Below are 243,793 nucleotides of genomic sequence, written 5' to 3'. Positions count from 1 at the left end.
TGTGGTGGAGAGAAGTAATGAAAGGTTTCAAACAATTCCTTTATGAGGGATCCCTTCACGGCGTTAAGTAAGTTATAAGAAATCAATCACGCATTGATTTTTGCTTCACTGATTTTGCCAATTTATTGTATAGTTGTCAAATGGAAATTTTAACTATAGGGTTGACATTTACAGTGTAATCTTTAATCGTTGTGACCAGGCACTTAATAAGTAACTATTACAGATATCAAAAAAGGTTAAGTGATAACAAAGGACGTTACCTAATAAAACGAAAAGTATCCAAAATTTTCATATGAAACACTCCCAAACATTTAGTATGATATTAGTAGAATGGTTTTAGTTTTCTTATTTTAAAAGGTTTTTATAGCTTATTACTGATATAACAGTAAAGTGTTTATTAACCAAAAAAGGTAATAAAACTGTCATGTAATTGTATAATACGTAGGTCGCACTAAAAGTTTTGCGAAACTTAAAAAAACAACATGTTATAACCAAAATATTATCTTTATTGCTGTTGTTGCAAAATACTCTCCTTTACATTTTAAACATTTTTTCATGCGTTTTCACCATTTTTTAAAACAGGAGGACCACAGATCTGAAGGCATGACGTAACTTGGACATAAGGTAAATAAAACATTCCAAGATTTTCTGATCATGTGGCATGCGGCCAGTTTTCTTAGTTGGTAGAGCGCTGGGAGTCACCCGAGAGGCGCGGGTTCGAATGCCGCATATCGATATCGAAAGTGCCTTACTTAATCAGTAGAATTACATTAATAACTTTTTAAAGTCAAACGAGAAGTTTCCAAAATTTTTATATTAAACTTGTATTAAACACTCCCATTTTAAGTGGTCTAGTAATAATTATAACTTAGAAATAAATACATACACACTAAAAGCTTTGCACTTCTAGCTTATCGGAACTATTTGAATTTCGGATGTTATAAAAAAACAATGGGCGGAAAATCATTTGTCAATTGTTTTTATCACACATCAAAATGGAATTAAGTCGAAAAGATTTTAGAGCGATGAATCAGAAAATTTCGGAAAACGAAAGTTCGGAAACTTTGTTGTCGTTGGATCCCTCATGAACTGACAGCGGAGCAGAAGCGGGCTCGCGTGAAATGATGCTCACAGATGCTAATGAAGTTCGACCACGGACATTCTAATGCTGTTTATGACAATGTCACAGGAGACAAAAGTGAGGCAGGCGAGAAACATTGGTAAAAAAATGATCGCATTTTTTTTCTATGTGCTGATTTAACGCTATCACTACCTCGGAATTGGTAAAAGTGAAACCTCTCATCAAATCTTTGATTTTGGGGAAAATACAGAAGTCACAGGGCGTCTAGGTCGGGGTTATGTGCAGGATGGGTGACGAGTTGTACTTTTTCGGAAGGTAAAAATTACTTAGTTTTATTAGCCGTGTGTGAAGAAGCGTTGTGATGATGTAGGAGAACGCGGCTTTATTGGTCGTATTTCTCTTTTTTAACACTTTTTTTAACACCCTGGGTAAACAAATGGTAGAATACCACTCGGCATTAACACTCTTTTGATCTTCAAGAATTGTGCAGTTGGGACCCCGTAGTTGAGAAAAAAAATGCGATCATTTTTTTACCAATGTTTCTCGCCTGCCTCACTTTGTCTCCTTTGACATTGTCATAAACAGCATTAGAATGTCCGTGGTCGAACTTCATTAGCATCTGTGAGCATCATTTCACGCGAGCCCGCTTCTGCTCCGCTGTCAGTTCATGAGGGATCCAACGACAACAAAGTTTCCGAACTTTCGTTTTCCGAAATTTTCTGAATCATCGCTCTAAAATCTTTTCGACTTAATTCCATTTTGATGTGTGATAAAAACAATTGACAAATGATTTTCCGCCCATTGTTTTTTTATAACATCCGAAATTCAAATAGTTCCGATAAGCTAGAAGTGCAAAACTTTTAGTGTGTATGTATTTATTTCTAAGTTATAATTATTACTAGACCACTTAAAATGGGAGTGTTTAATACAAGTTTAATATAAAAATTTTGGAAACTTCTCGTTTGACTTTAAAAAGTTATTAATGTAATTCTACTGATTAAGTAAGGCACTTTCGATATCGATATGCGGCATTCGAACCCGCGCCTCTCGGGTGACGTCCCAGCGCTCTACCAACTAAGAAAACTGACCGCATGCCACATGATCAGAAAATCTTGGAATGTTTTATTTACCTTATGTCCAAGTTACGTCATTTGATGCTGGGGCTGCTGCTTCGACTGTCGAAGACAGCAAACGTGGCCCGTGCGTTACAGAGGCGCGGAGAATGTATATGTATATACATTCTCCGCACTCTATAGTGCTATATGATCCTATGCTACCGTGGACACGGCAAGACAGCTGTCAAAAACTGCCAATATAGATATTGCCAATACAGTACTATTACTGTCTACGCGCCTGAATAGGGCTACTGGAAATCAAAGCGCTATCAGCTATTTCGGTCGAATCAGCCTAGCTATCCAAAGCGGAAAAGCTTCCAGTATTCTTGGTACACTCTCTCACAATAATATTTTAATTTAATGTTATCATAATATTGTAAATATATTCATAAGATTCGTTTGAATAAATGTGATTTCCACCATCCTAATTAGTGGTGTTCGTGCGCCGGTGCACAGTGCGGTTTTCAATTGGTGCATTTGTGATTCCTCTGGTGTTTTTACAGAACATGGGCGACAGTGATAATAAGAATCTGGTGTTTTATACCTACTATATCCCCTTACAGGTTTAGCCTTCAAATAGATAACTTATCTACATAAGTAAAATATTTAGCAAAGTTACTCCAATCTAACTTTATAACGAAGTGACGCCTGATACAATCCGTTATATTGTTATAAGTTTAAGTAAAGTTATTATCAAAGGTGTGGGTTACACTTTATATCTTACGCGCTTATTGTATTATATTATATATTTCTGATGGTATGTATACTGTTATAACAAAGTAATAGACAATGTTCATGTCCTGTGCTTGCTCGGGGCATTAAAATAATAGGGTAATCGAAACTATCGTTGACTTTTTTTTACCAATAAACTTATCGACGGTAGTTCACCTTATCCGTGCACGCTGTCTATCAATGGGAAGCTTACCAGCGATAGAAGTTTTATGGAAATTGCAATTCACGCGTCCCAATATAAGGCGATAACAATGACTTATCGGGTATATTGGGACAGCTTCACATTATTGACAGCTAATTCCTGACAGTAGAAGGTAGTAATTTATCTCTATCTATAGATAGTATATTGGGAACGGCCGTAAGGGCTTTTCGCTGTGGGAGAGTCACGTTGTAGACCTATCACTACAACACAAACCGGCTTAATCTCCGATACGCTCTGTGTACGCTTGTACACGGCAAGCGCTTCTATGATCCTATGCTACCGTGGACACGGCAAGACAGCTGTCAAAAAACTGCCAATATCTACGTAACCCTAGTCAAAAACACCAGAGAAAAATTTTTACCGGGTGTATTATGAATTGCTCTTGGCTCTAAGAGCCATAAAATAAAGCGCAACGCTTTTGAAGACAAAATATATTAGTATTTATTTGAATTTAGCTGGCGGCGGCCATCTTTGTTTGGCATACAACGGGACCATTGTTTTGTGAAATTTATTTTTACAAAAACGAATTGATTTTTGAAAGATATCATAAGATATAATTATAACATGTCCACTATAGTCAAAATAATACAAAGAATTAAATTGCAATATTTTTATTTTGACGCATTTAGCAAAATAGTCACAAATTCTCGTACAACTCAGAAAGAGGGGCGATATCACAGCACGAGTCATCATAAAGCACCTTTTTTGTTTTCAATAACCATGCTTGTTTATGTAGTAACATGAGCCGCATATTCTATCAGCTAATGTAAACACAAGTGGCTATAGCGTCTCAAGTGGTCGCGCCAGGTTTGGCGTCAAAACACCTGAGCAGGTGGCGTCTGCGGGCGCGCGGTACACTCGAACAGAAAACCGGCCTATACCCGCCTTCCACCCTCCCGTCTCTCCAACATAATATGAAACGCAACTCAACAATGATGAACAATAAAGAACTAGACTCACATAACTAACAAGCATAACTTAATGTAAGCGTATACACAACGCCGTTCGGACACTTTTAATGACCATTTATTAGGCAATTGGGAGTCTAAATGCTTATTGTACATCAATGCAGCTCAAAGAGATTTTAGAAGAGTACCGGCTCTGCCAAAGTCGGAAAATCTCTCCTCGATCATTCTCACTGGAGCGCCCTTCGATTCTGGTTGTGGCACAGAACCGCGCATTTCCGAGGACAAACGAGGTATCAATACCCCAATTTAGTTCACGAAGATGTACAGGACCAGATTTGATGATTAGGAGTGACAAGACGAAGAAGACATTCACAAAGTGGTAGAAAATATGAAATTCTTATGTAATTTCACTAACTACAGCGAAGCGATAGATGTGCGAATTATTATTGACCATTGATGTACAATAAACAACTAGCAGCACTACTCTGCCCACACGTCTATTAGGCATAGTTTTCGTTCAGTTGTGTTTCCACCGCGCTTTGAATACAACGCTACGCAATGACAAAGTCATCAGTGAAAAACAGTCCAAATAACAGCATATGCAATCTTAAAAAGTTGGTGTGTCGTATTTCAGGTAAGTGCCTTTTTAAATAAACAAAACTTTGTTATTAACTTGACGTTTTTAATCATTTAGCTAAATGCTTACATTTCATTTGTTCAATCAAAATGTTCTTGCTTCGTGTTCGCGTCGGTCTCTTAGTGTTACTAGTTTTATTGAACGTTTACAATAATTAGACTTTGAACATTACTTTCAAGATTTATGTTATTTTGAATGAATGTTTAAATGTTATCTGTATAAATATACGCATTTCGGAGGTTTTTTAACAACCTTTTGGTAGTCGATTGGGAGTTTATTTGTTTATTGTACATCAATGTTGGAGACTAAAAAAATAATCCACTCTAGATCTCATCTAGCAGGTCGCATCGATCGCATCGATCTCCTAATGGTAAAAACGACTGTACGCAGCGAAAAGAAATATACAATTAAAATCACTAACAGAAATATTTTTTACAGGTATATCTTCGAGCCGTCCTTTAGTCCGAAGGAGAGAATGGTTTGGATAATCATTATCGTCATCAGCATAACGATGTGTGCCATGAATATAATTCAGCTAATAAGCAAATGGACGTCCACCCCTTTTGTAAACGTAATCGATTCCTTACCAACGCCGATTTGGGCAATTCCTTTTCCTACTGTGGTTTTGTGCCCACACGTTCACGTCAAATTGTCCTACAAAAATATGTCGGAGTTAACCAAGTAAGTTTTAGAAATTAGCGAATAAGACAGAAAATGGTCTTAGTGTTCCCATTCCAGATTGAAGGTAAATTTGGGCTAGTGTGAGAGAGGTAAACCCGAAATAAAAGTCCTACAGAAAATCGTCTTTTTCTAAAATTTGGGTTGGCTTATGTCACACCACTGACTATGCCTGTGTATAAAACATGTGTAAATAAATTAAATAAAAATTGTAAATTCATTATTCTAGTGTTATACTATTTATTATCATAGCGCGCTACGATTATACTTTTTTTTTGGAACGAAAGGACGACAAACGAGCGTACGGGTCACCTGGTGTTAAGTTTTTTTTTTTAATTAAATAAGTACACTCTTAACTTATTGATATATCTTGCCAAACTTTAACAGTTTGTTGGCAAGTTAATGCGCTTAAAAAACATTTAATTATGTGTACATACTTAACTACTACTTACTTTAAATTAAACTATTAGGACTTACAACTTAACATTATTAGAATTATTAATATTAGACAAAAGAAAAGATTTACTAAATCTATATACTAAATTAGCATATAGCATTGTTGAATAACATTGAACAACATTCAGTGAGAGTTATTCAATGCTACAATTCAACAGTGCATTTTTCATATTAAATTTAACTGCTTTTTTATTTAGTTTGGGAACACTCCTCAGCCACGCTATCTCGTTGTATATGACTGGCACCACATATTCATTCAATCCTTTGCCATAGTAATTTTTAATCTTTGGAACTTTCCCTCCCTCACGCTTCTGGAGTTATATTTATTTTTTATAGGAACTTTAAAACTATCATTAAAATAAAAATCTATTGCTATTTGGAATTTGGTTTTTAAATCAACAGGTAGTATTTTAGTTAGTGAATATTCACGAATATTCAAGTGATCACCACCGCCCACAATCTCTTGCACCACTAGAGGAATCACAGGAGCGTTGCCGGCCTTTAACCTTATACTAATCAGCAATTACTATAACAACAAAAATAGGGTATTTGTAGGGTTTCGTACCTCAAAAGGAAAAAGCGAAACCCTTATAGGATCGTCAATTTTTTTGTCCGTCTGTCCGTCTGTCTATCTGTCAACACCAATTATCTCGGTAACGCGAGTTGAAATTAAAACGATATACTCAAATCTACAGTCTCTTGAAGATGTGAAAAAATCAAGCTTCTATGTTAACGTAAAAACATACAAAATAAAATACAGCCATTTATGTCGTGAAATACGTATATTTCGACACTCTCAAGGGGATCAAAATTTTTAGGGTATTTTCCGTTGAGTTAGAAGTTTGGCCACTAATATATGAAACAAGTCAAGGGAAGTGGTTTAAATCAATATCTACATTGCTTGGGCACGGGGAAGGGCTCTGGTGTGGGACGCGACTTGCGTCGACACTCTGGCTCCTTCTCATGTCCAAGTTGGTGCTGGAGCTGCTACGACTGCCGAAGACAGCTAACGTCGCAAATATGACGGTCTCAATGAGTCTTACATCTTTGTGCCGTTTGGTGTCGAGACACTTGGCCCTTGGGGCCCCACGAGGGCACCAGAGGCTCGGAAAATGTACAAAGTACTATCTTCGCGCCTCAAGGCTACTTGCAACCCAAGTGCTGGCAGCTATTTCGGTCAACGGATCAACCTAGCTATCCTTCGCGGTAATGCTGCCAGTATTCTTGTCAGTAGTCTTGATGCAAAGATCGTCGGTTCAAATTTTGAATTAAGTTAACCATGTCATGTGGGGTATCGTATGAAAGGGCTTCACTGGCAGAAAGGTAGGTAGGTACCTACTACAGACTACGGTTCGGAACCCTCAGTAGCGAGTGCGATACACACTTATCCGGATTTTTATTTTTATTGCGTTTTCAATTCGATACAACTGTGCTTTAGTTTCTCAAACCACTGCTATTTTAATATTGCTTATATTTCAGCTTACAGAAATTCTTCGCGTCTCTTGTTTGTCCCCATATGTTGCCAGAACAATTCGCAACGCCCTCCAGAATGACAGAAGGGGAAAGCAAGTTGATGTTAGAATTTATCGTAAAGGTAAGAACTGTATGTACTATGGGTGCATGACAGTGACATTTTTATACAATACATATTTTGATACAATATAATATTTAAACAATTTGTATTTTTTTTAAAGTGATAACCCTCACTTCTGGGATTAATTACATAAATTAATTTGAAAACAAAATTTATGAGCCACGACCCTAACCCGCGACTTCTTGCGTTCCGTGCGAGCGCTCTTCCACTGAGCCAACCGTTCAAGTGACGTAAAGTTCATTAAAAGAATAACCAATTGTTGCAGTTGAAATTAATTATACAACTGAAGTTGTAGTATCGATCGCCGATTTTAAGGCGATACTAAATGCCAGCGACCTTGAGCGATATGAGTTCACTGCTGCCAGCTCGCCATCTATGTAACAAAGCCAATATTTTCAAAATGCTTGCGTGGAAAACAGTTTATATGCTTACAATCCTCGTTATTCACTACTAATCTGAATAAATGAACCTACACAAAAAAGTACAAGCTATAAGAATAACTTTTCTGAGAGAAGTACCAAAAAAATGCGTCACACCATGCCAAAAAACTTGTTTAACTTCAAAGAAAAGTGGTAGTTCAAAAAGGCTCGGCAGTGTTAACTATAACCAACAGCAAGCATGAGCAACCTACAAAGAAGACTTAAGGATATGTGTAACAGGATTAAGTAGTGTTCATAGCTCGAAATGCTATACTTTCACCACAAAACTTGTCTAAAAACAGCATGTTTGCGTGTTTTTGCTTACTCTTCGCCTTAATGCGACATGCGATAGATGGGCAAAAAAATATGAGGCGATCTAATAAAAGTTTCGCTTTAAAACTAACAGCATTTGCAATGTTCTTCCAGGGCGATGCTCCCACCATATTAAGTTCTGCATGTGACACGGTGGGCTTGTTTTCTTCTAGAAGATTCTCCAATTAAGATCTTACTGTTCTTTCGTTTTCATCATTCACGTATCCACCAACGCTGTGGGTCTGTTCTATTTCGTTCCACTTTTGGCGGTACTTGAATAAATTATATGTACAGTACAAATATAAATTATAATATAAGGAATTTGTTATTTTTAAAGTGATATACCTAACTTCTGTGATTAATAAAATTGAATTTGTAGCCAAAATTTATGAACGGTGCGGGACTCGAATTTGTTTATATTTGAAAGAGCGACATTCCAAGTTAATTTCCTAATAAGCCAAGATTTACGAACCATACGTCTCTCGAACGTCGCGGAATTCGAGAGGTATTGGGTTCGAGTCCCGCATCGTTCATAAATTTTAGTTACAGATTTAATTATAAATTATATATCATTGTTTCTAGGGTTCCCCCAAATGTGAAGAAATGGTAAAGTTTTGCCACTGGCGGCCGGCTCTTAACACCGAATGGCATTCCGTAGACTGTTGTGAGAAGTTCTTTAAGCCTGTACTCACAGAATATGGCCTTTGTTATGCCTTCAACAACTTGCCACTTGGAGGAATGTGAGTATTATCAGAAGACATACCAACACTGCACCCACTTGCATAAACACTGTATTTTTATTAAGTGAAAAAATAATAATTTGATTTCGTGTTATAACAACATTATGAGTAAATTTATACTGATACTAGCTGACCCAGCAAACGTTGTATTGCCGATATTAAAATCGCGATACAAAAGTAACTGTTGATGGTAGATGGGTGAAAATTTGAAGTTGTATGTTTAATGCTGACTCATAATCAAACAAATTTCAAATAAATGTCGAAAAAATTAAAAAAAAATTGGCGTTGACCACCCCTAACATTTAGGGCGATGAAAAATGGATGTTGTCCGATTCTCAGACCTACCCAATATGCACTCAAAATTTCATGAGAATCGGTCAAGCCGTTTCGGCGGAGTTCAAAGTTGAACACCATGACACGAGAATTTTATATATTAGATTATAACGTCTTTCCCAGGCGTAGATATTACCTCATCAAAAATAAATTTTGTCTTAATGTTAATTTTTTTTTATGGAATAGGAAGACGAACGAGCGTACGGGTCCTGGTACCTGGTGTTAAGTGACCACCGGCATTCTCTTGCAATACCAGAGGAATCACACGAGCGTTGCCGGCCTTTAAGGAAGGTGTGCGCGCTTTTTTTGAAGGTACCCATGTTGTATCAACTTGGAAACACCGCACAAGGAAGCTCATTCCACAGCTTTGTGGTACGAGGAAGAAAGCTTCTTGAAAACCGCTTCTTGAATTTTTCATCCCCCTAAATAATAAGGGTGGTCCCCACGATTTTTTTTTTAATTTTTTTGACTTTTTTTTTTAAATTTGTTTGATTATGAGTCAACATTAAAAAATACATACAACTTCAAATTTTCACCCATCTACGATCAACAGTTACTTTTCTACCGCGATTTTAATATCGGCAATAAAACGTTTGCTGGGTCAGCTAGTATATTATATTATAACAAAATATATTCCTAATTAAAGATTTTATTTAGGACAAACAATACTTTAGAATGGCAGAAGACCTTCAACGACAACAAAACATCCACTACTACTACAGAATGGAGTTTAGATGAAGGATACCCCAAAGTATTTCCACCAGTAGCTGGAATGATTCCATACAGAGTGATGGCGTCAGGGGAAGCCAATGGTGTGAGCATGGAACTATACTTGAACACAAGTGATCACCAATATGATTGCGATGGTCACTTCATGGGTTTCAATGTAAGACTAATTTGTTTATTAATAATATTACTTGATGACTCGTGATTAAGGCGTCTACCCACATCAACGTAACATAATATGACCGTGCTAGGATCGTGTCAGGCAAAAGATTAATATTTGTATTGAAATGTATGACAACACGATCGCATGCCATGCACGGAGTCAATAATACGGTATATGCAAAGACCCAGAATATTTTTTTTGATGCAAATGATATTTTAGAGTAAAGTATTTTCTAATGAAATTCATTCACCTTAGAATTATGCCTACATTAATAATTTTGATAATAATTTATTTTTTGAACTTGAAATTATTTTTTTAAGAGTGCAATAATCATTTCTGGCCTATTTTTAAACCGACGCCATCGGTTAAATTATAATAATAACAGCCTTTAATCAGATCTTAACTAACTTAGATAACTAACAATTCTCCTACGGCTGCTTTCGATATATCTACCCTTAGTTTAACTTACGGATACATTGCTGTCACCGTTTAATGACAAGATCTTGTCCAATATAGTTATAGTCCAATGCTATCTGTCAATAGGTTATTGAAATGTAATTACTTACATTATACGCTTACGCGTTAAAGGGTAGATTTGTCTATCTCTAGTAAGTTAAACTAAAGATAGATAGGTTCTTGAAAACGGCCGTAAAACAAACATAAAACCATAGATATATTATTAGTAAGTAGATAAGCAATGGAAATCTTCGAGCAACACCAAAATCTGATTGTTTGTTTCGGTGTGAAATGTGAATGTGTGCATTGTAAGTGATTGGTAACTAAAGCTGGTAATGTATTCTTAATGATCAAAATAAGGACACATAATATTATCTTCATAAAAAGTTTTATCACTTATTAACGTGAAGATATTTTAATCACTATTAATTTAATATGACGACCTGTATAGCCGAGTGGTTAGCGAAGCTAGAGGTCCCGGGTTCGAATCCCGGTAGGTGCAAGCATTTATATAATGAATATCGATGTTTGTTTCAGAGTCATGGATGTTTAAATGTATTTATGTATGTTTATATGAATTTATGTATGTTTAAGTAAGTATATTGTATTAAATATATCATTGTCTTGTTGTAACCCATAACACAGGCTATATATGCTTAACTTGGGGCAAGATAATTTGTGTAAAAAGTGTGTCAATATTATTATTATATTAATATACTACTGATGCAGACCGGCAATAAATTTGGCAGGAGATGTCAAAAAATCAAAAACGCCAGTGCGTATTTCTATTATGTAGAAGGATAAAATGCAAGACTGTGAAATTAATGGCGTATAGATTAGAAAATACTGAAGAATCGACGATGAAGTCTTGTTTATTGACGCCATTGGTTAGAGCGGATAAAATAGATAAGTGGAGTCAAAGAATGCAACAAATGTTATTTTTTTATGATAATAAGGGACGAGACGAGCAGGACGTTCATTAATTGATACGCCCTGCTCATTACAATGCAGTGCCGCTCTGGATTCTTGAAAAACTCAAAAATGTTGTGTGGCACTACAACTGCGCTTGTCAACATAGACATAAGATGTTAAGTCCCATTTGCCCAGTAATTTCACTAGCTACAGCGACCTTCAGACCGAAACACAGTAATGTTTACACATTACTGCTTCACGGCAACAATAGGCGCCGTTGTGGTACCTATAATCTAGCTGGCATCCTGTGCAAAGGTGACTCCCACATGGAAGTCCGTGTCGAGATGCTATTTTTGGTGCAGTGGGCAGACCGTTAGGTGTGAGTTGGACTCACAGACGAGTTACAACTGAAATTAATATAAAATTTAAATAAATTGAAATGCGACATCATGGTTTAAAATTATTAATCTATTATATATATAAAATTGGAGATGTGTGTCCCTATATTTCACCTTGCAGCCAAAACTACGCATCGCAGACCAAAAGTGTTTGTATGTGGCAATAGGTACAAGGTTCCCATTGTGCACTATGGTGGTTGCAAGTCGATAATTATAAGGGTGTAAAAGATACGGGGGTTGAAAGATGTTAACTTGATCTAAAATGGTCTGGATTGTTCAGGAAATTTCTGGAATGTTCTAGAAAGCTTTAATATGTATACCAAACCAATGTTCTGATCGATCGAAAATGTTCTAGAAAATTCTAGAATGATCTAGAAAATTCTAGAATGATCTAGAAAATTCCAAAATGATCTGGGAAGTTCTAAAATGATATGGGAAGTTCTAAAATCGACGTTTAGATTCTGATCGAATGAGAATGTTCTAGAAAATTCTAGAAAGATCCAGAAATGTTTAGAATGATCTGGGAAATTCTGGAATGATGTAGGGAGTTCTAAAATCTACGTTTAGATTCTGATTAAATAAGAATGTTCTAGAAAATTCTAAAATGATCTGGGAAGTTCTAAAATCTACATTTAGATTCTAATCGATCGAAAATGTTCTAGAATGATCTAGAAAATTCTAGAATGATCTAGAAAATTCCAAAATGATCTGGGAAGTTCTAAAATTATATGGGAAGTTCTAAAATCTACATTTAGATTCTAATCGATCGAAAATGTTCTAGAATGATCTAGAAAATTCTAGAATGATCTAGAAATTTATCGAATAATCTAGAACATCCAAGAATAATTTGGATATCTTTGGAATGTATTCCAAGGCTCTGATTGATCAAATATATTTGAAATGTTCGAAAAAATTCTAGAATCACCTACTAATTTCTAGAATGATCTAGAATATTCCAGAATGTTTTAGACTAATTTTCTGATCAATATAGAATGTTCTGGAAATTCCTCCAATGATCTAGAAAGCTCCAAAATGTATCTCAACTTTTTGATAGATTAGAAATATGCTGGATCGTTCTAGAAACTTTTAAAATTTCTTGAGATACTTAAAAGTCGAAATTATTAGAACAATCCGGAAAATTTGGTCGGTAGTGGGGATAATTTTTGCGACTATATGAGCCGAAATGTCAAACCCGTGCTTCAGTCGTTTTTTTATAAGAATTGTATAACGAAAAAATAAATATTAAAAATTAAATAATCATAAATAACAGCGTATAGTGTTTTTTAAAGTGAAGAATCAAAAGTTTTAACGTGCAGTGTAATACACAATATTGTTTCTTTTTTTTTTAATTTTTTTATTTTAGTGCAGTGTGAAAAAGGTGAAAAAAAAAAATTAAAATATTACTAACGATGCCGAAACGTAAATGCGTATTCTCACGTTCTCGAATTGTATCGAAAAGGCAAAAAATGTCACGGAGAAATGAAACAGACGAAAGAGAACAACGTCTCACATTACTTCGAGAAAATTATCATCAAAGTCGAAATAATCAGACTGAAGAGCAGCTTAATGATTCTAAAGAAACGGACCGAATCAGAAAAAGATTCCAAAGAAAAAGAAAGACAAATGAACAGGCAGATGATAGAAGAATACAAAATGCAATAAGAATGCGTGATCTTCGACTAAATGAACAAATGGAGGCTCAAGTTTCTAAAACAACTGTATATTCTGTTCGTCAAAAACGTCGGGAAAAATACAGTCTTGAACAAGAGGCGTTTCATTATAATCCTACTAGAAATTATTTTGAACATTTAAGTATAGTGATCGGAAGAATGAATGAAGTATGCAAATTTTGTGAAGCTAAAAAATTCAAAGGAGAAACGCAAAGTATATGCTGTTCAAGTGGCAAAATTAAATTACCAGAGTTAAAATCACTGCCACCGGAATTTCTAGAATATATGAAAGGAGAAACACAAAATTCTAAAGAATTCTTACAACAAATTAGAAATTACAATGCATGCTTTCAAATGACTTCATTTGGAGCAACTGCAGTAATTGAAGAAAAAGGATTTAATCCAGTATTTAAAATACGGGACAAGTATATCATAAAATTGGATCATTATTGTCACTCCCAAATAATACTCCGAAGTTTTTACAAATTTACTTTGTAGGAAATGAAGAAGACAAACTGGATCAAAGGCTTTCAAATTTTACAGAATTGCGTCGAGATATAATTCTTCATTTACAGCGCTTTCTACATGAAAATAATGAGTTGATAAAGATATTTAAGACTGCGATGGAAAAAATGGTTTCGGATAATTATAAAATAATAATTCGGGCAGATAAAAAGCCAATTGGCGAACACGAAAGACGATTTAATGCACCTCAAGTAAATGAAATAGCCGTAGTTATGGTGGACAGTGAAAGTAGTTATAGGGATATTGTGGTACAACGAAGAAGTAATAAGTTGGAACGCATCGCTGAAACTCATCACATGTATGACGCCTTACAGTATCCACTAATATTTTGTCATGGTGAAGACGGTTACCATTTTAATATTCAGCATGTTGATCCACAAACAAATAGCCCTACAAACAAAAAAGTTTCTTCCAAGGAATTTTACGCATATCGGATAATGGAGAGAGTGAATAAATACAATCATATACTCAATTGTCGGAAATTGTTTTTACAGTTTATTGTTGATATGCAAGCAAAAATAGAAGCAGAAAGATTGTTACTTATTCGTCTAAATCAAAATAAATTACGAACGGATGAATATATTCACTTACGAGATGCGGTAGCCAATGATGGGGATGTTGAAAATTTGGGACGATTAGTAATTTTGCCTTCTACATTCATTGGTAGCCCTAGGCATATGCTTCAATATGCACAAGACGCAATGGCGTATGTCAGAAAATATGGTCGTCCTGACTTATTCATAACGTTTACGTGCAATTCGTCATGGAAGGAAATTAAAGATGAGTTACAATTTGGACAAAAGTCACATGACAGACATGATTTAATTGCGCGCGTGTTTAAACAGAAACAAGTAAAATTCATTAATGCAATTGTGAAGAGCTGTATTTTCGGAAATGTTAATAGCTGGATGTTCTCTATTGAGTGGCAAAAGAGAGGGTTGCCACACTCACACAATTTAATTTGGCTGAAAGAAAAAATTCACTCAAATCAAATCGATGACGTTATTAAAGCAGAATTCCCAAATCCGGTTGAAGATCCTGTTCTATATGAAATAATCGTGAAACAAATGATACATGGACCTTGCGGGGCACTTAATATGCAATCACCCTGTATAAAAGATAATAAATGCTCAAAACGATATCCAAGATCATTTTTGAGTGAGACGCAAACGGGAGATGATGGATATCCGCAATACCGACGTCGACCACCGAGTGAAGGAGGATTTACAGCAAAAATTAGAGTACGGGGTGAAGAAATCGAAATTGATAATCGATGGGTTGTCCCTTATAATCCGTTATTATCGAAAATGTTTAATGCACATATAAATGTAGAATATTGCAGTTCAGTTCAGTCAATTAAATATGTGTGTAACTATATTAGCAAAGGAAGTGATATGGCTGTCTTTGAAATTACAAATGAAAATAGATATGATGAAATTTTAAGTTATCAAATGGGACGATATATAAATAGTAATGAGGCAGCTTGGCGTATATTGGGGTTTCCGATTCATGGCAGGGATCCAGCTGTTTTTCACTTAGCAGTTCACCTTGAGAATGGGCAACGGGTATATTTTACTAATCAAACAGCACAAAAAGTTGCAAACCAACCTGTTAATACTACGTTAACTGCATTTTTCGAATTGTGTCGAAGTGATCTGTTTGCTAGAACTCTTCTTTATGGAGATGTTCCCAGTTATTACACATGGGACTCATCGCGAAAAGTATTTAATCGACGAAAGAAAGGAGTTTCGGTTGAAGGATTTAAAGGTGTCTTTAAAGATAAAGCTATTGGTCGAGTATATACGGTACATCCAAAGAATGCTGAATGTTTCTATTTACGTCTACTACTTCATGAAGTACGTGGACCAACTTCTTTTGAAGATCTTCGAACAGTAGATGGTTACATTTGCGAAACGTATCGTGAAGCATGCCAGCGTCGTGGTTTATTAGAAAATGATAATCAATGGGAGCAGGCAATGAAAGAGGCAGCAGAAACAGCAACAGCGAATCAACTGCGAGAACTCTTTGCTATAATTCTAACATCTTTGCTATAATTCAAATCCGAATAGACTATGGCTGAAATATCGTGATAGTATGAGTGATGATATTCTAGCAAGACTACGTAGAGAAAATCAAGATATGAATATTACATTCAACGATAATATTTATAATGAAGCTTTGATAATTTTAGAAGATCGATGTTTCGCAATATGTAATCAAACTTTAGTTACTCTCGGAGTGCAATCTCCTAAAAGAAACGAATTAAGCGTGACTAATTCTGAATTATCAAAAGAACTTAATTATAATAAAGATGAATTGCAACGTTACATTGAAGAAAATGAACCAAAATTAACACGAACACAACGAATAGTATGTAACACAAACAATATAATAAATCGTATTGAGACGAATGCAGGAGGAATAATCTTTTTAGATGCACCCGGAGGTACTGGAAAAACTTTCCTCATTAATTTGGTCCTAGCTACAATTCGGGTGAAAAATGAAATAGCATTAGCATTGGCATCCTCTGGAATTGCCGCGACATTAATGGAAGGTGGAAAAACGGCACATTCTGCACTAAATTTGCCATTAAATGTAGCTGAACAAGAATTCCCAGTCTGTAATATCACAAAATTTTCTGTACGTGGCCAAATTTTAATAAGATGCAAACTTATAACATGGGATGAGTGCACGATGGCTCATCGAAAATCACTGGAAGCGCTGGATAGAACATTACAGGATCTTCGGAAAAATACAAAACTAATGGGAGATGCTTTATTGCTACTATCAGGGGATTTTAGACAAACGTTACCAGTTATTCCAAAATCAACACCAGCTGACGAAATAAATGCATGTTTAAAGCGATAAATTTTTTGGAACAATGTTGAAAAGTTATCACTGACAGAAAATATGCGAGCGTTAATTACTGGAGATCCAAAAGCACAAGAGTTTGCCGACAATCTTTTGATTTTGGGAATGGCACCTACCCACTAGATCCACAGTCTGGTAAAATAATTTTAACTGAAGAGATATGTCATGTGGTAGACACCGAAGAACACCATATAGACAAAATTTATCCATCCATACAACAAAATTATTTAAATAAAACATGGTTGTCTGAGCGAACAATTTTGTTACAAAAAATGATGCAGTAAAACGAATAAATGAAAAAATACAGGAAATGATACCGGGAGAGGAAAAAATCTATAAATCAATAGATACAATGATGAATCAAGATGAAAGTTTAAACTTTCCAACGGAATTTTTAAATTCATTAAACCCACCTGGTATGCCTTCTCATGAATTAAAGCTAAAAATTGGATCGCCAGTCATATTAATGCGAAATCTTAATACGCGAAAATTGTGCAATGGTACAAGATTATGCGTAAAACAAATTTTGAACAACATCATTGAGGCAGAAGTTCTCACTGGCAAAGAAAAAGGAAACTTGGTTTTTATACCAAGAATTCCAATAATTTCGAATGATTTACCATTCTATTTTAAACGGTTACAATTTCCTGTACGATTAGCTTACAGTATGACTATCAATAAGGCGCAAGGTCAGACGTTCCGATTTTGTGGAGTTAATTTAAAAGAATCCTGTTTTTCACATGGTCAACTCTATGTAGCTTTTTCACGCGTAGGACAGAAAGAAAATTTATTTGTTTATGCACCAGAATGCAAAACTGTAAATGTAGTATATAAGAATGTATTTCAATAAAAATGTTTAGGATATCAGTTAATGTTAGATGATAAAAGATATTAATGTCTACTTAGTCGTAAGATTTTAATGTAAAAATAAGTAAGATCAATAAATTAATAAGAAAAAAGAAAATGTGTCTTTTATGTGAAAAAATTGTGAAGTAAGTAGTGATAGATTATTAACATTAACAAATAAGTATACAATTAAAAATGACCCAGCGAAGCGGGTATTCATAGCTAGTTAATATATAATATTCGAATTTTGGCTATCTATCAAGCTTAATTATTTATCTTTTATAAAAACAAATATTAAAAAAATTCGCAAATAATGTTTTCAGTAATCAAAACTTCCCTCAAAATTCATAAAATCTTCTAATAGAATTCTGTTTCGTATCCAAACTACAAAATGGCGTCGTCTGTACAAAATTCGATCTTAAGACATATTAAATACAAATAATATTTAAAAAAAATCTGTACACATTAAATCTTCCACAGATCCTCATAAGATCACCAACTGATCACGTCTACAGCACCACAATCCTCCGACTACCCATGGATAAGATGACGACCATTGAAGTTACTCCTACCACTTACAAAACAGACGCTTCCTTACGCGCGCTCCTGCCAGATCTGAGGCAGTGCTTCTTTCAGAATGAGAGGAAACTGCAATACTTCGAGTTCTACACGGACAGCAACTGTCAACAAGACCTGCTGATGCGGGAGACAATGGAGAAATGCAAATGTGTGATGTACAATTGGCCGAGTAAGATTTTTTTTTAAATGACAATAAGGGAAGAGACGAGCAGGACGGTTAACTGATGGTAATTGGTATGCCCTGCTCTTTACAATGCAGTGCCGCTCAGTATTCTTGAAAAACCCAAAAATTCTGAGCGGCACTACATTTGCGCTCGTCACCTTGAGACATAAGATATTAAGTTTCATTTGCCCAGTAATTTCACTAGCTACGGTGCCCTTCAGACCGAAACACAATAATACTTACACAATATTGCTTCACGGCAGAAAAAAGCGCAGTTGAGGTACCCATAATCTAGCCGGCGTCTTTTGCAAAGGGCCTCCCACTCGTAAATGCCCTAACTCGCCTCTTATACACCCTTGGATCTGCGACTTCCCTATTCTTTATATGCCCCGGGCACACAGCACAGGGCGCATGATAATCTAAGACATTATTATGAAAACGGATGCCAAGCTCGAAATTAAAACTATGCGTGATTGGCGACTTTGCTGACAATTGAGAACTATATGGGCACTAAGTTCTGTAGATTATTCTGATTTTTTTTTAATATGCAACGTTCTAGAATCTAGAATAATTTAAAGTACAATTTCTTTTGGTACAAAAATTATTACTGTTTTTATACAAGGTATTGATGTTGGATTTTTGGCTTATTTTGAAAAACGCTAAAAACATGATAACTAAAAATGGTCCACTTTTTCATTATGCATATGAGCGTTAAAAGTACCACAAATCTCTCTCACCTCTATCACCTCTTTACGGGAATTCGTCCAATTACCAATAACCCTATATATTCTTAAATTAGAAAAATCTCATTATTCGTCACAAGACAGATGTACATATGTTGTTATTAAAATAAATATGATTTCAAAACTTTCATTAAATTTAACTAAAATTTAAGGTCTGCAACATATATTCTTTTTTTAAATAAATATTGAAAATGTTGACAGTTTTATGTTGTATTTCTCTGATCATATTGATATGGTATGCTCTAAAATTTATAGATTTGTGTATGTCCTTAGAAGACTGAGGAAAATGGCTTCTTTAATGGCGTACCATAGATATGTCGCGACAATATTCAGATACGCGGTCATCTCATTTGGGGAAATGGCACAGGAGTACATCAAGTATTTGTTGCTCAAAAAAAAAAATGTATTCGTTGTATATGTGGAGTTGGTCGAACCTATTAATGTAAAGACTTATTTAAAAAGTTAAATGTTTTGACATTGCCCAATATTTGAAGCGTGTAAATTTGTAAATCAAAATAATCATTTATTTAAAAGGGGCCATTGAATTGAATCCTCGTTCCACCTGATTACCGGATAGACTGGTTTATGCCCACTGTTCCCAGCACACCATTATACCTTAATAGTAACTATGAATGAATGAATGAATGAATGAATACGCAATGTGTATAAAATTATTTATTCATCTACCTATAGAAATAAAAAACTTACCACAGAAACGATTTACTGGACTCTTAATGATTTTTTAAATTTTAAGTGAACTTTTTGCATGTTAATTTAAATTAGCCGAATAGAAGAAACTACAATAAATTTAATGTATTCGATGCAATAAATAAATTTCATTTCATTTCAGAGACATCGGCTTTAGAACCAACTTGTTCCACCGAAGATGATTTTTTTTGCATCAAAAATGTAAAAGGTATGAAAAAGTTTTTTGAGAACTAATGAGTTTTTCTCCCTCTTTTGTAAGTGATATTCAAAATTTCTGGACCGAACTCGCATGTATAGCATAGACATGACTAGTGTTTTTCCACGTTTTATATTCACTTCGCCTTGTAAGTTGTTTTAAGAAATCTGTGAACATGATTTATTCAAACAAAAATGTGTACATGTTTACAGCAGCCCATAATCTGTTGTAACACGAGAGGAATCACAAGAATGTTGAAGACCTATTTATTTGTTTGTATGTCCGGGCAAACAATAACTTCTCACTATAATTAATTATAATTGTGCATGAATAAGAGTAAGGGGTCGGGACAACATATAGGCTACATAGTATCAAGTTAGATAGTATTTAAAGCATCCATTCGGACAACGGTAGAGGCAAGGAGAATCATCTGTGTATATGAAAAAATTGTCCGTCAAAATGTATTAGGCTAGGGTGGCGCTACAGTAGCATCAGAGTAAATCTTAAAAGAAGCGCCAAATATAAAATAATACCAATCACTCTAGGTGCACGTTACCCTAAAATAATTCTTTAAGGTTATATTTACTACATTATTTTGTACAACGTAAGTTGTTGAAACTTTCACTATTTAACTACTTTAGTCGACAATAATATTTTTTTTTAACTCGGCATACTTCAATTCGTTTACAATTGTTACGTTCACGATACTTCATATCATACCCTGTGGCTACACCAGCGACATTGTGGAAGGTTTTTGAACTGTTATTTACAGCATAAGCTGACCACTTTGAACAACTTTTCTCTCTTGATACTCCTTGCCTCCAATTGGTCCATTTTTTAGTGTCACAACGCGAATATATTGTTACTGGAACCAATTTTCATTGACAAGTCGTAAGCAGTCAGCCACGCTTGACATTAGCTCCTTAGTATTTTAAATGTTGACTATTAGTCACATATGTCATCTATAAACGAGTAAATTCTAACTCTATGGTCACAACAGACAATTTGTCACGAATATTTTCGCGTGAACCCAATAATAACAATTTATTATATTTCGATTTATTTACTATTTATTTTAATGTATCAAGCATTTTATAATTTAATATATTGTTTCTTGTGAGTACCAACTACCCTATTACTTTAGATTTGTCCAGCGAATGATCCTGTGAAGTTTGGTCGGATCATCCTTTTTTTTTCTTTAAGGTCGCTCGTACACTATACAATATTCGTGTGTATATTTTGCAGAGGTGGTTGAGCAACTATTGATTTACGCATATTACAAAGACAGTGATGAACAGAGACAGCATCATCAGGCCTCGTCATCGTGCTATCCCTCCTGCAATGACGTCTTATACTCCAGCCAGGTGTACTATTCGGATCTGGGTAAACAGCGGAGGGATGATAAAATGGATCGGAAAGAATTCCAAAAGTATGTTATACTAGCTGACAGGGCAAACGTTCTTTTGTCATATAAATTATTTTAAGTACACGAAAAATTATTTTCATTTTTAGTAAAATATAGCCTATGACCCTCACAATAAGGGGCTCAGTATTGGTAACAGAATTTTAAAAATCGGTTTAGTAGATCTTTACTTCCAATGATCATGAAAATCGGTCTAGCCGTTCTCCAGTAATAAGTGTTCGAACAACTATATTAACTATATTAGTATTTATAAGTATAAGAGAGCCGCCACGTGTTGCCTTTTCTCTGCTAAACACACTTGCCACCCGATGACCACTGGAGTTAAAAATGAGCTCATATTTTCTAAGCCAGTGTTCAGTAAGACATAAGATATCAATATTTTCATGGTTCATTAGTAACTCCAGTTCCAGTTCTTTACCTAACAATCCTTGCATATTTTGGTGCATCAGGTTTATAACTTTACAATTATTATGTTTACTATTACTTGTACATTGTGTATTTATATTGCTAGAGGAGTTCCATATTGTCTTATTGACTAATTTAAATAATTTGGAACATATTCCAAACCAAACTAAACTATAACACTGCTCAATAGAAGCAGTGTTAATCAAATAATTACTTTGCTCAATAGGAGCAGAGTCCAACAAGCTATTACACTGCTCAATAGAAGCAGTGCTAATCGACTTACTAACCTGCTCAATAGAAGCAGGGGACCGGGTTGCCAAATAATTGGCTGAGTTATAAAATAAATAAATAGTATGTAAATTGGAACAAAGTATTTTTATGACAATCTCACTTATAGGTATTTAAACGCTGTAAGTTTGTAAGGATAGATAGGTACGAATGTATATGATGATTGATGGTAATGCAAAAATTATAGGTAGCTACTGCAATATACTCCTATAAAAAACGATTATTTTTGGTCAGCATACATACAGCCCACAGTCCTCCGACCGCCTGCGCTCCCGTCCCATTCTCCCGCCACCGGGCAGCAACATAATATCACGCACTCGGTTGTTATCAATTCAAATATTTGCTCAATATTTCAGTTATTGCTACCAAATGTGCGTTAGATTTTTTTTTATTGTATTTATGGTTCAATATATATACTGCCGCGAGCTTTTTTGTAGGACTTTTTAAGATAAACATTGCCATTATACATTATAAGTATATTCGTAACACTAATAGCTCGCAGATTGCAGATGTTTTTACTACTTAAACACAATTATCGTATTATTTTGAATAATTCGCACTATATCCTTTATAAATTATAGCCTAATTAATTAATAATTATATGTATTATTCTGATATGTAAGCTGTATTATTGTAAAGTTTCATGAAAATCCATTATGTAGTTTTTGCGTCAAAGAGTAACCAACTTACATCCATACATTCTTACAAACTTTCGCTTTTATAATATTAGTAGGATTTACGAGCACTAGCCCTATCTTCCTTGAAACTTGGACAATCTTGAGCCGAGAAAGACAACGGATTGATGCATTCGAGATGTAGTGTTAGAGACGTATGCTGAGAATACCTTGGACGGTAAAACACACACACAAACTGAGCTAGCTCCGAATAAAAACTCGCTCGTCCAACTGATGCAGACAACGTATTCTTCCGTATTTTGGCCACATTGTGTGGCGCACAGGCGACAAAAGCCAGGAAAAAATTATTTGTGGTTGGAAACACCGAAGGCAAAAGAGTGCGCGGTCGATCGGTAACAAGATGGACTGACCAAATTAAACACTCGTCATCTAAATTCTCCACGATTGCTAGACACGCGTCTAAATGGAGCCTCTTGGTGTTAGGCAACATGACAACCGGCCAGGTTAATTGCTTTAGTGTGCATGCATACACTCGCAATACGGCAGTCACATGATTTAGTTTAAGTGCGTTGCTGAAAATAGAGGCTAACAGTTCGACGCTCTTTTTTTCAACGCATTCACAGCTGTCACGGTCCATCTAAACGTATAACATATCTTAGATCGTTCATTTGTTTTAATTTTTTTGTAAATAAAATTTTTGTAATAAAATTCTTATCTTGAAATTTTCAAGTTCCAGGGGAGAGAGAACCAACCTTAACATACATTTCTACAACGACATGTTCTTGGGACAGCACCGTCACGCCCAATACGACGATTACTACTTTGCTGGTAATTATAATAGTATATCGTTCGTTATGCTCAATAAAATGGCATTGCTTGTGACGGCGTCGTGTAGCGGGTCGTCTTATGAATGAGTGTGATATTATGAATAAGAGAGGCCCTAAAGCTGAACCTTGAGGGAGACCCACGATATACGATAAGCGGGTCAGATACACATTTTAATTCAACTTTATTATAACTTAACTTAGAATATAATATAATACTTAACTTATAACTTAGAATAACTTAAGAATACCCTTTCGACCAAAAAATAATGCCACCCCTTATATGACTGAGCTTATATCATTTATACGTCTAGAATCTAGATAGACTATGACAGCTGTGAAAACGTCGGAAAAAAATAGATTGACAGTTTTTTTATGGAAAAGGAGGAAAAACGAGCGTAGGGGTCACCTGGTGTTAAGTGATCACCGCCACCCACATTCTTTTGTAACGCCAGAGGAATTACAGTAGCGTTGCCGGCCTTTAAGGAAGGCGTAAGCGCTTTTTTTGAAGGTACCCAGTTAACCTTTATTTTGTTACGCACGCTAAAGTAATAAACCTGCCCTGTTTTCATCGGTTGTCTAGCAGCAAGAGGCTATATCTAGACGTATAAATTATCAAGGTGACTAGAGTTCTATAACGAGCATTTTTAACTACAACTACCCTCTTTTTGAAGTAAGTTGAAATAATGCCACGAAATACTTGAGTAATTTGAAAATTTATTCCGAATTTGCATGAAATATCTTATTACAGTGAGATTAGAGAATTGCTTAGATACATATTAGACAGCCTACCTAACGGCTTCCTTCTTCATTAATACAAAATCCATAGGTTTCTGTCCGAAATCCTTTTAAGGCTTATCCCCGGTAGGCCTGCGTAAGCTTAGAAATACCATTACTAGATTAAAACGATTTAAGCAATATGTAATGTTCAAAACAAGAATAATATATTTACAGTACTGTCGTTATTATATAAATAATTAATCATTTTTCAAATAAAAAAATATGTAATGACAATAGTCACTTAATTAAATTCGTTTACAACTCGCGAATACTCAGGAATATAAAACTACATTTTTTAATTTTGTTTCCCATGCAATTATAAAATAATTGATTGAGATAGGTTTTTATAGGCATATAAACCGGGAAACATGCAGCACAAAGAATTCAGACGGAGACAAACAGCTGCAAAACCTTATAAAGTGTATTGATACCTTCATACTTCAGTAACAAGACCTTCTTATTTAGATTTCTATGTCAGGGACGTATTGCGGTACACCAAAATATAGAAGGTTTTTGGTACGCGTTACAACTAAAATCATATTGTCAGTGGTTTGTGCAGATCCTTCTTCAGAAGAGGTGAGTTCTCATCTCATTACGCCACTCATACCTTAGAACTAAAAACGGTATGTATTTAAGACGAACAACTTCATCAAGACGAGGTTAATAATATTAAATACTAGCTGACCCGGCAAACGTTGTTATGCCATATAAATTGAATTGATCTTGTGCTTGCTAGTTGATAAGAGATGGCGCTAGTTGTATTCATTAGTAACAATCACACTTCTTTTATATTTTGTATAATTCACACTATAAGTTATAAATTATAGCCTATTTGTTATTCTGGTATGTAAGCTATATTATTGTAAAGTTTCATCAAAATCTATTCAGTAGATTTTGCGTTAAAGAAGTTCAAACATACATACAGACATACAAACTTTCACATTTATAATATTAGTGGGATTGATCTCTTCTATTATACTGTAAAATGATTTAGTAATTTAACACGCTTACACCTTTTTTACCGACTTCAAGTAGGAGGAGGTTCTCAATTCGATGGGTATTTAGTTCGATGCGGAATAGATACAATTTTCCCTTAAACATTTTACATAGATTGGCCCAGTAGTTTTTCTATGGACATTTTTTATGAAAATTTTTGTTTACGTGGATGATGTAATTGTTTTTTGTGTACTATTTTTTAAGGAGTTTCATTCAGGTTGATTATATTTTAATATTATTAGCTGACACTAAGAAGTAAAAATAAAATCAAAGCTTATAAAGATTTAAAACTTATCAATAGAAAGCACATATAAATTATAGTAGTTTGTTAATATGAAAGGTAAAGGATGCATAAGATGTGTAATAAATTTTTTTATTATGTTATTTTAAACTTTTCAGTTTTTGATGTCGGTATTTTTTAAAGTAGTTTGCACAATATAACTGGTAAACTACTAACTAGCTTAATACTTTCATACTAGTACACTTCTGTCTTCAACTTAGAATGCAGTTAGGCTATAATAATAATAATAATAATAATAATAATAATAATAATAATAATAATAATAATAATAATAATAATAATAATAATAATAATAATAATAATAATAATAATAATCCTTTATTCAACTAATAATATGTGGTACAAAATGTTTTTGTGCCCTACCCTCTGCGATAGGATACCCTGAGTTGCAGAGGCTAGGTCCTTCCGAAAGGCTATCCATTATTAAACATAATTAGCAAACTCACTAAAAAGAGGTATGTGTGTGTGCGTGTATGAGTGCGTGTGTGTGTGAGTGTGTGCGTGTGTGTGTGAGTGTGTGTGTGTGAGTGTGTGTGTGTGTGTGTGTGTGTGTATGTGTGTGTGTGTGTTTTTTTTTTTTTAGTATTTGTTAGTATGTCAAATTGTACACAAGATTAAATAAATGTTAGTAATTGAATTTTAAGTTTTAATTTTAAGAACATTTTCTGTATCTTCGTATTTTAATACTATTAGCCATGATTTTAAAGATTATGTTAACCAGAATTTATTTACTTTACTTATATTTTTATTATATTTACTGAAGTAGTTGTAAGCGTATGCCGAATTAAATTCATACTGTGACTGAGCAAAGCCTGTTTTAGTGATTGGGGTACGAAATGTGTTTATTCTGTTATTATCATTAGAATTAATATTACTTTTTACATGAAATCTTGAAATTATTCCATAAATATATTGCTGACGGACACTAAGAAGTTTACTCTCTTCGTGTAATTGGTTGTCAAATGTCAAACGTCAAACTCATTTGAAACATTGAACAAATACGAGCAACAGCAACTATGACAGCGTTCAAAACTTATTGTAAATTTGTTATATTTTTAAAGTGATAACCCTCACTTCTAGGATTAATACACAAATAAAATTTGAAAAGAGAATTTTATGAACGATGCGGGCCTCCACAACCTGAGAGTTAAACAAAGCATACAAGATTTTATGACGATACGTCACTCGAACGGTTAGCTCAGTTGGGAGAGCACTGGCACGGAACGCCAGAGGCCGTGGGTTCGAGTCCCGCATTGTTCATAAAATTTTGTATTAAAATTTTATTTGTGTATTAATCCTAGAAGTGAGGGATATCACTTTAAAAACATAACAAATTGTTTATATTTACAAGAGTGACATCTCAAGTCAATCTCCTAATATGCAAATATTTTGGTTGAGCAAGTAATCAACTGTAAAGTAGATCCTGTAGAATTTACATGAAGCCACAACCTGAGAGTTGAACAAAGCATAAAAAAATTTAAGACGATACGTCACTTGAACGGCTAACTCAGTTGGGAGAGCACCGGCCAGTCATGGGTTCGAGTCCCGCATCGTTCATAAAATTTTGTTTTCAAATTTTATTTATCCTAAATTATTAACAAAAATACTTTTAAATTAATTATTTCAAATCATGTTTATAATCTGCAACCTTACAATACGCTTACAATTTAGGTGTCATATAGTAGTCGGCACGAGTTAGGGCGCTGGTTCCTTCTCATGTCCAAGTTCAGTGGGTGCTGGGGCTGCTGCTTTGACTGACGAAGACAGCAAACGTCGCAAATATGACAGCCTCTGTGAGATTTACATCTTTGTGCCGATTGGTGTCGAGACACTTGGTATGTGGGGCCCAGAAGCGCGGAGAATGTACAAAGAACTATATAGGTACGCTCCTCAACAAGGCTACTGGAAACCCAAGCGCTGGCAATATTAAAATAAAATAAAAATAAGTAATATTATTAAGTTTATGTAAATAATTCATTTTGTAATAAGCATTGTGTTGTTTTGAACTAAATAGAATAAAGTTTTCTTAGGTATATAGCTATAATTGTATGCAAATTACTCTGGTATATTTTGCCTCTTAGTTGCCTCGAGCCCAGTTTACCTGAACACACATCCACATAATAGAAAACTTCACTTTAAAATACTTTTTTAAATTAACTGTATATTTGTGTTCTTTTCAGGTGCCATCGGTGGCCTGTTCAGTCTGTTTCTGGGCTTCAGTATTATAAGCGTAGCGGAAATTGTTTATTTTGTGATATTTAAACCAATCTATTTGGCTTTTAGAGACATATTTATGAAAACTATTTGAGTTTAAAAATTGTAAAAGCTCTATTGTATAAAAAATAAATTAGTCTAAACGTTAATGCACATTATTTTGAAGTTTTTTTTATTTAAGAGGTGGCAACCGCTTATGTACATCTGCAATACCAGAGGTCGAAACGTATATATTAAAGGAGTATGCTAAATTCTTGTAGCTCTCTAAGGCTGACCTATAGAGCAGACTTAGACTTAGCTAAGACCATTGCTTTACCAGTGGGAGGAAATAGCAAACGGCTTATTAAGGCGAGGTTTTCCCAACGCTTTAGGTAAAAATTGCGCGAACGTTAGATTCGATAGGTACGCATGGACACGGGCGTCGGGCATGGCTAAGAACGAACCGAGCGATGCGGGTTAACGACCGCCGACCCAGAAGGACCGCGTAATATTTTTTAAAACTTACAGTTGTGCTAGAGTACGGAATTACTGTGATAATATTTTTTATGCATTTATGAAGTAGATCTATTTCATCGACGTATGAGAGAAATGTTATACTACGCGCAAAATTATGATTTCAACATTATGGATATCGTATCCGAGATTCTCGAAGGTGCAGAGAACGAATTTGGGATCATTTTTGAAATCCAAGATGGCCGCCGCGCAAAATTATGATTTCAACAATATGGGTATCGTATCCGAGGTTCTCGAGGGTGCAGAGAACGATTTTGTGATCATTTTTGAAATCCAAGATGGCCGCCGCACAAAAGTATGATTTTAGCAATATGGATATCGTGTCCGAGGTTCTCGAGGGTACAGAGAGCGATACTGTGATCATTTTTGAATTCAAAGATGGCCGCCGCTCATAATTATGATTTCAGCAATATGGATATCGTGTCCGAGGTTCTCGAGGGTGAGGAGAACGATTTTGTGATCATTTTTGAAATCCAAGATGGCCGCCGCATAAAATTATGATTTCAGCAATATGGATATCGTGTCCGAGGTTCTCGAGGGTGCAGAGAACGATTCTGTGATCATTTTTGAATTCAAAGATGGCCGCCGCTCATAATTATGATTTCAGCTATATGGATATCGTGTCCGAGGTTCTCGAGGGTGCAGAGAATGATTTTGTGATCATTTTTTAAATCCAAGATGGCCGCCGCACAAAATTATGATTTCAGCAATATGGATATCGTGTCCGAGGTTCTCGAGGGTGCAGAGAACGATTGTGTGATCATATTTGATATCCAAGATGGCCGCCGCACAAAATTATGATTTCAGCAATATGGAGTATTTGTATTGTCCAATCTCAATCGTGATTTTAACCTCAGCGACAAAGCTGCTAATTCACGTCGGTTTCAAGTTAGAGAGTTGCACTTCTTCGAGGGTGCGGGCACAATTTAACAATGGGAGGCTCCTTCGCACAGGATGCCGGCTAGATTATGGGTACCACAACGGCGCCTATTACTGCCGTGCAGCTTACTGAAAGGCGTCGTAGCTAGTGAAATTACTGGGCAAATGAGACTTAACATCTTATGTCTCAATGTGAGGAATGAATTATATTGCCGCTCAGAATGTTTGTGTTTTTCGAAAATCCTGAGTGGCACTGTTTTGTAAATGTGCAGGGCGTATAAATTACCATCAACTGAACGTCCTGCTCGTCTGGTCTCTTATGTTTCTTTAAAAAAAGAGTTTTTTTTATTTTTTATCTTGCTGTATCTCAGTCAGAAAAGATCTTCTCTCTGCGCTAGTATATTGTAGGTCTGTGATTGAAACTGTTAATTCAAATAACTTGTATGTTGCCGTAGAGCTTAGATAATTTTAACGTTTACAGAGACTGTGACCACTGTGAAAAGGTCGAAAAAAATTGAGGTTGACAGTAAACCTTTACTTTGAGCTATTCACGCACACTAACACAAAGTGACATACAAATCGAGAGTGTAAGACGTAGCTTGTCGCGCACACTAAAGTAATAAACTTGGCCTGTTTTCATCAGTTGTCTAGCAGCAAGAGGCACTATATATATATATAAATTATCTAAGCCATAGAGTATACAAAAAGAAACAAGACTAAGAATCATAATACAGGGTGGCGCAATAGAACGTGCATATTGCATCATCTTTTTTCGCGGGGTAGAAAGTGCGCGGGCAGGGGGAGTCTGCATCTTTGGGTAGGCGGGCTCATGGAGTTTTAGTCACTATGAGTCACTTCGGCGGGAAGCGTCGCGCATTTTGCGTGCGCGCATTTTACGAGAACTCTCATTCATACATCGTTACTAGGCGTTTATATTGTTCTGAATATGGACTACGGCAAATTAGTGAAGCTCCGAGTGCTAATTTAATTAAAATATGGGTACAGCGTTTTGAAGAGACTGGTTCAACGTTTAAACCACAAGCAAAAGGTCGTCCAAGAACATCTAGGACCGACGACAATATTGAGAGAGTTATGCAGTCTGTACGAGGAGATCCACAAATATCTACTCGCAAGAGATCGTCTGTCTTACACTTATCGAGACGAAGTTTGCAACGAATTTTAAACTTGGATCTTAAACTGCATCCTTACAAGCTGCAGTTAACACAAGAATTGAAAGAGTCTGACTTCGCTGCAAGGCTCGCATTTGCTAATGAAATGCTTAATCGATTTTCCAATTTTGACAATATCCTTTTCTCAGATGAGGCCCACTTCCATATCAATGGGTTCGTAAACCGTCAAAATTGTCGTTACTGGAACAGTGAGAATCCCAAACTCAAGCACCAGAAACCACTGCATAGCCCTTAATTGACAGTATGGGCAGCAATCTCTGGTAGAGGAATAATTGGACCGTTTTTCTTTAAAATGCGCGGGGGCAAAACGTCAATGTTAATACCGAACGCTATGTTGCGATGTTGGAAGGTTTTTTGGCTCCAGAGCTTGAAAATTCAAGAATAGTGAATTCTAGGACTTGGTTTCAACAAGACGGTTACGTTAAGCTACGTGTCACACATCAAATGACTCCATGGCGGTTGTGAAACAGATGTTCCCTGGCAGACTGATTTCGAAAAGAGGTGATATCCCATGGCCCCCACGTAGTCCAGACCTGACGCCTCCTGACTTTTTTTTTGTGGGGATACCTCAAGAACAAAGTCTACAGCAATAATCCGAAAAACATCGATCAGCTCAAGGAGAATACCCGTGGTGGAATGGCAGCAATTACACCAGCATTACTGAAGAAAGTTTTCAATAACTTCCGTTTGCGATTAGAGGAGTGTCGTCGTAGAGAGGGTCATCATTTAGACGATGTTATTTTTAAAAAATAAACTTCAGTTATTTCTTAATAATACCTCAGTTTTATTTTAACTATACCTTTTGTATTTATTTTTTAATCAATATTTTAAATATGCACGTTCTATTGCGCCACCCTGTAACAACCAAAGAGAATTTAAACACTACGTTATAACAACATCACGTCAATAATGCCAAAAATCATTTCAGTCAAATGTAAACTGATTCATTCAAACAAAATTCAATAACGTAATACTTTTACACAAATACAGTCAAAATGTTTAATCAAGATGTCTGCCTGGGCCATTCGTGTGACTTGGATAAAATTAGGGCAGTTAATGATAAACTAAATGCTGAAGTTGTAGAACAGATTAATGGTTCACAAGAGTTGGTAATGTTGACGAACTTCGCTCGGGAATCTAACGAATATGTTTACAAGAAGTGCTTGCAAGAAAGGTACCAAATTTATCTATTTGATATAAGAGTTATACTTACCAGCCGCATTTTATTTCGTGGGAATATCGATGATATTATTTCAATAACAAATATTTATTATTAAAAATCTTGAGAGCATTTAGAAAGATTTTGTAAAAAAACCGCAAATTTCGTCATTTATGACATGAATATATGAAAATTCTTTAGAATCGAAAGTAAAATCACCACCGCCCATAATGTCTTCGAACACCAGAGAAATTACAGGGTATAATTTTCTTATCGCCCTGGAAACACAGAGCAAAAAACCTAATACCTTAGTTTGATTGTATGTTGAAGAAAGTTCCTTGATATCCACTGTGTGGATTTTATTATTTATGTTTATGGGGAGTGGTGCCATGGTGGAGTTCGGCGCCAAGAATCAGGTCTCACAACTCGTAGGGACACTCGTTGTGATGAATGTGGTGTAATAATAAAATAAGCACAATGAAGTGATGTCGCTATGCAACGCCAAGCGATCGAGCCATTCGCAGACTACAGGATCCTCAACTATTCAAGCAGTTCTGCGTTGCACCTGTTCAAATGATTCTAGTTGATACTGTGGTGCACGATACCAGAGATGATGGTGCTCCAAATATGACTGACTGAAATATGGCTTGAATAGGTATACAAGGTACTTAATTATTTGTGTAGTTTCAAGTTTCTGAATAAAAGACTACAGATATCAGAAGCCTACAACATGACCCATAATAATTTTTCTACTCTTTCAGGTAGGTTCAAAAGCCTCAAAAGATTTTATTCTAGTACCTAGTATTCGTGTTACTGTTATTGTTAGTTTGTTCAGGGAACCTTAAGTTGGTAATAAAAAAGACTTGAACAAATTTGATATGTTCAAGTTTTACGAAAAATTGTGCTTTCATTTGTCATCAGAATATCAGATATTAACTCTTGGCGGTGGGTATTAGAAGATCTGTGCAAAAGGTTAGAAGAAGCTCTTGTAGCCTTAAGGCATGAAGAGAAGGCTTTGCGAGTTGTTGTAGAAAGAATCCAGGATGAAATTGAAAATTATTCGAAACAGGGATCTCGCCCTGGTGTCATTAATCCTTTGAACGATGCTGTCGAGGAATCCATTAAACAAGTAATAATTTTTTTTCCCCTTACTATACCGGTAATCTGACTTAATAAATTTATAGAGCGAAAAAAAAGTTCTACTATAAAGCTTCAAGTATAATTATCATCATCAACATCATATCAGCCGGATAACGTCCATTTCTGGACAAAGGCCTCCCCCAAAGATCCCTACGGTGATCGTTCCTGCGCTGCCCTCATCCAACTTATCCCGGCAATCTTGACCAGATCATCGGTCCAAATTGTGGGGTGTAAAATAATCATTATTTTTCTAAACTAGAAAAAATTACAAAGCTATAGAATGCTATGTGAGGAATGTGGCAAAACAGTATTCGTAATCTTTGCCTATTCTTCTGAGAAATAAGCCTGATTAAAACATTATGTTAACTTGTTTGTTACCCCAAAATTGTTGTTGCAAATCTTTGAAAAAACAAACAAACTTTCTTCCCAGGAATTTATGTTTCTTCGCAACCAAAAGAGAAGGTTTGTAAATTTAGCCCTTGAACTCGATACGCAGATAACTCTATTAGAAAAAACCAAGAACAGAATAGAACGTGATATTTTAAGTAAAGAAGAAGCTGTAAATGTGGATGTATATTGTGCTGACAAGGATTACAGTGATGCAGTCGTTGAAAACTGGAAGAAGAAAAGAAAGCAGTAAGCATTTCTAGAATTAGTAAGAGTTTTATAATATTTTCTTTTTTTTAAAAACGTAAGTTATATTATCCTCGTTGTATTATCTGTCTATATAGTAATTTCGTCCACAAGTGCGTCGACAATTTCCTTCTTTCATCCACAGTGAACTCCATTAAAGACTAAACTGCTTTACACAACGGAAAGAATATTGTTTGAAAAGGTGGATAGGAAAGAATCTTTTTATCCTTAAAAAATTACAAAACCCATATGATAAAATTCAACCCCAAAGGAAACATAATGATCGTTCGAAGTGGAACAAAGATGGATTTCGTCCGGGAGATTCTGTAGTAGACATTGCATGAACATCCAGTGGGAGGCTCCTTTGCACAGGATGCCGGATTTATTATAGGTACCACAACGGCCCCTATTTCTGCCGTGAAGCAGTAATGTGTAAGCATTATTGTGTTTTGGTCTCAAGGGTGCCGTAGCTAGTAAAATTACTGGGCAAATGAGACTTAACATCTTATGTCTCAAGACTTCTAGCGGCACTACGTCGATCGCTCGACAAGCGCAATTGTACTGTATCTGTCTATATAGGTCCTGTTACCGGGATATTGTTTGTTCTTCTTTAGGGGTTTGCCGATGAAAAAATGGGAGAAAAGATGTGAAACATTGAAGAAAGCGGGCCTACGAGCGCTGCGTAGCAGCATCGTTACTCGTCAACAGGTTGGTAAATAGTATTGATTAGGATAAAACATCAAGCTTATAACGCATAGACTCCTAATAAAGGGCGAATGCTTTCCGATACCACATGCGAAAATGTTATTTTTGACCAATTACGAAATGTTGTCATAATTATTTGACCTATGAGCTATCAGTAACCCATGGTCGCTCACCATAATTGATTGACTGAATTGTTTGCTTTACGAATATGACTATTATAGTCTATTCTTTTAAAAGGTCGATTGGATAAAATAAACTCAGCAAACTCTCAATAGATACTCGTCTATGAAATTTGTAATTGCTTATCATTTTGCGTACCTACCTACCATAACCAAATTACCTACTATGAGGGCAAAGTGAACAATTTTTTTGTATAAGTAGATACATTAATTATCATCCCGTAACCAATGTATCGATCGATAGTCAAATATTATTATACTTGGGGCTATAAATTTAAGTGTGGTGAAGTTTATGCTAACGAATGCCGATTTTCTATTTAATAATGCTACATTTACATGCCTGTCAAGCACCCAAAAGTTGCCAGAGTATATAAGTTCATGTTTTGCTGATCTTCCTTACAAATAAACATAATGTCATCATTTTTACATTAAGGTACATTAGTGACCGTCATTCATTGACATCAAAGTACATAAAACATAGATTGAATGTTGTAGGAATCGAGCATTGACCACCTGGATATGTATTGCGTAGACTGAAAAAGATACCAAATACTATCTAAATCTGTGGAAAGCACCCGTTGATTCTTGTTGAAAAATCGATACTCAAGCCAAGCCATAGGCTTCTCTGTTAACTATTCCTATCGCTTGGCTTGAGTATCGAAGCACGCGCAAGCACGCGCATAAGGAAACTTAGTAAGAATTCAAAATCGTTTGGAATGAATATTTATAGGTACGAGGTGCAAGGGCTCATTTATCTTTTGAAGCTCAGGCAATGGCAATCAGGGTTGACACTCTGTTGAGACGAAGACTTCACACAAATATATTGAAATTGGATGATTTGAAATGGCAAAGAGAGGAGGTAAACTACTAACATATTTCACTAGACTTCATCTCTATCATTATTAGGCTGTCATAATAGGTATGGTACCTGGCTTAAAATAAACTCGACTAAATAGTTTACACCACTTACTCGAGATACTGACGACGATACGACATGGGCGCTTTCAAAAATTCGCGGACACTTTTCTAATAGGCCGGCAAGGCTACTTTGATTCCTCTTGTTTGCAAGAGAATTAGTGCTGATCATGTGTGGCGTTGTTAATATACATCAGGTACGCTCGTTTGTCCTCCTTCAAACCGTATATTACCGAAATTGCGTAGGCTATCAAGGAAGTTTCTTCCACAGACTACCAAATGTTAAAACCATGTAGGCAGAGTTCCAAGTAGATTCATTCTTTATTTTGTAATTTCTAATTTATAAACTTTTCTAAATCTCAATGCTGCTATTAGCTTTCTTTTCAATTAGGCCCTGCGTGATCGAAGAGCATTGGAAGAGGAAAAGCTTTCAGCAGAAAAGAACTTGTTGAATGTCTTGGACCAGCAAAGAATCGTGGCAGCTAGAATTGTCGATCGCACAAACAGACCAGGAATAGAACTCATAAAGGACGACGTAGATAGGAAATTAAGAGGCGAACTTGTTCAAATACGTCAATTTGAAAAGGAACATCAGGTTAATTTGAAGCGGATTGAGTAAGACGATGTTTAAGATCTCTTTATGCGTAATTTTGTTGCAAAACACTATTTTATTATTACTTTACCACCATTCAAGTTTCTTGCCATGTGCCAGAGGTAGATTCGTAAGGAATATTATACGCGCACAAACCAATGGTTACAATATTTCTTCTATTACAAACACCATAGTTTATATCAAATTAAATTTTTGTCAACCATTAAATATGTTTTACTTAGCATCATTTACGTTCATGCATTATTAAGATTTATCGCAAATCAAGTATGTTTGTATTTAACTGACACCGATCAATACTTACTAAAAAGTAGCTCCAGGTACGACATTTAAATACAAAGTTTGTCGGAGGCAACACTGCAATATTTTTGCCACTCCAATTAAAATGTTACTACTATCACAGGATGCCATTGCGTTAAAAATCCCGGTTTTCAGGATACTAATTCTTATCATATAAAACAGAAACATCTTGTCAAGCCAAACTTAATTAGCATAAAACGAGACCTTTGAAGTGTATACTTCTTTAGGGACGCTGACTAATTTATTTTGATGGTGTTCACTAAGACTGAGCTGACGGTGGGGCTATGTAACGCTCATTTGGTTAAAGTCTCGGCTCGGGTCAATTAAGGGAGCACGTTCTGTTAAAGCAAAAAGTACTAAAGTAATTATTACACAATTATAATCACAATATGAATAAGTAAGGAGAAATAGTTGTCTTTCGTATTTTTAATCCTGCCTTGGTATTTTTTATTGACAATAAGGGACAAGACGAGCAGGACGCTACAGCTGATGGTAGTTGTAACGCCCTGCCCATTACAATGCAATGCCGTTTAGAATACTGGAAAACCCCAAAATTTTCGAGGGGGACTACAACTGCACTCGTCACCTTGAGACATAAGATGTCAAGTCTCATTTGTCCAGTAATTTCACTAGCTACGGCGCCATTCAGACCGAAATACAGTAATGCTCACACATAACTGCTTCACGGCAGAAATAGGCGCCGTTGTGGTACCCATAATCTAGCCGGCATCCTGTGCAAAGGACCCACTGGTGAAGATTTACTTCTGCTGTGTGATCTTAACCACAAACAATCGATCTAAAAAAAACAATTGTTTATTTTTAGATCGCTTGAAAATGCCATCGCTGACGCAATTGTAAAGATAGATTGTAGCATCGTAGATCTGACGTACGTTATAAATCTGGACAAAGAAAGGATACGAGTCAGAAGTGGGGGAGAACCGAGAGTTGATCCGAAAGGCCAAGATCGTGCAGAATCTGCCAGTGCCTCTTTTCCTACTGAGCTTACTGTTATAAGAGAAGAGGAGGAGGAAGACGATTATCCATTTGATTATTAGAGATGTATTTATATAGTATTTTATTTTTGTTGAAATAAATATTGTAATCAAGCTCGAAGCATAATTTTATTTATGGCTACCCGCAAAGCTGACCCAACAGACGCTGTTCTGTGAATAGAAAAAAAAAGGTGTATTCGGGAATAATGTAGTCTAAAACCATTGGAAATGTATAATAAGTATTGATTAGTAATAATTGAATTAGTTAAAAATGAAACAAAAACGTATATATATCTAAATGATCATACCCTTCACCTAGCGTTTTTTAATTATTTAATTAAGATGCCATGAAGATATACATATGCCATCTCGGGCTAATCTGTATTAGATACACAATTCCACCATACATTAATTTGTTATATCTCAAAGGATTTAGAAGGCGTTTACGTTGAAAGCTCCCAGACGGCTTACTTTTTTCCGACACATCTAACTAATATCGTTAATGTATACAAAAACTTTACAAAATATAAACTAAAACCCTCGACCACGCTATCATCCTATCCCGTGGTGTAAGGAGCATGAAAATGAGTAAAACAGACAGACAGACAGACGTGGCAGAGGACTTTGTTTTATAATATGTACTGATTACATAAAACAATAATACCCAACTGGGATCCATTTGAAAATAATCAAGAAAACTAACATAGTGCATGCATTATAACTTACTAACATAAAAGTTAATAATAAAATAATCATGTTTGTCGACTAACCGCACTAACATACTAACACTAAAATGTAGAAATCAAATGGAAAATCATTAATAAAGGCTTTATTATTATATATATATATATATATATATATATCATACATAAAACAATTGATAACATTATAAACCAACCCGTAAATTTTTTCACAAACAATAAAATCTGATCTGAGTCATCATTTCATCATACATCATGGGAAAAAACTAAATATTGACATTAGTCAATACGTGAATACATAATGTGAATTATCACAACATGGCTAATTTGATTATTCTTTTAATATTAGCCGTGATAGCTCTTAACTAAGAAATTTAGTATATAGATGAAGTATTCTTAATTTTCCCCCAAATTTTCGTAATTTTTTCTTGCATAAGAACCTTCTCCTGACAATAAACAAACACATCAACAAAAAAGAATTAGCGAAATCGGTCCAGCCGTTCACGCGTGATGGCGTGAACAAGGGATTCATTTTTATATAGATAGACTAGCTGACCCAGCAAACGCTGTATTGCCATATAAAGTAATATAAAAATTTTTGGTGTGTAAAAAGTAGATGCAACCGATTCTCAGACCTACCAAATTTATCGTACTTCATTTATTGTAAATATTGATCCATTGCCATCTTGCAACCCTATAGCGGATTTGTGGATGGAACAGAATAATATAAAAATCACGATACAAAAATATGGGTTGATCGTAGAGGGTTGACAATGTAGGTTTGTATGTATTTTTTAATGCTGTATCATAATAAAAAAATTAAAAATTTAACTAAAAATTAAAAAAATAGGGTTGGACTACCCTTAACATTTAGGGGGATGAAAAATAGATGTTGTCCGATTCTCAGACATACCCAATATGCACACAAAATTTCGTGAGAATCGGTCAAGCCGTTTCGGAGGAGTTTAACTACAAACACCGCGACATGAGAATTTTATATATTAGACCCAGCAAACGCTGTATTGCCATATAAAGTAATAAAAAAAAAATTGGGGTGTAAAAAGTAGATGCTACCGATTCTCAGACCTACCAAATTTTTCGTAATACAATTATTGTAAGTATTGATCCATTGCCATCTTGCAACCCTATAGCGGATTTGTGGATGGAACTGGATGTTCTTCCGATAATGTTGAGTCGAGGTGGAGTAGAAGAAAAACCTCATCACATCATGGAGTAGAGGAAATACAAAATTAAATAAAAAAATTGCTGTACCTAAGAGACAATTAAAACTGTTAATTTGAATTCATCGTAGTCTCTCTTGTAGGTACGCAATTATTACCACAACTATAATATAACATTTTGCTCACTTAACTACACCCTTATCGCATGATGCATGGAAAAGAGCAATACTTGAAAACAATTTTTAAAGATTAAATTTATTTCGATAAAATTATATCGCTATGTACATGCATGCACTTGTTGTTTTATTGTTTACATTAATTATTCTAACATAAGTTACATCGATTAAACGTAAAGGTAAATGAACCATATGTCGTAACGTTATGATTGATTTTTAATTGTATATTATGCACAACACTTAAACAATATTAATAATTGTATTTAAATCGAAAATTATGATTACCGATGATAGTTAATCCCTTCGTTGGACATATTTTTATTGCGGCTATGATTTCTACAGTCGAAAATGGCACAGTAAGGCATATTTGTATTTTTTTTAAAGATAATTACGCTTCCCTTGACATCACTGGTGATGTCAAGGGTCCCATGACTGGTGTCACTTGAGCCTCGAGTAGGTACATTTGTACACAATAGTGGCAACAGAGTAACGCCTACATGCCACTTCCACTAGTTTTTTCTGTTCCATGATTTTAGTTCTATTTGTTTTATTTTACTACTAGAGTTGAGACGTACTAGGCAAAATGCAATACTAGGTATGACGGTGTCTGTTCCTCCGGCTGCCAACGCTGCCACAGAGGCCACTCTCGCGGCCCCCGCGCCCCTCCGGCCACCGCTAGCGTACCGCCCGGCGGCGTCGGTCCCGCGACCGAGGCCACCGGCGCCCGCGTCCGCGGCAACAGGCAACCAAAGGCGGCAGCGCCTTTGCCTTCATGTTCGATATGGCGAATCACCAGCCGATCACTGTTATTTCAGCTTATCTTCCGCCCAACAAACAAGTATTAGACACAGATATAGAAGCATTACTCGGCCACGGGGCCGCAGTCATAGTGGGCGGCGATCTTAACGCCAAACACTCCAGCTGGAACAGTAGAGCCACAAATAGAAACGGAATCTTATTAGATTCGCTGACAGACACGCTGAACTTTTCAGTAATAGCACCCGACGAACCAACACGTTATCCGGATAACGTCGCGCACCGACCCAAGATTCTAGACGTTGCGTTACTTAAAAACGTAACGCTCAATGTAAATTCAATCAAGGTTTTTCACGAACTAGAGTCAGACCACCGGCCCGCCGTCCTAAATCTAGGCCCACCGGTTAACTTTCAACCACCGACGAAAACAGTGATCGACTAGCAACGGCTGGAAAAGGATCTCGAGTCTATCAAGTCCGACGACCTTGACCTTATACCGGACGTCATCGACTCGGTCGACATCTCTCATGTGACGTCACATATACAGAATAGGATCAAGGCCTGCTCCAGGCAGGTTCCGACGATGCAACCGCATCGCCTAAACCTGCCTCCAGAGGTCAGGAACTTACTCACACAGAAGCACAGAGCCACTAGACTTTACGATAGGTATCCGTCGGTCGAGAATAGGCGCCACCTCCGCTACCTACAGCGGGTGGTACGGGAACGTATCGCGGAACTCCGCGGCGAACGTTGGGACCGCTTGCTCGGCAACCTTAAGCCATCACATGTGGCTTTCTGGAAGCTGCCTCGCGCGTTCAAACAGGAGCCGCCCACTGTCATGCCTCCTTTGGACAGACCGGGACTGCAGCCGGCGCTCGATGACGATGAGAAGGCTGAATGCCTCGCCGATAGTCTCGAGAGTCAGTGCTCTCCAAATGCAGCAGCCGACCCGACACACGTCGACGAAGTTGATCGTGAAGTTGAACGTCGCTCCGCTCTGAGCCCTTCAGGCGATGTAATAAAACCCACCTCTTACGAAGAGGTGAAGCTAATCATTAAGGAGCTTCACTCCAAGAAGGCCCCGGGGCCCGACACTATAAACAATAGGGTTCTTAAAATCCTACCCTCGACTCTTATTACTTTATTTGTTACCATTTTTAATATTCTATTGTCTAATAGCGCGTTCCCCGAACAATGGAAGGATTCCATTGTTATCGGTATCCCAAAACCCAATAAACCTAAAGCTAATCCGAGTAGCTATAGGCCTATTAGCTTAATTAACTCGATCGGGAAACTTTACGAAAGATTAATTCTCGCGCGTCTTAATCATTACATCGCGGAGCTCAACCTGATACCCGACATAGAGTTCGGATTCAGAACCGCTCACTCGTGTCCCCAGCAGGCTCACCGACTCACCGAGTACATTCTCGTACGGCGTCAACTTCACGCTACCACGGCAGCCGTGTTTTTCGATGTCGCGAAGGCATTCGATAAGGTATGGCACAACGGCTTAGTATTCAAGCTGTATCAACTGGGAGTGCCAGACAGGCTCGTGCGCATCATGCGAGCCTACCTTACTGATCGCTCCTTCCGATATCGAGTAGAGGGCACCCTATACTCACCCAGACCCATCAGGTCTGGCGTGCCACAGGGTTCAGTCCTCTCTCCCACTCTTTTCTCGCTCTTCACGAGCGACATTCCCAAGTTTCCGAGTGTCCAGCTCGCTCAGTACGCTGACGATACGGCACTCTACTTTGGCTCCGCTCTATTGAACCGCTCAACCTTGAGCAGGAACATTAAAGTGCTTCAAGCCGCCGTCGATGAACTAGGCAACTGGTTCAGAAAATGGCGGATTGAAGTGAAACCCACCAAGAGTGCAGCGGTACTCTTCGGTAACGCGAATAGCATCCGCGCTAAAAAACGACCGACCGACGTCATTAAATTGTATGAAACACCCATACCGTGGGTGAAGGATTACAAATACTTAGGAGTCACGTTCAACAGCAATATGAACTTCAAGAAACATATTGATACGGTATGCAATAGAGCCCGATTTGTCCTCAGTCGCCTTTATCCACTTGTGTGTGGGCGAAGCAAACTTCCGCTCAAACACAAAGTGACGCTGTACAAAACCATCGTACGGCCCATACTGTCATACGCAAGCGTCGTTTTCGCGCACACCCGACCGAGCTACTTACTTCGTTTGCAAGTAGTTCAAAATAAATTCACGCGCATGGCAACCGGAGCCCCGTGGTTCATCCGAAACGTTGACCTTCACCGCGACCTAGAGCTTCCGACGATAGCTCAACACTTTAAAGTGATCTCGCGACGCTTCTTTGACAAGACGCCTAACCATCCCAACATCTTGGTTAGGAAGGCATGCGGGTACACCCCCCTTCACCATAGTCTCAACCCAATAAGACGTCCCAGACACGTAACGGTAGACCCGGATGACGACATCACCATCGCGAACGCGACATCCACACAAACACCGCCACAGACACGCACACACCGCCTTCGCAGGCGTACGCGCGGTCAACCACCGCAAACCACTGGCACTCGTCACTCTGACGATGGTCAGCGGCCCGCACCCTAGATACACCACACATTGTTTTGATACCCGACGAGACGCTAGTCCTCGTCCTGTAATCGTTTCACTACGCTCACTCACACACGGACTGACTGACGGACTGACATACACCACTTACACAATCACAAACACACTCCACAAACAGACACAAACACAAACATACATGCACACAAACATTTACACTACTTACATACATACATACAATCATAAACACATACATACACACTTACATACATTACACAAAACATCACCACACTCGCCGGCGAGTGTGTTCTTATCACCTTTTCATCTTTCATCTTCATTTTCATTCTCTCTCCTTTCCACAAGCACACAGCCGGTCTGAGGTTCGAGTCTCCTTAGGAGACGCCCCGCGACTGTAGTTGCGTAGTCTTTGCGGCCTCCACGGCCCACGTCCTACTTCGCTGTGAAAGCCAGGGCTGCTAACAGCACAGAGGAGGTTTTAGTCTGTATGGGGTGACTGCTAACGCGGACACTCGAGTCCGACATATTACGCCCCGTTCCGGGGCGTAAATACGTAATCGTATTTCCTCCTCTCAAAAAAAAAAAGAGACGGTGTCTGTGACTCAAAAGTAACAGTGACAAATACCTGTTACAAAATACGAGCTGTTATTTTAATACTATATTTTGGCTCATCAAACTTAGCCCCCCAAAAAAAATTTTTTTTCTATTTTTGAATTTTCAATATCGCATATCGTTAGTTCGTAGTTTGTTCTTAATTGTTCGCTGTAAATAATTGTAGTTTATTTAAAAACAATTAATTAAAAACGTACCCTTTAGTTACCCCCGCCCCCTGTTAATGTGGGGAAACGCCAACTATTTGGTTCTGGCACTCGCCGGCCGCTGCCGCGGCACGCTACGCTCGGCTCGTGCGTTGTTTTAACTGTTCTAACATAACCTAACCTAACCAATTTTAATGAATTGCAATTTTTTTTTAATAAATAAATCGAGGTCAAACAAATGGCGAACTAACGATGTAATAAAAAAAATAAAAATAAAAAAATCTGGGGGGCTAACTTTCTTGAGCTGTATATTTTTGTTGTTTGGTGTTACTTGTTATCGCCATCTACACGTATTACATAGTACTTTCTCTTGTGGTAACTTCGAATTTCAAAAGTTCTGTTTAGGTAAAGACCTATTAATTATTTTTATAGTTTTGATGTAATAAAAATAATCATTATACTTTCGTATTCATTATGTTTCAATACTACCTGTGCTTCAACAGTGATCTTAACCTAGTACATAATTAAAATGTGCCCTTATGATACAAATAATTCAAGAATAAATTAGAAATTAACATCATAAAAATATATTATTCAGTAGGTACTATCAAATTACCAATATAGGTTTTCTCTTACGAAGAGGTGAGCGGTATTTTCCTGCTCATAGGCGCAATATAACTGTGAATAAATACGATTACGAAAAATGATATCAGAAACAAAAATTTTAGGTAGGTAGATACATAATGGAAATAAAAACAGGGTCTTTCATTTGAAATTTACTTCAATATTTTAATTACATACCTATCTTATCTAAATAATAGTATGTTAAATAAATGTTTTGAAAGTGATGTAGGTATCTATTATTTACAAATGTGTCTGAAAGAAAAATATACAGTAAACAATATAAGTAAACAGGGTTTTTCTTATCCCACATATTTTAAAAGAAGAGTTCAAACATAATTATTTTATTACCTATTGAATTAAAAATAATATAACGACCTACAAATCACACCATTATAGCTGTAACAAAATACTGTTGTTACCTACTAAATACACCTTATCATTTGTCCAATAATAGCTATTACTCAAATATCTGTTGCTACTAAAATAAGTGTATCTGTTCGTTGTCATTGTGAGATAAGTCAAAATGACAATGACCGAATACTACTGACAAATGACAGTGACAGTGAGTATAATACAATTCAGCTCAATTTTTGTTTACAATAATAAAGTAGAGATTTGAAAATTGAGTCTTGATATAATATTATTAGAAATAAAAAAATACACTAGTACAATAGTACTGAATGTGGTTTATATAAATCAGCTGTTTACAGAGTACGGAAATTGGAAACAATAACTCAGTTCATCGTTGATTAGTGAAAGAAATTATGGCTGCCGGAATGGAAGACGCAGATGGTCTTTTAGAGAATGCTGATGCATTTATCGATAATTTAGCCGTAAGCTTATCTTAATTTAGTTTGATTTAGTGTTTTATAACAATTCAAAAGTACACATATTCGGCATATGCCTCTTCAATGTACCAAATTAATCTGACTTTAAGACGCATATGTTCCTTATTTATTAGAATATCAGCTTTTTCGTAGATAAATTAAAAAAACGCCTCACAATTACATATTTTATAACTCCGAGATAGGCCATACTATAAGATACTATTTCCAGGTCAAATAAAAAGTAGGTGCAATCAAAAAAATGTTTAGCTTTTAATTAAGTAACTTAATTCTATTTTTTATTGTGATATTTATATGTGTTTCTCACTTTTCTGCAACATGTAACAAGTCCAATACAAAATGAGTTGTAACATATTACTAAACTTGTATATTGTTCAATAAGTCCTGAGACTTCCTTTGTCTTGTAAGTACTTCACTATCCAACTTATTTGCCAGGTCTTGTCCTCAGAGATTTCAAGCTGTTTGCAGACATAATGAAGATGATTTTTTACGCAAACGGTGAAAAGGTGTAAGAAGTTCATCCAAAAAACTTTTATATTCTATTTTGTCTACGGAGTTATTGATTTTATCATAATACAACAGATCATACTGGGCCATGACAGAAATGGCCACCCTGGATAAACACTTTTTTTTGTGGAATAGGAGGACAAACAAGCGTACGGGTCACCTGGAGGACCGCCACACATCCAGATGGTGGGGATGATATCTTAACTTGTGGCGTGCGAAGGTGGAATTTGGCGGCAGGAATCAGGTTGAACAGCTCTTCGGAACACTCCCCGTGATAAATGCGGTAGAAGACACACAATGAAGCGATGTCTCTACGCAACACCAAGTGATCCAGCCGTTCACAGAGCACTGGGTCCCCGAGAATTCGAGCTGCTGCTCACTGCAACACTGCATATAGGATAAGTTATACTGATACTGCAAATACTCACCAAGTTTTTAAATTATCTATTTCAGAAAGAGCTTCAAGAATTATATTCGTATAGAGATTTGTTTTTTGAAAATCATCCAATAGAAATGGCACGGAAGAAATATGAATGTGTTGAACAGAAAAAAGGAGAATTAGCTGAAAAGTTTGAAAATGTTGATGGTGAGTAAATATTATGATAAGGATATACTGTTTTTATCATTTCTAATTGTGCCTTAACATCGAAATCAGCAAGTTTTTAATAACTCTTTTTTGTTTTTTCTATTATCAATTTATCAATGTTGGTGGATCTAAAGAGATAAACATTTAAACTGTTGCATCTCAATATATTCTTGACAATGTTCTGTGTATTCATAATTGCACATTAACAAATTTGCTACAAACTGTGACAATCATAATCCCAACATGAGGAACAAACATATACTTGTTATGCCTTCTACTCGGTTAAAATTGAGTCTGAGACTTATTGGTGATGTAAATGCTTTTACGACATGATCAAGATTAGAAAATGTACACGACAAATGTGTTGTGTGAAATTCAAAAGAATGGTTAATAACCATTTGTGAGGTTAAGTTTACTATAACATTAATAATTTTCTTAATGATGACCACCGAGCGACACCCTCAGACTATTTGATTATAAATTTTAATGTACGATATTGCTTATATTGTAACGATATTTAAAAAAAAACAGCTGAATTTGTTGTGTCTGTTCTTCTCAGGTTTGAGGCAAAGTATTTTGAATTGGAGGTAGGTTTTGACTTTCATTTTAAATCCAATTTTGATTAACAACACTTGAATATGAAGATTTTGAAGGTCATAGCATCACTTTTTTATCATTTTGTACTGAAAAGCCACTAGGGCATGAGTACCAATATTAAGGAGTCTAATTTGAAAGTGTTAATGCAACTGGAAGTAGCTAAGAAAGATTGTCAGGACCTCAACAATATCTGCCAAGGCAGACAGGATTGGGCGACAGGTGTTATTTAGTTTTTTTTTATAAGAGGCGACTAGCTGTTGATGATTTATGAATGATGCGGGATGTAGATCTTGGAGAGTGTAGATGAAGCCACAACTTGAGAGTTGAACAAGACATAGAATGGGTTCAATTCTTGCATTGTTCATAAATTTTGTTTTCAATTTTAATTTGCCGTAATTAATCGCAGAAGTGAAACCTTCACAAAAAAAATAAAAAATTGATATTCAATTCTCGTCCATTGGTTGTGGCTCAAATTACAAATATATAATAATATATACGAATGTCTAGTTGATCTTATTAACTTCAGGGTCATGAACTATTCCATTTCAATTTGCAAAATAAGATTTTTGTTATTTATTTTTATGAAAATAAGGGAGGAGACGAGCAGGATGTTCAGTTGATGATAACTGATACGCCTTGCCTATAACAATGCAGTGCTACTCAGGATTATTGAAAAATCCAATTATTCTGAGCGGCACTATAAATACCCTTATCACCTTGAGACAAGATATTAAGTCTCATTTGCCCAGTAATTTCACTAGCTATGACCCTTCAGACCGAAACACAACAATGTTTACTTTTAATGTTTGGTACCCATAATCTAGCTGACATCCTGTGCAAAGGAGCCTCCCACTGGTAATTTGGTGTTCATTTATATAATTTTCATCCATCAGGCATTTATATCTATTTCATTAGGGTGTGCCAAAGTTCACCTAAAATTTCAACTCCGTTAATTGGAATTCCGAAAATGTTTTTCCTAACATTTTTCATTCTAACAATCACAATTCCTAATTTAATTGTCTCTTATGTTAATAATTCCTAAGCATTCAATCTCATAATGTCAGTTAGCAGTAAACATCTATTATACTTTTATTTGTTTTCCTATATTTTCTCAACATAACCATCGTTTATACTATTATTCAAAGTCATATCCATTTTGTTTAGATTTATTTTTATTTATAATAATTAATATTATATACATTAATTTTGCGTAACTTTGTTTTCACATAACATGTAGGTATAACATATAAGAATAATAGTACCATGCTACAAGTAGTTAAATACATGTTTTCATATATACATTTCAATTAAATAAGTTTAATATACAGCGGCTATAAATAATCACTTGATAATAATAATTTATTGGTGTATTGATGATAACCTCTTTATGAAGTTTGACTTTGACAGTTAGTGATTGCAATGAGAAATATTTTATGGTTCTGTTTATATAAAATAATAATAATACAAATCATTTTCCAGAAACTAAAGGTAGGTTAGGTTAAGTTAGAACATAAAAACATATGAGCCCGGAAGCAGGCCGGTCAACAACCAATATTTATAGTAATATTTCAGAAAACAGAATCTAGATGAGATTAAAGATTATACCAAGCTAAAACTTATCTGAAATACAAATGATTTAAGTTTTTTCTTTAGTGTTAATTCCGCTAATATTTGTTTTTAAAGCAATTCGACACGTGTTTCAGGCATCCTCAGGACGTGTTGTCTCGCCAAAATCTGGCACTCAAAGAAAAAACTTAAATCATTTGTATAATTATGGATTTCCGCAAAGTAACGCCTAATTCAATAAATTTACTTATCTGAAAACCAAATAATTTTCCAGAAACAAAAGGTAGGTTAGGTTTTCAGCCGGAAGACGTCCACTGCTGGACGAAGGCCTCCCCCAAATATCGCTCATCTCATCCATCCTACTCCGGCGATCTTAATAATCATTGAAACTATAAATATCATATTCTACCCACATATATTTTTTATTACACTTGGTAAATGTTTCTTTCTGAGTATGAGTGAAAATATTATGGTGAGTATGATTAGGGATGAAAGCGTTATGATAAAAAACAGTAGGAGTTTAAATATATTTACATTAATGATGTTATTAATTACAATTTTCGCAAACATCAGTGTTATGAGCGTCGCCGGTAGCACTACAAATAGTACAATTTCGGGTAAAGAACTTTAGGTGAGCCAATATGAACCCATTTCATTAACATAATTTCAGGCAGCAAATGAAGTTTTTTTAAAATTTCAATCATTATCTTTAACCGATTTATCTAATCTATCTATATATCTATCAAAGAGAATTTAGTGCTTTTAAGCGTTTTGTTTAGTTTTTTTTAAACCATTGTATAATATTTTTATTATCAGATCAGATATGTTTATTATTATGATTAGAGATCAGAATTGATACGCCCTACCCATTACAATGCAGTGCCGCTCAGGATTTTTGATACTCTGAGCGGCACTACAATTGCGCTCATCACGTTGAGACATAAGATGTTAAGTATCATTTACCCAGTAATTTCACTAGCTACGGCGCCCTTCAGACCGAAGCACAGTAATGTTTACACATTACTACTTCACGGCAGAAATAGCCGCTATTGTGGTACCCATAATCTAGCCGGCCGCGGCGTCCTGTGCAAAGGAGCCTCCCACCTCCAACAAATACTTAACAAATCATATATTAAAACCTTCCTCGAAAACCACTAGCATGAAAACCGGTGAAGTAATTTTTTACTTTATCGCGAACAGACAGACGGACGCGACGGATGACTTTGTTTTATAATATACTAGCTGACCCGACAGACTTCGTACTGCCTCAATCGGTAAATTAAAGACCTAAACTTTTGTATGTACGTCAAATAATAGATATTATTTGCGTTCAGAAATTTAATTTGTGACAAAACTTAAGATATATCAATCTACATAAAAATAGTCTGATAGATAGTTAACAACTGTATTTAATCTACCAACTATAGTTACCTAAAATTAAGTTTATTTTTTACCTCCTCAAAAAGTTAGAAAGATATAAAAATTCTAATTAGTTATTCATTTTAAACTATTATTTCTGAACGACGGGGGACACATCAAAGGAAAATGAAAATTGTTGTTTTTATTTAATTCCGAGTATTTTCGTATTTATTTTACACCTTTTAAACCTTCTCTGGACTTCCACAAATAATTCAATACCAAAATTAGCCAAATCGGTCCAGCCGTTCTCGACTTTTAGCGAGACAAACGAACAGCAATTCATTTTTATATTATACTAGTGGACCCAACAGACGTTGTCCTGTACACATGTTTTAAATTTGAAAAATCGGTCCAGCCGTTAGGAGCAGTTCACTAACATACACATGAGCAGGAGAATTATATTATATGAGCGGAATTGAGAATCTAAACCAATCTCAAATTCACTGGAACACACAAAAATATCATCAAAATCGGTCCAACCGTTTAGGAGGTAGTTCAATTGTGAATCTAAACCATTCTCGAATCCACCTGAATACACACAGAAAGTTTCATTAGAATCGGTCCAGCCGTCTAGGAGGAGTTCAGTGACATACACACGCACACAAGAATTATATATATAAAGTCTAGCTGACCCGACAGACGTTGTTCTGTATATAATAAATAAAATAATGTTTTTATATGAATTTGTCAATAATATATCATAACATCAAAAATTACTTCGTAAAATATGCACCCTGCTGTCGTAATGAAATTGTTTCACAGCAGAACTGTCAAACCGTGCGTCAATAAATTCTCTCATAGAAATTATGTATGGACACATCACAGGAAAAACAAATTTGTTGTTTTTATTTAATTTAGCAGCATTTTCCTATTTATTCACCTTTTAAACCTTCCCTGGACTTCCACAAATAATTCAAGACCAAAATTAGCCAAATCGGTCCTGCCGTTCTCGAGTTTTAGCGAAACTAATGAACAGCAATTCATTTATATATATATAGATAGTGATCATTATGTTGTTATTTTTCAGTTGACAAACAGATCCCATTCGCACAAAGAGCCAGATTCCAATATTTAAAAGGCAGATGTTATAATGTGAGCATCAAGTATGACGCAAGGGCAACCCATTGCTTGAGTAAAGCTGTTAAGCTAAACCCTCACATGGTTGAAGCATGGAATGAGCTGGGGGAGTGCTATTGGAAGAATATCAATATCAAGGAAGCCAGGGCTTGCTTCGAGGGCGCTTTGAAACAGGTATGTATTTGCAAAATATAGTATATTAAGATATAAATATTTTTTTTCAAAATAGGATTTAATATCACTTACGGCCGTTCCTAATATACTATCTACAGATAGAGATAAATTACTTTTATATAAGTTGTTTTTGTATAAGTTTCTACTCTCACTAATTAGCTGTCAATAATCTTTTTTTTATTTATGGAATAGGAGGACAAACGAGCGTACGGGTCACCTGTTGTTAAGTGATCACCGCCGCCCACAATCTCTTGCTACACCAGAGGAATCACAGGAGCGTTGCCGGCCTTTAAGGAAGGTGTACGCGCTTTTTTTGAAGGTACCCATGTCGTATCGTCCCGGAAACACCGCACAAGGAAGCTCATTCCACACCTTTGTAGTACGAGGGAGAAAGCTCCTAGAAAACCGCACTGTGGAGGACCGCCACACATCCAGATGGTGGGGATGATATCCTAACTTGTGGCGTGTCGTGCGAAGATGGAATAATCTGAAGCTGTTCCAATAAGTCATTGTTATATAATAAGATAATATTGGGACGCGTGAATTGCAATTTCCATTGCTGGTAAGTTTACTTACTCACTTACCGTCGATAAGTTTATTGGGACAGAAAAGTCAACGATATTACGATTTATATCTCAAGTAGGCCACAACCGGAGATAGACTAAATATTGGGAATGGCCGTTAATGAATGTAAAAAAACTACCACCCTTTCGGAAATGTAAGCCTCAAGCCTGAGAAGAACGGGCGCAAGTAACTAAGAGGGCTTCTTCTGTTTTTTAGATAAAGTTTCGTCGTAATGTAATTTCATATAATAAAATTTATTATTATTGTCAGAGGGCGTTCGCTCCATTTCCGATCAGTGGTATCATTAATCAAGTCATTTACGTTATAGTAAAAGGTTACCACACGTATTATCACATAAACAATTCTTAACAATTATTCTTTTGTATTTTGTAACACGGTTTGTACATTTTCTGGGATCATGTTGTAAAATAATAAACATCGCCCAAAAGGCTTACTAAATCGAATTATAATATCCATTATCAAGAATATATTGAGATACAATAGGCGGTTAAAATGTTGATTTCTTTAATTTTTTCTTCCAATTTATCTTTAGGGCGTAGGTTATAGCGCGAATAGCACTATTATTATTAGACTATGGCAGCTGTGAAAACGACGAAAATAATTAAGCTAACTAACCTCTATTTTGACGACCCCTATAGCCCATTGGTTAGTGACTCTGCCTACTGAGCTAGAGGTCCCGGGTTCGAATCCCGGTAGGTGCAATCATTTATATGATGAATATGAATGTTTGTTTCCGTGTCATGGATGTTTATATATATTTATGTATGTTTAAGTAAGTATATTGTATTAAATATATCGTTATCTTGTACCTATGGGTACTGTACTATGGTACAGGCTATGCCTAGTTTGGGGCAAGATAATTTGTGTAAGAATGTGTCAATATTTATTTATTTATTTTAAACAATGAACGCACACAAACGTAAAGTGTCATACAAATCGCGAGTGTAAGACGTGGCTTGTCACGCACACTAAACTAATATTCCTAGCCTGTTTTTAAGTAAAGTAAGTAAGTGACTTTGCTCAGACTTAACATACGTAATACTTTGCTGAGTGTGATAAAACGCGAACTTAGCTTTTGCATTGGGCTGTCTTAGATTAAGCTCAGCAGAATTTAAGATGTTAATTGACTATTGAAATGTAATCAAAGATTACGCGAAGCAAAAAATCAGCTTAGTTTTGCGAAAGTAAAGGCTGAGCATAGTGCAAGTACGCTGTTTATATCTCAGGCCTAAAATTTATAATCTCTTGCAAATACATTTCAGGATAGAAATAAAGTTACCCTCAGATGTCTATCGATAATTCTCCGGCAAGAAGCAAGTGAGAGGAAGGACAGTGAATCCTCACAAATGATACTCAAAAGTCTGGAATATGCCAAAGAAGCGGTCTCAAAGGATATTAAAGACGGTGAATCCTGGATCATTCTGGGGAACTCATATCTGTGTCAGTACTTCACATTATCTCAAGACCCGGCCATACTGAAGCATTGCATGAGCGCGTACGGACAGGCCTATCTTGATCCGATTGCTAAAGGACAGCCGGACTTGTATTACAACAAGGCTATGGTATGTATGAGTCCCCTTCCGTCACAAAACATATATAAAGTACTTCGTCCGCGTAGATAAAGGGTTTAAAAAATAATAAGCAACATTGGAATTGAAGATTATCTCATGTCCTATACCTTATGTCTTAGGAAGATTGGTATGGCGACGTAAACTTACTATTGGTAGGTATAGTTATAGCTCATCTTACGGAGACCTACACACCCCCCCTCCCCCACGGACTAAAATAGACTACTCCAGGAAGGTACCAGGCTATGTAGTCCTGGAGAATAATAGTGGATGCCCAGACTGCCCCACGTATTCTGGAGGGGGCAAACCTGTGCTGACTCGGGACAAACAGAGCAGGAGGCTCAAACCACCCTCTTCCACATTCGCTGTGGACTTTTGCAACATAAGGAGGCTTCGCTCAAATTTAAGTGCCGTCCACTTTCACCTGGAGCGCCATCTCCAGGCCGGCCCTGCTCTTTTATATCCTCCCTGGTTGATTCATCTTACCTCGCATACCCGGGGTATAATCTGGAACACTCCTTTATACCGCGGGCTGGCGTGTGCGTTTACGTCAGGGAGGATGTGTTTTCTCGACCCCTGAGTTTTCTTGAAGGACAGGACCTATCCATCATCTGGCTGAGTGTACGACCATCCGCGAATCTACGCATGCCTGTATAGGTCCCATAGCGGTAACGCAGAAACTGGCCGGCTCCTCGAGCACATCCAAATGGCTACAGATTCCGTGTTGGAGCAGATCCCCACTGCAGAGATCGTGTTTCTTGGCGATTTTAACACCCACCACGACGAATGGCTAGGCTCACGTACCACTGATCATGCAGGGAGATCTATTCTGGTGACTTCGCCTTAGATTATATGGTCTGACTCAACTGGTTATTGCGCCAACGCAAATCCGAGATGTGGAAGATCATACACCTTCACTGTTGGACCTGATGTTGACCTCACATCTGGACGGCTATCTAGTTTCCGTTGACCCTCCTCTGGGGTCGTCGGACCACTGCCTGATCCGGAGCACCGTGCCGATCACGCGCCTAACACGGCCCCGCTTCTTAGGCTGTCGCCGCGTGTGGCACTATAGATCAGCAGAGTGGGATGAGATACGGAATTTTTTTGCATCCTACCCGTGGAGGCAGATCTGTTTTTCGCTGGGTGACCCAGTGGCCGCTGCTGATGCTATTGCTGGTGTGGTACTGCAAGGTATGGAACTATTCATTCCATCCTCCTCTGTGCCTATCTGTGGCAGGTCCCAACAATGGTTTGAGCGCTTCTGCAAAATGGCCTCTCGCCGAAAGCAGGAGTGCTATCAGGCTTGGGTCAATGCGGTGGCATCTAAGGATGTGAATTGGAATTAAACAGCGAACGCGACCAAAAAAGCGAACTTAAAAAACACTGCAATCATGACTACAGGTCCTTCATAAGAGTTATTGCTGACGCGAAATCGTAGCACATTGGCAGAATTGTTGTTATCAACTTTGCATGCTCCGACTTAAAACCCATAAATGCTGATGTCCCGTAAGACTGCGTTGTATCCCCTACACTGTTTCTTCTTCATATCAATGTTATGCTGCAAATCAGCAGTATTCATTGCTATGCAGACGACAGCACAGGGTATATATATGCTACATACACCGGCCGTGCCAAAATGTCCCGGGATAGCGTCGACGAGAACCGGAACAAACTTGTGCCTGAAATCGAGACTATGCAAAGTCTCGGAATCGGGCCGACAAAATTGAGTCCAATTCAACCCCAAGAAGACACAAGTTTGTGCGTTCACCACTTAAAAGTCTCCCTTTGTCATATCCCCTCTTTTCGAGATCACTCCTCTAACTGCCATTGCCTGCATTGGCATATTTGGCGTCGATATATCGAGCGACGTTCAGTTCCGTGGTTACTTGAAAGAGAAGGCCAAACCGGCCTCTAAAAAGCTTTGTGTACTCAGTAAGGCCAGACAGTACTTCACTAAAAGCCACCGCCTGCAACTTTATAAGGCGCAAATTCGGCCTCACATGGAGTACTGTTCTCACCTCTGGGCGGGTGTTCCCCAGAACCAGCTTCATCCATTTGACCACATACAACGAAGAGCGACTCGAATCATCGACGATCAAGTCATTTCCGATCGGCTTGATTCTTTGGAATTGCGTAGAGATGTGGGTTCTCTCTGCATCTTCTACCGCATTTATCAAGGGGAGTGCTCAGAGGAGCTGTTCGGGTTGATTCCAGCGGCCCAATTCCACCACCGGACATTACGTGCAAAGTACCACTGGTCCGTTCATTCAAAGCTTTTCGCTACTTTTAAGTCAAATTCAAATAAACTTTATTCAAATAGGCTTAAGCTAAGGCGTAAAAGGCATTTATTTTCTCAAAATTGATTCCTTTAGAATTCTTTTTGATGTCATTTCTTATACTACTAGATACTACTACCGCTTCGGAAACAAATGGCGCTCTGAGAGAGAAGAAGCGGCGCAAGAAACTCTCCCAGCATTCTTTTTTTTGCGCTCTTTTCAATAAAAATATACAATATTGTACAGTTGCTATAAAATAATCACAATCTAGTCCCAGGCTGTCCGATCATTTAGATATTCAGCAGTGGAGTAATAGGATTTACGACAGAGCCATTTTTTTATAAAACATTTAAATTTATTTATAGATAATGCCTGAACAGTGGCTGGGACTTTATTGTAGAAGTGTATACATTTACCCTTAAAGCTATTATGTATCTTATGAAGCCTACTAGAATTAGTTACAAGCAATCCCTTATTTCTAGTGTTATAATAATGAAAATCACTATTAAGAGCAAAAAGGTGACGATTTTTGTGAACATATATTAAATTTTCATAAATGTACTGACAATAAACAGTCATAATATTTATTTCTTTAAATTTTTCTTTGAGAGACTGTCTATAACCAAGCTGATATATAGCACGAACAGCTCTCTTTTGCAGAGCAAACACTATATCAATGTCAGCAGCAAGACCCCATAGTAATATACCGTACGTCATGATGCTGTGAAAATAACTAAAGTACACTAATCTAGCGGTCGCAACATTCGTGTACTCTCTAATCTTTCTAACTGCATATGCCGCAGAGCTGAGTCTATCTGCTAGATGGGTAATATGTGGACCCCACTGAAGCTTTTTATTTAACGTGATACCCAGGAAGACCGTAGTGTCCACAAGTTCCAATCTCTGGTCATTTATAAGTACGTTGGTTTGTACCTCCGCTGTGTTTGGTGTAATGAACCGTAAACACTTTGTTTTTTTACTGTTTAAGTGCAGATTATTCGTCTCAAACCAACGCACTATCTTTGAGAGTGCATTGCTTACCTCGTCATCAATATCCGCACGTCGCTTCACTTTAAAAATAAGTGAAGTATCATCAGCAAACAATACAATCTCATGGCTATCATCTACCACAAACGGTAGATCGTTAATATATATAAGAAACAAGAAAGGACCGAGAATAGAACCCTGTGGAACACCTATTCGCACAGGTTTACCCGAAGACCGTTTGCCATTTACATCGACTATCTGAACTCTTTCGCTTAAATATGATTTTAACAGATTTAGGGCTCTATTTTTCACTCCATAATGCTTTAGTTTTAGGAGTAAAGTTTCATGGTGGACGCAGTCAAATGCTTTTGACAAATCACAAAAAATGCCCAATGCATCCTGTGACTCTTCCCAGGCGTCAAAGATGTGCTCAATGAGTCTAGTACCCGCATTAATTGTTGATAAACCCCTAGTGAAACCAAACTGATTTTTGTTCATTAATTTACAAAAATGCATTTGTAGCTGTTGAAGCAAAAGTTTTTCAAAAATTTTACTAAAAACAGGCAGCACTGAAATAGGTCTGAAATTAGCAGGGTCAAAAGAACTGCCCGATTTAAACAAAGGTATAACTTTGCTGTATTTCATGAGGTCAGGGAACACACCCTCATCTATGCATTCATTAAATATTATTGCTAATTCAGGTGCTATAATGTCAAGTATGTATTTAACAATATTAGTCGAATGGCCCCATAGGTCTTTTGTATTTTTTAGGTTAATTAATTTGAAGATTTTTATTATATCGCTACCTGTAACATACTTAAATTTCAAGTCAGTAGAAGATACTGGTACGTGTAATTTAAGCATATCATATGCTGCTTTTGGCGAAGAGTTAAGGTATTTGGTCGTGACAATCGGGATTTCGGAGAAGTATTTATCAAATTCATTTGCAATTTCTATTTCCGAATTTATAACGCGATTATTAATATTCAAACAGATAGAGGTGTTACGGCAATTCGATGTACCAGTTTCATTGTTAATTACACTCCAAGTCGCTTTTACTTTATTATTACTGTTTTTAATTTTATCTGCAATGAAACGTGTTTTCGCTTCATGACAAACTATTTTAAAGAGCTTGGAGTATTTTTTTACATATATTTTAAATTCTTCACTATTATTGTAATGTTTCTCATAATAAAGGTCATATAAGCGTTTACGACTTTTGTGGATACCCATTGTTGCCCAATCATTAAAACTATGTTTGTTGTTTACTGTCACCGTTACTGGAGTAAAAATCCTGTCAAATTCCTCACAGAAGGAATTGCAGACTAAGTTATAGTGAAAATTAGCAGTTTCACCACAGTGTAAAAATGGTATCGTATTTACCAAATTATTTCTAAACCTCTCAAGACGGCTACCCGTAACTGGTATAATCGTCACCTTTTTTGGTCTGACATTGTCCAATCTTGTATTTATTTTTATAAATTGCCCACTATGGTCGGACTGAAGATTTTTAATTATGAGTTTACTAGTAATAGTAACATCTGTAAAAATATTATCTAAACAGGTTGCTGTTGTAGAAGTGATTCTAGTAGGTTCCCAAAATACATTGAACAAATTAAAACTTTGAAATAAATTTTTAAGGCTAGTACAATTGGCCGAAGGTTCAAGCAAGTTTATATTAAAATCTCCACAAACTATAATTGACTTGCTAGTTTTGCTAAATTTTGATAGTACCTCCTCCATTCTATGTTGGAATTGTTCATATGATGCAGTGGGGGGCGGTATACACTTACAATAATAAATTTCTCTAGTTCTATACAAGCTATCTCAATTGGTTGTTCTATAGAGAGATTAACAATATCTCTTCTATTTTTACATTTTAATCTATTATTAATAATAATTAGGGAACCTCCATGTATTGCCCTACTTCTACAAAACGAACTGACTACTTTATGTTCTCTAAAACTAAACTGGAGCTGATGACTCTTACGCCAATGTTCTGTAATACATAATATATCTATATTACAGCAGCTCAAAAACAGTTCAATTTCTAATTCCTTACTTGAGATACCTTGTATATTCTGGTGAACAATATTTATGAGCTTTATATTATGATTATCTATAGCAGTAACATTTATATTTGGTGAATGTTGCCTATTTTGTATGATATTGCAAGAGTTGTCCTCCCTTGTCAAATAACTTAATTTAAATTAATTGAAGAAAAATCTTCATTGTTATATTTTTGTACATTAGTACTAATACCTTCCCCAATAGGGGCTTGTATGTCGATTATTTTACAATTTTGCCCAATAGAGGCATGTTTATTAAATAATACTACAGAGGAAGTAGTTTGTTGACTAAGACTATAAGCTACTAAAGTAGCCAGCTGTCGCTTAACTCTAAATGGTAGGTATAGGTTACCATTGCTTATTTTCATTTTATAATTAATGAATTTATTTGTGTCAAATAAATTTAAATTTTCATTGTTGTGGAATGTCGCATTATACAAAGTTGTATTTAATTTAAATATTTTTCTATTTTGCTCCTGTGTCAAATCCGAGGAGTATGGGAATGTACACATCATCACTTTAGATTTTGTGTTATTGGAAATATTAATTAATTTTTCTATATTTTTATTAATTAGGTAGGTTAATTTAATTAGGTCCTTATTTCTAATATTATGAGAGTTATTACCAAACATTATACCTATGATTGCTTTTTCTTTTAGATTTATTTTTGGTATGGAATTTATGAGGTTATTGAAAGTTACATTGGGTTTACATATATTTATCAACTCACAATTCTTTGCAACGCTTTTGAACGCTAAGTGCTTTTGAAACGCCACTACGGATATTTCTTTTAAATTACTGAATTTACCATATGTTCGTAAAAAGTTGAACTCGTGAGAAGAACATACAAGAAACTCAACGGCCACTCTTTTCAATCAAATAGATTATTTTACAATGGCTTTAATATACATAACCAATTAGTTTGTAAGGTGCTGTATCAAATATATGAGTCGTGTTTAAATAATATAAATGATTTCATGAAAAGTAATACAGAATTAACTGTATAAATGTAAACTATTGTGTAGCTTACATTTATACAGTTAACTAACTGTAGTATATTGGATGCGTCAACCTTTAGAGCCTGAACATATTGTTTGTGTAAGGATCCTTCGTGAACACGATGATTCATTAACTCTAACAGTTCACGAGTTGACGCATGGACCAGCCGTCGTTCCCTTCGCACATATTTGAGGGAAAGAGACGTTTAAATGTAAAATAATTTATATATTTTCAAAGACGCTGAAATACGAAGAAAACTACAGCGGGGCACTGGAAACCTTCAAACGGGCGTGTGACCTGGATCCTATGTGGATGCCGCCGGACAGAGAGATGATCAAAATCAAACGGTACCTGGACGCTGCGGTCGATCTCATTAAGACACGAGGCAAGATAAAGAACAAACGGCTGGCGAATATGCTTCAGGTATTTTTGAACATTGGTTCAATTTCTTTCTTCTTTTGGCGCATTAGGGAGAAATTATCAGTGCGCACGTAATACCAGTGGGAGGATCCTTTGCACAGGATGCGGGCTACATTGTAGGTACCGCAACAGCGCCTATTTCTGCCGTGAAACAGTAATGTGTAAGCATTGCTGTGTTTCGGTCTGAAGGGCGCCGTAGCTAGTGAAACTACTGGGCAAATGAGACTTGACAACTTATGTCTCAAGGTGACGAGCGCACTTAAAGTGCCGCTCAGAATTTTTGTGTCTTTCAAGAATCCTGATCGGCACTTCATTGTAATGGGCAGGCCGTATCAATTATCATCAGTTGAACGTCCTGCTCGTCTCGTCCCTTATTTTCATAAAAAAAATATCGACACCCTGGCGTTAGCTGAACTAGACCATTTGTATCATATTTCAGCTACCAAGCCTCTTGTAACTCATATCTCTACTGAACCACAACCAATGGACGATAATGAAATAATTTCAATATTTATAAATTCAATTTATGCAACGTGAACCAGAAAGGGTATAACATCCCTTCAATGGTACGTTATTTGGGTCATATGCAATAGTATGGTGATGTTTAAGTTTTAATAAATAAATAAAGAAATAATAATAATATTAAAATAATAATAATAAAAGAAAAAAACTTCCCTACGAAATAAATCTTTTCTTAGACAACCTTAACTTTTAAAGAGACTGCCAGTTTTAGGCGGGGCCTTTGTTTATAAACAGAATGAGGTCACCTACCTATGGACTTAAACATAAACAATAATCTATGATTAAGGAGTATGCACACTACATGAAATGTGGCTTGTGTCTATGTATTTATTCATTCATTTTTTACTTCCTGTTATTGTGAAACAAATAAACAAAATAAGAATTTACATAACATTACACAGTTTCACGTCTGTATTCCTATAGGGTTAGAGGTGTATTTTTTCCTCCCACGTTTCACAATGTTTAATTCCCACGTAATAGGGGGCGAGCATCTACATTTCTGAACTATGGGCTGCTAGTGAGAAATTTCCTACGAAAAACTCAATAACTGACCCATTCCATACCCAGGCCGGGTAGAAAACCCGGTCCGGGAATGGAGTACCTATTATTAATACGAGGATGGTCAAAGATATCCATATTTGACAAAAAATTTCCGTGAAGAACAATTTCTTAATAGGAGTCTATTAAAATTATTTTTAGTGGATAAAACATTTTTGAATTTAAATGTCAAGTCTCATATGCCCAGTAATAACAACAGCTACAGTGCCATTCAGACCAAACCATAATAATTACACATTTTTGCTTCACGGCAGAAAAAGATGACGTTGTGGTAGCCATAATCTACAATTACAAATTTGGAATTATTTTCAATGTAACTTGAAGAAAACTTCAAATAATTCTTCATTGAAGTGCTTACGTAATAACTTATCAAAAATGTGAACTCTTTTAATTTCGAACATAATAAACAAATCTTGAAAAATGGTGCAGTGTGTAACCTTTAGAATAGACATTTACACACACACAGAGCAGTAAATATCGTGTTTCAAAGCACAATTCGAAGAGTATTAACGCAGACAGGCCGATCTTTTCAACCTAACATATTTAAATAAACACAAAATGTAAAAACACAGTTACAATTACACTAGTTTTTATCTTTTAAACGTGTTTTATTTAAATGTGTAACACTCGCGGAAATCAGAGTAAATACTAACATAACATAGTTTCATAATTTGATTAGAATTAACTATCTTTATTGGGTAATACATAACTACATTAAATACAAATTTAGAAGTATTTTCAATGTCAGCTAAAGCATATGCACATACAAAATAACTTTGTCTTCATGGCAAAATGAGAACACAAATTGCTTCACAGCTGCAATGAATAGTAGGCATTTTACTATTATCTGATATTATGTCACATCTACGTTTTTCATCTGTTTTAGGTCAAAGAGAGTTCAAAAAACAGCTGATTAGGGTTGAGCTAATCATAGTTTTTGCGAAAACTTAGCACTTTAAATATTGTATTAAAATATAATGCTAATTCATTTCTGACTTCACATAGTCATTAGAGATGACCTAAGGAATGTCTGGTTCAAAGCATAGTATACCCACTTAGTTTCACCTTGTATACAAAATTTGAAAATAAAAAAAAAATTCTCTCCAATTGTATAAAAATAATTTAATGATATTGAATAACACGTTTTTTAACAGCTATATTATGCGGTATTATTATATTTTCATTAGTTGTATTTAATACTTTCTTTATAACAATAATGTTTTTTTTCTACAAAGGTAAAATAGGATGAGAAATATTTTTTGAGACTTTGCCTTGTTACGCCAAAGAAGAATAACGTAACACCTAGCAGTACACCTCACCTAATCCACAAATAGTATATTCTTCCAATATAATATTTTTATCATAAACTTACAATATACTAGTGTATAAACAAAGCAACCCGTGCGAGAGAGATGAATATATCTATCGGCGATACAGCAAGATAGAAAAGAAAAACGAATCGATAGTTATTGTAACCGATTTTTATTGACAGGTCGTAAACAGTCAGCCACGCTTGGTATTAGCTCCTTAGTATTTTGAATAATAAACAAATGAAAATTCACATGTCATGGCAGTCACGTGTTATCGGGCTGCCAGGTCGTCTATACCCTAGTTGCTAGTATATTGGAAGTTTATGATTACTATTGAAAACTGGGTGTAGTCATTTTTGGTTTTATTTATAATATTATATAATTCTAGTTATAAATAGGTATACAGTAAATGTTCCAATTTTTTGTCTTCAAGTGTACAATGACGCATTTGAAATAACCAATGGCGTTTGAATACGTGTAACGGGCTATGATTGGCTGTTTCCGGCACAACACTATTGATCAACGGTCCAACTGGCAATTGTTCGTTTAAACTTCCAAGAAGAGAAATAGTGCATGTTTGAAGTACTATAAACAATTCAACTGCCAATCGCCTATTAAAAGGTCTTCAATTTGTTTCAGTGTGGCGTTGTATATATGTATACATTAACTTATACATTATATATAACATTAAAACATTAATTCAAATTAACACCTTTTTTCGTGGCAGTAATGTTCAAAGTGTATTGTAGACGCTCATAGAAGCTCTTTGATTATGGTGCGAAATAGGCGACGGAGCCGGACGTCTCTTTCGTACATTTCCCACTGTCATCGCGTGGCGTTGTATTCAAAGCGCGGTCTCAACACTCTGCGTAATAGATGTTTTGGCAGAGTTTTGTTTCAGATAATATTTGAGCATGATTGTGAGCCTAATTGTATATTATATATATCATTGATGTTTGATGATAAATCGTACTCGGGACTTGACCAACTCAAACAAACAAACACTTCTTTCATCATTGTGGTTTACTGGTGGTGGTACTAAGGCGAAGCAGATGTGTGACAGTAAAACTTACTTACGTCACTTAGTGGAAGAAAATTCTGACCACACTATTTTTTTATCAAACATAACAAAATAAATTGTTTTTCTTCTGTTCTTATGTAAGCCTAGCATCCAGTATCTTCGTAAAAATAACCAATAGTATTAATAAAAAGAAAAGCGCAAATCATTGTTTCAAACGAGCGTACGAGTCACCTGGTGTTAAGTGAGCACCACTGCCCACATTCTCTTGCAAAACCAGAGGAATCACAGGAGCGTTGTCGACCTTTAAGGATAGTGTAAACACTTAACACCAGGTGACCCGTACGCTCGTTTGTCCCCCTTTTCCATAAAAAAAAAACTTCGTACTACTGTATTGGTGCAGTCCGCTTTAGCTAAACTCATCATCTTCCAGGCGGTAGATCAGAAGATGTTGGGTGAATACGCCGCTGGGGCGTTCGTGACGTTGGGTGGACGCCGTGACGTCACACTACAGCACGTGCGCCTCGACGCGCTCACTGAGGGCGAGAATGAGAACAAGGTCATCTTGGGACGGGTAGTAGGATCCGTTCGCAGCGAGAACTCGGTGCCGTTGTGAGTATGTTATAATAATAACACTAATAATAATTACTAACTTACAAAATGTAGTAATGTGTACATCGTAGATCATTTATACGTCTAGATAGACTGTGACAGATGTGAAAACGTAGAAAAATGGGTTGTTGACAGTTAGCGGTTCAGTAGTTTTACCGAAGGAGAAGCGGTTCCCCATATTATAGATAGATATTGTATAGATAAATCCATTACTCCATAACTATAGATATATCATCCATTCATATATTGTATGGTCTTATCATTTCGAAAAAAAACCCCTTTTTCTTTTATATATTTATTTAAATTGCGTTACATGCGACTTAGTTACTAAACAAAATTGTAGTACTAAATAAGTATCACATGCACCTCGTAAGGCATAGCAATGAACAACAGAGTGGATAATATGAGTAATAGAACAAAGATCTTATGATTTTTTTAAAAATTGGTTTCGGCTTTTACGTGTTCTAGTAACTTATTATAAATTTTAACTGACGTTGGGTAGGGACCGGAACTGTGTAATGTTAATTTAGATTTAGTTTGCAAAATATTATTTTTATAGCGAGGTGTGTTGTGCCGGGGCGCGTCTATGATTTTAATGTAAAGATTTGGGGTCTTACAAACTTACATATTTCGAGTATATATGTACACCGCAATAATATTCAGTTTTTTAAAATGAGTTACAACTTAATCTTTGTTTAATATTTGCAAGCACACGAACACATTTTTTCTGTAAAATCAGTTCGTGTGCATCTACACTTTTGCCCCCAGTATGATGCCGTAGTTTAGCCACGCTTGTGCGTAGGCGTGGTAGGCTGTCACTGCTGCTTTTTAGGTCTCTTAAAGCGTATATAAATTATGATAATTTTAATTTATATTTTTTTTAAATATGTGATTAAAAATAAACATTAGGATCAATATTAATACCCAGCAGAAATAAATTTTGAACACATTCTAATTTTGTTTTATTATATGTAAAATATATGTCTAGTTCATTTTTCTTTTCCAAAGCTCCCAGGAATTCCACGGATTTCTATCGTTTGCACTCTACTTTTTTATCTCTTGTTAGTTTCGACCCACCACAGCCGCTAGTTTATCTACCCATCCAACAATTATCATAACATTTTTTAATATTACTTCGCAGTGTAAGATACGTATAACATTCATTCAAAGTCATTGCGTGGCGTTGTATTCAAAGCGCGGTCGAAACACAACTGAACGAAAGTTCTGCCTGATAGACACGTAGGCAGTTTTGCTTTAGACTATTTTTGAGCGTGATTGTGAGTCTGGTTTATTATAGGTAATTTCTCTAAATGCCTTAGACCCTGTGCAATGATTATATTACATATCTACTTCTAGATGTTTTGTTAATCCTCTTAACATTTACTGTTAGTTTCATTGTAAGCAGTTCACAAACAAAGTTAATTGAAATAATACGCCGCAAACTGCGGGCGCTTGCTCGTAAACTGAAAAGAAATAAAAGGAAAATAAAAAGGAAGTTATTCAAAATATTTCTGTATATCATTCCAGCACATTTGGTATGACAGACGAGAGTATGCAATGCATCATAGTGACTGTATACAATCTGGCAGCCGGCCGGGGCACACTTGTCGGTGATTGGGTTGCCATACCAGAGCCTGTACTCACCACGCACAGTATTGACACACCGGAAAAGGTAAATATAAAACTGATTTTCGTAATTTCCAAAATTGTGAGAAAAGTGAAAAAAACAACAGTGTTCCGAATTTTTTTTTCATTTCGTTTTAATTATTTTTCAATAAAATGTAATGAAATCAAACTTAAGCAAGAAAATTAAGGAAACATAAAAAAAATATATTATATTTACAAGTTTACTAGATACCTATGTAGTTTAAATTTAGTGTTGTAATACTCAGATATAAAATATTATATTTTGAAAAAATGTGATGTCACAATTTTTTGGACCACTAACCTCCACTTGTCACACTATGTCACTCTTCGTCGACCCCCTCCTTAGCGTGTGTCATAATGTATGGATGGCCCCCAAATAAACCTTATATCACAATAAACATTATCTCATTAAACTTGATATAAAATACTATATTCTATATAATAAAATACTTTTTAATATTTATTATTACCATTAAAAGGGTTGGTGAGGCTTCGCTTCCAAATTGTATCTTAAGCTTCTACCGTATTTACCGGAGTGTTCCGAGCTGTTTCACCTGATTCCTGCTGCCAAATTACACCTGCGCACGACATACCACAAATTAGGATATCATCCTCACCATCTGGATGTGTCCAGTCCTTCACAGTGCGGTTTCCAAAGAACTTTCTTCCATGTACAACCTAGCTGTGAAATGAGCTTCCTTGTGGCGTGATTTCGGGCTGATACGACATGTGTACCTTCAAAAACTGCACGTACAGTTTTCTAAAAGTTCGCTCCTGTGGTTCCTCTGCTGTTGCAAGAGAATGTGACTCGTACGCTCCTACTCTTTCATAAGAAAAATACTATACGCTGATTGTTTCCGTTGTTTTTAGAAATACGAGTTCAAGTCGGTACGAGTGAACAACCCGACGGTGTTGTTCGTGAACGGACGTAGAGTGGATCACACTCAGGTTGCGGGCACGCAGGTTAGCAGCACGTACGAAATGCAGTGACGTCACGCCTCCGACATAATTAAGACCGGATTTGTGGTTAAGATGACTGGGGATCGCTGGGAAACTACGAAATAGAAATCCGATCTTGTTATATGTGTTTTGAGGGGATAGATATATTTATGTCCTATAATAGTTATTTATGCAACTGTTGCGTAATAATGTATATTAAAACACGAATGTGGGTTTATCTTTGATAATAGAATCCACAGGAGTGTTTTAATACCTAATTATCAACAGTTGCATGCAAGACTTTATCTACACCCATAATATGAATCCTCTATAAAAGATTCTGAAACAGTTAACATTAAAAAAGGCAGTCCTAGTAACCATTACATCATCCAAATGAGTGTTGTAATGAAAACGGATGATATAATGTTGGACTGAATTTCATTACAACACTCGTTTGGATGATGTAACGGTTATTAGGACATTGGGTGTTTTAATGTTGGCAATAAAGCTAACTGTTTTAGAATCTTTAATGGAGAGAGTGGACAATGAGACGGTGTTGTTAGTGAACTGACACGTGCCGTACGCAAATGCGCGTACTTACTTGAAACGGTCACGTCACCATAATTGTTAACTATAAGAGTTATTTTTATACTTTCATAAATTTATATTGGAATCTAGACAGTTGTTATTCGTTTCTCATTTTTCGCAGTTAAATTGTATTTATTGAAAAAAGCTTACTTAGTGCTTAAGTGTACTTAAGCTTACTGTAAATTTCTGGATTGGTACTTTTTAGATTAGATTACAGATTTAGGTACCACACTGTCAGCTTACCATGCTCATATTGCATCTATCTTGAGATACGGTCTTATAATTTGGGGTAATGGCGTAAACATCCAAAAAGTATTTATTGCACAAAAAAAATGTATCCGTGCGATTTGTGGGGTAGGTCCGTACGAATCGTGTAGACCGCTGTTTATTAAACTAAAATTGTTAACCTTGCCGTGCCTATACATTTACGAAATAAGCATTTCTGTAAAGAGACATAAATATCTTTTCACCACTGCCAAGGTAATGTATGACCGCGACCAACGTTATCCAAATAGACTTGTTTACAAAATAGCACCCAGGACTACTTTGTTTACTAAAAATTGTCATGCCATGTGTATTCAAATATTTAATAAACTTCCCGATGCTATTAAAATGTTGAATATCGGTCCTTTTAAAACTCAATTATATCAATGGCTAATTAGTTACAATTTTTATGCTGTATCCGACTCTTTAAATTTGTGATTTTCTTTTTTATAATCTTGTGTTTAACTTTGACTACATAATATGTATATGACATGTATATTTTGTGTAGATGCTAATATAATGTAACAATGAAATATTATGTGCTGTAATCTTAGAATTTTATTATTATATACTGACATGGAGGTAATGTAATTTGCATGCCCTTTTTGGCTAATGTGTTGATTCGTATAGAATTATTTTGTTAACTTGTATACACACATTATGCAAATAAATAATTATTATTACTATTACTAACAACATATATTAATGATATATTTATTGTTTTCCGTAGTATTGCCCATCAGTTTCAATTTGTTGTCTTTTTTTTGTTAGCCTATCGGATCCCACTGCTGGGCAAAGGCCTCCCCTACTTTACTCCATTTGTCGCGGTCCTGTGCCAGGCATTCGGATCGTCACGCAATCGTTTTCGGGTCTGCCGCGACGTCTTTGCCCGTCCTGATGCACCTAATGCGTGACTATCTGTGCCTATCGGTCTGTGTGCATCCAACATACATGCCCAGCCCAGTTCCACTTTCGCCTGGCGGTTTTTCTCCCACATCAGCAATGCCCTAGCTAACTAATATTTAGTACTTATCGGTAACAGCAGTCGTGCGACCTTTACGAAAACCGTCACAGAATCGATCACAAATTTTATGAACGATGCGGTACTCGAACCCACAACGTCTCGCGTTCCGCGCGAGTGCTCCTCCAACATAGCTAACCTTTCGAGTGACGTATCGTCATAAAATCTTGTATGCGTTGTTCAACTCTCAGGCTGTGGCTTCATCTGCGAGAGGTCGTGGGTTCGAGTCAAAATTTCAAGTTCAAGTTTTATTTGTGTATTAATTCCAGAAGTGAGGGTTATCACTTTAAAAACTTAACAAATTATCTGGTAACTATCTTGTTGATCAAGCCACAGTGAAAATCATAAAAAAAAAATCAGTCGTTTCATACCATTGCCATCGCACAATATAATAAACAATGCCACAGTATAAAAAAAATTACAATTACACAAACTAAAATGTAATTTACACTCACATTGTTTAATTTTCAAATAACGTATTTTTATTTTTTAAATATTTGTAAATTTTCGGTCCAGAATCATTCAGTATGAGCCACTTAATACTGGTTTACTTATTAGTGACTTAATATAATATTTGCGCTCAGAAAACTCATACCCAAATCTATTCAATATCAACTAAATGAATTATGTTTTAAATTACCAAATATTTTTATCTATATTTAAAAAAAAATATTGTGATTTATTATGTGAATATATTTTAACAATTAATAAAACTAAGTTGTATTTTTTTTTGCATTTATAAAAACAGATCAAATTGTATTTTTTGCGTACGCTCGGATGTGGACCACACTTACCACTTTATTTTTATATTTACATATATTACATAAAAAAATTATCCCACGGTAATAAGGTATATATATATAGACATATTTTATACATAGAGTCATATTATATGTTTTAAATAAAATTTATTAGAGTTAGATCTTGATAATAATTTCTTTTTGTGCATAAATTTCATAAAAAACTAAGAAACTTAAATGTTTTAAAAGCAATTGGTCCGACGTTCTTTGAAGCAAAACAATTTTGACAAATGTCAGTTTTCAACCAGGATTGTTTATTTGTTGTCATGGCTTAATATGACGTCATTGTACATGTTTACCAAGCGCTCCAGAATGTTTTGAGGTTTATATATGATACAACAATTTGTTTTTAAATACTTTGAATACCCTACTTTTTCGGTGTTATTTTTTATATGGCAAACTATTATGTATAATAACAATATGCATATTCCCTATTGATAATAAGATTAGATATTTATTTAATATCTAGCCGATTCCACCAGGGAAAAAAGGAAATACGTTTAATTAAATTCATCTTATTACAAATATAATAAAATAATAAGTAATAAATTTCGCATTGAATGGTGGTAGTTTCATGTCGATACGATCAGTAGCTTAGGCGTGAACCTCAAACAAAGACCATTTCCATTATATATGTATAGATGCCATCTTGTTAGAAATATTTGCAAAGAATATTTTAAAATATACAAAAATTTTCAGTTACTATTTTTTGCTATAATGTAGATATGATAGAATTATTTTCTTAGTAACGCAAAAATACATTGAACAAATTTTGCTTATATTTGAGTGGGATATTTTTTTTTGTTTTGTCAACGTGCTCGTATATCTGCGATGTGTCTATGTCTGTATTGCTCAGACATCAGGATCTCACACAATTAAAAATAATATTATACAGTACTGATATATACCAATAAAATTTAATATTAAGGCTATTAGCAATGTTCAGTTTTAGTCTTTCGATGAAGATAAAATATTAATAAGCCAATGAAATCGATTAATATCAAAGTAAACTCCCTGTTAATTGGTGACATGTGACTACTCTTTGTTATTTATGTAGACCGGTTATTGTTTTTTTTATACAGTCTGTCAACTTTAAAAAGAGTACTATTATCTATCTATACTTCAAATTATAGTACTCTTTTATTTAAGTTTTTTTTTTTTACTTGAAGTAATATGTACAGGCACAAATTTTCAGCTATTTTATACATTTGTAATTAGGTGTTGATTAATGTGCTAAAATAAATTACTAATAATAATCTTATTGGTTTTTATTTAAGTACTCGAAGCTGAAATATTTACAATGAGGTATTTCATGGGATATTTTATAGAATAGAACAATTAATGTTTCTCCTATGTTTTCTTACAACAATCAAGAATGAAGTGGACTGTATGAAATAGTATATTGTTTACCAACCAAGGAAGAAAATTTGGTTACGCATGGGAGAAAGCTTATATCATTTATACGTCTAGATAGACTGTGGCAGCTGTAAAAGGGTTGAAAAAAATTAAGGGTAACAGTTAACGTCTATTTTGAACTATGAACGCACACTAACACAAAGTGACATACAAGTCGCGAGTGTAAGACGTAGCTTGTCACGCACACTAAAGTACCTTGCCTGTTTTCATCGGCTGTCTCGAAGTATAAATTATCGAAGGCAGGAAGTTCCTTATTGTTGTTTTTTTTTTGCTATCGACAGGCAGACTAGATTTTTTATATTTATAAAGATCTCACGCGTTCACTTCCCATAATTTCAAATCGTTTTCGACAATTTCACTAAATTTTTCACCCATGTATTCATCCTTGAACAGCGGCTTGAGTGTTTTTAAACTTAAACCAAGGAGAGCTTCGTTGTCTAACATGTGGTTAAGTTTGACAGCCAAAACTGGGTTATAATGGAGTCTTAACAAACTGGGCCTCGAGAATAAGTACTGGCTATCTTTTAGGTTATCTCGCGCCCAGTTTTCTACACTCTTGTTACCGCTGGCTATCTGAAAAGAGAATGCTGTGTTTAGATCACATACATGTTTAAATACCACTGGACAGGCTGTTCCATATGTTTGACAGCAATTTATTTGTGCCTATTTGAAGCTACACTCGCGAGCGTCCAGAGAACTAGTTTTGACATATAATACAAATGGCTGCCAGAGAATGCCGTTTTCCGTATTAGTTATACATCAGGAATCAACGTAATAAAGTACACATTTTTTTATAAATAGTTTTCCTATCGATGTTTGTTTAGCTGAGGTTGTCAATATTGGTTTTAGTACCCCAGACTCTCGCTACACGGTCAACAGCGCCAAAATGGCAAATATCAAACAGGCACAAAAGTACTTTGACAGCCGCCAGTCCAGTGGTAAATAGTAGAGGTCAGTGGGTTAGATGCTATATTTCTTGGGATTGCTCTTGATTCCAAATTGCAATGGACTATATTGAACAATTGGCGATTAGGCATAGTTCTGCAGCATATGCAGTTAAAAAAATTAGACAGTTAACTGACACAGATACGGCGCGACTAGTATACTTTAGTTATTTTCATAGTATTATATCCTATGGTATATTGTTATGGCGCAGTGCAGCCAGCCGATATTAAGACCATATTTGTGCTGTAGAAGACGGCTATTCGCGCTATTTATAACCTAGGCCCTAAAGAATCACTAAAAGAATAATTAAAAGAAATAATAACTGACTGGTGCATCTCAATATTATATTCTTGGTAATGTTCCTAAAGTTCATAACCACATTAAGGAATTTTCTAGAAACTGCTACAATCATAATGTTAACACGAGCAACAAACATAAACTTGTTATGCCTACTACTCGGCTAAGTCGAGTTAGTAAGTCTATTATTGGATGATCTATATGCTTTACAACATGATCGCAGAGAATTTCCAAAACAAATGTGTTACGAAATTCAAAACGTTTGTGTGGTAAAAGTTTCTGTATCTAACATAAATGACTTTCTTAATGATAGGTACCATAGTTTAGGAATGGAGCGACCGCCCTGGGCTATTAAATAATTTAATTTTACTATATTGCATTGTAACTATATTTTTTATGAAAAAAATAGAAGCTCGCTGAGTTTCTTGCGCCGGTTCTTCTCAGGTCTGAGGCATACTTTTTCGAATGGGTGGTAGTTTAGACTTTCAATAAGTGGTAAGTGGTTTTTATAAAAATATTTGCATTTGAATAAGATAATAAACGAATAGTAACATTATTCACAGAATGAAAAAGACTTACTTCTACGGAAACATAGATGGCGCGCATAAATGAATCTGTTTTTGTCTATACTCTATAACAAGACACTTCTAATTATTTATTTTTTGTGTAACTCTAGATATCAATCTATTATTTTATAACGCAAATTAGAATTAAGCAAAATTTAACTTTTATATTGAAAATTTTGAGGTCCTTTGAACAGGATGCGGGCTACATTATGGGTACCACAACGGCACCTATTTCTGCCTTCACGGCAATGTGTAAACATTACTGTGTTTCGGTCTGAAGGGCGCCGTAGTTAGTCAAATTACTGGGCAAATGAGACTTAACATCTTATGTCTCAAGGTGACGAGCGCAATTGTAGTGCCGCTCAGAATTTACTGTCATAAAAAGGAAGAAAAAACAAACTACCTATTAGCTTTCTATAAATTATAAATATTAAACTGGGGGTCACAGCCTGCAGGTAAGATTCCAAAGAAGCTGGCAACGTCAACTCTTTGAATTATAAATCTTATTTAGGAAAGACAAATGAGCATACACACGGACGACAGACGATACTTTCTTGTATATATAGGAATCACAACATCATCTTATAAATGGTCGAATAAACGTTTACATTTAAATTTGAAGATCAATTCACATTGGTAGATGGCTGGCGAGGATCCAACCGAGGGCAGTGAGCTTAGGTTACCCTCATTAAAATTTAACTTGAATTAATAACTAGTACCTATGTCCTAAAATCGGCTTTGGATCATAGAAAAAGTAACATTTGATCACCGATACACCGAGTGCTGTCGAATCAAGCCTGTAATGATAGAGCTTGTTTTGAGTATATATTAACTATTACAAATTTAAAAAAAAAGACTGATATTATAGCTCTAATTTATGTGACGTAAGACGTTCACTGCTGGACAAAAGCCTTCCCCAAAGATCTCCACGGCGATCGGTCCTGCGCTGCCCTAATCCAGCGTATTCCGGCGATCTTGACCAGATCGTCAGTCCATCTTGTGGGGAGACTACCAACACTGCGTTTTCTGGTACGTGGTCGCTATTAGAGGATATTTACTGCCCCAACGGCTATCTGTCCGCCGAGCTATGTGCCCTGACCACTGCCACTTCAGTTTCGCAATCATCTGAACTACGTCGGTTCTCCTACGGATCTCACAGGGAAATTTAGAGCCTAGCCCTCTTCGTTGCTCTCTGAGCAACGACGCATAATGGTAATAGCATTATAAGTAGACCAGTAAAAATATATAAAACTGCATTCGGTTGAAATTATAAAGATTGTGTCCTGTTTAAATATTTATTGAAGTCAGACTATTTGGTAAGCCAAAAATCTTTCCATAGTTCTGTTCAAATAACTTTATATGGAACTATTAAATCAGATTATTAAAAATACCCATAAATTAAAACCATAAGGTAATTTGAATACTTCTATCAAATAATGTTTATTTTTTATTAGATATGTAAATATGTAACCGTCGTTGCGTTAAATTCAGATAAGTTTCTAGTTAGGGTAATGAATGGACGAAAAAATATAATTATCTCGTTTTTACATCATATGTTTTGAAAAGTATCTAATTTAATTAGTTTATTTTATATTTTAGGAATTAAGTACCTACATGTCTAACTAACAAGTACATTTAGATAACCCTGCATTTCCTATATATATTAGGTACTAGCTGACCCGACAGACGTTGTACTGTACATCCTACTATCCTACCAATATTATAAATGTGAAAGTTTGTATGTCTGGATGTATGTTTGAACTTCTTTAACGCAAAATCTACTGAATAGATTTTGATGAAACCTTACAATAATATAGCTTGCACACCAGAATAACAAATAGGCTATAATTTATAAAACTATAGTGTGAATTATACAAAATATAACAGAAGTGTAATTGTTACTAACGAATACAACTAGCGCCAAATCTTATCAAAAGATCAATCCAATTTATATGCCAAAACAACGTTTTCCGGGTCAGCTAGTAATAAATAAAATACTGTTTTTTATGTATTTGTCAATATTTTTTATAACATAAAGAATTATTTCGTAACGTATGCTCCTGTGTTGTTATAATGAAATTGTTTCACAGCAGAACTGTCAAACCGTGCGTCAATAAATTTTCTCACAGAACATATGTCCATACAAAACAAATATTGGAAATAAAAATAATTATGGGTCCCAAATCGAAATAAAAAGAATCCTATCTCTCAAGTTGGACCTAACTGCACTCCATGAAGTAATCCCCATTTAAATCCGTTCATTAGTTTAGGAGTCCATCGCGGGCAAACAACGTGTCACGTAAAATATATATATATAAAGATATAGTTATTATTAAGGTCAGGAATCAGTAATTCCTCTTACCCTAGGAACATACTTTATTTTAAGCTAGATGTGTCGAGCTCTAGGGAAAACAGATAATGTTTTATAAGAATTTTGAGATACATTTAACTTGCCTTTGTTTATCAACTTTCTATGTTTTAAAAACCATAACGCTACTTTGAATACTTACGGCAGTATCGGCCAAAATCGATTAGGTTGTGCTAACGTTTCTCTTCCCCCACATTTGGGAAGGAGGAACGAGAAGGAGGTAAGAGGAACACTTCATACACATAACCAAAAAAAATAAAATTGAAGTGTCTGTCTGTAATTTCGAAAACAAAAGCTAATCAAAAGTAAAAACCACCCACTGTCTCTCTCTCACTCTGGACAGATCAAAAACTTTTAACAATCAATATCAATCTTCAAAAATATTATCCAATGAGTTAATTAATATTAGGTTAATCTGGACTATAAACTTTATGATAGATAGGTATCCTTTAGAAATCAATATATTGCATGTATTTTTGTCCCCCAGTCTAATTGTAATAAGATAGCATTAATCAGTCTCGTACAAGAAATGAAAATAAAAACTAAATAAACGTCGCCATCGTTAATAAGCTACAATAAATTAGCAATGGCACCATATAAACAGATCAATATTTCGAATAGGTCTATTTCTTATCTAGATAAGTTTAAAAAATATAAAGAGAACGAACTTAAACTATTGTGCGCTGCTTGTAATAAATATTTAAGAAAAATAATATAAAGGCATAAAAGGCATTTATTTTCTCGAAATTGATTCCTTTAGAATTCTTTTTGATGTCATTGCTGATAACTACTAGATACTACTACTAGATACTACTGCTAGATACTATAATCTTCTTCATCTGAAAGAAGCAACTCGTTGGCATTGTTAGGATTTTCAAGCAGGCGAACTTTCTTAACCAAAGACAATACCGTTACTGTATGTCGATCTAGTTTTTTAGTTAGTTTAAATTTCAATGGCATTTTGTATGTTTTGTAGAACCTTATTTCACTAGCTGCGACTAGGATGTAGGAGTTATTATGTTGGTTATACAGCCAATATAATACGTCAATTTTTTTCTGGTGTAGTACCTGACCATCACATTGTCGTTGACAGCATAATTTACTTCCTCATATTTCTCTATTTTATTCCAGTTGCCATCAATCGTTTCTGCTGCCATTTTACTTCCTTTTGATCCACAAACCACGTCTGTTGCCTTGTTTCTTTTGTCTGCTATTTTTCCAATAACTGTGTGTGGATGAAGATATTTTTCTATATTTGTCTTTGCTGGAAATTTAATATTCTTTAGATTTGCCTTCAAACAATCCTCTCTTTTTTGACCAGCGCCTTTACCCTTTTTAATTCGTTCGATTTAAGACCTTTTTTATTTTATACGCGGTTCACTATTGTTGGTCTAGGAATGCCGTACAATTTTGAAGCGGCATATGCAGATATTGTACCATTTTTTACTGCCTGAACAGCATCTTTTAAATGTTCTTGAGTATTGGCGGCCCTATTAGATTTTTTTATATAAATTTTCGTCATAATTGCCCTGAAAAATAAATTAGTCAACTCAAAACAAAACCAATAGGGACAATTTTGTTATTATGTTATTAGAAATTATTAAAACATCATAATGTTTATCACCCCTGATATCGCCAAAGAGGAACATACTGTTTCTCTTTCCCCATAAGTACCGTTTCTCTTACCCTAACAAAGTTTTTTGAGGTTATGATTTTGAAATTGGTGAAACTTATATTATTTACAGGTTTTGGTCTAGAATATCAAAGAAAAAATAAAACTCACCGTTATGTCTTAGTATATTTTCATTGAAAATATCTTTAGCACTATAATTTCCAATATTTTGGCGCGAATAAAAGTCATGCAGCCAACTTGAGTTCTTAAACTTTACAACTGCCAAAATGTTACACTATTTTTTTCGGCTGTGGATTCTGCTGAAGGCTGTGGTTCATCGTAGCGACATCTGTTACCAACCGTTTGATTAGTTTTACTGTGTTGTTTTATCGACTGATACACCATAGAGTTAAATTCTATAGTTTATGAGTAACGATCTCGTGTTCCTCTTACACTAACTGACCTAAGTAGTTATTTACTATAATTTCCTTGGCAGAATTTGTCATAGGTAGGTACTCGCTAAAATATTATTACACATGGCACGATCTTAGGGTCTTCTTATAATGTGACTGCTCTCTTTCTATTGTTCCTTAAATTTTTAATTTCAAACAGAAAGAAAATGAGTACGGACCTAAAAGTGTACGGTACAGTGATCTTACAATGCAACTGGCCGATTACCCGTGGCGGCTATGATCGCCAGTCCACATCACACCGCGGCGCGTACATTACATACCTACACTATCCCCCTTATTCATAATAGTCTGCTAACTTAAAGCATTGCTAATTCTCACTCTGTCTTCTTCTATTGACCTAAGTCAGAATAAGAAAAAACACTTCTAAGCGGCTGTTTAAAGTTAGCGGACCATTATGAATAAGAGGGTATATCGTTACATTATTTATATAAGACTAGTTGACCCGGCAGTTTACAGAATAGGATCAAGGCCTGCTCCAGGCAGGTTCCGACGATGCAACCGCATCGCCTAAACCTGCCTCCAGAGGTCAGGAACTTACTCACACAGAAGCACAGATCCACTAGACTTTACGACAGGTATCCGTCGGTCGAGAATAGGCGCCACCTCCGCTACCTACAGCGGGTGGTACGGGAACGTATCGCGGAACTCCGCGGCGAACGTTGGGACCGCTTGCTCGGCAACCTTAAGCCATCACATGTGGCTTTCTGGAAGCTGCCTCGCGCGTTCAAAGAGGAGCCGCCCACTGTCATGCCTCCTTTGGACAGACCGGGACTGCAGCCGGCGCTCGATGACGATGAGAAGGCTGAATGCCTCGCCGATAGTCTCGAGAGTCAGTGCTCTCCAAATGCAGCAGCCGACCCGACACACGTTGACGAAGTTGATCGTGAAGTTGAACGTCGCTCCGCTCTGAGCCCTTCAGGCGATGTAATAAAACCCACCTCTTACGAAGAGGTGAAGCTAATCATTAAGGAGCTTAACTCCAAGAAGGCCCCGAGGCCCGACACTATAAGGGTAAATAAGGTTCTAAATAGGGTTCAAAATAGGGTTCTTAAAATCCTACCCTCGACTCTTATTACTTTATTGGTTACCATTTTTAATATTCTATTGTCTAATAGCGCGTTCCCCGAACAATGGAAGGATTCCATTGTTATCGGTATCCCAAAACCCAATAAACCTAAAGCAAATCCGAGTAGCTATAGGCCTATAGGCCTAACATATTGATACGGTATGCAATAGAACCCGATTTGTCCTCAGTCGCCTTTATCCACTTGTGTGTGGGCGAAGCAAACTTCCGCTCAAACACAAAGTGAAGCTGTACAAAACCATCGTACGGCCCATACTGTCATACGCAAGCGTCGTTTTCGCGCACACCCGACCGAGCTACTTACGTCGTTTGCAAGTAGTTCAAAATAAATTCACGCGCATGGCAACCGGAGCCCCGTGGTTCATCCGAAACGTTGACCTTCACCGCGACCTAGAGCTTTCGACGATAGCTCAACTCTTTAAAGAGATCTCGCGACGCTTCTTTGACAAGGCGCCTAACCATCCCAACATCTTGGTTAGGAAGGCATGCGGGTACACCCCCCTTCACCATAGTCTCAACCCAATAAGACGTCCCAGACACGTAACGGTAGACCCGGATGACGACATCACCATCGCGAACGCGACACCCACACAAACACCGACACAGACACGCACACACCGCCTTCGCAGGCGTAGGCGCGGTCAACCACCGCAAACCACTGGCACTCGTCGCTCTGACGATGGCCAGCAGCCCGCACCCTAGATACACCACACATTGTTTTGATACCCGACGAGACGTTAGTCCTCGTCCTGTAACCGCTTCACTACACTCACTCACACACGGACTGACTGACGGACTGACATACACCACTTATACAATCACAAACACACTCCACAAACAGACACAAACACAAACATGCATGCACACAAACATTTACACTACGTACATACATACAAACACACATACATACAATCATAAACACATACATACACACTTACATACATTACACAAAACATCACCACACTCGCCGGCGAGTGTGTTCTTATCACCTTTTCATCTTTCATCTTCATTTTCATTTTCTCTCCTTCCCACAAGCACACAGCCGGTCTGAGGTTCGAGTCTCCTTAGGAGACGCCCCGCTACTGTTGTTGCTTAGTCTTTGCGGCCTCCACGGCCCACGTCCTACTTCACTGTGAAAGCCAGGGCTGCTAACAGCACAGTGGAGGTTTTAGTCGGTATGGGGTGTCCGCTTATGCGGACACTCGAGTCCGACATATTACGGCCCGTTCCGGGGCGTAAATACGTAACCGTATCTCCTCCTCTCAAAAAAAATAAAATAAAGACCCGGCAGACTTCATACTACCTCAATCGATAAATAAAAGACCTAAACTTTTGTATAAAATAAACTTAAAACAAACAAAAGGACTCCTATTTTAAGTGTTACCCGTGTTTTAAGGAAGTTTATTTTTTACCTCCTCAGAAAGTTAGAAAAATATAAAAATTCTAATTTTATTAATAATTTAATATTTAATAATTTAATAATTTTTATATTTAATAATTAAATTATTAAATTTTAATATTTAATAATTTAATAGTTATTCATTTTAAACTATTATTTTTATTTGATTTCTGAACGACGGGGGACACGTCAAAGGAAAATCAAAATTGTTGTTTTTATTTAAATCCGAGGATTTTCATGTTTGTTCAAACCTTTTAAACCTTCCCTGGACTTCCACAAATAATTCAAGACAAAATTAGCCAAATCGGTCCTGCCGTTCTCGAGTTTTAGCGAGACTAACGAACAGCAATTCATTTTTATGTAATACTAGTCCACTTGAGTGGACCCAACAGACGTTGTCCTGTATACACGTTTAAAATCGGTCCAGCCGTTAGGAAGACTTTACTAATGTTTACTAATACTATGAGCAGGAGAATTATATTATAAGGACTAGAAGAAGGATGAATTGAGAATCTAAACTAATCTCAAATTTACTGAAACAAACAAAAAATCATCAAAATCGGTCCAGCCGTTTAGGAGGTAGTTTAATTGTTCACAATTAAACTACCTCCTAAAGAGGTAAGAGAATGGTTTGGCTTCAGCCAAACCATTCTCGAATCCACCCGAAGACACACATCAATCTCAAATTCACTGGAACACACAAAAATCTCATCAAAATCGGTCCAGCCGTTCAGGAGGTAGTTCAATTGTGAATCTAAACCATTCTCGAATCCACCTGAAGACACACAGAAAGTTTCAATAAAATCGGGCCAGCCGTCTAGGAGGAGTTCAGTGACATACACACGCACACAAGAATTATATATATAAAGATATAGATATAGATTTATTATTAAAGGTTTATTTTAAATTTTCATTATTCATTTCATAATTTTGGTGTCACAAATCCCAACATCTTTTGGTTCTTCTAGCCGGATAGCATAATTATTTTTGACTTTAACTTTTTATTAAATTATCTCAAATAAGATTCTCGTTCGTTGCTACATAAATAACCTGATCATTAAAGATTTAACGTCTTGGCAAGTATATTTTTTAAATTATTTATAAAGGAGGACGGCGAGAATGGACCCACAAAATTTAAAAATTAAGGACGCATCGGACAAGTACAAGTTTATATTAATTAGAGACTTACGTTTATACGATGTTTATACTAAAAATATTGAGGCGATAAGATGTGGGACTCAAAAGAAATAAATTAATATAATTTATTAAAAAATATGTCATCTTACACTAATGGAACGTTTTGCGCAATTTTATATGGATGTTCTGACACCATCAAACTATCTATACCTACCTATTCAGATCAGTAATTATTCAGTTGTAATTCACAATTCGATTATTATCGATTTTTGATACTAAAATCAGTAGGTAGGTAAGGTATCTTTAAAAGATTGAATTGTGAATCCTCAATTATTAGCTGCTGGCCAATCCTCCACATAAATATAATATTATCTTTTAGCAGACAGTCATTATGCATAGACATAAGATACAAATTATGGATTGAACAATAGACACCTATTGATTAATAATTTTAGGTTATATTTTACTTTTAGGTATATCTTTTATCTCCCACTTGTTTAGACTTACTTACGATTTGCTTTTTTCTTAGTTTTGTTACGTTCTAAAATTATTAATAAGTTTCCATGATGTACTCCACTTCTTTCAGTGGGTCCCAAACTAGGTACATGCATTCTTGCCATACTCCTTTAAGAAACGTTTATTCAAGTGGCATATTGCGTACTTACAGTTTCATAACTAATGTAGCTATCATTAGGTATAAGCCAAGTACAAAATCTCGGGCTCTATTCGGAGAAATTCGGTCTGCCCGAATAACTGAAATGCTAAGAAGTATTACCAAATCCCATACGAGCTCTCGTCAATCACTAACATATGCGGCCCAAATATTTCTGAATTTTTAGAAAATAGACTTTCACTAGTGAAAATATCTTATCTTAAGATTACCTTTACATAATTTCTTAAAATGTTAATCGAAAATAAATTTATAATAAAAATTTTTATTCAACATAGGATATAACTATATATATGTCACTTATTGAAAGTGAAAAACTATGCCTGACCTGAGAAGAAACTCAGCGAGCTTCATTTATTTATAAAAATATGGTTACAATGTAAAATCGTACAATAAAGTTTATTATTTAATAGCCTGAGGGCAGTCACTCTATACTCAACCTTTTACAACACAAACGATTTTTAATAATTCTTTTGAATTTCGTAAAACATTTGTTTCGAACATTTTCTCGGATCTTGTTGTAAAATCATATCCAACGCCCCACAAAATACTTACTAACTCGACCTAGCCGAGTAGTAGGCATTTTAAGTTTATGTTTGTAGTGTTAAATATAGACTTACTCGGAAATCCATGAGTATCTGGAAATCCCATCCATATTTGACGAAGTAAACTCATCCAAACCAGCTATCTAGTATGCTCTTGCAGTAAAATCCGATTAGAGGACTCAAGAGAGCCAATGTGCAACTTAACTAAGAGGAGATGGGGCAGTGGCTCCACCTCGCCAAACCTCAAACCTCTTGCAACTCACCTGATTATAGTCTTGAGGACTGATCGCAGGTCTAAATAACGAAAAAAAATATAGACAACATAGATATAAGCCAGTACAACATACCCTGATGTCGCCAACTTGCTTCAGGAAGTATGATGAGAAGTAGAACCTGATATTATCAGAATTACTTCTCCGTCTCTCGCGCAGTTTTATGTATGATCTTAGAAGGTTATAACCGCTGCGTTTGTACTTGAATACCTGAAAAAATAAATAACTGTCTTGACATAAAATTACTGATACAGAAGTAAATACATCTTTTTACTAACCAACTTCCTTCTGGGGCGTATATAAATTTAAGTAAAAAGGTATTAGAAAAGACATAGCCGAGCTTAACATGTCGCCTTACATGTGACTTAGAGACTACATGAGCTACAAGCGAGTAAGTTGTGATTTAGTATTAATTGGAACGGCGGAGGTGAGGGAACATGGTGTATTTCAGTAAATTTAACTGCGGAAACTCTACAACCAGAAACTAATGGTACCAATCAAAATATTATATTTCATCAGTATTTTAATTAATTATTATTGTATTTATCAATTATTTTTTGGCCGTCTGCCTGTCTGTCAATACCATTTATCTCGTGAACCCATGGAGGTATCATGTTGAAATTAAAACGATGTACTCAAGTCTACATTCTCTTAAAGCACAAAATATATTAGCTATTATTTATTCAAATATCAAATATTAAAAATGGCGTCATTTTGCACACTTTGAACATTATTTCTGACAACCTTCTTCTAAATTGCTGTAACGGCCAGCAAAACTTGTATGAAAATGCTTATCTGTCCTGCTTTAGCAGCAAATAAATTAACAAGTTAACTCATATCTAAATGTGTAATAAAAACATTTAACGATCTTTTACTCCAAAACATGGCAACCAAGGAGGTAACTCATCAAAGGTTTTATTTACACTTTGACCTGGCTTGCGAATAGAAGGCTGTTTATTGAAAACAAAAATAGATGAACACAAACGAGAGAAACATTATTGGTGTTCGTCATTGATTTTGAAAATAATTGTATTTGTCAAAATGAGTTCAAGTGAACATAATTAGTGTGATGAACTCAACCTTTAAGGCCAACTGAAATGCAAGAGGCGGCAACAACCGTTTAGTTTTAATATCGCATTATTTGAGAAAAGTACTAAACAAGCCTGTTTCTTACTTTTCTGTGAATAAACTGATAAAGTGTTATCGGCCGAGATGGAAAAAGGAAATAAAAGATGCGAATATTTATTTACTAAAATAATAAAATTTCTACAATTTGCCCTAAACTGCATACTTTCCGAGATATCGGCCAAAAACTTTTTTTTAAAGAGCTCCACCTGGATCTGGCAGCATTTTATAATTTTATGCTCAGTAAGTGTAAACCCTAAAGCCTTACAAATAAAAATTGGATCGAAAATTTTGTGAGAGGTTAAATTCTATTTGTACTGGCCTCCTTGATTTAAACCGCTTTATGTTGGGATTTTCTTGCTGACCGTATTCCGAAGAACTGTCATTCGAGCCAGGTTCATAGTAAAGCGGACGGACTTATTCAGTAGGTATTAATATACGGACTTATTAGTCATGTTTTTTTTAGGGAAAAGGAGGACATACGAGCGTACGGGTCACCTGGTGTTAAGTGATCACCACCGCCCACATTCTCTTGCAACACCAGAGGAAGCACAGGAGTACCTACGCGTTTGTTTTGAAGGTACCCATGTCGTATCATCCCGGAAACACCGCACAAGGAAGCTCATTCCACAGCTTTGTAGTACGAATTGAATTCCGCAGTGTGGAGGACCGCCACACATCCAGATGGTGGGGATAATATCCTGTCATGTGTGCCTCTTTTGCTGGCCGCTGCAGTAATATGCCTACCATAATTACTTACTTGATAAATAAAATTCCCAGTGACGTACGAGTCTATGTAATGAGTTCCGTAACTCTTCATAAACCTCCTTACAGCTGTCGAGTCCGTGACATTCAAGCGGTCGATGGCTCTCTGAACGTAGACCTTGGCCTTCATTTTTTTCAACGACTCTATCTCAACAGACTTGTGAGTTTTGGATATTTTCACGAGGACGAAGCAGCAGTTATCAGGTGTTGAGTCGTAGTCCATCCCGAACGATCTGAGTATTTCATCAGGGACCCAGTCTCCGAGGAACGCCTTCCATGCTATGTCTGTACTGAAAATTGTGTCAATAGTAAGATTTTAAGATGGTAAATACTTAGATGATTCAGGAAGTGAGAATTTCGTAGTCATTTATTGAAGTGTAACGACTTTAGGCGCGTTATGAAAAAAATGATGAAAGAGTGAAATTTTAAGATGCGCGCGCATCAATGTAACACAAAAGTACAAATTGGTTCCAAAAATTTTCTGACGTTTGCGACATTCGAATTTTTTTCTTTTTATTTCTTCGTTCATTATTAGGACAGGCAAAGGGTTCAAGCCCATACAGCCGTATTCGTTATTTAATAATTAATTGTCCTAGCCATCTTTGCAAGTTTTTTTACAATATTCTACAACGTAGAATAGCAGGAGGATTTTTGCTTTGGTACGCCAAACTTCTTGCGTGCACACATACACTTTTTTTTTTAAAAGGCTTGCCAACTAGATATAAAATGAGTTAATAGATACTATGACAACTTAAAAAGATATGCACAACGTTGCACTTATATATTATTGTAAGTTTTATTAACAGTTTAGATAGATCCAAACTATAAGGGTACAAAAACATATTTCTTAAAATTGCTTGTTATATAATTATATAGCAAATTGGATGGGTGAATTTGAGCCATAATAAATATTCCTGGAAAATCGAACATGTATTTGCAGATATGTACGAAGGTACTAATGATAAGCTGGCACACACAATCCAGTCTTGGATACCTAGATAATTTATACGTCTTAATAGACTGCGAAAGATCACGTCGAAATAAATTGACAGTTAACCTCTATTTTGAGCAATGCACGCCCATTAACAGGAAATGACATACAAATCGCGAGTGTAAGACGTAGCTTGTCACGCACACTAAAGTAATACCTAGCCTGTTTTCATCGGTTGTCTGGGATGAAGAGGATCTAAGCTTGGATAGTGGTAATGAAGTCTAATTGTTTAATAATTTATATAACACTAAAACGTATGAAGTAGGTATTAACGTAATTCTAGTCATGAATATATAACTTAAAATACTGACGGTGTATCCCTTATACCCCCTGTTAAAAATAGGCATTTATTTTTTACCGAACTGAATTCCTTTCAAATACTTTTTGACATATGTAAATTTAATCAATACCACAGTATACAGTATACAGTCTAATACACGAATACAGTCTAAAGTGTCAATACACAGAGCAGAAAACTATTTCAGTATTATTTTTTGCGCTCTGTCTATACTATATTGAGGATTCGTTCTGCAATTTACCGAGAAAACAATATTTTGAAAGAGCAAAAGAGTACGCGAGACAAAATACGTTTTAGAATATATGAAGATTAGTTTTTTTGCACTCTAATCTCAGACACGTCTAAGCCGATTTGGATTCAGAATGATGTTTTTTTTTTTCGTAAGCTCCTCCTAATATTTCTTGTTTGTTTCACACCAATATTGAGTTCTTACTTCATATACAAAAACTAACGTTAGTTGAAATAATAACATGCCACAATTTTCGCAGGCAAAGTCGCGTCTTAATTTTTTTGCAATAATTTCTATATAAAAATATCAATTGTATTATATAACTCTACATTTATTTTACTAAATATCACGCCATCATTAGTGTTTCCATTTTTTTTATGAAAATAAGGGAGGAGACGAGCAGGACGTTCAGCTGATGGTAATTGATACGCCCTGCCCATTACAATGCAGTGCCGCACAGGATTCTTGAAAAACCCCAAAAATTCTGAGCGGCACTGCAACTGAGCTCGTCACCTTGAGACATAAGATGTTAAGTCTCATTTGCCTTTCCCTTCAGACCGAAACACAGTAATGCTTAAACATTACTGCTTCACGGCAGAAATGGTCGCCGTTGTGGTACCCATAATCTATCCAGAATCCTGTGCAAAGGAGCTTCCCACTGGTATTTATTTGACCCATTTCATTGACGTATATGTTAATCATGGTTTACTTAAACTAGCATTATTTTGTAATGATTAATACAAGTATATTGTTTGGGAACAATAAATAAATAAAAACATACATACCCTTCTATATGAAAGTTCTGGAAGTAAGTCTTGAGTAGATCTTCGAATGTCTCACAGAGCTGGATGTTCATATCCACCTGCTTGTCTCCAGACGTCTCCCTGACCACGATGCTGTCGAACACCCTGATGTTTTTCTCTCGAAAGGGTTCAATTGGTTCGGAGACTTCATCCTCATAGTCTGATGATACCACTTGGGTAACTTGAGATAGATCTCCGTAGCTGAAACGTTATTTTAGATGTAAGGCTATCAACAATCCAAGAATGGCTTAGTCGAGTAAGTAAGTCTTTTGTGGGGCGATGTATATACTTTTACAACAAGATCCCAGAAAATGTTCAAAATAAATGTACAAATTCCGAAATTTAAATCAAATCAAAATCACTTTATTTATGTAGGTCACGGAAATGATACTTATGAATGTCAAAAAAAAAATTTGTTATTAAATTTATCGCCATTTCGTAAAGGGTTGAGCTTATGGGAAGCAGTGGCAAGAAACTTATTGATTCAAAAGAATTGTTTAAAAAAAATGGTACAACAGGTTACTATAATATAAATGACTTACTTAATGATACCACAGATTGGGAATGAAGCAACCGCCCTCAGGCTATTAAATAATAAGTTTAATTGTACGATATTACATTGCAACCATATTTTTTATGAAACTAAAAGAAGACGTTGAGTTTCTTGCGCCCGTTCTTCTCAGGTCTGAGGCATACTTTTTCGAATGAGTTGTTGACTTTTAATAAGTCATTAGTATATCCTCATATATCTATGCTAATTAGATATCATATTCCAATTATGAATAAAAATATATCAATTTGAATAGGCGTCACAGTAGATCAGTAAGTAAATGGTCATGCCAATACCTTAGGTCAAATGGGTAATACCTTTGAACAAGACTTTTTTTTCTACCACTTATCATACAGCACTTAGAATTTGTTTAATTATTAAGAATACGTAGTGCTACAGTTTCGCGAAAAATCAAATGAAACAGAGAAATATTCCAATTTAATTTGTAACCTAAATTTATGAACGATGCGGGAATGGAACCCGCGACTCTCGGGTTCCGTCCGAGCGCTCTTACCAACTGAGCCAACCGTTCTAGTGGCGCATGGTTCGAAAACCTTGGCAGTCTTGTTCAACTCACATGTTGTGGCTTCATCTACAGGATCTACTTTACAGTTGATAACCTGCTTGAGCAGGTATTGGGGTATAATATTGGGGTCAACCCCAATATTTGCATATTAGGAAATTGCCTGAAGATTTCGGTCTTTCAATTCAAATCATTTTTTTTTATGACAGTAAGGGACGAGACGAGCAGGACGTTCAGCTGATGGCAATTGACACGCCCTGCACATTCCAATGCAGTGCCGCTCTGGATTCTTGAAAAACCCAAAAATTCTGAACGGCACTACAGTTGCGCTCGTCACCTTGAGATATAAGGTGTTAAGTCTCATTTACCCAGTAATTTCACTAGCTACGGCGCCCTTTAGACCGAAACACAGTAACGCTTACACATTACGTCTTCTTCACGTCAGAAATATGCGCCGTTGTTGTGCCCACACATATCTAACCGGCATCCTATGCAATTAAATTTGTAACTAAAATTTATGAATGACGCGCACTCAAACCTGCGCCTCTCGGGTTCGGTCCGAGCGCTCTTACCAACTAAGCCAACCGTTCGAGTGACGCATTGGTCGTAACTCTGATATGTCTTGGTATGTATGGAAATTTCGTAATTCATATATTTTTTCGAGCTGTGAAAATATACATTTTATTACTTATTCATTTAAATCATTTTCTGTACATTTAATCTTATTTAAACAATACCCGGTGCAAAACACAGCCGGTGCAAACTTATTGCGCTATTGATAACCGTCTACAGTCTACACTATAGAAAGTCGTAACAGAAAAATCTTGCACTTTTTATAATTTTAGATATTTTATTTGAGTTAGATATTATATAAATACTACTTACTAGCTGGCCTGACAGACGTTGTTCTGTACATAATAAATAAAATACTGTTTTTTATGAATTTTTTAATAATATTTCATAATATCAAGAAATATTTCGTAAAATATACTCCCTGTTGTTATAATCAAATTGTTTCACAGCAGAACTGTCAAACCGTGCGTCAATAAAATATTTCATAGAAAATATGTCCATACAAAATAAATATAATGATGGGTCCCAAATCGAAATAAAAACTATACTGTACTCCATGAAGTAATCCCCATTAAAATCCGTTCATCAGTTTAGGAGTTCACTGGCAACAAACATCAGAACCCTGGATTTATATCTATATATATGTATATATATATAGATATATATAAATCCCGGGTTATATATAAATATATATATATATAAAAGAAAGTCGTGTTAGTTACACCATTTATAACTCAAGAACGGCTAGACCATTTTTTCTGTTGTTTTATTTTTTGGGTTACTTTTCGTCGGGAATAGGATAATAAGTAATAAAATATCGAAAAAATCACATAAAAATAATATTATAAAAACATTTATTTTCTCATACATTTTGTATGGATTGACATTTTGACATTTTTGTGACACGGAATCACGACATTTTCTAGCAAACACTCAAAAATACAATGTTTGTTTCCAAATGTCCTCATTTGGGGCAGACATTGTCTAAGAACGACGATTTAATACGATATTCAGGGTATTAATTTATTTATATTCTTACACACAATACAGTAGAAGAATAACTTACCTACTATACTTATTCCTATGTATTATGTATGCTAATTCTAAAAATAAGTGTTTACAAATCAGTAATACGGACTTTGCTTTTGATTTTGTAGATACAAGGACAGATTCACCATCGAATTGGATCATTGCAATCTCTAGAAGATGCACACCATAAATTTTAACAATTATATTTCATGGGCACCATGGAGGAACAACGACATGAAGAGATCAATGCAGCAATGATAATAGCAATTCTTCATTATCTGCAGCAACTACTTCATGAACATTTTGCATGTCGAGTTAGCCCGCAAATCTTTAATTTCCAATCCGTCTTACATTCGCCATGACCATTAACAAATCTCAAGGACAATTCTTGATAGTTTGTGGTCTGAATCTAGAAAATCTATTTCCCATGGCCAATCTATATATATGTATAAGAGATTTCCACGTATATAGTCACTCATCACGATCTGATCTCTGGAACCATAAGGCGTAGAGACTTGAAATTTGGTAGGAATATTCCTTTCGTCGAGTAGAGGTCAGCTAAGCATTTTACGAAATTCCATAGGCGAGAGTTTTTTTTTAACAGAACAATGTCTGTCGGGTCCGCTAGTATATTAATATAATAACCGCATTGTTTGAATGACAACAAACAAATACAGCAAGTCACAAGAATTTAATTTACTTCTATGCTTCGTGTTCGTGGTGAACGCGTGACGCAGTACGCCATTTCATGCCACCAAAGAGTCTGCAAACGGACTAAGGCATACGTGATGGGAAATGGTGAGACAACTTCCCATGGACATCTGCAACACCAGGGGTCGAGAGATTCGTTGTCAAGAGGCCTTTCAGGTTCAAGGGAAGTATGTTCTTTTCTTGAAGGTCCCTAAGTCATATCGGCTCGGAAATACCGCAGCCGGTAATTGATTCCACAGAGTGGTTGTAGGAGTCAGCAATTTCTTCTTCTTCTTGTAAAACGCGTGATTGTGGAATTTCACACGTCAACGTGATATGGGTATTTAACACTTTTAACTTAATGTCCGGTGGTGGAATTCGGCCGCTGGTATTGAGCAATCCCCGAGATATATGCGGTAGAAGATGTAGAGAGAACCTACATCTTTACGCAACGCCTCTCATCGTGAACTCGAGCCATCCTTACCCGGCCGGGTGTTACAAAACTTAGTACCTATTTCGTCAATATAATATCAAGTCAACGTTTTCGTTCGCAAATTCGTCAACTGTTTTGAATTAAGCTGTTTTAGTGAGGCATTCAATTTCTTCATTTATTGCGAGTTACCGGCGAAGACGTTGATTGAATTTATTAGCTTATTATGTTCAACAGGTTTTTTCGTTGAAGAAAAACAGTTAATTCGTTAACGAACATTAAACTGTTAATAAAAACAGTTTATTGATTTAACGACCACCTCTATTACAAAGGCGAGCGTGACGTCTGAGTTTCATTCAGTTATGTGAAAAAAATAAAGTGCTCAGAGCGTCTAAAGTATTAACTGTAGTATATAACATTGAGCCGAAGAGTCTGAAGAAGAAGTAATGGTTATTTAGCACCATTAATTAATATAAAAATGTCCACTACCATAAATATTGAATGATTTTTCTTGCAGTACCTGAGTGTTGAGTAATTTTATTGTACGTTAGACAATAACCATTTCCTTAGGTAGTGGGGGTTTGTTCCCAGCCGAGCAAAAACTATGCGAGCTGAGGAAGTTATTGTTTCCATTAAAACGTAAAATGGCAAATCTTATGTTGAGTAGGTATACCTATAATATATATCTTTGCACTGTGGTTTCTGGCTTATGTTTTCTTAAACATATTCACTGCCAACGCATTTAAAAAAAATAAGAAATTTTTAATAGTGATAAACCTTCATGGAACTGAATGATTTTTTTAGGGCAATAAGGGACGAGATGACCAGGACGTTCAGCTGATGGTAATAGATACGCCCTGCCCATTACAGTGCAGTGCCGCTCAGGAGTACTGAAAAACCCAAAAATTCTGACCGGCACTACAATTGCGCTTGTCTCCTTGAGACATAAGATGTTAAGTCTCATTTGCCCAGTAATTTCACTAGCTAAGGCGCCCTACAGACCGAAACACAATAATGCTTACACATAACTGCTTCACGGCAGGAGTAGGTTATGTTGTGGTACCCATAATCTAGCCGGCATCCTGCGCAAAGGAGGTAAAACTGAACTGTCGCGCTCGTAAAGCTGGCTCTTGTCGACTGAGAGAGTGCGAACAGGTGGATCAATATTTCCAGAGTAGTTTCATCACAATTACATTCATATACCTATTTCAAAATATAAGTCGATAAACTTGTTATGCCTACTAATCAGTTAAGAGTTAGTAGTTTTCGCAAACTATTCAGTTTAGAATAAAAATTGTATTAGAATCTTCAATATCACTTTTGAAGAACCCCCAAAGTTAATTGTTTTTTTTTCTATTTTTGTGTGAAAATGTTAATGCGGTTCACAGAATACATCTACTTACCAAGTTTCAAAGTTTCGGAGAAAATTGGCTGTGACATACGGACGGACAGACAGACAGACATGAATTAATAAGGGTTCCGTTTTTTGCCATTTGGCTACGAAATCCTAAAAAAGAGCAAGCATTCATTCGACAAAATGTGCTTCTACATTTCGTCGGCTTGTACATATTTTGTTTGAACAATTTGTTTTTGCAATTGAAATTATTTAGCAAAATGCTTAAAAGCTTTTTTCAGAGTTTAATTTCAGACTATTTTTGAGCATAATTCTGAGTAGTTGCTTATTGTTCGTCAACGGGTCACATTTATTACGCTCGTCCCTTTGAGACATGATGTTTGAATTCTTATTGGGCCAGTAATTTCACTAGCAATGCCTTCAAACCAAAACATAGCCACGTTTGCACATTACTGCTTCACGGCAGAAGCCTTCCCCTGAAAATATGCCATTTTGAAAATACAATTTCTTTTAATCATGTAGGTCAAGGAAATGACACTTATGAATGTTAAAAGTTTTCTTTCTTTCTACATTTACCGCAACTTCGGAAAAGGTTGAGCTTTAATGAGAAGAAGTGGCAAGAAACTCATTGCCACTATTTTAATCAACATTTACAGCTTCATTGTTTTACAAATCATTTCAATAAGAATTTATGTAATGTGATGCAACAAACATACTCAAACGTCAAATAGTCAATGCCTTCCACGAGTAAGTTAAAAAAAGTTAATGTAAATGATATACAAAACAAGAGTTATTGAGTACAGTAGATGCATCAATCCTCACACACCGTAAAAAATATAATTACTTCATTTTTAAAAACATAAAGCAGAGTTTCTGGTAACAGGATCATCCTGCCACCACAAGTAGCGCCCGTTTGGGAGCAAATGGACCAGCCATCGCCTCCTTTGACATATTTTAGGTTAGTAATAAATAGGTAATATCTATAGATCCAATCAAAGATGGAACCCAGTAATTACAGGCCGATATCACTATTAGGGTCTGTCTCAAAACTATTGGAGCGCATTGTGAACAAAAGAGTAGTCGCTTACCTTGAATCTAACTCCCTTATAGCGAATCGGCAGTTTGGATTTAGAAGGGGCAAGTCAACAGAAGATGCAGTGACTCTTCTCACAAAAGTTGTTGCCGCCCATTTAGACGAAGGAAGGGCCTGTGTAGGAGTTTTCCTAGATTTATCGAAAGCCTTTGATACAGTTTCAATTCCCATCCTACTGCGAAAACTCGAAGCATACGGGTTCCGAGGATTTATACTGGATTGGTTTACCAGCTATTTGACGAATAGAAGCCAATGTGTTAAAGTTGGTGATAAACTTAGTGACCTGAGACCAATATCCTTCGGGGTACCACAGGGCAGCATTTTAGGTCCTACTCTGTTTTTATTATATATTAATGACATAATGTTTATCCCATTACAAAATGCTGAGATCCTGTGTTACGCTGATGACACAGCTATTGTTTTTCACGGACTCTCTTGGGATACCGTTAACGAATATGTCGAGCAAGTGACATACTCACTGGTATCATACTGGCTGAAACAAAATATTCTAACTTTAAATTCTTCTAAAACTAGATTTCAATGCTTTTATAAGACTTCTGCTTCATCACCAAGCCAACAGCAAAATCTTAAAATTCACAGTACAAACTGTACAGGACGTCCAGCTCAAAAGTGCACTTGTGATCACATTAAAAGAGTTAACGCAATGAGATATCTTGGAATAGTCGTAGACGAAACATTAAGTTTCAGAGATCACGTTGCTGCTGTCTCAACTCGTTTACGAAAATTGGTATACACCATTAAATTGCTTCGAGAGTCCGCTGAGCTTTCATTATTAAAAAGCATCTGTTTAGCCCTCGGACAATCAATCATAAATTACTGCATTCTAGCCTGGGGAGGTACAAATTCCACCAACCTCATAAAATTGGAAAGAGCGCAAAGAGCTGTGTTAAAAGTCGCTTTGAGGAAACCGATTAGATACCCAACGAATGATTTGTACAGCGACGCTCAGGTACTCAGTGTTCGAAAGCTGTACCTGATAAGAGTGGCGATGCATGTCCACAAAACAGCTCTGAACTCAAAAGGATACAACACATTGCTTAAAAACCGAGTTTACAAATTGCCTGTTACTAATGTCAAAACTGCATTTGCATGTCGCTTTCCAACCTTTTTGTACCCCCGGATTTATAATAAACTGGTCCAGCTATGTAAATTTAAAGAACACTCCATCTTCAAGGCTAAAGAGCTTCTATCAAAATATTTAATACAACTATCCTATATGGAAACTGAAAATCTTCTTAAGGAACAATCCTAAAAAATACACACAATACATATACACAATACACACACTTATATACACACAACACATATACACACAATTAATACTTGTATAGTTATTACTGTTACTTTATTTCTTTATATGATTGGTAAAATTTTAGTAATCAGCTTGTTGTCACTAGCCGCTTGTATATCTTTATTTTCTGTTAATTCTACTATTTCCCCCACGAGACAGGCAACGCCTAGTGTGGGGGTCAGTATAAAATGTTAATTTGTATATGAAAAGTGCGAAATAAATGATTTTGTATTTTGTATTTTAGTACTTATTGCTATATCGCTATACATGATTAAGTATATTATTGATGAGTCTGAGCCTGGCTTTAATCTAAATAGCTTGAAATATTATATTATGTTTGTTATAAAAAGATTACGTTTCAGTGGATTATTACAATTACCATTATTATAATAGGCGCATACCGTAACTCAAATTACGACGTATGAGAATGAATTAATAAACTGTTTTAATGTTAGTATTTCAAGATAATACTTCAATTAAAAATCAAGAGGACAGGGAGGACTTATTAAACTAATTTTTTTTAGCTCATTGTTCGAAACCCGCATCGTTCATAAAATTTTGTTTTTCAAATTTTATTTGTGTATTAATCCTAGAAGTGAAGGTCATCAGTTTAAAAAAACATAACATATTGTTTAGATTTACAAGAGCGACATCTCAAGTCAATTACCTAATATGCAAATATTGGGGTTGAGCCGGTTATCAACTGTAAAGTAGATCCTGTACATGAAGCCACAACCTGAGAGTTGAACAAAGCAAACAGAATTTTTTAACGAGGCGGTACTCGAACGGTTAGCTCAGTTGGTTAGAGCTAACCGGCACGGGACGACGGAGGTCGTGGGTTCGAATCCCGCATCGTTCATAAAATTTTGTTTTTCAAATTTTATTTGTGTTTTAAAACAAACATATATTTCGTAAGTCTATGTAGCTATGTTTGTGTAGAATTTTAAGACTTATCTGTTCATATACTTAATATAAAAAAAATATTTAAATGTCTGTTTTTCTGTATCTACTTATAACAAATTAATTGGTTTTTTGGTCTGTTCATTTTAAGGTTATATTTTGTAAAGTGGCTTTGGTGCAGTTCAGTGCAGCCCTGTTTCATTGCGACCAATGTGATCTAATGTGATAGTCACTGTTAACTATAGCTCACTGATAAGAATGTGTCTTTTCATGAATCTTATTATATCTATTGCAGTGAGTTAACATATCTCAAGTTGTTGAAGAATTGGTCTTCAAAGAGATGCTACGTATACACATTAAAAGACCACATTCAGAGAGGATAACAGAATCTATACGCTCTGCAATCTGTAAAGGCTTGCTCGCTCGCGGCACATAATCAAAGAAAAGTAAGACATCTCTCCTCTCCTCTCCGCTTGATCCATTTCCACCGAAGCTAAGCGGAGAGGAGATATGGAAATTACAAAATCTGATTAGTTATCAAAACGCAACTCCTCTCCTCTCCGCTTTGGTGGAAACCGGGCCTTAGTGTCCTGATTAGAATGCGTATGTTTTCTCTACTTAGCCTGAGTGGCTCATGCGCAGCCTTCTTGTTGAAGGATTAGGGTTTTAGCTCAAGAGTTTTTTACCTAGGGTACGTGAGAAGAATAAAAGTAGGTAGGTACACGTGGAATTGCAATTAGGTGCCTTGTATTGCACAATTTTGAATTAGCAACACACGTCTGCTTTTAAGTAAATATCTAATATAAATTATATATTGTGAAATTCTGTGTTTAACACATCAGCTAGGCGTTTTCGGAGAGATGTGATCAATCTGAATCCCAAAAATCCAGCCTTAAATTTCAACAAAAGTATAAAAAATATACAAATTGAATATGTACCAAAACTCGTTTGCAATGTAGGACTTGAATCCTTGACTCTTGGGTTCCGTCCGAGCGCCCTTACCAACTGAGAAAACCGTCCGAGTCCACATCGTCCATGAATTTTGGTAGAAATTAAATTTGCAGATATATTTAATCCCAGAAGTGAGCAACAACATTACAAAATAACAAACTTTTAAAATAATTAAAACTTTTTCCGAAATACGCAAAAATATACATGCAATAATAAGTATTAACAATATATTTTATGATACAAATATAATTATTAGGCAAAAAAATAGTTTATATTTTAAAAATAACCTTTACCGAAATAACTACTGTTCTCATCGTCAATTGTGATACGTTAATAGTAAAAAAATATCATCAACTTTAATAATAAGCATTATTAAAGTATCTATGCGTACTTCGACTTGAATATTTAAATTTAAAACTATTAAATATAATAATTAATATCTACTTACTTTGCGAAAACATCTATAGAATTCCCAATACTCAAACCATATCCTAAGTCATCGTCCGAATAACACAAACAACTTTTAACTAACACAACAAAAACTAACAATAACATCTTATTGAATTTGCTAAACTATAAACTTAACATAAATTGTAACATGTTAACAACCGCGTGAACGGAACGCGTTGTTGAACTGAGATTTTTTAACAATTCGCTAATGTTAACACAACAACATGTGAACTTGACCTAACAGATTAACTGGAAGTGTAGATAAATATATTATTATTTAATTGGAATGAATAATAATGACTCGCAGTATTTGCTCCATATTACATACATGTTTTATTTCAAACGTTATCCGGGTTTAAGGAATGAATAAAACTTACTTGAAACTGGGCTAGGAATCATTGACAAATTGAAATATATATGTAATCCGTAGTATATAAAATATATATATTACTAGCTGACCTGACAGACGTTGTTCTGTACATAATAAATAAAATACTGTTTTTTATGAATTTGTTAATAATATTTCATAACATCAAGAGTTATTTTGTAAAATATGCTCCCTGCTGTCGTAATGAAATTGTTTCACAGCAGAACTGTCAATAAATTCTCTCATAGAAAATATGTCCATACAAAACAAATATTGGAAATAGACATAATTTTGGGTCCCAAATCGAAATAAAAACTATTCTATCTCTAAATTTGCATATACATTTCAGATCCAGATCGTCGGGCCACCTTGTGTGGGGCCTATCGTTTCGTTACGTGGTCGCCATTCGAGGGCTTTACTGCCCCAACGGCCACCTGTCCGTCGAGCTATCTGTCCTGCCCACTTCCACTTTAGTCGCAACCATTTGGGCTATGTCGATGACTTTGGTTTTCTTACGGATCTCCTCATTTCTGATTCGATCTCACAGGAAAACTCGAAGCATAGCCCTCTCCATTAGCCTCTGAGCGACTATGAGCTTCCTCGTAAGGCCCATAGTCAGACCACGTCTACGTTCGGTATGTCATCACTGGCAACACGCACTGGTTAATAAAAACCATAGTCTTCAGACACTGTTCCCGAACGCTGCCCATACCCAAGTGTGGATACAGCTCAGCTATACCGACCTACTTAACTAGTCCTGGGAATCCCTAATGACAAGGTCTAAGTAATATCCGTATGTGTGTTCTAAATAAAAAATAAATTTCAAGGTCCTACATGTCATCTGTCGCACGTTTTATGATAACCTTATGATCTGTGTGGACCAGCTTAATCTTATCATAAGGCGAATTTTTGAATAATATCTAAGTACAAAAAATTATTTATAGTGCAGCTTATTATTTCGTAATATACTTCTATTTAAATCATCTTAATATTGTATATTTTCATAAAGAACAGCCTATGAAACTTCCTGATGGTAGTTAGGTTCTAATTTAACATTAACTTACTATATAAACAATATTTGTAGATGTATTTAGTGAGAATTTTATAATAGGTACGTAGATAAATATCCTTTTTTGTTATTTGGTTGAGCTTTCGTGACAGGCTTCGCCTTGCGCGCTTAAATACTGGCCACTGGTTGTGGCGGTGACATGGTGCGGGTCGTTCCCTTCCCTAAAATACCGAGGGAGGCGGTGGCTGGTGCGTCATACTCGTGAACTGGAGCTACTTGTGGTGACTGGATGATCCTGCTAGAAGAAACTCTGCTTCGTGTTTTTAAAATTAAAGTTATTAAGTTTATTTTTTATAATCCTTAATAAAATACTCGCATAAACCTTTATTTATTTACTTTTACGGTGTGTGTGGATTGATGCATCTACTGTACTCAATAACTGTTTCTTTGCGTATTAATTTACATTTACTATTTTTAGACTTACTCGTGTAGGTACCTGAGGCAGTTAGTATTTGACGTTTGAATTTTTTTTTTAACTTAGCACTTTACTAATATTGTATATGTTGATTTAAAAGAGTTGCAAAGAGTTTCTTGCCACTTCTTCTCATTAAAGTTCAACCTTTTCCGAATTGGTGGTTTAACATATCTAAGAGTTATTTAAAAAGGAATGGATGGTTGTCCTACCGCCTATTAAGCGATTATCGCTACTTTTTATAATGGAATGAAGGATAAAGAAGGATACCACAAAAATAGTGGTCAAACTCGTCAGTTTCCACATAAATAAAAGTTCAGTAGATTAACGTAATATTTGCGGAATCTGCCACGAAAATGTATGAAAGTTGAACGACATATTATCTCAGCATGCGGGTTTACTTAAGCGATAATGTTCATATAGGCTCTGATTGAGGCAATGTCCTCATTTTTGATGATAAAACACAATTGCGGATGCTTGGGTTACTAGCAACAATAGCAGAACCGCGTCTTTCCGTTCACAACGCTCTTGTCAAGATAAAGTGAGTGGTGTGTCAGGTAGTAGGTAGGTATCTAGTTTCTTACATATACATTAATTAATCTCTATTAGTCGTGAATGTTATTCTTGTTAGTCTTTTACTGATAATCTTGTACATACAGCTGTTATCATTATTATTCGAGCTAATAATATAATAAGAATGTAAGCTTGTTTGTCATGCTTAGGTATATGCCTAACCTACTCAATCTATTGTTGTTGCATTTTGTATACAGTTGTCGGGGGTACAGAAAAAGATGTTCCACATTTTATCAAGAGAAACCAAATTATTTGCGAGTGACATAAGAATCGGTCTATATTATGATCGTCTGACATATTCACTGAAACGGGGTTGGTACAGCGATCGCATATGGTGGATTTAGGCAATGATGTAGGTATATGAATATGACGCCATCTAGCGTTCGAACTTTGAAGTACAATAAATTAAGAAATGAAATATTATGTTGTAAACTGCTATAAATTAAATAAATAATTCAATTGAATATTATTTTATGCACATATTTTGCTATTCAGTTGAGCTAGTTAGAAAAATCATTATATTTGTTGTATTTATAATTGTATAAGGGTTTAAAGTAAGTGGGTAACACTGAAAATATTTAGAACTGGCCAGTTAGAAACATTACTAATGAAAACTTTTTGAATTTCAATTTTCGAACTCTTTGGTAACCTAATGTAGTATAATGCATTCATTTGTCATTTGTTTTTGTGAATTGGCAGCAAATCTAAAACTCTTGTTACACGTGAAAATGAACCAAACGCGAGAAAATTTTTGGTCAATGATTGATTATGACTTTCGTTGTGGGCTTACTCAACAACAAAGCTACGATAGGCTGTGATTAGCATTTCTTAATGTAGCCCCATCTCGTGCTACTATTTACAACTGGTTTAACGAGTTTAAGCGTGGATGTAGCAATCTCAATGATGATCCGCGAGAGGGACGACTTTTAACAGCGACTGCTGAAGATAACATCAGTGCTGTGCGACGCCTGATAGAGGAAGATAAGAGAGTGACCTATCAGCAGATACGGGCAAGCCTCGGCGTTAGTATGAGTCAAGTTATAGAATATTACACGAACATTTAGACGTCAGGAAGCTTTGTACCAGATGGATTCCCCATACTTAAACCGACCACCAGAAACATCTTCGCATGGACTGGTGTCGCCAAATGTTAGATAAGTTCAACGGTGATGACTCAAATGCTGTATTTGACATCGTCACAGGTGATGAAAGCTGGATATATTGCTACGAATCCGAAAAGAGAAGACAATTAGCTCAGTGGGCGTTTCCTTTTGAGGATCGGCCAACTAAGGTAAAGAAAGGAAGAAGTCAAGGAAAAAAGATGATTCCTCATTCTTTGGTCAGAAGAAGTTGTCTTATAAAAAAATCGATAGCAGCGTCCTCGAAGCAGTATCCTCCTTCACCACCACAATGCTTCAGCGCACTCCACAAAACGGACTGTTGAATATTTGACTATGGCAGGTGTCGAGATAATGAGTCATCCGCCATACAGTCCTGACCTGGCGCCCTGCGACTTTTATTTATTCCCAAGATTTAAAGATAAAATTCGAGGTATTCGCTTTAAGAGCCCTGAAGATGCGGTGAAAGAGTACGAAATTACCATAGATGAGACCCGCCTAAGGAAGAATGGGCCCGCTGCTTTTATCAGTGGTTCCATCGAATGCGACGATGTGTAGAGAGGAACGGAGATTACTTCGAAAAACAATAAAAGTATTGGCAACTTTCTACATTAAGCCGTTTTTCATTTTCTAAACATTTTGAGTGTTACCTAGGTATGAATTTGCAGTTATGTTCTGAAAATTCAATAATTTTTTTGTAAGGTAGGTAAATTAATTGAACGCGTGACAATAAAATTCCTCGCCTTCGGCTCGGTTGCAGTAATAGTCTCTCGACTCTCGACTATCGTTTTTCAATGCAGTTGAGAGAAATAGTAAAAAAAAATCAAAGATTTACGTACCTATGTTACTGGACTTTTTTTTATAACGAAACTGGGCAATGGGATCGTGCGCGTATATACTATATAGCCTATTCGATTTTTGACAAATATACATGTAAAAAAAAAAAAAATTACCACTGGTAATTAAATATAATAAACATCCATTTAATAGAATTTTGTAAATTCAAAGATATGAAGAAGCCCTTTTCATTCATTTTTCTCCATAATTTTAGAAATTGTTTTTATTTTTTATTCGTTTAGGTAGATGTGCGAAAACCAGTTTTTTATTTTGGTATTTTTAAGGTATCCGTGCTACAGCACGAAGTGTCAATAAAGAGTTGACCGGCCGCTTCATCATTTTATAGGTGACCCAATCTGGATGTATATCGACTAATTACCTGTTCATGAATACTCGATCAGCAGTGTAAATAACGTTATGAGGACGTTGCTTTACCTTCCCAAGTTTATAAGTAAAAAAAATACTGGAGAGATTTCTGCGTATTTTCTATTTCAGGCAGTTAATAAGCGACAAAAATTTATAAAATTTTTGTTATTTATAAGAAGAGGGGGGAAAAGGAGGACGAGATAGAGTTGTTAAGTGATAATTGGGTTGAAATCCCGTACTTTTTTTGCATCCTACCCGTATCCCGTATCCCGGCATATTTGCTTTTTGCGAAATCCAAATGCCTTTAAGACACGACCTTTAGGGCTAACGCATGTTTTTTGTTTAATTGTAAGCAATTAAAATGTTCAGGTTCATACTACCTGTGCTGTGTTTGTAAATATATTTTTTTTTTATATAATATTACATGTTATTTTAATTTAAATAATCTGTTTATATAAAACATAAAAAAAAAAAAACAATATTTATATTTCATTTAAGGTATTGTTAGGTTAGCTAATTATGTTGTAATTTAATAGAGAAGGACCCTTAAGTTGGCAATAAATAAATAGACCGACTTAATATTACTTACATGCATCTCACAACTTTTTACGGTTGAGGAATTGGATTGCAAGATTTAGTTTTTTTACAAGTTATGTTTTTGATAGCAGAAATTATTACACGATAGATATCATTTTTTTTTCGAGATTTTCGTGAGTGTCAATTACAAATATGACATCCCTTTCGAGATCCAAGTTGGCGGTCACATCCATATGTAACATTTTCAATAAATTAAATATGGGTATATTTTCTATTTCATCTTCTATTCCCTTCTATTATTAGCCTTTCTTACTCCTTAAAACACCAGCTGTCGGCCAGTGAAAGGCTCGTCAAAAATCCATTCCCGAGATTACCTCGAACAAACAGCCAGACAATGAATTTAAAAAATATTCATTGCCAGATGCCGCTAGTTGTATTTTAAAATGCGCAAACAATTATCCAAGACAATATTCTTGTAAGACAATAAAGTTTTTGTGTAACTATATTTTAAACATATATACAGAGTGGACCAAAAGTCCGTTTACATTTGAATCGGTTGCCGCGTCTAGCAGCGGCGGCGTAGGGGGGTGGAGGGGTTACGCATTGCAAGAGCGGCCAATGGGAATTTAGTACCATGGCGTCGTTGAGCGGTAGTCAACGTGCGTTTTGTGTACGCGAGTACTATCGAAACAACGATTCTGCGACCTTAGCTCAACGAAAGTTTTGCAATCATTACAAGATACGACACAAAAATCAAGCTCCATCAGGTGTGTTAATTAAAAAATGGGTGCTCAAGTTTGAGAAGACGGGTTCAACAATGGATTTACCTCGATCTGGCCGGCTTAGAACGTCGAGGGACCCCGAAAACGAGGAGCGAGTAAAATCGTCTGTTCGTGACCAACCTGGACTTTCAACTCGAAAGCGGTCTGCTGTCCTTAACGTGCCAAGATAATGATGTATTAAACCGCATTCTCAAGAAAGATTTATGTCAGTACATTCCTATAAAATCCAAATGGTGCAGGAATTAAGGCCTCAGGACCATGCCACTAGGTTGCAATTTGCGAACGAAATGGTAGAGCGATTCACCAGTTTTACAAACATTTTTTTCTCAACACTTCCACCTAAATGGGCATGTTAAAAGACAAAATTGTCGTTATTGGAGTAACACTATGTCATGGTGATCAAAAACCCCTGCATTCCAGCCAACCAACCCAGTAACTCTTGACAAATTAAAGGATCGTATTCGCACAGATATCCAAAACATCTCAACAGAAACATGTAAAGCTATTATAGAAAATTTCCGCTCTAGATTGCAGCAATGCCAGAATAATGAAGGATTGCATATGGATGATGTGATTTTTAAGAAATAAATTCCCCTTTTGTTTAATATCGAAAACAATGATCTACTGTAATTAGTTTTTTTTTAATCATCATTCGAATTATAAACGGACTTTTGGTCCACCTTTATAATATACATAACCTTTGAGCAAAATATTTCCTAAAACTAGTTCAATCATAATTTACATTTTCTAAACACTCGTGTATCCGTAACCAAAATTATCCAAAAAAATCGGACAATCCGAAATAATTTCAAATACGTAACCTACCGAACCATAACTGAAACTGGTACCTAAACTTTTTTGGATATCCATATCCGAAATTCTATATCCATAACATCCTTAGAATTAATTAAACAATTAAATAAACTTAATGAAAAGTTGTATTATTTATTTCCTGCCCTACCCACATTCTACCAACATATATAAATAAGGAACAAAGTAAATAATAAAAGAAATGTGACAACCCTGACAGAATAACATATGTCTGGACGGAAGCGGCATTACTTAAAACATCGAAGGCGTTGACCCACTGTAAGTCTGTAGGCTGTGAAGGTGGCACGAACAGCGAATTTGTAATAAAAATTAGCATAAACATGCCTCCAGGTCCCCCAAAAGAGTTACTGCTGACGTGAGTTGGGGTCTCTGGCAAAGGCTGTGCAATGGAACTTACATGAATTGTGCTCCAGAACTGGCACTGTCCCTTACTCGTTTTATCCAGCTCTCCTACTCATCAGGCGTAGGATAGGCGAACACCTTTCTTAAAGGCCAGCAACGCTTTTGTGATTGTATATGCGTACACCCTCTTCAGGCCGGCTCCTGTGATTCCTCTGGTGTTTCAAGAGAACATGGGCGGCGGTGATCACTTAAATCAGTAGCTGATCAGCACTTGCCAAAACGGCTTCCTTCAGGGCCGCTCAGTTGATGAAGATAACCAACTTCATGGGAATCTCAGCGGATATCTGGACATAGCGAAAGCCTTCGATCAAGTTTGGCACAAAGCGCTTATATTCGGTATTCTGTACCCGCTCACCTCAGTTGATTGACCAATTGTTTGAATTGCGAATTTATTATAAATATTAGAAGTCTACCGTGTTCTATGTTCAATGCACAGTGATCAACTTCTACTTCTTCTCCTCTTATTAACTCTAATAAACAAAGGTCGCTTATTCTCGACTCCTGTGGAATAAGTCGATCATTCTCAAAACTTTCATCAGCATTAAACTATAAATTTGTGGGGTCTAAGGCCTACGAGAGTCGATAAAGAATGTAAACAAACGAACGGTTACTGAGTTACATTGCAATAGCGAACTAATAAATATCCCTGTTCTTATCACTCGTATGCAGTAATGGCGTCGGTTGTTGACAGCTGTTGTTGTGTTTCGTTCCACAGGTAGTTCAGTTCTACAGTTGGTCCGCCATTTTGTGAGCAAGTTAATTCCTGTTTGGATTACGTTCGAAGTGTTACGTATTTTTTCATTTCCGTATTTATTTATTTTTTGTTAATTTTTAATCCGTTACTATTAGTTTTCTTGTTGATGATAGTTATGGAATCACAGTTTGGTAGCTGTAGACAACCTTTTACATTCTTTATCCCGTCTCTTTGGCCTTACTATAACAGTCATCCATCTCTACGTAACTAAACAATATTAACATTTCTTTTTCAAGATCTTTCTTTCATTCAAATGTATATCCAATAAGATTCGAATGTAAATAAAGTACAAAATATAAAGTCATACAACAATTTATTTTTTAAAACCATAAAATTAATATTTACATCACAATTCTTTTCATTTCTAAATGCACTGTTTAATGTATGATGACAAAATATTTTTATTGCACTATTTTTAGATTGGATGCTATCAGCAAAACGAATGAATATTAAATTGTGTTATACTTAGAAGGATGTGGATTCCGGTGTAAATATGGTTCCTCCTCCCTGCGTCGTAATCCTCAGTACTGAGGGCCGTGACCACCCCCCTGTATCACTTTCTCACGTATGATCGCTCTCCATCTATTCCTGTCTCTGGCGGTGTGAAAGGCATTGTGAACCGTAGAGTCGAGGGCGGAGCGCATCTGGTCGGACCATCGTGTTGGACACGTGGCCTCTTCCCATCTATTTTGCCGACCACAATGAGCCTCTCAAGGTTTCCATCGTCCTTCCTTGCGATGTGACCGAAATATTCTAAAACTCTGCGCAGACATTCGGAAGACAATCGCGAGGAGATCCTGAGTTCACGCAGTATGGAGAGATTCAGTCGAAATGCTGTCCAGGGGATACGGAGCATCTTTCTCCAGCAGCACATCTCAAAGGCGTCAATGCGTTTGCGGTCTGTAGCTTTCAGTGTCCAAGTCTCAGCGCCGTACGAAAATATCGAGAAGACTAGGGTCCGTACCAAATATGGTTACAGGGTACGGTATACAATTTTAAAATCTCTAGTGTTTGAGACCGTGTTTTTGTTTAGCAACAATGTTTGGTAGAATCTACTTAATATTTTATAATTACTGATAGCATCCTAGATTCATGTTAAAATTTCAGATTTCAAACATAATACGTATCTTTATAACAATACTTTAATAAATACTATTTAATATAATTATTACACTCAACAAGGCACATTCACTATAAAATCACAATATATAAAAATACAAAAAAATATAAGTATTGTACTTATTTGTGCACTGAAAGAATAATACAGTTACAAGATTTAAGATTTTTTTATGTACACAATATTGGGTAGTCAGAAGTGGGATAAAAAGACCTGCCTTATAGGACACTCGGACGGACATATTTCAGTAGACTTATATTAATTGCACTATTTCTTATAACAGTTCTAATAATGACTACAAAAATTATCTATATCACATATTACTTTCCCAAAGTTTTAAATAATTGTCTATCACTTCTTCGAACCACTGTTTTTTCTTTACGTCTTTGAATGCAGGCGATAATGTCTTTAATTCTAATTGTAATAAGGCCTCGTTTCCTAGTAATGTGTCTAGGTTTTTCAATAACGAGGGTTCCCCGTGTAGTTTAAGTAGACTTGGATATGAAAATATGTAGTAATGCACCCTCAGGCGTTTCATCGCCCAGCTTTCAACAGTTTTATTGCCGCTTGCCACCTGAAAAATACAAGTAAGATTTTTCACTGGTTGCCACGAGATGGCGCTGAAAACAAAAATCTATGAAGTTATACACATAAAATGGTTCTTATACATACAGTTAATGAAACATATGCGACAGAATGACAAACATTTCAGAAGTAAAATGTTTTGAGAAAAATGTAAATGAAATAATGATTCTACTAGCGATTCTAAGTTTTTGATGCAAAAAGTATTAAGTTCTGACATTCTAATTATTTTTTTTATGATAATAAGGAACGAGACAAGCAAGACGTTCAGCCGAAGGTAATTAATATTGTTTATTATATATTATAGCGGCACTGCATTGTAATGGGCCGGGCGCCCATTACAATGCAGTGCCGCTCAGGGTTCTTGAAAAGTCGAATAACCCTGGGCGGCACTTGCGCTCATCACCTTGAGACATAAGATGCTAAGTCTCATTTGCCCAGTAATTTCACTAGCCACGACGCCATTCAGACCAAAACACAACGATGCGTATATATTACTGCTTCACCGCAGAAAAAGGCGCTATTGTGGTGTCCATAATCTAGCCGGCATCCTGTGCAAAGGAGCCTCCCACTGGTAATCTTTTTTATTAAAACTAGTTTATTGTGTATTAAATCCTTTTAATAATCTTTACTTTTGATTTGTGTATTTATTTACCTTTATTTGGCCAATATGCTTGGCCTGCCACGGTGAGAAGTAGCCTTCTAGCTCTTTAGCCGTGATGTCGCCCACGCCCTTGCTTTTAAGTCTCTCTTTGATCATAGAGTATGCGGTTCTAGAGAACACAAACACCTGGAGTGAGAGCATAGACAAGATTCACGATTTTTATTCTGTATCTTCGAATTTGAAATTAGAACATGTCGGGCGTGGACTCGAGGATTTCGCGGGCTACTAAATACTCCTTTTCTACTTCTGCTTTTAATTTTGACTGATAATAATAACTTTCATCTGGTCATAGAAATGATTATAGAAGTCATGCCAATGATAAATAGAGACCCAATTCAAACTTAGAACAAATAAATCCAGAGAGATTTTTTTGCTTATTCTGTAACCAAGGATTCATGTTATTCATCCAGAAATTTTGTTTTTGGTTTGAAGGATCAGGGTGAAATAGAAAAGAAGTATATGAAAGTTTTATGAAATGAGCAAGATGTGAGATATTTTAATATTTTGGTTCTGTACTCTTTTGTAGCTTATTTACGTATGTACAAAAAATACGTTCATATACCTACATAGAATAAGTAAATCTTAGTAAAGGTAAAAAAATTCTTACTTGTCAGGTGACATATAGATCATATTTTTATGGCGAATATTAGAATTTAAAGAGATTTTCGAATTAAAGATCATCTTATTTTAACCTTTTTAATATATATAATTGAACCTTTCTTTCTTAATTGCAAACATTAACGAACTATGTCGCAAATATACAGTAAATAATTAAAAATATAATTAATAAGGTACTTAGAAAAAATGTCAGCATGTTTATTTTAATCACTAAATTTAAAGAATATCACAGAGTAAAAAAAGCACAGAACCAAACGTTAAATTCAATTTTGGCGCCAACCTTCACATCGCCAACTTGTTCGGCGAATAATGGCGAGAAAAAATTGTTCATCTCGCTCACTGGAATATCGGATACACCACGCGACTTCACGCGCTCTTTGATCCGCGAATACACGCCGCGAGAAAACACGAATACCTGCCAATTGGGACAATTATTACCAGCTAAGTGTATGGATAAGACATATTTTACATGCCGTAGTCTAAGATTAAGTATTGGTCTTCGCTGTGCTCCAACTAAATACTGCTTTTCCTAACAACAGCAGCTTTTTAATACGGAAACTGATGCTTGTGTGTGTGACATCATTCAAATTTTGAAACAAACGCTTCGTGTTATTTTACATTGAAATTAATAAAATACAAAATACTTACTGATGATATCTGATCCCAGTATCTTTCTTATTTCTTGTAGTATTATTTTAAGTTTTATTACGCAACCCGGTTGGTTAGTTTTAGTTTCAACTATTAGCAAAGTTTAACAGAACATGTGGCACGTCAACGTCAAACATTGCTCGAGACTGGCACGAGTACGCCTACTTGGGCGTAGTATTAGTTGCCGCACTTTGCGACTTCATCTTCGGTATCTAGTTGGAGTGCAGCGGTCACCAATCCTTAATCTTAGGGCTTAGTCTTAGATCTTTTATACGTCTAGATAAACTGTGACAGCTGTGAAAACCTCGAAAAAAATGGAGTTAACCTCTATTTTTGCAATGCGTGAGTGCACCAACACAAAGTGACAAAGAAATCACGTACGTAGCTGGTCACGCACACTAAAGTAATAATAATAATAATAATAATAATAAACTTTTATTTCAGGCCATTAGACCCATAACTGTGTTAGTATGACAAATAACTTAAAACTATGTTAGTAGGTACTTATTTCTAGCTTAACAACTAATTCTATAACTAAAAACTATAACTAAAAAACCCGAGGGAGCCTCTTGGCGCCTATGTGCGCACCCCCCCAGCACCTCCAGAGAGGACTATCTAGTTTCCTGGCCAATGCGCTGAGAAGAGTGTTGGTACTACTCATTAGCCTGCGCATCATGGACGCGGCACGCTTGCGCATGATCGCGTAGAAATCATCCACGCGAGCATCCGCAAACATTGCCGACGCACTGCAGTGTCGAGGCTTCCTCAACACCGCTCTCAGCACATTGTTATATTGAACACGCAAGGCACCATAGGTCCGCTGCCTGTAGTCCATCCACAGACTGCACGTGTAAAATGACTGGCAGTAAGCCCTGAATAAGGTCAGCTTTACTTGCCCAGTACAGCGCGCAAATCTGCGGGCCAACATATTGCCTCGGACCGACAGAGCCCGGCGCTCTCGTTCCATGTCACTATCATCCCTCAGGCTGTCGGTTACTACATGACCGAGATACTTGAACTCAGTCACTTGCTTCAGGGGATTACCACATAATTGTATCTTTGGTTTAAAGCTGGATAGTTTGTTCTTTCCCCTGAAAATAAGGAACTCGCTTTTTTTGGCGTTGTAACTGAGTCCATTCATCCCGGCATACTCCTCACAGAGTTGCAGCAACCTTTTAAGACCCCCAACTGAGGGGCTCAGTAGAACCATGTCGTCGGCGTAGCTAAGGTTATTCATGCGTATGCCATCTATTGAACACCCGACACCAGCTCCACCGAGCCCCTCAATCAGCTGGTTCACATACAAATTAAACAGCCCAGGGGACGTCAGCCCTCCCTGTCTCACTCCACACTCCATTTTATATGGGTCACTAAGTTCATTACCCCACCTAACCACATTAGTTTGGTTACCATACCAGTATTTAAACAATGAAATCAGTTCGGGTCTCAAAGCTGATTCCTTTTCGAGCTTATGCCACAAGACGTCGTAAGCTACTAGGTCAAAAGCTTTGGATAGATCCAAAAAACAGGCATAAACAGGAGTTTTCCTGTCGGTATAGTACCGCACAGTTTGCTTGAGGCACAGGATTGCGCTTTCCGTAGAGAGTTCAGGCTGAAAGCCGAACTGAGCGTCGTGTATTTTAATTGATTTACTTAGCTGTGCATCCATCAAACTGTCCAGCACCTTAGCCACTATCGTCGCCAGCGATATCGGCCTGTAGTTGGATCCATCCGCCGCATCACCTGTTCTGTTTTTGATAATGGGCACTACTACTGTCTTCATCATGGCTTCTGGCAGGTAACTGTGGTTAATACATAGGTTGTAGAGCAATTTGAGGACTCTGGGAAGGTGCGAACCCGCATACCTTAAGTGCTCGATGCTCAGGCCATCGTGTCCCGGTGACTTTCCATGTTTCATACTCTTTAGTGCTCCCTTGACTTCAGTAAGCGTAAAACGCACCAAGACTTCCCTGTTAACCACGATGTCCTCAGCATCGTTGTTCGTAAAGGGTATTTTAAGAGGCTCCACTTTAAATTGCTCCCTAAACATATTAGCAATCTTTTGAGATCCGCTCACTCCACCTACTTCACTCGGAAGATTCGCCCTTGCATTCAGTCTATTGGTGTGCTGCCAGAACTTGCCGAAGTGCTTAGTCTCGTACGATGTGGCTAACATGTCCATTTTGATTTGCTCCTCGTTGTTCTGGCACCATTTAAGTTTATTTTTAAATACCTTGCGAGATTCCCGCATCTCGTCGTACAAGACCCCACAAGACGGCCTCCCAGCCCACACCCATGACTGAAAACAGAGACGAGCCTTCGCATGAGCCGGTCTCACATGCTTGTTCCACCCAGTGATATATCTTTTTTTATGTCGCTGGGTAGCTCTATGACTATATATTGCCGCATCCTGTAGTATGCTTGTAATATCCTCGTACCATTGTTCTAAGATCCGTTTATGTTCCGGGTCGTTACATAGTTCATTACAGCAATCTACCATCTCTACGGGAAAGTCTACCATCTTCAACCTATTGTTACAAAACTCAGTATACAGACTAATCTGATCAGTGTCCCTACGTCCCCAACTTATTTTATTAAAAGCCGTCGATTGCGCGCTTTCTAGACGAGTGTGAAATAAATTGAGTTTACAATAAACCTCTACAGGATAATGATCAGACCACGACACATTGTTCACTATGTTTATACGATCAACGTATTTTCTAGCCATACTCGTTACAAGGCAGTGGTCTAGCCATCGCGAGCAGCCGTGAATATCACTAGTATATGTAAATACATCGCTTTTATTTGACAACAGTTCGTAGTCGGCACACACCCATGATTGCTCGCCACAAAACTGTATCAATTCATTAAAAAATAATTCCCCAGGGTGTGCGTTAAAGTCGCCTAACATAAAAACCATACTAATACCGCAGTCTTCAATAATTGCATTAATTTCACTCAAGCACTCTGTAAATTCCGCTAAATTATCCGGGCAGTCTGTAGGCATATACACAGAAAAAAATAGCATCGAGTGCTCACGTACCTGACATTTGAGGGCGCACAACCTAACGCTGTCGCACTTCACTATAGACACGGACGAAAACACATTCTTACGCCATAACAGCGCGACTCCTCCGTGGGGACGGCCACGTAGAATGCCGGCTCCCGTATCCACAGCCGATGTACCCGTAGACTCAAACTCGTCGTGAATGGTGCTAAGGTAGGTAAGTTCAAACGGCAGCAGCCAGGTCTCCTGGAGTGCGACTACATCCGCAGATCCGCATAGGCTCCTCACGCTGTCCACCGACCGCTTCAAGGACTTACAGTTATAGCTAACTAGCTTTAGTGTATGTTTGTTCCCTCTAATTTTGTTTAGATCCATTATTAATGTCCACTTTTTCTGGATTTACTATGGCCTTTTTTCCATGTCTAAATAATATATATCTTCTAAAATATATACCTTCTGGCCATAATTTACTGTCCGTAAATAATAATAATTTACTTCTAGGTATATAAAATTTAAAAGAATTGTAATCTCTAGACGATTTCATAGGTACCTTTTCAGGCACAATATTTATCTGCGTCTTTCCATATACATATTCCGCGACATCACGCTCCGTGTTTTCCTTCGAAACATTATAAATATATAACGGGATTTGTAAGTCCGCTGCTTTTAGTTTTGTTGAGGAGTCTACCGTCGCTGTACCTCTCGTTCCTTTAAATCGCGATGACTTACGCCTTACGACACGAACCCACTCTCCTTCGTTGTTATTTTGCGTTTCCGCGCCACTCGGTTCGCAATTCATTGCATTACATGACATCATCGCATCAGCTGGCGGTGACGTGTGCGCTTCTACTTGATTCACTCGTTGAACGGGCGTGACAGAGATAGGTTTACTGGTCGGCACCGCTGCCACACACGCGTAAGACGGTGACGGTTGCGCGGGAACTCGTTTTTGCATTGTCACGTTCGGCGGTGTGCCATTTGAAAGGCCGGTCATTAACCCCATCGGGCCACTTGTTGAGTCGTAGCTATCTTGCAAGCAAAAACCGCCTCTCTTGGTATTGACATAAGGTTCAGTCTCTCCTGCTTCAGCCTCAGACACAATTTTCTTCTTTTCGTAGTCTCTAACGGAAATTTCAAAATCTTTTTTTGTCATATACTCCTCCTGCTTCTCTTGAAGAGCCCGCACCTGACTCTGCAGGGTAACAATATCCTTCAAAAGGCGTGTCACATCAATATGATCGAAAGTAACGGGCGGCAGCTTGTGTAGGTCTTTAGCCACAAAAGTTGGAATATCATCGGGCTCTGTACTTCGTAAAACACTAATGATATCCTCTATATTTTTCTGTTTTCGATCCTCACCCTTTCTTTTGACGAGTCTCTGTGGAATCGTCTCAAACAGCAAGCGTTTCGCCTTGAAAATTTCCTCTTCGTCGAATGATTGCCTACAAAGAAGTGCTAAACTGACATTATCAATTGAATCTAGGGTGTTAACACAAAAACTCAGGCACTCATTCACGACCAACCGGCACTTGTCACAAGATAAGGTATCCATCTCGCAAGAGGTCTCGGAACCTCTGACCGACCGCGCGTGCTGTCAGCCAATAAACCTGGCCTGTTTTCATCGGCTATCTAGCAGCAAAAGGATTTATCTAGACGTATAAATCAATAATAAAATGACATTAAATTGCGTCGTAAGGAATCTAATAACCACGGATAGTAGGTACATATAATGCGATTCAAATAATAAAAGGAACGTCAAACCCTTTTTGGAATCTTTAGTGAGACATGACGACCCACATAGCTGAATGGTTAGCGACCCTGACTACTAAGCTAGAGGTCCCCGGGTTCGAATCCCGGTAGGTGCAATCATTTATATGATGAATATGGATGTTTGTTTCCGAGTCATGGATGTTTTTATGTATTTATGTATGTTTAAGTAAGTATATTGTATTAAATATATCGTTGTCTTGTACCCATAGTACAGGCTATGCCTAGTTTGGGGCAAGATAATTTGTGTAAAAGTTGTCAATATTATATTATTATTATTATACTACATAGTAGAATTATAGAGTGCATAACTACATTTTAAATGAACTGTATACATAAAGCATCACTCAGCGTGTGAACCTCTGCCCGTGCGTGATTTCTGCCGATGAGACCCTAATTTTGATTTCTGCGCATTAAATGAAATCGCTTAAGGCGAGGTTTTCCCAACACTTTAGGTAAAAATCGCTCGAACGTAAGATTCGATAGGTACGCTTGGACACGGGCATGGCTGAGAACGAACCGAGCGATGCGGGTTAACGACCGCCGACTTTCGACGAGATTTTTTTTCGTAATTGTGTTTTCGAAACTGCAATAATTTAGATAAAGAAATGAAGATAAACATATCAAAAAAATTGGAACCGTAGTATTTGTAGAAGTATTTTAAGTAGATTTTCAAAAATGTTACTTTTTAGGAATGTAGCGCCTTAAAATCTAAGTCAAGGCATATATTTGAAGCATCAATATACTGTACAATAATATTTAATGTTACTCTATGCTAGTAAAGTTATCAATGTTTAGCAATTAGCAGTTGAGTTGCTTTTCTAAACATCCTCACGTTACCGGCCATGCTCATAATATCACGTGAAACGGAACGCAAATGGGTTATACCTAATGCTATATACGAATGTATAGAATATAGGTCATTAGTATTTAACTAGGTGTTTTTGAAAAACATTTTTAGTGATTATTAAATCCAAAAACATATTTCTTCAGTATTCTAAGTGACCAATAAACAACAGCGTTGGAGTATCTATGTGGCGCTAAGAATTTTGTGTAGATATCACTCATACCAATAATGCTTAAACTTGGCCGAATCTGTGTATATTTTTTTCCTTTTCAGCTGCACATAAGCACAGCGTCCTTTTCAGTGGTTTTCATAGAAGGATACTTTTTTACTGTCGCTACTTTGTAAAAAATCATGGCATATATTGATACATACAAAGGTATATGTGTCTATTACGCGGGTAATGGCGGGTCGGACCCTCACACGAAGGGTTAGATAGATTTCAAACGCCAGAAAAATGTGTATTTGGTGGTACCCGAATGGGATATGATAACATAAAATAGTAAACACAAATGCAATATTTTTTTTTATTTCACCAATTCTTATTTTTTTTTACTTCAGAGGATTCTAAAGGGCATTAGTTATGAAAATGTTATATTATTTAAATTGCATTTTTGTTCTGTCACATGAATACTCTTAACAGATAATCTTGTATCTACGCATTAATAATTATACTCAGATAATATATACGTCTCTAGATAGAGTCTCTTCCTGTGTGTGTCTAACGATTTGTATGACAATTTGTGTTAGCGTGCGTGCATTGCTCAAAATAGAGGTTAGTTCTAAAGTCTATTTTTTCCATGTTTTCACAGGTGTCATAGTCTGTCTAGAGGTATAAATGATCTTAGTAATTATAGTGTTTAAAATCACAGCAGGGATGTATACATACGGTAGGCAATATAATTACTAAGTATTTTATTGCACGAAAGTTCTGAGGTAGATACCTTTAGTTTAGAGTATCTGTGGGTAGGTACTATGTTTGGACAATTTCAGCAGTCAGAAACGTTTTTTTAGGGTTCCGTAGCCAAATGGAAAAAAACGTAACGGTCATGTCCGTCATATCTGTCTGCCCGTGTATGTCACAGCCACTTTTTTCCAAAACTATTAGAACTTTACTGTTGAAACTTGGTAAGTAGATGTATTCTGTGAACCGCATTAACATTTTCACACAAAAATAGAAAAAGAAAACAATAAGTTTCGGGGGTTCCCCATACTTAACTGAAACCCTAATTTTTTTTCATCAAACTCGTACGTGGGGCGTATCTATGGATAGGTCTTCAAAAATGATATTAAGGTTTCTAATATCATTTTTTTCTAAACTGGTAATAGAGACACGTCCAAAGTGGTAAAATGTGTGTGCCCTGTAACTTGAATGATAACTAGAAAGTAGAAAAATATATGATGTACTAACTACCATGAAACCTTCCACCGAGATGGTTTCAACGAGATCTAGGAAGTAGTTTTTTTTAATACGTATAATTGATGAGAGCTCATTTACGTTGTATAATTTTGAGAAAAGATTTTTAGCCTTTTAAATAATTTAATATCACTTTCCTTTCTATATAACTCTTATATTATGTTACTTGCTGCTACGGAACCCTTCATGGGTGAGTCCGAATCGCACTTGGCTGCTTTTTTTTTAAAGTTTAAACTAATGCACAAGTAATAACCGCTTGCTGTCTTCTTATTGTTTTAATCATACGATCATGTTTACATCATTTCAATGTTCTACTTGGTACATTTTTTTCAGTTGTTTAGTTAGTACTATGTATAGAAATAAAATTTGAAAAACAAAATTTTATGAACGATGCGGGATTCGAACCCACGACCTCCGGCGTTCCGTGCCGGTGTTCTTACCAACTGAGCTAACCTTTCGAATCCCGCATCGTTCATAAAATTTTGTTTTTCAATTTTTAATTGTGTATTAATCCTAGAAGTGAGGATTATCACTTTAAAAATATAACATATGTTTAGTTTCTAAATTTCTCGTGTAATTGTGCTCAGCTTATTAAATAATATATATTCTTGTATAATTCACCTGGTAGAGAGAGTTGCCGGTAATATATGAGGAGATATAATGCGATCCATATTTCCTGATGAAGTCTGCGATGGAGACAGTGTCTCCGATATTTGTGTCATCGATGGCATCGAACACCACATCTTCCACGGGGATGTTCGGTGGGAGGTCACTCAGCTTGGCTGTCTCGCGAAACCTGAAAATCAATGGAATTTAAGTCAGTTATATCTCAAAAAATGACGTTTTTGGGCTAAAGTTGTGGTGCGTCGTATGTTAGGTTTACGAAGATAGCACATACGAATTATATTTTTTCTAAAACTTTAAACTTTTTGATGAAATTAAATAAACACACGGGCAAAGCTACTTAACCGTATTTAAAACATAATTCACGAATAAAGATACATTATTCACCTTAACAAGCTGTAAGTAATTTGTAACACATACTTTGTGCTATCTTGTGCGACCACGTAATGGTGATGAAAGTTTTTTTTCCTAAATATATAATTTATTTGATTGAAAATTTTTAAATTTTATTTTGTAGATAGTTGAGTCATTTGGGTGTGGGGCGGTCCTCCACAGTGCGGATTTCAAGGAACTTTCCTTCACGTACTACAAAGCTGGGGAATTTTCCTTGTGCGGTTTCTCCAGGAAGATACGACATGGGTTCCTTCAAATTAAAAAAATGCGTGTACACCTATCTAAACCGCCGGCGCTCCTGTGAATTCAGAGCCTGGAAAACTGGTGCGTTTCCAGCCTGCTGCTGCATACTTTTATTGGTGGTGAACCATGTCATAGCATCATCATAAAAAGCAAAAAACTTATCCCTGAAATTAAATATAAATTAAAATTTCCAATTCTGTGTTTTTCGTCTTTTTATTCCTCAACTGCATGTTCTGGAGAGAAGAACTTACCGAGATACTCTCACGAGGACGTAGCAGTGGTCTCCGTTGATGAAGGATGAGTTGATACCCAGATTGCGAGCCATAATATCAGTGGGCCAGCCAGCTGTGAAGGCGCGCCAGGGTCTCTCAAGCCTGAAAATTAAAATTTCCCAACTATAAATATCATTTAACGCCTAAAATCAACTAGCTTTCGTCGTCCATCGTCGTGGAAATCTTTTGGGAAGTCCTTTGTCCAACACGGGACGTCTTCCGGCTGATATGATGACGGAAAATATCTAATAATCAGTTGCGTGTGGTCAATGGGAGAAATAAAAATAAATAACAACAATTGAACGTTACCTTTCAAATGTAAAATCCCTGAAGTAAGCTTGAAGTAGCTGTTTCAAGTTATCGCAGAACTGCATATGGAAGTCACCATCGAAGAGTGACTTGGCGACTCCAGTGTTTTGGGCGACCGCATATTTGTCGACATCACGAAACACACTAACGGTGGGCTCTCTGAACACCCAACCTTCTGTGTCATTGCGAGGAACCACTCGCATGCAGATACTGAGGTAGCCATATCTGTAAATTCAATGAAACTGAGTAAGTAGATGGCTAATCCGGCTAAGTCACATTCAGCCATCTAGTTTAATGTTGCTAAAAATGACTTGGCTGGTTGATTTTCAGCAATCCGGCAATTTACAAACTGGCCAGCAATCCAATTGACCGCCTGCCTGTAATTGTATAACGTACCTTTACCATATTTAATATTTGTATAAGAATTTGTAGTAAATATTAATTGTAGGACTAACTGACATGTTCTATGACCTTTCGAAATAATATAGCTATAGACATATATAATAATATCAAAATTTTGGATACTTCTCGTTTGATTTTTAAAAAGTTATTGATGCCAATTCACTGATTAGTTAAAGTTATTTCGATATCAGTTTAAAGTTTTTTGATATCTGTAATAGTTACGAAAGAATCGCCTGAATTTCTTAATGATTACAGCCTGTATAGTATATCTAATAACACATACCAACAACTCGGTCATAACATACACTTTTAAATGGTGATCGAATTTTTCAAATCGGACATTATAAAATAAATACATATAAAATGCAAATCTGTTGTCTATTATAATAGATAGATATACAATGAGGAAACTAATACAATTCTTGATACAAAATAATCTACATTTCAAATAAGATTGTTTATTAACAGAATTGTTGTGTTCACAAAGAACTTAATTCTACATACTCAGGTGTATATGTTTATATATATATCATTATGTCACATAAATGGTGTAAATTCTTGAATTATTTTTAAGATAACTCCATATAAAGGCAACTCACATATATGTGCTATATTTATACAACTACTTAATGTATTTGCATATTTATATACATTAATTATGCAATAATTAATAACCGCGAACATATATGCCAAGCGCGTCGTCCCACACGAAGGGTTCCTTCCGAACCTATTGTAGAACATATAACTTTATATTTTTTAAAGTGATAACTTCTTATGGCAGGGTAAACCGCTTCGTAACGTAACGCGTTACGGCGCCAGTCTGTCTGGCTTCCCTTTCTCTCACGCATATGGCAGCGGTAGGCATGCTCCTCCTCTCTCACTCTAACCAATTGTTACTTTTATACGATTAAATAATGTACATACACAAAATTTTAATGTACATATTCAAAAATTGTAAGTAAGTAAAAATATATTTTATAATAAATAAAATATTTTATTAATAAATAACCTTTCCTTACATTATCATATTAATATACATAAAATTTAAGTAATAACCTAAGCTTTCCTCAAGTTAAACAATTTCAATATTAAATACTTAGTTTAACCACAGAGTAGGGATGGATACTTACGTATGTTTAACTAAGATTAGTTTAAGTTATCACCTCTGTCCGGGGCCCCAGATGCACACATTTTTATTCAAATACTTAAAATTACTTTTTTTATTTTAAGCGGCAATTTAGTAATATATATAAAGTAATGTAAGTAATATTCGGCACACTTTTACACAATTTATCGTGTGCGAGACTAGACATCTGGCATGGTGTGTAGGTAGGTACAATGGGTGCCAATCAACAATATTTAATACAATATGCATACTTTAACATACATATACATTAATATGTATATGAACATCCATAAGTCCGAAATATACGTTTATATTCAACATACAAATGTTTGCATATAGGTACATAATGGGCTTCGAACTCGGAATCCCTACGTCTACTTAAGCTATGAGACCATCTGAGTATGTGGGATCGATGAGTATGTTGACAAATGGACATCATCTTTCTGTGTTCTGTGTGGTACATCGGTGTTAGTAATAGCACAGAAAGACTCCAAAAATAACAATAATCGTAACTAGAATTCGATTAATTAATTAGATTAGTTAGAAATACGCAATTATTTTTATACTTTTTAGTGGATTTATATCTATTTTTTGGAATAGTGTTTTTGAAGCCGTTTGTTTTTTTTGTTAAAATTTATTGAATAATTTTTGATTTTTAGTGAATCTAAACATTTTAAAATGCAGCAATTAACGTAAGCGCTTTACAGACATTTAGAAATTCTGTCACAGATACCCTTACTGTAAGTCGTTGAACTTGAACATAACGACGTTACGGTAGGAGACTCAAATATCCGGATAGCATAAAAAAGATTCGGCTGAGTATCGTTAATTTGCCCCTAAGAATTGAAGAGTTCCGTTACTTTGTCATGGATCCCATAAGCAGAACTAAACCAAACTCTCACCAAAGTTCTTTTAAAGTATATCCTTTCCAATCGAATCCAAGAATCATCGAAATCGGTTGGCGCGATATTGAGTTATTCGTACAATTTGTCGCGGATATATTTACTTATAGCAAATCTAAGACTTTTTATGGTTTTCTCATGGATCCCTTAGTTAGATCTGGATATCTGGACCACACGGGAAGCACCAGCTTTCAAATAAAAAAAGGATTATCAAAATCAGTTCACCTAGTCGAAAGTTTTGAGGTAACAAACATAAAAAAAAACATACCGACGACTTGAGAACCTCCTCCATTTTATAAGTCGGTTAAAAAAGGCCAAAAGAAAACAAAAGATCCTAATAGGGTTGCATTGTCTAACAAAGAAATGGGTGAACATAATAAAAATTATCCTATGTTTATAATCCTGATGAAGTGTTCGATGCCGATGTCATTGTCTCCGTAAATCCAGTACAAGCTGAACCCTACGTAATATGTTGGACAATATCGAAATGAGCTCAATTTACACTGGATCATAATTTTTGGCCAAACGATCTACCGATATCGGTATCAGATTTGAGCAATGTTCTTACTACAGAAAACAACAAGTCATAATTCATTTACGCCAATATTTTTTTTGTAAAATTTGTTTCAGTTAGTAAAATTGATATTGAAAATACAAACTACAATAAAGTATTAAAATATTACTTATATATTATACGTTAGTATCTATCGCTACTCTGTAGTTACATAAATGGACTCAAAATATATTTCAGTGCAAGCAGTTTAGTTTACCTCATAAAGATATTGATAGATTTGCCAACGCCTAACTCCGAGTCTAGAGTGCCAGCGCTGCACAGTGCAACAGCTAGGAGGAGCAGTGTCGCGGGCACCATTACACTGCTACTGCGAACCTGAAACAAAAAAAAAAGTACTAAAAATATGTACTAAAAAATGTGAATAAAATAAAAGCAATAAAACAATCTCCCCGGCGGGGAATCGAACCCCGGTCTCCCGCGTGACAGGCGGGGATACTTACCACTATACTACCGAGGATGGTGTCCAGGAGGTTGAATTACACGATAGGAAGATTATTTTACTATCAATTTTTTACTAATATCACTATTATAAATAATATAGCGTTTATAATGTACAATAATTGATACAGCACAAAATATCTCCTACTATTAGAGTTAGCCCTATTGTTTCCCCTAGAACAAAATAGAGTGGGAATTTTAGTATTACAAAATCTTTCAGCATACTAGTGATGGATTACTTAGAAACATTAATTTTTGAAATTGATAATTACATAATATCTTTAATCCCGTAGATATTTTAATATTTGAGCAAAAACACCTATGTTGCCATAAACTGTATAAAATTCCTAAAATATAATTTATATATCAGTATATTATATATTAGTAATAACAAAAAAAATACTTATGAGTAAGAAAAAAGTTTTGTCAGAAGTGGGATTCGAACCCACGCCCTCAGAGAGGACCAGAACAGCTCATAATACCTGTATCACAGGCAAGGTTAACCTTGAGTCTGGCGCCTTAGACCGCTCGGCCATCCTGACAGTTGAGCAGCGAACTGAAATTAGCGTACATATATGTTTACCGGTTAGTGTTCTCACTATTCACTAGATGGCGCTTTATGTAAAGTTTGCTTTACAATATTGTTACTATATTAATATTTTCCATAGGCACTAATTATTACTTAACTATTGATAATTATTATTTTGTTATCATCAATTTAATTGTAGCTGTTACATAGAACATATAAATTTGCTTTCAATTATATTTAGTACTTACTTTCGCGACTTATTTGGGCGCCTTTTATTGTTATATATATTGTCTATTCGAGAGGTACCAACTCAAACCTTTTTTTAAAGTACATCATAATTTTAGAATAAAAAGAAATTGTAAGATAAATAATATTATGGAAATATTTTTCTTGCTGACTTTTTTTCCTTCTTATAAAGAAATAAACTTTTACTATTTAGAAAGAATATTTTTATTAATAATTATAAGAGTAGACGTTTTATTTTTTATAAAGTACACACACAGCACGGTCACTGTTATGTTTTATATGTATGTACGAAATATAGATCTATTAAATATTTTCTTATCTTCTAATGTAATTTTTCGAGTATATATCAACCCTAAAATTTGAAAACATCAGAGGCTAAGGAATGTAATCCCGCAAGATAATTGTAATCCAGGTTTTTGCGGAACCGCACCAACTTGCCTCACCACTACTCATCTCGTGCCTCTTGCCCTTTTGCCTCCTAAATAAAAAAGCAAAAAAACTTAAAATTCGCTCATCTTCCACTTCCACGCTAGTTGGAATAATATAGTTTCTTACATCACTCGACTCGGCTCATTTCATTCTTTACAGAAGTTTATCAAGAAGATTGCTCAAATTGCCAGACCTAAGTTGATGATCCAGAATTTTTCATAATAGCTGAGCAACATGTATAAAAGCCTCGTTTCGCTATAGGTTATCACAATCCAGCAATTCCACAAAAAATTACAGAGAATAACCTCACGAAAATGTTGCTAGATCACAGTATTTTGGGACCGAGGTATCCTAGTATTACATTCCGAATCAGAACAAACATACCACATAAACTTAATAACATAAACCTACTATTCGGCTAAGTCCAATTAGTACCTATGCCTTTTGTGGGGCGATATTATGCTTTTACGAGATCCCAAGAAATAATATCTGCGAAAACTTGTAAATAGCCTTCTATGTAAATATTTTCCAATCTATTACTGTATTTAGCTGTAAGTTTTCCAATTATAATAAAATAAAATAAAATTATCAAAACAAATTTATTACGAAATTCAGAAGAATTGTTAAAAAAACGTTTGTGTGGTTAAGGTTACTATTACATTAATAATTTCTTAATGATACCACCGAGCGACACCCTCAGACTATTTGATTATAAATTTTAATGTACGATATTGCGTATATTGTAACAATATTTAAAAAAAATCGGCTGAATTTGTTGAAACGACTGTCAGGACAATTCTTGTTAATATTGCTAATGTAAAACTATTTAATTTCAAATTATTCTAAATTTTAATAGCTAATCGTGAAGTATTATTTATACTAAGAGGTTTGCATCTTGATGAAGGTTGAAAACAACTGATTCAAATAAATAAAAAAGTGTGTGTGTACTTATGTATGCACTCAAGAAGTTATACTTCTTTGGCCTAATGAAGCAAAAATCATTCTGCTATTCTACGTTTTTAGAAAGACCAATTTTGTAAAAATCTTACAAAGATGGTTGTGACAATTAATTTTTAAATAATGAATACGGCTGTATGGGCTTGAACCCTTTACCTGTCCTAATAATGGACGAAGAAACAAAAAAATATAACGAATTACGCAAACGTCAGAAAATTTTAGGAACCAACTTCAACCTGTTACTTTAGTGTTAGTGATGCACGCGCATCTCAAAATTTCACTCTCATCCTTTTTTCATAACGCGCCTAAAGAAGTATAACTTCAAAAAGTAAAATAAAGACGAAATGAAAGAATCATGTTACATGAGTTAATTTTATAAATATTTCACGGTCGCGTGTTTTATGCCGTGTATAAAATTATGAAGATGAGAGATGTTCAGATTATAACCATTTATTTATAGCGTGAGTAACAATAATTGCGGTAATTTTCAACAATAAAACGAATTTATCCGAATAAACATAAGGTTTTATAAATTATTCATTTTGTATCGCATCGAGACAAGTCCTTGGCCTTAATCTTTCAATTTTATTTCTTCACTATCTGTGCCCGTGACTGCATGCATTTATTTGATTGAATGTTTATTTTTAATTAAAAAAAAAATCTCCGTTCACCGATTTTGCTATCAATGTTGCTTCAGGATATGCTGCAGGCATTTGTGAAAGTTTTATGAAAGTCTGTCCAGTAGTTCCAGAGATACTTAAGCGTGTACAAAAAAACAGACAGACGGACAATTTTTTAGTAAAATTTTTATTTTTGTGTTCGGCTACACTCCTTTTATCAACTTCAATCTGCTTGTAAAATAATATTTTAAGTATAAACACTTGGACTTTACAGTTTTATTACAACTTAAAGATATGGATGTACCTATGTGTTGTAGGCAGGTTGGGAAATCAGGCATGTTATAAATTCTCTGTGTAGAGGCATGGTTATTTTGTTGATACAAAAAAAAAGATTGCCCTAAAACAGTGATGGGTAAGGGGCCATCCATAAAGTACGTCACACGAATTTTAGGACTTTTGAACCCCTCCCCCCGCCTTGTCACAGGTTATCACATTTTTATAACCCCCCCCCCCTTCTGATGTGACGTCACACATTTTTTAAATTTATGTATGTATGAAAAAATAATCGAGAGAAAACAGATATTTTAATTTTTTACTTATTTTTATTAAATAATAATCTAATAAAATCAACATAAAGTCCAACATTTCATAAAACCGAAAAAACAAACGACTAGTTAGAAAATAATAAACGATTAATCCTTACCATTCAAAATTCTCGTGAATTTGAGTGTCTCACTTGCATTACAACGCCGCTCTAGAAGTTAAATGACGTTGCATGAGAGATTATCGCATAGCGAGAATGCTAAATTATTAATAAATATAGATCAAGTTCGTAATTTTTTAAAATTTTTGATTCACATCCAAACTTTGCGTTTTAGTATTTTAAATTTTAACATGTGACGTCACAAAAGTATTGACCCCCCATGCCCCTTGTCACACGATGTCACACTTCGGTGATACCCTCCCTCCCCATTAACGTGTGACGTACTTTATGGATGGCCCCTAATGGTATACGAAAAAAGACGGATGTCAAAAGTTGGCGTAACGTGTTTTCCCAGCGATAACACATTGCCCACCAATGCTCCCCGTGTATTCAATGTACTCCATTATATAAGGTATACGTTTATAGACACAAAACTAAAGTTTTTGCCCTATATGTGTTTAGTATGATCGAATCAGAGCTAACATACGGCCGCGCGTATGTTTGGTAAAGATCACAATTCTAGTACTGACAGATAGACGGAAAGTACATGATATGGAATTTTTTTCAAGCTCCTTATCGGTTTTACAAATAACTCATATCTTTTAAGTCAGATATCCATCAAGGTTTCCTCTTATAGTCCTCGGAATCCTATCCCACTTTTCTCTCACCGATCCCACAGAACAACATATACACGAATTTAACGTTAGAGATAAGTCTATCGATGTTCGGCGACAATCTAACAAAATTAAAAGATACTTAAATTATTATTCATAGCATTTGACTCTGCAGCGGTAGATGTCACATACTTAGATGTTAATATTGTAAATAGCATATAAGTAGACCTAATAAAATAATACACTAAAAATTCAGAACTCTTAAATTCGAAATATGAAATGAAAAATTAATATATAGTCAACAAATTATCATATCATATTTTATGTGTAAATTTGTAATGCTAGAGCGCGAAATCATTCTCGGATTGCTTTATAAATAACAATATTTTCCATTAACGCTTTCTGCTGTTTTAAGTAAATATTAATAACGTTGATACCGTGTATACCGATTCAATTGTAACCTGTGTGTGGAGTCTTGTATCTAGGGTTATTCGAAATCGATAGTTTAATAGCATAAGGTACTGGAACTGCGACAAAAGTAGACACATTGTGAAACGACGTATTCCATCACCGACAGCAACATGCAACCAATCGCATCTTTGTAATAATAGATGGCTAAGCGCGCTTAATTTTCATCACAGATCGTCCGTGAAATTAATTTAACGATAATAATCATACTGAAGGTTGTTCACAAATATTATAATCTGTTTTATGCCTTACGCGCCTCAATCAAGAGTAAACTTGTAATTGTTTTAATAATTGTCACTATGGCTTATAAAGTAGGCGCCATTATAACCTAATTAAAAAAATATACTTTTTTACCCGCTTTTTATTAGCTTACCTGTATGTATGTTGGTTTGTTACCGACTTATTTGACCCACTTTAAACGATTTCGTTCAAATTTCGTAGATTTATCGAAGACATGACAACACATGAATTTGATGAAATTATTCCATTTTTCAATTTGCAAAATAAGATTTTTGTTTATTTATATATATAATTTTCATCTATCGTCGATAATGCAGTAAATGAAGTTAATTTTAAATTTCAGCCATTATCTTTAACCGATTTATCTAATATTAGGAAATTTTCGAATAACAAAGAGAATTTTAAGCATGTTTTTTTAGTTTTTTAAAACTATTATTTATTTATATACAATGATATCTCCATAAATGTGTATAGATCGTCATTATTATACATAATTGTATTATTATTTTACTCGCACTGATAGCGGTCCTTTAGTCGACACGAGCCGACTTTACCATAACAGCTCAGTTTCATTCGATACTCAAATAAAGTGCTCAGCGCTTCTAAGGAAGTATTCACTTCATAATATTTCGAGTGTTCCGCTCTTTGCACAGAACAGTTTAAAAGGATTTTACCTGTTCTGTGGCTCTTTGTCATATATATGCTTCGTTTGTCATATATATCCTATATATATAATAAAAATGGTTTTGTTTGAGGCTCAATCACGCCTGATCATATCGACATGAAACTACCACCATTCGATGCGAAATTTATTCCAGATGGTTCATGGCTACTTTTTTTTATTGTATTTGTAATAAGATAAATAAAATTTAATTTATTTCCTTTTAAAATTCGCCCAGTGAAGCGGGCGGGAATTTCTAGTAGTATATAATATCATTTTGTAAAGGTACATTAACTGGCTTTTTGCGTTATCAAACATTATTTATTATATCGGAGTATGTGTGCTTCAGCGCACTAGCAATATATTAGTATCAATCGGACATGATGTTGCATATTCGAGTTAGAGCAGTCGACTTACCCTTAACGCTTACACTCCGGACAAACTAATAGATACAAACCGGTTTCAAGCGTTAATAACCGTTAAATTTAAAACCGGTGCCTACCCATGATGCCTCCGATGGTCTCATGAAATGGCTATTAACTGACTATATTTATTGCAAACAGTATGTTATCTGAGATTCAAGTATGTATACAGCCCTTGAGAGGCACTTACAGATGCAGTCGTGTGTATTTTGATGCAATGTAACTAAAGTAATTAGGTCTGGCTCATTATAAATTTATTAAATGGAGTAGAAGGGCATTTGAAAGAAAAAAGAAAAAATAGATAACTACAACTTAAAATCTTTACCCGTCTACGATTAATACTTATTTTTGAATCGCTATTTTTATATTATTCTTTTCCATCCATAGATCCACAATAGCGTTTCGAGATGGCAATCGATAAATTTTATGTACCTACGATATATTTGGTAGCACAGAATCGGTCGTCATTTATTTTGTATACCCCAAACATTTTAATTATTGATATTTTTATTACTTTATATGGCAATACGACGTTTGCTGGGTCAGCTAGTTATTTTCTTTGTCACAAAGTGGTCCCAACTACTGTGGGTTAGGGGGCATCCAAGAATTAAGTGAGTATTTTAGGGGGGCGAAAATGTCAAGCACAATCTCGCCCAATCTCACGTGAAGGAGGTGAGGGTCTCGGAAAATATCACGAGAATTTTTCCGCATTAAATAGTTTAAAATTATTAGTTAAATTAGTTAGCGACCCTACCTACTAAGCTACAGGTCCCGGAGTCGAATCCCGGTAGGTGCAAACATTTATATATGATGAGTATGGATGTTTATTTCCGAGTCATGGATGTTTATTTGTATTTATGTATGTTTAAGTAAGAATATTGTATTAAATATATCGTTCTCTTATGCCCAAAGTACCTAAAGGCTATGCCTAATTTTGAGAAAGGTAATTTGTGCAAAAGTGTGTCCGTATTATTATAATTATTATTACTAAAAATAATTTTGTACACGAGTAAGTTATACTTCTTTGGCATAAGAAAACAATTTAAAGTAACAAAATTGAACGAAGAAAAACATTTTATTTATATCAGTAATAAAGGTATAAGTGTATAAAAAATTGTTACAATCACCCAGTATTCAATGTTAACATTAAATTTAATAAACAAGTTATTAGTAAAAGTTTATTGTGTAAACAAATAAAAACAGTAGGTTCTTACCGATAATAATTAACCTTAAACATGTAAATACATATACACATAAAATTGAAAAATAATTTATATTTATTAATTAAAAATAATTAAAAATTAAAAGTATATTTACGAATGAATTTATTTTTTATCCCCATTAATATGACACAACAAATATATTCATTCATATTTGAATAACCGGAGACTACACTATTATGCAGTGTAAGTTACCAAGACAATTTTAAAGACATTAAGAAACCAACTTCATCCTATTTTGTCGGTGCTTCCCCTCCCCTCAACTCCCTCTCATAATTTTTCCCATACGCGCTAAAAGAAGTACACCTGCATTATAATAATAAATTTGTTTATTTCTTTAACAAGGGTACTTAAAAACTAGGGGCAGGTGTCTCCCGTTAAGCTTATCGCCTGTGTTGGGAACCACCGCTCTTTAAGATTTTTCATAAGATTTGAAAACAGAGCAGAGTATAATATAGAAAATAAATAATGAGAGTCTTAATTTATAATAATTGTAATCACCTACAACTAAGTGAACCCCACGCTCCAATTTTAAGTTGAATATTCCAATCTTGATTCTTAGTTCAAGTTACTGAGAGCTCTTGATATATCTCAAATGTTTGCATCTCTCCGATCAACAAGGGAAGTATTTTTAGCCTCCACTATGACAACACACCGCCCTACAAACTCGTGCGTATCTCAAGTACAGACAACAAAACAAATAATAAAAGTTGTCATGGTTTAGTCGATTTTTCGAGCAACACAGTGTAGCTCACAAACTAATTTATAATTGTTTTTATTACATGAAAAAGGTGTTTGTATGTTATTCTTACTAGCTGTACTTTTTCTATACGAGAGAATTTCTTAAAATATTTTTACCAGTGGGCTTGGTGGGTTCTAGGGTGAAGCGGTAATGTTATATATTAAATATTGTGTTTCGGTTTGAAGGATACCATAGCTAGTGACATCACTAGGCAAATGAGACTTATCATGTATTGTCACAAAGAGACGACCGCAATTACGATGCCGTAGAAGAATCCTGAGTGACACTGCATTTTAGTATCAGGTAGGCGTACACTTACCATCAGGTAAAAAAATGAAAAACGAACCTCACATGGACATTCCCAGTATCAGAGGTCAAGAGATGCGTTGCCGGCTTGCGAAAAAACGAAATAAGCAAATTCGGTAACACTGCAGCTAGCAACTAAAGTCACGAAATGGCGGCGCGGAGGAAAAGCTACGAGGGGTGTGAATGACATACATGATGCTCATTCAGTTGTGGAATTCGGCTGATGATATCAGTGCAATTGTAGTGCCGCTCAGGATTCCGAAAAATTCTGAGCAGCACGTCATTGTAACGGGCAATGCGTATCAATTACAACCATCTGGACGTCCTACTCGTCTCGTCCCTTACTGTCATAAAAAACTCCCCGTGATAAATGCGATAGAAGATACAGAGAGGCTCCACATCGTTTCGCAACACCAAAGCTGGTGCTTTGATCAAGCCATTCAGAGATGACTTGATCGATAAATCCAGCCGCACATGGTATCGACCTGGAAACACCTCACAAAGACGTGATGCCGTAGTTTGGTAATACGTGTATGAAAGTTCCATGTAAACTACAAGGACACGATAGTGAAATTCGGCTGACAGCAATGACGTTCTTTACAAATATCAGAACACATTATTCGCAGTCTAATAACGGAACGGCAAAAATGTGTTTAAAGACAATGCAAGCACACTTTTCTCTTTAGTTTTTGTTAACTGACACTGTCCTAATCAAAGAATCAAATCAGTGGTAATAAAATTAGTTTTTTTTTGTAATTTTATGAATGTCTACCATCTACCGTATCATTTACTTTGCTTAATAAGTGGAAAATGATTGTTGCTGTAAACGGAGCCTACATCTAGCGGTCAGACTACTCTCATATCAAATTTCATCAATATCATTTCAGCGGTTTTGCTATGAAAGCTAAACATTGGAAATATCTTTCAATTAACTTTTTTATATGTAAGTACATTCATACTGTCACTCCTGTCTTCCAGATAGGGGAAGGCAGAGAATATTGACCGGCGTCGTGGGTTGGGTCGTTCCTTGGCTAGTCTCGTGAACGGGCGCTACTTGTTACGGCTGGATGATCCTGCTTTCGAAAACTGATCTTCATGTTTTTAAAACTTCAGTTATTTAATGTATTTATTTGTTTACAGTGTGTGTACTTTGATGGTATTTAATAATATTGAAGAGTTCCCTAGAGTTCGAAAAATTAAATAACCAAATGAAGCGCACACGAAAACTAAAAAAATCTCTCGTGTCAAGCGCCACACAATATTTTTTATAATATAGATGATTCAAGTAGGTTAAATTGGTCACAAAGATATAACTGGCGTAAAACGAGGCGTTTCTTTTGCAAGGCATGATAAATCTGTATTCGAAACGCTGGCATTCTATTCTAGACTTCGAAATCTCTTAAGTAATATTCTTTGCTCTATATACCGAGAGAAACACCCAATGGTCATCGTCGTTTGGTGTCGAAACATCTGAAACCACAAAAATACTAATAGAAATTTCAATAAGAATGTATTAGAAATGTTATAAATGCTTACACTACATTGCTACGTACGCTTGCAACGCTACGGATATTGAAGGACTTATGTATTCTTATATTTATTTGGAAATAAATACAGATACATTCTTAAACATAAAATAGACAAAGTGAAATAGAAATAAGTACATAAGGATGTCTTCTTAAACAGTTTCACTGAAATTAACACTTAAATTATACCTAAGTACCTACTAACATGCAACCAGTAAACAAAATTTAAGAACTTAAAATTTTACAAAATAATAAATAGTAAAAATGTGGACGTTGTTACAATTCAGGAGATATCTGGTGATTAGCAGCAATATTATGAAAATTTAGGCAATAATAAGTAATAAATAAATTAGGAATCTTATAGTAATAAACAATCGCCATATACACATTATTTACTTAAAAAAATGAAAATGTGTGTACTTATGGACACGCTTTATAAGTTATAAGTATGTGATTGATGTAAGAAAAACTCTTTAAAGTAGCAAAAATCATATAAATGGTCGAAGAAAAACATTACATTTTAAACAAATATTATAATCGCCCAGTGCTCAATTTTAACATTAAATTTAATAAACAAGTTTTTAACCAAGTGTATAATTTAAACAAATAACAAATTATTCAATATTAAGTTTATATTTATAATATTTTTTATTATTAAAAAAGGTATAAAGTATGTGAGAAGGTCGAACCTTAAATATTATATCAATCTACCTCTAGAAAATTACTGCTTTTAAAACTTTAATAGGTTGTATTGCTGTTTTTAGAATAAAATATATACTTAACCCAAGTTGTTAAAGCGATAGACAAATATATAAAATGAGCAAAAGGTAGCAACCCTTCAGGTAGGCGAGTGCGCTTGTAGACATTTTCGGCCTCCAAGGCCCCCGCCCGGCTTCGCTGTAAAAGCCTTCAGGGCTATCAGCACAGAGGAGGTTTTTAGTTTAGTTTACACCCGAGCCCGACATATGGACCCCGTTTCGGGGTCTTCAATACGTAAATGTATTTTACTCCTCTCGAAAAAAAAAAGCTTGTAGACATACCGCTATGTTTCTCATTTCACTACCGAACAATTTTCATACCTCGTGCTACATTGGGGTAAATACCAAAAAAAAAAAAAAATCCCTCAATGCCTTTCAAAGCTTTAAACCAGTTTATCATAATAAACAAACTATCACTTTGTGTTCTTGAAAACGTCATGTAAAAGTAAAAGTTGAAATTTTTTATTCCGACTGTACAATATGTTTGACTTAACAAATTAACACCCGAGTGCTAATTGTATCTTTGGTAAATAACAGTTAGATTTACAAACAACTGTACATGGATCTGTTTTCACTTATAAATGTTTATTTAACTTGAGTTCATGTTATACTTTATAATATTACATACAATCATGAACTTTATTTTTATGTAATAACTACAGACTTTCATTTGAAACTGTTATTAATAGTTATATTGCTTCGATTGTTTAAGCAAATATTTTTGAAGTTATAAGTATTTTTTTTGACGCTCTAAGTCTGAGGACCGAGCCAACGGCCTTGATGAATCGAGCGACGCTAGGGTAGGAGGTACCTCTACCGTTCAAGATCGCAATTTTTTAAATTTTTAATTAATTATCAACAAAATACAAATTTATTTACAAAAATAGCAAAACTATGTCATGATAGATAGTATTGGTAAACAATTAATAATTAATCGTTCAATTTTTATCTAGATAGAATGATTATCATGATGGCTCCAACTGTAAAAGTTAGGGGTATTTTGTTGATGTTTTTCACAACGTCTATAAAAGATAAATGTGAGCAAAATATGAATTTTCTTCTCATATTCTGTATATATATTTTTTTGTAAAAATATAAGCTTTATATAAACCGTCAAGAAATGGTTTCAACTATGCGCTATTTTGGCGTTTTCTTGTGATAGCAGCCTTAAGGAAAAATTATCAGAGTCAAACTTTACGACGCGCGCGGGCACTGTCACGTAAATTCGACATCCTGACGTTAGTTGGTCGTCAACTACCAAGATTTCAGCTACCAAGCCTCTTGTTACTCATATGTCTACTGACCCACAAGCAATGGACGAGAATTAAATAAATTTCAATACTTTAATAATTTTAATTCATGTGTACAAGTTTTAATAAAAAAGAAATCTAATTACATGTTATTTAACTAAATTATGTGGTATAATAATATTTTCATTGGTTGTTCTACATTACTATATTTTATTTAATCCTTTAATAAAACGGCGTGAACCAATTACAATATAATAGTAAGTCATTAATTACAAATTAAAAGCTAAACATATTACACAAATACTACCTAATTTATACAAAGTTTACTGTAATTAACTAACAATTAATAAATATCCAAATACCGTTCATCCATTCCTCTCGAAAAAACGCATGAACTCTGTTAAAATCGTCTGCCATCCATCCGCAAATACATCAAAAGCACGTTGGCATCGAGAAGAGCGTTGAGAGCAGAGAGAGACCTCAGTATAGGTGAGTTGGTGCTATGTTTATACTTTATTCAATTTGCTTATACCCCAGTACCAACCTATCGTGTAATTTTTCGTATCGTTGTACACACTACAATTTGCACCCATTTATTCATATAAAAAGTCTCTTAAAATCACAAAAAAAAGCGACTAAATTCAAATTCATATATTTTTATTCAAAACAGGATTTAAAATCACTTATAGAACGTCAAAAACTACAACCCATTCGAAATAGACTGCCTAAGAACGGGTGCAAGAATCTCTTTTTCTTAGCTTTTTTTTATTATAATTATAAGAAACTGACACTTTCCGCCATATTTACAAACGTTGATGAATGTTGACATGATCTCGTGGGAATTGAGTGTGTTTACAATGCGTTTCCGCAAATATGCTGATTATTTTGAAATGTTTGTTAAACCTGTATGTAAACCACTGTCCTTGCTAAATTTGCAATATCTACTTAATGCATACTATGATTGTTTAGACGGAATACATCACAAATGCTTTAAGGGAAAATATATACACTTCTATAATAAAGTCCCAGCCACTGTTCAGGCATTATCAATAAATAAATATAAATGTTTTATAAAATGGCTCTGTCGTAAATCCTATTACTCCACAGCTGAATATCTAAATGATCGGACAGCCTGGGACTAGATTTTATAGCGATAGAAATGACTGTACAATATTGTATATTTTTATTGAAAAGAACGCAAAAAAATAATGCTGGGACAGTTTCTTGCGCCGCTTCTTCTTTCTCAGAGCGCCATTTGTTTCCGAAGCGGTAGAAGTATCTAGTATATTAGAAATTACATCAAAAATAATTCTAAAGGAATCAACTTTGAGAAAATAAATGCCTTTTATGCCTTTTAATGAAACAATATTTTTTTTGGCTAATCTCCTACAGGAAAAATAAGTTTGACGGGATATTTACTGGCAGTTATTTGAAGTTTTTTTTTTCTATCTTAAACATATATAGATCTTATTCATTCACTTCCTTTGCCCATTATATGTTTATATTTTGAGGTAATCGTTTTAAACGAGTAAACTCCAGTCATGCAGCAGAGCTGACAGCTGTCAGACAGTGGACCCTCATAATATCACTTTCCACAATAATATCGATTATTTGTAAAAGTAGATGCACTCGTTCAATGGTTTCGCTACCGTTAAAGTGGGTGGTACTTAAAAATGACTAAAGTTAAGGAAATCCAAGTGACAAGTACAGTGTCATGACAATAAAACTAAAACATCTACAATTAAGTCCATCATAATTAAATAACTGTCACTATATATGAATTTAATAAACTTTGATTTATTATTCAAACAAAACAAATCTTATAACTATATTTACAATACTACGACTACATAAAATTAAAACTATCATTACATGGAAGTGTACCAAGAATACTGGCAGCATTACCGCGTTGGATAGCAAGGCTGATCCGTTGACCGAAATAGCTGCCAGCGCTTGGGTTTCCAGTAGTCTTATTGAGGCGCGAAGATAGTATTTTGAACATTCTCCGCGCCTCTGGGCCCCACAGGCCAAGTGTCTCGACACCAAACGGCACAAAGATGTATGACTCACTGAGACCAACATATTTGCGCCGCTTGCTGTCTTCGGCAGTCGAAGCAGCAGCTCCAGCACCAACTTACGTAACTCGGACATGAGAAGGAGCCAGAGTGTAACTGTCACTATAATTGTAATATTTGTCACAATATTGTAACGAGAGTAATCGATGTCCAGTCGTATCTTAGTTCTTTATTAATAATAATTACTCGACAGTTAATTGAACGTTCATATTAATTGAGATTCTTCACAGTGTGTTACTTTAGATAATAAAAAATATATATTGATTATGATATTTTTTCGGCCAATTTCTCTTCGAGCTCAAAGAGTTAGCTGTACTTTGTCTGATATAAGTGTTAAATTAATCCCTATTTCATAAATTTTTAAACCGCAATTACTTTTGAATGAATAAACCGATATTCACGCAGATTTCAGTAGATCGGACGCTGTTTCAAATTTAAGTTATTCAAAAAAAAACACATTTGTAATTTTTTTTCGTTACAACAACTAGTTTTAAGATTTTTCAAAATCGGTCGAGCCGTTCAAAAGTTATATATATTATATATATAGTCAGAGAAGCTTCCTAGGACCTTAAAACGTCGAGATCTGATGAAAACTCGATTTTCGTAAAACGGGGTGAAACCAATAACTTCCCGATTTTTGAAAATTAAAAATCAATTTCAGTTTCAAAACTGCTTTTTTGGCATCTCGAGAGTAGAGCACTACCTCAACGCTTGTGAGGCGTGCAATAAGATCTCCTTAGCTCCGTTTGGGTATGAAAATACAAAAATGATAGAAACTTCAACTTAGAAAATTACAAATAGCTTCATAATTAATACTTTACCTATAAATAGCATGTATATAAAAAGTATTAGCTTATATATAGATCGAACGGTACAGGCACTTAGCAAGCCTTACTAGTAAAGGCTTTGCAACAGTACCTTGGGTTCAACGACCGATAAATATCCTGTACTATAGATGCGGCTGGATGACTTCGATTGTGGCGTAGTTTTTATTTTTGGATTTCACAACGATTTTTGGAGGAAAACTAACAATCTAAATAACAGAATAAAGGACGTACTGCTAATTATTCTATATATATTCTTTGTCAAAGAATATTAAATATATTTCTTGAATCTATGCTCAGTGAGTCCTAGTATACTATCTGATATTTTATTGTAAAATTGAATACCTACTCAGACCTATGAAGGAGCCCTTAACCCTAGAATCGAGAAGCCTATGAATTTGAAAATTTGTGTAGAAGTGTGTCAATATTATTATTATTATAGAATATATCATCCCCTTCTCGAGTCGTTTTCCTCATTACTGAGGGTCGTGACTCATCAGTTGCATCAGTTTCTTCCGTACGATTCCCCTCCATCTGCTGCGATCCTTAGCCTTATGAAGGGCATCATGGAAGTTGATGTTTAGAGCAGATCGTATTTGGTCCGACCATCTCGTGGGACTGCGTCCTCTGGGACGCCTGCCATCTACCTTGCCTGTCACTATCAGCTGTTCCAGCTGGAACAGCTGGAACTGGTACATGTATATCATACTCACTGTAGTATTTTTTATAATTCTGGTTAAATAGGTACGCATCAACAGTTACAATTAAAACCAAAATGGCAAACGTGACGCACACTATAAGAAAACTCAAATGGAGCAAGACATTGATGTTCTGGTACCCTGGTACATGCGAAAAGAAAATGTCGAAGACAATACTAAAGATGGGAAGTTGAAACAAAAGCAATAACTGGCAAGAAAAGGTCTAGTAATCCGGAGGTAGAGGAAGAAGTTGAAATAGGTTTGTAAAATTAGGACAAACAAATACAATAATTTAATATGAGTGTATCTGAATAAATGCTTATTATTATCATTATCACGGATCTAATGTATGTGAACTATTGAATTCATTATCTAAGTGCAATATGTCAAATGTCATATTTGCAATATTTATTAACTTGTTATTACTACACTGTACTACGCACTAACATTGGCCAAGCAATAAGTATTAAATAATAATTATAAATTTTAGTGTTAAAGGCAGTAATTGCCAAGAATTAGAATGCTTCTTGGCGCCATACAAGAAGAATAGAACAATATTCATTTACCAGGTGTTGTTGAAATATGTTATGTAGGTATGTCACATACATAACATATTTCAACAACACTTGGTAAACGTCATGAGGATATATCAGTGTTTAAAGGGGAGAGGACTAAGCAACTACCGAAACACTTATAACACTTAACTTATACCAGGTGTATTCCAGGTATATGCCAAACCTGATATCGTGAAGGCCCATACGACTTCAAAGGTTGCCTTGAGCAGGATATATTGCCCGATTGGAAGAGTACAGAGTACCGCAGAGGAGGTCCAGGTGGTTGGCTGAGGCAAGGCAGGTCCAAGCTTTGTTGGCTAAGCGGGGATCAGCAGGAACCACAATAAGGAAGCAATTACCGTAGACTATGACTGACTAACTGGAGTTCCTTTTAAGGAAGGATCTCCAGTTAGATTTGGGCCATAGCCCTTACATGTCTTCCCCAGATATAACGACAAAATGACGTCAAGTTGGGGCTTTCTTGACGTCTGGCATTCTACAACACAGTCACTTTGTGGAATCAATTACCGGCTGCTGTTTTCCCCAACCAATAAGACTTAGAGATCTTAAATAAAAGAGCATACCCCACCTTCAAGGCCCGCAACGTATCTTTTGACACCTGTTGTTGCGGATGTCCATGGAGGGTTGCCTTACCACTTCTCATCACGTGAACCCTTTGCCGTTTGCCCCCTCTTAAATAAAAAAAAATATAGCCCGCAAATAAACAAACACACACTGGAATCATAATACAAAATTACATATCGATAAATCTATAGCTCTCTATACATCAAAACAAATTAAACAAAAATATATTTATAAATTCAACAGCAATTAACTTTTTAATACAATCCGCTGATTAAGAGAATAATTTAAACATTATTAACCGATACATAATAAATAAAATATATATATCTTATTTAGAAACCAGTGAACCAAAGCCAAGGTCTGTCAAGTATGTCAAGAGTAAAAATGCCAATTTCCATAATATTTATAAAGACAACTGTTTCATAATTTGTCGTATAATATTGTATAATGAGACTGCTGTTGTATTATTTAAAAGAAGTTACGACGATCGCTTACAGATTTTAGGTTTTTAGTTAGCTTTAGGGACTGAACACACTTATCCAGCGCTTTTTTTATGATAATTAGGGACAAGACAAGCATTACAAGCACTGCATTGTAATGCTTGTCTTGATCACTCAGGATTCTTGAAACAACCAAAAATTCTGAGCAGCACAAAAATAGCGCTCATCACCTTGAGACTATATTAATTAAGTCTCATTTGCCTGGTAAATTCACTTGATACAGCGTCCTTCAGAACAAAACACAATAATTCTTACACATTCTTCACGGCATAAATAGGCGCCGTTGTGGTACCCATAATCTAGCCGGCATCCTGCGCAAAAGAGCCTCCCACTGGTAAACTTTTTTATTTCATTTTCTTTTAAGTTTGTATTAAATCCTGTCCAAATGCATTCTGTGCAAAGGAGCCTCCCACTCCCACTATTCAGAAAACAACAATTTTATATGGAGAAGCGTACGCATCCGTTGAGCTTTCCGCGTCTATTTAGCTATCGCGGCAAATATTTATATAATGAGGATAAATGTGTTACTATCGTGCGAGTGCTATAGATAGATTTCAGCGCTTTTATGCCGCCTTCAGCCGCCGCATTCAGCATCGAATGCGACGCGCTGTACACGAATGGTTTTCAACTTCTTGTTCACAAGTTACCACCGGCATAATTCCAGAATAGATTTAATATATTATTACGTAATCATTATGCAAGTACGGATTAAGGGAGCAGGGGCGTGTTTTTCTCGTTCTTACGCTATACGCGTCTGATAGAAGCAAAACTGTTTAAGTGTGACCAAAATTATTCAGCGAAACGCGAATGGAGCCGTATAAGTGTGAGTAGTCCCTTAAGCACACTTCATTGACTTCATTTATTTGGTCTACTAGTAGATATTACAGTAAAACTTTTAAAATAGGTACAAAAGTGTACAACACTTACTAAATGCATAACTAATTATAGTTAAACACGACATGCATTCATACTATGGTAATAAGCATTGAGTCAAGTCAGCACGATAGCTAGTGATTTCAAGCGTGGCTGACTGTTTACGACTTGTGAATAAAAATTGGTCACAGTAAAAATCTATTTGTCTTTCATTTTCCATCTTGCTGTTTCTCCGTTAGAGATGCTCTTCTGTATTGAATACTTTGTTCCTCTTTACGCTAGAATGTTGTAAGTATATTGTAATAAACGACCCCTAGCTAAAATTTATGGTACTTAGGCTGATATCTATAGAGCATATTTAGACTTTACTTTCGTAAAACTTATTCTACTAATTGACTCTTGCATTTGGCTGGCTCAGAATAATTTCAGCTTTCACTGACTATAAAAAAAAACAACAGACTTCAAAACAATAGTATAATATGCACTAAAAAGTATAAAATTAATTGCATATTTTTAACCAATCTGATTAATTAATCTAATTCTAATTACGATTATTTTTAATTTTAGAAACGGTGTCCTTCCGCCGCGGCCCCACTCTCGCCTCTGGCCTCCTCACGTCGCGCGTGCGACTCAAGCACATCGCACCTATAACTATGTATGTAGTTACAAATCTACCTTGGCTGACACCGACTTACCTTGGATCCCATTGTCAGATCTGGACCAAAATACAATGGGACCACACAGGAAGCACCAGCTTTTAAATAAATTTTAAAAATATTTTTTAAAATCGGAAAAAAGCATACAGACGAATAGAAAACCTCCTCCTTTTTTGAAGTTAGTTGAAACCGAAATCAAAGATAATAATATTAGCCTTACACTCAACTAAGTTTTACGTAAGTAAAGTTTGAGCAAAGTCTTAGTACGCTCTATAGCCTTAGAATCAGATTCAACTCCGCTTTACATTTTCAAACAAAAACTGGCAAACATAAAAACCTTTTTCGTATTACGTCGGCTAAAAAACCAGAATGATCCACGCGCCAAAGTGGTTTTCCCTTATCCTTACGGCATGGTTTCGCTAAGTCTTAGTTCGAGGTGAACAGGTATTCGCAATGTCCAACATTCGGTATCAGGTTAACGACACTTATGGCCGTGTGGTCGCTATAAATGGTATGCTTCGGTCATCTGTTACGAGTGTGAATCTTATAAGTGAAAATTAGCACGAAACTTAACATACGAAAACAAATGACTTGAATATTATTTATCTTTCCGGGTGATAGGGTTGTTTGTTTAATAAAAAATTGGCAGTTGTAGAGACTGACAATTTTAAATTAAAAACAATTAAATTAATTATTATTTTTTTTTAATAATATATTAATCAAACAAAAACACTATTTAAACGATGCACAGTATGTACATATAGTACTTTTCACTAAATCCATTCAATTTCAATTATATGATATACACAGCACTAATGTTGCACAATAAGTCAGCTGTATAGCTACAGATATACTGCTATAAGCATTGCGGTGACGCGAATCACGAGATTTCACCCATCAAAAACGAACTAACTATACAATATATATAAACATTGATATTTAATTTTTAACTAATTATTTATCGCGTGCGACAGTCATGAGCATGTCGGTGACGCATACCCGTAAAATTTTCCCCTACTAAAAAGTGCCCAACGTTGCTAAATAAGTTTTCACTTCAATATAAAATTGAGCCAGACAATGAACAACTGCGCACAATATAATATTATAGTGCCAACGACATCAATAGTAGCACCGTATTAGATATAATAAAACTGTAAGTTTTAAATACTTTTAACAGAAATGTTAGTAAATTAACATAGCAGCCATTTTGGAAATCGCCATCTTGAATTTGCGGTTAATGAGATACAGCCTGACAGACGTACGGACAGCCGAGTAATAGAGTTCCCGTTGATTAAACTTCAGAATACAAAATAAAAGATACTAGAAACGATTGTATCAAAAACCTCAATATTTTACAAAATCAATTATCTTAGCTACTTTTGGGCGACCACGTAATGTATGCAACAAATAAGTCATATTTCTTTGGTAAAGCAAAAAACATGAATACAAACTTTGAAGCTATACTTCTTTAGGCGCGATATGAAAAAATGATGAGAGTGAAATTTTAAGATGCGCGCATCACTGTAACACAAAAGTAACAGGGTGATGTTGGTTCCTAAAATTTTCTAACGTTTGCGACACTCGTAATTTTTTTTGGTGTCTTCGTCCACTATTAGGATGGGCAAAGGGTTCAAGCCCGTGCAGACGTATTCGTTATTTAATAATTATTTGTCAAAGCCATCGTTGCAAATTTTTACAATATTGTTCTTTCTACAATCGTAGAATAGCACGAGGAATAAATAATTTTACGTATTTGCTTTGTTAGGCCAAAGAAGTATAACTTCTTGCGTGCATACATACCTAAGCACACACACACTTTTTTATATATACATAAATAATTAATCTTATGACAAATTGCTTGTCTGACGTCGACAACCAAAATCTTCGCCCTATCGCAACAATATGGCCGCAGCATAAGTTAAACCTATTTGAACACGGTTTGTGTTAAGAACTCTTAATTTCTTGGTTCACACTGTGATATTTATCGACATTGAATTTTTTTCACAAATGCGCCATAAGAAGTTTAATAATATATATTTTACATAAATTTCAATAACAAAAATTGCCATTTCAACCTTATCTATAATTTGGAGGCGAATAATCGCTTATATAACCGTCACATCACCAAGGTTCCTACGTGACTTCCTATACTTAAACGAAGGCTAATCTTGGATCGAGGAAGTAGCTTTTTGTGTGCGTGTGTTTTTCTGAAGAAGACTCCGTGATGTGGAAATATTTAATTGTATGCAAAATATTTTAGAGTATGTGTTCTACACTAATATTATTGAGGAGAAGTTTATTTATTATTTATTTTATGACATTAAGGAACAAGATTCTTGAAAACTCTGAAATTCTGAGCTGCACTATACAATTGCGCTCGTCACCTTGAGTTGAGACATAAGATATTAAGTCTCATTTGCTCAGTAATTTCACTAGCTACGGCACCCACACAATAATGCTTACACATTACTGCTTCATGGCAGTAAAATGCACCATTGTGGTCCCCATAATCAAGCCGGCATCCTGTGCAAAGGAGCCTCCCAGTGGAAGTTGCGAGGTTGTAAGGTATATCTCTGGATCTACTGAACCGATTTTGAAAATAATTTTACCAAAGGCCACATTATTTATGAGTGTCATAGACTATATATCAACCCGAAAAATTTAATGCCTTTTTCGTGGTAGTCGGATTTGAAAAGGCAGAGAAAAACGGTCAAACGTACACCCAACACAACCCACAAACTCTTTCTCTTTTGTTTGTTACCGAACCGATCCGTACCCAGTATTATGTCTCAACAACACTTAAAACTTTGAGTTTTTTTTAAAGGCAAACGTACAAGAGGCTCACTGATGAGAAGTGGTGAGGATGGAATACCAGTGATCATGGAATGCGTTTCCGGCGCTTAAGTTGGGAGTATGCTTCTAAGTTTGAAGGTCCGAAGGTTTTTTTCAAGAATCATTTACGAATGATTATTTACGTGTCAAGAATTATCAGTTTTTTTCATGGAAAAGAAGGAAAAACGAGCGTATGGGTCACCTGGTGTTAAGTTTATTTATAAAACTATATGTTACCGAGTAGATTTCAGAAAGTTGGCTTCTTTTGATAACTATCAAAAACAGATTTCGATGTAATATTGATGTTTATACAGTTAATATAATACTTCCTGACATTCTAGACTGTGTATAGTGGTACTCCAGGGGAATAATAGGATGAGTTTTAAACATTGTTGACGAGAGAACTTCATAACTAACCTTGAACTCCTCGATAGGTATATAGGCTCATTTGTTATACATACCTACAAAGGACAAAGTTATACATAGGACATATTAATTGAACCCACGTGATAAAAGGGTGCAAACCATGAAGAAAGGTAAACCATAAAAAAAGGAAAGTTAAACTGGCCATCTGGAGGGCAAAGCCAAATTGGCTTCAAAGAAACTGGGCGTCATTAATAGAGCACGGCAATACTTCAAGCCGGCCCACATTCTAGCGCTGTACAAAGCGCAGGTCCGGCCACACATGGAGTATTGCTGTCATCTCTGGTCTGGCGCACCCCAGTATCAGCTCGATCCATTTGACCGCGTGCAACGCAGAGCAGCTCGAATTGTCGGGGACCCAGGGCTCTGTGAACGGCTGGATCACTTGGCGTTGCGTAGAGACGTTCGCTTCATTGTGTGTCTTCTACCGCATTTATCACGGAGAGTGTTCCCAAGAGCTGTTTAACCTGATTCCTGCCGCCGAATTCCGCCTTCGCGCGACACGCCACAAGTTATGATATCATCCCCACCATCTGGATGTGTGGCGGTCCTCCACAGTGCGGTTTTCAAGGAGCTTTCTTCCACGTACTACAAAGCTGTGGAATGAGCTTCCTTGTGCGGTGTATCCGGGACGATACGATATGGGTACCTTCAAAAAAAGCGCGTACACCTTCCAAAAAGGCCGGCAACGCTCCTGTGATTCCTCTGGTGTTGCAAAAGATTATGGGCGGCGGTGATCACTTAACAACAGGTTTGTCCTCCTATTCCATAAAAAAAATACTTCTGTGCAATTAATAAACGCGAAGTAGAGTTACTCTAGCTTTAAAACTTTTTGTCACTACAGAATTACATGACAGGGAGAAGTTATTTTAAACTTGGAGTAACTTTACATCGAGTTTATTAATAAGAATTATAAGTTTGTCTCGTGTTAAAACCTTTAAAAATTGCTTACTTACAAACGGTTTTCTTTTTTAAACAACAACTGTCCTTCCCTAAAAAATCCTCAAGTTAATTCGCAACGAGAATTTTAAAATGTGTAAGGCTACATTCAAATAATGTGACCTATAATTATTGCCTCTTCTATACATTGCCCTTCATCGTACTAATGCCGTGCCACGCTTTGTGGGTGTATTAATGAATCTAAATTGAATATTTTTGAAGTAAGAATTCTTTATGAATATTTGACTTGGGGAGTATGCTGGTGAATGCGTGCGTTACGAAAAGTGTGATCGGGCGAGGCGCACGGAAGTTGAGACGGAGATATAGGTTAGTGAAAATAAATAACCTTTTATTATTCAAACAAAACAAATCTTATAACTATATTTACAATACTACGACTACATAAAATTAAAACTATCATTACGTGGAAGCGTACCAAGAATACCGGCAGCATTACCGCGTTGGATAGCAAGGCTGATCCGTTGACCGAAATAGCTGCCAGCGCTTGGGTTTCCAGTAGCCTTATTGAGGCGTGAAGATAGTATTTTGAACATTCTCCGCGCCTCTGGGCCTCACGGGCCATGTGGCTCAAACGGCATAAAGATGTATGACTCACTGAGACCCAACATATTTGCGACGCCTGCTGTCTTCGGCAGTCGAAGCAGCAGCCCCAGCACCAACTGACGTAACTTGGATATGAGAAGGAGCCAGAGTGTCGACGCAAGTAGAGTCCCACACCAGCGCCCTTCCCCGTGCCCAAGCCACCAGCGTCATTCCATCAGGACGCTTGCCATCGCGGCTGGTAATACCATTTGGCTCTAAAACAGCTGGTATATTAAGAGCGGCAAATGCCCACGCAACATCTACATTGATGTGGTTCATTCAGTTTTATACCTAGCCGGAGTGATACGCATACAATATGACATTGTCAATATGTCAAGTAGCGTTAGAATTGGCGCAGAAGGCAAGGCTTGTAACCAAAAGCCCGACTCATTTTGTGTCACGGCCAAAAGACGAGCACGCTCTGTTATGTCAGTAGATGACATCAAAAGATCATCAAAGGCTGACTTACAAAGAATTGCGTCCCCTGCTTTTTGACACTTTAAACTGAAAATAAATTAAAATCAATATCACATTATATCATTATTTGCGAAATATATATTTCGTAATGAATAAATTATGATATGAATTTATTTTAAGTAAAGTTATAAGTGTCGTTTCAGTGATAAGTGTCGTAAACGCCAAATAAGTTTTACTTCAATCGCGCGTGAAGATTACACTCACACTCACACTTTTTTTTTTCAATGTTCCCCCAACATCGGGTTAAAGAATCAATGTCAACGAACATACGGGCTTTGAAATGTGGATTGTACGTGTAGGACTTAGTTGGGTAACTTCTTCAACCGTCTTAGTAAAATTTTAAATTATTCGCCGTCACTGAGCCACAATATAGTAATAGAACAGTACTTTAACTTCATACTAGAGTGACCGAAACGATGCACGCACACATACACATGATTGACACGGCCGCTAAGCAATCTTGGGAAGACAAAACTATTGAATGTCACGCCGTACGTCGCCGAGACTGGTCGCTGTCCGAGTTAAATTAGCTGCGCTGCGCTGTCCGCGTCGACAATCTTTTTGTATGTACCAACCCTAACGCTCTGGATAAGTTCGTCGATAACATAAGCTACGAAAATCCGGCTGATCCAAACACTTGTTCTTCCTATATTTTTGTATGCTGCGGAGACGTGGACTTTGCGACATGTCGAGAAAAATAAAATTGATACTCTGGAGATGTGGTGCTGGAGGAGAATGCTGGGAGTTTCATAGACCGAGTTTCGCACCAACGTCTCCATTCTCCAAGAAGTTGGCATAAAACAACGCCTTTCGGTGTTAGTACAGAGTCGCATTCTTAGTTCTTCGGACACGTCTCCCGGCGCGAGAGTGAGTTGAGCGCCTTGTCGTGCAGGCAAAGTGGAGGGAACCAGAGCGCCCATACGATGGACCGACCAAATGAAGTCTGCTGTGGGCAGTCCATTGAACGAGTGTACCAGACTGTCGGCCAGCAGGGGAAGCGAGCGTCGGCGAATCACATCTGCCACAAAAGATGGCACATCGTGATGACCACGACCGCTCTGCCAAGAGTGTAACGAAGAAGAAGAAACAGCTGAGTTATGCTACTGTTCTATTATTTGTATTGTGAGTTGTGACTGAGCGCCTGGTACATCTGAAAGATATCATCAGTGAATATACTAGTTTCTTAATAATAAAAACCAAATACAAAGTACATACAATACAGACGCGTACACTACGCTCTTAATAGTCTTATAATCTGTACTCAGCCTAACACTTCACAATATCCATTAGGTCACGTGCGTGTCGCATGACAACACGATTCACAAACGGTTTTCCTAGATGCAATAATGACCTTTTGTGATACGTGGGTGTTTCAATGTACAGTGGATTTTTACGTTTGTTGAATACTGACTACTACTAAGGAAGAATTCTGGTCTTTTTGAAAATTGATAACCTCAACGGGATTTGTTATATTACTACCCGGCCATAGTATCTCTGGATCTCTGGAAAATCAAACGCCGAAGTTACCGTAATAATAACCTTTATTAAAAGGTATACATTTAATTAAAAATTAAAATATGAATAATAAAAAATAAAAAATTGCCGATGACAATAAGCTTATCATAATTCACATTTAGTGGTAATAAAAGTACGGCCGTTCATGCCGAAAACGAGCCGTCAAATAGTGTACCTACCTACATTAAGTAAAATATGGATATAAAACGAGATTCTCACCCCGAGATTTACGATAGAATGTCTGATTTGCCTGTACTTAAAAAAATTGTACTAATTAAAGTTTGTAAAAAGAATTACCAGGTGTTCAGAAAAGACATAGAGTACATTCATCGCAAGATTTCATGTAGTTTCCGAGGAAGCGCGAAATATTTATATTATGAAAGCAAATTCAACGCCTAAGAAATCTCAGGCAAAAGCTAACGATAAAAATATAACCCAAAGCATTTTATACATCCCGTATTCTTAATATACAGAATATATTCAAGCGTGGAAAATACTTTGGCATCCTTTACCAAAACAACAACCACTATAAATCAATTTTACAAGTGCTTATTAAATAAAATATAGCGTCATAAGAGATCCTCACCCTAAGACTTTTGCTGGAATCTGACGTGTCTGTACTCAACCGATTCTTATTAAATTTTGCACAAACGGTTACCAGATGTTCAGAAATGACAGCGTATGCTTCATAGCAAAATTTTATGAAATCAACGAGGAAGTGTGATATATTTCTAGAAAAACAAATTCCAAGAATTCCGCAAAATTCGCAGACCAACGATAAAATATAGTCCAAAGCATTTTGTACATCCCATAACAACTGCCACCATATTTTATCAATTTAAGAAGTGTTATTAAGTAAAATAAGTATAATAAATTAGTAAGAGATTCTCACCCAGAGACTTACGATGGTATGTCTGATGTGCTTGTACTCAACCGATTTGTATTAAATTATTGCACAAACGGTTACCAGGTGTTCAGAAAACACATAGAGTACATTTTATTGCAAAATTTTGTGAAGTTCCCGGGTTAGCGTGATATTTTTATATGAAAACAAATTCCACTCCTAAAAATAGCTGATAGAGGCTAACGATAAAATATAGCCGAAAGCATTTAGTAGTTTAACAGCCATTAAAACATAGCACAAAGTCGTAACAAGTAATTGTATGTTGCACTCGTCTATGCATTGAATACAAATCTGTGTGAAACACTTGTTACGGTTATATCTCATTGTGTACATGACCTCATATCTGCCGTTGCAACATGATGTTCTACCGATAAACTCACAGATAAAGATCAAACTATTAGACGCAGATATGACACGCGTTTTGACATTTTGGATCAAAACATTTTCGGTGTTACAAGAAATTAATTTAAACATGGATAAGACACATGTTTTATTAAACAGTGACCTAACTACAACTACGTCAGTGACCTAACAATAACTACGTCTTAAATGGAGTTTATCTTTTTCTATAACAAAGCAGTGTTTAGCTTGTGTTTAACTAAAACGTCGTTAAACACAACATAAACTGAAGTGTACAGGAACGATTAAAGGAACGGAACGCAATTTTTGACAGCTGTAGTCTAATCTGTCACCATATAATCTAAATCTTCCATATGAATATGATCTAACAGTAAGACACACCTTAGACAAGCTTCGACTCGTGTTTAAATGTAAGCAATGTCTTAAGGTTGTTGAACGCTAAACAACAGAAAGACACATATTTGTAATAGAACTTTTTTAAAACAAGTTGTTCAACACATTTTTTGTAATAACACAGTTTTGAGTTCAAAATATTTTCAAAAGGATTTGTCGTAATTTTAAGTTACTTATATTTATTATTAATAATATCTTAAAAATAGATTTTTATATTACATAGGTTACGTATAATCTTTGTATTTTCGAGTATTATGGCGAGGCGGTTTTTGCCGAATGCGTTGTACTTATGTGGACCCGGTCATATTATGTGAACAAGGCCTAAGACACGATTAGGAGTACCGCATTACTAATAGCTCACGGTCACGGTTATCTATTTATAAATGTAAGCAGCTATTTATTTATTAGCACTTTCCAAGGAATTTTTTCTAGCTATAAAAAATACTAATAAAATTATTTTTTCACTTCGAAACAGAAATGGAAAGTCCGTTGGAATTAGAATAATATTGATTTTATTTATTTCAATATTTATTATAGTTATAGTTTTAATTAAATTATAAATCTATCGAGTCAATTTGTCTTGTCGCTGTGCTCATAACTGCTTCGTAGGCATAATAGGATAAAATGTACAGTCTGATTTATTTATTCTATGCCACCGTGTTATCGGTATTTGTGTTTTGATATCCAAAGCTGTGCAAACTAAGCCAGATTTGCGAGACAAATATTATAATAATACATAATGGTTGGAATGACTGGTTATGACGAATGAAACCCCGGATATAATAATAAGTATATAAACATGTGTATTATTTTAAGTATCAATAGCAATTATTGTTCCTTGCATTACATTTCAGCAATTTTGATAGGATTTAGTAATAAGTATATTTTTTTATTGTATTATTTTCAGCCAGAAGATGTGCACTGCGTCTGCTGGACAACAGCCTCCCCCAAAGATCGCCACGACGATCGGTCCTGCACTGCCCTCATCCAACGGTACATTTTATGGGGTCCAACACTGCATCTTCGTCTTCACCTTACATCACAACTGGTTAGAGCTCACAGAACATTAGCGTACACACACACACACACACACGCACACAGAGTTCTAGCTAGGTCTGAATAAATGTAAAACCAATATATTGTAAATTGGTTTAGTCATAAATATTAAATATCGGCGAAAACTGGCCTACTATTTCCTCTCCCTCCTTTCCTTTTCCGAGACCCCCCCCCCCCTTCACCCCACACCCCTCTTATATTTATATATCTATGTATTTATTTACCTTAGTTTTAAGTTCAAGTCATTAGTGTTAAGTTAGGTTAAGTAATAGCAAATAGCCAGGTTTTCACAGTTTCCTGGATTTTCCCCCACAAACCATATGTATTAGTTTTTTAAGCATAATAGTTTTATCCCTCAACACGCAGATAGGGTTGTAGAAATAAGTTTTCTGATACCTACATACATAAGGCTTAATTGTAAATTGCTTTAATAAGTAGATTATAAGTAATTTTGTATATATATTTAATATCAAATATAGAAATTTGGAATTTGAAAATTTTTTTTTCTTCGTCTTCACCACAATTGTTAGAGACGCGCTGGTCACAAACCGTGGGAGGCAGATCATTCGCTCCAGATGCAACCATAATGCTGACTACGATCCTGCGACATGAGGGACCGACCCCAGAGAAAGAGATATTCATCCGAAGAAGATATTAAATAAGAAGTTAGTTTGACTTTGACTCTCAATGGGTAGTTTTTGAGGTTCAGTAAGAGATTTTAAGTCCTATTTTGAATACAAATGTTTGAAGTTTAATTGAAGTAATATGAAAGGGCGTACACCTTCCTTAAAGGCCGGCAACGCTCCTGTGATTTCTCTGGTGTTGCAATAGAATATGGGCGGTGGTGATCACTTAACACAAGGGTACCCTAGGTGACCTGGTACGCTCGTTTGATCTCTTTTTCCATAAAAAATACGGGCTGTACTCCGGCGCCGGCAGAAGTGAAATGTTTTCACTTCTGAACATGAACGTTGTGCATTTTTGAATATTATGGAATGGTTAGGGAATTATTTCGCACGAATTGCTTTATTTATCAATATAAAAGCAATTATGTGGTTAAATACAATATTCATTTATGTGAATTCATGAAGTCAAAAAACATTAAAAAATTAAAAAGTCGCTAAAGAAGTTTTTACTTCAAAAAAAAAATTGCATGATAATTGAACTATACTAGTTAATGTTGAACCACTTAAACAAAGAGTGTTACTCTCTGTAATCCCTCACACTCTAAAACGAAAACGACCTATCTCAAAATTAGCGATTATTGGGAATAAAAGAAAATGTGTCTGGAAAAATTTAGCATTTTCTATTCTTTTTACGATAACTTTTTAATATGAAAACGAAAGTTATTAATTTCTTTTGTATAATAATAATTTGACTTTATAGCTTTAAATATAACTAATTTGTTCTGTAAATAAGCATTATTTTCTTATATAAAATAAATTTGGCGTAATGCAATAGGTCCGAACAACATATACTTAGGCTACATTAAGTATATCAAACCAAATCAAAATCAAAACAAAAATATTTTATTGAAATATGTAATTTTTATACAGTAGGAAGGCAGATTAGAGAGAGAATGAGCAGGAAACTCTAAGGTTTATTTTTGTAAACAGATTAGGTATTAACATGTTTTTATTTTCATTTAAATTTACATATCATTTCAATTATAATATATGCAAAGATAGTACTTTTGATGCTTAAAACGTACACGTAGACGACGCCGCGAGAAGCGGTTAGTGAGAAATAAGCAGAATTATTTGGCCCTTAAGAGCTACAATCCCCAAACTTATTAAATATTTATTTAAATAAATACATGTCAAAATGCGTCCCAATTAGGACACTTACGAGTCATAAAATCACATGCTTAATACAATATCTGTTACTTTTTAACATATATATATATATACTAGCTGACACGACAGACGTTGTTCTGTACATAATAAATAAAATACTGATTTTCTATGAATTTGTCAATAATATTTCATAACATCAAGAATTATTTCGTAAAATATGCTCCCTGTTGTTATAATGAAATTGTTTCTGTTGTCAAGAAATTCTCTCATAGAAAATATGTCCATACAAAACAAATATTGAAAATAAAAATAATTATGGTTCCCAAATCGAAATAAAAACTATCCTATCTCTCAAGTTAGACCAAACTGCACTCCATGAAGTAATCCCCATTAAAATCTGTTCATTAGTTTAGGAGTGCATATTTATATATATTAATATATATATGTATGTATATATATATATGTCATTGCCATATAGAACATACAATTCGCAACATGTTGATTACAATATTATGACCACAAACAATGGCTCCATTAATTAGCACATGAAACGTGATTTTCTTATGTTTTTGTAACATAATTTCCTAACAGTATCTCGTTTTACCTTACAACGTTAAATAGAGCGTGCCGTTCGATTTCATTGTGAAATACTATTTATGAACACGTCCGAAGGCTCTATGGCATTGAACTTAAGTTAATGTAAAGCCTAGTTAAGCCAAACAGAATTAACGACTTGATAAAAACCACAAAGGTAACAAAAATGTTCAGGAATCTGAATTTAAATTTTTCTTCTTATTCTACTATTATTTTATATTAAAAAAAATTCATCACAATAATTGTAATGACATTAAAATTACGCTACAAATTAGGTTATCATCCCCACTATCGACATGTGTGGCGTTCCTCCGTAGTGCGGTTTTCAAGGAAAATTTCTTCCACGTATGACCAAGTCGTGGAAAGCCTTCCTTGTGCGGTGTCCAAGACGATAACGCTCCTATGATTGCTCTTGTGTTACAAGAGAGTGTGGGCGGCGGTGATCACTTAATATCAGGTGTCCTACGTCGTCGTTTGTTTTCACTTTTATAAAAAAGAAGTCATGGTGATTGATCGTCTCACAACCATTTAATGGAACTGTTACAAGAAACCATGGATTAGTTCTTAGGCTCAATAACACCGGCACTTGAAAAGTTTAAATGCCTGTTAACTTTGTATTTCTTTGTTTTTTATTTAATGTATCGCGTTCCGTGCGAGCACTCTTCCAATGAACCAATCGTTCGAGTGACGTAACGTTCATAAATTTGTGTAATTAATCCCAGAAGTGAGGGTTACACTTTAAAAAATAACAAATTATTTATAATTTATTATAAAATTATAAAAAAAAAAATTGTGAAATACTCAATTGTTATTCAACATAAACATAGGTATATTATTCGATGACATAAAGTCATTTCACGTTTACAAAGAGGATGTAAATACTACGTAAGTTCAACTTTATCAATGTCGAACGCTGAAATTGTCAGCTCTAAATGGCATACAATGATGTATCGTCTTCGAAGTATGTCTGTTATTTACAACAGATGCTTGAAACAGGATTTCATATACGGCAACCTTTCGTAACTTTGTAGTATGACAAGAAAAGGCCAAGCTATTTTATATCGTATATCACATTAAATAATAATATATTTATAGCAATACATACAACGAAGAGCGGCTCGAATCATCGACGATCATCAAGTAATTTCTGATCGACTTGATTCTTTGGCGTTGCGTAGAGATGTGGGTTATCTCTAGATATTCTACCGCATTTATCACGGGGTGCTCAGAGGAGCTGTTCGGGTTCGGGAGCGGCCAAATTCAACCACCGGACATAACGTGCAAAGTCCCCCCATCACTTTGACATCTGGCATTCCACAACCGCGCGTTTGTTAAGAAATTACTTGCCTAGCCTAGCCACTTTGTGGAATCAATCCTTCTTATGAAGCCTACTAGAATTAGTGACAAGCAAACCCTTATTTCTTGTGTTATAATTCCATTCCATTAATAAAATCCAATTCATACCATCTCAAAAGAAGATTCGCTTCAATAAACTTCTAAACGACCTAATGATAAATCTCTGTATCCAATAACAGATGAAGCAGTTCAGGTAATTGCAATAAATAACTATTTAATTAAAACGTTGTATCTGGGTGAAGACATTGACCGACTTCACAGTTATATAAGTAGCCTAGCTGGTTTTGTTCGACATTTGTCAATGAATACTGCAAGATACAATGGGGTTTTCGTAATAGTTACATTACATCGAACGATAGCTTGAAATCTGTCCAACAACTATATTATTTGGACTAGAAACTAGGAGTCACTGAGCACAGATTCAAAAAATATTATTTGATTAACAAGGCTTACTATATATATGAAAATTTAATAAACGATCACAAAAATCGTCACCTTTTTGCTCTTAATAGTGATTTTCATTATTATAACACTAGAAATAAGGGATTGCTTGTAACTAATTCTAGTAGGCTTCATAAGATACATAATAGCTTTAAGGGTAAATGTATACACTTCTATAATAAAGTCCCAGCCACTGTTCAGGCATTATCTATAAATAAATTTAAATGTTTTATAAAAAAAATGGCTCTGTCGTAAATCCTATTACTCCACTGCTAAATATCTAAATGACGGGACAGCCTGGGACTAGACTGTGATTATTTTATAGCGATGGAAATGATTGTACAATATTGTATATTTTTATTGAAAAAGCGCAAAAAAGAATGCTGGGAGAGTTTCTTGCGCCGCTTCTTCTCTCTCGGAGCGCCATTTGTTTCCGAAGCGGTAGTAGTATCTAGTAGTTATTGGAAATGACATCAAAAAGAATTCTAAAGGAATCAATTTTGAGAAAATAAATGCCTTTTTTGCCGCTCAGTATTTTTGGGTTTTTCAAGAATCCTGAGAGGCACTGCATTGTAATGCGTATTAATTACCATCAGCTGAACGTCCTGCTCGTCTCGTCCCTTATTTTAATTTAAAAAAAAATTGTAGTTGGTAACATTATAAATGGATATCCGATATCGGTGAAATCGGCCCTTCTATTTCACATTGATCACCTATCAATTATTAGCTGTCCTAAACAAGCAAATAAGTAGCGGTATCTATTTCAGTTAATTAGATCACAAGAGATTAAAATATTTATAGAACGCGAGATATTTTGCATAACTTATAAATAGGGTTGCCACATATAGCTGTAATTATTTTTTATAAGGCTTGCAGTGACAATAAATCTTGCAACATTATTCTTTAACACTGACATAAACATAAAAATTATACATGTCTGTCTGTATTTATATGTTTTTTCTATATATGGATTAAACACGTATAAAAACTCAGTTAAATCACATGTTATGACAAATACCACGGAATGTGTGTTAAATAGCTTCCTACTGCATCATCATGTCGATAATTTGTATTACATAACTACATATTTGTAATTGCGATACATTGTTTTTCTATTTTAACACTTGTCCCGTTTACTTAAAGACTCTTCTTTGTTAGCAATCTTTTCTAGATCTGCATTGAGTGAGAATATTGATTGAATGCGTGCAAGAATTTTGAATTATTTTTTTAAAAGTAAGTATGTACTATGTACATTAATGACAGAAATAACTACCTAGAGTAGTACGACTGAAGGAACTCGAAATAATGAGTTATTTCCTTTATAACTAGAGGTCATGAGTGATCTCTTACAAACCTCTAAGACCTTTTCCTCGGCGATCCAAAATTTCAATTACTTCACCTCTAACTCCAAATTTGTGAGGCATAATGGATTTATTCCTCTGCAAGTCGCATCTATACTAACAATTTCTGCAACGATAGAAATTTTCATGAGTCGAAAAGTTAACCACATATATTTTTTTTGCGACGAACTGATTGCTAGGCCTTTGGTTAGGCAAAGTGATGAGGCGAGGTACCTAAGGAGGCTTTTCGCCGTTGTTTTTTGTTTCTAGATTATTATATTTTACAATGATTCTTGAAACAGACATTAAAATCTTGAAAAGCGAAGGTGGATATCTGATATGTGCGTCTAACATAAAATTGTGAATGGTGATATGCTTAATCACTTATCGAGTTTCCTCCAGTCCCATGGGAGAAGAAGCAAACTCCGAAGAAAACTCCGACTTTAAGTTCCACTTCCGAAAGTCGCCCATTGGACATAATTGGACCTTCATTAGATACCTTCAAAAAATTAATAAGATACATCCAACAGAAAGCACATCTTTAACTATAGTTAACGTTGAAGTAAATTTACTGCATTGTGTAATCTGCCATTTATACGAAATTCTCACTGTTGTTAGACTTTATTAAAAATAACATTATAATATATGAATAATGTAATTTTATAATTTGTAATACATGTTGCAATGATCATCAAGTTAAGCGTCGATGGCCCAATAGATTGAACTGTTAACACTCACCACGGTGCCCTCGGTTCGATCCTCACCCGACACGTACCAATGTGTATTCGGTTTTCAATTTTTTTTTATGACAGTAAGGGACGAGACGAGCAGGGCGTTCAGCTGATGGTAATTGATACGCTCATTACAATGCAGTGCCGCTCAGGATTCTTGAGAAACCCAAAAATTCTGAGCGGCATTACAATTGCGCTCGTCAGCTTGAGACATACGATGTTAAGTTCTACTCTTCCTTAAAAAAATTGTTAATCATTTGTAGCTGCTCACTTGTCTATTTAAACTTTCATAATGCCTAATTTCACACTCTTTCATAGTTCCCTGTTAATTTATTAAATCTTACAGGCCAATTTTAGGACAAACCTGGTAAAAACTAGGTCAAACTAATTTCTCCAATCGGCCTTAGGACAAACCCTAGGCTTTTTAAATTATACTAGTTCTCTATACGTATAATAATTAAACATTGTTACTAATTAGGTATTCATAAAAAAAAACAAGTTCGTTATTATAATATGAGCGTTGACAACCCTAGCTTGTGCACGTGATAAATTAAAGAAAAAATATCTAAAACGTGACCTAAGAACCCGGAATCGAAGAGTTATGAGAGGACAAATATGAGAATTTAATTTAATTGGTATTTAATGTAAACACAAATATTTTAATAATCCATTTCAATGTTATTTTAAAGATACTAGTTGTGCCCCGTAGTTTCGCCGGCGTACAATATTTTTTGTCATAAAATATCTTAAAATATCTGTGGTACATGCATATGCTACCACCACACTACCATACCGTTTATTGCTCTTTTACCGCAATAATTGTCGCATATTCGAAAAGAACAGTAGCGTATCTCAGCGGTCTCCTTGATATTTATACCTACGTCTGGGCGGATTACTAGGGTTGGTACATACAAAAATATTGACAGCGCTGCGCTGCTTATTTAACTCGGACAGCGACCAGTCTCGGAGGCGTACGGCGTGGCACTGAATAGATTTATCTTCACAAGATTGCTTAGCGGCCGTCTAAATCATGTGTATGTGTGCGTGCGTCGATTCAGGCGCTCTAGTATGAAGTAACAGTACTGTTCTATTACGGTATTGTGGTCATGTGGTCACCTTGGGGTTCTCTTCGATGTGTGTTAGTAATACTTTATTACCATATACTTCCAATCTAACTAGCGTATAGACAATCAAGAGAAAAGAACGGAGATAGAGTAAGATAGAAAAGTTATGCGAATCTATTGTTGCTGTAACCGATTTTGATCGAGAGTTCGTAAACAGTCAACCACTCTTGGCAGTAGCTCCTTAGTATAATGAATATTAAACGACGGATACATTAATAAAATATGAAAATTGGTCACGCATTAGCGGGATGTCAGGTCATCTATTATATATGCTAGTCAATTTAAACGAACCTTATCTCTTTCGTAACCGAAACATGTCAGGAATTGGACAATGGGTGCCAGATTGATGCAATATATACCGACTTTAGCAATGCCTTCGATAAAGTTAGTCACCCTATACCGATAGATTTAGAAGCTAAATAATTATGGAATTCGAGTCATATCTTCATAATAGACTTCAGTCAGTAGTTGTTGGAGTCTACTGGGCAATGTATGACATTGCGCGATCTAGTATTCCCCAGGGATCTCACCTAGGACCATTGGTCTTTTTATATTTGTGAATGATGTTAGGAATCATATAAAATATTGAATTGAAATTTGTTGCCATTCTTTTGCTTCGTGGACCAAGGGCGTCGCTTTTAAATGTTAAATGTAGGAATAACTCTAAAGGAAAAATTTCAGTGATTAGTGTCGTAAGCGTCAAAAAAGATTTACTTCAACTGCGCGTAAAGATTTCACGTATACACTTTTTTCCCAATGTAAACCCACACCGGGTTAAAGAATCAATGTCGACGAACAATCGTCAAAGTCGTCAATCTTTTTGTATGTACCAACACTAGCGCTCAGATAGATAAGGTATAAATTTCAAAGAGACCGCTGAGTTACGCTACTGTTCTATTACTTATATTATAAATCTTCGCTGTAGGGTTGGGATTTAAGTGCATTCTGCATGCAGAGTGTAGACTTACAAATTTTGACGGAATTAATACTTCTGATAACCCATAAATAATATTTTGAGTATAAGAATCTTATTTAAATCACGTGCAAATTTTGCTCAACGTTCACCTCCTCGACAAGTCACTGCATGGAAGTCCAGATGAAGTAATAATATAAATCATCAATGAAAGAAATAAAATGTAGGTCTGGTCTCACCTTCATCAAGATTTTTTTGCCCATAAACCTAACGGGGGTTACCTTATAATCAAGTACCTATATTGGAAAATGATTTAAATATTCTTTAAATAAAAAAAAAAACTAACAAGGTAACTTAACTAATATAAATCAAAAGCGAATGTAAAACAAAGCTTGCATCATTAATTATTACTTATGAATGAATGTTGTAATGTGATTTAATTGCAAAAAATACATTCCTTGTAACTGTTGCGAGTTCAAGGTCGTTTTAGCAATAATATATTGTATTAGCTTCGTAACTACAGATAAATATTCTATATTAAATGTGTAACGTATGTACATAAAATGTGTTATCAAATAACGTACAATATAATAATAATAGGAACTTTACTCGAAAACACATTGTAAAACGAGTTTTTTTTATTCGACGGATTATATAAATTTAATTCTGTTTACAGCGTATGCCGAGTAGACTATAATTGTGAATGTCGAATAGTTAAGTACTTAGATGTTCTCGCGTGGTTAAATTTAAAATTAAAACTTAAGAAACTAAACAACAGCAGAGGAGGACAAAAGTATATCTTTTTTTAAATGACAATACCGGACGAGATGAGCAGGATATTGAGCTGATGGCAATTGATACGCCCTGCCTATTACAATACAGTGCAGCTCAGGATTATTGAAAAATCCAAAAATTCTGAGCGGTACTACAAATCGCTCGTCAACTTCACGTTAATGCTAATAATAAATGCCCTGAGTTGCCTCTTACGACACCCTCTGGCTTGGGACTTTGCTCAGACCTTACGTAAAACGTAACTTAGTGTAAGAGCTTAGCGTAATCTTTGATTTCTTTTTTATAGTCATTTGTTAAGGCGACACTAAATGCCAGCGACCTTGAGCGATATGAGTTCACGGCTGCCGGCCCGCCATCTATGTAACAAAGCCAATATTTTCAAAATTCTTGTGTGGAAAACAGTTTATATGCTTACAATCCTCGTTATTCACTACTAATCTGAATAAATGAACCTACACAAAAAAGTACAAGCTATAAGAATAACTTTTCTGAGAGAAGATTCAAAAAAATGCGTCACGCCATGCCAAAAAACTTGTTTAACTTCAAAGAAAAGTGGTAGTTCAAAAAGGCTCGGCAGTGTTAACTATAACCAACAGCAAGCATTCGCAACCTACAAATAAGACTTAAGGATATGTGTAACACGATTAAGTAGTGTTCATAGCTCGAAATGTTATACTTTCACCACAAAACTTGTCTAAAAACACCATGTTTGCGTGTTTTCTGCTTACTCTTCGCCTTAAGCTAAGACAGCCCAATGTATTGTATCAATTACCATCAGCTGAACGTCCTGCTCTCTGTCGCTGTGCCCGTTCCTTACTGTCATTAAAAAGTGAGCTTTATAGCCGGTACCAGTACTTCTTGGAGAGCCCCCTCTTAGAGGGGAGGACAGTACTTCATTGTATTACATGACCATTTAAGTCATTCCTCCTTCGTCATGTTCAATAAATCAAGTTTTCATGTCGATCAATAATCCAGTTCATCTAAGACCCACAAAACAAGGTGACCTTCAGAAATGCGACTAACGCGAGATGTTCAACACTCAACCATGCTTCAAGGTCATACCTTTCGCTAATATGTACAAGCTTTTAGTTTAAGTTATCTGTGGTTTATAAGGTCAATATCACGATGGTAATTTAGAGTATCATTTAGTGTCTAGGATAGTTTTGTTATATTCCAACCTACTACCATTATAATCTACTGGATAATTTTAAAGATATCTGTATGTTTGGAACTTTTTATACGCCTTAAAATAGTTACTTCTGTATGTAGATCTAATTCACCGGAATTACTTTATGTGATCTTCACCTATTTCAAAAGGAACTTTGTTCTAAAAGATCCTTCATTGCTCCAATAGTTTACAGTATTTTTAAATATTATCATTTCAGCCGGAAGATGTCCACTGCTGGACAAAGGCCTCCCCCATAGATTTCCACGACGATCGGTGCTGCGCTGCCCTCATCCAATGTACTACGGCGATTCCGACCAGATTGTCGGTCCATCTTGTGGGGGGCCTACCAACACTGCGTCTTCCGGTACGTGGTCGCCATTCGAGGACTTTACTGCCCCAAGGGCCACCTGTTCGTCGAGCTATGTGCCCTGCCCACTTCCACATCAGTTAGCAACCATCTCGGTGACTTTGGTTCTCCTACAGATGTCCTCATTTCTGATTCGATCTCGCAGGGAAACTCCGAGCGACCATGAGCTTCCTCATAAGTAAATAGTTTTTATACAGATCTTGTTAATTAATAACTTTGACACTAACTACTCAATCTATAATATAATTGTTCGTAGGCTCATATTTTTATATTTATTTAAGCCATATAATATTTAATTTATATAAATTTGCTAAATTACGTAAGTGGTTTCTCGGCAGTAAATCTCGTGTAGCAAAAGTGCTATATACATTAAATTTAACCACCAGTATTGCTCCTATAGACAAGCAAACCGGTCATTCGATGGTATGTGATCACCTTTTGTGGGGCGATGCATATTATTTTACAACATGATCCCAGAAAATGTTCAGAACAAAATATGTATTACGAAATTCAAAAGACGAACAAACGTTTGTGAGGGAAATGAATAAAAACATAAATGTCTTCAAGATACCACTGATTGGACATGGAGCAACCGCTATCTTCTCAGGTCTGAGTCTTATATTTCCAAGGTGGTAGGTTTTGTCTTTCAATAATTGATATCATATACTATTTTGAATAAAAATATTTGAATTTGAAAATACAAGACAAGTATTTTTACTCATCGACTCAACCAGTGGGAGGCTCCTTTGCACAGGTTGCCGGATAGATTATGGGTACCAGAACGGCGCCTATTTCCGCCGTGAAGTAGTAATGTTTACATAGTGAAATTACTGGGCAAATATGACTTAACATCTTACGTCTCAAGGAGACGAGCGCTAATTACTTAGTACCGCTACGAATTTTTGGGTTTTTCAAAAATCCTGAGCGGCACTACATTGTAATAGGCATGGCGTATCAATTACCATCAGCTGAACGTCCTGCTCGTCTCGTCCCTTATTTTCATAAAAAATCTATATGGATATGTATAGATGATATATGATAGATATAACTAAACATCTCCTAAACCTACAAAATATCGCCGTAAATGTCTGTCAAAATGGACACGGCCGCGGCGCACTGCCTGCATGTAAAAATAACCAAATACAATATTAATATTCAAGAGACAACGTACCCTGTGTTTTAACCTTTCTTTCGGCTTAAGTGTAGTCAGTATAAGAAATAGTAATTTATTATTATAACACGATACGGCGTATAAATGATTATTTAAAAACACTTCCTGTCTACCAAATAAACCTAGTATAAAGTTATACCTGAGAATAAACCAAGAATATACAAAATGTTGACAAATAGACATTTTGCTTATGATTGGTTTATTCGGTCGTATAACGTTTCCCGCGTTTATTGGCAAGGCTGCCTGACATTCTGAAAACTTCAGAATTTGCCGTCAGCGATTTTTTTATTAAAAAGAGCGCAAAAAAGAATGCTGGGAGAGTCTCTTGCGCCGTTTCTTCTCTATCACAGTGCTTGTTTCCGAGGCGGTAGTAATATCTAGTATATTAGAAATGACATCAAAAAGAACTCTAAGGACGTTTTTTGAGAAAATAAATGGTTTTTATCTCTTTTACTTAGTACCAAGTTCATTAGTAAGGCCGTCAGATTTTTAAGCTCAAACGTTGCTTGATAAAAGCGTATAAAAAATCAAAGTAAATTTTTATTTATAACGACAAACGATCCTATAGGTGACTTGATGAAAGATCACCCATGACCTTTTGCGACGGCATTGAATAGCTAATAAGATATTTATACATTTTTGAAGTTATACTTTTTAGGCGCATTATGAAAAAATTATGAGAGTGAAATTTTAAGATGCGCGCGCATCACTGTAACACAAGGTAACAGGTTGAAGTTTTTTTTTTTTTTTTTTATGGAATAGGAGGACAAACGAGCGTACGGGTCACCTGGTGTTAAGTGATCACCGCCGCCCACACTCTCCTGCAACACCAGAGGAATCACAAGAGCGTTGCCGGCCTTTAAGGAAGGTGTACACGCTTTTCTTGAAGGTACCCATGTCGTATCGTCCCGGAAACACCGCACAAGGAAGCTCATTCCACAGCTTCGTGGTACGAGGAAGAAAGCTCCTTGAAAACCGCACTGTGGAGGACCGCCACACATCCAGATGGTGGGGATGATATCCTAACTTGTGGCGTGTCGTGCGAAGGTGAAATTCGGCGGCAGGAATCAGGTTGAACAGCTCTTCGGAACACTCCCTGTGATAAATGCGGTAGAAGACACACAATGAAGCGACGTCTCTACGCAACGCCAAGTGATCCAGCCGTTCACAGAGTACTGGGTCCCCGACAATTCGAGCTGCTCTGCGTTGCACGCGGTCAAATGGATCGAGCTGATACTGGGGTGCGCCAGACCAGAGATGACAGCTATACTCCATGTGAGGCCGGACCTGCGCTTTGTAGAGCGCTAGAATGTGGGCCGGCTTGAAGTATTGCCGTGCTCTATTTATGACGCCCAGTTTCTTTGAAGCCAGTTTGGCTTTGCCCTCCAGATGGCCACGGAATTGGCAATTGCTCGAGATTTCGAGACCCAGTATTCCGATACTAGGCGAGGCTTTAAGGGAAGTGTTCTCGAAGAGCGGTGATACGGCAAATGGGGTTTTTTTTGTGGTAAACGCGCAAACTTGAGTCTTCTGGGGGTTAAATTGGACAAGGTTCAACTTACCCCATTCCGCAACCTTCTCGAGAGAGGACTCGATAGAAGACACAAGTTTCACCCGGCACTGGTCGACGTTTTCCCGAGAGAGACCTGCATGGCCCGTGTATACGGCATCACCAGTGCTGTCGTCTGCATAGAAATGCATGTTGGCGGTGTCCAACATATCATTGATATGCAGAAGAAACAGCGTGGGAGATAGCACACAGCCTTGGGGCACTCCAGCGTTCACGGGCTTGGGATTCGAGCAATAACCGTCGATAACGACCTGTATGCTGCGCCCAGTGAGGAAGCTGGAGGTCCACTTGCATAAGCTCTCGGGAAGCCCAAATGATGGAAGTTTTGCGAGGAGCGCCTTGTGCCATACACGATCAAAGGCCTTCGCTATATCCAGACAAACTGCCAGGCCTTCCCCCTTGCTTTCAATAGTCATTTGCGTCATTCGTTATTTTTTTTGGTTTCTTCGTCCATTATTAGGACAGGCAAAGGGATCAAGCCCATACAGCCGTATTCATTATTTAATAATTAATTGTCAAAGTCATATTATTAATTGCAAGATTTTTACAAAATTGTTCTTCTAAAAACGTAGAATAGCACGAGGAATAAATCATTTTAATGATTTTTGCTTCTTTAGGCCAAAGAATTAGGTACCTTTAACTTCTTGCGTGCGTACATAAGTACACACTCACACTTTTTTTGTTCGTTCCACTATATGTATGTCCGGGCAAAATATATTAAATTCTAATTTTTGCATGAATATCACCAAAAGGTCGAGATAACATATCTAGGCTACATATTATCACTTTGTACGTTTTATCTAGTAGTTATAGTTGTAGAAATAATGCTGAAATCATTCTAAATTTAAAAATCATATTTCTAGTTTTACTTTTTATTTGATCATTAGTTTTATATAGAAGCATTTATAATTTAAGCGGTCGAACTTTTCTTCTATCGTTCGTGAGGCGATATTTTTTAACATTCTGATGATAGTAAGGATACGAGGCTAAAGACTAAAGTAATGAAATAATTGTATAGTCGTCGGTCCTTGACTCGTGTGCAAATATTCAAATAAGTCAGATGTCTTGAAAATAACTTTAACAGATTCCGCTACATACATACAATATTATTATTACATGCGTAACTGAATTGTCAATAAATAATATTAAATCATTTATTTAAACGCAGACTCATGTCGAAGAGTTATTAGTTATTACAATATTAATAATAATTACGTAAACGACATTACAATATGGAATTAAATAGTTTATAGTTGTTATATTTCATAAATTTTATGGTACAACATTGTTTTATTTTACTATATTGCATTATTTTAAAATGAATCTTAATGTAACGGATTTTAATGGGATTACTTCATGGAGTGCAGTTTAGTCCAACTTGAGAGGTAAATATTTTTATTTACAATATTTGTTGACGCACGGTTTGACAGTTCCACTGTGAATCAATTTCATTATAACAACAGGGAGTATATTTTACGAAATAATTCTTGATGTTATGAAATATTATTAAAAAATTTATATGAAACAGTATTTTATCTATACTAATATTATAAAGCTGCAGTGTTTGTTTGTTTGTTTGAACGCGCTAATCTCTGGTAGGGGAAGGCCGGGCAAAGTGAATACCCCGGGCAAAGCGAATACTCTCCACTACTCCTAAATTATTACTTTTTCATTCAACACGCCACCACTGTTACGTTCAGCCATCTTGGTTTAGTACGCGGCAAACATCAAAGCGAGTGGCCGCGTCGCGTCCCGTCCGCGGAGTGGAGATTTGTGTTTTCGTAAATAAAAGATTGATTTTACGCGGTAAGTACATTGATCAATTCTCCTGTATTACTAGTTCTTGATTTTACGGAATGTCTTAATTCGGTAGCATATCAAAGTAAGTTTTTACGGTATATTTAACAGAAAGTCAGAATTATTAGTTTTTGTATGAAATTTGTTAACCTCAAAACTTACCTAGTCGGGCAAAGTGGATAGGGCAAAGTGGATATGGTATCCACTTTGCCCGCCATTTCTCGTTGGTAACTTATTATCTAAACATGTCATTTATTTGTTTCAGATGGTGAATAAATATAAAAAAACAACTAAGCAAGGGACGTGGGATGAAAATGCTATGCAAACGGCTATTAATTTGTGCAAAGCTGGAGAATCAATAAAAAGCACGGCTAAAAAGTATGGTTTGGCTTATGCAACCTTGTATAGGCATGTTAAAACCGGCATCGCTGCTTCAAAACTTGGCCGATTCCGTCCTGTTTTCAATGAAGATCAGGAAATAGAGTTGGTGACATATCTTAAAGATATGGATTCTGTATTTTTTGGCTTGACTCGAGATGAATTCAAAAATTTAGCGTTCATCTACGCCAAGAAAAATAATTTGAACTACCCGAATAGCTGGGACAAATACGAAAAAGCTGGAGATGATTGGTTATCGTCATTTTTGTCTCGTCACGATCAAATATCCCTCAGGACTCCAGAGGCAACATCGGTTTCAAGGGCAAAAGGATTTAACAGACATGAAGTTGGACGTTTTTATGACAACCTTGAAGCTCTAAAAGTAAAATATGAAATTGATGCATCTAGATTATATAACATGGATGAAACTGGTATATCTACAACCACAAATAAGCCGCCTAAAGTGCTATCTACGAAAGGAAAAAAACAAGTGGGCATAATCGCCAGTGCAGAACGTGGTCAATTAACGACTGTCATAGGTTGTTGTAATGCCGCTGGTTTATTTCTCCCACCATTCTTAATTTTCGCCAGAAAAAAGATGCAACCCAGACTACTTGATGGTGCGCCTCCCGGCACTCAAGGAACCTGTACTCCAAATGGTTGGACTTCAGGTGAGGTATTCTTTGATTGGATGCATTTTTTTGTGGAACATGTGCGACCTACTCCTGAGAAAAAAATACTTCTGTTATTGGATAACCACGAAAGCCATAAGTATTACCCAGCTTTAGATTACGCCAGCAAGAACAATGTCGTAATTCTATCCTTGGCCCCACACACAACTCATAAAATGCAGCCCCTGGATGTAGCGGTTTACGGCCCACTGAAAACTTAGTTTGAAAGGGAGGTAAATTTTTTCCAAAAATCGCACCCAGGACGCATTATAAATCAATACGATGTAGCCAGACTGTTATCACCAGCCTTTCTGAAAAGTGCAGTAGCTCAAAATGCAGTTCATGGATTCGAAAGACCTGGTATTTGGCCAGTGAATAGATATGCTTTTGGTGACGAAGATTACGAACCAGCCGCTGTGATTGCAGGCACGTCTAATATGAATATTGGCATAGGAAGTACAAACTCACTAGAAACGATCGATATTCCCAGACCTTTAGCAGAAACTTCTTCAACTCCTTTGCCTTCACTTCTTCAAGAACAGATTCCATCAAATTCAGTAGATCCTCTAACAGAAATATTTCCATTTCGAAACAGAACTCCCTCTTGTGAGTTTCAAGACTTTGTTGCGCCCATTGTTAATGTTAACACACCTGAAAAGATTCGTAGCGACGGATGTACACCTGAACCAGAACCTGGATGCTCCCGAATTGTCTCCGCTTTTGGGCCAGATATAGCTGCTCAGAGAGGGGACACAGTGCTGCCAGAGACCGAAGTAAATATTCGACAAAATAATAGCCGTGACAACTCACCTGATCCGAAACCGGGATGCTCAGCCTCCCACTGCAGTCCCTTGGTGTTAAGACCTATTCCAAATCCTGCCAAACCAATGACCACGCGTAAAAGGAAATTACAAAAATCGGAAATATTAACCAGTACCCCAATCAAGGAAGATCAAAAGCAGAAATATGAGAAAAACAAAGTTAAGAATGTTACTAAAAGACTGAATGATAAGTCAAAAAATGTTCCTAAGAAGTCTAATACAAAAACTGACAAAGACAAAAAAACTGCTAGAAAGGTTAAACAGACAAAGAAAATTGAAGAATTTAAGGATATTTTATGTTTTTTTTGCGGTGACATATATATTGAAGAAGACGGTAAACCAATTGAGAATTGGATTCAATGTGATATTTGCCAACAATGGTGTCACAAGATTGTTCTGCTTTTGATGGCACTCAAGGGTACACCTGTGACAATTGCCAATCTTAATTTTCTAATTTTATGGTCAAGTTAAGTTTTTTTTTTCAGTTTATCAAAGTTATTTCTATGTTTTCAGAGATTGAATATGGGTATTCACTTTGCCCTAGTACTGTGTCCGCTTTACCCGGGGTATCGGGCAAAGCGAATACTTTCGTACTTTTTTAAAATTTAATTGCAGTTGATTATTGTTTAAAAATTAAAAGATTTTTGATGTTCGTATTTGTTAGAGCAATAAATAAAAACTGGTTTGTGATAATTATTTTGTTTTTGTATCGTATACCTATTAAGCTATAACCTAAAATGTCTTAAGGTATCCACTTTGCCCAGCCTTCCCCTACTACTGGTCCGATTTGAATGATTCTTTCAGTGTTGGGTAGTCCATTTATCGAGGAAAGCTATAGGCTATGTTTTTTTTTTCAAAATTAGGGATCCGTAATAAAATTGCTATTTTGTAACACAAGGTGTAAAATCGAAAACCTATTTTTGTGTGCGCTGCAAAAACTATTGACAATAGAACAAAATTATGTACAGGCTATAATATAGGCAATATTTTATTACTTATAAAACTATCGCGTGAATTATACTTTATATGGCAAAACAACGTTTGCCGGGTCAGCTAGTTTATTATATATAGAACAACATCTGTCGGGTCAGCTAGTATATGTATATTTTTTTTGTGAACTCAGCATGTACTTAAATTGAATTTTTTGTGAGTGACGCTGATTTTGATCTGTTTTTGTAAATAAAGTATTTTTGTCTTTGACTTTCAACATATTATTGTAACGTTGAAGGAATTGGTTCTCCATGTCTGTTATTTTATGAGTAGGAACGTCACCCGGTTTCGTAATCAAAAAAAATTTCAAATTTCTATATTTTTTAATAAAATATATACAAAGTTACTTATAATCTACTTATTATAGCAATTTACAACTAAGCCTTATATATGTCTGTCTCAGAAACTTATTTTTACAACCCTATCTACGCGTTGAGGGATAAAACTTACTAATACATTAGGTTTGTGGGGGTAAATCCAGGAAACTGGGAAAACCTGGCTATTTGCTATCCGGTTTCGTAATCAATTTTAATCATTCTTATTATAATATCTAAAAGGGTGATGGTTATTTTAATATCTACCCTGGTAGGTATCTACTTATGTGCCTGGTATTAATGACGCAGACATATGGGCACTTTTATTTTTAACAGACTTCAAAAAGGAGGAGGTTCTCAATTCGTCGGTTTTTATTATGTTTGGTACCTCAAAACTTTCGACTGGGTGAACCAATTTTGATAATTCTTTTTTTATTTGAAAGCTGGTGCTTCCCGTGTCATACGAATTTTGAAGTCAGTGTCATCCAAGATAGGTTTGTAACTACAAACATAGTTATAGGTGAGATGTGCTCGAGTCGTGAGCGGATCGCGGCGGATGGACACCGATTTCAAAAATAACAATAATCGTAACTAGAATACGATTAATTAATTAGATTGTATAAAAATACACAATTATTTTTATACTTTTTAGTGCATATTATAACCATTGTTTTGGAATAGTGTTTATAAGTCGGTTGTTTGTTTTGTTATTTTTTTTTTTAAATTCAGCTGTGGCTCTGCGAATTTAATTCAAACGAACAGCGTCTGTCGGGTCAGCTAGTTGACAATAAATACTTAGTGAGCATAACGAAGCCAATTTCAACTATGCTATTACGCAGGGTAATGCAAAGTCGATGCATGACTTCAGCTCATCGTGCAGCCGGGTCAGGGATCTCGTAAATTGTATTTATAATGAAGTGCAATTTCTTAGTATCACGACGAACATCGGTTTCACAACATAACCTTTACAAAGCAAATAACTATGATTAAGACTATATTTGTATATCATATATAACTATGCTGGAAGACATAATGCAATTATAGCAATAATCATTATCCGTTCCAAGAATAGGTCTCAGTGAAACAAACTTGTGCATTCTGCTGTGAAGCCACTGAAGACCCCAAACACATCCTACTGGAATGCGAAGCCAGCCCCAGGATCAGGCTGGGGCGTCTTAAAGTACCTTTACTTAAGGCAGAGGACGTATCCTGGCCTCCGAGGATGGTACGCCTTTTAAAAGTAATAGTCTTGAGGATGTAATTTAAAATTCGGCACAGTTAGGGCACACGTTCCCTAGATTGTAGACTCAATTTCCACATCTCTTTTTTCTTGATTAAGGAGTTGAGGACAGTCGCGCAAGTAGGGGCCAAAAGATCCTAGGATTTAAGTGTATTTCAACCCCAAATCTTATTAAAAAAATCATACATCAAAATGAGACACATGGAACTAGTGGGAGGCTCCTTTGCACAGGATTCCGGCAATGGGTATCAAAAACGGCACCTATTTCTGCCGTGAAGCAGTAATGTGTAAGCATTACTGTGTTTCGGTCTGAAGGGAGCCGTAGCTAGTGTTATTACTGGGCAAATGAGACTTGACAACTTATGTCTCAAGGTGACGAGCGCAGTTGTAATGCCGCTCAGAATTTTTGGGTTTTTAAATAATCCTGAGCGGCACTGCTTTGTAATGGGCAGGGCGTATCAACTACCATCATCTGAATGTCCTGCTCGTCTCGTCCCTTATTTTCATAAAAAAACTGATCTTCTTCGGGCATGAGAGTTGAACAAAGCATACAAGATTTTATGACGATTCGTCACTCGAACGGTTGGCTCAGTTGGAAGGAGCGCTCGCACGAAACGCGAGAGGTCGCGGGTTCGAGTCCCACATCGTTCATAACATTTTGTTTTCAGTTCTATAACTCGCACATATCTTAGGGAGGGTAACGACCCGCCCCACAACGTAGCCAAGAGGAGTGCCATTTAAGCTTGAATAAGACTAACACAACAAACAATAACAAAGTAACACTACAAAACTAAACCTATATAATATAATTTAATTTTTTATCGGTAGTTCATTATTATAATTATTATGACTTTATGCATATTAAAAATTTATAACGCATGTTAATTTATTAATGAAAGGGCATTTCGAGGTCGAATACTTTCAATTCGCACTGTTCTCTTCCTATACGTTTTAATGACGTCATTAAATAAACAAAAAAAATATACAGAGAATGCCGATAAAAGAGAAAACTTACAATTTCTAGTATTAAAATTTAAAATAATGTTTAAAAATAATTAAATCATTAATTCCAATTTACTTATTTTTAAAATTTATTTTCAATAGTATATTAATTAAACAAAAACATTATTTCAACAATGTACAGTATATATACACATTAAACTTTTCTCAAATCCATTCAATTTCACTTATAAGATATACACAGCACTAGAGTTGACATCAGCTATATAGAATTCCACCTTAGCACAACACGCCACAAATTAGGATATCATCCCCACCATCTGGATGTGTGGCGTTCCTCCACAGTGCGGTTTTCAAGGAGCTTTCTTCCTCGTACTACTAAGCTGTGGAATGAGCTTCCTTGTGCGGTGTTTCAGGGACGACACGATTCCATAAAAAAAAAGATATATAACTGCTATAAGCACTTCAGTGACGCAATCTAACGGGATTACACCCATCCAAAAAGTATTTTCATTAGTGGAAGACTCCTTTGCACAGTATACCGACTAGATTATGGGTACCACAACGGCGCCTATTTCTGCCGTGAAGTAGTAATGTATAAGCATTACTGTGAAGGGCGCCGTAGCTTGTGAAATTACTGGGCAAATGAGTGCACGACGAGTGCAATTGTAGTGCTGCTCAGAATATTTGGGATTTTTCAAGAATCCTGAGCGTTACTGCCTTGTAATGGGCAGGGCATCTTGCTCGTCTCGTCCCGTATTTTCATAAACATATTATATATTAACTACTAAACTATATATATTTATATTTATTTTGTTAATTATATAATTATCGCGTGCGCCAGTAATGAACATGTCGGTGACGCGAACCTGTAAGAATTTCCCCTACCAAAACATGATCAACGGCTAAAGAAGATTGAAGTTTTATTTAGTGTTAATTCCGCTAATATTTGTCTTTGAAACAATTCGACACGTGTTTCGCCTCTACATGAGGGATCCTCAGGACGTGTTGTCTCGCCAAAATCTGGCACAAGACTCAAGTGATTAGCGGAATTAACACTAAAGAAAACTGAAATCATTTGTATAATTATGGATTTCCGCAAAGTAACGCCTAATTCAATAAATTTACCTCAAAACCTGTTAGTTGTCGGCTATGTTTAATATAGGTTACATAAATGAATCATCATCGTATTTGTTATTGAATGTGACACTTAGGAATTGAGATCAGAAGGATACGTCGGCCGTGATTGTACCCGCTTGTCCAGATGGTATATGGGTTAAAAGATCAAGCACCAATATAGCGGAGACAGGAAGAGGCAATTGATATGACGGGATCACGAAGGGTCAATTATTGTTCGAGCTCTTGATGCAATTGCTCCAGATTTGTGTCAGTTTTGATACTAGATTTGAATCCTAATGGTTATCTATTATCTACTGGGTGACCCAGGATAGGTGGGACCCCAGCTGCCCAGGAAATTGCAACTATTTGAGTCGCTTTATACCCTAAGCAAATGGTCGGATCTGGTCGGCCGAACCATCGGACGAGGTCCGGTTCCAAAATCGAAATACGAAGTTTCGGTTGACGGATCGTACATTTTCCTATTACGAAAGTGTTTCGTAACCGAAAGTCGATACGAAGTTTGCGATTAGACATTTTGTCTTTCGTTTACATTATTCCCAAAATCACTTGACATTTACGTTTTCGTTGTTTGACATTAATATGATCGTATGGTTTCGAAACGAATTCGTCCGCACTATTCAGATCCGAAGTAATTTGGTAGCAGGATTTATTTCCAAATTCGTCATTCTTTCGTTTTGGACCGAAACTTCGGCTTGCGATTTTGGTAATAGACCTCCAGGCCATATTAGATGGTCTGTCGCATTGTCCGGATCATACCGAGTACGACCGCGGACTAATTGGTGCGATGCGCCCACCGGAGCATCCGATGATCTGGTCCTACAATAAGAACATTTTTTTAAGCAGTGCCGAATGTATATTGGAGCACGAGGAAAGGAAATGCCCCACTTCGAACATCTTCTTTACTTTATTTTTTAACCGACTTCAAAAAAGGAGGAGGTTCTCAATTCGTCGGTATGTTCTTTTTTTTATGCTTGTTACCTGAAAAATTTCGACTGGGTGACCGATTTTGATACTTCTTTTTTTATTTGAAAGCTGGTGCTGTCCGTGTGGTCCCATTGGTCCAGATCTGACAATGGCATCCATGAGAAAACCATAAAAGTCTTAAATTTGCTCTATATACGTATAGCAAAGTGGATGATAAATTTACGAATAACTCAATATCGCGTCAACCGATTTCGATGATTCTTTTTTTATTGGGAAGGATATACTTTAAAGATAGTTTGGTGAGTTTGGTTAGGATCTGATAACGGAATCCATGACAAAGTAACAGAACTATTCAATTCTTAGGAGCAAATTAAAGATACTCGGCCGAATGTTTTTTATGCTATCCGGATATTTAAGTCATCCTACCATAACATAGTTATGGTCAAGTAATTGTCGTGGACTCCTTAACGACTAACAGTAATGGTGCGATCTGTGGAAGTGCAGAATTTCTGTCTGTAATCAAATTGCAAAGCACTTACGTTCATTGCTGCATTAAAAAATTTAGTATATCTTCACATATTTAGACAAATTGTTAGTTATTGTACTTCAAATTCACTAAAAATCATAAAATGAAAAAAAAAAATAACAAAAATACAACCGACTTCAAAAACACTATTCCAATACAATAGTTATAATGTGCACTAAAAAGTATAAAAATAATTGCGTATTTTTATACAATCTAATTAATTAATCTAATTCACGTTACGATTATTGTAATTTTAATACGCAATTATTTTTATATTTTTTATTGCACATTATATCTATTGTTTTGGAATAGTGTTTTTGAAGGCGGTTGTTTTTGTGTTAATTATTTTTTCGAATAAAATAAAAGATTTTTTAGATTTAGAGAAAAAATGTTTTATTTAATTAGTTAAGATTAACGTTTACTCTCATCAAAGGGTACATTGCAAATGATACCGTTTTAGAATCCTCAATAACTAAGCAAGTTTTTAAAACAGTTTGACAAGTCAATTCCATAATCTTTTTACACCACAGCCAATCGAACTTACAACAAAAGTTTTAGGTACAAAGGCTAATGAAGCGTTATTTTCGGATGCAAGACCGGTAAATTCATTTCTGGAACCAGAAATATAACTTTCCGTAAAAAAGATAAAAATATTTGGCAAAACCCGTAAATACAGGCCAATATTTTCCAGCAATTAAATAACTTTGACGTGTGGTTCTAACTTCAAGCAAAAAAGGAATCTTCTATGAATTATTCGCACCCAAATCAGTTTTCTAGATATAAACAGTGGAAAATAAACAAAATAACAAAATTAACTAAAACACTGCTTGTAGCTACTGATTGAAGTGTATAATTTGTGTGTTTCTTTAGGTAGGAGGTTATTAAAGTGCTTGAAATATTACTTGATTTGATTCACACAGCGCATCGCGTCCTTAAACAGAGTGAACCTCTACTTTTTACTTCTTTAGATTCAATAATATTTCCACATCCGTTCGGATCTGTACTTCACCACAGTCTAAAGGTCACGAGATAATGATCAAGAGTTAAACATTTTGTTGCCGACGGTACATAACATTGCGAAACACGATGAGCCGATCTTGAGAAACAACAGGTTTTGAGTTTGCAAATATTCTCAATGTTTTTGTAGTATTTCGCGGTACTGACGATAAAAAAAGTTTTTTGTACTTATGTTTTTTTTTGTACTAACAGCTTAAAATTAGCTCATTGTGGACTTTGTGTCTCAAATATAGATTTTGTTTAGGAATCCTTATTTGTGAATTAACTATCAGTGTAATTTCGAATTTTGTCGAAATTTCCGGTGGTGGAATTTAGCTGCTGGCAACCTGGTAAAAGATGCAGAGAGAACCCACATCTCTACGCAACGCCAAAGAATCAAGTCGATCAGAGATGACTTGACATTCGCGCAGCTCTTTGTATCCATGTCGTATCAATCTGTAAACACCGCACAACAAATGTAATTCTGCAGTTGGTTGGTGGAAGAAAGTACCATGCCATTCGCATTATCGAGGGCATCATACTATATCTATATGGTTAAGATGATATTTTTGTTTTTGGTGCGAAGTTGGAATTCTTTTCAGAACATTCCCCTTGATATTCTTTTTTATGAAAATAAGGGACGAGACGAGCAGGACGTTCAGCTGATGGTAATTAATACGCCATGCCCATTACAACGCAGTGCCGCTCAGGATTCTCAAAAAATCCAAAAATTCTGAGCGGCACTACAATTGCGCTCGTCACCTTGAGACATAAGATGTTAAGCCTCATTTGCCCAGTATTTTCACTAGCTACGGCGCCCTTCAGACCGAAACACAGTAATGCTTACACATTAGTGCTTCAAGGCAATCTAGCCGGCCTCCTGTGCAAAGGAGCCTCCCACTAGTGAGACTTGCTGTTTCCTCAGAGGGCACGAGTGGGGTAGGTCCTTTGGTCCTGGATTTAAGGCCTTTGAGGCATCCCGCCCTCATGGTGGCGATGGCCTCACACTCCAGAAAGATGTGTTTAACGTCTTTGTAGGCTTTGAAGTGATAACGTGATATACCATAGAAATATATACCTACATACACATTTTACTATCCTGGTAATGATATAAGGCCTAAATAATAAAAATATTGTAAGTAATAACATCGATTCTTGATGCGTTTGCAATTTTTTTTAAGTAAATCGGATAAATTGAAGAAGGCGCAAAATCACGTTCGAAAATTCCAATACATGCTTACATATTACACATAGCTACAGGTAGGACTGCCAACCGTGATCTATATATATAAAAATCAATTGCTGTTCGTTAGTCATGCTAAAATTCGAGAACGGCCGACCGATTTGGCTAATTTTGGTCTTGAATTATTTGTGGAAGTCCAGAGAAGGTTTAAAAGGTGAATAAAGATGAAAATCCACGGAATTGAATAAAACAACAATTTTGTTTTTCCTTTGATGTATCCAGCGTCGTTCAGAAATCAAAATGAAAGAATAGTTAAAAATGAATAACTAATTAGAATTTTTATATCCTCCCAACTTTCTCAGGAGGTAATAAATAAACTTAATTTTAGCTATCTTCATTTAATACACAGTTAATAAATACAGATTTTTATAAGTACTACGTGGTTAGTCATGTGTGTATGCGGACGAAGTCGCGTTTATCAGCTAGTCTTAAATAAAATATTGTACCGTACATGATAAGTATACTATGTACATACGCTTGATACAATTTTTCAACTGATCCTTTCGCGAATACCATGTTAACGACATAAGACATAAGTCTTTCTATTTAATGAAAATACTGGTTGTTATTACCTAGAACCTTATCTTAAACCTTTAGAACACACCCACAATCATTTGAATGCCAATGTGACAAATTGGCGGGGAAAATACGTTTTTAAATTTTAGATATTATCTTTATTTATCCTCTTTTTTTATGGAATAGGAGGACAAACTAGCGTACGGGTCACCTGTTGTTAAGTGATCACCGCCGCCCACAATCTCTTGCAACACCAGATTACAGGAGCGTTGCCAGCCTTTAAGGAAGGTGTACGCGCTTTTTTTGAAGGTACCCATGTCGTATCGTCCCGGAAACATCGCACATGGAAGTTCATTCCACAGCTTTGTAGTACGTAGAAGAAAGCTCCTTGAAAACCGCACTGTGGAAGACCGCTACACATCCAGATGGTGGGGATGATATCCTAACTTGAGGCGTGTCGAAGGTGGAATTCGGCGACAGGAATCAGGTTAAACAGCTCTTCGGAACACTAAAATTAAAACACTAAAAACTGAAAAATTCTCTAAAATCAGACATACTTCATACTTCTTAAGAAAAGCGTTAGCAACTCTAGCTACAGTCAAAGCTAATATAAAACGCATGTTTATTTTAATGTCCAGATTCTCATATCACTTAAATGAGATGACAAGCGAAGACGAAGACTCACTTAATTTTATTGCAACTGGACTGATGACTAGGGTTACCATATACATCTCGAGATGTCCTGAGATTTCAGGATTTTATGACTCTTCTCGGGATTGCGGCTGGATTTAGCGCGACCACAAAGCTTGAGCGAGATCAGCAGTGTATAAAAACGATAATATTACGACTTTTTTAATTGAATGAATGAATGAATGAAAATACTTTATTGCAGTAAATAAATAAAGTTACAATTTGTTCATAATAGTTATTTGTGCACGATTAGGCGACCTAGTCGCTATTGAGCGATCTCTTCCAGGCAAACTAAATTGTTAGGTACGTGTTTTTTCTTTTAATGACAGTAAGGGACAAGACGAGCAGGACGTTCAGATGATGGTAATTAATATGCCCTGCGCATGACAATGCTGTGCCGCTGAGGATTCTTGAAAAAATCTGAGCGGCAATACAATTGCGCTCGATACCTTGAGACATAAGATGTTGAGTTTCATTTGCGCTGTGCAGTACCAGCTACGGCGCCCTTCAGAGCGAAACACAATAATGCTTATCCTAATAATAATAAAATTTCCTATATACGCTAAAAATAATAATAAACCGAAACCTAACAGTGGTACCCATAATCTAGACAGCATCTTCCAAAGAAGCCTCCCACTGGTAAAACTGTAAAAATGAGAGAAAATTAAACTGTTAAGATATTTCAATGGTAATTTCAGGACTTTTATCCGGAGATTTAATTTTTTCATCTGGTAACCCTAGTGATGAACAAAATAAATACAATCTGATTCACACGAAACAATCCATGAGAAAACTTCACTTCCCAGCCGGAGAGAATGGTTTACTCAAATATGACGATTTTATTATCACGAACGTAAATCACGATTCACGAAAACTATTTTAGTGTTCCTCAAGAAAATGTAAAAGTCAGTCAAAACTTTGTAGCGGTATGAGGCTCTTTACAACAGATAGGTTTTGAGAATTTAGATGCCTTCGAATCTTCTGGAGTACCAAGATAATTATCAAAGTGATGGTTTTCAAAATTAGAATTATTATATTTTTCAAAGTTCAAACCGATAGCATGTTTATGTTTTTTTTAATAATCCCTACTAATACTGAGATATTTGATATTGGAAACGCTTTTAATTTTGAACACGAATCATATATTGTATGCAGCACCTTACAAACTCAGTTGTTATACCTACCTACGAATAATACAGCCATTATAAAATAATCTCTATTTAATTTTTAAGAGTGGCCGTTCAGTTTCTTGTATGTTCTTCTCACGAGCTCAACTTTTGCCAAGAATATAGTGCATTCAGTAATTTTTATTTAAATGTTTAATTGTGACTTACTAAAACATTTTTACACTTAGCTTAATAAACCTTGAATAAAAATTATTTGTCTTTGACTGGAATTAGTCCGTTGTATGTGAAAGTGGATAACAGTTATATTAACGCAGTGTAATATTACTCCAAGTTTAAAATTACTTCTCCCTGTCATGTAATTGTGTAGTAGCAAAGGTAAGATACAGACAAAAAGTTTTAAACTTGGAATAACTTTACTTCGCATTTATTAAGAATACAAAATAAATCTGGGGCGGTACTGTGATCACAATATAAATCTATTTCTGCCTTAAAACAGCGGCGCACTTCTACGGTGTTATTAATAACCGCGAAATGAAAATTTATTCCAAGTTTAAAACTTTTTTGGTCTTACAAATAAACTTGGAATAAAATTTTACCAAGAATTAATATGCAAAATGTTAATTTCCGAATGTCAGGCAGCCATACAAATTGTAAACATTTTGCATATTCTTGGTTTATTCTCAGGAATACCTGAATAATAAACCAAGTAATAAAGTAATAACTTTATGCCAATTTTATTTGTAAGGCCGTACGACTGTTTCTTAGCTTTGTCACTACATAATTACACACACAGGGACTGACAGGGAGAAGTTGTTAAACTTGGAGTAACTTTACACTGCGCTTATTAATAAGACAGTGTTGTGTTTCGCTTTGGAGGGTGTAAGCCGGTCATATCTTTAAGTCCAGAGGAGTCGGATTTTGTTTCGTACGGCCGGACTATCGGATTAGGGCTGCCAATTTTTTTTTTACACCGAATATAGTTTTTTTGGTTTCAGAACCCAAAAAATTAAAGTAGACAGAGAAAAACTTAAAAAATACATTATTTATGTATATTTTTAAAACATTTCTATGAATGGTTTTCACTGCTTCGAGCTTTTATTAAAAGGATTTTATTTTTAAGAAACCTTTCGAACTATCATTACAATCTAATTTGAGTTATAAAACATCATTAACTCTCTTTCATCAGAACGATAAAGCGCTTATCTTTCCAATTTGTTCATCACAGAAAATATACTCTCTGTATTATGCTGATAAAATAATAGTAGTTTCGCCTACTATATTATACTTTGAAAATAATAGTAGGCAGACACCTTAAATAGTAGGGTTCGCAACCCTACATCGGACGGTCCGGTGGGCGCCTCGCACCAATTGGTCCGATGTCGTACTCGGTACTGTCCTAACGGAAATAATAATTTTGTGTGATGGACAACCCGACATACCATCGAATATGGTCCAGTATCGGGTCGCATCCGATGGTTCCGCCGGATCAAATCCGACCATGTGTATTAGCTATTATGTTACTACGCACGCTAGCAACGATCCGGTTATTGAGAGGCTCTTTTTTATATATATAAGAGGAGGCAAACAGGCAAAAGGATCCCAGGATGGGGAGTGGTGAGACAACCGCCCATGGACATCCACAACAACAGGTGTCAAGAGATGCGTTGCCCGTCTTTAAGGTGGGAGTATGCTCATTTCTTGAAGGTCCCTAAGCCGTATTGGTCCGTGAAAACGTGGCTGGGCGAGGCAAGAAATTTCTTGCAAAACGCGCTGTTGCCAGAATGGAATTGCAATGCCAGACGTTAACGTGGTGCGGGTGGTACTTTGCACGTAATGTCCGGTGGTGGAATTCGGCCGCTGGAATCAACCAGAACAGCTCCTCTGATCACTCCCCGTGATAAATGCGGTAGAAGATGCAGAGAGAACCCACATCTCTACTCAACGCCAAAAGCGCGTACACCTTCCTTAAAGGCCGGCAACGCTCTTGTGATTCCTCTGGTGTTGCAAGAGAGTGAGGGCGGCGGTGATCACTTAACAACAGGTGACCCGTACGCTCGTTTGTCCTCCTATTCCATAAAAAAAAAGCCGATCGGAGATGACTTGATCGTTCGAATCGCTTTTCGTTGTATTTTATTGCTGTTGTTAATTATTACTTGTATAATATACCAAGGTAGGTATATATATATAAATACTAGCTGACCCGGCAAAAGTTTAAGTGCCATATAAATTATTTAACAAATTGGAACTTTTTTTTCATATTGCAACAAAAATATTCTGGTATATTTTTATATTTAATATAGGTCTATGTTGGCCGATTCTCACACCTACACGATATTCACACAAAATTTAATAGAAACTGGTTAAGCCGTTTCGGAGAAGTTTGGTAACAAATACACGAGAATTATATATTATATTCGATTAGAAGAATTATATTCAATGGTATACCAACGACCTTCTAAAATAATTACCCACAAATGTCAAAAAAAAACTTTATTTAGGTCACTTACCTACCTTTAAAATTATTGAATAGCTATACTTATTGTAGAAAACTCCATAATAGGTAATAATACAGTTTTATTAGATTCTTTGGTAGTAGGCATACTTACTATATCATCTAGATAAAATTAATAAAAACAAACAACATATAATAGTACAAGTTAAATAATTAAAGTAAGTATCTATCTAATTAGGTATCGTTATTATTAAACATATTCTGATAAATAATTATCATTATACCATACTTCACTATAACCAAACACCAAAAAGCACTTACCAGTAACAAAATCCCATAAATTATAAAAAAACAAGGCGATTGTAGTTTGTTGTTGTCAAAAACATCCTTCCATAATCTATTTAAACACACATTTATCCATTTACAAACAATGACACAGGACACAACGCGAATCACGAGAAAATACACTTTAGAAGAGTAGACCTATTGCATCTTCATTGAAATAAATCATTCTTGTAGCAACGTTAATTTATAAAAACCTCGTAACTGTTGTTTTTTTATTTCACAGACGCCGCGATTTCAAAGACGTAAATTCAGCGCGAGAATGAAATGTATAAATTACACGACTAACTGCAACCTCTGACTGCACCAAACTACCGTTGGCGTTTCACCATTTGCCGAAGTTCGAACTAAGAACTTCGAACGAGGAACAATAAACAAAAACAAAGTTAAAATTGCAATATAAAGGTTTGTTATTGCTGTCATATGAGTAATTTCGCTTTACAGAGCCATCTATTACACCTTTTGTAAAACATGTATTGATATTAAGGTGGCGCTGATTGGAAAATACGACTGCCATCTATTACGTACGCACTATATTATTTGAGGTTGCTTTAAAGAGAACTTCTCCTAACATTTATGCAATATTTGCTTTGTCACAGAGATGGCGCTTAAAACATAAGTAGCCATCTCTATTGAACTGTTCTGTGGTAATAGTACGATACATTTTTATGTATCTTTAGTTCCTTAGAAAATCTTTAAAATAAATATAAAATTAGGACTTGGGAACCTACCTACTATTTTAAAACGCGTGTTAAATTAAAAGTGATTTCAACAATCAAACTAATTAATAATTATGCTATATGAGTAATTTCACTTTACAGAGCCCTCTATTACACCTTTTGGACAACATGTATTGGTGTTTAAATAGCGCTGATTAGAAAGTAGAACTGCCATCTAGTTTTTTCGCAGTATATTATTTGAGAAATGACGAGGTTGCTTTTAATATACTTCTACCACAGTAATGTCTACTGTGCTTCTACTAACATTTATGTAATAGTTGCCGTGTCACAGAGGTGGCGCTTAAAACGTAAGTATCCATCGCTTATTTGTTCTGTATTAAGATACATTTTTAAATATTTATAGTCCCTTAGAAAATCTTTAAATTAAATATAAAATTAGGACTGAGGAACCTACCTACTATTTTGAAAACTCTTGTTAAATTGAAAGTGACTTTTAACAATAAAACTAAAGATAATACGCTATTGTTTGCGTTGTACATTTTATTTTTTATTATAACAGGTACCTAGTAGCTATTATAAATGGAATGAATCGCATGTCTAACTATATAATAATATTATGTTCTATGAAAAGAGCAGCTTTATATACAAGTTATGTTACGGATTGGCTTCGGTGTCTCTTATAGTTAATTTAACTCTGCATCCAAGTAGAGGAATGGTGATTGATGGTACAGTAGGTATAACAGTGTAGGTTTGATATAAGTAATCTTTCTAAATCATAATTAAATTTTCCTTTATAACGATCAGTGCAAGGTGATTCCTTGATGTGATTGGTGTTGCAAGAGAATGTGGGCGGCGGTGATCACTTAGCATCAAATGACCCGTGAGCTTGTTTGTCCTCTCTTTATTAAAAAAAATTTACGTGTTTTTTTAAGTACCCAGGTTGCATCGCCCTGAAAACACCGCAGAAGGAAGTTCATTCCATAGTTCGTAAGGAGTACGTGAAAGAAATATCCTTGAAAAGCGCACTGTAGAAGATAGCAAGACATCTAGATGGTGGGGATGATATCCTTGTTTGTATTTATTATATGGTGTGTCGTGCAGAGGTGGAATTCGGCAGCAGAAATCATGTCAGATGTCGGCTATTCTAGTAGAAGGCTCGCTAGATTGTTATTTCAGTACAGTAATGGATAAATGAAATAATAAATTTATGTTATGCTAGCTGCAGCATAAATATTATAAAATTGATGATATTAAAAGACTTTTGTTACCATGCTTCGAAAATTATAAATGTTTTTTATTATCATTATCCAAATACAATCCAAAGTCGTTAGGTAGAGAAATCATCCTTAACCTAGTAAACAAATAAATGAAAGCATTGAAACACACAATAATAAAATAGATAACATGAAGTATAATTAATATCCAGATCTTCCCTTGCTGCTGATTGGTGCGCCACTGCTGGTTGCAGCTGCACCGCCTACAATTCTAATCCCAGGAGTTTCATCAGGATCACCGTGTTCTGATTCTTTACCAGAGTGCTCAATTGAACTGTCATCAAGAGTAACATCATCGGGTTTGCCACTACGGTCTAAAATATATTTGTAGCTATTTCCAGAATTATAATGGCCCAAATGATTGTGTGGATTTGGAATATACGATCGATAGTATATTTTGTCACCATGACCGCCATAATTGGCTGGATAGACTGGCACACCTTGGACTAATATGTCATCCGCGCCAGTACTATATCCACCATCGAATGTACTTGTTTTTGGTGAATCCGTTTGAAGGTTACTTCGCTTTTCTATAACTGCCCCTTCGCTTGAGGTGTTATTCTTGGACTGGATACATCCATATGGGCTATTACACAATTTATGATGCTGACAGTGTCCTCCTCTGCAGTTGTGATGATCAGATTGAGCTTGTTGAGAACTTACGATATTCCCTCTGGGACCGTATTTATTTAAACTAGCTAACGCAGTCTTAGAACAAGTTTTCACTGTACCGTCAGGGTTTCTACATGTAACGACTTTTTCGCAATTCGTACCAACACATGTTACTTGAACCTCGACATTCTCAATTAAAGTTGTTTCTACTTGATCCTGGTGAACTGAGAGGAATATATTGGTGACTGGAATGATACCAAGGATCTTCGCTTCTCCGCCACTGTGAAGGACTAATTCGATGAAAATATTTTCAGTTGGTACGTTAGAAAGCCCGTTGTTTACAATATTGTTGATTACCGATGAGAAGCCTATCAATACAGGATGAAGTCTCAGATCTATGAGATACAAAATATTTCCTGAACTATCTACTAAGTGTCCATTTGCATTGATAGATAAATTATTTTTATGCAAAATTTCGGTTATATAGTTATGCAATGCTGTTAAACTAATCTTAAACGAGCTGGAAGTGTATACCATTTGATTTGCAAGATTTAATAGAACCAATTTAATCCAATTATCAAATGTCACACGACTATCGAGCCCTGGAATTTTTTCTTGCACCACAGTAGGCTTGAAAATAATTATGTTGCTAATAATCTGCGGACTTGGGTTCTTTTCATTCAAAAACGATAATAGATTAATATCATACGGAAATTGTAGGCGATTATCAAAATGTATGAATATGCCAGGGCTTTGGTTTCCACGGGGAAACAATATTGGTATCTTAGAGATAATCAATTTGAATAACAGTGGGTGAGTGACTCTTAAATGTACAAATTTTTCTCTTATCGTGATTCCGACTAATTTGCTTATAATTAATCTGTACTCCGGCAAGGTGCTAAAATGTTGAAGGAGAAGTTTTAATTGGACATCAGTTAACGAAGATATAATATATACCTCATTAGGTAATCCAGGTGTTACGGGCTTAATAACAATATGGGGGAACAATATTGGTATATTACCAATAATCAATTTGAATGTGATTGGGTGCCTTAATCTCAAATTCATAAACTTTTCTCTTATTGTTGTTCCTACTATTTTGTTTAAAATCAACTTGAAGTTATCCATAGACCTGAAAAGTCGTAAGAGAATTTCTAATTGGTCATCTGTTAATGAAGTAACAATATTCTGATCATCGTCCTGTTCTCCAGGTGTAACTGGTTCAATAACACCATTAGGGAATAATATCTGTATTTTAGCAATTACCCACTTGAATATAAGTGGATACATTCGTCTCAGATTCATCAACTTTTCTCTTATTGTCACTCCTATGAGTTTGTTAAAAATTTGTCTATACTTTTCCAGTGTGCTCAAACGGCTGAAAACTACCTCTAATTGTGCGTCTGTTAATTTAGATATAATTTTTGGAAAGTCATCTCCATGTTCAGGCCGAACGGTTTCTGGAGATACATTGTTTGGATGATTTGGAACTCCGTAGTTACTTATTATTTGCAATATATGCAGTACTCTGGGGTTGTTTAAAAGTAAATCAATTGAACCAATCGGTAGATTTTCTAGCGGTTCTTCTGAAGATAAAGTAATATCCGGGAATGCAACTTGTTTTTCAGCATTTGGAACGTAAGCTACTATTTGATGTGTTATTTTGTTTCTGAATAAGTAAACCACTAATCTTTCAATATGTGGATTATTAGTTGGGTTAACTTTAACCGAAACTGGTATTTCGTTAGGGTTTCTTGGGAAACAAGCACAGCCTATGGGTAAATTATTTATGATAGGATGATTCATTGAGTTGGTCATCAGGCTTCTTCTAGAGTTTACGTCGACATCGACATCGACATCGACATCATAGCTCCTGTAATCAATTATTAGATTGAGCAATGAAAATTATACCTACATTTTTCTGTTTAAATTTGAACTTAAAATTTATTCAAATAAAATTTGAAAAACAAAATTTTATGAACGATGCGGGACTCGAACCCACGACCTCCGGCGTTCCGTGCCTGTGCTCTTAGGTTGTGGCTTCATCTACATAATCTACTTTATAGTTGATAACCTACTCAACGCCAATATTTGCATATTAGGACATTGACTTGAGATGTCGCTCTTGTAAATCTAAACAATATGTTATGTTTTAAAGTGATAACTCTCACTTCTAGGATTCATACACAAATAAAATTTGAAGAACAAAATTTTATAAACGATGCGGGTCTCGAACCCATAACCTCCGGCGTTCCGTGCCGGTGCTCTAACCAACTGAGCCAACCGTTCGAGTAACGTATCGTTACAAAATCTTGTATGCTTTGTTCTGTAACTCTAACTCTGTTAATTTTTATTAATATTAAGTATTATTATCATGAATAATATATTACATTTATAGTTCTATATTGTTTTAAAAACCGATATATTGTTAACACACTCAATGGGAAGAAGATCACCGCCACCTCTGAAATTGCAACAACTGATGAAGCATAGGCAAATTATGATCTTCGAATTCATTATGTACGTTTATACGACGTTTTATAAGGTCGCCAACGCTCTTCCGATTCCTCTAGTGTTGATGATATCTGAGTGTTTGTTATCTCTGTATCCATTAGAATCATCAGATTTATGATTTTTTTTATCACGATAAACGACGAGACGACGAGGTCGTTTATCTGATGTTAATTGATACTCTCTGCCCCTTACAATCTAGTGCCGCTCAGGATTCTTGAAAAACCCAATAATTCTGCGCGGCACTATAATTGCGCTCGTCACCTTGAGTCATAAGATGTTAAGTCTATTGACTAGTAATTTACTATTGTACTAGCTACTACTACTGCTTTACGGCAGAAAAAGACGCCGTTGTCCACCCATAATCTAGCCGGCGTCCTGTGCAAAGAAGCATCCCACTGGTAAATGTGAATGCGTGTATTGCATGAATTTATTCAAAAACATATGACGACGGACAGATATTAAACATGGTACCGTTTCCGTCGTGATCACAAAATGAAATTAGGTACGCTTCCCACAAAATATTTATTTCCATTTGACCCTTTCTAGCTAGTTTGGGCTTATGTTGACCCCACTAAAATTGAACTAAGAAACAATTTAATGTTTGTTAACATAATAAACTATATATATAACCTTTAATTGCCGAATAGCAAAAAATATAAACTTACGGATCGTCACTCTGTGAAGAAGCTTGTGAAGCGACCAAGATAACAAAAACAGAAATCTGAAAATTAAAATTTTAACTTAAAATTTTGGACTAAGTACAAAATAAAACATTATATTATATCTAACATAATCGTACAGAAGACCTTTATCCGATTACGCTAATGTGTCCAATTCATTATTTCTCATGTCATTGGCGAGAGATAAAATTTTTTTCACTTCCCATCAGGTCAAACTAATGCAAATGAACTGCTATTTTAAAGCAGCAATAGGTAATATTTAATGCTAAGTTAGTTCTACTGCTACCACCAGGTCGCTCATAAAATCGCAATAAGAAGAATAAAACAATTTAAACTTACCATAAACAACCCCATGTTTACTGCAGATACCGAATATCTACAGAAGCATTGTAATACTCCAACTGTGCACGGACATTGCCTTTTATACAATTTTCAAGCAATTAGTGCAAAAATTACTTCAGTAAAACAAATTAGCACGTCTAATTCCATTGTAAAGATAGTAAAATTTACGCGTAAAGTAAAATGAATTTGTAAAATTTGTTATTTATTTTAGTTATTCTAATAACTACTTTAATAGAAAAGGTATAATCAAGTGTGTGTTTTTTTTTGTTACCTCAGAATTCTGTTTATGAATTGATTTGGAATCTTTTTCATTCATATCTTCAAATTACTTTCTTGTTACTATTAACATTTAACATTACTACAAATTTTGTTACTATTATAAGAAGATCAGACCTGGTGATGGAAATTATGATTAGTTGAGGCAAGTCATTAAACTTCATTACTTTGACATTTGACTTCGTCTGCGTTAAATTTGTACCGCATAGCGCCCATACGGGAACTGGAAGGATTAGCCGAAAGTCGAGTTGCGGATAGTAGCCCGTGATTACCTTGAGCTGGTATGAAATTGATCTGGTTATGAAGCCGTGTAATATTCTAACCAATTAACGTTACCTAGCAGTGTATGGGGATCAAGGAAATTGCCATAAGAACCACTCTACCATAGAATTTTGTGGAAATTTTCATTATTTTTTATGGAAGAGAGGACAAACGGGTCTCCTTATGTTAAGCGATCAGCGTCCCCAACTTCTTCTGCAACACCAGAGGAATTACAGGAGCGCTGCCGGTCTCTTAGAAAGGTGTATCTATAAGTTGTTCTTTAAAGGTACCCATGTTGTATCCCTGGAAACACCGTTTAAGGAGGCTCATTCCACAGCTTTGTTGTACGTGGAAGAAAGTTCCTTGACAAACGTCCTGTAGATGAACGCCACACATCCAGACGGTGGGATTCACATCGTAATTTGTGACATTTCATTTTGTTTTTAATAACTAAAGTAAGTAGGCATAAGAAAACCGATTTTTTTTTATTTCACTATGATTCATATTAAACTGTTTGCCTGTTTGTTTCGGTTGATCTATGAAAAGAGCCGACTGATATATGTATAATACTAGCTGACCCGACCGACGTTGTTCTGTAGATAGTGAAAAAAATACTGTTTTATAGCCAATAATATTTCAAAAGATTAAGAATGATTTCGTAAAAAAATCGTTCCCTGTTGTTATAATGAAATTGTTTCACCGCGGAACTGTCAAACCGTGCGTCACTAAATTCTCTCATAGAAAATATGTCCATAGAAATAAATATTGAAAATAAAAATAATTATGGGCCCCAAATCGAAATAAAAACTATCCTATATCTCAAGTTGGACCAAACTGCACTCCATGAAGTAATCCCTATAAAAATCCGTCACATTAGTTTAAGAGTCCATCGCGGACAAACAACGTGTCACGTAATTTATATATATTAAGATTATTAAGATATGCCATTATCACTAGTAGTGTTATAAAAACTAACCTTTATTATCCAGTCAAAATAAAATAATACTAAAATCTATGAAATTGTGATCGAAAATTGACTGCACTCTCAGAATGAATTGTCAGAATAAATATAAGTGCTGTATATAATTACACCCCAATAAATGTTCTAAAGCATCTGAAACTATTACGTTTAAAATTTCAAAACTACGCGAAAAAAAAAATTTGCACGAATATCTATTTATATTGTTAAACCTCCTTAAACCTTACGCTTACAATGGAAACTCAAGAAAAAACATTTTGAATATGAGTGACGTTAATTCAAAACTAAAAAAATCACAAAAATAATAAAAATGCATAAGAACATGCTCCGATACTTTGCGCCCAGGAATCAGCTTATAATCTGTGCGAACATTTCTGGGCCTGGTAGTAATCCTGGCAGAGGTGCTGGAAAAGGCGGCGGAGCCGGAGGTTCAGTGAAGGAAGCAGGAGGTGGTCTAGGCGAGTTTGGAACAGCACAGGAAGAGTTTTACTTCCACAACAAGCAGAAGGAACAGCTTGCAAAGTTGAAGGAGAAATTGAAACAGGAGAAACAGCTATCTCAGAAGTCTGAAGATAAATAAGTGAACTTTGTGAATCTGATGAATTTTTCGATGATGATTTGGTGTTAGAAAATTGTGGAATGTAATGCGATAGAGAATATAAATTTAACTATTCCTGTTTCTCTTTTATATTTCTGGAAGGGGAGAACAAACGAGCGAACGTATCACCTCTTGTTAAGTGATCACCGTCGCCCATATTGTCGTGCAACACAAGATGAACCACAGGAGCTTTGCCAGCCTATTACAAAAGTAGGATTTTTTTTGAAAACCGCACTGTAGGGGCGATCAGCTCTTCGGAAGACTCTCCGTGAAAATTGTGGTACAAGACACTGTAATATATATCATTTGTAAAATTCTGTACAGTGATGGTATAAAATAATAATTGTTGGTGCTATATTATTACAACTAGTGACGACCAAGGGTTCCAAGCAACAGACCAATATTGAGTATTGTTAATTAAGCAATTGGCAAGTTCTATTTGTAACATAAACAAGCCGCCCGCTCGCTGGGCGAATTTTAAAGGGAAATAAATGAATGAAGTAATGTTGGAATTCGAAAAATAAGCCGTGAACCATCTAGGATAAATTTCGCATCGAATGGTGGTAGTTTCATGTAGATACGATTAGTAATTTAGTCATCATTGAGCCTCAAAGACCATTTTCATTATATGTACATAGATATAACTGGGAGTTCTCAGCTGGGATTGAACTGAAACAGATTGGTGAGGTTTAAAAGATCAGTTGAACCTGCTCCCCGTTCAGTAGTACACTATACTACAGTATACGAGTAAGTTCTTGCTAAGTTTCCAATAATAGTTTAACATATTGTAACACCAGTAGGTATAATTTTATTTATTGGTTATCAACAGCGTTACAGTAAACGTTAATAAACAATAATATAAAACATAATTCTTAAGGCCATTATAGATTACTCATATTGACAATATTATTTTAAAATAGTTTTACAAGTTATATTACAGAACAACTGCCTCTTGTGTTTCTTATTTTCTGTGTGTATGTTTGTGTGTGGGTGTGAAAGCGAAAAATTTTAAATAAATGAGTACGGCACTGCTTTAGACTGGTGTAGTTTAATAATTTCACGCTTCAATTTATCCTTTTCCAATATGAAATCGAAATAATACCGCAAATAATTTATTACAAGTTGTCGCAGTCAGTAACAAACCCTACCCTACCTAGTAAGGTACTACCAGTAACTATTACTGATCACTACACAATAACCATACGATATACACGGCCGCGAAGCAATCTTGGGAAGACAAATTATTGAGTGCCGAGCGCCGCTGAGACTGGTCGCTGTCCCAGTTCAATTAGCTGCGCCGCGCCGTCCGCGTCGCGTCGTCAATCTTTGTATGTACCAAACCTAGCGCTCCATCCACACGTAGGTATAAATTTCAAGGACACCGCTAAGTTACGCTACTGTTCTATTACTTGTACTGTGTTATAAAGGTATCGCCCCGAGTGCTCACTTCACCTGAATGAGCGATAAACGCTTACTTACTGAATGACTTAACTAAACAGGTGCTTCTATTAATACAAGTATGAATAATTTTTGAATGTTCTCGGACAGTCTAGTAAGAAATGAAAACGATGTTCAGGGTGGGTACCTTAACGCCGGTAAGCACCTTATTTATGGGAAACGATGACAAACGAGTGGGTCACCTGGTGTTGCGTGATCACCGCCGCCTACATTCTCTTGCAACACCAGGGGAATCACAGGAATCATTGCCCTTTTATAAAAGAGTACGCGCTTTTTTTGAAGGTGAACCTACCTACCCATGTCGTATCTTCATGGAAATATCAAACAAGGGAGCTCATTCATCTTTGTGTGTGTTTGTAATATATTTTTTTAGATACTTATAGAACTTCAATATTTATAGAACTAAGAGAGAAAAGAAATCGGTGTCATACAGTCCTAAATAATTATCGAAAGACTTTTGCATTCGCACAAGTCAAAAGCTACAGCAAGAACGATATAAACTGGTACACAGTATTTGTTTATCGCATTGCAGGTATCGCGAGCGGACAGGCTGATGTGAAGAGATTGGCGTCACGCTGCGCACGTCACGAACGGCTCCCGTTCTCATGCGTGTGCGCATGTACCGACAGAATAAAAATTTGAAACATATTTTCTTAATCAAACCTGCATTCAGTCACTTTCACTATAAGCAGATAGATTCGTTAGGGACACTGGCTCTCGTATTGGCGGCATGAGAGTGGGTTGGATTGAGATGCCGATTCTTTTTTTTTCAATTTCCAATATACATTATCACAGAAACAGTTATACATAAGATTTGTTTATTGTCCAAGTCACGTAAAAAATGGTCGTCCATTGGAGCAAGGTCGCAAAATATGGAGGGTGACGAATGGTTTCTAATTGCAGTTCTTGTAGCATAAATAATAAAACGGTTTCTCGTGCTGTATGAGGTCTCGCGTTATTATGGAGTAATAATGATGAAGATAGATTTATGAGTCAGGGCTGTTTCACTACTAGTGTTGCTATCAATGTTCGGAGTTCGGCACAATAGACATCTGCCGTTATTGCTTGACCAGATCGGAGAAAGCTATAGTGAATAACACCATACTGAGACCACCAAACAGTTACCATTACCTATTTATTAGGCTGGGGGGTAGGCTGAGGTGAAGACGGCTGGTCTTTGCGTCATGCTCATGAAAGTTTCTTGCTTGTGATGACTGGTTGATTCTCTCATCGCGAGCTCTGCTAAATTTTTGGTTAGTTTAAAGTAATAAAAAATATTTTACAAGTTTAAATGTTTACATTTTTACCTTTATTTTACGGTGTGTATTAAGGTTGATAAAACTACTGTAGTCTGTTTTGAGGCTTTTATTAACATTCATATACGTTCCTTGTTCAAGTAAGATCAAACGTCCAAACTTCAAGTATTTGTGTTGAATAACTTGCTGAAGTTAATAAGAGTAGTAATAAGTTTCTTACCATTTCTTAAAGCTCATTAAAGCTTAATATTTCACAATTAGTAAATAATAAAGTTTCACATTTATGTAATTTTGTGATCTAAATGGATAAATTATTTTGATTTAACAAATACATATTATGTAGTTGAACTGGGATTTTTATGCTGTCGGTACATGTGATGTAGTGACATCGAGGTCCAGAGTTCAAGTCCCGCTGTCGGGAGCGCCACTCCAATCTACGTATGCGCGTCTCAACGTGACTTAGGAATGTTACCAAAATAAATCATCCGACAAACAGTTTTATTAAACTTTAGACTGTTTTGTTCCAGACTCGTTGCAGGTGGAACTGTCAAGGTATTTTTTTATGAGAAAAAGTAACAGGACGAGCAATTTGTTCATACGCCCTGCTCAATACAATGCCGCGACGCTCAGGATTCTTGATATATCATAAAATTCTGATGATAGATGTTAAGTCTTCGGTCAGTCCGTGGTCAGATGTATACAGAAACGAACAACGGAGTCTGTGTAACCTTAAAAATATTTTGGAAACGGCTCCACGGATAGAATTAGGGTATAACTTTGTTAAATCCAAAAACAGGTCTTTCCTGAAGAAGAGACGCACGAAAAGAAAGGAGATGAATCATTTTTATAACACGATCAGGTACTTCATTGAATGAATGAATGAATAAAAACTTTATTAATAACAAACACAAACCACACAGAATAATACTTAATAAGACTTACAGAGGTAAAAAAATAATAATTAAAAACTTATAGCATAAAAAAATACAAATGATAAAAAAAAAACAAATCTATGTATAATATTATAGTGATTATTTTAATTTAAAAGTACTGTGTAGCAGTTATTGTTATCAAAAGGAGCTGACTCAGCGTCATGCTGCATTGGAATGATACCAACACAGTGCTGATTTTCAGCAGACCCATTGAGTAACTACAATTGTTAAAAAATATATTTAGTTTTATTAAAGGTTCCATTAATTTTTTTTTAAAGATGTTATTTTGAAATTAGGTTCTACTGTTCAGAATATAGGTACATAAATATTAAAATAACAGCAATTTTAGAAATATTGACAACAGGAACAAACTAAAACTTCGATCCCATTATGTATTTATAATAAGATATATTTAATAAGTAATATAAGACTTATGCACACAATTTGTGAGCAGATACTTAAGACATAAGGATGAGATTTTTAAATTTTTTCCGGAAAGTTCCAACAGTCTTCAAGCTGCGAAACGGTGGTGGTATATCATTCCAGCACTTGGTGGCTCTGTACCTAAACATTCCTGTAAAAGAGGCGGAATGACGGAGTGGAACTGACAGGACATTGAATGCGAACCTTGTTTCATAATTTAACTGGCTGCGCTGACCTAGCCATTACAATTTACTATATAAATATTTTGGCGTTCTTTTCTTAATAATACCAAAAAGAAGCGTGGCTAAGTGAAGCCGTCTACGAGCATCCATATTTAAAATATTTGCTTCTTTGAGGTATGGAGAAATGTGTTGTCGGGCCGGTATATCCCAGCAAAAACGAGCACATGCATTTTGTACTCTTTGTATTGAATTTCTTGTTCTACCAAGCAACCTCGGACCATACACTGTATCGGTATAGTTAAACTTGGATAGAACAAGAGCCTCACAAAGACGAATACGCAATTCTGTGGCTATAAATTGTCTAATTTGGTATTAACTTACTACTTAAAACTTTTAATCTATGAGATCTGTTGGAAATCACTTTATTTATATGCTTCTCAAATCTTAGGGATTCATCAAATTCAAATTCAAATATTTTTATTCAAAATAGGATTTAAAATCACTTATTGAACGTCAAAATCTACCACCCATACAAAAGAGACTGCCTCAGACCTGAGAAGAATGGGCACAAGAAACTCAGCGGGCTTTTTTTTAAATATAAATATGGATTACAATGTAATATCGTACAATCGTACAATAAACATTTATAATAAAAGAGCCTGAGGGTGTTCACTTTATTCCCAGTCCGTGGTGTCATTAAGAAAATCGTTTATGCTATAATAACCTTTCTCACACAAACGTTTTTTAACAATTCTTTTAAATTTCGTAACACATTTGTTTTGTACATTTTCTGGGATCATATTGTAGAAGCATATACATCGCCCAACAATAGACTTACTAACTCGACCCAACCGAGTAGTAGGCACAACATGAATGTCACAGTTTCTAGAAAATTCCTCAATGTGCTTATGAACATACAAAAGATTATCAAAAATGTATTGAGAAGCAACAGTCAAAATGTTTATTTCTTTAGTTTTTCTCTTAATGATTCTTTAGGACCTAGGTTATAAATCGCGCGAATAGCCCTCTTCTGCAGCACAAAGATAGTATTAATATCGGCCGCACTGCCCCCTAACAATATGCCATAGGACATAATACTATGAAAATAACTAAAGTATACTAATCTCGCCGTATCTATGTCAGTTAACCGTCTAATTTTCTTAACCGCATATGCTGCAGAACTAAGCCTATTCGCCAATCCTTCAATATGGGGGCCCCACTGCAATTTGGAATCAAGAGTAATGCCAAGAAATATAGCAGATTCTACTGGTTTTACCAACTCTCCATTTAATAAAATATTCGCATCCACATTTTTGACATTTGGCGCGGTGAATTTAATATATTTGGTTTTATGATTATTTAACAATAAGTTATTGGCGCTATACCAGTACACGATGTCAGATAGAGCATTGTTTACTTCGTCATACAAAACTTGGCTTCGTTTCACTTTGAATATAAGTGAAGTGTCATCCGCAAACAATACCACCTTGTGTCTTTTTTCTACAAGGTTAGGTAGATCACTTATATAAATTAGGAAGAGGAAGGGTCCAAGAATAGATCCTTGTGGTATCCACATACTGAGAGGAGTCCCAGGAGATCTCCTGCCATTCACCTCGACCCTCTGAAGATCGAGTGCAGATCCTCTTACACCATAGTGTTTATTTATTATTTATTAATAAATAGAAAATAAAGCCTTAGATAAATCACAGAAGATACCAAGTGCATTCTGTGATTCCTCCCAGGCCTCAAAAATATTCCTGATGAGTTCAACACCTGCATCCGTAGTCGAGCGTCCCCTAGTAAAGCCAAATTGTTTTATATGAAGTAACTTATAAGTGTTAAAGTGAGTAAGCATATTTTTTTCAAAAATTTTACTAAGGGTCGGCAACACCGAAACAGGGCGATAGTTATTCGGGTCAGAAGTGAGTCCCGATTTAAATATTGGTGTAATTTTACTATACTTCAGAAGGTCAGGAAACACGCCATGTTCAATACAGCTATTAAAAACTAGTGCTAGATATGGTGCTATGACGTCAATAACAGAACTTATTATTTTTACAGATATGCCCCATATATCAGAAGTTTTTTTCATTTCTAAGGATCTGAAAGTTTTACTTATTTCTGCAGGGCTAACAACACTGAATTTGAAATTTTGTTTACATTCCTTAACATTTTCCAAAAGAAGTGACTCGGCAACACTAGTGGAGGAGACAAGGGTGCTTGAGATGGAAACTGGAATGTCAGAAAAAAATTTCTCAAAAGCAGAAGCTACTTCCTGCTCAGAGTGGATTTTTGTATTGTTTATTATTAGATTATATTCAAACTTGCAGTCTTTCGCTCTTCCAGATTCCCAGTTAATAACTTTCCAAGTCATTTTTATTTTATTTGAAGCATTTATAATTATTTCTCTAATATGCATTGACTTAGCAATAGTACATACTTTCTTAAATAATTTTGAATATTTTTTCATATATACAAGGAAAGATACATCATGATTACATGATGATCTCTCACTATTTCATATAACCGTTGTCTGCTCCTATGAATACCAGCTGTTGCCCAGTTGTTAAATGACAAGACCAACCGAGTTGACTGTCTTTGAAGTAAATATAGAAGCAAACTCTGTTTTAATTATTTTAAATAACTTACTATACATCTCATTTGGAGTACTGTTATAATTCAAATACAAGATTGAGAGTTTTTCTGAAACATTGCCTCTATATTTCTCCATTCGCCTATTGTTTACCGGAACAAACATAAACTGTTTAGTTGAAGTACATTTGTTTCCTTCAATATTAAAAGAGGCTAATTGACCAAAGTGGTCTGAGCTCAGTTTACTAATTATTGATTGAGAAATAGGTTTATAATTAGTAAAAATATTATCAATACAGCTTTTAGAGGTGCTGGTTACTCTAGTAGGTTCTAAGAAAATATTTGATAAATTATATGAATTAAACAAAGATTTGAATCTTATACTTGTGGTGGATTTTTCTAATAAGTTAATATTAAAGTCACCACAAATCATAATATATTTCTTAGATTCTGATAATTTTGATAGAACCTCCTCCAATACACTCTCAAATAACTCACATAGTGCATCGGGAGGTCTGTATATGCTTGCAACAATGGCACACTCAAGCTCTGCACAGGCTATTTCAATGGTACGTTCAACAGAGAGGTCCACAATATCTTTACGGTCTTTGAATTTAAATGAATTACTTATAAGTATAAGAGAGCCGCCACGTGTTGCCTTTTCTCTGCTAAACACACTTGCCACCCGATGACCACTGGAGTTAAAAATGAGCTCATATTTTCTAAGCCAGGGTTCAGTGAGACATAAGATATCAATATTTTCATGGTTCATTAGTAACTCCAGTTCCAGTTCTTTACCTAACAATCCTTGCATATTTTGGTGCATCAGGTTTATAACTTTACAATTATTATGTTTACTATTACTTGTACATTGTGTATTTATATTGCTAGAGGAGTTCCGTATTGTCTTATTGACTAATTTAAATAATTTGGAACATATTCCAAACCAGAAACTAAACTATAAGATTGCTCAATAGAAGCAGTGTTTATCAAATAATTACTTTACTCAATAGGAGCGGAGTCCAACAAGCTATTACACTGCTCAATAGAAGCATCCATTATCAACCCATGATTGCGCAATATATTGTTGTTCTTGGATGTCGAATACTTGTAAAAAAGCATAAAAGGCATTTATTTTCTCAAAATTTATTCCTTTGAATTATTTTTGATGTCATTTTTAATATAGTAGATACTACTACCGCTTCGGAAACAAATGGCGCTCTGAGAGAGAAGAAGCGATGCAAGATAGTCTCTCAGCATTCTTTTTTTGTGCTCTTTTTAATAAAATATAAATAATTGTACTGTAATTGCTAAGGCATTATCTTAAAGCTGGTGGTGAATAAATATCATTTATGTTAAGGAATTACTCACATATCTGGTGAACAAAGCAAATAACTAAACTATATAGAGATATTTACTGTTTCCTGATAGTGGCACCAACGACGTTGATCAAATTTACCACACGAAGCTTTTTGGATAGAAACGTTTTCCACGTGGTATTTCCAGGTTTACATAACCTAACCTGCTGGCAATGCCACCGGGAGAATCCTGAGAAAAGTTTGTCGATTAAGGGAACCACGACGCCTTTTTCAACCTACAAGCGTGCAACTACTATTTGGGTTTCGGTTAAAAAAAATAACCGACTTGAAAACACTTCCAAAACAAAAGACATATAATATGTACTAAAAAGTATAAAAATAATTGTGTATTTTCATACAAATCTAATTCTAGTTACAATAATTTTTATTTTTGGAATCAATCAAAATTACTTTGATTGATCCCATTATAAGAACCTACCCAAACTCTCACCAAACTACCTTTATGAAGTATATCCTATCCAATAAAAAAAGAATTATCGAAATCAGTTGGCGTGATATTGACTTATTCGTCTATATCTCGCGCATGTACTTAAAGCAAATTTAAGACTTTTATGGTTTTCTCATGGATTCCATTGTAACATCTGGTCCAAATTGCAATGGGAAGCACTAACTTCCAAATAAAAAAAGAATTATCAAAATCGGTTTCCCCAGTCGAAAGTCCTGAGGTAATAAACATAAAAAATTCCGAAGTATTGAGAACCTCCTCCTCCTTTGAAGTCTCTTCATAAATAGAGTTGATCAGTTAAGTTTTCCGGCAGTTATCGAGACCACGCCGGTTCACTTACATACATTATACATTATCCACGGAACTACGACCAGTCTTTAACCGACCGACTTCAAAAAAGGAGGAGGTTCATTTCTTCGGAATGTAATTTTTTTTATGATTGTTACGTCATAACTTTTGACTGGGTGAACCGATTTTGATCATTCTTTTTTTATTTTTTGGAGTCGTTAGAAATTACTGGACTAATAAGACAAATATTTTTATTCAAAACAGGATATTAATATTGTAATTAAATAAGACAAAAGAATTACAAATAATAGTATTACCTACAAGTAAACAATAACAAGATCAATTACGTCGTGTACGTCGAAATAGAACTGTGACAGCAGTGTAAAACGACGAAAAAATTGTGTGTAGAACTAGCCTCTATTTTGAGCAATTCACGCACTCAAACACAAAGTGTCATACAAATCACGAGTGTAAGACGTAACTTGTCACGCTCATTAATTTTTTTAATCTGTTGTCTAACAGCAAGAGACTATCTAGACATATAAATTATCTAAGATTTACCACACCTATACATAGGCGACAGCAAGATACCTCCTAACTAATGATATTTTAATAAAACATCGTACATAATGCTGCATTCGCTACTAAAAGAATTTCTTTGATTGCCAAGAAAGTATCTTTGTAACACGAGCTTAATTATTATCAATTGTGGATCTTGTAATGAATGCTTTTATGTAAGACCGGTGGTTGGGCCGGCCCGTGGAGGCACAAAGCGGCCCCTCAAACAATTCTGTTACTTTGATCGCTGACCGCGTATTTTATAACTGTTTTCTAGAAACAACGTGTATTTACTTTAGGTTTAAATCGAACATTCCCGGTACTTTTTTCCTGTTCTGCACTCGTAGACTGAAAGCTAACTCATATATTATTTGGACCACTGACCTTTACTATATACCACTGGACTGGCGGCTATCAAAGTGCTTTTGTGCCTGTTTGATATTCGCCATTTTGGCGCTGTTGGCCATGTAGCGAGAGTCTGCGGTACTAAAACTAGTGATGAAAACCTCAGCTAATATAAATAGATAATGGGTAACTATTTACAAAAAAAAAGTGTACTTTATTACGTTGATTCTTGGAAGTATAAATAACACGGAAAACGAACGAAATTAATTCATAATGTAAAAATACTTCAGAGTACTGTACGCTTCTCTCGCAGCCATTTGTATTATATGTCAAAATTAGTACTCTGGACGCTCGCGAGTGGCGCTTCAAAGAGATACAAATACTTTGCTGTCAAACTTAAGGAACAACCTGTCCGGTGGTATTTAAACAGGTCAGTGATTTGGACCCACCTTATGACAGTTTCTACAGTCATAACAAAAAAGGAGGTTGAAATTCGCTTGAAAATAAATTTCCCAGGTAAGTGTTATCATTTTATTAGACACTGACAAGAACAAAAAGTTTGTTTTCTTTATCAAGTACTATCTTTAACCCGCGTCTTCGTACGCGTGCAAGAGTTATGTGAAGCAATATTTATTTTTGAATTTACTCACTTTGCTAATAATAACATTTTTATAGGCTACCTAACTATAGAACTTTCATTCCCTTTTCCACCCATCCAGATAAAAATTTAAATACGCTAGAACAAATCTTATTTATTTCTAATCAAGTGCTAATTTTCATGGTGTCATCTTCGATAATGACCTACTTTCATACAAACTTCCACCCCCTATTTCAAACCCTCCAAGCTTTTTAATCGCAATAAAAGGTAGCCTATTTCTTTTCCCAAGCTCTTGACTATCTCTCTATTAAATTTCATCAAAATTGCTTTAATGCTTTAGGAGTGAAAGCGTAACAAACAAACTTACATTTACATTTATAGTATTAGTAGGGATGTACATAAATCAATATTTATGATTGGACGCTCCTTAATATAGTGCTTGTGTTAGAAGACTCCGCTCTTCCATAGCTTAATAATAACTGACAGTTCACGAATTGTTCGTGCCAATATAGACCTGACAGTTATAATAGTTTGAAAATAATAATCAGAAAAGCTGGTCATGATTCAATTTTGTCGATGGTACATACTCATTTTTTATTTCACATTTGTGGGGCGATGTATATGCTTTTACAACAAGATCTCAGAAAATGTTCAAAACAAAAGTATAACGTTATTCAAACATAGAATTGTTAAAATACGTTTGTGTGGTAAAGGTTACTATAACATAAATGAGTTTCTTAATGATACCACTGATTTAAAATGGAGCAACCGCCCTCAGGCTATTAAATAACAAGTTTAATTGTACGATATTATTTTGTAACCATATGTTTTTATGAAAAAAAAAGCCCGCTGAGTTTGTTGCGCCCGTTCTTCTCAGGCCTGAGGCATTGTTTTTGAAATGGGTGGTAGTTTTTCTTTCAGTAAGAAATATCATAACTCACATCCTATTTGGAATAAAAATATTTGAATTTGAACATATCTAAGCAATGCATAAGCAATAAGATACATAAGCAATGATTGTGTAACAAACCGCCACTCGTCTTGGGAGGTTTCGGCACCTTGTGGGATTATCCCAAACTTATATTGTTTGCGGTGTAAAGAATTCTCGAAGGTATCACCGAACATTGATCACCCAAAAAGCTTTTGCGCTTGGCGACAAAATAATTTCATTATTAAAGATTCTAATGGATATAGGAATGGAGAGTATTTTCTTTAATTAATAAAACAGTTTTTAAAGGTCCAAATGATTTGAGTTTTCTGTAGTGATAAATCCGCCCATATTTGTCTTTAAATAATTCGACACGTGTTTCGCCTCTACACGACTACAGACTACAGTCTCGTGACAGATTTTGGCGAGACAACACGTCCTGAGGATGCCACGTGTTGAGGCGAAACACGTGTCGAATTGTTTAAAGACAAATATTGGCGGATTTAACACTAAAGAAAACTCAAATCATTTGGATAATTATGGATTTCCGCAAAGTAACGACTTCAATAAATTTACTTTTTAAAGGATTAAAAAACGCGTGTAACTGTGTACAGTATTTCGTAAAAGTTACATTTTAATTACTATTTTAGCTAACCCGACGTTTCGTGACCTTTTCAGGCAGATTTCCCATGCAAATTTCTCTAATCCTTTCTAACTAACAGATTCTGAAACTTGAGAGATGAACTTAATCTCAAATAAACTTAATTCTATTGCTAATCTAATTTGTTGGGAAAAGGTGGAGAACCTTCCTTTTAACCTTTTGAGGAGAAGATAGAAAGACTCAATGTTTACTTTTGTATAATTCTAAATAAAATATTATATTTTATTATTTTGTGGTTTTATTTATAACTCACGATAAAAGTATTAATATTAAATATGCAGAGCTACGGACAGTGTGTTCTCTTGAAGCAGGTAAATGGAAAAGTGACAGCTGTCATAGAGGTGAGGTTTGACACATAGGTAAATGACCGCTAGAGATGCGTTACGTTAATACAACTTTTGACCAATAACATCATATAGGTATGTGTAGTATCAACTTAATCGTTAAAAAAATATACAGAAATATGGAGAAGCTTATGAGCTAATATTTTACCATCATGAGAATGCCGAGGCTATCCAGCTCCTCGACTACACGAACCTAGTGAGAAGATCAAAAGAACTACACCTTTCAAGTTAGTGCAGTGAAAAGCTAGTGTTATATAGTTGACTGAATAGTGATAGTATTATGTACTAAGTGTAAATTACACAAGAGCATAGTGTCCTCCCATTCCTCCTCCTCGCGTCGGTTTCCTCATTACTGAGGGTCGTGACTCCCCCGCTGCATCAGTTTCTCCCGTAAGATTACCCTCCATCTTCTGCGATCCTTAGCTTCATGAAGGGCATTGTCGAAGTTGGTCGTATTTGGTCCAACCATCTCGTGGGACTGCGTCCTCTGGGACGTGTGCCATCTATGTCCGAAGAATTCCAGCACCCTACGTAGGCATATAAGGGAAAGTCTAGTTTTGATATTAAGCTCTCTCAGAATAGACACGTTGGTTCAAAATGTGGTTCATGAAATCTGTAGCATTTTTCTGCATTAATAGTCTTCCCATTAATAGAGACAATAACAAAAGTGCTAATGGTCACTTTATTAGTTTGATTCTACCTTTTTTTTATTGAAAAGGAGGACAAACGAGCGAGGTCACCCGATGTTGATTGATCACCGCCACCCACATACACATGCACCACCAGAGGAATCACCGGCCTTTTACAAAAGCTGCTGTATCTCTGTTAAAGATGTTCTTTTCTGTTACACGCTTTTTTTGTCTACACGTTAGTATATTGTAAGTTTATGGGCGACTGTCATTGACACTCAAACTCAAGTAATCTTTATTAAAGTAAACACAGACAAACATTATTTATTAGTATATTATATTGATTACAACTCCGCTCATATTCAAAAAAAAATCTAAACTATTAAAGCCGAATGCAGCCTAGCTAAGCTCTCTAAGAAAAAAGCGATTGTATGAAACGTGCAGTGATTGATAGATTAACAGACGACGGAGATAGCCGAAATTCACTACGTTAGCCGGATTAAACTTTGTGGCCATATTGTTGTAAATACTATTTCAAACTTATGTCAAATGACTGCACGTTTCATACTAAACTAAATTTTAATTTTTACTCAGGCAGTGCCGCCTCTTATTACGTAGTATTTACATCCTCTTTGGCTGAATGGAATAACCATTGAAAACGAAACATAATACTGTTCTACATTATTTAAATTTGGAATGTTTGGCTGATCTGACAATAGTTTTACTTCGAATCCAAACCCAAGGAGGCTTTATTTTAATCCAAAGCGGCCAGTACGTCAAACCAGCAATTTCAAACTTTAACCCCTAATATAAACGATTGTATGAGCGAACCTACCAAACAAATAACCAAATATCACTGAAAAGGTTCACTGTACCAAATCATATCTTCAAGTATTTTCAACAACAATATGAGTTGACAAGACTCATTCGGCGCCGATTTTTTTTCTAAAGAACTACCGGCTTGTTTGTAGAGAGGTATTAGACAGGATTTAGATACATTGTTGTTTGTAATGGATATGCACTAGAGCATGTTAAGTTTGCTGGCCGGTAACTTGAATGCTTAAGTGACCACTAAAGCTTGACTCCGAAGGCGGTGGACTTTGAATACTTTCGGATTTTAGAAAAAGTTCGGGACTTTGATCGAAAAATTGCCTTGTTTGTGTATTATTGTAATAAATTGTAAGCTCCTAGTTTTTTTTGGAAAAAGGGAGCTTAAAAAGATATTGTAGATTCGATTTCAGGTACAGTATAACATTGTTTTTGATTTTGTTATGTATTTATGAAATTTCCATTAATGTGCTTATCTACTTCTTATATATATTAAAATGATAAGCTCTTGCAAGAAAAGCACATAAGCAAAGTACAAATTGTTTTTGATTTTGTTATGTATTTATGAAATTTCCATTAATGTGCTTATCTACTTCTTATATATATTAAAATGATAAGCTCTTGCAAGAAAAGCACATAAGCAAAGTACAAATTTTTAGTTTTAAGACAGACGTATGTAAATTAAAAGTATTGTTTAGTTTTCCTCAGTTTTATCATAACATTTTGATTAAACTTATAAAAAAGTGTCTATGTACTGTAATGTACGCACACAACTAGTTATACTTCAATGACGTAACAAAAGAAAAATCCTTTAAAAAAATTATACCTCGTGCTATTTTATTAATGTTGAAAGAACAATATTGGAATTAAGATATTATTTTATTACATACAAATAATGACGTTCAATACATATGGACATATCAATCACAGTCTGATAGAGATAAAAACAATGTAAGCACACTTTTCTACTTAGACGTATGTTAACTGTCACTGGCCGAATCGAACCGTAACTTTATATATATTTTACATTGCTGCTTACTGACCAAGAACATTTTAAGCAGCTGAAGTAAATGCGGCAATGTATAGATATAGTTGCACTCGAAGCTTATCATGGTGTCATTTGTGGAAGGTTCCATATTTCAGCTTTTTTTATACGACGTGCATTGTCTATATGTGTAGAATGTCGTTGCATACAACCAATGAAAATATTATTATACCGCATCAATGATATTCTATAGGTACATACTACATATAGACAATTCACGTCATACAAAAATAAAACCGAAATATGGCACATGCCACAAATGACACCATAATAATCTTCGACTGCTTTATGAATACATTTCTGCCTTTACTCCAGTTGTTTTATTATTTTTTTTCAATTTGCAGCAATGTAAACATTTTTTCAATTTAAGCTGCGTATTTTGAATTTAGAACCCAATTTGGACAGTGACGTAAGTGAAGTAGCAGTTAGGTGTTTTTTTAAACCCTTACGAAAAAGAAGAGCTATAAGTTTTACATTTGTCAGTCTGTCCCTCTTTACTGATCAAGATCTGTTTAGTCGGAGGTGTTTTACGTTTTAATCAAAACTCACACTCATATTATAAAGGCGAAACTTTTGTATGTATGTTTGTTACTATTTAAGGGTCTAAATGGATTTGGATCTTATAAGTTAAGGTATATAATAAGAGAAACAAACACTTAAATATAATAATTTTATTTACATAAAATAATTCGGTAAACTGGTTTATATTAAAATGTAAAGTTCCCTGAAATAAATTTAATATGTTAAAAACTTGTCATTTAGACTTAGACATCTTTACCAGTGTATCTTTTTGATATATGTAGTGTAAGCGTGTCCGCTTTCTCCATCATGACAACGCTTCTTCGCACACGTCCAACAAAACTAAGTCATTTTTAGCTTCCGAAAAAGTTCAACTCGTCACCCATCTTGCACATAGCCCCGACCTAGCACCCTGTGATTTCAGTATTATCCCCAAAATCAAAGATTTGATCAGAGGTTTCACTCTTAGCAAATCCGAAGAGGCAGTGATAGCGTTCAATCAGCACGTAGAAAACATGACTTCAGATCTGTGGTCCTCCTGTTTTAAAAAATGGTTCGCTCGTATGAAAAAATGTTTGAAATGTAAAGAAGAGTATATTGAAAAGCAAAAAACATAATATTTTGGTTATAACATGTTGTTTTTTTAACCTGCCTACGTACTTACATACTTTCACTTTGGCCCTATTCCAAAAGGGTACAAAGAGTACTTAATAAAAAGGGATCATTTATTTTAATTTTTGTTTCCTCTAACAACATTGACACTATAATTTGCCTCATCGAGGCTGTGTTCAACGAGAATCGAGTTTTATGACTTTGAATATTCTACACGCTTTAGCTTGACATGTATGTTTGTTTGTAACCAACTCCTTTGATCGGTCAGATTTCATTCCAGCTTTGTAGATTTATCGAGGACCGATGACAATACATCAAATTGATAAGATTATCCATTATTTAATTTGCAAAATAAGATTTGTTGATTGATATATCTTTCATCTTTAGTCGATATGGCAGGACTTGATGTTAATTTTAATTTTCAATCATTATCTTTAACTGATTTATCTAATATTAACGAATATTTGAATACCATAGAGAATTTTTAATTTAACAAAATATGCGAAAATTTAAATTTACAATTTTTGAGGAAAGAGCCATGTTCGTTATTGTAATGAAATGGGATGAAATGATTTATTTGTATGAACCTGATTGAGCTATCAATTAATTTTGCTCTAGTAAAAACAATAGCTTTCGTTTATAGTTGAAGAGGGAGAAAACACGCTTTTATAAATAAAACAAACGAAAAAGAATAATACATATAAAAAAGATTAAAAAAAATAAAAAACGTTTTTTTATAAAAAAGCCGAAGTAAAACATAAAAAATAAACTTTAATAAATTAGAATTAAGAATAGTGTAAACATATTAATTATTTATTGTGTTAATAAGAATAAATTGTGTTTTATTTTTTATTAAAGCGTTATTAAACGGATTATAAAGTAGGTACACCTACATGAAATAGAGTACAATTTTATATAAAAGATTACGGTTGACAACCCTATCCGAAACCTACAAAAGTATGTACCATATAATTCTAGAGACTAGAACCCATACTAGCAATAAAATGATTGGTTGAACCGCAGACAAAAAAAATCTATTACCAGCGATTAAGAAAGCTGTTTCTGATAAGCAAAATCCTCAATTAATTCAAGAGTTGCTTAACACAAAACAAATCTGTCGGGTCAAAAGTTCAATATTGATATGAAGTTTCATAGATAATCGAATCACTTGAGCAATCAGAAGTAAGGATAAATGGTCACAGATCAATAAATCAATGTGGAGGGTACAATGAACATTTGAATTAATTAACTTACAATCTCACCTCTGCTACTAGGATATCAATCAGCAAACAATTTTGATACTTTTGTATTTTATTTGAATCTTTATTCATTGTGTTGTTTATTGAATTGTACGACACGAAAATGAGGCTCAGTTGATTTTAAGCCGACGATTCTTACTTTTTCTAATAAAAACGTCTAATATTTTAAGTAGCTATCATAATTGTTGACAAAAACAAATGTGTTAATCGAATGAAAGTATGCAAATATATGTCTACAATTGATTTTAGAGACCTCTCCAACCAGACGCTACCAATGTGTGCCTCCTTCTTTTTCGGCAATAATTTCAATGAGTAATATTTTATTGTAAAGTGTTTAGTACTACTGCATAGACACACAGGCAAAAGATTGGATATCACGAAACTATAAAATATAAACATAACAAATATCTATCTTATTTATTTAGCCTACATATACTAATTCACATATTACAATAACATGCATGGGTTGTTACATAATTGTAAATTCTGAAGACTTTAATTATTCTCAAGAATTAAATAATTATATGAACTTGCGAGGTTTTGTTAGAATAGCGGTAAAGTTAAAAGGTACATTCAATTGAACATAAAAAACGTTCGAATATGCTTGATATCTATATATGCATAAATTATTCGATAAGTATTAAGACTGTTTGATCCACTTTGACTCGAATAAGCTTGCAATGTTACACGCTGTGGTATACGAGTAACTACGCTAAGTAAAAATTATATGAGTTATGAAGCGTTGCTAGGAAATATGTTTTTATTGCATTTCTTTAAATCATTACTGTTTTTTGTATATTTAATATGTTACTATCTGATAATTATTTAGTGATAGATATAAATGTAAATGTCCGAAATCATAATGATACAGTAGATTATCAGGATATATTATATAAATTATTTAACAAACCCAAAGTAACATTTTCATTTCCGTTTGTCTGCAAATATACAACTACAAACGTATTATCTATACTAATATATAAAGCTGCAGTGTTTGTTTGTTTCTTTGTTTGAACGCGCTAATCTCTGGTACTACTGGTCCGATTTGAATGATTCTTTCAGTGTTGGGTAGTCCATTTATCGAGGAAAGCTATAGGCTATGTTTTTTTTTTCAAAATTAGGGATCCGTAATAAAATTGCTATTTTGTAACACAAGGTGTAAAATCGAAAACCGTGCGCTGCAAAAACTATAGACAATAGAACAAAATGATTCAATAATAAATAAAAAAAATAAAAAAAAAATAATAAAAAAAAATTGATGTACAGGCTATAATATAGGCAATATTTTATTACTTATAAAACTATCGCGTGAATTATACTTTATATGGCAAAACAACGTTTGCCGGGTCAGCTAGTATCATATAAAATATTATGTATACCTTAAACCTCCACGAAATTTATAAATGAGACAGTGAACATTTTTATCGAATTTAACTAAGCGTCTTAGTTTGTTGCAAAGATTTTTCGAGCGTGCAAGAATATACTCTACAAACATATTACAAAACAACTAGTTTGTTGAAAATAGTTTTTTTGAACGCGGAAGAATAATCCTTCGCAAATCCTGCGTGCTAAAATACAACAATTGATGTACATGGAAAATCAATATTCCTTGGGAAGCGTGTTGTAAAAGAATCAGTTTCTTGATACGTGTATTCTGAAACAATACTATTTCATTTCTGTAAGCGGTATTTTACGTGTGGAAGAGTATTCCTTTTTTGGTTTGATGCGCGAAAATATTCCCTCGAAAGCGCATGAATTACACAGATCCCGATGATGAAGTACGTTGCTGAAATTTAAAAACAGAAATCACTTCATTCAGCTCTTTTTTATGGAAAAGGAGGAGAAACAAATGTTGTTTACCTGATGTTAAGTGGTCACCTCCGCCCACATCCACAACTGAAACACCAGAGCGTTTTAGAAAAGTGTGCCTGCTTTTTTTTAAATTACACCTACGTGGTATAGTTTTGGAAACACCGCACAAGGATGATCATTCCCCGGTTTATTTGTACGTTCCTTGAAAACCGCACTATGGAGATATCCAGATGGTTGAGTATACTAATTTGTAGCGTGTTGTGTGGAGATGGATTTTAGCGACAGGAATCAGGTCAAACAGCCCTTCGGAACACTCACCGTGATAGACACGGTAGAATACAAACAATTAAGCGACGTCCTACGCAACGACCAGCGATCCAGCCGTTCACAGAGCACTGGATCCCCGAAAATTCGAGCTGCTCTGCGATGCACGCAGTCAAATGGATCGATCTGATACTGCAGTGCGCCAGACCAGAGATGACAGCAATACTCCATATATGGGCGGACCAGCGCTTAGAGACAATCGAATTCGAAATAAAAATAAATTATTACTCCGGCGTAATGTCGGTTTTGGATCAGCAAAAGTCAAGTAGGTACTTGTGTGATATTTAAGATGAAAAAGAATTCATGGCATTTCAAATACTGTTAAGAAGGGTGTCATGTTATAAAAGGCTCAACGTTTTAACAATTCAGAACAATAACAGTTTTATTTGCATAATCCTCTTAGATGTTTGTTAGACATTTTTGTCATTATTTCAACAATAGTAAGATAAGTGTTTTAAAACATTTTGCTACAATGTATATCTTTTTGCACACTCTAAGATTGATAATTAAACTCGCGTCAGGACATGAAGCCTGGAGACCTATTACCAAAATCGAAACACGAAGTTTCGGTTGACGGATCGTACTTTTTTCTATTACTAAAGTGTAGGTCTAGTCTTATTCAACGAAAAACGAAGTTTCGTGAATTTCCTACTACGATTTCATTCGTTTCGAAGTTTCGTCCCGAACATCATTGTTTGATATTTCGAATTTCTAGGCCTACTCTAATTCATTTACGTCTTATTTACGTTGTGAACGAAAATTTATATATGACAAGTGTTTGTTCGGAATTTTAAGCTCACATTGATGAAACCAAAGTTGTTAACCTTTTGATTTTCGTTTGTGTGGATTTTGTTGCAAATTTGCTTTAAATGGTTACAAGAATGCTTTTAATAGAGACTGCTCTACGTGAAGAACGTTTAGAACGTAGAACGAACCGGCTCCGGGTGCGCAATCAATTTTTATTAGTGAAATCCCCATTTACAGTTTGTAGGAAACTGAAATAAAATTATAGCCTGCTGTGTTTTACATAAGTTATGTACAAGGGGTGGTATTTATATTCCCGGGTTAACAGGCTATAAACTACAATCTGAATGAAGCAGGGGTCTACTCTCTTTCTCCGAAAGACAAACTTCGTAAACTAACGAAATTTGAACGAAGTTTCGATAGTCAATATGTGCGTTATAGGTAGTGATTTAATATTCAAAATACTCAGGAGCTAATCCCAAGCGTGGCTGACTGTTTACGACTTGTCAATCAAAATTGGTTACAGTAACAAAAGATACGCTTTCCTTTTCAATTCTGCATATATATAATATGTTGTCCTCACCAGACTGTTTCACTAACTGAGATAACAAACTTAAAATGTAAGAATACTTTGTGCAAAATTTTATTTGATAAAAATACTACAAGAAAGAAAGTTCAATTTACTAGGAAATTATTTTACGAATTTGATACTTTGTGCTACCGTATACATTGCCTATTTCAGCAATTCCTCAAAAGCCTCACCTTTTGTTGTAGAAAGAAGCCTACAAAACCACAGAGAAAGAGAAAGTATTCGGGATTTAAAAATTAATTTCGCCCAATAATTTTTAATAATGGCAAACTAATAGGACATGGAATGCTACTGGGCGGTCTCAAGCAAAAAATTCATTTAGACAGAAGATTTTACCTGAACGTCATAAGTTTGACCACAGAAATGGTATATTAGTGGCTCCATATTCTGTTAAGTGTATCCCGTATTCCCGAATCTAGGCAAAAATAATAGAATCTTTAGGTAGGTTATCAAAATGGAATTCATTTTCGATATCCATTAAAAATTGTTTTTAATAAAGAAATTATGAATACAAATACTTTCTTTCATTCGTTCTTTATTATTATTTCACTAAATAATACTCGTAAATATCTGTTTTGTTAAAAAACTAAAATTGCGTTCCAAATACTTCTTTATGATAATAAAGGACGATTCGAGCAGGACGTTCAGCTGATGGTAATTGGTACGCCTTAACCATTCTTCAAAAACCCCAAAAAATTCTGAGTGGCACTAGAATTGCGTTCGTCACCTTGAGACATATTAAGTCTAGTTTGCGCAGTAATTACTTTTTTTTTTTAATTTAGTTACGGCGCCCTTCAGACCTTATATGGTAGACGAGAGCAAGAAGTGTCAAATAAACCTACATAATATTATGAATGTGAAACCGAAAACACATTGGTATGTCGAGGGCGAGAATCGAATCCCGTGGTTCATGGTGAGAGGCGACGTTCAACCTATTGCGCCAACGCTACTTAAACTTGATTCCGCAATCAGAACTGAAGTTTTGAAATAAGCCTCGATATATTATATATTAAAATATTGACTATCGTGACTTCGCTAGTGAAAAAATTAGCAGAACCTTCTTATTATTAATGTAAAAATATCTTTGTGATAATACGCATTTAAATCTTTAAACAAAGCTTTAAAATGAATTTTAATTTATTGTGTTATTCTTGTGTGTAAGAAAGGGAAAGAGAGGATGATGGAATTCGCAAAAAATTCTTAAAACATTTTTAGAATATGTATTTTAGTAAGACATCGCAATTATATTTCTATGTAAAGTGTTATTATAACTCAAAATTAAAGACTTAAATCCCCACAGAAGGCGAAAGTATTCAAAATTTAAAAAGTTATATAATGATTAACGTATTTTCCGGGTAAAATGCTTGATTTGTTGACATAAACACCAAAATCATTGCTTATAATGTTGGGATTAAATTTATTTCTCATGCTACCTACATGAGATCTAGAATTTTCATAATTAGCCTCGGAATGCTCGTTAAAATAAAAGAATTTCCCAATTCGACTCATAACTGACTGATTTTGAAGGAACTTAATAATTTAAGTCATGTAACGGGAGCCGCCATATATCCAGATGGTGGGGATTATATCCTAATTTGTGGCGTGTCCTGCGAAGGTGGGATTCGGCGGCAGGCATCACATGAAACAGATCCACGTGATAAATGCGGTAGAAGACACAATGAAGCGACGTCTCTATGCAACGCCAAGTGATCCAGCCGTTCACAGAGCACTGGGTCACCGACAGTTCGAACTGGTTTACGTTGGACGCGGTCAAATGGATCGAGCTGATACTGGGATACGCCAGAACAGAGATGACAGCAATACTCCATATGTGGCCAGACATGCGCTTATTTGTATAACAAATAAACTTTTGGTTTATGATGTGGGGAAATTTGTGATTCTGTTATGGGTTTTGAGTCGTCATATCCTTATCGAGGCGCATAACACAAGAAGCCAACTGAACCGATTGCCGGCACCACTCGAGTATAAACTGCGGTGCCTCATACCATTGGATATCTGGGTCAAGTCAGTGTCGGTATCGGTGATGGCGCCTGCATTGTGATGTGACAATGTCTCTATCCGAGGCAGTTGCTCTTAAAGTATTACAATATTTTTTAGAATTAAATCGTTAAGAATCAATTTATATATCCCATGGTATGAAATTGAAGAACTGTTATGGAGAGTAGAATGCTGCAGTGCAACAGTTATGTGTCTCCGTGCGTCTTATAATGTATAAATAACTGTGACTATAGCATATAGCTACTTATACTAGTATCTCTTTTTTAATCCCTTTCAAAAGAAAAACAACGAAACGATCATAGTACGTATAAATATCTAGGCATATCAATATATACATAAAATATAAATGACATACTTCTTAAGGTATTATTTTCTTTTAATGATATAAGAATGCCTTGATTTACTCCCTTTATCTATCTAGATGAATCTATAATAATAATAGTAATATTTACACACAATTACACAATTAATTTGCCCCAATCTAGGAATAGCCTGTACTAAGGGTACAATACAACAATTTATTTAAAAATAAATATAAAGTACTTAAAAAAATATCCATGAATCAAAACAACGTACATATTTATCATATTATAAATGTTGCATAATTAAAAGATGCACCTACCGGGATTTGAACCTGAGACTTCTAGCTCAGTAGGCAGGGTCACTAACTATTATCTTTTAGTTGAAATAAGAAATGTTTGCTTCTTATAATGCCCTTTTTTGCTAGTAGATCACTTTCAATAATTTAACCTCAAAACCGTTAATTTGGCTCGAGTAAAGGACTTAGAAGGATTTTACTATTTGCATGACATTGTTGAACCATTTGCTTAGTAATTCGATGCATAAAAATACCGAAATATTATTAATAAACCACAACGTAAACTTGTCATGTCGTATAAAGTGAATAATAATTAATTTCAAAAGTCCCGAATCGATTGTATGATAACGATTATTCGATTACAAAAATGTCTCATCTCGGTCCGACACCTCATTGGTTGTCGGATGATCCATCATTATCGACAAATTAAAAGAGATTCTCAAACTTTTAAAACGAAAATATAATCTTAATATTAAATTTGTACGTCTTACAAACCACAACTGATTATTCTTCAATCTGAAAGATAATAAATAACTTTCCTTTATATATAAAAATTATACTTTACATTCAAAGAAACAGGTTTTCTGAAGACGTAAGCAACTTTTGCACTTGAATTTTCGGAAGTTTAAAGTCAATAATATATAATTTTTGGATTGAAGTGGCATTCGTTTGTCAATTATGCAAAATTTATTAGAATCACTATTAATTGTTATGCCTTTCTTAAACTATTATATTATAAAAGATAATAATTAATATTATGGCCCAAGAATTTTTTTTGGATCATATTGAAATTACCACTATTTGGATTTATATATTGATATCTTACTTGATGATGACTAACGGCCTTACAAATAAACTTGGTATAAAGTTATAACTAAGAACAAACAAAGAATATGCAAAATGTTTACAATATCGTTGACAACACTGTCAATACAATGATAGTTATGAAGTTTTCCGAATGAAAAGCAGCCTTGCAAATAAACGCGGGAAACGTTATACGTCCAAATTAACCAATCGTAAGCAAAATGTCTAATTGTAAAACATTTGCATTTTCTTGGTTTATGATTAGTTATAACTATAGGCCAATTTTATTTGTAAGGCCGTTACAGTTTAAAATCATTGTAATAAATTTAAAATGTGCCAACATAATTAGTTATTAAATAATACTAGAACAAATAAGTATATGGCACTTATCACCAAAATATGTGATTTCAAATTTCAGTACTATTATCACAGAGTAGTGTACGTACGTAGTAGGATACTTACGTATTAAATACAATACATGGTATGAATCGATACATAATATCCAAGAAGAACATCCATTGAGTAACGGTATTATCAGTAATTATTGTCATAATATATTTTAATCCATAGCTATATATTATTGTTTTCAAAGTAATCTTATATTTTAAAGAGATTTAATTAATGCATTGCCGGCAAATATCATTCATTTAACAACATTTTATTTTCATATTTAAGAACATAAATATTTTGATTATGAATGCAATAACATTATAATATTATCTGAATAGTAATATGAATAATGTAAAGTTTGAGAAGCGCATGGTCGGTGGGCGGTCGCGCGACATGGTCACCGCTAATTATCGATAGATCGATACACGACGATTATTCCGAATAATTAGTTTGACCCCACTTGGATGAATGGCGAACCGATTTTAATTGTAACCAAACCGTGTTGATGAAAATATTTTCAATATTTACTTTGTAAGAGCAATATTTTTTTACAACTATAGGTATCAATTATTTGTAGAAATCACCACCCGTTAATCAATAGTTGATTAATGGATGGTGATATGTTGGAGTGGATTGGTGATAGGTTGATTAAGGGATGGACCCTTTGAATCATATCCCATATCACCTATCATTGGATTCAAGAATATAGCCATAACACGGCGATCCATGCTTTCTCGTAACTACGTGATAGTGATTACATGGAAGTAAAATAGGTAATAGATCCCACATCCCTACTTACTATCATATGTGTAATAAATAGATGAAATAGTTTCAACTCGGTCACTAGACAGAGCAACGATACGGTGTGACGTAACTCCTACTGCCGGCTGATGTACCGGTTCGCTCAATTGCGTACCGGTACATAACGTAGGCAACGCAGACGTTATAGTTAACTATGGGCCAAACCTAATACTAAGAACCAAAGTCACCGCCATAGCGCAATTGGTTGTGAAACGAAAGTGGCCGATAGTTCGACGGACAGATGGCCTTTTGGGGCAAGTCCTCGAGTGGCGACCACGACCGCGACTGGAAGACGCAGTGTTGGTAGGCCCCCCACAAGATGGACAAACGATCTGGTCAAGATCGCCGGAATAGGTAGGATGAGGGCAGCGCAGGAACGATCGTCAAGACGATCTTTGGGAGAGGTATTCGTCCAGCAGTGGACTGAGTGTCTTCCGGCTGAAATGATGACTCATCTTAAGGCATGTCACGTACACGATATCGGCGTGTTTGGTGTTCTCAAGTTACAACACGTTTTATTACGATTAGTGATTTTTTCTATTTAATAATATTCATATAAAACAGTTTTTACACCACAGCTGTATAATATAAATGGCTGTATGTCAGCATTTGCATATGCTCATTAAACAACAAACCTGTAGAATGAGCTGCCTTGTGGGGTGTTTTCGGGACGATTAGACATCAGGAACTTCAAAAAAAGCGCGTTAATCTTCCTTATAGGTCGGCAACGAACCTATAATTTCGATTGTTGATTATGATTGTTGCAAGTGAATGTGGGTGGCGGTGATCACTTAACACCAGGTGACCCGTACGCACGTTCGTTCTCCTCTTACATAGAAAAATACCATACAACGCTTTTCATATTTTTATTTAAATCTGGGGATCTCCACTAAATTGTACTTCGACTCTAGATTGGCTGAATCCAAATGACAATTCAGTAACTTCTCATCATTAGAATAAAGAAAAATCAAACCTTAATTTTCTATTTAGTGATCATCATATTTTATGAAGAAATTCGTTGGTGTTTTTTTTATTTGATCGAAAAATTGGACAATTGACTAGAAATACATTTTTAAGAACTGAATAAAAAAATATAAAAAAAAAACGTATAAAATCCTTTCCTTGTTTCATTTCACCGGCGACCCAAACATCCCGAGCCTTTATTTTATATCAAACTTTATCTGATCTTAAAGTTTTTGTACATCATATTTAATTTACCATAACTTGGTTTAAAATTGACCTTATTGCTTTGTGTTAAGGTGGTAGAGTCCATAATTGTGGTATAATGTAAGATTGCAAGGTTGTCACGGTCAGACATACTGACAATTTTGTTAAAGAAAGTGTCAGCTTCGCAAGTGGACCACCTAAAGTCGGTATAGATAATGTGATAAGGATAGTTTAGATTACAATTGGTTTAATTTTTTAATAACATAACGATAAGGACTTTGTCGGAGGGTTCTAGGGAGCAACTGTAGCTTCGAATCTTAGAGAAATCTTTTGTAAATTGTTTTCAGCAGTACTGTACATTATGAATAGTACTTTGTTCTGTGGTAGACCTTTAAAAGACAGATAAAAGCGTAGACTTAGAATATACTACATAAACCACCTGACAGCCCGATAATACGTGACTTAATTTCGTTTGTGAAAGTGTGAGTCAGTTGGTGGTTGAATATCAAAATATTGAGGAGCCAATGCCATACGTGACTGACTTTTTACGACTTTTGATTATTATGTTTAATTCATTTACATTCCCAATTATCTGTTGAGTATGTGACATTATGTCATACGATTTAATTCCGTAAGGAGTAATTCTAGTCATAATAATAATATGGCAACACCTAATACTGCTCCTGTCAAAACTATTGCTATTTAAAAGGGGCACGCGGGGACTACTTCTATAGTCTCAATATTCTAAAGTCAATAAGCAAAGAATATACTGAACGTGTTTTAATTCTCTTTGGAATCAATAAAATTCGGTATAGTAACACTACATTCGCTTTCCTTTTTTATATTGCTGTATCTCCGTTAGAGATGTTCTTTTTTCTTACACGCCTTGATCTTCTATACGCTGTCTCTATACGCTAGTATATTGTTAGTCTATGGTTTAGGCTAAACTACTCGACAGCAGCTGAAGAGGATAGGATAGATGAATGTCAACGACTTTCATTATTATTATCATTTAAGGTTCTAAATAAGTAAAGTGTATTTAACTTCTCTTAACAAAAATAAAATCTAAAGGTAATAAATATTATTCAATAAATTAAGTTATGTACAGAACTAGTGTAAGTAGATTCTAAAAGGCGAAGTAAAACTCAAATATTCTTCATCCAATTAAAATTAAACTAAGCGCTATTGAATCGTTACAATTATTACTATCTGAAAAGGGGTGCACTCAGGGGTAGATATTATATTATATTATATTATATTGTTTTTATGGTAAAAGTATTTATTTACTTAAGATACTAAATTAATCTATGACACTTGCTAAATAACTATAATAATTGGTTAAAATGGTTACTCGGACCAGTCCTGTAATGGTTATAGACAAATGGTTAATGGTAACTAGGACCGGACCGATCAATGGTTACTCGCGTACTGCATCTCTACTATGCATTGGTAATAAATAATAATGGTTAAAATGGTTACTCGGGCCGGTCCTGTAATGGTTAATGGTAACTAGGACCGGTCCAATCAATGGTCACCCGCGTACTGCCTTACTAAAGGCAACACATGGTTTTATTACAATTAATTTTATCTACTAAGCAATATTTGTAATATAATGCTGTTCGATGGATTTACTTCGAACACTATCTATTATTATCGTCAATATTTATTTTAAATTACTGAATCTACTACTGAGAAAAACATTCTTCGACCACTCTTTTCAATCAAATAGAGTATTTTACAAAGGCTTTTATGTACATAACAAATTAGTTTTTAAGGTGGAATCTGCTTTAACTGTATCAAATATTTTATGAATCGTGTTAAAAGTTAAAAGAGTTTTTAATATCAAATATCCTAGTAGAATATTATCATGATTTTAGGGATTGTTTTGTGGGTACTTAGGCCTATTTAAAACTTATTAAATAGAATAGATTTAGAACAGAGGTGACAAACGCTGTTCTGTATAATAATTACCAAAATAGATAGTAACTAGGTTAGGAATATAAATAGGATAGGTTAGGTGATTGAGCAAGGTTTAGACTTTAGACTAGCCTTAGACACGATTGATCTAATAGGTGCTGAGGTTCTGAAGATTTTTACTAAATACAAAATTACCTTACGTGTAACAATAATATCTGAGGTATAAAAATGCATTTTTTATATGTTTGTATAAGCCTTGCATTAAAATATAACACATCGTCCGCCCCAGGCGTACAACAAAACGTCAAAGGAGCGCCGACAGCACCGAATACAAATAAAAAAGTAAATCCAACCCAAGTATCAAATAATGAAGTTGGTAGCAAGTGCATTTTGGGTATCGGGTTGCCTGCGTGTCAGTGAAAAAATTGGAATCCTTTTTTTTATTGTGATAAAAACACGCAGAGAAATTGGTCATTCAATATTTTGTAGCGACATGTTTCAAATCTTGAGCTTGGAAATTCTCAACAATTTGATCTTCTTCATTTTTGAGATTAAAATTTATTTAATTCATTTATGTGTTATCATTTTTTCAAACGAAACAATGCTTAGTATAATACCTTGATTACATTAAATTTAAACTATCAGTACGAGGAAGTGTACCAAGAATACTGGCAGCTTCCGCGTTGGATAGCTAGGCTGGTCCGTTCACCAAAACAGTGCTTGGATTTTCTGTAGCCCTATTGATGTGCGTAGATAGTAACTTGTAAAATCTACCTACATCTGGACCCTTCGGGCCAACTATTTCGACACCTAACGGCACATTGTAAGACTCACTGAGACCGACATATTTGCGTCATTTGCTGTCTTCAACAGTCTAAGCCGTAGCAATTTAATTAATATATTTTATAACATTTAGAAAAAACCTAGTTCAATAAATAAACACTAATCGAATATATACCTTCTCACAATTAACTATAATTTAATCATTATGGTCTCTCAGATTAACGCTTTTATCCCAAAATATTCCACTTAATTATGCATTCGTCACTTTAGACGTATGTAACAAGATATCTCATAACAGGTTCAACCTCATCCAGATTAAAGATCGTATCGCTTTTGTATTTATATCAACCGATATAGAACCTTTTTGCCCGGAGCTTAAAACCCAAGATGCTGGCCGTTAGATCGATCGTGATTTAAAAAAAATAAGAGTCGGCCCTGTCAAGAGATATGTCAAACTATGACAGTTTCCGCGCGGTTGCCCTGCGCCGTATGCAGTCTGCAAGGCTTGGTGCGTTGCTCCCGGCTTCTTAGAAGCACGCTGACTTTAACTGACCTCTATTTCACAGTCAATTTGATTAAGTGAATCTTTGGTATTGGTTACGCAACTTTATAAAAAGATATATAAGTTTTTTAGGTTGTTATTCAATAATGAATGCTTCAAACAATTTGTTCTTTTTAAGTGATATCTCTCACTTCTGGGATTAAATATACAAATTTAATTTGTACTTAACTTCATAGACGGTGCTTTGCTGTATGCAATTTCCTAATATGAAATTATTGGGGTTGAGCAGGTTATCAACTGTAAAGTAGATCACATAGACAGAGCCACAACCTGAGAGTTAAACAACACATACGAAGATTTACGCTCGATGCGTCACTCGGACGGTGGGCTCAGATGGTAAGAGTGCTCCGATGGAACCCGAGTGGCGCGGGTTCGCCTCCTGCATTGTTTATGAATTTTGGTTATAAATTAAATTTGTATAATAAATACTTTAGCGAGCGTCCTATTGATACTATTGTTTTGAGGAGGTTACTGCTTAACTTATATATAATTTCAATAATGACTGATATAACTGTATGTGCTTGTGCAGTTTTCAAATAAGTACTGCCATGATACCAAGTTTTTTCTATATAATGATGCACTTATGTATGCATGATGTCGTATAGCATTATACTTTATGTTAGTCTAGAGCGAAAGACTTGTGATGTGTTATAGGTATCGGCCGCTTAACTTCATATCTACTCGTTTTTACCCTCATTAAAAAAACCGTTTTTGCTTAACGCTTTAATTTTTTTATGACAGTAAGGGACGAGACGAGCAGAACGTTCAGTTGATGGTTATTGATACGCCCTGCCCATTACAATGCAGTGCCGCTTAGATTCTTGAAAAACCCAAAAACTCTAAGTGGCAATACAATTGCGCTCGTCACCTTGAGACATAAGATGATAAGTCTCAATTGCCCAGTAATTTCACTAGCTACGGCGCCCTTCAGACCAAAACACAATAATGTTTACACATTACTGCTTCACGGCAGAAATAGGCGCCGTTGTCGTAACCATAATCTAGCCGACATCTAAAGACAAAAACTCAAGCCAAAATACAAATACACAATTCCTCACCTTAACATTTGCTATTGGTAATTGGGTTCCCCATTGTAATTTATTAATTAAACATTTAACTTTAATAATAAATAAACTAAAGAAACACAAGCTCAATAATGGCTCAATTACGTGTTAGTCCCTCGTTAAAGGTCTGTCGTATTACCTGTGAGTATCAACGCATCTTGCAGACAAGCAATTATTAAATGGTTATTATAGATTTTTCGGTCCAACGATAGCAAATAGACGAACAGGGACATATGACGTTGAATACGACAAAATATATGGATGAGGCGAATTAAATTATCAAAAACATTACACGCGCCTCATTGGCTCTTCAAAATGTTCAATAATAAATCATTACGAATCATATTTATCTACCTGAGAATGGTAATTTATGTGGCTATGCAGTTTTTTTGCACCCAGGCAAAGGAGAAAGGGCTACCCTCCGGGATAATGATAAAGGGAGGTGGTGAATGCTCATGCATATCAACGCAACCTTTTGCGTGGGTTAGGTGGGACTCACGTGAAACCTACGTGCCTTCCCAGTAAAGACCACCTGGGATTGGCTTTAGGCAGTATAATCAGCTGCTTCCTTAAACTAGGGATTGGGTGAGGACTTGAAGTAAGTTTCAGACAAGAACTTAATGTGTTGTTGGATGGTGGGGAGCTCTAAGTCCCGGTGAAGATCTGCGTTCATGACGCACCAGTGAGCGTTTAAAGCCTTATACTGGAGTGGCAACGAAGACTGGAAACTTGTGTACGATTTAAGAGGTCTATACGTCGTGCGTCATTATGCCTGGTGAGCCCAAAGTAGACTAATCTATGCGTACAAAAACTCTGCGTGGCAGAACCTATTTTACTGGAAATTTCAGGCGATCATCAGAATAGTTTTTTTTTTGCATTTTGGCAAGATCTCGGCTTATACTATAAATGTAAGCAGTCTTTTTATATATCTTCTTCTCGGTAGATACGCTCTTGACAGATTGGTCGTGATTATCAACAAGGGGCAGATGTAATGCGCCTTATAATTTCTCGCCATCTCTCTCTGTTAGTGGTCATTCGAGTGCACTCATGTACCGGGTCGCTTACAGGAAATTTGATCTGATTGGACCATCGCATAGGCGACTTTCTACTTTACCCTGGAAGAAAAGGCGATCTGTGGCTGGCTGCGTGTCCAAAGAAGGCGAGCATGCGGTACTGCAGTATGGAAGACAAACGCTGTTTGATTTTTAGTTCCTGGAGTATCGAAACGTTCGTACGACATTTGGTTCACGATACAAGAAGCATACTTCTCCAGCACCATATTTCCAGATCGTCTTTATATTTTATATAAACCAAAATAATATACATTCATCCTACATTCCTACAATTATACTATCATAATATAAATAATTATGCTTCGGTGAACCATAGGAGAATCTATTTTGATATTTCTTTATCCTCTACATTATATTCTATAATTGGCTTTTTGAATAAGGCGATTCTTTATAATTTTATACACTCAAATATTGTAAGTACTCCATGATGCGCTTAAGAACCACTTTAAAAATAGACTGTTTTGTTAGAACAGTTATTTCTTATCTGTGACAATATTAGAAATCAAAAAGAATTCTAATGCAATCAATTTTGAGAAAATAAATGCCTTTTATGCCTTTTTATTATTGCTAAATAATAACATCGATTTCGATAATATTATTTCATTCAAATTTCGAACATCTGAAAAAACAAAGAAATTTGATTTGGCCTCTATTCTAATATCAGTCGAGATGATGTTTAATTCGAAATAAAATGTCAATTGACAAACAAATTTGACAAATGATACACGTAAGTAAGATATCGATCGATTTGATTCTAGTTTGTCTATGAATTTTGCCATTGATTGATTTTCTTGTATTTTTTTTATGAAAATTAGGGACTAGACGAGCAGGACGCTCAGCTGATGGTAATTGATACGCCCCACCCAGGACTATGCAGTGCCGATCAGGATTCTTGAAAAACCCAAAAATTCTGAGCGAAAAAACAATTGCGCTTACCTTGAGACATAATATGTTAAGTCTCATTTGCCCAGTAATTTCACTAGCTTATGTTCATCTCACGAGCTCTACTTTTCCCGAACATACATATTAATAACTAAGGTAAATTAGTAGATTCAGTAATTTAAAAGAAATAGAATTTTATAGTGATAGTTCATAAAGCGCTTAGTTTGAGCCTAATTGATACAGTTTATTTGATTTTGACATTGATTTTATAAGCCACCTATGACATTAGGTACAAGGGCTAAGCAGGTCTCTCTCAAACTCCTAATATCAGTAGCATGTCTAATGTTCTGTAGAAATGTCAGCTTGTTTTTTGATATACCTACCCATTCTTTACTATTTGGAGTTGTGTGTTAAGGTTGCATAATAACATTAAAGAAAATCGTTGCATCGAACACCGCCTTCCCACACTAAGCCCGTCTGTTCAAATTGAAAATATGAAATAACTTTGTAAACATCCTTGGTACCTGTTAGCTGTACGGCTAATTTTGATACTTGCTCCGTTCAATCAGTCAGTTTCTTTATTTCTTTACAGAAAATATCTATCAAAACTAATTTGCATTACAAAAATCAATTCTCTTGTGTTTTAATAATTAACAACCGAAAAAAAAAATATATTAACAAGACTTCCTTCCTTGTGTAGTACTGTAATGATTTGTAGATTACCATATTACTCGGGAGTAGGTGAGGCGATTCACGAGTCGACTTGATTACCTTTTATGCCCTACTTTGTATAAAAAAGCATTTTAAACCCTAAAGTTAAATAAAAAAATAATAACATAAAGAGTCATGAGGTTATTATAAATATTATAAATTTATGATTCTAATTTTCAATATCATGATTTTTACTTTTTAGTACTACCAAATCGTGATAGTTATTTTTTAAATTGCATTAGAGAAAAACCTGATCTCACAGCAACGGTATTCAAGAACAACAGCCTAAAGAAAAAGAAAAGTGTGCGTCTCGGGACGCCCGACAGAAGTGATAACTTAAATTAATCTAAGTGGAAATATATAATATTGAAAATGTTTAACTTGAGAAAACCTAAGGTTATTACTTAAATTTTAGGTATATTAATATAATAATGTAAAGAAAGGTTATTTATAAAACCTTTTATTGATTATAAAACATATACTTTTCTTAGTTACAATTCTTGAATTTTATGTACAGAATGTACATTATGTACATGTATATGTACACAGTTAGTATCATTATTTAATCCTGTAAAAGTTAGAGGGTGAGAGAGGAAGAGTCTGCCTACCGCTGCCGTAAGAATGCGACGACGTTACAATAATCTATAGGTACTTCTGTTAAATACACTACGAGCTGGCAAGTTACGTAAAAAATGTGCGAGGAAAGTGCATGCGTAAAGAAATTAGAAGAAAACAACGAATGTAATATGCAGCCACTTAGTGGAATCAATTACCGGCTGCTGTTTTTCAGAAGCGATACAACTTAGCCACCTTCAAAAAAAAGAGCATACCTTAAAGGCCGGCAACGCATCTCTTGACACAACAACAGTGTTGCGGATGTCCTTGAGTGGTTGCCTCTCCCCATCTCATGAGGCTCTTGCCCATCTGCCCTACATATACAAAAATAAGATAATATTAAGTATCAAGATTGTTCAGTCCTAGTGAAACCGGGAGCCCAATGCACCGATGCGTGCTAACCAAATTACGTCGGCGGGTGAACTGAACTATGAAAAATAGGATTTCTTTACCTCCCCGCCCGTCAGCATCACCCGACAGATTACCAAGATTATCCAGAATCGATCTCCAGATATTTCATCAAACAACATCAACGGTTAAGTCATAAAATCTTCTATTTTAAAGGACGGATCTTTCATTTTAAATTCAGTTATAGTATTTTTTTAAATCATTGTTTAATTTAGGTCATAGTAAAAATGTTAAACTTTTTTATACCATCAAATATTAATACTTTATTATTTATCTAATAGGTACAATGCAAGTTTATTTAAAATATTCAAAAAAAGAGGATATAAATACTACTTAATAGTACTCAATAAACATTTGATCTACAAGACGAAGATCATGTCTAATGTCCAAATCGCACCTACTCCCATAACAATTGGGAGCTGTACTCTCGAAATCTACTACCTTGGACAAATAATCCAGTTAGGCACCTGCCTATTTTGGACCTCCAATTTCGCGAAAGAGGTCACTCGTCGAATCCAACTTGAATGGGCAGCGTTCGGGAAGCTCCGTAAATCTTCTCGTCCCAAATACCACAGAGTCTGAAGACGAAGGTTTTCAACCAGTGTGTGTTGCCAGTAATGACTTACGGTACGCAGACGTGGTCACTAACTATGGGCCTTATGAGAAAGCTAATGGTCGCTCAGAAGGCAATGGAGAGGGCTATGCTCAGAGTATCCCTGAGAGATCGAATCAGAAATGAGGAGATCCGTAGGAGAACCAAAGTTACCGACATAGTCCAAATGATGGCGAAACTGAAGCGGCAGTGGGCAGGTCACATAGTTCGACGGACAGATGGCCGTTGGGGCAGTAAAGTCCTCGAATGGCGACCACGTATCGGAAGACGCAGTGTTGGCCCCCACAAGATGGACCGACGATCTGGTCAAGATCGCCGGAATACGTTGTATGAGGGCAGCGTAGGACCGATAGCTGCGGTAATCTTTGATGGAGGCCTTTGTCCAGCAGTGGACGTCTTCTGACTGATGATGATTTGATCTACGTCTCTTGATCAAATATAAAACTCAATTGAGTTATTATTGTTTAGTATAGGAGCTATACGCATTATAAACATATACCTTAGTCATTAAGTAAACATAATAAGAGTGAAATATTACGAAGAAACAAATAAAAAAATATACTGATTATATATATATTGATAACAGATATATATTTATACTTTTTTTGCTTATCTGAAAGCTCATACACAAAATATTTGTCCCACCTATTCTAGGACATCCAGTAACAAATATTCCTAAAAAGTTGAAAGACAAGAAGATTTAATTTATACCATTAAATATATACTTACATTAATTAAAGCTGTGTTATTAATAAATAATTGAATGAAAATAATTAAATTATGAATATCACACATTTCAATATAACGTTGTTATTGAATATTCACGAATATGGCTCGGACCTTTTGCCTGTCCGATGGACGAAGAAAAATTAGCGAACGTCGCAAACGTCAGACTGAGAACTTTTATTTATTATTTATTACAAAGTAGTGATAAATGAACAAATACACCTGGAGATTTTCAGAAAATATTACTGAGCAATTTAAAACAATTTTTTAAACCATTAAATTATAAAGGTTAAAAATTGTTTCAATTGACTTCAGTTCAGAAGTAACGTTAGTACTTTCTGAGTTACCCCCAAGTCATGCCTAAAGAAGACGCTTTACTTCAAAATTTGAAGAATATAGATGTATCACAACATAAACACAAGAGGTAGAAATAGACTTGCCGTTCCAACTGTCATAATTCATAAAACTGGTCACTCATTCATGTATACAAGTATATACTATACTGCCACATCATGTAAATGCATTTCAGTTAGTTCTATTACATAAATTAAAGCTACATTTTAAAGAAATTTTAATAAAGAAACCGGATTATTACCAGTAGGAGGCTCCCTTGCACAGGATGCCGGCTAGCTTATGGGTAACACAACGGCGCCTATTTCTTTCCACCATGAAGCAGAAATTTGTAAACAATATTGAGTTTCGGTCTGAAGGGCGCCGTAGTTAGTGAAATTACTTTTCAAATGAGACTTAACATCTTATGTCTGAAGGTAGCCACTCAGAATTTTTGGATTTCAAGAATCGAAAGCGGCACTGCATTGCTGCTCGTCTCGTCCCATAGTCAATAAAAAATATAGTTAATTATTCAGGAATAGACGATAAAATTGTGTGGATATTGTGATAACTGTAAAGGGAGGATAAAACTTGCTGAGTTTCTTGCCGGTTTTCCTCCGAAGAAGTCCTCCTGGTAGTCTCTAGAAGCGATGCCATAAAAATTGACTTTTATAAGTAACTATACAAATTGTAACTTAATGAATAAATAAATTTCATTTCATTTCAGATCGACTAATCTCCTGAAGCAGTTCCCGTTCTCCCGTCCCGACTAACAGCGACACTGGAACACTAGTAAAGAACTATGAATAAATATATGTATATGGTCACAAAATTACCGGCACGTACAGCAGAACTGGTGGACTGTTACGGACAAATAAATTTGGTATGGAGTTATACCGGAGAATAAACCAAGAATATGCAAAATATTTACAAATAGAAGTTTCCCGTGTTTATCTGCAAGTAGGGCTACCATATTTCCGGATTTGTCCTGAGATCTCAGAATTTTTGGACTCTTTTCAGGATTGCGGCTGGACTTAGCAAATCTCATGAAATCTCAGGATATTTTGAATTTTTATTAAAATACAGTGTACATTTACAAGTACATTTTAAAATCTCTTTAGCAAAAACTCTAAATATAAATAAACTAATAATAATCTTCCATTACTACTAAGTGCACAACTAAAAGCAATACTTATTTATCCAAGTAGGCACTTAATCAGTTATATCATACGTTTTGTGAAGATACCTAATTAAGTAAAGTTTCTCTTAAATTATTGATTTATAATATAGCTCACATGTAAATTCAAATTATATGAAATAAAAGTATAGCTCGAACTGAAAATATCGTTAGTGTCGCAGTGTGTAAAACTTAATATATTTTTATTAAATTCACAAATTGTAAAAAATCTCAGGAATTTTCAAAGGAAATCAGACGTTTTCTCCGGACCTTTTATTTTACATCTGGTTAACCTATTTGCAAGGCTGCTTGACATTCGGAAATCTTCAGAAATATCCAAAGAGGATGTAAGTACCTACTACGTAATAAGAGGCGGGTCTGTCTAAGTAAAATTTGAAATTTATTTTAGTATGAAACGTGCAGTTATTTGACATAAGTTTGAAATAGTAGTAATTACAGTATACCGATTGGCAACGAAGTATGATCTGGCTAAGTTTAAAAGCGAACAGTTTCTTATAACGTAGTGGATTTCGGCATTCTCTTTTTTTTACAAGATTATAGCCGTCATCTGTCAATCTGTCAATGACTGCACGTTTCATACAATCGAGTGAATCGCTTTTTTCCTAGAGAGTTGGAATTGGACCTGGAATTATCATTGTATTGGCAGTGTTGTCAGCGATACAGTCAACATTTTGAATATTTTTGATTTATTTATTCTCTATCTTTGGTATAACTTTATACCAATTTTTTTTAAGACTGTGACAGTCAACCAATTGTCATACATTAGGTACACCTAGTAGGTTTTATGATTTAAAAAGAATTATAAGCAAAATGGGTTATGAATCAATTTTGTCTAAGGTACGGATTTGTAACACAAATTCGAAAGCGCTATATCAATTTCCAAAGCTCAAACAAACTCTTAAACTGTGGTGAGAACGCACAAGAGATCCCACCAGTTCGAAATCATGTAATGTTTAACACAACAGCGTCTTCTAAGGATGCCGCCGTACAAATGAAAACATTTTCTATTTGTGCAACAATACTAGATCAACAAAATAGACCGCCATTGTATAGCGGTGGATTATCACGTTGAGACTTGCCGACAACTTGCCAACACAAAGGTACCGAAAAATTATTAAAAATGCTACTTAGAAAGCACCTCGTAATGTTTGGCACTTTTTTATTAGCCAACATATCGATACCTCAGTTTGTAACAATTCAGAAAATGGTTCCAAATGAAAACAACACTAGTTGTTACTGTATGAAACGAAAATATACTAGACTTAGAAGAGATGTTGAAAGTAACAACTAAACTTCATTCACTTATTGACTTGTTTCTCTGTGGTAATCGTTAGGTTATCGTTTTTTTTAAATGAAAATAAGGTACGAAACGAGCAGGACGTTCATTTGATGGTATTTGATACGCCCTGCCCATTGCAATACAGTGCCGCTTAGGATTCTTGAAAAACACAAAAATTCTGAGCGGCAATACAATAGCCGTAGCGCTAGTCACCTGGAGACATAAGATGTTAAGTCTCATTTGCCCAGTAATTTCACTAGCTTGTTTTTGCTCTGCTTTCAAGATTTCTGCAAATCTTGTTGACGCGAGTGGTAGAAGGAAGGCTAGAATATCTAATGTAATTTAGCAGTGGTCAGTAATTAAATTAAAAGTCTGTTAGGTCAAATGAATGACACTTATGAATCTCAAAAGTTATACATTTTACCATTTACAACCACTTCGGAATACGTCGGGCTTTAAATAAACTGTTTTTAATCAACATCAATCCACACATACAGGGCCGGATTTAGGGTAGGGCATTTGGGGCTATTGTCCCATTCGTGGAGGACAAAGGAGACTCAGACTAGTAAACAACTTTTCCATGATATTTTTTTCGCGTTTTACCATTACCTACTTTGAACAAACATGATCATTTTAAATATTAAAAAAATTCATCAATCTATAATTTTTTCACTCCAGTCAGGCAATCAGTAAAATTTCAAAATCTCAAATGGCCATAAGCAGATACAATGTTCTCTCCGTGTTGTGGGAGTAGCTCTCCTTTTCAAAGATGAAAATTAAAAAAAAGCCTACAAACAGCGATGTAGACAAAACCGTCTATCAAAACTTTCCTTCCTAGGTATTGAAAGTGATCCACTTCGGGAACTGAATTTCAGCGAAATCAAGTTTCCTTTTGTGAATGCTTAATTTTATTTCAGGTAATTTATGTTTCCCTATATATTTATATGTATGTTAAACACTAAAATAATCTATACTTACTTACTTTACTTTCACAATAAGATATTTACTGGAAAACACGACTGAAAAAAATTGTCCATTTTATTTGTAAAAATTTCAGGGGCCTCCAATTCCTTTATTGCCCCGAAGCCTCCAGACCTCTAAATCCAGCATTGTACACATATTGTAAATAAAAGTTCTATATGATTATTATACAATCGACTGTAGTGATAATATTAGATATATAAAAGTAAATGTGTTTATGATCGTTAATATAACATAAGTTTTTACAATATGAGTTCTCAATGACAGCGTTTCTTCATCCACCACAAGTAGCGCCCTTTCACGAGCATTACGCATGGACCAGCCATCCCTCGACAATATTTGAGAAGATAGATCCCTTCTCTAGTAGTACTGAAAACTTAGAACATTTAATATTACAATTTTAATTAGATTAAAAAAAGTAATTGGTGTTAGTGTGGGTGGTGGGTTTGTGTGTATTTGTGCGTGTGCGTAGTTTTTATGTGTGTAATGACTTGGTATATAAATATATATGTTACTAGCTGACCCAACAAACGTTGTATCGCCGATATTAAAATCGCGATACAAAAGTAACTGTTGATCGTAGATGGGTGAAAATTGAAGTTGTATGTATTTTTTTAAACAAATTTAAAAAATAAAATCAAAAAAATTCAAAAAAAAATCGTGTGGACCACCCTTAACATTTAGGGGGATGAAAAATAGATGTTGTCCGATTCTCAGACAAGCCGTTTCGGAGGAGTTCAAAGTTTAACACCATGAGACGAGAATTTTATATATTAGATATATTCAATTATCGAAAGCCTTTTTGATACGTGGCGGGCGAGAATCGAATCGGGGGCGCTGTGGTGAGAGTCAACGGTTCTACTACTTACGATTTAGTAAATAAAAGACCAGCCTCTGTTGAACCCTATTTAGTAGGATCAAATACACTGACGCGAGCTCAGATTATATAACTAATTATAATTATATGACAATAGCTATAATAATTAATATATACTACGTTATGTAATGAAGAGAGAGCAGACAAAAAATTAAAAATTAATAGAAAATGTGTCAAAGAAAAAGACATATTGAAAAAAGTCGAATTAAGCATATTATTTAAAAAATATTTTATTAGATTTTTTATGCAAAATGTGTCTTTGCACAATAAAACTTGATGTTAGATACGCCATCTCTCGGAAGGTAATAAAATTAGCGTCGTCAACCCTCCTATATATGAACCCTCTGTACTTTTCATACACAACGGAGAGGGTGAAAATTTGTGGGAAAATTTATGACATACTGTTGTACATGGCTTGTTGTTTTTACAAGATGTCGCGACATGTATAATTTTCCAGTGATATATATCCTCCATTCAGAAATATATCCTCAAATAAGCCTCAAATCAATGACGTTCTTTGCATAAAGGAAAATCACGTCAGATAAAAATAAAGCCGAAATATGGAACATGCCGAAAATTTAACCATAATAAGTTTCGACTTCTATATCTATACATTGCCGCATTTACTCGAGTTGTTTAAAATATTCTCGGTCAATAAGCAGCAATGAACAACATTTATTCAGTTCAGATTCGACAGTGACAGTTAACATACGAATAAGGAAAAAAGTGTGCTTACAATTTTTTTTATGGAATAGGAGGACAAACGAACGTACGTATCGTCACCTTTTTGCTCTTAATAGTGATTTTCATTATTACAGTACTAGAAATAAGGGATTGCTTGTAACTAATTCTAGTAGTCTAAATGTTTTATAAAAAAATGACTCTGTCGTAAATCCTATTACTCCACTGCTGAATGAAACGGTCGGCCTGGGACTAGATTGTGATTATTTTATAGCGATAGAAATGACTGTACAATATTGTATATTTTTATTGAAAAGAGCGCAAAAAAAGAATGCTGGGAGAGTTTCTTGCTCCGCTTCTTCTCTCTCAGAGCGCCATTTCTTTCCGAGGCGGTAGTAGTATCTAGTAGTTATTAGAAATGACATCAAAAAGAGAATTTCTAAAAGAATCAATTTTGAGAAAATAAATGCCTTTTATGCCTTTTTATACGGGTCACCTGGTGTTAAGTTATCACCGCCGCCCACATTCTCTTGCAACACCAGAGGAATCACAAGAGCGTTGCCGGCATTTAAGCACATAGCATTGTTTTTAAGTACACTTTTGCCGTTCCACTATCAGACTGCGAATGAAATGTCCTTATCTATAGACATTATAGAGCTTCATTGCCTCAAATCATACGGATAAAAGTCGCTAAAAGATTTTACGTTCTAAATTCCAAAGTTTTATTGTTAGATTGACACCAAATCAAAATATTTAAGAGAAGATAATGTTTTAATTCTAAATTAATTTTCTCGCTTAGTAATTTGAAGTTTGAAATAGTTCAAAGTAATTTTATTTATTAACATGTCAATTATAATATAAATAAATGGTCAAGATATACAAGAGGAGCAATAAATAATTAATTATCAAAATATAATTAATATCCCTAATATTATATTTCAAACCTGTGTTTTTAGTAACGCTAAATGATAATAATTACTGACGAAATTAAATAATAATTCAAAAAATATTTTAAAGTTTTGCTCTGTGCCGCTATTCACGAAAAAGAGACAAAATATGTTTTATAATTTTTGATTAATCAAATATATGATTAACATTGGAATCTGATGATAATATAATCGACTCATTTTTTTTTATGTAAGAGGTGGGCAAACGGTCACATGATATTAAATGATCACCTCCGCTCATATTCTCTTGCAATACTACAGGAATACACAGGAGTATGCCAGCCATTTTAAAAAAATATAGGCGCTTTTTTAAAGGTACCCATATCGTATCGTTCTGGAAACACGCACAAGGAAGCTCATTCCACAGCTTGGTTGTGCGTGAAGAAAATTCCTTGAAAACCGCACTGTGGAGAACCGCTACACATCCAGATGGTGGGGATGATATCCTAACTTGTGGCGTGTCGTGCAAAGGTGCGGCAGGGTTCAGGTGAAACAGCTCTTCAGAACACTTCCCAGTGATAAATGCGGTAGAAGACACATAATGAAGCGACGTCTCTACGATTCCTGACAATCCGGGCAGCTTTACGGTGTGTGCTGTCAAATGCTAAACACTTAGCTGACTCTGGGGTGCACCAGACCAGAGATGACAGCAATACTACATGTGTGACCGGATCTGCGCTTTGTAGAGCGCTAGAATGTGGGCCGGCTTGAAGTATTGCCGTGCTCTATTTTGACGCCCACCTTCTTCGCAGTCAAATCTGGCTTAGCTTTCCAGATGACCGCGGAATAGGCAATCGCTCCAGATTTCAAGACCAGTTTCAGTATTCCGATACTAGGCGAAGGTGATACGACAAATGGGGTTTTTAATGGTAAACGTGCATACTTTAGTCTACTGGGGGCTAAATTGGACAGGGTTTTACTTTACCCCATTACGAGACTTTATCAAGAAGAACTCGATAGAAGATGCAAGTTACTTCCAACGCTGGTAGACGATTTTCCGAGAAAGATTTGTAAGACACGTGTCTGTAGTAAGTTTTATTTTGAGATATAAGATGTTAAGTCCCAAAACACCAGTAATTTTACTAGCAATACGGCATGCTTCTAAGCGAAACACAATAATGTTTTACGACATCAAAGGTGTTTTAAAGCGAGTTCCTAGTGTTTATCAGTTCTTTGTCGTCTATTTACAGGCTTAATTACGGAATATCCTGACAACTACCTAATTTCTTAATTTAAAAAAAAACTAAAAAGAAGTGATAATTTTAAGATAAGTAGTTTAACAATTTGTTATGTTTTTAAAGTGATAACACTCACTTCTGGGATGGGACTGTAAAGTAGATCCTGTAGATGGAACCACAACCTGAGAGTTGAACAAAGCATACAAGATTTTATCAACGATACGTCACTCGAACTGTTGGCTCAGTTGGAAAGAGCGCTCGCACGGAACGCGAGAGATCGCGGGTTCTAGTCTCACATCGTTCATAAAATTTTGTTTTCAGTTTTATTTATGTGATGAGTAGTTATAAAACTTAATTTATTATTGAGTGAACTGAAACTAAAATATTCCCACTACTTACTGCCCAAGCTACCTACTTGTGTATACTTTAATAACCAATAAATAAATAGAACAGCTATTTAAATGTAATGAAAATTAAGCATCAACAATTAAGTAAGAACTAAACAAATAAGATCTAAAACGAGTACAGCAATAAATATCCACCCTTGGCTTGTCGGACCCTTGCCCTTTCCGCACTAGTGATGTGCTAACTGTTCACGATAGAAAAACAACTGCATGCAATACTGGATCTTATTGCATCTTAATCTATACAAAATATTTAATATTACTTATTTTTTTTATGGAATAGGAGGACAAACGAGCGTACGGGTCACCTGGTGTTAAGTGATCACCGCCGCCCACAATCTCTTGCAACACCACAGGAATCACAAGAGCGTTGCCGGCCTTTAAGGAAGGAGTACGCGCTTTTTTTGAAGGTACCCATGTCGTACCGTCCCGGAAACACCGCACAAGGAAGTTCATTCCACAGCTTTGTAGTACGTGGAAGAAAGCTCCTTGAAAACCGTACTGTGGAGGACCGCCACACATCCAGATGGTGGGGATGATATCCTAACTTGTGGCGTGTCGTGCGAAGGTAGAATTCTGCAGCAGGGATCAGGTTAAACAGCTCTTCAGAACACTCCCCGTGATAAATGCGGTAGAAGACACAAAATTAAGCGACATCTCTACGCAACGCCAAGTGATCCAGCCGTTCACAGAGCACTGGGTCCCCGACAATTCGAGCTGCACTACGTTACACGTGGTCAAATGGGTCGAGCTGACCTGGACCAGCTTGAAGTATTGCCGTGCTCTATTAATGAAGACCAGCTTCTTTGAAGCCAATTTGGCTTTGCCCTCCAGATGGCCACGGTATACGGCATCACCAGTGCTGTCGTCTGCTATAGCAATGTATGTTGGAGGTGTCCAACATATCATTGATATGCAGAAGAAACAACGTGTGAGATAGCACACAGCCTTGGGACACTCCAGCGTTCACGGGCTTCGGGTTCGAGTAATAACCGTCGACAACGACCTGTATGCTGCGCCCAGTGAGGAAGCTGGAGGTCCAATTGAATAAGCTCTCGGGAAGCCCAAACGACGGAGGTTTTGAGAGGAGAGCCTTGTGCCATACACGATCAAAGGCCTTCGCTATATCCAGGCTAACTGCCAGGCCTTCCCCCTTGCTTTCAATAGCCGCCGCCCATCTATGTGTTAGGTATACCAGAAGATCACCTGCCGACCGACCATGGCACAAGCCGTACTGTCGGTCGTTGATCAACTGGTGACCCTCTAGGTATACCAAGAGCTGGCGGCTTTCCATGATTTTGGAGAGCAGGGAGGTAATAGCAATAGGCCTGTAGTTTGCCGGTTTCGAACTGTCTCTTTTTTTTTGGATGGACAAGGGCTGACTTCCATGAGTCAGGGACTACGCCTTTGGACTAAGAGTGCCGGAATAAGCGCGTTAGCCCCGGCGTCAACTCAGGGGCACACGTTCTAAGCACGATTGAAGAAATGCCATCCGGCACGCTCGACTTCCTGAAGTCCAATGAAAACAGAGCTCGCTTAACAGTTTTCTGTCTTAACTGTACTTCAGGCATAGAGCTCTGACACCGCGGGATGGTCGACGGTGTTTTTCCGTTGTCGTCAAGAGTCGAGTTGGAGGCGAAAAGAGCGCACAGGAGCTCGGCTTTCTCTTTTTCCGTATGGGCCAGGGTTTCATTCCTCGTGTGCAACGGTGGCATGGACAGCTGGTTGAAGTTACCAAGAGTAGCTTTCGACAACGACCAGAACTTGCGTGTTCTAGTCGGGAAATTGGAAAGCTGATCGCCGATTTTGACGACGTGATTTAAATTCGCACGGGCGATTTGCAGCTAAAAAAAATCTGGAGGCACGGTTATATTTCCTCTTTAGAACTTTGCAGTTCGGATCCTTTGAGCCCAGCGCCGCAACCAAAATTCGATACGCCTGTTTTTTGCAGTCAGATGCTGCTTTAACTGACGCATCGAACCAGTGCTGTGATCGGTCCTCGATAAATCTACGAAGTTTGAACGAAATCTGGCCGTTTAAAGTGGGTTAAATCGCGCCCAGATGAGTCGGTTACAAACAAACATACAAACAGGTTAAGCTAATAAAAAGCGTGTAAAAATCATGATTTAAAACGATGCCCATAAATATAATGCTTAGTATCAGGAAGTGTAAAAGGTGCCGCTTCAGCTCATCATGATTTTGGGAATGTGACACGTTGGATGAAGACAGAAATCCATCTAAGGACCAGGATTTCTTTCTTTTATTTTTTATTACTTTTTATCTACGAGTGATCCTGACGGGAGGGATCCAAAAAGCTTTCAACCAACCTTAATTACTGAAGAGGCATTTAAACAAGAATAATAGTGGTTTTAGTATTTTTTTAGTTATTTAAGTAAAATAAAAAAACATAAATACACTAGAGTTTAAAGTTCCTTAACATAAAAAATACATTATCGACATTAGCCCTTCACTGAAGCTGTCTCGATACTGATCCCCGATACAATTACCCAGTACGGGACTCGTTACTGCACAATCTTCTCAACACTCCTCCAAGCCATCGCACTTCAACACGAAATTATCCCCTAAAATCTACCACTTTAAACCTCTTTTCCCGTAACAATATCAACCCCAAACTTTCACCTCTTTCAATAGGAGTTTAAACCTAAATACCTTGCGTAGAAGCTTTCACTTTTCAGGAATTATTTTAGACATTACCGACAAACCGATCCGGACTCAATTATCAGGCGTATAAGGTCGAATGTTTATTAATTTATTAAGTATTTCCGAAGGCTATATAGGCTTAAAACTCTTGAAACCAATTCTCCGGGTTTCGAAGATTTAAGCTGTCGGTACGACAATAGATAGAACAATTCGATATTTAGCCGATTATAAACAAACAGTGAAAATGCGTTTAAAAAGGCGTGAATTTTGTTTGTTATCTATTAGTAGTAATAAAATCAGTTACAATTTATATTTTTAGGATCCGACATTATACTACGAGCATCGCAGAACTAACAATCTTTAAATATAAATATTTCTTGGCACGTTGTTTGTCCGTGATGAACTCATAACTATTGAACTGATTTTAATCAAACTTTGCACTTTTAATTTCGATTCGTGACCCTATATATAATTTTTAATCTATATATATATATATATAAAAGAGAATGTATGTATGTATGTTCCCCTAATAACTCTTAAACTATTCGACCGATCTAAATGAAATCTTTTGTAATAGATTCGTTGAAGCTCAAGAAAGGTTTACATACATATATAGTTTGTCGTGTCACGATCCCACCCACGCATTTACCATATCTCTCGATCCGTTTATTGACAGAACAACGTCTGTCGGGTCAGCTAGTTTAAAATATAATTATTTGCGTATGGATTCACTCACAGTTTGACAGTTCTGCTATGACATAATATTTGCATTACAAGAACAGGGTTAAACGAAATGTTTATTAGAATGATTGAACTTAGTAATTAACAAAATGTATTTTTTTATGAAAATAAGGAGCGAGACAAGCAGGACGTTCAGCTGATGGTTGTTGATACGCCCTGCCCATTACAATGCAGTGCCACTCAGGATTCTAGAAAACCTTGAGTCATAAGATGTTAAGTCTCATTTGCCCAGTAATTTCACTAGCTACGGCGCCCTTCAGACTGAAACACAGTAATATTTACACATTATTGCTTCATGGCAGAAATAGGTGCCTATCTCTCTCTTATTGGAAATGTTAGTCTGATAAAATTTTAAAAAATGGTAATAAATACTGCTGAAACAAGGTTGAGATCCTTGCGAGATCGAATCAGAAATGACGAGATTCGTAGATGAACCAGAGTCACCGACATAGCCCAAATGCTTACGAAACTGAAGTGGTAAAAGGTGAAGTGGAAAAACGTATTAGAAGACGTAGTGTTGGTAGGCCCCCCACAAGATGGACCGACGATCTGGTCAAGATCGCGCAGGACCAATCGTCGTGGAGATCTTTGGGGGAGGCCTTTGTCCAGCAGTGAAGATCTTCCGATTGATATGATGAAACAAGGTTGCGAACATTACAATTATGTCAAGTTATGAAGTATGAAAACTGAATCTTTTGCGTGTCTTAGCTGTGTATAAAATATAAAAACATGCGAAATCAGGTTATATCCGGATAAATTACTAAAAATCTATACTGTGTCTAGGGTTGGACGCTTGAATGCGCATACGCACGGTCGCTGAGTCGTGTAACGCAGTAATTGAGCGCACCGTGTGTAGTCGCCCTTAAACACGCTAGCTCGCCCAGTATCGTTGACGGTGTGCACGCGGCCTATCAATAGATGACCGCAAACTAAAAAGACGACCGGTTTTGTTCGCTATTGTGACTATTTTTAAAGTGTCTGCTTGAGAGAGTAATATAGACACTAATATAGTGTATTATTTTTTATATTTTAGATCAAAACAAGTTGGTATTGAAGTGCAAACTTTTTTGTGAGGGTTAAGCATTTTTTTTACTATGGTAAATTGAGCCATAGCTGATGGCGCTTCTTTAGTCGACTTTCTACGACAGGCGTTACATAGCTGATCGTGAGGGCACTGTCTCATTCAATACTTAAGTTTTCACTTCAAAATAGAACAAACTGTGTATGCGGTTGAACCTGTAATTAAAGGAACATGAAACATTCCATGTCCGAGGCTGTGATCTATAGGGTATACTTAGACTTTACTTATGTCAAATTAGCTATTGTTATGCAAATAAGAGTTGTCTTAGCTTACCATAATTTCAGCTGTCGATTGACTATAAAAACACAGTCAACATTTATGCTAAGCTTACATTGAGCTAAGTCTTACGTAAGTAAAGTCAGAACAACGTACGCTTTATAGATCTCAGCCTCACTCTCAAGTTTAAGGGCGCGGTTATATTCAGATAACATGCTGCTTAGCTCATCCTGTGAATTTTCCCCCTAAAGAAGGTATATGTGTACGTATACTCGTAAGAACAAAAATAACTCCAAAAGTTTTATAGTTGCTAAGTGACAGTAAAGCTAAAACTATTTTAAATACAAACCTAACTAATACATAGGTATATAATCTCTGACGTCTTGGTTACCATAGTAACCTGTTGACGTGTATAAGGTGAGCTAAATAAATATTTTGAAAATACCGCTATGCTATGCTAGTGGAGATTTACTTTAAAGATTTGTACAAATGCCTAACTTCACTTCAGTGCGTGTAGTACATACATAGTGCAAATTCACTCTAAGCATTTTATCCTAAATAAAATAAAAGTATACTAAACAGTCTGTACTGCTACTGTCTTTAACACACAAGAAAACATGTTTATAACCTTAGATAATTTATACGCCTAGATAGATTGTGAAAGCTGGAAACAGCGTAAGACGTAGTTTGTCACGCACACTAAAGAAATAAGCCTGGAGTGTTCTCATGTGTTGCCAAAACGCAAAAGGCTCAAAACGTTTGTCAATCTAAGCATCGCATTTTACGTTATTTTCATCTTTGATACTGATTAGCCCTGTTCACCATCTGGATGTGTGTGTATCAGCTACAGAGCAGGATCAACGAAGTTTTTTTTAAATCGTTTTTTTTTATATATAATTTAATTCACTTGAGCTATATGTTGGGAAAAATTAAAGTTCGTATCTCCCATTCTCTTAATCAACGAGTGCTTTACAGTAGCTGTTATGTACTTACATACCTATGATGTATGTTTTTAATAATACTACTATAATATGTTATGTTAAGTCTTAAGTAATAATTAAAACAATTATTGTAATGCGAACTAATCTCTCGCACGTAAACCTTAGAGGTTTTGCGAGTATGTCTTTATTATTATATATATTAAGATAATTTTGTTCATTGAATAAATAAATAACAATTTAGTTTGTTAGATACTGCATCCAATACATGAAGCATGTTCAAAGTTAAAAAGCGTTTTAAATATAAAATGTTTATTAAACTAATAAAGAATTAACTGTATAAATATAAATAATCGTATATTGGATACATAAACCTTTACTGTAATGATTTATTAACTATAGCAGGTCTAACTGGAACCACAACCAGCACACATTCACGAGTTGATGCATGGACCAGCCATTGTCTCTGTCGCATATGATACTCAAGTGAAGAAGACGACCTGGTACACGACGCTGCCGCAAGCATTAGTATAATATCAACTTCTAACCTCTGTTCCACAGAGCTGTTTATATTTGGAACCTTGATATTTTAAGTCTGATAGGCTTATGAATGGACGGCATCGTTAATAGCGGTGATCACCTATCATGAATTAATTTTTTGTACCACCTATTACATTTCTGAAGTTCTGGTTTACATTACATAGAAGTTCTGGTGGGTATATACTTAATATATATATATACAATTCATCCCATAAATTAAAGATAGGTACCGTTTTCATTTCACAATTGTCAAACTTTTAATCGGGATACAAAATCAATAACCCGAACATATCCAAATCTAACCAGAAATTTACTCTTCTAATTTATTATATCTTTAAACGATCATAAAGATGTCCAAAAATACTAAATACAACTACTAATTGTAGGTGAATAAAAGTATTAAAACTTAAGATTTTAACTGCAAAGTAAGCGACACATTGTTGAGATATAAATAAAGATAATTTTACTTAGTAATTGATGACAAAAAACACTTATAGAATACAAAAGTATTAATTAATTCTACAAGATGCATTTTATTTCAGTTACCTACTGACCTATAATATAATTATAAATACAACTTTACTTACTAATCATAAAATTCGCCTACTTTCATTTTCTCAGAATTTAGCGATTCAGTTTCACTGGCCCTTGAGTAATTTTTTTTGCACACATATTTTACTGCCACATAACTTATTAATATACCTAGTATTCAAATAACATTTTTCGGTATTTTTTCACTCACCCGCCTAATAAGCGATTTTTTAAAGCAACAAACACACAATATTTTTTATTTATGTTTATTTAGTAATATCTTATATTATTATTTTATAAAACGCAAGAAAATTTTCCTTAAGTAACCGGCCGTCGGAAAAATGCCGTCGGTAACTTCCCGTCGGCTTACATTTCGCCATTACCCCCTCTACCAATAGGCTTCGAGGTCACGCCCACTTCGAAACGAGACGGCGGCATCGTGAAAATGCACGAGCAAGACAGAGACAGAACACATGCGTAGAGGGAAATATGATGCACTGTCTTATTATCGGTTACTATTGGGTTTTACTGGAAAAGGTTGCGTAAGTAGGTATTTAGAGTTTATACGAAAATACTCTTCTTGTTATATGCTATGTTCTTATTGTACGACCCTATAAGGTATATTTACTTGTTGCTAGGTGTGAATATATGTCAAAAATTCACTGAGTTTTTCTTAACATAAAACCTGAAATAATTTTAAGGGGTTCAGTGTTACAGTGATATAAATATCACGCATTAGAACCTAATATTCAAGGAAACTCATTTCGGTTTACATACAAGCAGTGGGTGCAGGTTCGATCCCCACTGAGAGCTTCGAGTTTTATTTATTTACTTGATAATAATATGTTTTTATTAAAGAATATTCCGAGTGTTTGGAATGTTGAACAAATAAATAACGATGGAGCTACGAATTATAAATTTAAGTTAAAAACGCATTGCATATCCGAAACATGTTTTTTAAATTTGATTTCACTAATAGGTCTTTTCCAAAAAATCAATACGTCATCCCGATGTTTTGAAAATAGAGATTTCCTAGGTAGTTCAATAAAATGCGAAAAAAGGATAAATTAGTTAAAACAATCTTCAAACGCCTTTAGTGAATCTCAATACAGAAAATAAAAATTAAAATGTAAGATGTTTCACATACCTAAAATATAGATGATAAAAAACCGACCAACTATTGTGGTTCATGATAAGCAGACGGTTAAAAAGACGGTTGGTAACTATTCGGCTAAACATAAAAAATATCCTAAAAGAGACCATTTAAGATTGCTAAACTTTCAACAATCTATTTTTAAAAGAATATACCTATAAATGGATCCATAACTTAACCAGTTCTTGTCCTATCTGTTTCGTAAATAGCTTTTCACTAGCCTGTCTGTGTTTGCGACTCTCTGTATCTATGTGTGTGTTTCCATTGAAGGGGAAAGCGTGGAGGAATCGCGCCGTGAGTTTCCAAAATGGAATGCTTTTTCAAATATTTTCATTTAAAAGCTATGCTGCCATTGCAAACATTTCTAGTGCTGTAAGAATTTTTGTTAAATGTATTTAAATTTTAAATGTTATAGGTAATTAGATTAATGTTAAATAGGGACGCATATGTAGGATTGAAATGAGGTTATACTAAAAGTTGATAATTATTTATCGCATATGAGTAGTGGTAATTAATTACAATGAAATGAATTATTTTATGTTAAATGTGAAATCTTATTCAATTAACAAACAGAATTGGCCAAAAGACGCGGACAAAAAATTTATTCAAATTTCTAACACAGAACTATTAGCGGAGCTGTATTTATTTAATAAGTACAACCATATACTAGACATATTATACGATTTTTTTTTAATGAAAATAAGGGACGAGGCGAGCAGGACGTTCAGATGATGGTAATTGATACGCCCTGCCCATTACAATACAGTGCCACTCAGGATTCTTGAAAAACCCAAAAAAAGCACTCGTCACCTTGAGACATAAGATGTTAAGTCTCATTTGCCCAGTAATTTAACTAACTACGGCGTCCTTCAGAACGAAACACGGTAATGTTTACACATTACTGCTTCACGGCAGAAATAGGCGCCGTTGTGGTACCCATTAAATTAGCCGGCATCCTGTGCAAAGGATCTTCCCACTGGTGTATACAAACTTGTTTTATATGCTGCCAAAACTGTTTCTTAAAACTATATAAAGAGTGATAAAACACGTCAAACTCGATACGACCAGTTATTAATTTTACTCCTTAATATGCGGTAAGACGTAGAATATGAATAAGATTGGAATATATTAAGAATACAATAATTTCGTTCTCTTTGGTAATCTGTGGACCTACATCGAATTACTAACTTAACGCATATACACAAAGGGTAAGGTTGAGAGTATTGGACCACTTTTTTTTAAGCTGGATTTCTCAAAAAACTTCATTGAAGAACTCTACAAATATATAATAAAGTATATTTTATATGTATTGACTTTTCCCCGTCAAACATAGTATATTATGACGATTGCTTTTTTTTACATTTGTGGCGATTATTTTTTTCTAAATAAAATTTCAGTTTCATACTTTATTTTTTATTGAAGTTGTAGCATATATTAGAAAATAATTCTATTCGAAATGACAGAAAAAGGCTTCGCTTCGTTACTATATACACATCTAGTAGGTATTCTGTGCTAAGAAGCCTCAAACTGGTATAATATTTACCACAATTTTTCTCATCCATTTTAATACACAGTAAAATTATCTCTAATTAAAGCAATAAATCAATTTAACCTATTCCCTTAGATAATTTATACGTCTAGATAGAGCCTCTTGCTGCTAGACATCCGATGAAAACAGGCCAGGATTATTACTTTAGTATGCGTGACAATTACCTACGTGTTACACTCGCGATTTGTATGTCACTTTGTGTTAGAGTGCGTGCATTGATCAAAATAGAGGTAAACAGTCAACCTCAATTTTTTTCGACGTTTTCACATTCTATATCTACTGATAAAAGTAACGCTAGATATTATTTATGATCAATTTGCAAAATTACTTTAATATGGAGACTTTAGTCACCATGAAGTAAGTGTAAAAAATGAAATAGTTTACGGCAAAAAATGTTGGTAGAGATAAACCGCATAAAAAAGTCGGTTTTGCGGAAGATACTCGCGTCAAATTGGCCACAGCTCGATCTAATCTGTAACCTATCGATGAAAAGAAGTCTTCTCCTTTTTTAATAGCCGCGCGTGGTCCAAGGCATAAGCGTTTGAACTCACTACGGCGTCTACGACGTTCTCTTATATCATTTATACGTCTAGATAGACTGACAGCTGTGAAAACGTCAAAAATAATTGAGGTTGACAGTTAGCCTTGGTAAATTTTGAGCAACGCATGCACACTGACGAAAATTAACATGCAAATCGCGAGTGTAAGACGTAGCTTGTCACGCACACAAAAGTAATAAAGCTGGCCTATTTTCATCGGTTGTCTAACCGCAAAAGAATAGATAGAGCCTATAATAAACGCATAAATTAATGATGGACCTCCTATGTGTCTTGATCGCATTTATGAACTCCTATCTCCCTCGATCTCTTCTTACTGCCTTTCAACATATAATAAGGAAGTGAGATAAGTGAAACCAGCGAGAAGTACGCTCTTGCTGTGTGAATAATTTTATACATTATTTTCCTTTAAGTCAGCCATCCCATCGCTTTTTTTAAATTTTCAATTTAAACCAAATAGTTAATTTATTGATAAGTTAAATATATAATTTGTAAGTTTTATTATTAAATTTTAAAATCAAATCAGTTTCCACCTTAATTAACAGTTCAATGTTATAATCTATATATTTATACGTGTTGCGAAAACTTTCAATCCCTTTTTAAAAATATCGTTGGACATAGGATGGGACAGTGTGCGTTTTGGCCTAGTGGAAGTTTACATGAGGAAGAAGTACAGAAACCGATAACTAATAATAATGGAGCATGAACATAATATAACAAAGTAAAAAAAATACAAAATAATCCAATTGATGCTTACTTTCTTTATCAATGTCAAACAAGAGTTAGAATGACACATAAATTACATATTACGATAAAATTTGGTGTATAAAGAATTTTTATAAATGTATATCTTAAATTTCGTATGAATTATGGTGATCGCGACCTCTAGTAACATTGATAAAAAAAAAATCAGCTTGCGCCTGTGACTTACGTTGTTCCTGTAATCCATCGGCATGCACAAAGCATTCGTTACTTAGCCGTTTGGGATGTTGTGAGTTGGCACTGATGCGTGTAAGGCGGTGCAGCTGCGAGCAAGGGTTTCTTCACTCCTCGCCAATTCCTTTACCTACCGACTATGTGAGCCTATACATGTATTTTCTGTAGAAAACCAAGCCACGGGTTCACCTGATAATAAGTAAATCACCTAACATATTTCCTTGATGAGGGAAGATTTGTTTAATAGTCATGATGGTTTAGTGCTGTAGAGAAGATGGATGAAAATAGTTATTTTTAGTGAGTTTTTGTATTGCAAGGCGGTATTGAATAAGATTGAGGTGTCACGCTCGATAAAGTCGGCTCATGTTGACTAACGGAACGCGATCAGTCTGAGTAAAACTTAATAGATTAATTTATACACATTTTTTTACATTATACGGGCAAGTGGGAAGTGGTGAGGCACATGGACATCCGAAACACCAGGGGTCAAGAGATGCGTTGTCAACCTTTAAGTTGGGAGTATGCTCTAATTTTGAAGGTCCCTAAGTCGTAACGATTTGGGAAAACTGCGGCTGGTAATTGGTTCCACAAAGTGGCACGGCAAGGCAAGAAATTTTGATGCAATGCCTAGTGGTGGGATTCAATGCTGAACAGCCCCTCTGAGCACTCGCCAAGATAAATGCGGTAGAATACGCAGAGAGAACCCACATCTCTACGCAACGCCAAATAATCAAGACGATCGGAGATGACTTGATCGTCGTCCTCAAATGGAAGACGCTGGTACTGGGGAGCACCCGCCCAGAGGTGAGAACAGTACAGACTCAATGTAAGGCCGAATTTGCGCCTTATATAGTTGCAGGCGGTAGCTTCAAGTAAAAAATTGTCACACTAACAATTATACATACTGTAATTTTTTTATGAAATATAGAACAAAAAATCGCAATGATGAAGTATTCACTTCATTCGTGTTCCCTTCCAAACGGTTTCTTCCTTTCTTGTCTGCGCCATGATAAAATAATTTCGGTCTTACAAATATACTCGGTATAACGTTATAACTGAGAATAAACCAAGAATAAGCAAAATGTTTACAAATAGACATTTTACTTATGATTGGTTTATTCAGACATATAACGTTACCCGTGTTTATTTGCAAGGCTGCCTGACATTCGGAAAACTTCAGAATTATCATTATGTTGACATTGTTGTCAGCGATATAGTCAACGTTTTGCATATTCTTGGTTTGTTCTTAGGAATAACTTTATGCCAAATTTATTTGTAAATTATTTTAAAATATAATTTTGTAATAGGTACATACCTGTATTTTAATGGGCTAATTAATATATTAAACGCAATGGCTATTGTGTTAAGCTTAATAAAACTCGCAACAAAGCAAAATGAACGAAACATTACCGAAATAAAAGTTGTACAATAGGTAGCTTGTACGCAATGTAACAAACCAAGAACAATCCCTTAGACGCGGGAGCTTTAGAATAAGACTATTGGTGCGTAAATTAAGGATCGCAGAGCCAAGGTATAAGTGCAAATAGCAAAAAAATATAAAGAAAATACGTATCTTGATGCCCCGCTGTGGTGTTCATATTTGTTCTTAGACAAACACTTTCTATTATGTCTGGCCTATTATTTTTTAAATCTGCCCCTTGTATTGTGAAAATTTCGGTTGAATTAATTCGTGTTGGTTTTGTAACCGACGTGTTTTGGATCAAGATCAAATCAATGACATTTAGATGTGCTATTTATTTTTGAAGTGAAAACTTATTTAGCGGCGTTGAGCACTTTTCTTGGGATGGATATAAAGTGTTAAACTTGCGCCAGGAAATGTTGATATTTTTCTGAGAGATAAACTTTTTTAAATTAAAACTCAAGGATTAAAACTTGACTCTATAAAATAATCTCATGTCATGTTGTATGACATCATGGTATACACAATACCTGTCCTATTTGATCCAACTAGATTCAAAATTGCAAAGATACATTTTAAAGTGTGCAAGAAGTAAATTTTGAAGGAGAGGAAGTGGCAAGAAATCCTCCAAAAAGCCAAACATGGAGCTTCAGTATTGAACAAAATAGTTTAAATATGTGTAAGGACATACAAGAAAATGATAACAAAACATAAGTAGAACATGAAAACTTACCGAAAGATAATTTTTTATTATAATTTTAAACCATTAATAAGCACAAGGTCATACATAACTCAAATAATGAGAGCATGTTCTTTCCTTGCTGATAAAAATATTGATACTACCTGTAAAGGTTAATATACTTAAATACGTTAGGTACTGTATAAAAATATTTAAAAGGTACGAAATAATTAAAATCAAATATAAATAAATAGGTCTAATTTAACAAGTATAATATAAAATGGATACTGAGACGGATTCTTTTTTCAGCAGTGAAAACCATGTCTGAGATCCTAACCTACAAATGCTCCAAACCACTCTAGAAATATGTAGTTGAATTTATATCACGTCAAAAGTCTAAAGGTTTTAATTTCGATGACAACAATGCACGTGATGCTAAGATCTCTCTTGACAATTCAGAGTATTTATACAACAACTAGCTTTGAAAGCGAAATGCGGGTCATAAGAACCTAGGACCGCTGAAAGCCCGGCAGCACGGTTAGCGCGGCAGAAATA

General features: G+C 35.5%; 7 protein-coding genes and 2 non-coding genes across 17 annotated transcripts; 4 read left to right on the top strand and 5 right to left on the bottom strand.

The window, feature by feature from the left end:
* Positions 1–7,358: 7,358 nt before the first annotated feature.
* Positions 7,359–28,123, top strand: LOC126978061 (pickpocket protein 28-like). The gene is made up of 8 exons (XM_050826772.1): positions 7,359–7,403; positions 8,717–8,874; positions 9,865–10,093; positions 18,255–18,522; positions 20,110–20,175; positions 21,409–21,592; positions 23,651–23,742; positions 27,996–28,123. The coding sequence occupies exons 1-8, from the start codon at positions 7,359–7,361 to the stop codon at positions 28,121–28,123; spliced, it is 1,170 nt and encodes a 389-aa protein (XP_050682729.1).
* Positions 28,124–31,540: 3,417 nt separating this feature from the next.
* LOC126978146 (tektin-B1-like) lies at positions 31,541–37,365 on the top strand. 4 transcript variants are annotated; one of them, XM_050826894.1, is made up of 7 exons: positions 31,541–31,785; positions 32,692–32,899; positions 33,407–33,546; positions 34,158–34,251; positions 35,158–35,286; positions 35,734–35,957; positions 37,076–37,365. In XM_050826894.1, exons 1-7 carry the CDS (start codon positions 31,607–31,609, stop codon positions 37,305–37,307), a joined length of 1,206 nt encoding a protein of 401 aa, XP_050682851.1. In that variant the 5' UTR covers positions 31,541–31,606; the 3' UTR covers positions 37,308–37,365. The 4 variants fall into 4 exon arrangements, with proteins under 4 accessions (XP_050682851.1, XP_050682850.1, XP_050682853.1 ...); XM_050826893.1 differs by having other exon boundaries at positions 33,341–33,546; XM_050826896.1 differs by having other exon boundaries at positions 33,341–33,546; positions 35,734–35,937; positions 37,076–37,212.
* A 7,242-nt stretch (positions 37,366–44,607) lies between these two features.
* LOC126978132 (tetratricopeptide repeat protein 5-like) lies at positions 44,608–70,225 on the top strand. Its single transcript, XM_050826874.1, has 8 exons — positions 44,608–44,845; positions 45,818–45,950; positions 50,560–50,783; positions 52,631–52,930; positions 59,508–59,693; positions 63,532–63,710; positions 65,238–65,382; positions 66,228–70,225. The coding sequence occupies exons 1-8, from the start codon at positions 44,777–44,779 to the stop codon at positions 66,345–66,347; spliced, it is 1,356 nt and encodes a 451-aa protein (XP_050682831.1). The 5' UTR covers positions 44,608–44,776; the 3' UTR covers positions 66,348–70,225.
* Positions 70,222–95,986, bottom strand: LOC126978170 (torso-like protein). Of its 3 annotated transcripts, none has more exons than XM_050826932.1 (5): positions 95,818–95,986; positions 85,947–86,165; positions 83,639–83,933; positions 81,829–81,963; positions 70,222–70,958 (listed from the first exon to the last, which is right to left on the bottom strand). In XM_050826932.1, the coding sequence occupies exons 1-5, from the start codon at positions 95,922–95,924 to the stop codon at positions 70,698–70,700; spliced, it is 1,017 nt and encodes a 338-aa protein (XP_050682889.1). In that variant the 5' UTR covers positions 95,925–95,986; the 3' UTR covers positions 70,222–70,697. The 3 variants fall into 3 exon arrangements, with proteins under 3 accessions (XP_050682889.1, XP_050682890.1, XP_050682891.1); XM_050826933.1 differs by having other exon boundaries at positions 95,814–95,948; XM_050826934.1 differs by lacking the exon at positions 95,818–95,986 and having other exon boundaries at positions 83,639–83,928; positions 85,947–86,087.
* An 8,177-nt stretch (positions 95,987–104,163) lies between these two features.
* Positions 104,164–178,586, bottom strand: LOC126978158 (torso-like protein). 4 transcript variants are annotated; one of them, XM_050826913.1, is made up of 8 exons: positions 178,242–178,586; positions 119,573–119,691; positions 116,373–116,597; positions 116,043–116,165; positions 115,153–115,327; positions 107,129–107,263; positions 106,222–106,356; positions 104,164–105,558 (listed from the first exon to the last, which is right to left on the bottom strand). In XM_050826913.1, the coding sequence occupies exons 2-8, from the start codon at positions 119,671–119,673 to the stop codon at positions 105,298–105,300; spliced, it is 1,155 nt and encodes a 384-aa protein (XP_050682870.1). In that variant the 5' UTR covers positions 119,674–119,691; positions 178,242–178,586; the 3' UTR covers positions 104,164–105,297. The 4 variants fall into 4 exon arrangements, with proteins under 4 accessions (XP_050682870.1, XP_050682872.1, XP_050682871.1 ...); XM_050826915.1 differs by lacking the exon at positions 106,222–106,356; XM_050826914.1 differs by lacking the exon at positions 107,129–107,263.
* Positions 119,762–119,833, bottom strand: Trnad-guc (transfer RNA aspartic acid (anticodon GUC)). Its single transcript has one exon. It is a non-coding gene; the product is annotated as a tRNA-Asp (tRNA).
* Positions 120,239–120,356, bottom strand: Trnal-caa (transfer RNA leucine (anticodon CAA)). The gene is made up of 2 exons: positions 120,319–120,356; positions 120,239–120,283 (listed from the first exon to the last, which is right to left on the bottom strand). It is a non-coding gene; the product is annotated as a tRNA-Leu (tRNA).
* On the top strand, positions 162,747–165,571 carry LOC126978172 (uncharacterized). Its single transcript, XM_050826939.1, has 2 exons — positions 162,747–162,941; positions 163,198–165,571. Exon 2 carries the CDS (start codon positions 163,198–163,200, stop codon positions 164,200–164,202), a length of 1,005 nt encoding a protein of 334 aa, XP_050682896.1. The 5' UTR covers positions 162,747–162,941; the 3' UTR covers positions 164,203–165,571.
* A 1,626-nt stretch (positions 178,587–180,212) lies between the features above and the next one.
* Positions 180,213–184,065, bottom strand: LOC126978098 (uncharacterized). The gene is made up of 2 exons (XM_050826819.1): positions 184,008–184,065; positions 180,213–182,701 (listed from the first exon to the last, which is right to left on the bottom strand). Exon 2 carries the CDS (start codon positions 182,644–182,646, stop codon positions 180,358–180,360), a length of 2,289 nt encoding a protein of 762 aa, XP_050682776.1. The 5' UTR covers positions 182,647–182,701; positions 184,008–184,065; the 3' UTR covers positions 180,213–180,357.
* Positions 184,066–243,793: the final 59,728 nt, after the last annotated feature.

The sequence above is a fragment of the Leptidea sinapis genome, chromosome 47, assembly GCF_905404315.1.
Source record: "Leptidea sinapis chromosome 47, ilLepSina1.1, whole genome shotgun sequence".
Classification (NCBI taxonomy): domain Eukaryota; kingdom Metazoa; phylum Arthropoda; class Insecta; order Lepidoptera; family Pieridae; genus Leptidea; species Leptidea sinapis.
This window is presented reverse-complemented; position numbering and strand designations above follow the sequence as displayed.

Excerpts from the sequence above, each read along its gene's own strand:
- LOC126978061 (XM_050826772.1), top strand. The coding sequence starts at position 7,359 with ATGACAGAAGGGGAAAGCAAGTTGATGTTAGAATTTATCGTAAAG. Across the intron at positions 21,593-23,650 it reads GATCGGAAAGAATTCCAAAA|GGGAGAGAGAACCAACCTTA; the intron begins GTATGTTATACT and ends TTCAAGTTCCAG. Across the intron at positions 23,743-27,995 it reads CGACGATTACTACTTTGCTG|GTGCCATCGGTGGCCTGTTC; the intron begins GTAATTATAATA and ends TGTTCTTTTCAG.
- LOC126978146 (XM_050826893.1), top strand. The coding sequence starts at position 31,607 with ATGTTTAATCAAGATGTCTGCCTGGGCCATTCGTGTGACTTGGATAAA. Across the intron at positions 31,786-32,691 it reads AAGAAGTGCTTGCAAGAAAG|AATATCAGATATTAACTCTT; the intron begins GTACCAAATTTA and ends ATTTGTCATCAG. Across the intron at positions 34,252-35,157 it reads GCATCGTTACTCGTCAACAG|GTACGAGGTGCAAGGGCTCA; the intron begins GTTGGTAAATAG and ends GAATATTTATAG.
- LOC126978132 (XM_050826874.1), top strand. The coding sequence starts at position 44,777 with ATGGCTGCCGGAATGGAAGACGCAGATGGTCTTTTAGAGAATGCTGAT. Across the intron at positions 45,951-50,559 it reads AAAGTTTGAAAATGTTGATG|TTGACAAACAGATCCCATTC; the intron begins GTGAGTAAATAT and ends GTTATTTTTCAG. Across the intron at positions 59,694-63,531 it reads GGCTGGCGAATATGCTTCAG|GCGGTAGATCAGAAGATGTT; the intron begins GTATTTTTGAAC and ends ATCATCTTCCAG.
- LOC126978170 (XM_050826932.1), bottom strand. The coding sequence starts at position 95,924 with ATGTTATTGTTAGTTTTTGTTGTGTTAGTTAAAAGTTGTTTGTGTTAT. Across the intron at positions 86,166-95,817 it reads TCTATAGATGTTTTCGCAAA|CTACGGAGATCTATCTCAAG; the intron begins GTAAGTAGATAT and ends ATAACGTTTCAG. Across the intron at positions 81,964-83,638 it reads CTGGGAATTTTATTTATCAA|GTATTCAAGTACAAACGCAG; the intron begins GTAAGTAATTAT and ends TTATTTTTTCAG.
- LOC126978158 (XM_050826913.1), bottom strand. The coding sequence starts at position 119,673 with ATGGTGCCCGCGACACTGCTCCTCCTAGCTGTTGCACTGTGCAGCGCT. Across the intron at positions 116,598-119,572 it reads TCTATCAATATCTTTATGAG|ATATGGCTACCTCAGTATCT; the intron begins GTAAACTAAACT and ends TTGAATTTACAG. Across the intron at positions 115,328-116,042 it reads GTCCTCGTGAGAGTATCTCG|GTTTCGCGAGACAGCCAAGC; the intron begins GTAAGTTCTTCT and ends ATTGATTTTCAG.
- LOC126978172 (XM_050826939.1), top strand. The coding sequence starts at position 163,198 with ATGGTGAATAAATATAAAAAAACAACTAAGCAAGGGACGTGGGATGAA.
- LOC126978098 (XM_050826819.1), bottom strand. The coding sequence starts at position 182,646 with ATGACCAACTCAATGAATCATCCTATCATAAATAATTTACCCATAGGC.